Genomic DNA, 221,533 nt, shown 5'->3' on the forward strand with positions numbered 1-221,533 from the left:
GTGCCCCAAGCCAGCCCAAGCCAAGCGGTGCCACCCACGCCACAGCCGGCTGCAGCCCAGCCCAGCACTGCTCCCACCGCTCCGGCTCGCTCTGCGGGAGCTGCGTCTGCTTTTCCTCTTCCCTAGGAATCAGGCAAGAGTTTTTGTTTTGCTGCTTGAAGGTAAAGAGAGCAAATCGTTTTGTGGAATTGAAAATGAGCTCCTTTGCTTTTCTCAGCAAGATAAAAAAAAAAATTGTTCAGGCCACCCAGGCCATGCTGTTCCCAAGTTGTTTCCTTTTTAGAGGCATTTACCCAAGTGTGTTTTGAAACTTTTGGAGATGAAGTGGCTTTTCAGAACAGCCGAGTCAAAATATATCCCTTGGAAACCACAGACAGCTCGTTCTCTTTGTCAAAAGGGCTGAAACTACCTGTCCCACCCAGCAGGCACTGGTGGTTTCCCTGGGTTTGGGAAAAGAAAACACTTTTTCCAGAGAAATTCAATCCTGCTGCTGCGGACATGGGGAGCCCAGCATCAGGATGCTACAGTGACAGGCCATCAACATCCTCCACAGAGCTCTGCCAGCCCAGCCAGCCCTAGTCCTACCTGGCAACCTCTGCCTGGCTTTTCCCTTTTTCCCACTGGGAACAGGCACTGGGGGCTACAGAGAGGCAACAGAGATGCTGCAAAGGCAGGAGGGAGAAAGCCAAGGCCCCGCATTTCCAATGAAGATAGCTCCAACATCTGTCCTCAGCCAGAAATGTATTCACCCGCACAGGCACACTCATCAGATGAGGCTCTAAAATATTTACTGCCCAAATATCAATCCTCATAAAGCGAGGCAGCCATTTGGGCTCAGGGAGGGGGAAGGAGACGGGGTGGGTTGTCAATAATGTCATAACCACGGGCAATTTTATGTATCTCTGGAAATGGCCAAGGAACACGCAGCTTGACAGATGTGCAAACGGGTAATGCAGGCTTCCTAGTTATGAGCATGAGGATGTCAAGAGGAATAGATGAGCAGTAACTCAAAGTATATTGGGCTTAGAGAAGTACACGGGCATCGCAATGAATACGGGATGGGCACCGCGGTGGAGCGGGGGCTGGAGGAGGAGGAGGAGGAGGAGGAGGCACGCTGCTCTGGGAACGCAGCCCTTGCTGATGCCATGGAGCGGCTGCGGGGACACGGGACCTGGGCAGGTTATGCGACGGGCAGGGCCACGCTGCCGTGGGGTGTTATGCACCAAGGGATGTGCCAACCAGCCTGCAGCTTCCCGGGGCTGGACCAGCCTCCAGGCTGACTTCTCCTTCTTCCTCCTTCCCGACTCCATCTCTACACCACGCTGCCGCCTTTCCTTTACCTGTGCTGGGAAACTCAAGGTTTTGGCCAAATACCTGCAATTTTCATCATGAACAGTCAAAAAAAACCCTCACCGAGAAACCAAATTAACTTTCAAACTTAGGCTCAGCAGAACCACTACTTGTTTTTTTTTTTTCCCTTCCAGTTCCAAACTAAAAAACAACCCCCAACGTGGCAGCAAGGGCCACCGCCGCCCCCGGTGCCGCCTGCGAGGCGCGGGCACGGCTCGCACCTATGACTAGTGCCTCGCCCGGCATTTCCCCATCCCACCCCGGCTGTTTTTAACACGCAGCATCACACGGACACACGCTACACCTCCAGCCGCACGCTGCTGCCGCCTCCTGCGCGCGCTCCCCCGCCCCAGACCCGTGGATCCCAGCGACACGGAGGACCGCGGAGGCTAGCCGGCTTCCAGCACCGAGCCAAGGCGCTGGAAATAAAAAAAAAACAAATTAAATAGAAGCGAGCGACGCTGGGACACGTCTCCTCGGGCGTTCGCTTCGCCGGAGGAGCGCTGCGGCACGTTGCGAGAGGGAGCATCAGGTGGTCCCATGAGACCTCACCCCGGGAGCCCAGGACGGCACGTGCAGATGTCTCGGCTCAGCTCTTTTTTTCCCCCCCAAGACTGGCTTTCTTCTTTCTTTTTCTTCCTCCCTCTCAAGTCTCCCCTGCAGTTCCCACAGAGAAGTTCAGCATTTTTCCACACCCCGGTGCTTTCGGGGTGGGGGTTGGGGGGGGGGGGAATTACGAAGGCAAGCAGGCACCCCGCGCACCAGCACTCCCCACAAAAGTCATGTTTCCGGTGGAAAAATGCATGAATCACTGTAAAAGTCAGGCTGGCTTGAACCAAGACACACTGCTCACCGTGGTTTATTAAAAAGAATTAATCAGCAATCTTTTTCTTGGCCGATTTTATGAAATATGACTTATCCCAACCAGTCACTAAGAAGTTGTTGCAACATCCAGCTGCAAACTTGCCCAGTGTGTGCTCTGGGAGCTTTCCCCATGGCTCATGGAGTGCCACAGGGTTTTGTTACGTCAAATGACCGATGACTGAATAAGCTTGAATCTTAAGGAAATGTTTCCTACAAGTCTCAGACCTCATATTTTCACTCCCAGGAGACACTTCTGGCACTGTCTGTTCCTGCAGATGCATTGCTCAGGGAATAATCCTGCCGGAGCCAGGGAGCCCCGGGGTGTTGCACCCCTGGGCAAGGGGGTGACATTGCCAGGAGGAAGGGGCACGGGCAGAGCAGGAGCCCGACACACAGCACATCTTCACCTTCCTTAAAAACCTCTCACAGCCACCACCCCAACCAAACCACATGCAGGCAAGTGCCAGGAAGGGCTGGCAGGAGCCAGGAAGGGCAGGCAGGGGCTGGCATCACTCTGCATGGGCTCAGCAGCTCTGACCCCATGAGACAACCAAGTGCGAACAAATTCATAACAAGAGCTTCTTTCCAAAAACCGTCCTTGCTGTAATTTGACTTTTTCTCCTGGCAGCACCCTCCTGTGCACAAGAGCTCTGCTGTGACACGGTGTAAGAGCAGCAAACTTCAATGCCCGCAGTCGCAATAGCAGAAAAGAGGGATAACTGCACTTGGTACAGCAGCAGTAACTTATCTCGGGGAAACTTTTCCTGCTAATGAGGCTGATCTGGTCTGAAACTCAGTGAGAGCTGAGAGGGCTGGTACCGCTGCCAGCCCAGCTCGTGGCGGGTACAGGCAGAGGGCAGGCAGGCGTGGGAAAAACAGCCCACAGCCCAGGAAACTACGGCCACGGTCCCAACCTCATCACTTTGCAGCTTACTGGACTTCAGTTTTGCGGTGCTAGCACTGTACCAGTGAGCTGGCTTGCATTTATTTCTCCTTAAAATAATAATTTAAAAATCCCACTGTATCAGCTATTGTCTCCTTTGCCTCTTCTTGCCTTTGGCTACGTACTGGTTTCAAGGCATCTCCTGGCAGAGCTGCACCTGCCATCCAATCCTAGGCCTCTGCAGGGGATTTTCTGCATCAGTGCCCACACACTTACAGGTCCCAGGGAGCCCGTGGCTGGCATCACCAGGGAGGACCAGGGACAAGCCTCTCTGACAACGAGTGCCAGCTGATGAGCGGGTCACCTGGGCTGCAGCAGCTGGAGGCAGAGGTAGCAATTTGTGTGCTCACCTGGAAAGGCAGACACCCTCCCATCCCTTGCAGAGCTGCTGAGAAACCAGCTCCAGGCATTTCTCCTACAAGTTTACCACCACCATGCTTGAGTGAGAAGGAGAAGATGCAGAATCCCCTCTCCCTTGGTCCAGGCACCCTCGTGGCAGAGGCGGAGGTGAGCCAGCTCTGCAGGAGAACCAGCTTCCAGGGAAATGCTTGGAGGGTGGCGGTTGCAGCCAGCTGGGACTCCATCTCCCTGTTCACAGGGACCCACAGGACCATGTCTGCAGCATGGCTGTGCTCTGGCACAGCCCCTCGGTGCCCAGCACATGCCAGGGCAGAGCTGTTGCTCCCTGGCACCAGCCCCGCTCCTCACTGGCATGCTGGGCACACGCATCCCAGTGGCAGGGGGATGCACTCCCTGAATTCAATCCGTGCACCCAAACAGTGGCAGCAGGAAAGCTTGGAAAAAGAGAGCAAGAGAAGAGAAAGGGAGGGAGGCCCAAAGCCACAGCTGAGAGCAGCACGGCAGCTCAGGCTGCAAAGCCAAGGCTGGCAGCATCGCTCCGGTTACCTGCGTGACCTTGAGAGCCCTGGACAAGCTGCAAAGACGAGAGGGAAAACCTCCAGCAGCATCTCTGCGTGCTGCTGGGGACAGGGAAAGCCAGGCAGGGTACAGAGGGCTGGGTGCCATTTGGGATGTGTCACTGGATGGGCCAGGCTGCTTCTACCTCTGTCTCAGCCCCTTCTCCAAAAAACACAGCCCACAACCCCCAGCCTTCTTTGCACAGCGCTTTAGTGGGTCTCGAGCTTTGTTCCCAGAGGAGCACAGGTGTGGGAAGAGGTGAAGACTCCACGTCACTCCTCTTGGTCCCAGCTCTTGCACAGGAGCAGCGGCAGGAGGAGGAGGAAGGCTCTGCCTGCGCTCCCGGGAGGGAAGGGCAGCCAGCCCCCCCCTGCCATGCAGGAGACACCGCCAGCACGCAGGCAGGCTCCCCAGATCACAGCGCACGTATCTCGAGAGCTCAGAATAAATATTTAAAGGTGGAGGAAAAAAAAAAAAACAACCTGCTCCTCTCTGCAAGCAAGTTCTCAGTCTTTGCTCTGGGATTTGAGGCAGAGACAGACAGAAATATGACAAAGGAGACGCAGGTTTCAGCAAATCACGGGCACATCAGAAGCAACGGTTTTCAGATGCCACTTTGCTGCAAGATGAATTCCCTCGTGGCCCTACGCCTGACAACCCTGACAGCCCTCGGGGACTGCAGGTCTGCTTTCCATGCAGGCAGGCGGGGATGCAGCGAGCCCACCTCCTTACACCTGTCCACCCCAGGGAATTCCCAGCCAGTGACGGGAGCCGAGGCGCTACCCAAATCCCTTTCCAAGCCAGCTAGAGCTGGTCCTGACCCATGGGAACGTGTGTTCCCTCCTTACCCTGTCCTGCAAGCACGCACAGGCTCTGCATCAGGGTGTTGGACAAATGCTCCCAAATCCCTGTTTCCAGAGCAGAGCTCTGCCAGCGGAGCAAACCACGGCTCGGCTTTCTCGGTGCCTCACATGAGCGATGGCTGGGGGGAAGGATGGGAGGTGACAGCTCCGCTCAGCTCCCAACAGCTCCGTGCTGGGCCATCGCTCAGAGGCAGTGGCCGGAGCAGTCACAGAGAACAGGCTGTTCTGTATGGCAAGGCTGTCCTCAGGATGCTTTTATTTCCAGAGAGAGCTCATTAGCTCTGGTCGTGCAGGAGTTCGTGTGGTTTTTTTTTTTCCCCCTTGCTACCAAGAGCTGGAAAACTCCACTGAATAACATCTCCGAGCACAGGTGGAACAAAGACAGGGCATGGGGGGAGAGCAGCAACAAAACCAGAGATAATCAAAAGCTGCTGTTGCAGCCTCACATCACTTACGATCTCTGTCTCGTTTGGATTTCTCAGCCGGAGTGCTCTCTGCTCGCTCAGCCCCCAGCAGCACCGGGCACCTCCTGCGTGCCAGCGCTGCGCCCAGCCCCGCTGACCCCACCGCCGGGGACTGCAGGACTTGTACGTAGCTGCCTCCGCTCAAAGGGGCAAGGAGCTGCAGGGGAGGGTTTGAGGTGGGAGGGGAGAGGATTCAAGGCTTTCCAGGAGCAGTCTGCTGGATTGGATGAGATGTCAGGAGCTAAAAGGGCTTGGGCATGCACTAAGCAAGGAGGAAGGCTCTGTCTCTGGCATTGCTACGGAAGGGGTTTTATACAGGCATATCCTACCCAGGGTGGGTGCTCAGGGATGCTCTGGCAGCAATGTCCTGCTGGGATCGGTCCGGAGCAGCCACCGCCTAACCAAGCCCTGATGCTCCTCTGCCACCGCTGCACGGTCCAGCACACGTTGCAGGTGATGCAGCCAAAAAACCACGTACCGACAGCAGGAGATAAGCCAGCTCCCCAGATACCATCACAAGCCCCATTATCTCCCTGACCCTTACACAACTCACTTATCCATCCCAGATCTATTCCTCCTTATCTGAGTCCTCCTCCTGTTCTTTCCCATCTCTCACCCTGCGGTTGCTTTCGGAGCATCAAGGCCTCCCCAGAAGCGAGGGAGGCTGCAGGAGAGCCCTGATGCCCCAGGCTGCCACTCACCACAGCTAATGGGATAGACTCCGATTGACTGGCCCCGGTGATTTAAAGTTAATAAAATGTTAAAAGCAGCCCTATAAATCACCCATGCAGGAAGTGACCTGGACAGGAGGCCTAACGAGTTAGCAGAGGGTTTTATTTAAAAGCCATTTGTCTGAGAAGTGCAACACAAAGAGTCAAATAACTCTTAGGAAAACAGCAGTGCTGGAGCTACTGGGAGGATTAGAGCAGGCTGGATATTTACAGCTGAGGATGTCAGGCTCCACAGTGCTAACCGGCCCCTGCTTCGCCCAGCCAGAGCATCCCAGCTGATCTCAGCTCCAGAGATGCAGGCAGGGAGGTCTTGTGCCCTCTCCCACCCTGCTGTACGCTGGTGACATCCCCATCTTCCTCCAGGTCCCAGCTCCCCTGGCACAGGGGATGGCACACATGGAGAAGCCGTGATTCCCATATGTTCCTGCGCACAGCTGACACCTCTGTTTGCAAGGAGAAGCTTGAAAACAAGAAACCCAAAGATCTCAAACCTCAAAGCAAGCCCAGAAATCGAGGTGGTTTTTTTTCTAAACCTGATTTCCACTCCTCAGCTGTGAACACTGATTTTGTGCCCATCGGGAGGGTGGTTGCCCTGCATCAGCCTCAGCCCCAGCTCACTCCCTGCAAACCAAACTCTATTTCTTTAACCTTAAAAAAAAAGAAAACCCTACTGCAAAGTGCAAACGAGGTTGTTTGTCTGAGACAGAGGCTCAGCCTCTTCCCAAACACCCCCGCACAGCCACCCCTTGCTTCCCTACCGCAGGAAGCCTCCAAAATACCCCAAAAGCCTTTTACAGCAGGAGGAAAGGCGGCGCGTGCTTGGGAAACCTCCAGAGCATCGTTAAGAGGCAAATTACATACAATTATCCTCCGAAGTACAGCAGGGAAGCCGAGGCAGTCACGAGGTGCCAGTCCCACCCGAGCCCAGCTCCCTGCAGCAGCCCAAGCTACGTTCTGAAACAACGAGCAAAATCACAGATGGGATTTGTTCTGCAAGCAACAGGTTAGGGAGCCACCCCACCTTCAAAATCACCTTTTAATTGCAAGACAAAGGCAGTTCTTGTCCCTGACCCAGGGCCTTGCCCTCCTGGCAAGCCCAGGGGAGAGGGGCAGACTGCAGGCAGGCAGCTGTGCATGCTGCCCAGGGAACAGTGCCCACGCAGGCAAGGCAGAAGAAGCAATGACCCCAAAAACAACCCGGCTTTCACTTGCATTTGCAACCCCCTTGCTTTTCACAGACAGAAAGGATGTGGTCCTTACCTTGGGAGGGACACGGGAGGCTGGGTGTGGGCACAGCCGGTTCTCCCCGACGGCAATGGGCACCTTGCTGGGGGAGCAGGGAAGCCTAGCAGCGCCAGGGGGCTGCAGACAGGGGGCTGCTCCAGCGGCTCTGTGGGTGCTGAGGGCGGCTCATGGCTCCCGGGCGCAGGGGGCTGCGGGTGAGAAGGCACAGGAGACATCAGGCTGGGAGCACACGTCCTCGGAAACACCCACCGAGCAATCCAACCCCACAGCAAGTCTGACTTGAAAGTTAGGAAGGTGAAGAACTTTAAATACTGACTTTTTTCTATATTGGCCTTATTTCCCCCTCCCCATCATCAAGGAAACAATAAGAACCAGGTGGGAACCTCACAGCTGTGGGCACTAAGTGGATACTTGAAGAGGTCCAGCACCCATTGAAGGGCTCCTGCCAGGTGCAGGGTGATATTTGGGAGCTGTTCCCAGAGGGTGCTGCTGTATTTCCAGCATCACTGCAGGGAGTAAGAGAAAGTACAAGCTTGCCTAGGCAAGCAGCCCCCCTGCCCACGTTGATACACAAAGCCAAGAACATGCAAGGGAAGGACCCCCCAGCTCAAAGGGGTCTCATGAGGCATGGGCAGCCCTCCTCTCTGTCTCCAAGTCAAGGGGTCCCGCTGCCACCTCGGAAATACTAAGAGAAAGCAGGTACTTGAGCACTCCTCCCGACTTCAACGCTGAAAGAGAAGCGAGACCCTTTCCTGATGGAGGGGGTGGCACCTTCACCCCTCCTCTAACCAGCTTCACCTTCGCGTGCAGCACTATCCTCTCCAGCATGGGTTTGATTTAACACATTTATTTAGCGGTGAGGTCCCCAAGGCAGAGCTCGCATCCGTTTTTGCGTCTCAAACAGTTCTGAGCAGTCAGTGTTTAACAAATTAATAATAAAGCGACGGCGCCTTGAAAAATAGACTCTCCCGCCCTCAGAAAAGGGGCCGTGTCTCCCAATTACTCCGAAGGGCACCGCTTCAGACCTCGCTGAGCAAATGGTATTTAGCCACAGCCACCTTTTAATGGGAATGATGTGATCCTGCAACGGATGCAGTCAAGTGTATCACATCTTCAGATATCCCCACGCTGCACAGCGCGAGGGCAGGAAGGAGGAGGGATGAAAGTGCGTGCTGTTAGCTTAGGTATTTTTTAGGAGCCATCCCCCAGACGAGGTCTGGCATCCTATCCCAAGTTGCCAGTTATGCTCAGCATCTCTCGGTCATGAAAAGTATTCATGAGGTTCATGGCGGAGGCTGGCAAATATTTGCCAAGGATTCTTCCAAATCTCCAAGCCCGCCATGTGCTCGCTGCAAATTTGCTTGCTGATCGTGGTCCTGGCGCTAATTTGCAAAAGGAGAACAGAGAATAAGGCGGCTGTACCGTGTAGGGGAAGGTGAGCAAGGAGGATCCTGTTCCACGGGGAAGACAACTCCTCCGACCTTAACGAGGGCTCGATAATTAACACCTGCAGCACTGGAGCACAGCGGGGGTCTAACACCCAGCCCGGGCTGCTGACTGCGGCCGAGGGAAGCGATCTCTTAGCGAAGGCAGGACTGGGGACTGGAAGGATGTTGCTGGGGATGGTGATAACTGTGTGCCAGCAGCACCTCCGAGGAATATGGGCAGTGATTTCCCCAATCCCAGCTCAGGCATGTTGCGAAGAGGTGCTGGGAAAGCATTCTTCTCCCTTTCCCCGCCCATCCCCAAAGAGATTCCCACCAGAGTCACTCTCCCAGCTTCTCCTCTGATCTTGGCAGCTTACCAATTTCCAGCCCAGGCCAAGCACGCTGCTAATTAGCTGCGCTAATTAATCACAGTTTCCATTGTTTATTCTTTTGTTCTCGCGCAAACACCCGGGCTGCCCTGCGTGCTAAGCTGCCACCGTGTTCCCGAAGCGCCAGCACGGCTGCGAAGCAGAGCTGGTGGAGCTGGCCCCGAGGAACGGGGGCACTGACCCCCTGAGGCTGCTGCCACCACCGCAGGGATGTAGAGCAGGTACGTGCCACCACGCCAAGTCCCACCTGCAGCCATCAGCATCACAGCCTGATCTCCCTGTCCCCAGCCACGAGGAGAGCTGGCTGGCTGGCCCTCTATCAGATCTGCCCCATGGAAGCACCCCACATTTGCTCCCAGGAGCAGGCACCGCACATGTCCCCAGCGCACAGGCAGCCATCCACCTCCCCCCAGCTAATCCCCCCTGTGCACCAAAATCCTGCCTTTGTGCTCATCGGATCCGCTGCCCGAGCATTAGGCAACCCCGATCCCAACTTAATCTCCGGAAAGCTCCCTCGCCCAGGCGAGTAGCAGGGAGAGGTCTTCTTCCCCAGGGCACCCCTGGTACCCCAGAGGCCTGGGGGTACGGGAGGACACCCCGGCTTTGACTCCTTGCTGGTGTTGGCAGGTCGTGCTGGGATGAACCCGATAGACCGTTACCTCTCTGCTTGCTCCCTTCTGTCAGGGCTTTTTTTAACCAGGTATTTTTAAAAAAAAAAAAAAATAAAAGTGAAAAAAAAGAAAAGACACTAAGGGGAGAGAAAAGAACTGTTAGTCCAAGGAAGCCTGTGTTGTTAAATACAGAGAAATCCAAGTCTGGAGTCCAACAGAGGCCAAGGTTTCCAGGCTTTGACACAACCGACAAGCTGGAGCACAATGAGAAAATACGCACACAGAAATAGCCAGGCAGGATAAAGGATTTACTGCCTCTTTCACAGAAAAGAAAAGAATAAGCTTAAACACTCTATTTAGGAGCAGTATAAAAAAAAAAAAAAAAAAAAGATCTGCAGGAAGAATATTTGAGCAGCAGGATTACCAGGAGGTGATGAAAAACCAAATCCTGCCTGTCCTGGGTGCAGGAGGGGATGGTGCTGTGGGGCAGCAGCATCCCCAGGGAGCTCCTCAGGGCCTCCCCTAATCCCCAGCAGCATCCTGCAGCCAGCACACACACAACGTGCCAGGTCCCACCTCGGAGCCACCCTGTCTGTCCCCTCCTGCCCTGGTCAGACCTGCACGAGCACAGCCCAGCTCCGGCTCAGAGCATCCCGACACAGCCAGCTGTCATGCCAACATCTGCATGCTCTCCTGCCTGGACCATTTCTCCTGGGTTGATCCTGGCAGCAGGATCACTCTCTTCACTCAAAGTCCTCTCCAGGGTCCACCGCCCCGGGGCCACCCACCTCGGCTAATGAGGCTCCCTGGCTTTCAGACAGGCTTTTCCATCACAGGAAGGCTCCAGGCTCTTGGCTGCCCTCCATTTCACGAGGAAATCATCTCAGATCACCACCACGGGGCCATGGTGGGGGAGGCTTGATGGAAGGAGCGCCAGGGCTGGTTTGGGCTCCAGGGAACGGCTTCTTCGCACCATCTCCCCAGGTTTGTCCTTGTTAAAGAGGAAAGTTCTGAGTTCCCTGAAAGTTTGGTCCAACTTGTGATGAAAGAGAAACTCTCTTTCAGAGAGACAGGAACCCAGTTTCCCTGATGAAAGCATTGCAGTGGGACTTTGGGTTGGGTTTTTTTTCTTTTGACTAGCGCCAGCCAGAACAGAGCATTGCAACCAGCCAGGCAGAAGGTCTTACCCTTTCCATGGCAGGAGACCAAGCCTCCCAGCTGGAGACCAGAAGAGAACCCATCCCTGCTTCTGTCGAGAAGCAAGTTAAAAGCCAAAGCCATCGTTTCTGGGCTGAAACAGCGCAAGATTCACAAACCCGCTCCCTCCTCCAGCCTGGAAGTGCTCATGCCAGAACATCTCAGGCTGTATTTCTGAAACTCCTGGGCAGCCGGGAGCTGCTGGTGGGTCATTTAGTCCATTCCTCCTTGGAGAACAGGGATTCGCTGTGCCTGAAGCATGCCTGATGGCTACGGTCAAGCCTGGCCTTCAACAATTCCAGCAAAGCCAACCCGACAACCTTCCTTGGCAGCTTACACGCTGCTTAATTGCCCTGATAGTTATGCATTGAGGGTTTTTTTTCTAAAAAGCAGCTGATTTCTCAGCAGCAACAAATACTTGGGAAAGCTTTCTCTCTGGCAAACTCTCTCTATTGTTCATCTCTTTCACATAAAACGTTCCTAATGAAGAGGGAAAGAAGGATCTTGGCTTCTTTCAAAACAATCTGAAATATTATATTAAAAACACGCACTGAGTGTTGACATATTTAGTGCATTGCTTTATAAAGCAAATTGCCCGAACTCATTCAGAGCTTGACACCATTAAGACAGCACATAACTGTGTGACTGGGAGGATACCGCTGCAAGAAGTCTCACTTTGGGGAGGTACGGAGCACCTCGCAGCTACCAGATGGCCCCGACTCTGGCTTCGGTGGGAGCTGAAAGCCACCAGCATCATCCAGTCCCCGAAGGGAGGGATGTACAAGCACCACTTAACACACTAACGTAAGGATTGCAGCAGGTTTTGGACCCGTGAATCCCCCCTGCCCAAACTCCTGGTTCCTCATCTAGACACCTCCAAAGGCCCGAGGTTGGGAGGACACGGTACATGCCACACCAGGCTCTCCCAGCAATGAGCACCCATGCTGTGGGAGCAGACACTGGCATTCCCCGCACCACACCAAGCCCAATCCCTTGGAAACAAGAAGAAAGTCTCAGTTCAGTAGGTTTTGAGCTGGAAACATCTGGGTTCCTCTCCATTTAAAAGGAGAAAGGAAGAGACAACCTATCCTCAGTGTGGGAACACAAAAAGCCAAGTGCTAGAATCACCAACACCCTACAATTTCTGTCCAAATTTCAAGCAAAAATGCGTTCAGCTATACAACCTCCAGAGCTCAGAGCCACCAGACCTCAGTCCTTCCTGCTGCAAGCGTGAGGGTTGACCCCAGATCAGGCAGCTCTCCGTGGAGGCCAGTTGGGTTTCTCTCCCTGCCTGGCATACGTGGGGTCCCTACAGAGCATCTGTCCTCTTCCTGGGCATCTCTGAAGCGCTCTGGGCTCCGTTGCAACAGGATTTTCCAGATGTTAAACTGATGTTCAGAAAAAAGACAGACATAGAAAAAGCTTTCATTACAAGGCTGGTTTGTGTCCAAGAGCAGCCCAGGGGCCAGGCAAAGATAGGCAACGGTGCCTGAACAGCCTCTCGCTGGAGGCTGGCTTGAGGTATGGCTCTCCGTGGACTCATGGTCCGTGCCAGCTCCACGTTCGTTCTGCAGGAGCAGAGGCAGGAAAAATGAGCGGGTTTTCTGGCACGTTGCCTCTCCTCCAGGGACCAATGTTTTGATGCTGACAAAGCTGTTGCACCCTGTCCTGCTGTGAGAGTGCCCAGCCAAGACATTTGGGTGCCTCCAGAGATGCTGTTGGCCTCAGCTGGGACATCCCAAGGGGGACCAGCACCCTCCCTCCAGCAAGGGAAGAATGGGGGGAAGGAGGAGAGGAAACCTCCAAAAACTCCTGTGAAAAAATCAGCACCAAGAACTTGGTAGGATTTTCTTCACCATGTTCCCACCTGAACATGCCGTTAATTATCCAGGCGTGGGAAGTCACGTTTCAGGCAGGGACTGGTTGCAACAGCGGGCCAGGCACTCCTCCATGCCTCCGAATCCACTCCTGCCAAAGCCCTTGGCTTTCAGACACGCAGCACATTTCCTTGTTTTTAGGCACCTATCACATACCAACCCCCTGATGCTTGTGAGGGCAGTGGTCCCGGGGCAGGTCCCAACTTTCCCTCAAGCAGGAGACCGACCGGGCAGGGAACGCTGCAGCTGGAGTGTGCACAGAGCACGTTTAGATGCATTTACCCACCTGCAAGGTGGGTTGCTGACACAAGGTCCTGGCTTCCAGGACAGGTTGGTGCAGAACCAAAGAGCATGGCACAGACAAATGCTACCCCACGCTACTAAAGCCACCCAAGCAGGGCGCAGCCCCTTGGAAGCCTTGGCATGCCCCATTGTCTCTGACCTTCTTTGACTCAGGACTGCAAGCCTCCAGAGAAGGTCCAGCAACGCCTCATCACTTGCACCCTCTCTGGATCCCCTCGGGTTTATCAGCACCAGCGAGCAGGCAGGCTCCCTGCGGTGAGATCCACCGAGCACGAGGCACGACAACAGATCAGAGGGACCCAGGGCTCCTCCTCATTTATATTCCCCTCCAGCCGCAGCCTTCAACATGGCTGAGGAAGGCAAGGCAAGGCCTACAGAGAATGCCTGAAGATTATTTCTCTCGGATTCCAATTTATTTTTCATCATTAATGCTTTTGAAAGCCCAACACGTCCTGCAAACAGAAAGAGCATGTTAAACGTGCGGGCGGCAGAGCTGCGAAAGCCAGACAAGCTCGTGCCAGGCACCGGGACCCAGGCAGCCAGGGAGACATGGCACCAGCAGGCACCCTGCTGGCAGCACGGCCAAGGGAAGGGCTTTGGTGCCACTGAGCATCACCCTCACTCAGCAGAAGCTGCACCAGAAGGTAGTTAGCCCCTATAGAGAGGGGTCCCTCACCACGTGCCCGCTCAAGCCTCTCCCCACAGCCTTGGAAAAGCGAGAGCATCATCCCGGAAAGGAGAGGTATGGCAAGCCTGGGTGCTGAGGATTGCACGGTGCCAGAGAGAACGCAGGACTGCGGGAGAACGACTTGCATGAGGGATGAGAGGAGCTGGAGTCTTCTGTAGCGTAGAGAAAATTGCTTTCGTCAACTATCTGCAGTTTTAAAGCAATTATATTTGGGGGGAAGCCGAGAGCGTGTCTGAGTGCTGCGCGCGCGGTGGGTACGTTTAAAAATGCAAGAATCAAGTAAGGAGAAAAAAAAAAAAAAACCAACAGAAAAAGAAAACGCCTTTTAAAAAAATTATTTGATGCAGTAGGTACCGAGAGAATAAAATATTTATAACTCAGGGAGGGGACAGATCTTGGAGGCAGCCAGACATCCCAGCAATGGCACAACTGAGAGCTCAGAAGAGGAGCCCGGGCAGCATGCTCCCACCGATGGTCCCCTTCCTCCTGAGCAGGGGAAATCCTCCTCGGGAAGCTCGGACAGCGCAGCAGCCGAGCTCTGCCTGGCCCTGCAGAAACAGCGTTTGCCTTAATTAAAACCCCACTCACCCTCCGCTCCGGCTTCTCACGCAGGAGGGGCAGGAACGAGCCGGAGTCGCTGCGGCTCTGGCAGCAGGGTCAGGTCTCAGTGGGCTTAAACACCCTCGGGAACACGCTGCCCTCACATGAAACATGGAGCTCCTCTAATACTTCCATTTACTGACCTGCAGGCAAAACCCAGTAAGCAGCCCAGCATCTACCAGTTAAAGCCTTTCCAGGACCAGATTTAGACTGGGAGGCAACAGCTTTACCTGGCCATAGATGAGAAGCTCCTTCAAGCTATAGGAAACACTTCTGATCTCCTTCCCTGACAAGCTGCCGCCCTTCACCACCATTTTCCCCTCTAATCTGCTGGAATTAGGAAGGATCCCAGGCCATAAGCACATCTTCTCTAATTACCAAGGTGGCAGGGGCCAAGCTGCCCTGATCCCTGGAGCTGCTGCGGCGACTGCTGCCGGCATTCCTCAGACATCCAATTTATGGATGTCTTTTGCTTTCTGGCCACGCATCTTCCCCTTGTCTTTATCTGCTCTGGGGACAGGTGTGGGAAGCAGAGACGTGGCATCCACGGCCGCTGGTGACAGAGCCCCTTTTCAAAGGATGCTGTTCCGCTGTTATTACCAACTCTTGCCAAGTGGAATTGAGACATGAAGGAGATTTGTGCCCAAGATAATGGCGTTTATTAGACAAGCTATTGAGGGGAAAACAAAAGCTAACAGTGGAGAGCCACTAAGAGCAACGCTTAAAGAGAATCCATCAAGAATACAAAGAGGAACAGTGTTAATAGTTGGTGCTTCCCATCAATGATTAGAAACCTTGGAGCAGTCCTGTAACGACACCGGGAGAGGGAAGGTTGGTTTCCCCCAGCAAGAGGTGACAAACAGCATGAAGGTGTCCACACCTTGGGACAGAGCAGCATCTGACCCCTTCCTTCATGGTCGCATGTGGCTAACCATCTCTGCCCCAGGGTGCAGCCCCCAGCTCACCCACAAGCCTTCTCCTCACCTATATGAGGACCATACGAAACCTATACCATACGAAACCTATACCATACGCTCTTACTACGCACAAGGACACCACCCTCCAGAGCCAGGATCTCAGCACAGCTGCTCCAGCCCCTGTCGCTGCACTCCACGGCCTGACCAAGGCAGGATGGGCAAAGAAGGAGAAATTAGTCTTTGCACCCCCTGGAGCGACTGAGGCACTTCTGATAAAGCCAGAATTGCCTTCCCATGGGAAACGCCTTGAAAATCACAGATCCATCAATATTGGGGACCTATCCCTTCTCACCAAAGGAGATGTGTTCCTGCAAAATCTTCCAATAACAATGCATTTTTGATGGGAAAAATGTCTTCCATAAGATCTTTCACACTCAGGTCTTTCATCCCAATCCTTCTCTTCTTCTCTGGGAGGATGCTCAAGGGCCAGGCTGGGGCAAAATCCAGCAGCACAGGGCAACGTGGAGGAGGCCCAAGGGCCAGGCAGGAGCATGAAGGCATCCCTGCAACCCAGCAGCTCCCGAGAAATTTATTGCTTGTGACACGTTGTCAAAGTGAGACGCGCCTCATTAGTCAGAGCCGAAGCAAATGAGAGGGCTCCTTAGCCAATTAAAAAAAAAAAAAAAAATATCTGGGATGCTCCGTGGGCTCACCACCTCCCCTTCGGCTCTGCCGGCAAGTGGGAAACCAAGGCAAGATGTAACACAGACCCAAGCCACAGCTTGTCCCCTTCCCCGGGATGGCAAATTCCCTGTTCCCAGCAAGCAGCAGCGGCCAGGAGCAGCCAGCAACCATCACACAGCCCGGCTGGATCCGGAACAGCCGGCTGGAAAAACACGGAGCTCGAGGAGCCACACCTGACACTTGGGAGAATTTGAAAATGAGAGTTTTTGTTTCACAGCTCCCGGAGCGTTTTGTTTCCTAACTCTTGAAACAGAGCTCATTGACTCTCCTGAGTGGCATTCTCTGCTAAAAAAATCTATTTTTAAAAGCTTTTTTTTTTTTTTAAATGACGTGGTTTTCCTTTGTGGGTTAAGCTGAGCTGGCACATGCCTTTTTTTGTTGGTTTTTCTTTGTTTTTTTTCCTCCAAGATTTATCAGCCTTTGGTGCAGAGGGCACTACAACTCTTCTCCAGCTCAGCAGCGATGCCAAACCCCTGGAGTTTTACACTGCCCTCCTCCACCCCAGCCCCCCCACACCGTCAGGGAGAGCCCATCCCAGACACCCCAGTATGCGACGGGCTGCATGATAAGGGACATGCCCAGGGAAGGCAGGGGTTGTGCTGCCCAGCTGCACCCAGGGTTGCACAGCAAAGCCTCCTGACACTTGCAGGAAGGAAAAAAATCAGCAAAACAGGTGCCCAGGTCCCTGCCAGGGATCGCTGGTTGCGGGGGCATGGCATGGCTCTCGTCGGGGCCAGCTGAGCGGGGACGTGGCCCGTGGCTCCCAGGCTGTTCCCTGGGCCCGGGGATGCTCACCATGGCCTCCCCTCCCTGCCCCTGGCCCAGCAGTGGGCAGGCTGAGCCCAGCCCGGCAGTGCTTTCTTAAATTAAACAATCAACAAGGAGCCGCTGCGGATTTTCCTTATGCTGCAGTTCCTTATTAATCCCCACAGTAAACACAAAGGGAGGGGAAAAAAAAAAAAAAAAACAACCCCAAACCAAACCAATTAACCTAAGAGGGATGCTTTCTGTTTAAAGATACAAATGGATACTAAAAGCAGACAAAGGAGCCTGAGCAAATGCACGGCAGAAGGAGCTGGGAGCAGCCCACCAGCCCTGGCAAGGGAGGGAAGAGCGGTGGGTCTTGTGCCAGCCCCGTGCCCAGCAGCCTCCAACAGGCGGGAGCCATCGGCGGCACAGGGAGGCTCAGGCTGCACACCCCTGGCAGGGTCCAGCACCCTGGCAACGGCTGCCTGAGCAGAGGGGCACCCCCTCACCGCCCCCATATACACCCCAGCATCAACAGACTCCCTCCTCCCAGCAGGTCCCCAAGGCTGAGCAGGCTGGGGGGTCCCGTGGTGGAGGTGGGGTGCAGCACACTGAGCTCCGGGGGAACGGCCGGGTGACAAAAACGCAATCCCTCATCTGGAGAGGGCCAGGACACTGGAACCAACCCCCTGCACCCAGTGACTAGTGCTGCACGATGGTGGTTTAACGAGAAATGGCCATTTGAAGCTTAACAGCTCTCGCTGGCAGGTTCCCCCCTCTCTTCCCTCTGTAGCTGCTTCCCGTACAGTGCACCCAGCTAATTAATTACAGAGCACAATCCAATCAGTCAGGCCATCCTATTGCAGTTAAAGGCATTTAAGAGATAATGCCATGAAACTCCAGATGGACTAGCCTGACCCCAGCCTCCAACACCACCGAGGTGCTCCGGAGCTGCCGCCGCTCCGGCCAACATCCCGGATTCAAACACATCAGAAACCTTCAGACGCTTGCAATGCTCCCAGTGCGCTGGGTTTCTGAGCCCCTGTTAACTTTAATGAGACCCATGATGTCTTACTCAACTCACACCTTGCCTTGGGACAGCCTGGGCTCGCTGCTGCCTGCAGAGCACCCGCCAGCCCAGCTCAACACAACCACAGGTGAGGGAGATGCCACCTGCCCCACTCCTGCCCGCTCTGACTTTGCCCTCAGCATGGCAGAAGGCCAGATTTGAAGGCCAGATGCCAATCCATCTTCTCCCTGCTGCTGCCAACACCTGCCCCGCATACGGTCAGCTGCGGCGGAGGCTGCTTCGAGGTGTCGTGCACCACTGATGCTGACATGCCAGGGCAGCATGATCCCTTCCCACCTCGCCGTAGGGCTCCGCTCCACCTCCCCGCTGCTCCCCCAAGTACCGAGAGATGACAGCCACTGCTCAGCAGCAGAGACTGGCCTCACTGGAGATGGGCTTTGATGGCAAGTGGAGGCAGGAGAGTGGCCAAAGTAACAGGATGCTGGACAACCACCCCCTTCATGGTTATGATTGCTGGCATTGATGTGCTGATCTCTGTATGGGGTGTCCTCAGCTTTGCAGGGATGGTTTAAATCTCCCCTCTGGGATAAAAGCATGGGAGTTCAACCAAAATCCAAAGTGCAGAAAAGGAAGAAGTCATCAGATCCCTTTAACAAGGGGGCTTGCATTAGCTCAGCCCATTCAGATGTAAATCAGCCACTGTCCGTGCACCAACCCCAGCAAGGGGTTTGTTCAGTGGGGGCCCCTGGTACCTCAAGCAGCCTTTTTCTCTTAATCACACCCATCTGAGGCCCAATCTGACCATATATCACTGGGATCCCCGCTGGGCTCGCTGCAATGATGTTAAAGAAAAAAAACCCCGTGGCACCAGAACGTGAGCCTCCCCGCAAAGACTTGCTGTGGTTACGTCGCTTTGTGCCAGCTGAGCTCCCAGCCGCCTCCTGTTCGATGATGAAAGTGGCTGGGTCTGTGATTTACTGATCCTACCCTTGGTTAATTTTGCCTACCTGGGGTGAGGGCAAGCTCTTGGATTTGCAAACATTTTGAGGATCGTGGGTTTGATTTTTTTTCCCCCTTATTGTGTGTGCGTGCATCAAAAGCTCTTACGCCTTGATCCAAAGCCCAAAGTCAAGGCGAGGGATATACATCAAGTCTAAATATACTCCTGTCACTAGTGGCACCCAAAGCTTGTTGCAGTTGAAATAAAGCGTGGATTTTGCTCTCATTCGGTCCAGCCCATCTCACGGCAGCTTGACCCTCAAGAAGAAGGGAGGAAGAGTCTCTGCCCCTCCGTCACACCCTCCAAAATGCCTTTGTCAGAGGCTCTGGCACAGATAACTACAGCGAGGGTCAGAAAGCCTCTTTCCTCAGCCAAGCCAACCCTGGCCAGATACTCAGCTATCCCACATCAGCATCAGCACCAGGCAGGCCACGGTAATCAGCACCAGGAGCATCAACCAGGTTTGGACTCAAACGATAACCTCCAAGTTTCACTAATGTGGATTTGCCAAGGAGGGATACGACTCTGGCAGGGCTGGAGCACGGCTGCAAGCAAATGACAGCGTTCACATCTAGCACAAATGGAGAGGGGACGGTGCTGAGATGACGTCTGACAACTGGATCTTCCTGAACACACCGTATCTGTGCATCTACAAAAGTCACCATCTTACAGGAACGTTTACTGAGCATCTCCTCACAGCGTTGGCAATTAGCAAGAGGAGTCAGACCCGACGATGGTCAGTACGGATGAGACAGGACCAACCCCAGATGTCTCATGCCAGCTGCTGGGAACTGCCTGGGGGGCTGACTTCTTCCACCCAGCACAGAAATGCAGTACAGCTAAGCCATTACCTTGGACCCCAAAACAAGGAACACAACTACAACAGCAACACAACGCCACAGCTGCATCCAGAAAAGCAGCAGCACCAGCTCCTCGTATCCACATCCCCTCCAACGAGTCAGCAGGGATGGGGGGCACCGAGTCTTTAAAACGGCTGTCCCATGCACACCTGGAAGGCCAAGGAAGGAGGACAGAGAAGAGCTCAGCACATCGGGATGAACAATAAATAGAATATCATGTCCTTCTTCCTCCCACTGGAATGTCCCAGACCAACACATTAGAGGGTCTGGCTGCAGAGAGGCCTTGCCTCATGGTAGCCATACAGCCACGGTGGGATGCCACAGCTGGAGGTCTGTATGGAGGAGCTTCTGCTCTCTGATCCGAATCCAGCTCCAGGGGCCAGTGAGCATGGCACGGGCAGGATGGGAGACGAGGAGACAGATGCTCCATGCATTCCAGCACTGCAGCCCTGGCAGGGCGGGGACATCCCCCGTGGGCACCGAGCTCTCCTGCTGCAGCCGTTTGGAGAGGGAAGAGGCTTTTCCCCACGGAGTCAGAAAACTGAAACTCTTCAAACACTTATCTCAAGAGCTCCTGTAAAGCATTTCAGGGGTTTTGGCAGGAGGCAGGAAGAGAAGCTGTTCGATAAACCCTGAGGCCATCCCATCTCACACGGCTAGAAGACAGCTCCAGAGCACCCTGGTTCTGGAGGTAATTCTCTTGTTCTCAACTCCCCGAGTACCCCATAAACCAGGAGATGTCTCCTGATGGCCCCACAAGAACTCCCTCAGGAACCAACTGAACAGATCAGCAGAAACGAAGCGATGCTGGAAAAGCATCAGCCCCTCGGAGAACGGCGTCGGCTTCAGGTTGTGCCACCAGCCCAGAGCACCCGCTCCGCACCGAGCCCCCAAAGCGACGCACCGCAGAAAGCTCTCAGCCTTCAGCATCCATCTTCCCTCTGCCACAGCTGGAGCCCCAGGATCGCTGCTGGAGCCTGCACCGTCCCATTTTCTGTACCCTGATGTGAACCCTTCCTAGGAGCCGCCAATTAAACCACTGAACTGTTCTCAGCTCCAGCCTCCCATGCATGAAAACGTCCTGTTATTTCACACCTGCCAAGAGCTGTGTCCCAGCAGATTCATCTTGAACTGACACTTGAGGATAATTAAACCCTTCTCTCTCTGGTAGCAGCGCAGCAGATAAAAGGAGAGCCCTGGGGCCCTCCGGTCACTGTTGCGGTGGGTCGCTCCTGTACGAGACGAGGAACGTGAGAAGAGACTCAGTTTCTCAACAGAGCTGTGGCTGGAGGGGCAGGGGGACAGCTTTGCAATTTGCCCTGATTTGGCACGGGAGCTGGAGCAAGGACGTAAGACACAGGCAGGCAGCTTCCTGGGCAGGGCGGCTCGTCCTCTGAATGGAGCTGGGAATCAAACGGCTGGGATGGAATTGAACCCCCCTCATTGCTAAACCTGGGGTACCATCCATCGTTGAGCCTTAGGTCCCCAGAGGTCCAGGCACCCTTCTCATCTCCTCTAGCTCGATCCCAAGCTGCCCAAGGCAGGAACCGGCTCCCGCTGCCCGTACCGCTGCCGTCAGCGCTGGGTCCCGGGTGCCCCATAGAGTCAGCCCGAAGTCGGCGGGTTTCAGGGAGCAGGTGGCAAGGCGGGCGGGCAGCTGGCAGCCCCACGCCGGTCCCTGCTCGTCTCCCGTGGGCGCTGCCTGAGGTTACTGGATGCATCAAACCTCAAAGCCGATCTTCGATCGCGGCGGTTTTGAGGTTGACGCTGAACATCTGCCATCACTCCGCACTGGGCCTCCAGCAGCTCAGGAGGGTGGACCGAGAGCTCGGCGACCCCCACCTGCCATCCCCAAAGAGCCCTTCGCGCAGGGTTGGGGGGGGGGGGGCCCTTCCCTCATCCCAGCCCCGCTGCGAGGGCACCGGCTACCACTTGCTGAGTGATGCTCTGAGGACCCGCCGGTCTCCGGGGAGCACGGGGCGGTGGCAGTGGACCCCCCGGGGGATGGATTCCCCCCTCCACCCCCCTCCCGCTGCGGCTGCCCCTCTCCCCGCTCCCCTCCGCCGCCGTTACCTCCGAGGGCTCGGGCGGCGGCCGGGCGAGACGCGCCGCGCTGCAGCTGGGCTCGGCTCCGCGGGGCTCGGCGCATCCTCCGCCGCTCGGGGCTCGGCCGGGCTCCTCCGCCCCGCTCTCCGCCGCTCTCCCTTCGGCTCCGCGCTCCTCCGCCTCCCGTTACCCACACCCCGCTCCAGCGGCGGCGCTGGGGGGGCCGAGCGCATACCCCGGGGCTTGCGGCTGCTACCGGCCCCCCGCGCAACGCGGCTCAAAGCTCCGCTCGCCGCCGCCGCACCGGGTGCCTCCCGCAACAGCAGCAGCAGCCGCCGCCGTACCGAAGCGCCGCGCCCCCCGCCCGCCCCCGCCTTCCCGCTCCCCTCTGCGCCCGGCCCCGGTGACAAATCGCGGCCGGGATTGCTTTAAAGGGAGAGTGCTCGCATTGCTAGCCTGGGGTAAGGGGGGGTTGGTTGACACCCCCCGGGGTTGTCCATCACCCCTCTGACCTCCCTTGGGCATCCCAGGGTGCTGGGCATGCGATGTGGCTGAGCCCCGACAGCTGCCATCAGTGCATCAAGCTGTCGGGGCTCAGCCGTGTCCCCCAGCGCAGGGCACGGGCAGCCCTGATGCTGAACCCCAGAAAGCAGGACACAAAACAACCCACCTCTTATTTTGGGACCATGTGAGACTCCCCCCAACAGCCCGGCAGTGATCCACTGCCTTGCACCTTCCCAGTAAACCCCAATCCCGGTGAGGTCAGGGGACACCAGGACGAACTATCCACCATCGGCAGCCTGCACCTTGCTGGAGGGGCTTTCCAAGGAAGATTTTATCCAGATGACATCTCAGCGGGGGCTGAGGGAAGCTGTAGCCTTCCTCGGTGTTTGGTGCAGTTAGCAACGACACTAAAAATCCTGCCTGGAGATGATGGGCCCAAACCACCAGCTCTGCAGAGCCTGGTAGCCCAGCTTGCCCATGGAGGTGAACCCAATGGGCCAGAGGGGCATGCCAAACAGCCCCGCTGGCCTTGCAGGAGCATCCTCAGCCATTGCTCTGCAGGACGGATTCACGCCACGTCCTGCTCACATGCGGCACTCGTGGCTGTCCACCCGGCCCGGGCCGCACGGCGCGGGAGACGCTAATCCGTGCGGAAAGGCATAGGGAGCTACGGCAGAGCCCCCTCCCCTGAGCAGCCCTCACCCTCTCCGCAGACCCCGTTTTTGTGAGCACGGCGACGCGCTCATCCGTGAAACCCGTCGCTACGTGGCGTTCGGGGTGCTCTGTGGCAAGTCCGCGAGATGATTGAATTGTGCATTGTTCTGTTCCCAGATCTAATCTTATCCCCCTGGCCGGGTTTGCCTTACCCTTTCCCAGGGCTGGGGGAAGAGGAGTTGTTGAAGGCCCAGCACACCAGACCCTGTCCGAGGGAAAGGCACTGGGCTCCCTCCAAAAACTGACTCCCTTGCAAACCTGCTGCGCTGCCACGCTCTTGCTTCAGATCCCATCAGATGTTTTCCTTTCCTCCTGCCAATATTATCCTCATCCTTAGCCAAGCAGGAGCTGAGGCTCGCAGGTCCGTGGCTTTAAATCAAAACTGAAATTCTCTTCGCGTGGTTACGTTATCCCTGTTTGTCTCACCAGGACGGACCCACGTGTTTGGTGAGGTTTTACAGAGCATCCCAGCCTGTGCGTCGAGCTCGGGGAGGGTAAGTGAGCAGCCCCTGGTCGTGGGCCTGCAGCAGCCACAGCCAGAGGGGGTACCGGCGGTGCTGAGTGCCCCATGCCCACCGGAATGGAGCCTGTGTTCCCTGTCCCGAGGAAACTACAGCCGCCACAGCAGGGCCAGGCTGGAGCTGCAGGCAGGAGCAGGCAGGGGTGCAGGCAGCCGGTTCCAGGGCAGCCAGGGATGGAGCTGGGCACCGCTGCATCCCTCCTCATCGCCGCAGCACTGATCCTCACTGCTTTGCTTGGCGTTTTCCGTCAGTGCACACCATCTGTACCAGAACTGGGTGCTGTTCTGACCTTTGAGGCTCCATCCAGTGGTCGCTTCCATCAGACGCTTCCTCCGATCCCAGGCACGGTGCCAGATGCCGAACGCACTGGAGGCCGGGAATGCCTTTCCTCCGGTTTCAGGGAAGGAGGTACAAGGGTCAAAAAACCCTGCCCAGATGCCAGGGTTGGGTCTAGAATTATTCCTGTTCCATTAACACTAGAGATAAGTGAGATAGGAAAACCCACCTGGTAGGAAGATCATGAAGTAATTAATGCATGATATTAGCAATGATCTTCTTATTCCAGCTCTGCTTATTATTACAACAAGCTCTGCTCTAGTCCACCATGATGTGCTGCATAAAGCAGCTCTCTCCGGAATCTGATTTCCTCTTTGGAGATGATCTCTAGCTGGGAAATTACCTGCTCTCAAAACTGATTAGAGTCCTCATCAGCAGATTCTTCACCCATCCTTTAAGCAGGCCCTAGAATATACAAGGAATTCAGAATAATTTCACAAGGAATTCAGAATAATTTCACGCAGGAGGTGAAATCCGGAGTTGGTGGCCCAGCTGTGTGCCATTTCCAGAGAAAATCCAGAAAAAAGCCGTGATGGCTGCTGGTTGCCAGCCCAAATCTGGGTGCTGTGAGCTGCCCATGTGACCCCACCTGCGGGAACGATACTGCCTGCCTACGAAATTGGGGAGACACCAGCAGCGCGCGATGCACCCAGCACGTCCTGGAAGGAGCCTGGAACAGGCAGGATGCTGTCAGTTCCCACTTTGGGCCCCTGCGGTCGCAGGCAGTCGGTTTTCTGCTCCCTTCATGTGCTGTTCCAGCTCCCGTTGGAAAGCTATGAGGTATTTTTCCTCCTCTGCTTCCCATGGCTAAAATCTGTCTCGCAACTCCTATGGTTCAAAACCGTCTCCTAATTTCCAGCCTACATTAGCCAGTTTAAACCTATTTGTTCTGGTGCCAGCACAGTCTTTTAGTTTAAATTGTTCCTTTTTGTACCTGGTGTTTACTTGCTTGATATATTTATGGAGAGTAATCATATCCCTGCCTTGCCTTCCCTGTGCTGGGCCAAAAAAGCCAAGTGCTTTCACTCTTGTCTTAGAAGATAGGCTCTGCGTTCCCCCCACGGCGCTAATAGCCCTTCTAAGCACCGCTTCCAGCATGGATTAATCCCGCTGGAAGACGGGCCGTGGCCGCTGTGTGCGGCGATTCGAATAGCATCTGCCGGTGGCTGGCACAGCCGCCAGCGCCCGCTCCACCTGCACGGATGCCGCTCCGAAGAAAGGAGCGCAGCTCCGAGCGCGACGGTGCCGCACGTGCACTGGCCTTCCCCATGCTGGATTGTCACCTGAACGAGGTGACACCAGTGGGAGACCTTGCCTTGTGCCTCTTAAACAGGTCCACCCAGCCAGCAGCCGTCCCAGCCCGCTCGTGCTGTCCCCAGAGAGGCTGGGTGCTCCTGCATACTACAGAGGGCTGGATTCTCCGCTCTCTGCTGTGCTGGTGTATGTGCAGAGCTCTCCCATGGAGGGTTACAAACTCCCATGGCCTTAAACGAAACTCGCTGAGGCCACACAGACTCATCCCACTAAACACAAGAGGGAGATGGTATCACCATGCTCTGGTGGTCACTAATAACTTTACCTCTCCCGTGCTATTCTCAGCAGAGATAAACCTCCAGTGTCTGATGAGCCAGAACAGAAATATCCAATGGCTCCCCGTTCTTTTCTATTTTTGCTGCGAGCTGGTTAACCCTGAAATCCAATTACTGCTCATTATTCAGTGGAACTCGTCTCTTATCAACCGGACACATTTTGCGGGGCCGCCGTGCTGACTCCGAGCGCTAATGGAGCTGCAAATTACCCCTGCCACGCTGATGGCCCCAGAGCCGTGAGCCCAGGGGTACCGCTCCAGCACCTCCCATGCACGCAGATCTCCGGGATGCCCACCTCTGCATCCTTTCCCTGGGATGCTGAACGCCCTGGCCACGGGCTAACGCAACCACAAGTTCCCTGGAGCTGCGAGCGCTGTGCGCACATGGCAACCCTCACTCCCGAGGTCGCTGCAGCACGTCGTCGCCCTCCAGCTGAGCGCCGTGGCCAGAGACACCCATGGGTGCCACGGGCCGGTCCCACTCCCTGGCATGTCAGCCGGGTGCTCAGGGGAGTCGCGCGGGCTGAGCCTGCACGGAGCTGCCCGTGAGCTCCAGGGGGTGTTACGGATAGTTGGAAGTGCAAGGGGCTGATCCGGGCACACCGTGGGTTAGCCTGGGAGGCGACATGTGCGGGAGAGGTTGGCTCCCTGCCCCGGCACGAGAAGCGGGCACGCAGCCAAGCCCAAGCGCTGCCTAATTCGCATTCAGCGCTCAATTCAGCAGGTGGGGAACGGGAGAAAAAAAAAAAATAAAAAAAAAAGGCTTTGCAGTTTTCTGTGCTGATTAAAGTCATGGCACAGCAAGTTTCACCTACGTTCATTAGTGAGAGGGGAGGGAGGGGGATGTTCCCGGCAGCGGCTGCTGCCAACGCTCCTCTGGCATCGAAGATGCAGCCGAGCACAGACCGAACCTCCTGCCCGTGACCCTGTTCCGCATGGGCTGGATGTGGCCCCAGGGCCCTGACCCACATGCTTTATCCTCCAGTTTCTCCTTTTCCTCTCCCTGGCATTAGCCCACCCTGCCATGATGGCCTCAGGGATGGTTTCTCAGGTCAGCCGAGCTTTAATAAACCCCACAATAGTCTCCCTCGCTTCTGATCATCCATCAGTCCTTCTCCAAGACAGTTGAGGCTAATCCTCCTCCTTGGAGACAGGAGACACCTCCAAACAGCCAAATTTTTGGGGCTCCTGCGGGATCCAGCAGCTCCTCTCAGCCTGGGTTTGGTCCCCCCTCTCCAGCCCTGGCTTGGCTTCCTCCGGCTCCTGCCAAAGGCAGAGCATCCCAAGGAGCTGCCAGAGGGGGAAAGGGAGAAAGAAGCCGATGAAACCCCAGAAAGTGAAAGATTAAACCTAACACCAAACAAATTAATATAGCAGAAGAAAAGACAGGACGAGTGAGCGGAGAAATGGGAATCTGTTCCGTGCACAATCACTCAAGGAGGGGGGGTGCTGAGCCTCAGCTCCAGCAGACGACGGGGCCGGGTCCCCCTCCCTGCACACGGGATGTGCCGTGCGACAGCCTCCTCTTCTCCGCACTGGCCTGTTCCCCAGGGAGCAGGGCATTTCCATCCACCCAGGGACTGGGGGACCCTGTGCCAAGCTGGATGAAGCTGGTGCTTATTCCGGGGTTAGCCATGATTCCAGAGCAGACGGCTTAAGGAATGAGCTGTTCTTTGGGGCAGATTTACTGGGAAAAGGGGCAGGGGAGGAAGCAGAGAACCTGAGCCCCTTGGTTTGGGAAGTGTCTGGGATCAGATAAGGCTTTGCTACGAGGTCTCTCATTCCAGATTTGCTGTTCTCAGGTCTTACTGAGGAGCCGGAGCCGCTTGGTAACAGACAATAAATGAAAGAGCGGTGGGGAAAAAAAAAAAAAAAAGCCCAGATCTCATTTTCTTCCCACCGCCTTCCCTCGAGCTGGCAAACGAAAGCCAAGCCACGCTCAGGGATGCTCAGCCTGAGCTATGGAGAAGCAGCTCGTGCCAGAGGCAGACGGCATGTTCTCGGCAACCCTTTGTGCTGGGAGCGAAGTCTGGGGACCTCGGCAGCATCGAGCGGGGTGCAATCGATAAAACACTTGGGGGGCAGAGCCACATCGCCGGCCGGGCAGCAAGCTCAGTGGAGACAGCCCTGGATGGTCCAGGAAAGGCTTCTCCTGGCCCGATCTGGGGAGCAGGACATGGGGGGCACCATGCGAACCCACCTCTCCAAGGGCTCTGGGGACGGTGATGCTGCGGCCCCAGGTTCGGGTGGGAACCGCCGGGAGGGGGCAGCCCCCAGCCCCCCTCCACACGTGCCGCTAATTATCACACCGTCACCTCTGGGAGCACCAGCTCGGCTCTCCCCCATTCATAATTCAGCCTGACACGGCCCAGCAAAAATCAATTCACTCTTATAAGAAAGTGCCAAGGCAAATTATTTCCCAAAACCTTCCACGATGCTTTCCTCTCTCCCAACGACTGTATCTTGGGTGTCGAGTCCTAAATTCCAGACTAACTCTTTGAGCTCTTCCAGCTTGCTGGCGAGCCCAGCCGGACGGGTGATTGATGAAGCCATCAGCAGGATGATCTCCTTGCCTATCCATTCCTCCTTCATCCATTCCTCCTTCCCTAAACCATCCTCTAGGAACGTTGCCAGTGGTACAACCCTTGTCGGGGAGTGATGAGCAGAGCAGGGGCTGCCTTGATCAGTAGCCCAACATTTGGGGTGCCCTTCCCCTGGCTGAGCAGATGTCAGAAGAAAATGCCAGAATGTTAAAAAATCTTAAAATCTTCTGCTTTCCCCAGCCTCGGACTACAAAGGATGGAAATCAGAGGGAGCCGATGAAAGAGTAAATCTAATAAAGGGAGTTTTAATCAGAGTCAAAAAAAAAAAAGGGGGAAGGGGACAGATCAGAGTTGTAAACTGGCTGGAAATCAGTCCCTTCGTTATCACAAACACATGATTGGAACTTAATAGTATTTGACATTTGATTAGTTTAAACCAGGAGTCTTGGGAATAGAGAGAGAGAAAAAGAAAAGAACATTATTAATTTTAAAGACCTCCTCCCGGAAGGGCTCATGTTGCAAAAGACAAGAGAAACATTAGAAGAAAATTGTTTCTTTATATTTTTTCCCCACTTTTCTGCGTTCTGACTGCTTCTCCAATCCCACTATTGATTTTTCTGCTGGGTCCAGCTGATAATTCACTTTTTTTTTAAATATATATATATTTAAAAAAAAAATCACAACTGGGACAAAGCTACGTTGCCAATTCCTGCCTCCGGCCAGGGCTCCCACCTTCCCTCCCTGTAGGTCCTGCTGCCCCGAGGATTCCTTGTTTTTAGGGGTGGAGGGACCTGTTGATAAAGGAGAGAAATTCTGCCAGCATCCCCCCTCCTTGGCTCTCTCTGGGTTTCAGCTAATTTTAGCTCTTTCGCCCTCGCTTTATCTCTTCAACCGAGGACTTCATTTGCTGCCAATGAAGCTGGTGGTTTTCAAGAGCTGGGCCAGGTTACTTGCCTTCAGGCAGATGTTCAGCAACTACTCAGCCTGCTGAAAATGAGGAAATAATAGGAAAAACAATGATTTCCGCGCTGAGCTCTTCAGGAACCACTAGTGCCAGCTCCTGACCTCGCCAGCGCAGCGCCGGGCTCCCTGTGCTCAGCAGCCTCCCCCATGCCACCAGCTTCCCCCTCCCAGTTAATTGGGTTTCACTCCTCCTTGCTATCAGACATGCCCTGGAAGGGGTAAAGAGGCACCGGAGATGCCAAAGATGCCCCACTGATGGTTTTGGCTTTTGTTCTCCTTTTTTGCCACCTTCTGCTGGAGGGGAAACACAAAGGGGACATTTATGAGCCCTACCAGCGGGTTTGGCTCTGGGCTGCCTTTAAAGCACCTTGTTTTTTTCCCAGCATTAACTGCCTCCCGGATATCTACGGTACTTAACAGCTGGAGCCAAAGCCAGGAGGCTTTGGATGCAGGAGGAGAGGAGAGACCCTTCACCGGAGTGGGTCCCCCTCCCCAAACCCCGGCATAGGCAGGGCTGGAGAGGGATGCTAAAGCACCACCCATGACATACCAGCGCATTCCCAGTTTGACCCCCCAGCCCCTCGCTTTGTTTGCCAGGGGGGTTGGGCCAGGCCCCCCCTTTGCCTTTTCTCTGCTCCCCCATCTCTGTTACCACCCGGATTCGCCTCGTTTGTCTCTCTGTCCTGCTCTCCCTTTATCTCCTGTTTGTGTTTTCTCTCTGCTTTTGCATCCCATTCATCTGTCTCTCTTTCCATCTCATCTCCTCCCCGCCTCCGAAAGGCTTGTCAGGAGAAGAAAGAGCAAGCCCAGCTTCTCCCAGCTCTATTTCCTGAATAAGGCCCGGAGGCAGGTTTTATTTAACAAGGAGAAAATGAACTGGATGCAAGTAGGCCAGGAAGAGCACCTGCAAATAACAAGGATGACAGCAAAGAGAAGGACGAAGAAGGGAGGAGAGGCAGAGCATCCCCTCGGGATGATGGGCACCAGCTGGGGGATGCTCTGCACCATCCATCCCAGGGCACGGAGCCTCCAGCCCTGCCCCAGGCACCACGGGGTCCCTTAAGGTCAAGTTCAGCTCGTCCCCACCCCGCAGCAAGCCTGCCCAGACTGAATCAAAAACGCCTGAAACTACATTTTTTGCAAGCAATCCGCCGCTTTTCTGGCAAATAGCTTCTAAAGAGGGACCTGGCCCCGTGCCCGGGGAAGTTCACAGCGATTGACTCGGCTGCATTTCGCTCCAGGCCCTCTCCAATTTTTCCGGAGCGCCTCGGAACGCTGAAGCGCTGCTGCGAGGGAATTCAATTCACTGCATTTAATGGCGGCGTAAACCTGTTCCCACCAGCTGCGCTCTTACACGGGTACCTGAGCATCTTCACCATCACCTTCCTCGGGCTGCATCCTGGCGAGAATGTGTTCCCTGGCACCGGTGGGATCAGGGCCCCAGCACAGCACCCGGCTCAGTTCCGTGTTACGCATCACTCGCTGCCACGTGCCCGAGGTGGCAAGGAAACAGATCTGCAGCAGAAAGGCTATTATCTAGAGCTTGTACGTTGTATATTTTGGCCTCTCCCTCAAGTGTATCATATATTCTCCAGCACAGCCCTGTCGATACGCTGCAACAGGAGCCTTTGTACTTCTTTTAAATTAAACCCTAATTTACCCTTATCAGCAGGGCCTGGGTGGAGAGGCTGCTGAATCCTCACGGCTCGTTGCCATTCTCACTCTTATTAGCTGTTACTGGCCATGGCTAGCTAATTAACCCATGCTGGTTGCGTTTGCTGGGGGAAAAACATAAGCCCAGGCAGTTTGTTAGGGAGGATGAGGTGGGATGCAGCTCCTGCCTGAGACACGTCCCTGGTGGTGACAGAGTCCAGGATGCTCCCAGGGGGTGGGTGCTGACCCATCAGAGCTCGTCTGTGCTGCGGCTGGGAAGGGGGCTGCAGGACCAGCACTGGCGGGGACCTCGGACCAACATCGACACCAAGAGGAGCATCTCCAGCAGCATCCTCACCTCTGGCAGCATGCCAGGGCCATCCTCAGCTCATCTTGTTGTTGCCTTTCCTACAGCTGGACAGGCTGCTTGGCAAACCCTCTGCCCTGCTTAAAGTTAGCGCTTCTCAAAACAAAGGCATTTGGCCTTAAATCCCCTTTCTCTCCGCCTCGTGAACAGGTTTGGGCCAGGAGACGGGTGTTCTGGGCAGCAAACCCATGCTGGAGGAAAACACAGCAGCTCCGAATAGGAGAGTGAATTATTGAAGTGGAGGGAAGTTGCAATGAATGAGTTTGGGTGGAGTGCCGTCCGCTCCCGGTGAATTATTCAGAGCCTGATTTTAAGTGATTCCTGAAATAAAGACGACAGAGACAGGGGAGGGAGTTAAAAAAAAAACACTGCAAAGGGCTGCCGTGGTGCCTCCCTTGAACCCAGCTGTCCCCACCGCAGGCTTTGCCCTGCACATGTGGACTTTGGTAAAAATACCCCCATCCCTCCAAAAAAATACCCCCCTGGATGTATCTTTTAATGCTGTTTTATTCTAAGACCAGATGTTGTGGTCTGGAAACATCAGGGCTGGTTTAACCGCGCCGGCACGGCCGCGCTGGAGACCCCAGCAAGGCAAAGTCGCCGCTCCGGAGGATGTCGTGTGAATGATTATTTGATTTCAACAGACCAGAATGCAGCAGAGCAGTGCTGGGAGGGGGGAAAAGCAGGCTGAGCTGCCTCGAGGGCTCCTAAAAAAAAGCCAAACCACAATGGGAAACGAGAAGGGGAGAGAAAATACTGTTCGAAGCAAGGGAGATACAGGAATGAGCAAACACCAAACGCAAACGAACGCGCTACTGAGCCTAATGGGATTTTTACCTTAAAAGATTGAATGGAAAAATAACAACCACCTCCCCAAATCGAGGTTTAGAAGGTCAAACGGCGGTGAAAAAATACCACCGGCATTTCGGGAGCCCCTGTTTGTTGGGTGCCTTCATCTAATTCCTGCCGTTATCCTCGGAGCTCATGTTTCCCGCTGAGGATGGCGGAGGGATGCTTGGATGGAGGGATGCTGAAATGGAGGGATGCTTGGGTGGAAGGATCCTCTCCAGCAGCAGCCCCAGTGATTGGGAAACATCTTTGGCCTCTCCAGTCCTCTCTTCTCCCCTGCTGATTGCAATCAACACCTCATTCATCCGCCTCTGTTTCCGGATTTTTCCGGGAGGTCTCATGCTAACTAAGGGAGCCAGGCAATCAAGCGGCCTCCTAGAAGTGGGGGAAAAGAGGAAAGAGGAGGAAAAAAAAGGGTTGGTGGCAGGAGAAAGGAGGGAACGTTTGCTCCTTTTGCAGTGGGAGGTTTGAAACACGCAGCCACGAAACCCAGAATAAGTGGTACGGTCATCTGCCCGAAATTCTGCCCTGGAAAGGATCCCATATCTTGGTGTTGGAAGCCTCTTGTTATCCCCTCCGTCACCTCCCGCTGCTCACTGGAGTGGAGCTGCCGCATGGATGGCTGCCCGTTCCCTGCCCACTGCCTGGAATGCTGGTTTATGGATGCTCTTCAGATCAATGTCTTGTTTTTTCCGAGCCGAAAGTTCCCCCCGGAGCAGGATTTCCAGCACCAGTGGTTTGGGGTATGGCATACCGAGGGCGACTCTGGCACTGGCACAGCTGGGGACGTCTCCTGGGTGGAGAGCGAAGGAGAAAGGATGGGTTACGAGCGGCAATCGGGCAACAAATAACACAGTGGAAGACGGACGTGATGCCAACCAGATGGAGAAACGGCAACAAACCATCTGTCTCCGGCAGAGGCAGCCCCGTCCCGGAGAACGGAGCATCCGAGGCAGCGTCCTCGAGAGGGGAGCCAAGGCTTTGCCAAGCTCCCGGCTGCATTTTGGAATCCCGCTTCACAGCGCCGCTCCGATCCCGCTTCATCCCCCCAGGAGCAGCTTTTCGGGGCGCCGGGAGCTGCCCGCGCTCCCTCCCTGCCTGCGCAGCCGGTTGATGAAGGGGCTCTCGACGTGATTGATCTCTTTGACGGTATGAAACGCTGTGATTACCTGGCACGAGGAGATTTTTCCAAGTGTCTCTCACGCAGGCACGAGGCGTTGGGGCCATTATCGTTATTAACTCCATTGTTAACGACTAATCTACGCAAAGATTTGGCCTGGCCTCTTGGAAGCACACGAGGCGGCGGCTGTGTTCGTGCTGGAGATGGACCCTGCAATGGCAAAGGGGATTTTTATCAATTTTTTTTTTTTTTTTTTTTTTTTTTTTGGGCATATCTAGGCAAGGTGCTGCAGGAGCCTGCCCTCTCCCACTAATACCCACCGCAGTTCCCAGCTTTCCATTAGAGGAAAAAGCCCAAACCTCTTCCTAAAATGGTTTTCTCCCCAAATATCCGCCGTTTTCCAAACCTAAACTTCAGCCCAGGAACTCAACCGCAATAAATGGAAAACCAGCAGGGCCATAAGGGACCCGGCACCAGCACCCTAAAGCCATTTCAAGCCTCTTTGACCATCCAAGTCCAAAGTCAGGGAAGAGTTTGGAGGAGCAGAGGAAGAGGAAGAGCAGATGAGGAAGAGGAGAGCAAAGACACAGGTTTTCTCCTCCGGGTCCCCAAATCAGCATCTCCCAGGGCTGGTGCAGCCTTTCACTCGCGGAACGCAGTTGGAATTTTCTCCTTTGAAAGCCACCGTCAGCCGAGACCTAAATCAACATCTTTCCAAAAAAGAGAGGGGGAAAAAACCCAATAAATAAACCCTCCACGAAGGTGTTGTAGCTGATGCTCAAGTCAGGGGATCATTTAGGGGATGATTTATTAAATAGCAAAGAGGTAAAAGGGAGATTGGGCTGAAAGGTGGGGGGGTGGGGGAAGGCACGACAAAACAGGAGGGTAAAAATAGCCGAAAAATACGGCGAACGAGGAAATAGTGCCCGTTGCCATCGCCGCGAGGATGAGTTAAAATCCCGTCTGGCGTAACTCAGCGGAGAGCCCGGGAAGCTGACGGAGCTGCAGTAATTTACAATAACTGGTAGTTTGGCTCCGTTTAAATAGCTCAGCTTTATGGATACCAGGAATTCGTGTGTGTGTCTACGCGTGAGAAAGAGGAGAGGCGAGTCGGGAAGGTTTTATTTACACGGCGGTGTAGGAGCTGCTTAAACTGATTTGGAAGCAGGTGAATAATTAATTGCGTCTTTAAGGAATCGAGCTGTTAATAATACTCCCCGCAGTGGTGGTTTATAAATGTTCCTGGCAGGGCGGAACACGGAGCAGTGCAGAGGGATGGTGGAGGGGGAAGAGGGGGGAAAAGCCTGGAGGAAAATCTTCACCACCCCCCCCTCACTTCCTTTGTCTGTAAAATGAATTAAAGTTGCCAGTTTTTGCTGCCATCCAGCTGTTCCTGACACCTGGATGGCAAATTAATGTTATAATAACAGCACCACAGGAGCAAAAAAAAAAAAAAAAAAAAAAGAAAAAAAGTCCTATTATTACATGGGAAATATTTCTGCTACCTCCCACCCCGCGGGGTACAGCCTGTGGGTTGAGCACAAAGGGTAGGGTTTGCCCAGAGCCTGCCAAACCCATCAGCGAAGCGGCTGGTAACATTGCAATGAGATTGGGTAAACAGGAGCTGAGAGGGGGGAAGGTGGTCCTGAGCCATGCAGCATGTGGCCCCTCCTGCCTTCAAGCAGCCCAGGACCTTCTGCTGCCTCCAATCATCCAACCATCCATCCATCCATCCATCCACCCATCCGTCCATCCATTCGTTCATCCTTCCCCCTCTATCCATCTGTCCGTCCATCCATCCATCCATCCATCCATCCTTCCCACCCCAGCCTCCCTCCATCCCTCTGTCCATCCACCCACCCATCCGTCCATCCATCCATCCATCCTTCCCCCTCTATCCATTTGTCCATCCTCCGTCCATCCATCCATCCATCTGTCCATCCATCATTCCACCCCAGCCTCCATCCATCCATCCATCCATCCATCCATCCATCCCCCAGGCATCCCGGGGGCCCCCATCACCGGGAGGTGCCTGCAGAGGGGGGCCGCAGGAGGGCAGGGGTGCCTCCCCCCCAACTTGCCAGCGATGCTGCTCTGCTCAGCCCCTTCCAACACCCCACTTCACCTCCCGCAGCTGGGCCAGCCCGAAGCCAGAGCAGCCAGCACAGCCGTGGCTCCGGGGATTAAAACCTCCGGAGCAAGGAATTTTGAGAGGAATCTGAACCTTTTTGCTTCGGGACAGGAATGAGCCTCTAATAAGAAGTCAGGAGGGAGGAGCTGGGGGAAAAGCTCCCACCCAGGATGGGTGCGTGGGGACAAGAATCCCCCCAGGCTTTGCTCATGCTCTCTTTGGGGCATTTTTTTCCTGCCTCCTTATCCCAGCCGGGGTCAAACCCATTGCTCCCCACCTCTTCAACCTCTCCAGCCTCATCCCAGGACCCACATATGGGGTGGGGGCCACTGCTCCCGACCTCTCCTCCTCTCCCAGCCCATCTCCGAGGTAGGAAAATCAGCACCTGTGGAGCCCTGTCTCCTTTTCCAGGATTAATTGGTTTGCTTGAGAGCAGCAGGACCCCCCTCCTCACCCGTCCCCCCCCCTCCAACAGCCACGTGTGAAGGCTGACGTTAATCAGATAAATTCCTTTGCGGTAGCACCAACAATTTTTCTCAAGTGATTTTTCTCCCTGGAGCTACTAATAATTACTCTAGAGCCAGACATTAAAGCACCACGGAAGGAAAAAAAAAAAAAAATAGAAAAAAGATGGGTTTAATTAAAAAATTAATTTTTCTGACAGACCCACCAACGTCAACTTGCCCAAATTCACCCGGGTCCCACTGGCCTCTGCCACCTCCGTCTTCCCAACAACCGACGGCATCACCACCAACTCCTCTCCCAGCCCCTCGGGTTCAGCTCCAGCCCCGGCCCGTTTCCAGCCTCCATCACTTCTTAACACTTTCTTCTTTTTTTTTAATTTCTCTGGACCCTTGAAATTAAACACCGCTAATTTGCTTTGCAGAAAGCTCCGCATCCTGCTGGTACTTCTCCGCCAGCTGTGACCTCATCCCCCAGTGATTGGATTTGGGAGTAAATTAATAGACCCAATGCACTAATTAATTGCAAGTAGCTCTCATGGCAAACTGGACCCATCTCTCACGGTCACAAGCCACCCAGGAACCACTCCACCTTCCTGCTTGGAGATCACCTACATTCGGCTCCGGTATCCCAAAATAGAAAAGGAACCTTAAAAGCAGCGTTTATTTGCTGGGCCAAGCGCTGAATCTTATTTGCTGGCGTGGTTTGGGTGGTAGGTTTTATTTTTTTTTTGGTGTTTTTTCTTTTTTTTTTTTTTTTTTTACTCTCCTTCTCCTGGGAGAACTTAATAAATCTTTGAAATCATCAAAAAGAAATGCAGCTTCAACGCTTAGAGAGCACGGTTAAGTTACTTCCCGGCAATATAAACGAAGGCTGTAAAGTCAAACATTTCCATGCCGTAATGCCGGATGAAAATGAGGGTTTGGGAGGAGAGGGAAGGGGAACAGCCTTGTCTCGGCTCTCCCATCCTGGAAAGCCCGCAGCTGGCTGGCAGTGGGGATGAGGACATCACTATCCCCCTCCCACCATTCCAGCTCTTCCCATTACGGCGGCCGGCACTGCGCGACCCTGCTCCGAGGCAGGCGCCGGCTTGATGAAGCGAACGGACGCGGAGGCACGTGGAGGGACACGGGCACCCGCGTCGTCAATGACGGGCCAGCCGAGGCAGATGGAATAACCCAGTGGCTGCCTGACTCCCTCCCTCTCCTTTTTTGTCTTCTAATGGTGTTTTATCCAGTATTTAGAGAGATGGGAGCTGCGGTCCAAGCAAATCCACCAAAATCCCTTCAGTGATACCCCAAGGGAGGGGGCTGATGGCACTCACCACAGGCAGGACCAGGGATGGATGCAGGCAGGACCAGGGAAGGACACAGGCAAGACCAGGGAAGGAGACAGGCAGGACCAGGAAAGGAGACAGGCAGGATCAGGGAAGGACACAGGCAGGACCAGGGAAGGACATAGGCAGGACCAGGGAAGGACACAGGCAGGATCAGGGAAGGACACAGGCAGGATCAGGGAAGGACACAGGCAGGACCAGGGAAGGACACAGGCAGGACTAGAGATGGATGCAGGCAGGACCAAGGATGGAGACAGGCAGGACCAGGGATGGATGCAGGCAGGATTTCCATGGCAACATGGCAAAAAAGCAGCACGGCAGCAGCCCCAAACGGGTCAGGAGGAACTTTGCTGCTGGGGAGGGCACGGGGACACAGGTCCTCCAGCATCTAGGAGGTATCGGGGGTCCCAGCCTGGGGTGCAGCACCCACAAAACCCCTTTGCCCCAAGATCTCAGGGTGCAATGGGGACCCTGGGCCCAGGTCCCTGGTCCTTCCCTGGCACTGGGGAGCAGTGGGTGACGGCAGCACCGATTGCTGTGGCTGTGCCATGCCCTTGATTTACTCTCTTAAGCCTCCTGCTTTCTAAATCTCGCTTTATTAGTATTACGGCGCAGCAGAGCGCAATTAGCAGTATATTAGCAATAAAAAAAAAGCCGCCAGAGCCAGAAGCACCGCAGGTTATTGTTTTAAATCCTGTGTCTGCCGGAGTGGCTGCATGATCCCCCCGTGACCCCCAACCCAGGCTGCGGTGCCACCCTGTCCCCACAAACAGGGGGGACCCTGGCACCCTGCTCCCACACCGGCAGGTAATCCCTCATCTCCAGAGCTTTCCACCCCCCTCCTCACCACCCCCCCACCCCCGAATCCTGGCCACGTTTAACCATTTATATTGATTACCCTGTCAGCTCATTTGAATAATTAAAACCAGATGGAGCCCTTTGATGTGTTGCACCGGGAGCATCCCCGGAGCGGCACGGTTTCGGCAGAGGGGAGCCAGGCAGCTTTCGCCACCAAACCTTCCTCTCGGTGACGTTCGCTGCCATGTGCGGTACCTCCCGTGCCCCCAGTGCCACCTCTGGGGATCGGGTGGTGGCACCAGCTCCGTTCCCATCCCAGAGCCCCTCGGAAGCAGCCGCCACCACCCGTGCTCTTATTTATCCAGAAATAATCGCTGTCGTACACCGCTGCCGTTCCTTACGCAAACAGCACTAAACCCGCCAGCCAGCCGCAAACCTGATAAACAGCAGCAAATAAATTAATCCAGTGCCAGCAGCCAAATATTCCGGTGCCAGTGTGTAAGGATGGGGATGGAGATGGGGTCCCAGCACCCAGCCCCACCTTGGCATCGGGACCCCCAGCTCCTGTTTCGAAGCCTCAGCCACCTGTGAGCCAGGGAAAAAGCTCTCAGACTGGCATCACCCGGCACGTCTCCAGCCAGGGACATCTGGTTTCTTAAAATAATGGGTGATACCAGCTCAGATCTGGTTACTTGTTATTCCGCCGTCTTTTCAAAGCCAGTAAAATATTCCTGGCCTGGCGCCGGTTCCGCGCTCCTGCCACCAAGCCGGGATGAGTTATCTTTGCAGAAAGACGCGTAGATTAATATGTCAAATGAAAATGAACTATCGGTAGATGAAGATGAAAACGTGATGGCCGGTGATAGGGAGGAAAGGAGAAGAAAAAAGAAAAGGAAGCTTCTCAGGAGGCCAGGAGTGGTGAAATTGGGTAATTGCTCAGCGCTGGGGAAGTTGGATGGAGTTTGAAGACCCTGGGCAAGGCAGGAACACTCCTCTCCTGCCTACTGGAGGGATGGGAGAGGACCACGCTGGGACATCCAAACATCTCCTGGCACATGAAGGCAGGTCTGGAGCAGCCGTTGCCGTTCCCAGCACCGCATCCGCAGCTCTCGGAGCCCATCCCAGCTACCGGACGGGATGGCTGTTGCTGCACACTCCATACCCTGCCCCAGGCTTTGCTTTCCCAGACAGAGATACATACCACCGCCTGAGCTCCGAAATATTTTTCCAAGCAGGAACAGGCACGGTCCAGCAGTGAGTCATAGAAACCTCAGGATTTACAGGTGTTTATTGTCCAGGACGAGCAGTGGAGCCTAGTTTGTTTTGCTCAGACATACTTCCAGTACCTGGAAATAGATATTTACACAGTCCCAGTGTTTTGACACCTTCAGGTGCCTGGGTTTTGATGGATCGAGCCCAGAAGCAGCAGGCTGGCGGATTTCTGTTCCTTCTTCTCCCGCCAGACTCCCCGTGCTCAGACGTGAGCCCCAGCCCCACTCCGCGCTGTCAGGATGCAGCCACGGAGCCCTGGTGCCCCACTCCTGCTCCTCAGCTGGGAAAAGAAGCCAAAAAGATCCCTCTCTCTGCCCGCTGCCTCTGTCGAAGATGATAAGAATTAATTAAATTTGCCTGCTTTTCCTCTGGCTTTGTAACTGCCCGGGGGATTTACCAGCCGCCTCCATGCCGATTTAAGGGGGAGGATGCTTATATACTCCATCACACGTCTTAACACCGCAGGCAGGATATCACCCCCAAGCACCAAAGGAATCGTGATGGGAACCCGTGGGCAGGGCTGGGAGGGGAAGGGGACTAGCCCGGCAAAGGGCACTAACAAGGGTCCCTTTTCTGGGACAGAGCGCTCGGGATGTGACCCAGCATCCTCCCACTCCTTTCCATCTCCTTGGAAAGGGAGATGCCACCAGTCCTTTGGCTGACGTTGGATGTGGGACCAACCCATCATTTAGCTCCGGCTGAGACTCCAAGGCCATTTGCAGAGTTACTTCTTCATTCCCCAACACCCAGGGTGCTGCAGCCTCGCCCGGCACTGCTGGAGGGGGCAGGGGCCAGCCCAATGCCCGGGGCGTTCCCTCCACCCTCTGTCCAGGTTCCCACCACCTCCACCAGGTTTATGGCCAAGTAGAAGAATAAGGGATGGCTCCCACCAAAAAAAATCAAATCCCACTCTGTCCCCACAGCCTCATCCACCCCCACCAAGAGTTTTAGCCCTCGGAGACCCAACATCCCACTTGGCACAGGCCACCCCGTGCCCTCCACACCCGGGGGGTGGCCGGGCTGTAAAAAGCCTTTGGTGGAAGGACCTGCCATGAATCACAGCAAATTTACAGTCGAGCTGCGGGAAAGGGAATGATATAACTCTCAGGAGACAGGCTGGCGGGGAGCGAACATCCATCAACCGCAAATTCCGGATTATTTACCGCAGCTGGATCTCGCCAAGAGAAACACCCCCAGTACTGGATAGTCTGCGAATGGATTCAGCCATAGGGATCTATTCAGCAAATGAAAAGTCTGTCTTGCTGGTCAGAACAACACCCACCTGCTTATTTCCCCCCTCCCCTGGTCCCTTCACCTGTGGGACCAGTACTGCACCCAGCATGGGATGAGGTCTCGACTCTCATATCCACCTATCACAGCACGGCCCTGTCTGGTTCCCAGTTCCTGGAGCTGGAGGAGCTTAGGAAGGGGAGACGTGGACCTCAGACATGCATCATGGCCATCAGGATCCGTCATTAAACCACTGTGTCCTCAGCCTTTGATCAAGGTGGCCGAAGGGGCAGGAGATGGTGGCCACAGGGCTCCCGGTGACATATAGGAGCCGTCATCCCCAAACACCGGCTGTATTTTGCTCTCCTGAAACTTTGGCCGTACCAGGCCACTGGCTCCCACCCATCGTGGACATCACTTGTCTTCTCAGCTCAAGCAGCTGCTTTAGGAGCAGACCAAGAGCTAGACAAAACCTCAGTCACATAAATGATCCCCTGATGGTGCCACCTGACATTCCTTAGACCCAAGCACCCATGGAAGTGTTTCACCAGCTAGGGAAGGAGTGGAGCTTTAAATTTAAGACAAGACTCACAAATTCTGCATATTTAGTTTTCCCAGAACCTGGCCAGTGCAATGCCCCGTGGCTCATCCTTGAGTTTGGCAAATATCTGGAGTTCACCATGTGCCCTATTAGCTCCCAAATTCTGATCCACTTTCAAACACTCCTGGATCCCACGGGAGAAAGGTGCAAGTTCAGCCTCAAAACCTTTGCACCCACAGGCATTCAGCACCCGAGCCATCGCCGCAAGCTGCTTCCCAAGGGCCTCCTCATCCCCCACAGAGAAGGAAATGGCTTTGATCTCCCCAAAGGCTGAGTTTTTAGGAGGGGTTTTGGATCTGCTCCCAACCTGGAGATTTTATATCAGTTCTTTCTTCGCCGCTTTCCTTAAATTGGCAGTAAAAATTCAGGGAGACTAAAAGTCGGTGATTTGTACTTTGCACATGGGAAGCGGAACAATCTTTTGTTCATTTACTGTGACAACTGCAGTTCAGATTTAATTATTTACGATAATGTTCCGAGGCGCATTAGGGAATGTTCTCTTAGTTCATAAAAAAAAATAATGACACCTTAGCACTGAGTGGCATCTAGCTACGGGCTCGGCTACTGCACCAGTGCAGCCACATCCCTGGCACAAACCCACCCTCCTGCACCCATGGGAAGGGTGGGAGATGAGCCCTGGATGGTCCCTCAGCCAGGCTGCTGCTCTCCTGCCAGGGCTCCTCCTGCCCCTGGGAGCAGCAAGACCATCTCTCTCCTCTGAAAAGACATGTCTCTGGGTGGTCCAGAGGCAGGATCTTTGCTTTGCAAAGTCTTCTCTGGTCCCGGAGAGCAGCACAGCCCCCCAGAGCCATCCCCAGCAAGGTGGCAAGCATGTCATACCCATCATGCCAGGAAGTCCAAGACAGAGTTCTGGAACAGACGGATGAAGACCACTGAGGGAGGGGACAGCAGCAATGGCCAATCTTCATTGGAGCACCTGCACATCCATAACACACCAGTGGGAATATCTGCAGCCTAAAGAGTCCTGAGACAGCGAAGCTGTCAGCATGGGTGTATTTTATTCCCTTGTGCCTTTATACTCCTATCTCTACATGCCACCCCACCTTGGTACATCTTCCAGCACATCCCAGTGCTTTTTGCTTTGTCCTTCTCTGTTAGTCACAGGGATTAGGAAAGACAGTTGGTATTTCATCATTAAACACCCCACATCCACTAAAGGCATGGTTATTCCCCGCTGCTGGGCAGCTCCGTTTCCATGAGTTTAGAGCAGTTATGGGGTTTTTCCTCCCCCCATCTTCAAGGAGTAGCAGAGTGTCTCTTAAGATCTGTTATAATCAAAGGATTAGAGCTCTGGAAACGTCCTTTGCATATGCAGGAAGGTTTTTGTTGGGGTTTTTTTTGGCTCTCCCTCTCTCAGAGACAGTATGCTTTGAAATCCCGGCTCCCAGCTCCATGACGCTGCCTGTCCCTGACCTGATTTCATTCCAGCCTTGCCCAGATCTGCCACCAGCTCATTTAATTGCAGCACCAAGGGCTCTCTATCCACTCAGCCACGGGGCAGCTCCCACGCTTTATGACAATTGCTGCATCCTGCAGCTCCCACCCAACTCCCAGCTGCCAGACACCTTCCCGTTCCCAGCTGTAAACCCCACCAGCACCTTCAGGATGGGAGAAGGGAGCCGTACACCGGGCAGAGCTCGTCATTTCTCACAGCCCCTCGTCTCACAGAACCGATGATGCCGGACAGTGGGATTTGCATCAGGCCACAGCTTCACAGGCTGCAGACAGGAAAAAAAAAACTGAGGTAGATATTTTCATTTGGGACATTTCCAGCGTTTCTGACATGGCAAGCGATGCTCCGGAAAGAGCTGACCCAGCTGCCCGCTTAGAGCCGCGATGGGCCGAAGCAAGACGTAAGAGCATGAAAATTCAAATGAATATTCATTTAAAAAACTCGCTCACATATTCCCGAGGTGAATTTGGCTCCGTATTAATTTCACCCTGCGCATCAAGCACATTGTTATTGCAGAGATAAAGCCGCGCAGCCAGATAGGAATGGGCATGGGGTTCTCCCTTACCAGAGCAGGAGCATTTAAATATCCCGGCTGGAAGGGTACTGAAGGAGTATCCTGCTGCCCTGCACCTCTTCCGCTACGGATGTGGCCATCCGTGACCACCTGTGGTAGAAGTGCCACCTTCCTGCCGGCACCGCTGCTGCTGAGACAGGAGCGGCAGGTCCCAGCAGGCAGCGGAGGAGCCGGCAGTCTTCTTCTCAGTTGGTGTTTTTCCAGATATACAGGGAAAAAAAAGCGCTCTCTGAAAATAGCTGCGTAAATACTCTTGCTGGAAATTCGATTCAATTAGTTCTGTTGACCTCCAAGGCAACCCTCGCCCAGGCTTTTGCTGAGTCTTATAACTCGTGAAGAATGTGGCAACATAATTAGCCAGCGGAGACTGGAGTGGTGAATCCCAACGGGAAGCAGCTCTTCCCCCTACAGACCCACCCGTGTGAGCTCATTCTTTGCCAATGTTCTGACTTTCCAGCATCCGAGGCCTCTTCTCCTCACAGCAGACCAGAGCTTGTCCTGCCTCATTGGTGCCTCTTTGGTCCATTCCTCAGAGCAAAAGGCTCCAAATTTCTTTCCAGGCTCTAAGTGGGACAACAGCCATGGTTGCAGACAGTTGTCATTAAGATTGTCATTCTGTCCACTCCATAAGGTGAGACCCACACGTACATATACATTCGTCACTCCTATGTGCTGCTCCAGCACTGATGTTGCTGTTCTGCTTGGGAGATAATGATTTAGCATCTTTAATGTCTCCTTTAATGTTTGGAACTGGCTCAGTCTTCTCCTGGGTTGAATCCCAGGACCAAGAGGTCTACAATTGCAGTAGATTGCGATAAGATGTGTCGGCTCAGCTCTGTCAGCCAGGCCCTCAAAGCAGCACCTGGGGACCGATTCACTTCGGTGACATCTCAGACAGCTCTGCCCGGTCCCGGGAACAGGGATGTGCACAGGAAGGAGAGGGAACAACTAGGATCGTGATGCAGCCCCTCAGCTGATGCAGCACTCTGCAGCCACGTCTCCTTGCAGGGGCTCTAGCAGCGAGAAGATGAACGCAAAGAATCAGAGCTGGGAGATTTCAGCTGGGGTTAGGAATAAGCCAACTGAAAATAAGCAGCCGAGCTTCAGAAAGCCTCGCGTTAAGAAGTTTTGAATCTCTACCGCCTCTAAATCAGCCCTGGAAATCAGTCCCTTCCACGCTCTGCTTCTGCCTGGCCCTTCTTCATCCCCTCAAATCCCAGTTCCTCGCTTTCCATCAGGAAATCTGGGGAGCGACACCCTGCTCCATAGGTGAGCGTTTAGGCATCCCTTCAAAGACAGCTCGTGCCATTTGGGATGGTGGTTATGTCTCCCAGTCCCGCAGCAGAGGGAAGGCGATTGTCCCAGCTCTTCCCACATTCCATTTGCACCAGTAGGGACTGGTACCAAAAACCCAACCCCCAAACAGGAGGGGTGTGGGGAGAGAGGCAAGGGACAAGCCCCAGCCCTCCCCTCCGCCCCAGCAAGGATGTCGCAGCTCTTTCCCCATCCGGCTCTGCCGGGTTCGGTGCCTCGATCCGCTCCAAGCTCCGAGGGTATTTCAGCCCTTTCAGTGCTTCTAATCTCTTTGGGAACATTGCTGAGAAATGCAATTTTGAGGCTTCCAAGATGTGACACGACTTGTAATTCCAGGCAGAGGTGAGAGCCTCCCACCCAAGGGATGGAAAACAAACAGCTCCTGCAAAGGAAGAGGCTGTGTGGTGCCTTTGGGACCACCATCCACCGAGGCTTCCCCCAAAACCATCCTGCAGGTTCCCTCTGCAGGGACCCAGGCAGCCTCTGACCCCGCCATACCCCAAACTCCAGCCAGGCTCCGATCCCTCTCTGGCCACTTCAATTAATCCCTCCACAAAAAAGTCACCCCCCTGGGGTGATGGGGAGGAAGGAGCCAGACACGCTGGCACATCGACCCTGTGTTCTGCAAACGGAGGAGATACCAGCCACACCATGATGCTCCGCTCGAAACTTGGCCATTAATTGCGAGATCCCTCAGTGTATGTTAACGGAGCGGCACGTGGAGCTGCCCAAGGCTGGGGGATGGTTTCATCATTATTCGCTTTAAATCCCCAATAATCCCACACGACTGGAGCCCCTTCCAAGCGAGCAGCGAAATCCAATTTAGGCTCCTATTCTCTCCGCCCGTGTAACCAGAGCCTGCTTCATGCGGGCACAAAAATCCAATTCAGCTGCTTCGCCTCTCGACAGCTGCCCCGGTGAGACTTGCCTAGAATTAAAAAAAAAACACACCAAAAACCCACAAAAGCCAGATTCAGAGCCAAGCCAAACCAAGCAGGCTGGTGTCCAGGGAAGCTGTGCCCTGGGTGGTACCCCCAAGCTCTGCCCCACATCATGGGGTATGGCCCTGAGGCTTTGGGAAAACCATCATCCAAAGGATCCCAGTTCCCAGCCATCCCATACCAGCAACCACCTCCCCAGATACTTTCCAGGTAACATTCCCCCTGCTCCTTAACACCTATTCCCAAGGCAGTTCAGTTCTCCCAGCGCTTCTCTCCCATTCCAATTTAATTCCCATTAATCCCTATTAACCACATGGCATTCACAGACTATTTAAAGAAGATTCCCCCGATCTCGTGACTCCCCCCCGCGCAAATGCTGGAGGATGCAAGTCCTCATGGGGCTGTGACACAAGGACAGAGATGGCCAGGGAGGGCTGTGAGGAAAGGATGGGGGTCAAACCCACCACACCAGTACACACCAGGTGGGTTCAGTCATGGGGACTCTTCATCTTTTGTCTCCAGCCGTTGTGCTGCAAACTCACATTTCCCAGGCAAAAAGTCTTTTGAACCAACTCTCCCCCATTTCATCCACGTACAAATCACAGAAATGGGACATTCCTGAGCGTTCCCGAACGCCTGCTTTCAAACTGGGGAGATTTATCAAGCCTGACCTTCCTCGCCAGCACTTTTGGTTTGACAAAGGAGCCATTTCCGACAAAAAAAACAAACCGCAGCCCAAGGCTACTCCAAAAATCCATCCTGATAGCTGAGACCCAGCCCGCTCGCTCCTCCTGTCCACATCACAGCCAGCCAGCTCATCCTTTCTTCCTCCCACCTTACTCTTCCTCTTCCAACTTGTGTTCTCCCCCTGCGGTTAATCCCCCAGGGGCTGGGCCAGATGGGGACCACCCACGTCTCAGAAGACAACCCCATTTCTTGGTCCTCCTGCCCACATCCTGGCAGCCTTGGCTTGGGCAGCAAAGTCTTCTTCAGCCCCTTTCAGCAAGATGGAAGATAAAAATAATGATGATCCATGCAAGAATTAAGTTCAAGGCATCTCCTTAACAGCACATGGAATGGGTAAAATGAGTAAAGATGGGAGATTTTCATCTGTTTAAAGAAACAACATGGGGAAGGAGGTCCATGACCACACAGATCCCAGCAGGGCTGTGGGAAGCAGGTATGGCTCCAGAACCGGGGGCTCTGCTGGGAGGTAAGAGAGAACAGGGACCATGCATGGTGAGGTGGACCCACCATGTGGGTGCCAGGTCAGCTGGAGAGATCAAGTAGGAGCATGGGGGGTGAGAGACATTGGCTGGAGATGCTGAGGAGGTGACAGAGGGGCTGAAGTCAGCCCAGACCTCAGGGATGTTCCTCATGGCTGCTTGTTCCCCCGCCCCTCCAACAGGGAGCTAAGAGGGAATGGGGGCACGAGAGACACCTTCCAAAAATCGCTGCCGTCATTGGAGTGTCCACCTGTGCCCAGGGAGCAGCTCTTCCACATCTCACCATCATCACCAGCACCATTGCTGCTGGTTTCAGCGAGGCTCCACGCATGCTTGTCAGGTGCTTCAGTCCCTCCAGTCCCACCAGCATCTCCCCATGCACAGCACATCTTTGGTTTCGTTGGTGTTTGAAGCTCAAAGAGGCTCTAGATGACTCAGGAGTATTTTTCATGGGTAAATAGACGCTTTTACCTCCGTGTCACTGGCTCAGCTCCAGCCCTGGGTCAATAGAGACAGAAAGTCGTTGCTGACTGATGAATACCCACGAGGGAATGAGGCATTGGTCTCGGTCTAGTTATGAGGAGACAGATGTCCACATCGCAGTTGCTCCTGTCACAACCACTGCTAAAACCAGCAGCCTCCACCATGGGGAGGAGATGTCCTTATCATGAAGAAAAATCCAAGTGCCCACAGTCGCAAGTATTTCTGGGAGCATCTTCTCCACTACCTCGTGCCTTCAAAGAGGACAAAGCCAGCAGCTGGTTTCCTTCAAGTCAGTGCTGGGGTCCCACCAGCACAACATGACCAGGGATCCTTTGCGTCACCAGTTTCCGCTGGGAATCAACCCTGGCCAGAGCAGGGCGTATTCAGGGAAACCCTGTCCGGTTTGGGTAGAAACGTATCATCTCCAGGACCTTCTCCCTGGCTCTTCCCACAGATGCTGTATTTGTGGAAAAATGCCAAACCCCACTGAAGTGTGGCCTTGGTACGAGGTCAGAAATATCCAGACTTCAAGGTTTGCTGTGATGTTTCCAGCTCTCACATTTAGACGTTCAAGAAACCTGACAGCAAACGTGTGCTGGGTTTCACAGTTGATCGTCATCCTTCATTTCTGCCACCTAGAAACCGATGTATGTCTTTGTAGACCAATAATGCTCGTGGAAACTCCAACGTTTCACCCTCCAGAAGGAAAAGCCAGTGGTCTGAGCAGAAACCAGCCTGTGACCATCTCCCTCTTGTGTTAGTTTAGCACAGACGTCAAAGAGCCCCCCAGATGCTACTGAAGAGGCAGATGCTGCCCTACAAGTCCCACCTTTGATCTTGGATGTATGGGGCCACCTTACTGGAAGACTTGGGTCCTTCTAGCATCAATCCATGTGCCCCTGCGTGTCCTCTGTGGGCACTGAGCCCGAGAGAAGGAGGAGATGATGAAGAGAAGCCAGAGGGTGACGGGCAAGGTGGGGACGGTGGCACAGAGGGGAAGAGGATGGGAACACAAGCATGTCCTGGAGGAGCCACCACAGTCAACGTTGCTCTGGGGGAGGCGACAGCCCTGCTCTGCCACGCAGCCAGGGGGACAGATCCTGCCAGAAACGAGGCCCTCGTTACTATGGTGATTAACATCGCCTTGCAAACGCCACAAGATGGCTGCGACGGTGGTGGGCGAGGGGACAGGCAAGGGACAAGTCACCGTTCCAGCCGCCCCGAGCCACCGCGGTGGGGACAGCAGCATCCCCCACCTCCTCCAGCCCCCCAAGCAACCTGGCTCAGGGGCTCCAGCTGATGGACGGGTTTAATGGAATGTTTCTCCCTTTACATTTCCCTTTCCAGCAAATAAAGCTGGAGCAAGATAAAAATATATGATGCTTAAAGGGGACAGCACCAAGGAATTTTTATTGCTTTTTTAATTTGCTTTTTACTCTCCATTTGGTTGCAGCACTGTCTCTCCATAGCTGCAAAAGAGCTTTTCCCCACCCCCCATCCCCCCCGGCATCTTCCTGAGTTTTATCATGTTTCCAGGCAGCAACTGGGGCCCATTATCCCACCACTCTCCCCATGCAGAGCACCACAGCTGGCTCAACTACAGGTAACCCCTGCAAATCACAACAGGCTGATGTTTGTCCCACCCTTGCGATTATTTCGGCAAGGCTGCAGGTTTAATTTATACCCCAGCTCCCGGAATTAACCACTAGAAGGAGAATATTAGCTTTTGGTTAAAAACTCCAGTACTTGAGAGATCCCAGTTACTCTGCCCCATAAATTTTGACAGAATTTATTTCTCCCAGCCCCACTGGGACCCAAAGGTGGAAATCCCAGGCACTGGTTTCCACGATTCTCAGGACAAGCCAACACCAAGCTAGAAATAGTTTAGAAAGCTCCGCAACCTTTACCTAAATCACTGGGACAAGCCCCATTTCCCTCCCCCCCTGCTAATTTCCCCAGCCGCCGTGACAAATGACTGTGCTGGCAAAGTGACATCTTTCTAATCTGCTCCAAGATGGATGGATCCCTCTGCAGGGAGAGAAATCCCCTGGTGAAGCCTGATTTCCCTGGGAGGGAAACCACAGCACTGGGAGTCAGGGTGCCGAGAAGGTGGCCCTTGCATCTTCCCCTCCTTATTTATTCCCACCCACCCCATTAAAGCTTTGGGGGCTTCAGGGTTTATGCCAAGGTCAGAAAAGCAGTGAAGCTGTGGAAAATTGGGTCCCTGCTCAGGTGTTGTCTCCCAGGTGAGCATCATGAGTCTGGCTGGGGATGAGGAGAAGGAAGATGTCGCCCATCCCTGGAAGTCACAGGACATCTCAGCCCTCACCAGGACGCTGTCCCAGCTGGGATGAGCTGCCAAGGACATGCCCTCCATCATCCAGCCACCTTCCCCCTTTTCCCTACATCCCAACCCAAACATGCTCATCCCACCCTCCCCACCACCAGCCACTGGAGCAGAAACTACTGGAAGACCAGCCCAGGTAGACCCTCAGCACACAGGGACGCCCTAAACCTCTGATTGCCTCCCCAGCTGAAGTAAGGAAGCCCAGGCACCCCCCCAGCTTGCTCAAGGGCTGGAGAGCAGCAGAGGCACTGGGGGCCTGGGCTTGCAAGGACCCTCTCTAGAGCAGGCTGGACCTGCCACACATGTTCCCGTTCCCCTCCCCAGTTTCCAGGGGGGTTTTGCAGCAGGGCAGGAGACAAGCAGCACAGGTTGGGGGGGAGGTCCCCCTGCCTTCATACTAGCTCAGAGGGAAGACCCCTCCCAAATCAGCACGGGTGCCAGATCAGAAGTAGGGGGAACCAGCCGCCAGAGTCAGCATCCCTCCTTAGCCCCAGGAGGGACAAACACCCCGGGCTGGCAGCACAGCCCCTGCCCGCACCCAGCCCCTGGGAGAGGTGAGGGATGCCCGGCTCGGGGTGACCACCCCCAGGAACGCCCACCGGCCGCCCCCCGCCCGGCCGGGGCGGGCGATCGCGGTGCGCGGGTGCCATCTCCTGGGCTGCAGGGCTGGCAGCGGCTCCCCGGGCCCTGCCGCCCCCACCCCTGCGGGTCCCCGCAGCCCCGGCACCGGACGAACGATCGCGACCTTCCCGGTGTCCTACCAAGCCGAGCTGGGGCTGCTCCAGCCTTCCTCCCTCACCGGCATCTTCCTCACCTCCCACCCGCTCTGAAGCTCCCCCTGCTCCAGGCAGAGCCCCACCAGCCCCGGCCCGAGCCTGCCGCGGTCCGGAGCTGGTTTTTAGTGGGTTTTAGGTCCAGCAGGTGAGAAAGAGCAGCTCTTCAAGCCGGTGCTGTCGCTGTCACAAACTCCCCGAACCCAAGCCCAGCTCTGTCACAGTCCCATTAAATCCTGGGACCTCACCGGCCAGCCCAGCAGCCAGCACAGCTCACCACCGCTCGCACCCCGGGGTGCTCCAAGGCTTTGCCACAGCCCCCTCCACCCCGTGCCCACAGAGGCTTCCCTGCTCACGCAGCAGGGAACTCGCCCCTTGGAAATACATCAGTCAATATTTATCCGACGTTCAAAGCCCATTCCTTTATCTGACAAGCCTGGGAGAAGCTGGTGAGCCTGCTGGCTCCAAATCACAGCTCAGTTCCTTTTCCAAAACACCCTAAATCCAAGCTAAAAATAAATGGGCTTTATCGATTTCCTTTTTTAAACTAACGCTGGGCAGCGATGCGTTCAGCACTCAGAGAAGCACAGCCCCAGCATCCTGGACCTCCCAGGGGTGCAAGTAAAGCCCATCTCACACCAAGCCCCTTGCACAAGGCCTGGGGAAAGCAGCAGCAGGAAAGCTGAGGGTCTGACCCACAGGGCCCCCATGCAGAGACAGCCCCCCAGCACGATGCTTTTTGAGGACACAAAACCCCACCCCCGTGCAGAAGCTGCACACAATGCAGGAGCAGCCCAAGGCAGCACCAAGTCAACAGAGAGGAGACGTTTGCTCACTGTGCTGGGATCACATCCTGATCCTCAGAGGGCAAGTCACTGCAAGAGAGGTGGATAAGGGGTGCAGCCCCTCCTGCCCAGGACCAACTGCTCTGCCAGGGTCAGAGGCAGGGCCAGAAGAACAAGGGCTGAAGGCACCTGAGCTTAAATGCAGCCCGGTGGGGAGGGGCAGAGGGTGTGGATGAGAGCCCAGACAAGGCTCGTCAGGGCAATTAGCGCTCAGAGCCTCGAAACCCTGCCAGGAGCTGCTTGTCTCCCTCAATTAACAGCACCACAAGCCTCTGGCAGACAGTTTTGGTGGTGATTGCAAAAGTTTGGGAGGAGACGGGGCTGTGCTTCTCCCGCCTGACGCAGCAGACAGTGGCCCCAGCACCCCGCAGCATCTTCATCCTCCTCGAGCTCATGCCCTCACCCTGAGACAGGGTACGCCGGACGACTGAACAAACCCTGTGATGTCCCTCACTGCTCCCCCGGGGTGAGCCCAACCACGGAGATACTGCACATCTGCCCAGCTGTACCAAAGCACAGTCACAACGTTCCCATCACTTTCTCCCAGAGCGAGTAGAGAGAAAACTACGTACGTGTCGAGGCAGGAGAGGTTCCATCCAGCCCATGTCCCACTTCTAGAGGAACGGGTGCACGGCCAAGGCTGGGGACCTGCCGCTCCGGGTCAGATCCACCCAGCACCTCCAGCCGGGTCCTTGCTTTGGCCAGGTCAGGTCCAAAGCCTTTGCTTTGTTTCCTATTAAAAACCCCTCCAGCGCTTGGGAAGACAGCTGCTGAGAAGATAAATCCCAGCAGCTTTCCTGAATGCGCTCCCTCCTGCCAGCACCGGATGGGATATTCCTTCCAGACGCCCGCGGCGCGCTCCAAGCACGCTTGCTGCTCTCCTCCCTCGCACGGACTCGCTTCCCCAGCTGCAGCCCCTCAAAGCCGTCAGGAACCCCCATCCTTGCTCCACGGGCGGCCGACCCCCTCCTCAGTCAGTGGGATGGGAGCCTGGAGCCAGCGCGAATCCCAACCAGGGTGCGGGACGTTGTGTTGGGGGAAAAGCTGAGCGCTGAAGCTGCCCTCTGGACATGGCAAGGCTCCGTGTTGGGGGCTGTGGTGCGGACCCCTCCGGCAGCCCTCCACACCTCCCTCCGCACCGGCTACCCTGGAAACACATCCCAAATAAAAGCTGGCCTCAGATAAACAAATGTGTCCGGAGGCCAGCCGGCTGGCCAGCACCGAGAGGGGGAAGCAGCCGGCTGGCCGGAGGGACGGACACTGCGGCTTCCTCAAACACCGGTCCCTGGGCTGCCAGGAAAGGAGAGAATCCCACTTTTCTTATTTTTCCCCCAGCCCTCCTCAGAGCCCCCCCCCAGCAGGTTCCCCCAGCCCACACCCGCCACCCGCCCCGGCAGCCAGGTTTCCTGGTGGTGGGCACTCACCGAAGGGCGATGGCAGCTCCCGCCGCCGGCAAACAGAGACGGGGACACCCAGCTGTCAGCTCCAGTGGGCAAACCCCAATCTGAGCTGCCTTTGGGGGGGCAAGCGTGCAAGCGTACGGGGTCCCTCCTTGGCACCGGAGTGGGTTTCGGTGCGGAGACAGGCTGGCAGCCCTGCCCGAGCGGCCGGAGCACGAAGGCACCATTCCCTGCTGGCTCTGCCCCTCCGCCGCTCGGCCAGATGTTGGCTCCGAAAGGGGAAAACCGAATCCCCAGCAGCTGCCAAGGCCTGGCTGAGGGACAGCAAGTGTGCTGGCCAGACGTGGGGCACGGGGCTGCGCCCGGGGGCTGCAGAGACGGGGGCAGCCGAAACAGCCAGCAGCGGGAGCGCCTGGGCTGCCACAGGGACGTGGTGGGGACAGTTCTCTGGATCATCGATGAGGTATCAGCTGGAGGTTGTGGTTTCCTTATCGGAGGGGAAAAAAATAACAATTATTAAAAAAGCAGCGAAGGTTTTACTCCGTCCTGGCTGTGGTGTCCTGCTGCTGGAGCTGGGAAAAACCCGCTGCGGAGGCAGGAACGGGCCAGGCAGCATCTCCGAGGTGGAGGGGGCTTAGGGGGCTTGGAGCCAGCTTCTCCTCACTCAAGCTGTGCCCGCTGCCCTGGCACTGCCCAAGGCCCGTGTCCACTGGCAAACAGTGGCTCATCCCCAGTGCCAGGAGGAAATCCAGGGATGCTTGCTGGTGGGCTGGAGTTGGTCTTGGTGGATTGGAGGTGGTCCTTATGGATTGGAGGTGGTCTTGGTGGGTTAGAGGTGTTCAAAGCGGGTTGGAGGTGGTCTTGAGGGGTTGGAAGTGGTCCTGATGGGTTGGAGGTGGTCATAGCGAATTGGAGGTGGTCTGTATGGGGTGGAGGTGGTCTGGATGGGGTGGAGGTGGTCTTGGTGGGTTAGAGGTGGTCATAGCGGGTTGGAAGTGGTCCTGGTACATCCTTCCAGAGAGGGGAGCAGGACGTCCTCTGTCAAGCGGGCGGGAGAGGATGGGACGCGTTCATCCTGCCTCTTACCCATGAATAACGATGGAGACAGTCAAGAACAAACAGCCACCCAAAGGACCAAGCCCCACGCACCCCTGTCCCTGAGGGCAGCAGGAAGCACAGCAACGTGGGGGTCCTCAGTCGCCCTCCAGATAAAGAGCAGGAAAGGGACCACTTGGCCAAACTGAATCCGTACAAACCCGCAAGTCTGGGTAATACGTAACCCCCCGACTACGCAGAATTAGCTAATGAACTTAGCGAGCCCCTGACAATTACTCACAAAAAGTTGCCAAGAAAACGGCACATCCCAGGTTTATTTAACGTCTTTATTAATGATCCGAAAGCAAGAGTAAACATCAAATTAATTACGTTTGCAGATGCCTGGGAGCTGGAAGGTGTTGCAAACGCTGCCAAGGAGAGCAAAGTCACACCGAGGCCCCTAAAGAAGTTAGAAATAAACTGGCGCGGGAGGAAAGGGACCTGGAATAGAGACATCCAAGGGGAAGGAGGGGAGTGGGTTTGGAGGGGGATGGAGAGACGGGAGATGAGTTACGCCGTGAGCAAGGAGAGCCCTGAATCCCACCGGGGCGCTGCGGGGCGAGGAGTGGGGACTCTGGCTGGCTGGGACAGTGGGACGCTGCGCCTCCCAAAGGCTGTGACGCCGCAGACGTCCCGCTTTGCCCGGAGCAGGCGGTGCCTCCGGGGCCATCCCTGGCACCCCACGTCGGGATCCTTGCCCCGGCGGCGGCCGCTCCCCCCTCGCCTCGCCCCGACGCAAACAAGGGCGCTTTGAGCGGCGGGTGGGCGGCTCTAGCCCTTTAAGAGAAAAAATTGACTTTGTAATCGGAGCGAATTCCTCCTTTCTGACAGGCGGGAGAACTTTCGGGTCCCTCCCTCGCTCCGCTTTATTAAATATAGTAGTAGCAGCAGCCCTCGCCTGCAAGCAGGCGCCGGCGGAGGCTGTGCCGTCTCCGGAGCCCGAACCGCTGCTCCAGCCCCGGGGGACACCATGGGTGACCGAGGTGGCATTGCCACCCTGCTGCTGCTGCTGCTGCTGCTGGTCCACCAGCCCCTGCCCCTCCACGCGGGACCCCCGGCCGGAGGTAAGCCCCGTCCCGAGGGCTGGAGTGGTGAGAAAGGCTGGGGGGAAAGATTTGGCTGGGATGTTTGGGATGAGTTGCCAGGGTAGGGAGTGAGGGCATGGCTCTGGGGGTACAGGGTGCCCTGGCTGTGTCCGGTGCTTTTCCCGAGGGACACACGCCAAGGTGGTGCTGGGTGAGATGGGGCTTGTTTCCCACACGCAGGAATCGCGGGTCTTCGGTCTGCGCTGTGGGTGGCACGTGGGAGAAGGGCACCATCCCCACTCTGCCAAAGCCTGGTGCCGCGAGGACGGAGCACCGGAGTGGCCGCAGCCCTGGCAGGGACAGCCAGCTCTCCCTGCCCATGTTTGGCCTTAGCCATGTGCCAGGGCTGCCCCTCTGAGCTCAGGGATGGGGGCTTGGATGGTGCCGGTGGGAAGGACGGAGCTGGGCAGCCTTTGCCAGGCTTCGTGTCACCTCCTGGCCCTGCTCCATCTGTCTGTCTGGTGCACCCAGGGCGAGGGTGCATGGGGCGAGGGGCTCACCTCCCCTGCTGGCACAGCCCCCGAGGGGTGCAGGGGCACCCCGTGGGTGGTGGGGCACCGGCGACCAGCTGGGGCTAGGAGTCCCCCCTAGGAGAAGGAGCCACGGGGCCGCAGGACGGGCTGGCCCCCAGTGCGGGGAGGGCAGGAGACGCTAGCTGCTGCATGGGGCTGGAGCTGGGCAGAGTGGAGAGGGTGATTTATATCCCATTTTCCCCAAGAAGCAGCCAGGTTTGACCACACAGCTCCCGGCACGGCGGTGTGCCATGCCGCAGCATCCCAACGGCCATCCCACTGCCCCGCTCCCGCCCTGCCCCTCCTGCCTCTTGCTCCATCCCCTGCTCCGGGACGCTCGTACCCACTGTGGACCGAGCCTCAGCAGGCTCTGCAGGGTCTGGACAGGGTCTCATCCTGCTCAGGACAGGTCTGTGCCTTAGCCTGACCCTCCAAGCCACACTCGGGGTCTAACAGACCCTTTGCACTGTGTCGGTGCCATCTGCAGCTTCAGAAGTGGAGGGGATTTTAAAAAGCACTTTTTTTCCTCCCTAATTCACCCCAAAAATGATATAACATCTCACCGAGCACTTTCTGTCCCCCAAAGCTCCCCCAGGCACTGGGGCTCTGATCAGCACTGGGGCAGGAGCTTGCTCCAAATGCTCTCCAGAGTAGTCACTGACCACCCCTGCTCTTCCGCTCCCCAACCATCTTCTGCATCCCAGCCTGTGTCGGTGCGAGGAGGAGGAGGATGAGGACCACCCCAGAGCTGAGCCTCATGGCCCTCAGCACCCACAAGGTCCCTGCAGGTCCCCATTGTCCCCATTCCCTGCCCAGCGAGCAGGTGGCCTCCGGGATGACGCTCCTCTCCTTCCCTCTGGCCTTGTTCCTTCTTTTCTTTTTCCGTGCACCTAAACAGGAGGATGTCTGGCAAGCCGAGTGGAAAAAAAATCCCTTTTGTTAACGAACAAAGTGCTCGTCTGCCTTCCAGCCCTGACCTTCCCATCCCGGGCAGGGATTTCACCACCCGGAGCTGTTGCCCGTTTGAGTGTCCAGGATGGTTCCTGGGGCTGCCCTGGTGCTTCCAACCTCTTTCATAGTGAAAGGGCCAGAGCAATCCCAAAAACCAGCATGTGGCTTTCACTGGCACCCATCAGCCCCCTGATATTCCCCCCCCAGCCCTGGGCATGGCTCAAGGGATTGCCCCGTGGGGCTGGGGAAGGAAAGGGAGTTTACACCCATTTTCTGGTGCCGGGGAATATCTCTTCATGTGGCCGAAGCAGAGGTGCCAGCAGCAACCCCGGGTCTGGGCACCGGCTTCCCGTGAGCCCCGTCCATCCCCCCTGGAGCATCACTGCCCAGACCACCAGCAACGGTGCCAGGCATCCCCCAGGGCTGCCCTGGGACACCACGCTGTCCCCATCAGGGACACGGGGCTGGGGACTCGCTCTGTTTTAGGGGTGAAACTTGTGTTTTGCGTTGCATCCAAGGCCAGGTCAGAGGTCCAGGCGTTCTGTCCACCCCGAAATGGCAAAAGTCACCGCGCGCATCAGCAAACACAAGATATCAAAAAGAAAAAACACTCATAAAGCTTCTCCTCTTGACATCTGAGTGTGAAGCTTTAGTAAAGTGTCTGTAGCCAGCCTGGCTCTCATCCGGTTCCCAGCAGGGTCACCCGCGGGCTGAGCTCCCGCTCCCCCAAAAACCTTCCCGCTCCGGGGGTTTAATGAGGATGGATGTGGGGGAAGATGGAATCGGACGTGGAGGGTCCCTGTGAGCAGCGTTCACCCCAAGCTTCCAGCAATGGGGTGCCAAAAATGTGACACCCGCCCCAAGTCTTGGGTAGACCCCAGCAGCAGTGACAGGGATCTGGGGTGGGAGAGAGCGACTCCGGGTTGTCCATGGCTGCCCCATGCCAGGGCCAGGCTCCCGGGCAGGGAACGGTCTCCGTCCCGGGTTACCCAAGACCCATCCTGCTTTATCCGGGGTCATCGGCTCTAGGGACCTGCCTCAGCTCTTCCTCTCCAACCTGACCCCTTTATTCCATCTTTCTTTTTCGTGAATGCGCCACATGTTTTGAGGTCACAGCTCGGAGCAGCTGGAAAAGTTTCCAGCTGATGGGAAAGAGCAGGAAAAGAAAGCTGAAAAGGAGGGAGAATGCAAAACTGGTATCGTGGGAATCGTCCACGCTCTTATATATTTAGCAACAGAGGGCTGTGGGCAAACAGATCCGGAGCTCATTCCTCCGGGATCGCAGGACAGGGTTAAGCTCACCCGGAGGAACTCACGTCAGGTTGAAGGCTGGCCGGAGCGGAGCGGGAGGCGGGAGGCTGACGCTGTCTGCGTGCCTAAATAAAGCTCAAAGCACAGACTGTTTGCAACAGGCGTTGGCTCAGCCCAGCCTCAGCTCCCAGGGGCCGATCCCTCAGTCCTTTCCAGGTGCCTGGAGCAGCCCAGCTCCGGATTGTCTCCTTTTTGGGAATCCAGCCTCCCCAAGCGTTAGCATCACCCCCAGCCTTCAGCCAGGAAAGTCCTAGAAACTCCTCGGCTCACGTTTGTGCCATTCCCGCGTCTTGCCTGGGCATCCCGGGCCGTTTCCATCCTGGCAGGATGAGGCAGGGCTGTGACCAGGCCCTTTGCCAGTCTATATCTCCACGGGAGACACGGAGTGAGGAGGGTGCCCCTCGGAGACCCCTCATTCCCAAACCACCCCTTTCCCGGACTGTGTCTGTCGTGGCTGGTGCTCAGTTGCACGTGGACGAGACACCCCGCAGAGTTTTCCTGGGGGAAATATAAGGAAAATACAGAGCTCAGGAGAAACATGTGACCATCTTTCCCCCCAAGGAGCTGCGGTGGGTGTAGACACACCTGCGTGATGCTCATTTTACCCGTCAAGTTGGCAAACTGGCAGCGAGTTGGGGCAAAAGATGTTTAGACCCTGTGCCCTGGATCCAGAAGGATGAGCGATTCCCGTTTTGCAGCCTCCCTCCCCAGGGTGTGCCGCCGGTCGCGCGTCGCTCTGTGTGATGCCTCTGGGATCTGCCCCGCGCCTGACGGCAGCTCTTGGCCGCCGGACAGACGGATGGTAGCGGATGGAAAGCGTCCCCAGGGAAGGGAGGGAGCTGCCCAAAATTGACAGGAGTGGAGAAAGTCACGGGGCAAACAGCACAGTTTCGGAGGTGGCCGGTCCCATCATGCGCCTCCAAGCCAAGGAGAGAGAAAAGTGATGTTTGTCCATCCCCGTGACTCGCTGGCTGCTCCAGGAGCCTCCGTGGGCAGTGAGTCAGCTCCAGGGGGGGCCCCCGTGAATCCTCACTGCTGCTGTTGCCCAAATCTTGCCTTTCTGCTGGTTGTTTTGGGGTCAGAGCCGTCCCAGCCAGGCTGCTCCCCGATGCACAGGCAGCAAGCGAGGGGGGGTCAGGAGGAATTCCCAGTCCCTTTCCCAGCCTCCGGCTGGACTTTGAGGTTTTCTGCATCCCATCCCACAGACACTTCTGGGGTCACTTCCTCTGGGAGCTGGGGAGGAAGTTTTGGCCCGAGGTAGATGTGGCTGAGAAAAGCCTCCTGTCCTGCCCCGCAGCCCTGGGAGGGGATGTCAGCACCCGCTTCCACACCCCCACAGCTCCGCGCCGCCAGCTATACGTCCCGGCCCCGGCGCTAGAAATAGAGCAGGCGTTTATTTTCTTTATAAACATCACCTCGGCGCTTGTTTCTCATAGATGGAAAAGCCGAGAGGATAACGGGGGTGGGGAGGAGGAGGGAGGGTGGGGAGGGGGACCTCTGAATGCATAGGGGGAGAGAAGGAGAAGGAGAAGGAGGAGAAAAGGAGAAGGAGAAGGAGAAGGAGAAGGAGAAGGAGAAGGAGATGGAGAAGGAGAAGGAGAAGGAGAAGGAGAAGGAGAAGGAGAAGGAGAAGGAGAAGGAGAAGGAGAAGGAGAAGGAGAAGGAGAAGGAGAAGGAGAAGGAGAAGGAGAAGGAGAAGGGAAGATCAGAGATTTCAGCTCTAGAAAGGAGAAAAAAAAGATAAGACTCCTTTGCAGTTAGAGCTGCAAGACAGACAATTTAGCATGTCACCCTGAAATGAGAAAAAAATAGCTTCCCTTTCCCCTTCCATCCTGCAAACACCCCTCCCTGCCCATGGAGACACTTTCCTCTGCCCCTCAAGGTGCCCAGCATCACCAACGGCTCAGCCTGGCCATGGCCCTTGCAGCCCCACGGAGCACAGGGTGCTGTGGGTGCTGTGGGTGCCATGGGTGTGGCTACGGCCAGATCACCCGGATCCGCAAATTCTGGAAGCTCCTTCCCTTTCCCTGCCCCTAAGGCCAGGACTGGATGCCGAATTTAAAGCCGGTGGCCAGCTCCTGCATCCCTCCCGCATCCCGCGGCGCGTGCCGGGCTGCGCGCTCCTCTCGCACCCGTCCTTGCCCTTCTCGCCCCAAATTTGGCCCGTAACCTCCCCACGTCTTGGCCCTTCAAGGGCCGTTTGACACACGCGAGGTTGGAAAGCGGCTGAGCCCGGGCAGCTGGGAAGGGGCCCCTCTCCGGCGGCGGCTGCGCTGTTTGTTGATGGCAGGCGAGGATCTCTCCGGCAACATCCAGCCGTTCCAGGGAGCATCCCCGAGGCTGGGGACCAGCTCGGGGATGGACACTAGCTCTGTCGGGTGGGCAGCGATGGGATTCGGGGATGCCCCTCACTCGCCCGTTACCCAGCATCCCCCAAGGTCCCCCTGCTCTTCCAGCCCTGGGGTCGGCTGGAATCGTCCCCTTGAATGCCACCGCATGCCCTCCTGCAGCTCGGCACGGTGTGAAGCGGCCGGTGCAGAGCCAGAACTGGGAAAGCTGTGGGAGCAAGGACTGGGATGCGCAGGGTGGAGCTGGAAAACCTGCCAGGGAGAAGAGGGAGACGGCTCAGGAGAGAGAAAAAAGGCAGAAGGAGAAGGGGGAAAAAATAGACCAAAACCCGGCTTGGGATGGTTTGGAAAGCACGTCCTGCAAGGCTGATACGATATTTCCAGGCCAACTTCTCCTGGCAGGGGGAGGCCAAGCAAGCCTGAGTCACGCTGCAGGGGACGGTACAAAAGCTCCATTGAGCCTCCCGCTTCCCCAAATCCTCCCACTTTCTCCTCCCGCTTTGCTTCCCAGGGCAAAAAACTCCAACCATTGCTTCCAGCTCCAGCTTATTCCTTCAATCCCTCTGGAGTCGTTAAGCCACATGTCATTAAAACCTCATCCCTGCTCCCACTCGCATCAGGATTCGAGGGTCCTCACTCTGGGGACATGTCCCCATAGCTCTTCTGAAGGGCACCGCAGCTTTCGGAAGGGGGACCAGGGCAGTGCCAGCTCCCGACTCCTTGCCCTTCCCTCCGTGGCTCTGCATCTGCGGCCGAGCACAGGAAATACCATCAGCTTTAGGGCTGCCTGAATCAGCGGCAAACCACACCGGAGAAGCAAGAGCCGGAGCTCCGGGGCTCCCGCCAAGTCTGCCGGACCCCGCTTTGCGGCCGCCAGCTACAGCATCTCCTTCGTCCCACTCCATAGGGCTGGGAGACGCAGGCGGGAGCGGGCAGGAGCCTTGGGCAGAGGATCAAGGGCTGGCAGGACACAGCATGATATGGCAGCCCCACTCCCAGGCAGCTCAGAATTAGTGGGGGAACATGTTTTCCCTTGACCCCGAAATCCATGGGCTGTGAAAAGGCTTTTTTTTAATTTTTTTTTTAAATTTTTTTTTTCCCTCTGAAGCTGTCAGGCCAGAGGCAGGGGAAGGCGAGCAGGAGAGCAGCTGGCAGGGGAACGGGGAGAGGAACTGAATTAATAAACACAGGCGGAGGTTTTTCAAAGCGGTGAGGCAGAGGAGGATCAGCTGCTCCAGGAGGCAGCGGGATGGGATGGGGGCAAAGCGGAGCACCCCGGCCCAGGGGCACCCAAAACAAGGATGATGGCCACTTCTGGTGAGCGCTTGGCTGTCAGCAGCCCTGAGGAGGGTGATGGGCCCCGGCTTTGCCAGTGGTTTCCCGGGTGCTGCTTTCCAGCCCTGTCTGCTGGCCAGCACTCCTGGAAAGCACCGGCTCCCTGGGGAGCCCCGCTGCGAAGGAGGGCCAGGTGGAGGGTGGGAGGCGAGAACCAGAACTCTCGTTCCCATTGCCGGGGTTGGAAAAGCACGTACAGCTCTGGCCCGGGATGCGGGAGCTGCTATCGCTGTCCGGAGATGTGGAGGATAAAATTTGGGAGTGGGGATAAGGAGAAAAAGCCTTCCTCCGTGCTGAGAGTTGTCGCTCCAGGGATGGATCCGTGCCAATGCCACCCCATCCCGTAAATCTTGAGGCTGAACCCTGGGAGCAGGAGAGCATGGAGAGACTTTTCCCATCCCAAATGCCTGAGCTCGTCCCGGAGGCAGCCCCCATGCTACCTGTGGAGAAGGGTCCTGCCAGCACAGGGGGGACCATGGGATGTCCCCGAGGTTCCCGCTGGGCTCAGACACCATCGCCGCAGCCCGAGACTGGCTCACGCAGGACTCATCCCCATTGCACTGGGATCTCACTGCGGAGTCCCCGATGGGTGCCAGCACCCACTTGGGTTTTTGGGCTCACCTGAAGGCAGCAGTCCCCCCCATCAGCCCCAGCCAAACCCAAGGGCTGCTCCGCAGCAGCTGTGTTTGCCCGAGCAGCTCATTTCCTTCCCCGGCCCTAAATAAAACCACACCGTAAACCGAAGGGAATGTGGCACATAATGAAGCCTTTCTCAGCAAACCCATCTCGTCCTTTCCTCCCCCCGGCCCCTCCGCCCCGTGCAGGGACAGGGGCACAGCTCAGCCCCGCCACCATCCGGGATGCAGCCAGGATACGGGGCGATGGCTGCGAATCCTATCCAGCATCGCGGAGCCAGGCTGGGATGCAGGAGGCTAAAGGCTGGGGCCACCCATGGTGCAGGCAGCAGGGCTTATCCTGCCCACCCAAAGAGGTGGACCAGGAGGGCTCCAAGGTGCTCAGCAGCATCCCCAGAGTGCAGAGGGCGACGGGCGAGCTTGCTACCTTCTAAAGTCATGAAAGTGATAAAAAAATGACCCCAAAACAGCTGCGAGGGTCTCAAAACAGGCTTCTGCCACTGCGGAGGAGGATGGCAGGGAGGCTGGCCATGGGGCAGCACCGGACACGCCACTGGCACAGGGGCCGCTTGTTGGCACTGGCCAGCGGGCAGGAAGGAGGGTGGGCGGCGGGCTGGGCTGCACCGGTGGCTGCACAAGCCCGGGGCTGTTCGGGCAACAAGGAACCTTCACTCCCTGGCTGTTTTTCCAGCCTCGGAAAACTGGTGTGGCCGGGGTGGGAAGCGGCTGGGAACACAGAGAGGCTTTTCAGGGAGGGGGGCAGGTGTGTGTGTGTGTGCACGGGGCTCTCCTGGCACCCACTGCCGTAATTAAAGAGCTGCTTTAACGAATTCCAGTCCCCTCCCTGCAAACACATATGGGCCACCAGCCCCGGCCCCCACCGCAGCCTGAATGAAGCCTTGTTGAGCTGCTGGACCCTCCCTGGGCAGCGTTTGCTCCGCTCCTTCCTCCTCAGCCTCAGCATCCTCCTGCGGGCAGAGTGACAGGGGTCCTTGAGCCCCTCAGGGACTCGTTTGTGCCCCCCAAGCACCGATGCCCATCCTCACGCACACCCCGAAACGTGCCCAGCCGTGCGGTGGGCAGGGCTGGGGGTGTCCCAAAGCAGGGTAAGAGCCCACAGGTGGGGATGGCATCCATCCATCGGCTCCTCTTTCCCTCTGCACACCCAGGAGACATCTCCCCGCTCCGAAAAAAACTTGTTAAGTCCAGCACCGCTTCGCCCCACAAACACTCAGGCTGAGCTTCACGAGCGCTTTCCCTTGCCTGGGCTGGGAGTTGGCTCCTCCGTCCTCCTACGTGCTGGGAAAGGAGGTGGGAGAAGTTTGCGTGCTGGGACGTTACAACATGGAGCAGAGCCCAAACCAGCTCCGCTGAGCACCCCGGGAGCCCCCGGCCGGCTGGGGATCCCTTCCCCAGCACCTGGCTCTGCTCCCCGGGCTGCCACAGCCAGCTTGCTCAAGGATCAGGGATGCCAAAAAAACTCCTTGAACACCAAAAAAACAGCAACCAGAGAAGCCAAACCCGCCGTGTTTGCAAGCAGAGGAGCAGGGGGAGAGGACCAAGGCGGCCCGGCCGCGGCGCGTGGCCGGCGGCTGGGGCGGCTGCCGGGGCAGTTCCGACTCCTACAGAGCCCTCGCTTGTTCCCTGGTCCCGGGAGGAGCCGAAAACACCCGGGGCCTCGTTCCCAGCTTTTGGCTCATCAACTTGGGTTGTTTTTTTTTTTTTTTTTAAATGCAAAAAAAAAAAAAACCCTCCAAAACCACCCACCCAAACGACAGCGCAGCCTATAATCTGCCGGCTGCTGGCCAGCTGCTCGGAAACTGTGACGGGGCCCCTCTCGCTCCGGCAACGCCTTTCCCCGGGCCTGGCAAGGCTGTGGCAGCTGGCTCCTGCGGGACACGGCGGGATGGGAATATCAGTTATTTTTTAGGCAGGGTGAGTGGGACAGCCAGGGTGCCCACCCCCACCCATGGCCAGGACACGGGGACCCACAGCTCCCCATGACGGGGGAGGAAGGGCCACCTTAGGCATCCCTACTCAGGGATGAAGCTCAGCTCAGGGCACGACGTGCCTGGGGGGTCATGGCAGCACCCTTAGATCACCTGGGAAAGGTGCTTTTTGGGTCACAGGAACACATCCAAATTGGGTGATTTCGGGATGCTCAGCTGCAGCCAGCGCCCAGACGAGGATACCCCGCCCAGGGTACCCAGCCACATTGAAGCCATCATCCAAACCATGGGGTGGTGCACCCCGGGCCACCAAGGCTCCTCCAGGACAAAACACATCTGGAAAAAAAAAAAAAAGAAAAACAAATCCTGCGAGCGGTATTTTCGGCATCTTTTGCAACGTGGAGGGGAGGGAGGAGAGGGAGGTGAAAAGCTGCGAGTCCCTTGTGAAAGAGAAATGGCACAGGTCCAGAGGGGTTCGCATCCTGGCCCTGAAATAAAGCAGGAATTTGGGAAGACAAACAGCAGTAATTCACACAGCTCTGCTGCCGGAGAAAAATCACAGAGCTTCCTGGAGCCGGGCAAGGGTCCCTGCTCCCTCCCCTGGGCATCTGCGTTTTGGGTAACTTCTCCTTAGCAGTATTTTATGAGAGAAAGAGAAGAAAAACATCTCTGGCAGCCTCAGGAGGACCGAGGTGGGACAAAACGTGCCGGCTGCAGGAACCACTGTGCCTTGTCACGCTGGAAAAGAGGCCAGTTGTGCCGGACCAGCTCCCCAGCACCCATGGGAGATGTTGCCAGGACCCTGGGCTGGCAGAGGAGCTGCTGGTGGGTCCAGCCCCAGCAAATATTTACCTCTTTGTGAGAGCAGCCTCTCAGTGCCCATCTGAAGAACACATTTTTTTGGGATTAGGAGAAGCCATAAAATGGAAAAGTTTGCCACAAAAAGCAAAATCCCGGTGGGGGCTGAAGCACAGAGCACACACATGTTGGGGAAGCTCGATGGGAGCCCATGCAGGATGTAGACACGATGCCTCAGGGACCACACTTGTATCCCACGCCTGGGGCACAAGCACAGCCGTCTGTGCAAAGAAATGGAGGAAAATGCCCTTTCTCAATGTGCCACCTCACTCCAGCTCACCGAACACCAGGACAAGGTGGTGCCAAGAACCCCCAGCAGCATCCAGCACAGCACCCACCACCCTCAGCCGTGGCACACAGGGGCTGGCTGGTTTTGCGGGGAGTGCTGGAAGGAGGGAGTAGGTCAGGAGGGGACGGAGCCCGACACGGCCCTGGGAAGAACAGCAAAGCTCCTCTGAGTCACCAGCCAGGCCCAAGAGGACAAGGAAGCCAAAGTGCCCCATGCCAACGGGCGGGCACGAGGGCCAGGAAATGAGCAGCTCGAGCAAAGGGCTTGGGATTAAAGCAAGAACTCGATATTTCCATGCTGCCCTTTCTTCCCTGCCCCAGGGGCGGGTGGGGTGACGGTGCTCGCAACACCCACGTTGTTCTCCCAAAGCCCAGGAGAAAGCCGAGGCACTTGGCATCACCAGGAAGTGATTTTTTTTTTTGTGGGATCTGGCCAAGGAGGTGTCTCAGTCCCTCCCTGGAGTGCACCGCTGAGAAGAAAAGGCAAAAAAGCCAAAGCTGAGTCCTCCAACCCCGCGCAGCGGGACCGTGACCACACACAGGCTGAAGATGGGCACCTTCCACCCCCCACCTGCCGAATCCTCCCCAAACTTTCACAGCTTACAGGTCCTCGGAGCGTTTACACTCTCCCCCGCAAAGGCAGAGTTAACTTCGCCGTGAGTCGCTCCGGATGGGTGCAGCGCGTCGCGTTGAACGCGCGGGAGATGCTCGTGCGTGCACGGAGCCAGCAAAAAATATAAAAAAAAAAAAATCAGTGCTCTAAAATTAAGCCTTGCCGCTCCCTGGGCTTTCCAGTCTGCCCTCTCCAGTGGGTGCCCCGCGACACAGTCTGTCATTCCGCCACCGCATGCCATTGCGCTGAGTCCCTGGGAGGCTGATGTACACAGCGTGTTGGGCGCCTTCCAGCCGCAGCTCCAGGCGCCCAGCTCGAGCTGAGGTTTCCATAGGCTCCTGCATCCACATATGGATCCCAGGCGCATGTGTTTATTCCTCTGGCAGAGGCGGGAAAGGCTCGTTAGGGTGACAGTTCAGCTCCCTAACGGTCAGGAGCTCGGCCTGATGATGGGCACTACAGCATCCGCCACGTGCTGAGGGGGAAGGTTCCTCTAAATGCCGCACGGGTGAGGAGAAACACAACCTCTGCCCCTCAGAAAAATGGGAAAACAGACTCCCCTGAGGGGCTTTCCAGACTGGTGGGCTCCACAGTGCTTTCCCAGGGCAAGCGAGGAAGGATGGGGGGTCAGGCTCGGGACTCCCAGTACCCACACAGATGGAGAAGGGGTGTCCTTCCCTGCCTGACCCTCTCCCTTTTCTCCCCAGCTTCTTTCTTTGGAGATGGCTTCGTGGAGATGCCGCTGGCAGACGCCTCACGCACGGCACGGCTCCACCTGCAGCTGTACACCAGCCAGGGCAACGGGCTGCTCTTCCTTGCTGCTGGCCAGCCCGACCACCTCCTGCTCCAGCTGCGAGCTGGCACCTTGCAGGTCAGCACCCCATAACCCACCACCACCACAGCTGGGGTCTATGGGTCAGGGCTTCATCCGGTGCGAGGATGGAGGAGCAGCACCTGAAAGCAGCAGCCCATGGGGTCAGACATGAGAAGGGACATGCCAAGATCCCTGCCAGGGGATGTTAAGGGTTCAAGGGTAGAGTCAACACAGTCTGAGGACAGTGGGTTAAACAGAGAAGCAGCTGGAGAAGCTCCTCAGTCACCACCTGGGGTGATGCTGGGGATATCATGGAGACACCCAAACACCTGCATCCCAGGTACATCGCACAGTCAGACATGGTGCACAGCACCCTCAGGGTGCAGGGGGTTAGCAAAGAGAAGAGATGAGCTGGGAGGGTCCAGGGAAAGGAGAGGTCTCTCCTGTACCACCACAGGCCAAGCCCAGCCAGTGTGTGGGAAGGGACGAGGACAGAAGACTAGAATTCCCTCCTGTGGTGATGGAATTGGCACCTACCATGAAGGAAAAGAGCAGCAAGCGTCCAAGGCACACATCCTGCCTCTCCTGCAGCCTGGGCTAGGCCACCAACCACATCTAAACCAAAGCAGGAGAGCAAGCGAGCGGCTGGCTGGAGGTTTCCCAAAGGCAGACCATGGTCTCAGTGCCCATCAGCCAACCCTCTACTTAGGGAGGCTCCGGGCTGGTGCCTGTGGAGAGCAAAACCTGCTATTTCTCCCACCAGTTCCCAGGGCCAGGGCTGGAAGCAGCCCAGGTTGCAGGGATATAGGGCAGCAGGCAGGATGGAGCAGGGAAAGAGGAGGCAGCATCTGGCAGGGCTCCTCCTTGGGGGCAGGGAGAGGACAAGGCCAACTGTGGGACCAGGAGATGGAGGACCCCAAGGAAATAGCCCTGAGGCTGGGATTTGCTGAGAATGAGTGAGAAAGGAGAGAAATTTTGGAGAGCAGCACCAAGAAGGCATGCCCACAGTGGGATCACAGAATCATAGAACCCACACTTTGGGTTGGGAGGGACCTTAAAGATCATCTAGTTCCAACTCCCCTGCCATGGGCAGGGACACCTTCCCCTACACCAGGTTGCTCAAAGCCTCATCCAACCTGGCCTTGAACACTTCCCAGGGATGGGGCAGCCACTACTTGGCTGGTCCAGTGCCTCACCATCCTCAGAGGGAAGAAGATCTTCCTTAGACCTATTAGAAATCTCCCCTCTTTCAGTTTAAAGCCATTGCCCCTTGTCCCATCACTACACACCCTTGTCAAAAGCCCTACCTGGGGAGGGAGGAACACGCATTGAGGAGGAGGAAGGCAGGATGAGCAGAAGTGAACAGAGGGACCAAAACACTTGCGAGTCCCCACAAACAGTCCACGCTTCAGTAGGTACTTCTGGTGGGTGGAGAGGTGTCTCCCATGCTGCAGATAACACCTTGCTTGAGCTGAGCACTTTTCATGTCCTTCTCCCACAGGCCAGGCTGCAGCTGGGCTTGGAAGAGGTGACACTGCAGTCCCCAGAAGAGCTGCGGCTCAACAACCTGGCAGTGCATGATGTGGAGCTGCTGGTGGAAGACGGCAGAATGACACTGACCATCGATGGCCTCTTCAACAGCTCCGTGGACATCGCAGGACCTGTGCGGGAGCTGGACATCCAGTACGGCCTCTATGCTGGTGGGACAGGCAGCCTTGACCTGCCATACCTCGCCAAGGCCAGCTCACCCTTTAGGGGCTGCCTCTACTCGGTAACATTCAATGGCCTGGATGTCCTCTCCCCTCTGTCCTCCGATGGCAGCTCCAAGATCTTCCACCAGGTTCAGGAAGGGTGCAGCACGCAGTTCTCTGCAGAGCCCGAGGACCCCTTCGGGTTCCTGGGGCCACACTCCTACATTGCGTTTCCCACATGGGATGCGAGGGAAGAAGCGACCATTGAGTTTGTGATAACAACAAGCATCACCCAGGCACCCCTCGTCTACCACGCGGGGCTGGAGAATGACTTCTTCTACCTGGAGATCTCCAACGGGCGCCTGAGAGGGTTCGTTGAGAAGGGGAATGGCATCATCGTCCTGCACAACAATGTCTTCATCAGCGACGAGCAGCAGCACTATGTCAAAGTCTACACAGACATCCACAAGTTTGAGATACTGATAGATTACTACGCCTCGTCCACGTCCAACCGTGGCATCAACAACTACCTGGACCTTCAGGGGAACCTCTTCATTGGAGGTATGGACGAGAAATCTTCGCAAAGGCTGAGGGAGCATCATCTTGCTTTCATCTCAGTGTGGACCATGACCAACAACTCATTCATTGGCTGCTTGGAGGACCTGCGGATAAACCTGCAGAGAAGGAGCCTGCAAGATGCCGTGATCACGAAGGACATCACATCAGGCTGTGGAAAGCAGGAGCACTACTGGGACTATGACGAGGTGTACGAGCGGGATGAGGCACCCACCTCCCCACCTCCTAATGCCTGGTCAGGAGCACCAGGCCTGGTGGTGGAACCATGCCAGCCAGACAACAGCTTCCCGCCTGCCTTCGCCAACATCAGCAGGCTGCTGCATGTCAGCCCCCTCATCGTCTCTGAAGGGGGCACAGCCTACCTGGAGTGGAAACATGCCCAGCCAACAGTAGACTTGAGTCTTGCGAACATCCGGCAGTCCCAAATCCTCTTTAGCATCACCAACGACCCTAGGCACGGCCAGCTGGAGCTGGACATTCCCGGGTCCAGGAACAGAAGGAAGTTCACCTTGTTGGACATCGTGAATCGGAAAGTCAGATACGTCCACGATGGCTCCGAGGGGCCCATGGATCAGTTGATGCTGGAGGTGACGGTGACTGCCCAGCAAGGGGTCCCAGAGTGCCTGAGGCAGGGGCAGATGTACCTGCTGCCCATCATGATCCACCCCATCAATGATGCCCCCCAGGTGATCTTTCCCCATGGGAACCACATGACAATCCTGAAGCACACACGGAAACACCTGACCACGGACATCCTGCAGGTCCTAGATGATGACACGTCATGCGATGACCTTGAATTCCAGCTGCACGGTGGCCAGCAGATGGAGGAGGGTTACGTGGAATATGACTTCCACCCTGGAGTACCCATTGAAGAGTTCTCCTGCAGGGACCTGGAAGCAGGCAACATAGCCTACGTGCACCAGAGCGGGACAAACTCACAGCTCACCTTGCAGGTGAGCGACGGCACAGTCCCAAGCCCCATCGTCACCCTGAGCATCCTCGCCATCGACCCCGACATCCGCCTGCACAACAACACCGGCCTCTCCATCTCCCAAGGAGAGGCCGCACGCATTACCACAGCCAACCTGTCAGTGGAGACAAACGCCGTGAAACAACGGGTCTCCATCCTGTATGTCCTCACCGAGCCTCTAAGGTATGGTGAAGTCCAGAAGCAAGGGAGCATGGGAGGGGAATGGAAAAAAGTCGAGTCCTTCCACCAGCAAGACCTGGAACAAGGTCGCATCCAGTATTTTAGCACAGACCCGGAGCACTGGCTGGAAGATGTTGTGGAGAAGCTGAGATTCAATGTCCAGGTGGGGCAGAAGGTCTTGGAAAACAACATCTTTCTTATAAGGATTAAAAGAGCCACCGTTAAGATGAGGACCATGGTCCCCCTCCAGATGAAGAACAAGCGGCACAGAAATATCACCAGTAAGGAGCTGGAAGCAATGTTGGAAGATCCAAAATCTGCCCCAGTCCCCTTCCACTATGTGATAATCCAGGCTCCCAGAAAGGGAAATCTGGAGCTGCTCGGCAACAGGCTGACGGAAGGCTTTGGATTTACCCAAGATGATTTGCGAAGAAACCACCTGAGCTACAGCGTGACCATCAGGAACTCTCAGCAAGCCGAGGACACCTTCCAGTTTCGCGTCCGCGCTGGTGAGCGGCACTCTCCCGTCTACACCTACACAATCAGCATTGGTGGGGACCCTGATGCACCAGCCCTCACCAACGTCCTCCTGACTGTGCCAGAAGGGGGACAAGCCCTCATCTCCAAGGACCACTTGTTTGTGCAGAGCATGAACAGCATGGACTACCTGTACGAAGTGATTGAGGGGCCAGCACATGGGAGGCTGGCCTGGGCTGCGTCCCATGGCTGGGCCTCCAGAGAGGAGATCACAGAGTTCACCAACGATGACATCCTCCACCACCGGCTGTTGTACCAGCACGATGACTCTGAGACACTGGAGGACGACATCCCCTTTGTAGCCATCAGGCAGGGTGAGGGCAGTGCTGAGCCCGAGGCAGAGGAAGTGAGAGGTGTTTTCAGGGTCTCCATCCAACCTGTCAACGATCACACCCCAGTCCAAGTGGTGAACAAGGTCTTCAACGTGGTGCGCAACGGGCAGCACCTGCTGACGACAGATGACATCGCCTTCACCGACAAGGACTCCGGTTTCTCTGACACACAACTGGTCCTGGCAAGGAAGGACATTTTGTTTGGCAGCATCGTGTCCGTCGACGACAGAAGCCACCAGGTCTATCGGTTCACACAGGATGACCTAAGGAAGAAGAAGATCCTTTTTGTCCATTCGGGGGCTGACCGGGGCTGGATCCAGCTACAGGTCTCGGATGGTCTCCACCAAACCACGGCCCTCCTGGAAGTACAGGCATCAGATCCCTATATCAAAATAGTCAACAACACCGGTCTATTCATCCGCCAAGGGAACAGAGGGAGCATTGACTCTTCTGTCCTCAGCCTGGAGACCAACATGGACATCAGGTCAGATGAAGAGATACGGTTCCTGATAACGACCCCCCCAAGGTGGGGGACCGTGCTGAGAGGGGAGCAGCCAGTCATGGCCTTCTCCCAGAGGGACCTACTAGCAGGAGAGATCTCCTACCGCCACAACGGGAGCAGGAACACCCGGGATGAGCTCCAGTTCACTGTAGAAGCGAACGAGGTGGCAGTGGAGGACACACTGGCCATCAGCGTGTTCTTGGACACTCATCCCAGCCCCTTGCGCATAGTCAACCACAAGGAGATACATGTCTTCCAGGGGGAAGCGGCTGGGATCAAGGAGGAGTACCTACTGGTGAGTATCACTTTCTCTGGTCATTCCCCAAGCCTGCATCACTTTCCTGGCCACCAAACCAGGGCAGCCACCAGTGGGACCCCATTTACCACCCACTTGGCCAGAGAAAAGGACTGGTGCCCATGTCAGGCTTTGCCCAAGGGCAGAGGGAGGGGTTCAAGCATGGCCTCGGCAAGAGAGTGACTCTTCCAGCTCATCCCACAGCAAAGCTTTGGGGGGCTGCACAGCAGTGGGCTGTGGGGCAGATCAGCCTCACAGGTACCAGCCCCCAACTCACATCTTGTCTCCCCCACACTCCCAGGTGACCCATGAAGAGATCCCTCCCCAAGACATAGTCTACCTGGTAAGCAGTCCCCCAGCCTCGGGCTTCCTGGCAACTCTTCAGCACAGCCAAGACTCAAACGAGCAGCCCAGTCTGGACCCCATCCAGTCCTTCACCCAGGAGGACATCAACAATGGCAGAGTCCTCTACCTCCACTCCAAGCCCAGAGAGGAGCATGACCAGTTCGTTGTGGACATCACAGCCAGCGGTGCTGACTCGCTCAAGGGAGTGGTGGTGAGCCTGGCCATGCTCCCCATCACCATCCCCCTGGACGTCCGCAACATCACAGTGCCAGGAGGTGGCTCTGCTGCCCTCTCCACCAGCATCCTCAACATCCCCAACACCTACTACACCGCTCTCGGCGTGGAGTTCAGGGTGCTCCAGCCCCCCCGGTTTGGCACCCTCTTGAACAGAGAGCGGCCTGAGGACGGTGGGCTGCACCACTTCACCTGGAGTGAGGTAAAGCAGCCAAGGGTGTCCGCTCGCCCACCACACTGCTTTCCAAGGGGGGTGGGCTTCAGCCCCCAGTGGCACTGGGATGCTCCTCTCCCCATTGGGATGGAGGGGCTCAGGATGGTGGGTCTACCTTGCAGACAAGGTGTTCATCAACCCCCAAAGTGTCCTTCAATGGCCTTGGGGACACAGGGTGGGGATGGAGGCAGAGCACCCACGCCAGGCTCCGGGTCTGCTTCCCATGGGGATCCATCCCATGAGGACACCCCAGAGCAAGCAGCAGGCACCCACCTCCCTCCCTGGGGCACGGGTTCCCTCCCCAGCGGGGCTGGTGGCCCGTGTCCCCCCAGGAGGGTCATCCAGCCTCTGCCCCACAGGTGGAGAAGCAGCAGATCCAGTACCGGCAGGACGGTCCCCGCGCCCAGGCCGACAGCTTCACCCTCCTGGCCAACACCTCCGAGGGGGAGCGGCAGAGCCGGCCCAGGACCCTCTTCATCACCATCCTGCCCCGCAGCTCCAAGGGACCCCGGCTTCTAATCAACGCCGGGCTGCAGGTACGGGCGGGATGCCACGCGGATGGGCGGCCACCCCACTGGCCAGCCCAGCGTGAGGGGACCCACTCCGACCCCCGGTAATTGGGGCACAGCGCAGCCGATGTGCAGACCAGAGGCGGGAGATGGGCTCCGGGGAAGGCGCGGAGCAGGGGGAGGTTTCCCGGCGGGGCGAGGCTTTGCAGGAGGCGGAGACCGGACTGTGTCCCCCCTCCTTCTCCCTCCCTCCCTCCTCCCTCCCGTCGATGCTGAGACCGTCCGCAAGATGGGAGCATCGCCCCGCGCCAGCGCTCGGCCCCTCCGCCACGGCGGCGGGCGGGGGCTGCTCAGCGCCCCGTCCCTTCCCAGGTCCCGGAATAACCCCTGGGAGCACTGAGTTTCATCCGCCCGGATTGGGAATACTTGAATTATTTAGGCAGCCCGCACACCTCTCCTTATGGCCGTCTCGGAAAAGGCAAAATCATCCTGGAATGGGTTTGGGTTGGGAGGGACCTTCAAAATTATCTCGTTCCACCACCCCCCCACCACACGCAGGGACACCTTCCACTAGACCAGGTTGCTCAAAGCCTCATCCAAGTTGGCCTCCAACGGAGCAAGTCCCACCTTGTGTTTCAGACCCTCCCTGCCCCATTCCGTATCACTAACACAAAATTACAGCAGAGAAATCATCAGGAGACACACAGGGGTGCCAGCTCAGCGGGATTGTACCCCCACACACACCCCCCAGGCCATCCTCACCCAGCGTTCCCCAGGCTGGCAGCAAGGAAAGCAGCTCCCTCCATCAGGATCCTCACAGCAGCAGCTTTGGGAAAGTGTCTGGTAGCCAGGGCTCCAGATGCCCAGAGGGAAGGGTATGGGCTGCCCTGCCCGGGCCCCTCTCCCTGCAGCCAAAGTTTGGGGGTGTCACCACCCACAGTCCACCCCAGCTCCATCCCTGCCTCAGTTTCCATCCCCAGCCCAGAAAACTCATCCCTCTCCCAGCACATCCCTTTTATAGTTCATTAAGTGGTGCCTCCATGATGCACCCCAGCTGCCTCAAATTCTGCATCACCCACCGAGAAAGGTTAACCCCTGGGCTGCTGGGCCCACGGCAGCCCCTTGCCCGCCTCCACAGGCACAAAAGCACCTCTCTGCTCCCTGAGGACCAACGCATCCCAAAAAGGGCTGCCCCACTGCCTGCAGGAGAGGCTCCGGAGCTGGGAAAGGCTCCTTGCTCCGAGCGGGAGTAACGCTAAAGCAACGCTAAAGCTCAGGAGGGGCCCGGCCCTGCTGTGTTTGTGCTCTGGTGAGGGATGACTTCAGCGTTTAAAGGTCAGGCCGGGTCCAGGAGAGAGAAATTACTCCAAACCTTCCTCTGCCTGCCCACTCCGGGCCTGTGGAATAGCAGGCAGGGCTGGGGAAACAAGCAGATCCCCGGAAAGGTCCAGGTGGATTCGCCCCGAGGAGCTGCTTGGGTTGTGGCAGGAGAAAGGATGGCTGGATGCCACCGAGGGAGAAGCTGCCGCCCTGAACACACGACCGAGCTCCGGGCGCTGTTTCGCCGCCTCCCGGCGCGCTCCCCTGGAGCGTGGAGGCGACACGGAGGCTGAGCAAATAGAATAAACCCAGCGAGGGAGAGCGGGAGGCAGGCGGAAGGCTTTAATAATTCAGGGAGGATGGGGAGGATGGCGAAGCGGATCATCTCCGGTGACACGGGCTCTGGGCAACCAGCAAAGCCTGTGCCCAGCGGGCAGCGATGCCCCAGGGCTGCTGGTTGGGCTGCTGGGCTTCACCCATGGGGGTTTTCCTCAGCACTGAGCTCCGGGTGTGATTGCGATCCCGACAAGCGCCGAAGGGAGCATGGCTGTGGGTGCTGGGGACAGGGAGCAACCCGAAAACCCAAAATCCATGGTGCACATACATGGTCGGGCAGCAGGACATGTACACAGCAGCTCAGGGAGCAAGTTGAGGTCTCAGAGACCCCACAAAAAGCCATGGCAAAGGCCTCCTTCTGCTTCCAGCGCTTGGGGAAACTGAGGCACGGAGGAGTGAGCCCTCACCTCCACCTCCCTGCACGCACCATGCAGACGCACGGACCTGGGAAATACAGTGGCAGCACAAGTCTGGGAAGAGGCCAGGTGATGGAGGCATCACCTGGCACGTGGCTGAGGCACCCTCGTTGGGCTGGGACGTGGTCTGGCACCCAGTGAAGGAGTCTGGACAGGGCTGGGGTCCGGAGCAGGCTGGGGAAGAGGGGAAGAGGGGCTGGGGGTGTCCCGGGTGGGAGTTACAGTCTCTTCCCGTCCCCCAGCTGCGGGAAGGCGCCACAGCTGCCATCGGCCCCCACATCCTGAGCGCCGAGGACGAGGACTCACCAGCGGACGAGGTGACCTACTCCATCCAGCCACCAGCCAACGGGAAGGTGGTGCTGAGGTCGGCGCCCGGCGCTGAGGTCCAGAGGTTCACCCAGGCCCAGATAAACAACGGCCTCATCCTCTTCATGCACCGAGGTAGGGCAGGGCTGACACATCCCGGTCCCCACCGCATCACCCCCGGACCGAAGGAGGGGACTTCATGCCACCAAGGCAGATGCCAGCCCCAGTGCACAGCACCCCAGTCCCGAGCGTGCCAGGTTGGCAGGGGGCTGCCAGCCACCCCCTGCCCAGCTCCACACTTTCCGCAGGGTCCCTGGATGGAGGCTTCGCCTTCGACCTGTGGGATGGCGAGAACCTGTCTCCTGGGCACTTCTTCCTCGTCAGGGCGCAGAAGGAGCCTCTCGTCACCCTGGCCAAGAAGCAGAGTCTCACAGTTTGCCCAGGTGGGTATGGACACCTTCCTCATCCTCCCGGTCGGGACCAATGGACCCTTCCACCGCCCCCTGCCCCAGGCCGGGTGGTGCCGAGAGACACCCACGGCAGAGGCTGCAGGCGAGGCCATGGGTTGAAATCCATATGGGACACGTTTTCCAGGTGCCCTCCAGCCCATCACCAGGCAGAACCTGCAGGCAGTGAGCACCAGCCCCACCGGCTCTGCTGCCCTGTACTACAGCATCGAGCAAGCCCCACGCCTGGGCAGGCTGAGCACCTCCAGCGGGGAGGAAATCAGGAACTTCACCCAGGCCCAGGTGAGCTTTCCCGTGTCCCCCTCCCCATCACCGTCCACCGCAAAAAGGTTATTTCTAACCACCAGGCAGAAGCACAGAGGTTTGCCCACCCTGCAAGCTCCCCTGTGCTGTGCTCAACCTTGGAGAACACCTGGCCCAGCTCTTGGAAGATGCTGAGCAAGCTCAGCCCTTCCTCTGAGCCTCAGTTTCCCCGATTGCTGGGTGGAAACATCCTGGTAGAGAGGCACCGTGAGCTCTCGATGGTGGCTACCATGCTACAGCTGGTGATGATCCTCATTTTGTGTCTAATTAGGGCTTGACTGCTCCTTCTTCCAGCCAAGACGTGAGCTCAGGGTGCACACGTTGGCTCTAACACCGTGTCACCAAGGTCTCTCCTGGTGCTCCAGTGCCCATCACACCAGAGATGATGTCCCATAGTGATGGGTGATCATAGCGATGAGGGCCCACATGGTATCACCCACTCCATGTATTTATTTTGCCATTTATCAGACCTCCTGGAGGACTTTTTAATTATTATTTTTATTTTTAGGTGGACAGCGGGTTGATTTTCTACCAACACGAGATGCCAGAGAAGCCTTTCTGGCTCGCCCAAGATGCCATCCGCTTCCGTGTGGTCGCTCCCACCACCATCTCTGATTCCTTCATCCTCCTCGTGCTCATCTCCTTCGAGGCTGCATGTCCCGAGCGCTCGACTCAGCTATGGAGAAATGCAGGTAAAGAAGGAAAGGAGAAGCAAGAGACAAATGAGCCCTCCTGAAGTTTGCTTCAATCCCGTCCGGGGGGATTGTGCAAACTTCAGGAGGGCTCATTTGTCCCAAGAAGACACCACCATGCAACTTCTCAAGGCCACCCCAGCACCAGCGTCGATATTACATCGGGCAACATCTAAAATTGCATCCATCCTTTCGCTGGCTCTCTGCACAACTCCTTCCTCCACCATCTCAACCAAAGTCCCCGTTGACTCTCATCCCTCTCCATTTCTTTGCAATCTTCCTTTTTTTTTTTTATCTGCTCTACCTTGCTCTCGCCTGCTGTCTTCTCCAGCAGATCCAGGGATGACAGACTTTTGGGTTTTCCCTTTCTTCTCCACTCAGGTCTCCAGCTCGCGAGGGCTCAACGGGCTGAGATCAGCACCTTGGCACTGGATGCTTCCAACCTCCTAAGCCAAATCCTCGTCCCTGAGAGGGCTGCACATGACGTTGTCTTCCTGGTGACGGAACTACCGGCTCACGGGCAGCTCTTGGTGGCCAATGTGCCCTTGGAGCAGTCACAGCCATTCTTCCTGCAGTCAGACCTGGCTGCGGGGCGCCTGACGTATGCTCATGGTGGAGATGGTGTCTCCGAAGACCATTTCAGATTTAAGGCTTGGCTCCGGCCCCAGGTGCACCAGTCTGTCCATCCTCCGCAGGAAGGTGTGGTCATCTCTGAAGCTTTCAATATAACGGTGACTGGCAGCAGCAGCAGCAAGCCACCGCAGGTGGTGAAGCGGCAAGAAGTGCTACAGGTCCCACCAGGCTCTGTGGTAACCTTGTCCCAGGAGTACCTGGATGTGGCAGATCCATCAGGGTCCCCAGAGGAGATGGCATACAGCGTCCTCCAGAGACCTCTTGTGGGCCACCTGGCCAACATGCGCAACCCACGGGAGCCCATCAACCACTTCACCCAAGCAGATGTCAACGCAGGCCACGTGGTGTTCGTTGCCACAGGGAGCAGTGCCCTGGGGTCCTTAGCCCTGAGCCTCTCCGATGGCCACCACCCACCCACCCTGACCTCACTGGAGATCGAGGTGCTGCCTGTGGTGAGCACTGGCTCACCGGCCAGCCCAGTGATGCTGGAGGTGCCCCAAGACCTAAACAGGGCCTCCATGTCCCACCATCACCTCCTGGGAGCCCCGCAGCCGGGGACAGGCAATACCCTGTACAGGATCACCAGGAACCCAAGGTTTGGCCAAGTGCAGGTCAACCAAAAGCCAGCACAGGGCTTCTCACAGAAGCAGCTGGACCGTGGGGAGGTGACGTTCACCTTCACTGACCTTACCTCTCCCGAGGATGACTTCCAGTTCCTCGCCACGTCGCGGGCAGACAACAGGACCGGGGTGGTGAACGTGACCGTCCGCGCCTTGGTGAAGGCTTGGCTGGGCAGTGTGTGGCCCAGGGGCACCACAGCTCTCCTGGACACCAGTGTCCTTGATGCCAGCGAGTTGGCCAACCGCACCAAGAGCGTCCCAATCTTTAAGATCCGCAGGGCGCCCCGTGCCAGCCGTCTCGTAAGGGTCTCCAGGGACCCAGGACAACCCACCACCCCCATTGAGACCTTCAGCCAGAGCGAGCTGGAGCAAGGGCTGGTTGGGCTGGAGGTGCTGGATGCTGGGGAGACCGACCAGCCCCTGCAGAGCGACAGCTTCGTCTTTGAGCTGGTGGCCGCCAGCGTGCCACCGGCATTAGCATCCCTGGGGTACACCATTGAACCCTACAACTCCTCGAAAGCCTACAGCGTCACTCTGCTCACGGCCCCCTCGGCCCCCTCGTCCCTGGTGCCCCGTCCCCAGGGCACAGCCTGGAGCAGCCCCAACGCCAGCGAGCTGGGCATGGCCCCCACCGCCTGGTTGGGCCCCAGTGCTACCACCAGCCCCAGCCCCGTGGAAGGGGGCACCTTCCTGAGCTTCATCGAGGCCAACATGTTCAGCATCATCATTCCCATCTGCCTCATCTTCCTCCTGCTGGCTCTCATCCTGCCCCTGCTCTTCTACCTGCACAAGCGCAACAAGACGGGCAAGCACCATGTCCAGGGCACCTCTTCCTCCAAGGCTAAGAACGGTGCCGTGCCGGACCAGGAGACCTTCCGGAGAACGGACCCCAACCAAGGCATCCCCTTAACGACTGTCAATGCCCTGGATGGCAAGGGCATGGGTTCCCCTCCCCAGGGCACGGGTCCTGGCGCTCCACCGGACCCCGAGCTCCTCCAGTACTGCCGGACTTCCAACCCCCCCTTGAAAAACAACCAGTACTGGGTGTGAAGGGCTCAGGCGCAGGAGCACGAGACCACCTGGGGGTCTGGACCCTCCCGGAGCACCGCCGGTCACCTCCTCCAAGCTCTTCTCCTCCTCCTCCTCCCTGGGAGCTGGCATCCCGCAGACGCAGGAGGGCCCTGGGGATACAGCGGCTTCTGGTCCAGCCCCCCCAGGAACCCCAAATCTCCAGGTGGCTTTGGGCAGGGGAGGGGGTTACTGCATAAGCGAACAGGGGCAGGCAAAAATGCCTGGGCATCACCGGGGTGCTCGTTTGGGCCACCCAATGGCGGTCATGGTGCTGGAGGGGACGTGACAGCACCAGTCCCCACCGAGCCACCCAAGCGGGTCTGGCGGTGGCTCCTCCATGGGCAGCACCGACTGGGCGCGAGAGGGAGGATGAGGAGCGGCTCGCGCTGAGTCAGGCTGAGGATGAAGCTGCCCGGATCCCCCAGGGCTAGGCAGGCTGAGACACTGGAGCGGAGGCTTGGAAAAAACTCGGCAGCCGATGCCAGGGGAATTTACGGAGTCCCCACCCACTCGGAAAAAAGAAACCACAACCCGCCTCGCTCTTTCCCTGCGTGCTTGCTGCGTGTTTCATAAAGCCCATCGCTCCGAGCCCCGCGGACCGGGTTGCACAACAGGTACGGACGCCCCCGGCGAGGCACGGCCGGCGCTCACCGGCGCGGCGTGAAACCGGAGAGGAGAGCGTAGAACCGGAGCCGGCGCGGTTTTCCACTCTGTACTCCGGCACGGCAGACGTAAACAGAATAAAGTGCCTTTTCCGAGGCTCATCGCGGTTATCCGTAAGCCATCTCCTTCGTGGTGCCGCTCCTTGCCAGGCCCGTTGTATGCCCGGCCAGCAGCCCAGTGACGTTCGGAGGGTAACGGACCAAATTCTGGGCTCTTGCTCAAATTTTCCCCAGTCCTAAAAACTTCAGTAGAAATTATCCGCGGAAGAGCAGAGGAAAAAGTGAGCGCTGAGCTCAGGATGGGACCCAACAATAACACCCGGCGTCGCTACAGCTGGGAAGCTCATCACGGGGCACATCCCGCTCTCGCAGCACCCGGATTGGGACTGCAGGAGATGGGTCACCCTTGCACCTGGGACAGTCCTGCTCCAAGGCTCCGGTAGAACCGGGATGTTTGATCGGCCATGCCAGCGGTTTTCCCGGTTGCATTTACGGTGCCAAATATTTGCCGAGCGGTAAATCACATCTGCCCTGCTCCGGCTGATGGGTGCTGGCATGGAGGTAGCAGAGGGAGCTCCATCTCCTGCCTCCCTTTTCCGCATTAAGCCCAGCTCTGTGCCTTCCCACCTTTATTATTATTTTTATTACCACATTTATTCTTCTTTTCTCTAAGTCCATACCGCCCGGCAAGGGACGGAGGTCTGCGGAGAAGCCGGCGGCATCCGCCCAGGTTCCCCTTGGAAGCATCCGCTGTCTTTTACCTTTGGAATGATTTTTCGCCTTGCGCCCAGGGATTAAAGTGAAGGAACGTGGCCCGTTTTGTAAAGGGGATTGGAAGCGAAGCCAGTGATTTTGAAGGCCGGCGGTTGTATTCCCGCTGCTGGGAAACCTCTGTTTCCCGGGGTCAGGGGAGGACAGGCAGTATAACCTGGAAAACGCCAGTGCAGTCGGCCGTTCTCCAGGGCCAAGTGCTGCTGGAAGGGTTTAAATCCTGAACAAAGCTCCTGGCTCCGCTCAGGTTATCCGGGGATTGCAGCAGGATGGCCGGAGCCAGTGCTGCCCACCACCACCCACCCACCCGGGGAAGGGCTGAGGAGCCAGGGGGTCTCCTGCCCAGTCGCGGAGCACGCTTAAACCACGGCCGGTGGTGTGGGAGGTGCGTCCCCCCCCCTCACCCTAATTTGTGCCAGAACCACTCTGATCCGGGAGGTTTTGGGGGTGACAGGAGCCAGGTTGCAGCTTTTCCCATAAAGCTGGTCCCCGTAAAGAGGTTTAGGGAAGAAGCTTACAGCTGCTCTGCCAGATGTGCTGTCACCCCCTCTCCTCAAGGCTTGCCAGATGTGCACAGCTGGCCTACGGGAGCCAGCCGTGCCCATGAATCGCACGACCTGTTCTGGAGGAGCTGGTACCAGGCGTCCCCCCCGCAGCACCCACAGCCACTGATGGTTCTGCAGGCTGAGGACACCCCGGGGGGGTCTAACCCTCATGCCCCTCCTCTGCCTTCTACCTACAGTTTTAAAAGCAGGACAAGCCACCCAGAGCGAGAGTGCTGTCCCCAGGGACCCCCCACCCCAGGGACCCTCCACCCCAGAACACAGTCAGAGTCAATATCTTCCACAGCACCACCAGCCCCCCAGTCCCTCCAGCACATAGGGAACCTGCCCCCACCGTGGGGTGCACGGTCTCCCCCAGCCCTGTCATGGGAGACGGGGGTCAGAGGTGGGTGCTGCCCAGGAGGGAGGTGTCCCAGTGCCGGGGAGCCATCACTGTGCCGAGTGCGAAGAGATGCGGGGTCGGGGGCAAAGTGAGTGGGGATGGGGGGTGGGAGCACCGGGATGGGCAGAAGAGGGGCTGTAAGAAGGTGCTGGGGGTCCCTGAATTGAGGTTACCTCCACATAGCTCCTGAGGCCACCCAGGTCAGGGGACAAGAGGCAGGGCAAGAGATAAAGCTGAGCTCCAGTCCCTAAGGCAGGAGCCAGAAGACACCAGGATACGGGGACAAAGGGCAGCCAGCAAGTCCCAGTGACTCACTGGAGCACGGGGATGGCACACCATACCTGCCACCACCTCCGGAACCCCAGGAAGAGGGACACCAACAGCAAGGATGTCACCAAGAAGAGCTACCCAGAAAAGGACTTGAGAGCTGGTGGCCTTTGTCCTTTGTGCCACCTCAGACATCCCGAGAGACCTCCTGGGTGAAAGCACCCAGATTATCCGGGCAGATGCGTAGGGGCTCACGAGTCATTTGCCAATGACTTTCACTTTTATTTCGTTCCTAAGTCACCTTTCCTGCTTCTGGGGCTTTATAGAAAGAGAATTTCTCCTCCTCCACCGGGAAGCCCCAGCAGCCGGATCCCAGGCGGGATGGAGCCTGGGCTGGCTCCGTCGGGAAGTCCCCGCAGCCCTGGCAGGATTTCAGCCCGGCGCTGGGGTCACCACCCTGATTTGAGCTCCGCATGCGCATCCTGCACCTCTCCTGGCTTAATAATGATCCCGTGCCGTTGTGCCAGCTCAGAGAGGGCACTGCGGGCTGCAGGACCTTGGCACAGTGTTGTCCACATCACTCCTGGGCACAGCGAGCACATGACCTCCCCGGAGCTCACGCATACAGCCCCTCTCTGTTTTGGGGAGGTCGAGCACAGTCCCATGGCTCCCACCTCTTTGTCCTCACCCCAAAACCTGCCTGGCAGCTCCCACCACTCCCAGGAGATGCTCTGGGTGTTGCTGGGAGCCAGGAGGAACGTTCTGGGGAGCAAAAGGGGCCTCGAGTCACCCTCCTGGCTGGCAGGTGATGGGGACAGGTGGCCAGGAGACCCTGCCCAGGATGGCAGGAGGGCACCTGTTCCTCCCGAGGCCGGTGAAGGACTTGAGCGAAGTGGCCAGGTTCCTCCTGGGGCACTCGGACCTCGGGCTGGCTGGGACGAGGCTCAGCGCCACCGTTCGCCTCCAAGCCTGGCCCAGCGCCACGGGATGCTGGGAGCCCTGCCCCGTTTGGGCAGGCTGTGCCCGCAGCCTGCGGAACAGGCTCAGCCGGTGGCGAGCCCGGCAGGACAGGACAGAGCCGGGGGCTGCAGGCACGTCCGGCATCCCGGGAGCGCGTCGCTCACCGGAGGTGGGGACAACTGACCCACGCAGGGCCCGGGGCTGTCCCCATGGCTCTCCAGTCTGGCTGCCGAGTTAAATCCAAGCCAAATTGAGCCTGACCTCCCCTTCCACACCCAGCGACTCCAAGGCAGACGGATAATGACGGAGGGATAACCGTGGCCCAGAGCCTGGGCACTCCACCCCTCCTGCAAAATCAGCACACCCACAGACATGGCTCCCTGGCACCATGGCACCTCCCGGCGTGGCACGGCTGGGTCTGGATGGGACCCGGCAGCCGTTTCGGGCAGTGAAATCCCATTTGGCTCCATCCCCTTCCTGTGCCGTCCCGGAGCTGCTGCCAGCCCCGACGAGCAGGAGTCGCTCCACTGATCCTGCCCGGTCGCCTTGCCCAGAGCTGCATCCAGCACGTCCCCACGTCCCCCATGGAAGGGGTCCTGGGCAGACCCTGGGGGTGACCCAAGGGTCACTTGGGGAGGGGGGACACCTTCACGGGGCGCTGGAGGTGGCTCATCCCACCAGGCTGAGCCTCGCTGCTCTGGGGGATGCCTATGGATAGGCTGGATCAGCAGCCGGTGTGCCGGCGGGGCTTGCGGCAGTGCCTCGACCTTGGCTTTCCCACGTGAGAGCAGCCTCAGGAAGTGAGAGGAGGAAGTGGATCTGCCCTACGTTCCCGGGATTTCCTCTCAGCCTCGCGCACCCCAGGGATTTTTTCCTCGCTGGGACCCTGAGCAGGGACAGCCAGTGTGGGGGGGCCCAGCCGCCTGCTGCCGGGTGGCAGAAGGAAGAGGCAGGAATGTTAATGGGAAGTAGATTTTCCTGGCCAATGGGTTTGCCGTGCTGTGCCGTGCCAAAGGACTGCAGGGAGAACAGGTCTACCCTTGGGGAAACTGAGGCACAGCCTTCAGCAGGGGTCCATGCAGCCTGCAAGGACGCTCTCCTGTCCCTGTCCCTGTCCCCGTGCCAGCACGCTGGAGCAGAGGATGAGCTCCCGGGGTGCTGGGACATCTCCCTCCTCCCGCGAGCGGTGGCGGCTCTTCGTGGCGTTCAGCCTCCGCCGAGGGTGTGACCAGCTCTGGGGCCCAAATCTGCAAGTGTTTATCAGGGCGGCTCCGAGGAGGATGAACTCCTTGGCTGGGGCTGCACGTACTCTCCCGGCACAGCTCCGGAGGCTGCTCGCCGTGCCGTGCCGTGCCGTGCCACGCCGTGCCGTGCCGTGCCGTGCCAGAGGCTGGCTGCCCGCCCGGGGATGGCGGTGGCAGGCTCAAACCCAGTGCCCATTGTGCTGCTGGGGGAGAGGAGGTGGCAGCGGGGCTGGGGGGGGGAAGGGACGTACGGTCCGGCACAGCATCTGGCCTCAACATGGGGCCAAGGCCACCGCGGTCATCCAGTGCTTGGCTAGTGGGGCCGGTGACCGGGCATTAACCCCTGCGGGGTTTGCATGGGGATAGTGGCCCTGTTCCTGTGGCTGGTGCTGCTGGAAGGGCTGGGGTGGGATGGGGACGGGGTGGGATGGGGCTGGGGTGGGATGAGATGGAGCCAGGGTAGGATGGGATAGGGCCAGGGTAAGATGGGGCTGGGATAAGGAGGGGGCTGGGATGGGGGTGAGGTGAGATGGGGCCAAGGTAGGATGTGATCAGGGTAGGATTGGGCTGGGGTGGGATGGGATTGGGATGGGATGAGGCCAGGGTGGGATGGGATGGAGCTGGGGTGGGATGAGGCCAAGGTAGGATGCAACCGGGGTAGGATTGGGCTGGGGTGGGGTGAAGTTGGGATGGGATGAAGTCAGGGTGGGATGGGATGAGGTTGGACGGGGCTGGGATGGGATAGAGCTGGGCAGGATGGGATGGAGCTGAGGTAGGATGCAGCCAGGGTGGGATGGGGCTGGGGTGAGATGAAGCTGGGATGCGATGAGGCCAGGGTGGGATGGGGATGGGGTTGGATGGGGTTGGGATGGGATGAGCCCAAGGTGGGATGGGGCTGGGATGAGGCTGGGATGGGATAGGATGGAGCCGGGATAAGATGGAGCCGGAGTAGGATGTGGCCAGGATGGGATGGGGATGAAGTGGGACAGGACCACGATGGATGTGGCCACCCCGGCCATGGGATGCACGCGGAAAGCGCGTCCTGCCCGGACGGAGGCTGCGTGATGCCTCCGGCTGTATTTCGGCGTGCTCATCCCCGCGGGCCGGAGCCGGGGAGGGCTCTGGGAGGCCGGAGCGCAGCCCGTCGCCTTCCCAGCGCTCCTGGTATTTTAACAATACCCCTCTGGCTCGTGCAACGGGGCTAATTTTAACCCTGGAGCGGGGCCAAGGTGGCCCCAACTCTCCCCACCGTGATTTCACCCGGTCGTTTCCCTTGGAAAACACGGCAGCGTGCCACCGCCTGCATCCCGCCCCGCCGGGCAGCGCAGAGCCGGGCAGGATTTGCCCCTTGGAAGGTTGTTTGGAGAGAAGGAGCAGGGCTGGTGTTCCCGTCCCCCCTGCTGCCCATGGCACAGGGATTTCGGAAGCTGGCTGGAAGCCGGAGCATGCTCGGATCCTGAAGCGGCTCCGTTTTCTGCAGACATCTCTGGGAAGGAGGTGGGAGATTTTTTGACCGATAATTTTATTGCAAAGGCTGTGGGGCTTTTTTTTTTTTTTCTGCTTTTTGTTTGTGCTTTTTTTTTCCCTTCCCTTTTCCCAGCCAACAGCCGCCCTCCAGAAGGAGATTCCCCTTCGCCTCCGTGCATCTACTGAAAAAGTGATCGGTAAAAATGCTGCAGAAACGTTAGCGAAAAATGGAAAATATTGAAAATATCTCGTGACAAAAAGAAAAAAAAATCATCCTCTTCCAAATAAAGATCTTTTTCTTCTCTTTTTGTTTTTGTTTTTGTTTTTGTTTTTTTTTTCATCAGAAAAGCTTTTAGTGTGCAAAATGTCGACCGCTTTTGATTTCTTCTCCCAGCGGGTTGGGGTGTCCCACCTCTCTGCTCCGGGAGGGTGGGTTTTTCAGAAAGCTAAAAATCATCGGGCAGAGACAGCGGCACCGTTACCTCCACGTCCATCTCTCTTGTGACCCCCCCACCCACCCCCGGTGTCCCCGCCAGACCCGCGGCAGGGCGGGAGGTCCCCAGGGAAAGAGGTGGCACGGCCGGGAGCCCTTCCCCACAGGACCACAGCCCGCCCGCCCGCCCGCGGAGCAGGGAGGGGAAGAAAGGCCGCAGGTATTTGGTCACTAGTGTCATGAGTTGCCGCTCGTTCTCAGCCCGGCTGCGGCGAGAGAGGCGCGTGATTTCGGTGGGGGCGGCAAGCGGAGGCGTTAGAGGTTGTCGTACATGCGTAACGTCTTCTCCAGCTGCTGGCTGACGCGCTGGTAGAAGATGATCTGCTGCTTCAGGTAGGACTGCATCATCCTCTTGAAGTCGGCCACGCGCCGCTCGTGGAAGTGGTTCATCTCGGCTTGCAGGGCGAAGCCCACCACCCGGCAGCGCTTGCGGATCCCGTCCGCTTCCTCCTGGTCCATCCGGCCCTCGTCACTCATCCGCTGGCTCTCCTTCACCTTCGCAAAGGCTCCTGGCAAGGCGGGGAGGGGGGAATGGTGAGAGGCTGACGGAGCCGCGCCGCCCCTCCGTCCCCCTTCCCCTGCCACAGGCATTCCCGGCCGGCACCGGCGGGTCCCGTCACCCACCAGACTGGCCGCGCAGTGGGGTGTGGAGCTGCCCCACGTCAATAAGGGAGGGATCCACGCACTCCCGGGTCCATCAATCCTTCTCTTCCCAGTAGGGAAAGCCCAGGAGCCTCCTCCCTCTGGAATTTGACCCCCCCAACTCCTTTTCTGCCCCATCCCTGGGCTGCCAGCCTTGGATTCGGAAGGAGGTTTGGGGGACTGGGCTTCAACTCGAGGCTCGGGGTGCGAAGCTAACGCAGGGCAGTGTGTGCCGGTGGAGCCCAGCGAGTGTTCCTCATCATCCCATGGATGGGGGCACGGAGCAGCCCTGGGAGACGGGGTGAATTGGGGGGCAGGAAGGGCGTGCGGTGCTGGCTGGAGCTCGCCTGCGAAAGCATCTCCCTCTCCCGGAGACAGCTGATGCTCCGACACCATTTTTTTCCCCCCTCCTCCTCCTCCTTCCATTTATTTTTACAGCTCGGTTTTGAAAAGAATCCTGCCTGGCTCCAGCCCTGCATTCTTCCTCCCTGTTTGCCTGCAAAGGGGATCTGGCCCGCAGCTCCGCCGCCTTTCTCCCCCTTCTCCCTGCCCGGGGTCACCGTGCTCCCGCTGCGCCAGCCCTGCTCCCAGCAGAGAGGAGGAGGAGGAGGAGGAGGAGGAGGAAGACGCAAAGGTTGGAGGCCAAATCCTGCCTTCCGCTCTGCCCACGCAGCCTCGCTTCCGGATGGGATCCGGCTCCTCTTTGCCCGCTGCGATAAACAACGCGGGGAGGGAAAAGCGCGGAAGCGGCCAGGGCTGGATCCCATCATCCCCTTCCCGCTCGGGGATGTGGGGTGATGCACGGGCACCCCCGGCTGCTCCGACAAGGACAGCCCTGGCTTCGCCTTGGGGAAAACCCTCTGCCCCCCCAAAATCCAGGGACGCCAGCACAGGCGTCCCCTCCCCGCTGCAGGGAGGAGCGCGTGGACTTTGGTCCCGCTCCCACACCTGGCTCCCCGCCGGCGTCACGCCCCGGCGCCTGGGTGCAAGGGGACGCGGAGCCCTGCCTGTACCCCCTGCCCTGCCCCGGGAAGGCCACAGCAGACACTGCTCGCCCCCTCTCCTCCGTCCTGACCCCCCCCCCCTAAACACCCAGGGGACCCGCAAGCATGAGGGGAGGATGAGGAGGGACACGAGGTGCTGGGCAGGTCACCCTGGAGCCAACGGCTCGTGGCTCGGCGGGCGCGATGCCTGCACTGACCCCTCCAACCAGCACTTTGGGCAGCAGTTACAGAATCCACGGCATTGTCCCTGGGGTGACCAGGGCAGGGATCATGCTCCTTGGTAGCCACAAGCAATGGTCCTCATCTTCATCCCCATCCTCATCCCCATCACCGCACAGCACAGGAGTTCCTCATCGCATCTCCATCCCGCTCTCCATGTGGGACCATCACACAAGAGAGGTCATGACCAGGGGAGAAGAAGCCGCCCTTACCTTTCTGGAGGTGGATGATGTCTGGGAAGTTGGAGAGGAGCCCTTGGTACAAAGAGAGAGTGTCCAGCATGAGGAACAGGTCGTTCTTGGGCTGCTCGGCGAACATCTCCCCCACGGTCTCGTACGTCTTGCCCGTGTGGGAGATGGCGTTGTTGAGGGCATCCGAGCTGTACGGGGGGTCCATGTGGAAGGAGTGGCTGATGGCTTGGAAAGCGTTGCCCAACTTCTGGAACTCCTTCCGGAAGCCCCCCGCGTGCTTGCGCACCAGCTCCGAGGCCACATTGGTCAGCTGCAGGACGCTGTCGTCCATCTTCTTGCTGAAGGCCTTGAAGGCGTCCACGCGGTCCTCCACGTCCTGCAGGTCCTGGTGCTCCGTGGGGATCTGGATGGTGAGGAGGAAGCTGGCGCCCACCATCTCGTCCTTCTCCGCCCGGCGTTTGCCCAGCTTCCACTGCTTCTCATCGCGGCAGCAGAGGAAGTGCTGGAAGCCCTCGTACTGGGAGAGGACGGGGTGGCTGGTCATATGGTCCATCCAGAGGATGAGGCGCCGCTTGCGCTTCTCAATGAAGTCCTCCTCGAAGCGCCCGGTGGCCTGCTTCTCGGGCAGATGGGGCACCGAGATGACCGTGAACTTGTGCAGGAGGCGGTTGTAGAGCCAGTCAAAGTGCTTGTACCGCCGGTAGACGGGCGAGTTGATGTTGCTGGGGGTCAGCTTGTAGGAGATGTAGCTCTTGATGCCCTTGAACTTGGTTTGCTTGGTCGGGTCCTCCACGGAGCAGATGAAGGGGTGGGGGTTTGCCCTCCACTGGGGACCTTTGGAGCCCATCTCGATGCAGTACGCCTCGGCGATCTTGGACATCAGGGGCACGTCGCCCAGGATGAAGGCTTCCACTCCCGAGCGGACGAAGCAGGAGAAGCGGTTGAGGTTCCTCCCCACCACGCTGCCCCTCTTGGAGGAGCTCATGCTGTCTTGCCTCTCCAGAGCTGGCTTGGGACGGTAACCAGTGTGCTGGGGGTGACCGTACGCCGCCGGGTACTGCAGGTTGGGCGACGGGTGCCCATTGGTGCCCGGTGCGCTCTGGGGCTCCTCCACCACTGTGCAAGCATCATCCCAATCGTCCCAGTCATCATCATCATCATCTTCAAAACTACCCTGGTAAGAGATACCGGGGTCAGGGGGAGCTGCAGAGAAGGAGAAGTTGTGGCCAGGAGAACCGGCCGGGCTGCTGGAATAGTCCGTGTAGCTGGAACCCGAGCGGGAGCGGAGGATTTCGACATAGGAAGCAGGGAAGAGGCCGGTCTCCCCACGACTGTTTTGGCCTTGTAACCAACCGTCCAGGGAGTTCTCGCTGAAGATGACGAGCTCCTCGTTCTCCTGGATGCTGATCTCCTCTCTGTTTTCGCTCTGGAAGTTGTAAAGAGCTCTGGCTTTCAACGCCATGGCCGGTGCCGGGGCGTGGGGCGGGGGAATACACACACACACGCACACGGAGCAAGGCAAATCCCCGCAGCCGAAAAAAACCCAACCCAACCGGCGAGTGGCCCCGCGCCGGGGGAAAAGGTTTGGAAATGAAAACAAAAAAATAAAGGTGGAGGAGAAATGCCCTACGAGGCGACGCCGAGGTCCGTACGTCCAAGTGACCCCCCCGATCCCAGCACCCCGGTTAAAAACAACATTCCTTGGTCAAGCCAGTGGCGTTTCTCTCGTTCCTACGGGATAGAAAGCTTGGTTGGAGCAGGAGGGAGAGCCGGGCGCTGCCATGTCCACGCAGGGTCTGTCTCGGTGGGACGCTGATCCCGAGGTTTCACTTTCTGGGAGGAAAAGATCTGGTTGCCAACGAGGAAATAAATCCAAAGCGACTTTTCTCGGGTCTCCTGTGGGTAAAATCCCCCCGATTTCCTCTGGGGAATCGGTGGGTGCCGGGAAAGCGCCGAGGAACCGACCTCGAACCCAGCCCAACCTCCCGGTGATCCCGGCCCCCGGGGATTTTGCAATTCCTTTCCGGGCCGACTTTCCCAGGATTTGGTGGTTTTGTTGTTGTTGTTTTGGTTTGTTTTGGTTTGTTTTTTCCCTGAAATCAGCAAATCTCACGCAGGACGGAGGGGAAGGGCCGGTACCGGGGGCAGCCCCCGCCGCAGCGGGAAGTTGGCGGGGGGTGGGGGGAGGTTGGCGGCTGCCGGTGCCAGTACGGGCGGCGGAGGGAGGAGGAGGGAGCCCGGCCCGCCGCGCCGCTCCTACCGGGGAACCGAGCGCAGCCGCGGCCCGGCCGCGCCTCCCGTCCCTCCGCGGACCCGGCGGGCCGCGCTCACCGCATGGCCGGGCAGGGGGCTGGGGGGGGGCGGTGCGGGTCGCCGCTCGCTGCCGCCGCCCGAGTTCGAGGAGCCCCGGGGCCGCTGTCGGTACCGCCGCTCGGTTCCGGTGTCGGCGCCTGCTGCCGCTGTGCGATGTCGGTGCTGCTGCCCGGTGCCGGTGCCGGTGCCGGTGGCGGTGGCGGTGCCGGTGCCGGTGGCGGGGCTGGCCGCCAGCCTCCCGTGACGCACGGCAGCGCCGAGCTCCTCGGTTCGCAGCTCGGGAGCCGCGGGGAGCGCCGCGGCAGGTCGCACGCTGCCCTCTGCAGGCAGCCGGCCCGGAGGGCACCGATCCCGCCCACGGCCACGGCCCAACCCGCGGGGACGCGGCTCCCGGCGCCGGCATCTCCCGCGTCCCTCACCGGGCATCGTCCCGGGCATCCCTGCCTCCAGCGTCCCCTCCATCCCTGCCCGGGGGGGGGGGGGGGGGGGGGCCTTCATCGCTGCTCGGGGTGCTGCTCACCCCTCCGTCCCTGCCCGTGGGTGTCCCCCCCCACCCCTGCCCTGTCTGTCCCCTCCATCCCTGTCCACCGTGTCCCCTCCATCCCCGCCCCGAATATCCCCCCTACGCCTGGCATCCCGCGGCACTGCCCGGGATGTCCCCCACGCCCGCGCCCCCCGTGTCCCCGCCCGCTTCCCGGTCCCCGCCCCGCTGCCGGCGGGAGGGGAAACTGAGTCACGGCCGGGGAGGGGGGTGGGGGTGGGCACGGAGCCTCCCCGCCGCCGGGGGGCGCTGCGGCGCGGCCGCCGCTCGGGCGGAAGTGCGTCGCGGCGCGCGGCCGTCGGGCGGGCGTTGCCATGGAGGAGCTGAGCGCGGCGCTGGCGGCCGGCGTGGGCCTGGCGGCTCCCAACAGCCCGGCGGCCCCGCACCCCCGCCTGGCAGCCTACAAGGCCCGCGGCGGCCCGGGGCAGGCCGAGCGCCGCCAGCGCCTCCTCCGCCTCCAGAGAGAGTGAGCTCCGCTGGGGCTGGCGCCGCCCCAGCGGGCCGGGGGGTCTCTGCTCCGGCCGCGTTGTTTCCTGGGTGCGGGAGGGTGTGGGGAGGGGGTGGCTTCCCTCCCTCCCGGGAGAGAGCGAGCCGGGCTGTTTCCTTCCCCTTCAGGAGGCGGCTGGACTACGTGAACCATGCCAGGAGGCTGGCAGAGGACGACTGGGCAGGGGCGGAGAGCGAGGGCGAGGAGAAGGAGGGGGAGGATGCGGAGGAAGAGGAGATGGACGTGGATCCTGGCAAGAAGTTGCCCAAGCGCTACGCCAACCAGGTGAGGAGCTGCCCGCCTCTGCCGGCCCCACCGGGCAAGGCCAGGGTGAGGGGCATGGTGTGGTGAGGCTGGGCATGAGGTGATGAGGCTGGGCATGGTGAGCAGCCACGGTGGCAGCTGTCTCTGGGCTGAGCAGAACATGGCCTGCCTGGTTTGGTGTTCGGCGAGGAGCTGTACCTCGGTTCTCCTGCCCCTGAGACGTGCTGTGTTCAAGGGGCGGACAGGTGGAGATGGATTGCCTGTGTGCTTGGAGGGGTTTCAGCTCAGCTAGCAGCGTTTGTATCCTGTTATGCAACTCAGTAACTCAGTTACTAAGATCTCTTGTCTCTCCTCATGTCTGGAATGCTGAGAAGGAAGGGGAAGCTCAGCTGGTGGGTTTTATCAGCCTTGGTGCCATATTGGTCCTAAACGACATACAGCCGTTCAGGTGATCGCAGCCAGACACACTCTAAAGAGGTCCACTTGTCTGGGCGCTTTACTCCTGGTATTGAGGAATCTCTGGGCTCTGCCCTGTTTTTTATAAGTAAATGAATTAAAGTGTTGGAGTGGGGACCAAGGTGCCCAGGTGAGGACTGTGAGCCCCGTGCTGTGGTCTGAAGCTTAGTCAGCAGCTGGGAAGCAAGAGAAGGACTTGGGGGAGAGTCTGTTATGCGGGTGGGTTGGAGGGAGGGAGCCAGGCCCCTTTGGTGCCGCACTGTAGGGCGACAAGTGATGCGAGTTGCCTCTGAAGTGCCCGGTCTAGCTGTAAAAAACAAGTTGAAACCTTCTTTATCCTTGAGCTGTGAGTTCTCCCTAACTTTAGGAGAGTTGAGTTGTTGCTAACTGATTTTTTTTTTTTTTTTTTTTTTCTCTATTTCTCCATAGCTGATGCTGTCTGAATGGTTGGTTGATGTCCCCTTGGATCTGGAGCAGGAGTGGGTCGTAGTGGTGTGTCCCGTCGGGAAAAGGGCGCTAGTTGTGGCATCCAGGGTAAGTTGCAGAAGTGGTGATGCCTCACCATCAGGTAAACCACCTGTACGTGTTTCCCAACCAACATAAGACTGGCCCGTGTGTCTTACTTGGCTTTTTTCTCCTCTCCTGTTTCCTCGCAGGGCACAACAGCAGCTTACACCAAGAGCGGCTTCTGTGTCAACAGGTTCCCATCCTTGCTGCCAGGGGGCAACCGGCACAATTCAACGAATGAGAAAGGTAACGGACTGAGGAGGCTTTTGGGATAGAGAGAGAGGGAAACTGCCTGCTTCTCCCTGTGAGTTTGTGCACCAGCAGGCTCGGTGCTGCTCCTTCAGCTCCCCTGAGCCCCGGAGCTCTGCCCTTTTCTGGTGCTGGGAGTGGTTAGCTTCAGGCCTGCTCACGTATCTCTGGGGATAACTAGACCTGGACAATATGAGATACCTTTATGCTAGGTGAGAACATCTTTTAATCACATGCTTGGTTAGCTGGCACTCTTAAACCTCAGCATCCTCTCTGACAGAGCGCTGTGTATGGTATGGTCTTTCTTAATACCTCTTGCAGTCGCTTTCTTGCGCTGAGGAGGGGTTACTGTTTGAGAAATGCCATCTTCTGAAACAAGCCTTCGCTTGCTCTGCCTCTGACCGCTATCTTTGTAGTCTCGTTGGACTCCTCAAGCTAAAGGCTTTCTGTGATAGCAGTGTCTGTTAGCAGAAGGGGATCCCTTTGCACCTCTCGGCCTTACATCAGGGCAGGCTTAATGCAGGAGAGATTGGATCTGGCAATTACCTCTTGGGTCGGGCAGTCCCTGGAGCACATCTGGACCTCCCTGTGTTTGTGTGCGCAGTGTACTGCATCTTGGACTGCATCTACAACGAGGCAAAGCAGACGTACTATATCCTCGATGTGATGTGCTGGAGAGGACACCCTGTTTATGACTGCCAGGTACTGAATCTCCACCCTCTTTCCTGCCCTCTTTTTATTCCTTGTTTTGTGAACTGCTTTGCTGCCAGCACTGGACACAGCCCCTCATGCAGTAGGATGGGTATTACATCTAAGCACCAGCATCTTTACAGCTCGTGGGCTGCTGGCTACTGGAACAACTGGGTGTATCTTCTGGGGGTGTCAGGGGAAGTAGCAGAGTTTGGGGTGCTCACCGATTCTGCCGATGAAGCTGTTTGTAAATCTCCCAGGCGACGGCAGAGGAATGGAGACGCTCGGCAGGTGCTGATTGGTGATGTGTGGTGAATAGTCACCGAGTCTCTGTCTCCTTTCACAGACCGACTTCAGATTCTTCTGGCTGCTCTCAAAGATCCAAGAGGAGGACGGACTGGGAGAGAAAAGCAGGATTAATCCAGTAAGTTCTTTTGTACTGGGAGGAGAAGGAGGATGAGGGGTAAGCTCTCCTGTTCAGCAGGCTTCAGCACTTTCTTTCACAGACAGAAGCTTTTTTCTTTTTTTTTCGCCTCACAGATCAGCCTTCAAAAGATACTTCTAACGAAATGGGATGCCGTGTTCAGGATGTAAATAGAACCACTGAGTATTGTAAATGAGCGTGGTGGGTTTTTTTTTCCTAGCCAAAGTGCTGAGGGAGATCAGACTGCAGGGTATTGGCTAACTTCCCTGCCATTTTTAGCTTTCCCTTGAAACAGAATGGAAAACCAGTGTGGTTTCTACAGGGGCAGTGTTGGTCAGCAGCCTGACTACAATGGGATTTATTCTTGCGTAGTCCTGTGGGCTCGCAAGGCAAGGGGGAGGGCTCGTAAAGCTCTAGCCTTCCCTCCTGCGTAAACTAATCATTGAAGTTCTCGGGATGGATGCCGAATTGCCACCTGGAGTCCCTGCTGAGCAAGGATAAAAAGCCTTCCTTTGAAGACTTAACGCACGGAGGTCAGACCTAGAACCCACAGCAGCTTGGGAATTGATTCCTGGGGACAGATCATAGAACCATAGAATGGTTTAGGTTGGAAGGGACCTCAAAGATCATCTAGTTCCAACCCCCCTGCCATGGGCAGGGGCACCCTCCGCTACAGCAGGCTGTTAAAAGATGAGGCAGCCTGGGTTACGGAGCGCAGTTTGCAAAGCAGGACCTGGTCGCTGTGTGGCCGCCGTGCGTGCTCAGACACAGCGAAGCACAGCAGCTCCTACGGTTGAGCAGATCAGTCAGAAACGGGGATGACCGCTCCTGTGCCAGCAGCGAAGGTATCTGTTTTTGGAGAACATCCTGTTCTGACTCTAATGGGAATATCCAGGAGACGGCTACCTAATGAAGCAGAGGGTCGTTTCAACGTTGATTTCCTGGGTGGAAAGATTTGCTCGGCTGAGCCAGCAGCCTGGAGCAGACGTCTGTCTGCTTTGCATCCTGCCCAGAGGTCATCATTTTCTATTTTGGTTAAAGGAGCATCTCAGGGTCAGCTCTCCTGAAAAGTCCTTCCCGCAGTCTTAGATGCTTGGAAAAAATGTTGCAGGAGCGTGTGGGAGCTGTGTGCCGAGTCTCCGCTATCTCCACCTCTCATTAAGTGCCAGAGAGGGGGTCATTTGGAACTGGGATGATAAAATACTTCAAATAAATCATTCTGGACACTCCAAATTTCATGCTGTCTGGGCCTCGTGGTGGCAATCCATGGGTCTTGTTTTAAAGATCATCTTCTGTTTCTGGAATGAGATTTGTAAAGTTGCAGCAGTGTATGTGCTTTTATCCAGCATTGCTGGAGAGATGGCAGGGGTTCTCTGCAACAACCGTTCCCACCCCATCCTCATGGTGGCTATCGTGATTTTTGTGGGTTTCTGTGCAAACACTCCCAGTTACCCTAGTGGGATGATGGTAACACTCACAGTTACCCTATGATCGGCACTGGTGGACAACACTCGGTCCTGTCATTTTGTCTCTAGATCTGGGATTTGCTTACCAGTTGCTGTTCTGAATTGGATCAGAGGTCTCTCTGTCCCAGTAACCCATAGTAACCACAGAGACCAGTTGCTATAGAAAGAGAAGGAATTGGGGATGCCCGTCATGTTCTCTCTGACTTCATCAGCCAGTGGTTGTACCTAGACCGTGGAGTTAATGGCGTCCAGAGGACCTGCCTTTCAGGAGCCAGTCTAATTATCTTTTTGACTCTATTTTTGCTTTTGAGCCCCTGACACCCTGTGGCAGGAAGGCCAGCAGCTTCATGATGTGGTCCCTGCTTGAGATCTCTCTGCTTGCTCCACCTGACGCCTGTCTCTCACCCTCTCTCTCTCGTGGCAAGCTGTGCACTGGGGGAAATCATCCTTCGTAGCTGCCTCCACACCAATGCTCCATTCAGTGACTCGCTCTGCTTTAGGCCGTGCAGTTGTCTCTTCTAACCCTCTTTTACTCTTTCAGTTCAGATTCGTGGGCCTGCAGAACTTCCCCTGCACCTCGGACAGCCTGTGTAAGGTGCTGGCTATGGACTTCCCCTTCGAGGTGAGAACACGCAGGCTGGGGCCTGGACCTGAGCTTTAGAGACAGCCCTGCAGCGCGTCTGCCATTGCTTGGAGAGAGCTGCATCCCCTTGGCTCGGGAGCCGTGCGCTCCTGAGGCCTGCAGGAAGCTTGCTGGGCTGCACTGTTGTTTCCCTGTATGGGAAAGGGACGCCTTTTTATGCACGTGGCTGATCTGTTACTGTCACCAGGTATAGGCTGCGACCAACCGCACTAATTAGCGAGAGTTAAACCGTAGCATTCCCCGTGTTTGGGCTGCTGTCACTGCTCTTGACTGGTGTCTGAAAGAGCCCTTGGGGAGGACGGGGTTGATGCGGCCACCCAGACTGCTTCCAGCTTGCATTCGCGTGGCAGCGTGATGGACAGCTGACCTTTTTAGGGCCAAAATTGGTCCTGTCTGCTGTCCTGGGTGGGTTTGCGTGAGTACAGGCAGGAGGATCTCTGCAGTGTGCTCCCTTACCTGGTGGTGTTTCTCGAGAGCTCTGTGAGGTGGCCAGGGCTGGGTCTGACCTCTGTCACAGGCTCTCTGTTTCTGTCTAGCTACTTCCATCGGTCTGTGTGGAAGGCACCCAGCTGTCTTGTGTCATGTAGGAAAGAAAGAGAAGGGTGGTGGTAAGCTCCTGATGGTTTCTGAGGGGTTTGGATGTTGGTGACGGGTGTCTGAGACATACTGGAGCTGGGGACGGGTGGCTGCAGTAGAACTGGCTGGGAGATGCTCAGATGAGTCTGCCCTGCTACTATTGGATCTTGTGGAGGGGACAGTGCAAGCTCTGCTTTTTGCTTCAGTACAGAACCGGCAGCTTCCTGCCTTTGGCTCCTGCTTGCTCTTGAGGTGGCTCTTTCCCCAGCGAGAGCAGCTGAACAGGACACCGGCTTTTGCTTCACCAGCTTTAGAAGTCGGTGCTGTTGTGCTGTTCAGCCCTCTCTGCTGACCCGTGGGAGAAGGCGACTCGGTGTGCCAGCCAGTTCGGCTCTGCGTGGTCACGAGCAGCAAGTCGCAGGCCCTCGTGGTGCAGCTCAGGCTGCTTTTGGTGGCTGTCCTGGCTGACTTGGCACTGAAGCAAAAGAGGGTGGAGGAGGAGGTGGTGGCATTCCGGCACGGCGTCACTGACGCATCTGGGAGCCAGAAGCTCCTCCGCTGGCTGCAGCGGTCCCTGCGGAGTGCCCAGTCTCAGCCCTAGATCAGGAACAGCCTCTACGGAGGTTGCTTGTCCCATTAAGCCAAAAGCCACGTGGATTTGACTGTGCCTCTTGTGCTCTCTCGGCCCAAGTTAGCGATTAACATAAGTGCAGGTTTAAATTTAAAGGAACGCTAATTTGGCGGTGAGGGCTGACTTTGCCTTCTCTTTATAAAAGCCAGGACAGTCGTTAGAGAGAGTCGGAAAGTCCCAGACCCCGCTCCCAACATGGATCGGGAAGTGTCGAGAAGGCATCCCAGGTTTCTTTCCTACGGCTGCCTTGCTCAATTAGAAATGCTCTGGAGTGCCTCTGTAGAATCATAGCATCATTTGGTTGCAAGAGACCCTCAAGATCATTGAGTCCAACCATTCACCCTGCGCTGTCAGGGTCCCTAAACCGTGTTCCTCAACACCAAATCCACACGGTTTTTAAACACCTCCAGGGATGGGGACTCCACCACCTCCCTGGGCAGCCTGTTCCAATACTTCTCAACCCTCTCTGTGAAGAAATTCTTCCTGATATCTAACCTAAATTTCCCCTGGCGTAACTTGAGGCCATTCCCTCTCGTCCTGTCATGTTTCCTGTAGAAACAGTCATTCCCGTCTTTGCTGAAGAAAGCTTCGTGCCTTTCTGAGGCATCTGCTCCCGTGAGAAAAGGCTGAGGAGTATTTCCCCACTGCGGTCAGCGCAGAAACGGTTCGGCCTGCGAAGGAGATGGTTGCGAAACGCCAGCGGAGGGAGATGGAGTTGATCAGACTCTCTTGTGTCATCCAGCTGTGATTTGCTCTCCCAGGTTCATTGGGGTGCGACCCCAACGCGTCAAACCTGATGTCGTTTGGCTCAAAGGCAGCTGGTAACCCCACAGAAACCGTGGTGCCGCTTCCAGGAGCCAAGGGAACGGAGGATCTCTTGGTGATGTGCCACAAGAGGGAGCCCAAGAAATCCCCGTGAATAGCTTCCACCGACAGCACGTAACGGAATAAAACTTTGCAGAAGGCCAAGTGCAGCCCTGCCGTAGATAGCACAGTGTAACAGAGGTCTTCTCATGCCTGGGGCCAGCATCTTGTGATCCTTACAAGGATCTCGTGCGTGTGGTGGCAACAGATGTGGTCACTGCTCTCAGATCTGGGTCTTCAGAGTTAATCTGTAACCTTAGAGTTAGGACCCGATCCGTTATATTCAGCGGACTTTGGATCAGTTGACTGGCACTGAGTTGAAAGTGTTTTTTGGAGCAGATCTTAAGAGCTACCGTCCTACTTGCAGGTCTGAGTAGAACAACGCTCAGGTTTCCACAAAGGCAGAGGGAGCCCAAGTCTCTGAGAAACCCCGGTGCACAGGAACGGGTCTACTACTGAGCACCTCAGATCTGGAAAGCATGGCCGTGAAACGTGAAATCCTGCTAGGCCAGTTTCTCCTCAGGTTTGGTCATTTAGGGACAGTGTGAGCCCTTATTCGGATGTGGCTGGTGTCAGCGCAGTGACTCAGGGTAGGGCCCCAGCCAACAAATTAAATAAACTGGAAGGAATATGGGAGTTGCAGTAACTTAAGAGAATTCAGGGGAAGGAAGAACACGACCTAACTCTCCACCAGGCTGAATTCCTTAGAATTCTCCAGCTCGGGGAAGGTTTTTGGAGCGGTCTGGAAGGCAGAAGCCTTTCCAGGCTCTGATCTTTAGCAAAACATTCCTGTGGGTGCTGGAGAATCCCTGTTGCTCACCAAGTGCCGCACACCCGCAGGAATGGGCTGGATGTGCAGGCGTGGTGCCTGGGTACCGCAGAATCTTGCTCTTCCCAGGCCTTCCCGGGAGGCAGGGGGAGGGAGAAGCTTTGTGCTTTAGACATCCAGAGGGTTACACAAGCTCATCATGATGTTTACTGTTCTGGTTTTATGTTTTCCTAGCACAGGAATCCCCTTTTTCTGGGGTTATTTTGCAAGTGACTGAAAATTAGGGACAGAGTAGTGCAAGAAGCTCTGTCCTCTCTGCTGGAGGTTAGCATCTGCGGAGCAGAGATGGATGTAGGCTACTCTTTGCTCAGCCTGGCTCACACTCCAGCATGGTGGCAGATACCACCTCGACTGCCGATATAGGTGCCGTTCTGCCGTATGTTTTCCAGGGGTTATAGGCTCGGGGAGGGGCCTGGGAGCAATTCAGCCCGAGGTGGGCTCTCTTTCTCATCTCTTCTGCCCACTCAGCCACCCTTACTCGTAGAGTAAGAGCTCATGAGGCTGAGCTAAGAGGAGCACCACCTCCAGCGTTAGTCAGCCTGCCAGCAGGATCCAACCTTGCACAGTTACACCCCTGGGAAGCACAGGAAGAGGTGGGGGTGTGTGTGTGAAAATCCCTTAGCGTGGCGGGGAAAACATCAGCCAGCTGCAGTATTGCGGAGTGTGGAAATAGTAGCACAAGAGTTAAGGGCCTAAACCTTCAAAGTCCTGAGTGCCCTTAACTGTCATTGATTGCTGGAGAAGTTCTCTCTTGGGAAACGTGAAGGATTTATTTTGCATAAGGCAGCTGAAAGAGCTGTAGCAGCGTTACGAATCGGGGCTCCTTGGCGTCATGCGCTCTGGCTAATTACTCTCCAAATGTATTATTGAAAATAAGCTTAATCCAGTAAAGCAGCCTTTCTGTGCGCTGCCTTATTCAGGAACCTGATGGCTTTTCTGCAGAATGGCATCGTAGCAACCAGAGGGAAAGGGCTGCTCCGTGCCGACATCGGGCCGAAATTGTTTGCCTTTGAAGATTTAAAGTCATCCGGCAGTTGCTGGCCTTGCACTGATCTTTCAGGGCAGGAGCTCTGCAGGTTTCTTCTTTCCCTTCCGCTATTTATTGCACTGCTTGAGGAAAAACGATCCAGCTGGTAGTTTTGGCTTGTAAAGGGAGAGCGACGCTGTCGTCCGGTGCTCTGTCATCCACCTGCAAGAGCCTCCAGCTCTGGCCTTCCATTCACTCTCTCTCCTTCCTGCAGGTCGATGGACTTCTCTTCTATCACAAGCAAACCCACTACACCCCCGGCAGCACCCCGCTGGTGGGCTGGCTCCGGCCTTACATGGTACCCGAAATCCTCGGGCTCGCCGTCCCCACCACCGCGCTCACCGCCAAACCACACTATGCCGGGCATCAGCTCCAGCAGATCATGGAGAGCAAGAAGAGTAAAAAACTGGCAGCAGGAGAGGGTGACCCGAGCAGCGCGGCGGCTGCGAGGAACGGACATTACGAGCTGGAACACTTGTCTACCCCTCAGCCAGCAAACTCTCTGGAGGGCCAGGATGAAGCAGTGAGCCAGATGGAGAATTAGGCTGCTGGGACAGAGCAGTTGGGTAAGGAGAAAGCAAAAGGTTCCCCGCTTCTTGCTGTCACTCGCTCCCTGAGAGAGGGGCAGAGCTAATGATAGGATGGTTTTGCTTATAGGGCACAGAAGTGGAATATCTTGCTCCAAGTGCTGCTGGATTATTATTACTCTTAGGGGTTTTTTTTTGCCAAGGCTCCTGTGGGGCCTCAACAGCACTGCCTGGTTCTTTAAGGCAGTCGTGCGTTGGGAAACGAAATGATCTGTCCCCACGCTGCAGGGTTCCCGGTTCAGCTCCCGACCTTGCTTCTGGCAAAGCTCCAGCCTCAGAACAGTGCTCAGACCTCCGAGGTGCAGCTGCTGCCCGTAACCCCGGCCCCAACGGCAGCCCCGGCGATCGGGGGGATCACTTCAGCCTTTGATCCGGCTGTTTACCGAAGCCTTCTCAATGAAAGTTTTGTGGTCAGCCCGCTTCTAGTAACAAAAAGTTGGCAGCAGGCCGCTGCAAATCCAAAGGCTGGGCTTTCCACACCCACGTGTTACTGAGAAAAACGAAATTTCCTTGCATCGCAGCGGGCCCTGCCTCCGAGCACGGCTTTGTGCGGCTCGAGCCGCGGCAGAAGCCTGCACTCGAGGCTTTTCTCAGTAGGGGGAGGAAGGAACGGTTTCGCTCTGAAAAACTCCGCCGTTGATTGTGCCAAATAAAAGGTTTCTCAGAAAGACAAATTCTTGAGTGTCTTCCTGCTACCTAAGGGTGGATGCGTGCCGTGCCTCCCAAAGAGGGATTGAAAAATCGGCTGCAGCGCTAACTGGAGCGGAGGAAATGCTTGTGTGGGTTTGATTCTCCTCCGCGCGCCGAGGTGCTTCGGTGCCTCCCTGCCGCTGCCCCTCTTATCCCACTTTGTGAGCACCAGCTGCCGCCTTTCCCTGCTTTTAGGGGGATGAAACGATTGTACTCACCATCACCGGGTTGTTTTCCAGAGGGACGTTAAAAGGCTGGAGTGGGACCACTCTCGCCGCGGAGGGGGGAGATGAAATATCAGGCTAACGCGCGGCGCGGCGGAGTCTCCTCCTGGCTGCCTCTGAAAATGCCTCCAGAGGAGGGCCCGTATCCAGGAGGAGATACCGAGAGTGGGGATGGCTGCCCACAGATAGCGGGGTGCTTGTGTCCTACCCTCGCACCCCCCCTTTTTCCCAGAAAAACCCTTGTTTCTGTGCCAAGCGCCTGGGCTGAGCACGATCAGCTGGCTCTGCAGCCACTATTGATTACACCAGCGGGCAGCAGGGACTGTCCTGGCTGTGGGTGGGGGCTGCCCTCGGCTCCCCCTCCCCGGGAAGGGAGGAAATGCCACCCTGACTCCGCGGCATTTGGATACGGCTGAGCATGCTGCAGGTTTTTCAAACAACTGCTTATTTTATTATTTTTATTTATGTTTTAGCATGTGAAGCATCTGGCCTCGGAGGAAGAGGACAGACACCTGGACCACCTTCTCCTCCCTGTCCCTTGAAGGCTCTGGGCCGCTCCGACTGCGGATTCCCCCTATGCTTCGGCCTCACTGGCTGGCAGAGGACGGCAGGGAGAGCCCCAGCCTGGGAGACCGCATCCAGCCTCTTATCAGCGTAGTTTTTCCTTCCGTCAGGCAATTAAAGCCGGAGGTGGGCATCTGGATGTAAGATTTGTGCATCCCTTAGGGCAGGGAAAGCTGCAGCTCAGGTTACTGCCTCCCTGCTGCCCTACGGCAAGGTCCTCCAGCCAAGGGAAGGGAAGGGAGAGAAAATCCAGCTGGAGAGGCGCTGCCTTCAGCCGCTTGCTCTGATCGATGGAGGAGAGCAAGAGGGAAGCAACTGTAGCTTTCCGCCGGCTCCAGATGATGCCGCATAGTTTCCCTTTTAAAAGCATGAACTGGGCTGGAGAAATAAATATTTGCCTTACAATTCCTGTTGGAAGCGAAAGGCTGTGTTTGGAGAGAGGGTGTTAAACGGAAGTCACCGGGGCCAAGGCAGTTTGTTGCTGTGACTGTTTTATTTGCTGGGTGCGATCCTGCTCCCAGCTGTTCCCCGCCTCTGCTCCCAACTGGAACAGGCGGCAGCTTTGGCAGTGACCGATGAGGGGTCACCCTCCCAGGGGCTTAAAATTTAGTCTGGGGCAGGAGAGCTGAGCAGGCAGCTCAACCTGTAGACATGACCTGGGGCTCTGGAGGACAGCCAGCCAGCCCTCGAGCCCACGTCCAGCTCAGGGCTCAGCCCCTTCCCTCTGCCTTTTTTTCCATTTTTTCCAAGTTCGGTACAAAGGCTCTGGCTGCGAGCACGTTGCCGATGCAGTCCTCAGCTGAACAAAATGTCCTCTTGTCCCAGGGCCTGCCTTTTTGGTGGGGGTTGCTGCTGTGCAGCACAGGGCCCCGATCCCTAGGGCCCCCCGCTCCTTCCCGGTGGAGCATCGGGGCTCTCCATCCGGGCGCTGACACCTGTGCCCAGCCGGGAAATGCCAGTTAGGGATTGCAGAGGAGGGAGAGCAAAGACAGGGCTGGAAATCCCGGGCTCCGAGCCGCACGCCTGCCCCTCCTGCCCACGGGGGAAGGCTGCGAGGCAGAAGTACCGGCAAGGGAGGACGGCGCTGCCGGGAAGGCCGGTGGGAGAGGCGATGCCCTCGGGGAGCCCATCTCGGCGCGGGCTGACCGCTCCCGTCCTGACATCCCTGCTCGTGCAGTTTGGGGGTGCAGAATGAAAAACGGACTGATTTGGGGTCCCGGGGAGCTTTGCTTGGTGGTGGGCTCAACAAATACACAGCGGAGCCTTTGGGTTTCCTGGAAGATCCCTCGGAAGCCTGGAGTCAAAGATGCCCCAGGCCCAAAGGCAGAGCCCCGGGGGGCTTCAGGAGCCCTTTTCCCCGCGCTGCCCCTTCCTCCCCTCCCGGCTCGCCCTCCCCTCCGCGGCAGGCGGTGTCGGGGGATGCCGGGCAGGGCTCCCTGCCACCATTTTAGCGGCGGCAGCGGTAACCGGAGCTGGGGGACGCCGGCGAACGCGACGCCCTCCCGGCAGAGCCGAGCCGAGGCAGCCCGGGGCGGGGAGGGGACGGGAGAGGCAGGGCTCCGCCGGCGCCTCCATCAGCTCCATCCCGGCAGCTGCCGGCCCGAGCAGCGGCGGCGGCGCCCCCCGCCCCCCCCCCCCGCCGGGAAGGGCTTCCTGTCCCCCGCCTTCCCCTGGCCGCCCGCCCGCCCGCCTCCCTCCGTCCCTCCCTGCCGCCGGGGCCGGCCGAGCCGCGGGGCGGGCAGGGCAGGGCAGGGGAGGGGAGGGGGCTGCGGGCGCTTCCTGCCGCCGCCCCCGCCGGGGCAGAGCGGAGCGGCGCGGAGAGCTCAGCCCGGCCCAGCCCGGCTTCCCCGGGGCGAGCGAAACTTCCCGGGGGGCTGCGAGAGAAATATATGTGTATATATAGTATTTTTTTTTTGATTTATTTTGAATTTTTCGGCACTTTCAGCGAGGATCCCGGGGCGGAGCCGCCTTCGCCGAGCCTGCGGCGGCCGGGAGGGGCCGGTGCCCGCAGCGCCGCCGGCCCCCGGGGATGGGCTCCGGCGGGGCGCCCGCCGCCTAGCCCGGCTCGGCACCGGTCGGCACGGCCCGGCACGGCCCGGCCCGCCGGGAGCAGCGGGGCCGCGCCGCGCAGCATGGCCGCGGAGCTGAGCGCCGAGGAGGAGCAGGTAGGTCCCCGCCGGGCTCCCCTTCCCCGCGGCCGGGCCGCGCCGCTCCCCCGGCCGGGCAGGACCCCATGCGCTGCCCCCACCCCCCCACCCCATCCACCCCATTTTTTGCCTACCCCCATTACCAGCGCTGGTTTTCCCAGCGGGGCTGTTTTTCCCCAAGGAAAGCTCCATCTGCAAAGCCCCCCCCATCCACGCAGCCCCCTCTCCGCGGCGCTGGCGGCACAGCGCGCACCCCAAAGGCCTTTGTGGGGCTTGTGTCATGGGTGCCAGGGCGAGCAGAGGGGGCGTCAGCATGGAGCTGGAGCCAGGCACCCCCAAAACTGGCTCGCGTCCCCCAACAAGGCACCGGCGGCCCATCCTGGCGCGCCTCCCCCCGTGGGCAGGCTGGCGTGGGGATGCGTGTGCACGCGCTTCCCACGCCCCAGGCCTCCCATGACGTCCCGGCTTCCTCTGCCGGCCTTGCGTCACCGTGGGAGGATGTTGCTCTGCTCGGGGAGCGGGGCCGATAACCCAGCCGGGGCGCGTCGGGTGGCGAGAGCAACCTCTGGTTCTCCTCTGCTTCGGCTTCGTCCTCATCCCTGAGGATGCCCACGCGGGGCTGGGTGCCCACCCGGGGCTGTATCCATGCCCTGAGCCACGTCCAGCTACTGTCTGCCCCATGGCGATGCTCGTCGGCTACTCGGAGGGCTGCGATGTGAAGGCGAAAGGGACTGGACAGTCGGTTTTCTGTATGGTCGTTGGGTTTTTCTTCTTTAAAACATCCTTCGTTTCTACAGGAGGGCTTGAGGAGGGTGGATATGGAGACCTCGGATTCCCAAAACCCCCCGTGCCTCGCAGGGAGTGCTCGCCTGCAGCTGGAGGAGTCCATCCCGCAGCCCATGCTGGTGCTCGGGAAACACAGCTCTCCCAGGCTTTCTCTTCCACCACACCTCCCTCTTCTTATCAGTGCTGCTCCTGGGAATGGAGGATAGCTCCTGCTATCTCCAGGGTAATAAAAACCTCCTGGAGCAGGGGGGTTGTTTGTGCCCTGTGTCCCCGCAGGTGCCTGTGCTTTGTGTTTCCCCTGCGTCGCAAGGAAACCCTTCTAAAATGGGGTTTTAGAAGACCCTGCTCTGGCAAGGAGGGGTCGGTTTGCAGGGAGAGCCGTGGCTGGGCTCCTCCAGGTGACAGCCTGGGATTGGGGTCCGAGATGTTTGGTTTGTCCGTGACCGTCGGATGGAGAAGATGAAGGGATACGTGCAATAACGGCTCTAGGTTTGAATCAGCAGACTGGGGTGGGGGAAGGCTGCCCTGGGTGGCTCAGAAGCCAAAATAGTGGAAGTTTCTCTCTTTTGCATGGAGAAGGGTTGGTTGGGGCTGGGACATCCCCTTCCAGGTCCCCTTCCCACCACTGCTTCATCTTTCTTGGGACCGTTGGGCTTTCCTCCGCTTGCTCTGGTCTCCCCTGTTACCAGCACCAAGCAGGAGTTGCTGCTTCTCTGACCAGTCCCTGCTGGCCGCGGGATGGAGGAGTGAGGGGGCTTCACCCCTCGCCTCTCCCTGCCAACCTCCGCACATCTCCTGCACCTTGGGATCTCCGCAGCTCCCTCCCCAGGCTATCCCAGAGGGACCAGAGGAGCCAAACTGATTTTGCTTTGGGGGTTTTCAGCCCGGCTGTGGCTTTTGCAGGAGTTATTTCTCCCCAGGCTGAAGAAGGAGAGGGTGGGTTTACTGCCGGCGCAGCCCGAGGGAGGAGGGTTTGAAGAGCCCCGTGTTCCTGCGGCGGTGGCTTCCCTGATGCCAGCGCTCCGAAGATCAGCGTTGTTCCCAATGCCCGGCCGCAGACTGTTTTGCTCACGGCACTGCTGTCGCTTGCAGCAATGGGGCTTCTTACCGCGGCTCCGGCCCACGGGCTTCGTTTCCAGCCTGCAGAGTGATCCCTGCCATGCTCGGCTCAACACCCCTGTAAATCCATGTAGGATCAGGGCCAGAAACCATGAGGAGACCCAGCGGAGCGTGCTGGGGGGCAGAGCTACAGCTGGTATCAAAGCTCAGCTCGGTAACTGTTGTTGAGTGTCAGCACTGGTAAGTTTGGGATTTCGTTTTGCCCCCGGAGAAGGCAGGGGAAAGCTGGAATTCATGGCTGAGCCACCCTGCAAAGCCAGCACTTGCTCTCATGGGTCTTCTCCATTGCAAAAATACGCAGCCTCCCTCACGATGGGTGCTGGAGACGGGATCGCATGAAGTGCCATGGGTTAGATGTCGAGGAAGGAGACCTGAACTGCTCATTGCATCCTGTCCCTGCTGCTACCTTGTCCCTCAGGGCATCCTTCCCGTCATCTTGGGACATCCTTCCCGTCATCTCGGGGCATTTTTCTTGTCTCAAGTTGTGGTGCCGGCAAGGTTCCCCATCTTAGCTGATGGATAGGATATGTTTGTATATATGTACACGCGGACTTACGCATTGTCTTAAAGCTGAAGGTGGTTCCTGTATTTTCCCATTTATTTTCCCGTTCCTCTTCAACAGAGGAGAAATGATTAGGAATTTGGGCCATGAAAGAGTTGCTTTTGTTTTGGCAAAGCAGAGGCTGTCGGAGGTGAAGATGTGGGGATAAAGGTGTGTCTTAAGTGGAGCTCTCAGGAAAAGCTCCGCTGGCTACTGGCTGGGAGGTGGGAATGCGAGGCAGGGGGGTGTCTAACCCCCCTCTCCTTTGCTCCCCTCCGGTCCCTTGCCCCCAGCAATCGCAGAGATGGGGGGACACATCCGGCTGCCAACCTGCAGCCAGTTGACCGTGGCACACCGCTGCGCCGGGGGGGCTCGTGGTGCTTCAAGGGGCTTTTTGCCAGGACTTGGAGCTGGGCTACCGAAATCCGCTTTCATGTTCCTCCCAGCGCTGTTGGCAGCAGATCCACCCAATTCCACAAGTTCCCTCCTGGCTGGTGCTCACCCGGCTGCTCTGCGGGACTCCCACGCCGAGTTCGGGAGCTTGTGGCTGCAGTGTGCTGGGCATCCGGGCTGGCCCGTAGCAGCTGCCAGCAGCCGGGTGAGCCAGTTCCCCTTCCAAAAATGCCTGCCGCGATGCCAGACGGGCTGCGGAGAGACCCGTCGGATGAGCTGGGCTCCTTCGGCTCATCCCACGAGAGGGGCTCACTGCCCCTGCCAAGCCTCGCGCTGCTGATAAACCCCGGCCCTTCGCTTCCTCTCGTCGGAAGTCATTAACGCTGACGAGCTTTTCTGGCTCAATAACTCCCAGTAACTCCGTGCCGCCGCCTGCCATCCAACACCGCCGCCTGCCCGTGCTCCCTGCTCTGGGAGCCAGCCTTCTGCACTCACCTCCCTCCTCCTCCTCCTCTGTTCTCATGCAGATGGAAAACCCCAGTTTTGGGGTGTGCCTGGGTGGGAGCAGAGCATTTTGGGGACCCCCTCCATACTACCCACATCGTTTGAGAGGTGCGTGGTGGAAGGCTGGGTCATGCTGCCCTGTCTCCCTTGGGGTGCCCGTATGGGACAAGGGGGTCAATATGCAGCAGAAAGCGGAGCTGGTTCCGTTCTCTGGTCTTCTGCGGCTGTGTGGAACTGGCCTTACTGGGTGAGCTGGTCCACGTGGGTCCTGCAGCATGTCGAAGCATCAGCCATCAGTGCCGGTCTTGCTCATTACGTGCCTTCACACGGAGCTCCAGCCCTGGGAGGCCGCTGCCGGCTGATGGGCTGTGTCTGAACGGGAGTTTGCCGCCGATAAAATCCTCTTTTCACTCCCCTTCTCCCTTCCACGAGCCTCCCCCAGCCCCAAGGCCAGTTTTCCTCTGCCAGCGCTCCTACAACTTGCTCCCACAGAGCTCCCCAAGGAGCTGCTGGGTTTGCCGAGCCGTGCTCGGGACCTGCCCACACACCCAGGACTGTACAGCTCCCGCGGTGACCAGGGATGCTCCTCAAGTTCTCCTCCTCCTCCTCCTCCTCCTCCCATCTCACCACACGCCCCTGATCTCTCCCACAGGCGACCAAGCAGTTCCTGGAGGAGATCAACAAGTGGACAGGCCAGTACAATGTGTCCCCGCTTTCCTGGAACGTGGCGGTCAAGTTCCTCATGGCCCGCAAGTTCGATGTCCTGCGGGCCATCGAGCTCTTCCACTCCTACCGGGTAAGCGAGCGGGGCCGGGGCCATCCTCCCCTGGCCGAGGGCTTCCTGCTCCGCGCAAGATCTCTGCTCCCATAGAAGACCCTCCCTTTGCTTTTTTGTCTTCCCCCACCCTCCCTTACGGGTTTTATCCAGCTGGAAAATCCTTTTTCAGCCGAAGCGGGTCACCATGGAGATCTCGCCGACCCCAATCCCCTCCGCTGAGAGCAGTGTGCGTGCTCAGAGGGTGCCCTCCCAGTGGAGCATCCCCCCCTGTATAAAGGATATATGTCCATCTATACCTTTCCCATCCTGGTTTTGCAAAGCTGCTGTTCCCTGTGCTGGGGGTTACACTGCTGCAGCCAGTTGCAATCCTTTGCTGGAAAACGGGGGGCTGTGGAGCAGAGGTTTCCCCGGTGGGGCTTCCCTTGGAGGGCCGTGGTGCCCCGCGGGGACGTGGTGGTGGGTGGAGGGCTGGGGTGCCCGTGCCGGCCGTCACGCTGGCTCCCTGCCCGTAGGAGACACGGCTGAAGGAGGGCATCGTGAAGCTGAAGCCGCATGAGGAGCCGCTGCGCTCGGAGCTGCTCAGTGGCAAGTTCACCATTCTGGTAGGTGGGGGGGTGTCGTGTGTCCCTCTCCCCGAATTACCCCAACTGGGCAGCTCATCCTGGCTCCGCTCCGCGTGAGCATCCTCGGGTGCTGCGGGAACCTGACCCCGTTTCCTCGCCAGAGCGTGCGGGACCCCTCGGGAGCCTCCATCGCCCTCTTCACGGCCAAGCTGCATCACCCCAGCAAGAGCGTGCAGCACGTGGTGCTCCAAGCACTCTTCTACCTGCTGGACCGAGCAGTGGAGAGGTGAGCCGGGCTACTGTGGCTACCAGTGGCAGGTCCCCGGGAAGCCCCTTTCCCTGCCAGGGGTGAGGGGAGATGCTGCTGCCTGCTGAGGTTTTGCTGAAACGCCTCTGGAAGGCTTCGCGGGGAAAAGACGCGCCGTGAACGTGAATTCCTGAGGATGACATTGGGTGGCTGGGTCTGTCTGCGTGTCCCCGAGTGCCCCATCTCCGGTTAGGGAAGAGGAAGGGGTCACAGCTCCCCGTGCCTCGACATTCCCTGTCTTCCTCTGGTTTGTGCTCGAGCCGCTCATCCCCGTGGAGGCGTTCGGAAAGGGAATCAAATCCGCCGAGCCCTGAACTTTGCAGCCTTTCCCTGCCCGCGTCCAGGTTTCAGTTTAGCAAAGCCCCTGATTCCTGCAGCCCCGCCGCCGGCCAGACGTAACGTGAGCCCTGCCAAAAATACAAAGCCCGGACGCCCCATTCATCCCTCTTTCCGTTTCTGAACGTACCCATCACGGGTGGCACAGCTGAGCCGGGCTGAAGACACGAGCCAGGCTTAAATAAGGGTTTTAGGAAGAGGCGGTGGAGCAGCTGGGAGATGCAGAAGCGAGTTTTAGCTCCGTGGGTCCTTCTGGAAGCGCAGGAGGGGATTTTTTTGGGGGAGGTCAGTGAGTTGAAGATGAGGTTAGCGTGGGGCAGAGCTGCTCGGGCGGGAGCCGAGCGGTGGGATGTTGCGGGGTTGACGTCGCTCTTTCCCTTCGCTCAGCTTTGAAACGCAGAGGAACGGGCTGGTGTTCATCTACGACATGGCGGGTTCGCAGTACACCAACTTCGAGCTGGACCTCAGCAAGAAGATCCTCAACCTGCTGAAGGTAACAACCCCCAGTGTCCAGGGATGTCACGGTGGCCACTCGCTCGCCGAGTACACGAAATCCTGTGATTTTTGGCATAAATTTGCATGCTGAGCCATGCTGACCGCCTCTCTGCCGAGGAGCACCAGCTCCAGCCCTGCAGGACCTCGGGAAGATGTTGGGATCATGCCAGGCTGGACCCCGGTGCGTCCCGTGGGTGGGAGGGGATCAGCTGTCCCCATGCCGGATTCCTCTTGCAGCTGCCGGCAGCGCTTTTGGGAAAACAGATGCAAATTATTTTTTAACCGGCCTGGCATTTCGTGCCTCCTCCCTTCTCCGGAAAAGAAAAAAAAGAAATAACAGTAAATATTGGCCGGGGTGTGTTCTCCGCACAAATCCCAGCTCCCAGGCTTCACCCCCCTCCCCACAGAGCCAAACTCTCTGCCCACCTAATTCCAAGGGGATAATTCTTTTCCGTATCGGAGCATAAAAATAAGCGGGGCCGTGCGCGAGGCACCGTTCGGATGTGGCGTTGCCACCTCGGGGTCCCTTTGCCGGCCATCACCTCTGCCAGGATGTGTCCCAAAACGCCCGGCAGAGCGCGGAGAGGGGCTGGTTCGTCTCCAGCGGGGTGGATCTGACCCCCTCCTGCTCGCAGGGTGCCTTCCCGGCTCGGCTCAAGAAGGTTTTCATCGTGGGAGCGCCCATGTGGTTTCGCGTGCCCTACTCCATCATCAGCCTCCTGCTGAAGGAGAAGCTGCGGGAGCGGGTGAGTGCAGGTCCCCCCTGGCAACGGGACCCTTGGCAGGGGAGGGCTGAGGGTGTTTTTGGAAGGTGCTGAGCCCGAATCCACGGGAAATGAAGGTTTTCTCAGCCTTTTTCGTAGGGGCTGACCTGTTTTGGTGTTTTTGGCAAACCTCTCGACTCCCTTTTGAAATCCTCTGCCGTTTCTTCCTCTGCGGTCAGGCTGCTGGCAGCGGCGGCGATGGCAGAGGGTCGAAAGGAAAGGAAACCTGCTGAGCACCCAGGAGAAAAGGGAAACTTAAATAAATACCTGTGCTCAGGGCCTGTCTTGGCAAGGCCAAAAGTAGCCCCCCAAAAAATCCCCTCAGCATCAGCGGTGCTGCTGATCGAGCTCGTTTCCAGCCTTTTGTCTCCCTGGGCCAGTCTTTGCCCGTTTGGAAATTTGGAGCTGGGTATCAGTGTGGGGTACGTGGGGGGTACGTTCACCTGGGTGCCCTCCCCAGGGCAGGGGAGGAAGGGAAGAGACCCCCCATGCTGTTGGGGGGAATCTCCAGGCTCCATCGGGACTGTGCCAGCCCGCTGGCATCCCTGTCCCCATCCCTAGTGAACCCTCTCCATCCTTCCAGGAGTCACCCTCGCTTCTCCTCTTCCTCCTGCAGGTGCAGATGGTGAAAATGTCAGAGCTGAAGGAGCACCTGCCCCGGGAGTGCCTCCCCGAATACCTCGGGGGGTCCCTCAAACTGGACCCTCTGAGCTGGAACTGCCGGTTCCTGCCCCAGCAGAACGGGCACCCCGACCCCCTGGATGAGCTCATCCTGGTGCCGCTGGTGGCCCCCAAAGATAACGGCTCTGTCCACGTTCCCGGGCCCAAGTCCCTCACCCTCCAGGAGCTGCTGGATCACGTCAGCCACAAGCAGAAACGGGGCATCTACGAAGAGTACGAAGATATTCGACGCAGGAGCCCGGCTGGCACCTTCGTCTGCTCTTTGTGAGTCTGGAGGGGGAAGGAACCGGGTCCCCTGTCTTGCTCCAAAAAAGCCGGGTCCCCGTTTCCCCACGCTGCTGCTGCTCGCTGGCAGCCTGGCCACCCCTTTGGGTTGCAGGACTTTGGGTTAGCGATGGCCATCTCCTGCCTAGCGATGCTCCGGGACACCTTTGCAGCTCCGGTAGCTCTCGGGGGTAGGAGGGAGCCCTGAAGGGGACAGCGGGACGAGGACCTGGCCAGGGCTCCTCTGCCCGAGGCTTTGGCCGGCTGATGGGTGCAGAGCCTGGGCTACGGGCGCCAGAGGCTTGTACAGAGGGAGGGAATGCTGCCTTTTCCTTCCCACCTGGAAAAACATCCCTTTTCCCCCTTTCTCCTTCCTCCCAGGGCCCCCTACAACCAGGAGAAAAACCGGTACGGAGACGTGCCCTGCCTGGACCAAACGCGTGTCAAGCTGGCGAAGCCGTACAGCCGCCCAGAGGTGAGCCAGCCTGGGATGGGAGCTCGGGCTCCCACGTGAAGCCGATGCAGCCGTCCCGGAGGGGGCTCCGGAGACCTCACGCTGCGCCTGCTTTTCTCTCCCCCCCTGTAGCTCACCGACTACATCAACGCGAGCTTCATGGACGGCTACAAGCAGAGAAACGCCTACATCGGGACTCAGGGTACGGCCCCTGCCCAGCAGGTCCCCCCCTCTCGGGGTGTATTTACTCCTCTCCTGGTTCCCAGCTGGGAGGGAGCAGAGTTTCTCCCAGGAGAGAGCGAATGTGTCCATCTTCCTTCAGCCACCTCCCGCAAACAGGGTCCTGGGCTGAGCAGTGGCAGTGGCAACCCCCACCTCCTGCCCCCAACCCAGCCCCTGGCTTTGTGTCCCCCCACCCCGTCTCCTGCCCCTAACCCAGCCCCTGGCTTTGCCCTGTCTGCCCAGGGATGAAGCAGAAGGGAGCAGAGGGAGGGGATCGGTGCCGTAGGAATTCGGTGCTGGCGAGGGGCAATTGGGGGCAGCTCCAGGCAGGGCTGGTGGATCCATGCTGGGGTCAGTCCGTGGGAAGGGGCTGTGGTTGCCCAGGGAGGGTGAAAGGGGCTGGCAGAGGCCGCTGGGTGAAGGGGCTTGCCCAAATCCATGGGGTTTTGGGCTGATGGGTGGGCTGTTCCCCGCAGGGCCTCTGGAAAACACCTACGGTGACTTCTGGCGCATGGTGTGGGAGCAAAACGTCCTGGTGATCGTAATGACGACCCGGTGAGTGCTCGTGGCGGGGCACAGCCCTGGTTTGCTTTGCAAAAAGAGTGTTTTGTGCTCTCTGCGGTGACCCTGTGGCTGTGGTGCCAGCCAGAGCCCTGCAGGGTGGGGACATCACATCAGGGATGGACCGTTTGGTCCCCAAGGGACCCCCGAGGGCCCAAGGCTGGGTGGCACAGGACGTGTGCCCAGCCAGGGTGAGGAGGATGTCACCAGCTTGTCCTTCTCCTGCTTCCAGGCTGGAGGAGGGAGGCAGGAGAAAGTGCGGCCAGTACTGGCCCCTGGAGAAGGATTTCCAGGTGTGCTTTGGGGCCCTGACCATCACCAACCTGGGTGTGGAGAACCTCAACCATTACAAGAAAACCATCCTGGAGATCCACAGCTCGGAGGTGCGTGACTGCAGCTGCCTGGGGGGCATGGCACAGGAGCACCGGGGCTCCTTGGTGGCCCGGGGCAGGGGGTCTCACCCCACTGCTTTCCCCCAGACCAAGGAGCGGCGGCTAGTGTCCCACTTCCAGTACCTGAGCTGGCCAGATTACGGCGTCCCCTCCTCCGCAGCCACCCTCATCGACTTTTTGGGGGCCGTGAAGCAGCAGCAGAGGGTGGCAGTCAGTGCCCTGGGCCCTCGCTTCAAGGGTCACCCCGGGGGACCCCCGGTCGTGGTGCACTGCAGCGCTGGCATCGGCAGGACAGGTAACGGGGTAACCCTGCTGCTGGGGCGGGGGTCTTGATGGTGGGGGTGGACACAAGTCGAGCCTTCCCCCTTGGAGGAGGAGGAGGAGGTCCATCCCCTTGGACCTGTGGAGTGTTTGCAAGGTGCTTGACCGGGGTGTCCTCAGGACTTTCTGCAGCCATCGGGAGGTGGGGTGGGGGTCCCGAGGACCACCACTGCCCCACTGGGCTTCTCGCGAGGGGCAGCGATGGCTCTTGGGTGGCTGACGCCGTCCCCGTCGTTGTCCCCGAGGTACCTTTTGCGCTCTGGACATCTGCCTGTCGCAGCTGCAGGACGTGGGCACGTTGAACATCTACCAGACGGTGCTGCGCATGCGGACCCAGCGCGCCTTCAGCATCCAGACCCCCGAGCAGTATTACTTCTGCTACACCGCCGTCCTCGAGCACGCCCAGCGCGAGGGGCTGCTGCTCACCAACCACAGCTCGCCAGGACACTGAGACCCGCCACCTCCCCGCAGACCCCCCCCACCCCCCTCCCCCCAATTCCCGTCCTCCCGGGGCTGCCAGAGCCGGCTCCGTGCCCGCCGGGATTCGGCAGAGCCGTGGGGGTGCCGGAGCGCAGAGGTAGCTGCCCGTCCTCGATTATTAGCACCGCTCTCGAACTGTGCCTTACTCAAACCAAACGGTGGCTGCCGCTCGCCGGGGCAGGGAGGACGGCGCGGGAAGATGCTCCCACTCCTCTCCGCGGTGTTTCTTTTGGGGGGTTTGGTTGTTTTGGGGAGGTGGTTTTTCTTCTCTTCAAGTTGATGATCTTTTTTTTTTTTTTTTTTTTGTATTTTTGTTGGGACCATTTAAGATCTATCTAGAGAAGGGGCTTTGCAAAGCCCTAGGAAATGTGTTTCCAGTCCTGCCCTGGCCTGGGGCTTCGGAAGAGGCGCCTACTTCAGTCTTACCTGCCACTAAGTCCATGTGTCTGTATGTATGTGTGTATATAATATATCCTCGCTGTGCCCAACCCCGGCTATTATATAGATACATATATACAAGCACCCGTTGCAGCCACTCCTGTGGCTCCCCCCGTCCTGCCCTCTCACTGCTGTGATCCCTGGAGCGGTGAGTTTGGTCCTGGCTCTGTCTTGTCTTCCCCCTCCGCCTTTTTTTTCCCCCTTCCTGCCCCCGCACCGGCAGCGCTGGGACCCAGGACCTGCTCCCGTGCCCATCCCGCCGGAGACACAGGGATGCTCGGTGGCATCCCCCCCTTTTCCTTGTCTTGTCTTCCCCATCCTCATCTCCTGCTGGGAGAGGGCAGCTCTGCTCCCGGGAGGAGGATCTGGAGGATTTTGGCCATGGCAGGTGGATCGGCCGGGGGGTGAGGAGCTTGCCTCTGCCCCTTTGGGGCGCAGCCGTGGCAGTCACTAGGTACGAGGCGACGGGGACGGACGGGCACCGACCGGCTCTCCGGGTTGCCCAGCTTTGCCAAGCCGGCACCGGGAACCCGCGGGCCCGGCCCTGCCGTGAGTCACGGGCTGGAAAAACGCTGAGCAAAAAAAAGCCGAAACCCTCGGGAGGCGACGAGCCGACCTCGGGCAGCACCTGGGCCGCAGTAACTTTATACTGTAATAAGCTCTTTGAATGTGTATATTCTTATTTTTTTATAATCTTGAAGGGGGGGGGATGTTTTGGTTTTTATTTTAGGTTTGTTCTTTTTTTTTTTTTTTTTTTTTTGTATTTAACATTAACTTGATCCAAGCCAGAGCCAGAAGTTATTTGTAAATGTTCCTATTTTGCTCTCATTCAGAGAAACGTTTTTGTTGTTGTTACTTTTTGGGGTTTGTTTCGTTTTTATTTGTATCGACATATAAATATACTACCAGTGACCGGTCCTCTTAGCTCTCGTGGTGGAGATGGTCAGGGGCAGGAGGGGAAAAGGGAGGGATTTGAAAGCTTGGTGCACCCCACGGTCCCCAAAAACGAGCTGGCCCCATCTCTGGGGACACATGAACCTGCAGCAGCCCCCACATGAACCTGCAGCAGCCCCCCCCAGCACTTGGGGGGGCACGGGGCTGTGTTTAGAGCTTTGCCAGGGAGCACAGGGCTGGAGGGCTGAGGGCAGCAGCCGTGAGAGCTGGCCAGGGTGAGGTCCTGCGAGAGATAACCAGGCTGCAGGCAGCTTTCCTGGGCGGGTGGGATAACGGCAGGAGGGACGGCAGCACGTCGGGCTGTGCCGCACGCGGCCCCGTTAGCTGGGGAGGGGGGACAAGCCGCCCCTCTCTGAGCTCCTGCCTCTTTTCCCAGGGCCTCGCTGAGCCCCAGAGCATCCATCTCCGGTCCTGCTCCAGGCAACGGGCTCTTCAGAGCCGCCTCTGCATAGTCCCTTTCTCTTCTTCCTTCCTCTTTATTTTTATCAATAATTATTTAGGAAGTGCCCAGGGTGCGTTGCCCACCCTGATGGCCAGGCCAGGAAACCAAATCTCTGCCTGCGAGGAGCCTGTGGGCACGGGGAGTTTCGGGGCGGCTGGGAGGGTTTGCCGCCAGTGCTGCCAGCTGCAAAAGGACGGGAACGCTGCTGATTCGGACGAGACGCTCAATCCTGGTGTTACTACACGTAATGCTGAAGGGATGGGAGCGGAGGTCAAAGGAAGGAGTTGCTGGGCACTTCTGGTGTTATTTTGCCGTGGTACAGCCATGGCTTGGGCAGCACCCACCATCTCCCCGTGTTTTGGGAGCCTTCTCCCAAGAAATAGTATAAAATGGCGAATGGCGGCGGCGATGGGGAAAGGTGTTTCGCTGCTGGATTCGGGGCTGAGGGTGTCGCTTCTGCGCTGCCGGACCCGCTCTGAGCAGGGGCGTCGGGCACAAAAACCCCGTGGGCACCACCGAGGGGCGAATGTGGCTGGGCTGCCCGTGGGCTCTCAGGCTGGCAGCCAGCCCCGGATGCCAGTCCCAGTGCAGCAGCCACAGCCCAAGGCGTCAGGGCGAGGGAAGAAACGAGGTGGCTGGTGCAAATCAAGCCCTAGAGCCGGTGGGAGGGCACGTGCCGCAGCGCAGGAGGCTCCCGAGCCAGAGGAAAAGCCAGCAGGTGGGAAGAGCAGCACTTGTGTTTGCTCAGCTGGAGTTCGAAAAAGCCACGGGGGCCAGCGCCTTTTGGGGCTGGCAGGGGGAGAAGCTTCTCCCCTGCGCTCCAGGCGTGGGCAGGCTTGGCCCTGTCTCGCTTCCGCAGGCTGCGAAATGCCAAGCGAGCCCGTGCTGCGGGTGTGGGTAAAGGTGGTCCCACCTTTTAGCTTAATTCCTCACGGCGTGGGCACGGGGAACCAAAACGTTTCCGAGGAGACGTGTGTCCTGTCGGTGTCATGGTCAGAACTCCAGGCAGCGTGATACTGGAGGGTGTTTAATCACTTCAGGATATATACATATTCTTTATTAAGCTTAATTTTTCTTTTTTGACTTTTAAAAAACGTTTCCCTCTTCAAGTCTTCTCGTGACAGTATCAGCTGTCAGCGGTTTTGGACTTTAAACTGGAGGTTTGGGGATTTTTAACCAGTTTGGTGGCCTTTGACAGACAAATGACAGCAGAAGTCAAGGCAGAGGATTTCTTTGGCCGCCTCCACCTCTCGAGCTCACCCTGGGAGGGCACAGGATTAGGCCGGGGGAAACGGAGAAGGAGGGAGATCACTGACGCCGGCTCCGAATGGGAACTGCTCGGATACGCCGCTGTCGTAGACCTTCGAGGAGGGACGAAGATCCCATCTGTGCCGGAGGCGGAGGAAAGGGTTGTAAGCGTTTTCCAGGGGAAAACAACCCAAATACTCACCCGCCCCCTGGACTATTGCCAGGGCTGCGTTTCTTGCCAAAAGCCAGCGTTTTCAGTCCTTTTGCACAATGTGAGGTTTTGATCGCTTCTCTTCCCCGTGCTGCTCCGGGCTGGCAGGTCTCACTCGGCAGCAGAAATACGGATTTCTGGGGAAACGTCAGCTTCACGCGGAGAGCCAAGCGTTACTGGAAAGTAAAACTTTGTGTTGTTTGGAGACCAGTGGGGGAAATGGGCTGCTGAGTGCAGGCAGCAAGTTTTCCTTGTGCTGTCTGCAGCATCTCCCCTTCCCTGGGATGACCCAGGGGCAGGGAAAGGGCTTGGAGGGAGGGGGATCAATCGCCACAGGCAAAATTAAGAGCTGTGAGCCCCAGGGAGCTCGCAGCAGGCACATGCTAAACCGAAACACGTCCAAGGATGACATCCAAAGTGCTGGTTGAGGCTGGAAACGGGATTTAAAGCCAGTGCAGGGAAACCCCAAAGTGGCAGCGCCATCCCCGTGCCCACCTGTCTCGTTTGGCTTTTCATAGAACAGTTTGGGTTGGAAGGGACCTTAAAGCTCATCTAGTTCCAGCCCCCCTGCCAGGGCCTTTCTGGGTCTCTTGGCTGCGTGCACACCGCCCCACTCATTACTTTAGTGCTTGTAATTTGCCCAGTGTGAGTTTGGAAAGAGTGTGGCTCCAGAGCACTTCCTTTCTCAGCCCTCCTGCTTCCTTGCCACCAGCTTCCCAGGCTCGGGCTCCATCCCCAGCGGCACAGCAGCCCGGGCAGGCTCAAACACCCTCGACCAGAGACCTTCCAGCAGCTACCCTGAGCTGCAGCTCCCAGCTCTCTGCTGCGTGTCCTGGCCTCCTGGCAGCGCCCGCGGGTTAGAGGCGGGAAAGGGAAAAGCGGCTGGAAAGAAAATAAACACAAGAGGTTTAGACCTTGTTGGGAGTGCAGAGAAATACGTGTTTTAATAGAAGTTAAGAGCGAGTGTGTTTGTATTTTCCCCTTCCCCAGCACGCTCCAGGTGATGGGAGAAGCAGCAGGCCTGGTGACTGCTAATCCAAGGCCGGGCTCCGCCAGCCCAGATCTCCGGCAGGCAGGCGGAGGGGAAGCCGCCAACTCCCTCCACAACTCTGGGAGAAAAAAAAAGAAAATCAGATTTAAAAAACCAAAACAAAACAACAAACAAGCACCAAACCCGCAGCTGCTGCCCCATCTCCAGCTCACGTAAAGGAGCGGGTAGCCCTCGCCCCCCTGCCCCGGCCGCGGGGGCACGGTTTGTGGCAGGCCCGGGGGTCAGCTCCCTCCCGGTACGGCCTCTCCCTCAGCCCCACCGCCCCCGCTGGGCGGTACGGCGGGTGACGACGGGCATGGCGGGACCAATCCGCCCCGGGGGGAGTTCCCCTCCGTTCGGGGCCGCTCGCCTGCGCGTTGAGGGTATGTAACAGCTGCTTCCTTCCCCCGACCACCCCTCTAGCCCTCACGGCACACCGGGATTTGCTTCCCGGTGGGCGGGAGGAGGCGCCGCCGCCGCGCTGAGGGAAGGAGCGACTCGCCCGCTCCGGCGGGAAGCGCGCGGCGGGAAGCGCGCGGACGCGGGGGGGGGGGGGGGAGGGAGTGAGTGTGTGTGAGAAGGAGGCGGGGGGGGGGGGGTGTTGGCCCCGCCCCCCCGCCCTCATTGGCTACGGGGCGGCGGGCACGCCCCCCCGCGGCGCGCGGGCCTGCTCCCCCCCCCCCCCCCCCCCACCTCCCGTCCGCCTTCAGTGCGTGCGCGTGTGTCCCCCCCACACGTGTAACCGACCCGCCCCACGTGGGGCGCTGCCATCCCGGAAGTGAAGGGGTCGGGGGACAAAAGGCAGCGCCGCGCCGCCCCACTGCCGACCCCGCCCCCCCCCCCCCCCCCCCCCGCGCCGCCGAACGGCGGCGCGGGGGGGGGGGGGGGGGGGGGGGCGGGGTCGTCGGTCTCGCGCGCGCGCGCGGGCCGCGGCCGATGTAAACATTCCACAAAAGAGGCTCCCCAGAGAGGGGGGCGGGGCCTCGCCGCTCGGGGGCGGGGCCAGCCCATCCGCGTGGGCGGGCTCCCCCCGCCGTGACGTTGTCGCTGGCCGCCCGCCGGTTGGCTGGCGCTCTTCGGTCGCAGCCAATAGGGCAGCGGAGGAGGCGGGACGGGGGCGGAGCGCGCTGCTTATACGGACATTTTTCTTCGGCGGTCGCTCCCCCGCCTCCCCTCTTCCCTCCCTTCCTCTCCACATCCCCTTCCTGGGGCTGCGGCCAATAGGGGAGGTCGAGGTGGGAGGGACGGAGGCAGCGATTGGCCGCGGGGATGATGGGCGCGCGACGCGCCCAATGGGTGCTCGGGGCTCCCCCCCCCTGCGCGGGGAGGGGCGGGATTTCCCGGGGAACAGAGAAGCGGGCAGCGCTCCGCCGCGGCGGCCGAGAGACGGTTACTCCATCTTACCCCCCTCCCCTGCCGAGTCCCCCCACCCCGTGCCCGGCGCCCCGGCGCCGCCCCCGCCCGCCCCCCCCCTCCGGGAGGAGGGGCGCGGGGACACCCCCCCCCCCCCCCGCCTTCCAACCTCACCGCGCCGGGGACAGCCCGCCCCCGCCGCCCGCCCGGGAGGGCCCCGCCGCCCCCTGACCCTGAGGGAGACTCGGCCGCTACCAGGGCCCGCTTCGAGGTAAGGAAGCGGAGGGAGGGGGGGGGGGCGCGGAGGGGTCGCCAGGCCCGGTACCGGCCCCCTCCGGCGATCCGTAGGGGGCGGGGCCTGGCGCCGGTGCCGCGCGCGCGCTGGCGAGGGGGCGGGAGGAGGAAGGTGGCGGCGGCGGAGGGCGGGGGCCGGTGCCCGCGGCGCGGCTCCCCGGGGAGCCCCGGCCCGCGCGGGAGGTCGCGCGTCCTCCCGCCCCGCCCCGCCCCACCCCGCCGGGCGCGAGGGGGTGTCCCGGCCCCGGCATGGCGGGAGCGGCGGGCGGAGCGTGCGGCGGCCGCTGGGCGCGCTGCGAGGCGGGCGCCTCCCTCCGCCCCTCCTCCCGCCCTCCGCCCGGTGCCGCTGCCGGGCTGCGGCGGGACCCGCCCCCCCCGCCAGCTCGCTCCCGCATTGCACGCCCCCCCCGGTACCGGCCGCATTGCGCGCCGGGCCCTCCCCCGGAGAGCTCCTCCCGGCCGGAGCGGGGCGGGGGGTGGGTCCCGAGAGCCGGCTGGAGCCCGGCGAGCGGCGCGGGGCTCCCCCGGCTCCCGTCTCCCGCCCCAACTTCCCGTAGAAGTTGGCATCACGAACGGTTTTGCCGCTCCGGAACCGCCCGGCGGGGTCCGCTCCGTGCCCCTCCGCCGCCTCGGACCTCGTCCAGCGCCTCCCGCCGAGCCCCGGGTATCGCCGAGGGTCCCCCCGTCGCTGCTCGGAGCCCCCCGTGGCAGTTTTTCAGCTCCGTAGCGCAGCGATCCGTTAAGGACCTGTTGGAGCCACGTATAGATCTATGGAAACCGGAGAGCTGCTCTGGCACGCGTTAAATTTTTCAGCTTTTTTCGTCGCAAACCGGCATCCTTTTTTTTTTTTTTTTTTTTTCACGCGCCTCCTCTCCGCCAGGCGTCGAGCCTTGAACTTGTCGGAGGCTTCAACTTGATTATTTCAGCCCTGGTTTTTAATTCTTCAGCCTCTTGCGCATCCACGGCAACTACATTAGGTGTTTTTTGTTTTGTTTCGTTTTGGTTTTTTCCCCCCAGGATTGCAGGAAGGCGGCCGTGGCATTCGGTCAGCTCAAAATAAATACGAGCTATCGTATTTTTCTGTGTTTTCCTGGCTCGGGTTCAGAATGAGTTTTTAGTCCTTATTTTGTGCAAACAGCACGTGCACTCGGTGCGCTGGTGGAAGGGGCACATCCCAGAAAAACACGTTTATCTGCACCGCTGAAACTAAAAAAAAATAATTGGTTTAAAATAGAGCTGGAACAAGCGATCCAAGGTGTCTCGGGCCGCGTGTGGGTTTGTAACCTCCCACCCTCTCCAGAGGAATCACAACCTGGTTCGTGCGCTGGAGCGTAGCTTAAGGATGACCTAACACCTTACTTGTCTTTTCTGACTTGTTGCTTTTATATTCCTCGGTCGTGGGGTCAGTCACCAAGTGGGAAATGCCCGACTTATTTCAGTATGGCTCGATCTGTGCTTCAATATTCCAGTCTTAACTTGTAATTATTTTTTTTTAATACAGTTTCAGGGAGGTACACGTCGTTCTAAAACGTTGTGCTGTTAATACTATATAATAAAATGTCACCTTATGATAATATACTAATTTTAAAGCACCTGTAAAATCCCTTTGTGGCGTACAAGTGCCCTGGCAGCCTCGTGTCAGCCTGTGCTGAGTCTCTGGGAACGGAAAACCAGTTTTTAGGGTCTTTTCTTCCCTGCCCGGGTGAAGTTAGCAGTTTCTCAGGCTGGTGCGCTCTTTGCAAAAGGAAGCCACGCTTTCTCACCCCAAAGTAGCTCGTCCTCGTCCGTCCCACCCACCCCTTCTGGTTAGGACACACGGTCTTGACGTAAACTTGTTTGAAAAGCTTCGACACGGTCGTTCACCCAATAAAATGGCAGTAATTTGCTAAAGTTTGGGGAAACTCTGGGTGATTTAGACTGCTTTTGGAAGCAGGGTGGGAAGGGGGATGCTCTCCCCCCAGCTGCTGCCCCAGCCCGGATTGCCGGGGGATCCCTCCGCGCAGGCTCCTGGCACGTGTGGGTCTTGGAGCCGGGAGCATCTCGTTGGAATTGGCAGGCGGATCATTTACGTTTCCAGGATTTATGAATCGTTTTCTGTCCAGATTGCTGTTCTAGTCTTCTCCGGCGTTGGAAAGCTTTTATGGCTGTTAAAGCTGGAACAGAAAGGAGAGTCCTGTTACAGCTGTCATTTCAGCCTGGTAGGTGGGGAGGGTGTGCTTTTGGGGACGTGCTCCTTTTTTCCAGCTCCTGTTGGGTCTTGTCTCTTTTTTTTTTACTTAAAAAAAAATGAATAAATAAAATTATTCTGCTAATTTTCTCCGTGCATGGGGAAGGCATACTCAGGAAACTGGGCAAAACGCGTCCCGTCTGCCCCGTGGTGGGTGCTGGTGTGTAATCCACAGGCTGTTGTTTTGTCACCTTTCACAAAACTCATAGTAACTGCTCCAAAAGCTTCGTGTAGTGCTTTTCCAGCACCTTTTTTATTCTGGATACTTCTCATTTCATTTTACAATGCCCAAGACTCTCTTAGATGTGCCTATCTGCACAGCACCCCTCCGGAGCGGGGCTGGGGGCTTATTCCCACGTTACAGGCGAGGGATCTGGGCTGTGTGGCACCCTGTAAAAAAAAAAAAATATATATATATATATATATATATACACCAGCGATTGCTGAACAAGCTGGGTCATGTTCTGGAAGTCGTGCGGCTGGGTTAGTGCACAGACAGCAGCGCTGCCGGAACCTGAGCTGGCTGCTTTCTAGCAGGCACCGTGATACACGGCGTCAAAATCCGATGGGGAACTTGTCCTGCAGGACATTGGCGACAGCTCTGGGGTGGGAGCTGCCTCTCCAGGGTCCGGAGCCATAGCCGAGACTTATGCTTGCTGCTCCTGAGTTTTGAGTCCTTTCTCCCTTGAAAGGAAACCTTTAAACAGCCCCCACACGCATTAAACACATAATCCCCAGCTGTATGATTTCCCGGCCCCTTGTTCAGAAGGGTCCCCGGTCTATGGGGACTGGAATTCCTTCTAGTGGCACTTTCACAACTTGTTTGTGAAGGTGGTGTTTATCCACAGGCATGTCGTGGTTCCAACAGGTGCTGAGGCAGCAGACCTTCCCCGTTTCCTCTCTTCCCATTCTCCGTTTGCCTTTTTCTTTTCGCTTCTGATTCCGACGCCTATGTAACAGCTCATCTCTAATGCCAGAAGAGCCCTCATATTCAAAAACGCAGATTTTTGAGATGTTACTGGGTAAAACTCTGGGAAGCGGAGCTGCCACGGGAGAGGCGGTTTGGCGGGGGGGTACCTGGGCTCTCTTGCCCTCGTTGCTCCCGCGGAGGAGTGAGCAGGCGGGAGGGAGCCGTGCAGTGCTCCGCCAGCTGAATCCAACCTCGTCCCCGCTTTGTTCCGTCTCTTTCCTGCGTCAAGGGCTGCTGCTCCTCTCCTCTCTGCCATACCAGAGGGGAAGGGACGCGCTCCACTTACATTTATCGGTCCCACCGGCTTACACGAGGCAGATGGATGGGGAAATCCTCCGATGAGCTTGGCGAGGTACAGTTTCATAATTCTGGTGGTGTTACTGAGATGCAACGTGCCTTTTTTTACGTTTTTTTCCTTGCTTTACCAGCCGAGGATCCTGTAGGCGTCTGCGGTTGGTCTGCCTGATGCACCCTACCTGTAGTGCTAAGCAAAGCCGGTGAGCTGGGAGGTGGCACGGGTGGGAAGATCAGAGGTGTGTCCCTGAACACTGAAATCCTTGGAAAAGAAAAAAAAAAAAACTACAGTTTTCATCCTGCTGTAGGCAGAACGCAGTGTACTCTGATGGAATTTAAAAGATAGTTTGGGTGGAAATGATGCTGGGGAAAAAGGGAATGCGATTCTCCGTGGACTGCAGAGTGGGACTTGGTCTCTTCAGGTATTGCTAAGCTCTCCTGCGTGCCTCGGGTGAATGCTTTTAACGAAGGAAAGTGCCTGAAGTTCGTGTCTTGTGCAGTCCTTGCTGTATTTTGGGAGCTTTTTTTTTTTTTTCCAATCCCCAAATTAAGATTACAGATGATACAGTTCGAATTGGGGCTTTCTAAACCTTAGAGTCCGAGTCCGTAAGGGGATGCCGGAGGCGCGTGCTACGTTTCTGAGAAGACAACACAAAATAAGTGTTGTGCTGCTTGTGGCATCGCCTCGATGCAGGGCTGGCTGATACGTCTTGGATGCTGCTGATTGCAATTGTGTATTTATCCTCGAAGCACCTTTCCACCTTAGCTGGGCTTTGCCATCGGCGAGGATGCCGAGAGAAATGAGGTGTCACCGAAGTGGGTGGAACTGCCCCTTTGAGCAGCAGGCTTTGGTTAAATCAGTTTGAAGTGACATATTTAGTCGCGGGTTTCATCACAGCCTCTCTTCTTTATCAGCCCTCTGGTGTGCCGTAGGAGAGGCAGGACTCGCTGCACCACGGATCTCTCCAGCTTTTGAATGGAGGAGATCTTCAGGAGATGGCAGCGGATGAAGACCCTAAGTAGGAGGTTAGCAAGGTGTTATCTAGGCAGGCTGACTAACGCTGTTGACTATTGCCTGTAATGTTGACTATATATAAATACAGACTATAATATGAAATTCAGAAGTTGAAGCAGGTACAGTGCTTGGGGAGAAGCAGAGTCCGGGCCCCGTTAGTGGAGATGAGGGCAATTCAGAGGGCAGAAGAACCTACAGGAGCTTTAATTTTCACTAAGCAGAAGCTTTAATGTTGACCAAACAAGAAGCTGGGTTTCTGGAAGATTGCTCACTCGGTCTGCGAGAATTAGGAGCTTCAAAAAATGATGTTTCCTCCTGCTGGTGTGTATGTGGTAACCCATCCCCGGAGCTACCACGATTCCCATGGCCTCGCAGGGCTGAGAAGTTTGGTGGCTCCATGGAGAAAAGGCTTCTTGGTCAGCCTAAGGTGGCATCTTAATCCTTGTTAACTCGTAAGGGCACACGAGTCTTCCAGCCATCTTCTGTCCTCAAACAGCCTCTGCTTTAAAGGTTGATTAGTCCATCCAAAGGGACAAGGGTGGTGTGTTGCTTTGGGAAGTGAGATGCAAGGCTGGGACACGTAATGGCCTCCCCACCACCTTCCAGGTATGTATATACATATAGATACACACCCCCCTCATGGCAGGCGGTGCGTTAAGCCTCTTTATAGCAAATCACATGTGATTTTTTTTTTGAGGGGGGGCATGGGGGGAATGTTCCTGCTTTGGGGATATTGTGTGTACGTGTCTGCAAACCAGCAGCTCTTGGTTGCTTCTGTAGGGGAGGAAAGCTGTTCCACCACTGAAAGGGTAAGGGGTGAACCAGCCTGCGAGATCAAAAGGAAGTGGAAGGACTGGCTGGGGTACCAGTGTTTGGGGCAGAAGGACATCTAAGTTGGTGAGCGGGTTATAAATAGATGCCACCAAAGCTTTGCCCAGACTTTACTCCTGCTGTCAGCCGTTGTCATGCAAAACCCTGGCTAGCTCTGCTCCCGGGATGGTGGTGCGTGGCCAGTTTTGCCGACCTTGCTCGGTTTATGCCCTATTAGCATAAAACTCGCTATATTTTTACAAAGCTAAATGTGGGCTGTGCTTGAGGGGAGCAGCTCCAGGTGAACCTGCCCGACTCTTTATTTGTCAGCAGCGACCAGCTGGATGAAAAGACAAGCGGTGCAGGCACCAGTAGCAAAACGAGCTCCTGGAGCGTGCTCCTCTGCTTTCAGAGCACGTGCTGGAGGTCAGACCTACTTAGGATTTGTAACTTGTAAATAAGATCCAGTTAGCGAGCTTTCTCCTTTACTTGGGGTGAGGAGTCCTCCTCTGCCTCTGCCACCCGTCTTCTCCCTGCCAGGTACTTTGGGGACCTGATAAGGGACTGTTGTGAGAGGTTAAACTTGAAGAGCAGCTTCAAAAAGAAGCAAAGTCATCTTCCTTCTTGTCCTACCCCCTCCAAGGAGGGAGACAGAGGGGAAGACGCTTCGTTGCACAAAGCCTGCATTTTCCAGCCCACCTGGATCTGTTCTGAACCTCCATCCTGCCAGTTCCCCTTTCTGTATTTGATGTGCACTGAGATATTGGTGAACGATCTTGGGGTTCTTTGGTTCATGATGGATTTAGGCTGCAAAGAGCTGTCCTGACTTGGTAGATGAGGATTGGCTTAGTTGGCTGTTGGGGAACTTCGGAACACGGAACCTTGTTGTTTAGCAACGCGTCCGTAGCAACGAGTGAGTCTAGCTGCACTGGAACTGAAAGGTCTTGCTTCGGAGAGGTCCTGATGGATTAGGGGCTGAAGAGGGTGGATTTCACTCTGTTCTCTGTCCATCAAACAACTTAGTAGGCTGCATATGCTTTTAAGCACCTGGTGGTCTGATGAACAGCAGGTGACATCTCCAGGATGGCAATAACTGTCGATGCCCCGGCAGCAGCACTGGAATTTGCTTGCAGAAAAGAGTAGGTGAGTAGTTCAATCGAACAGAGCGAAGAGTTCTTGGTGCTTTTAGGAGCGAGACAGTGGCAAAACAACCTGTCAGATTTGAAGTGAAATGAAGTTGCATAAAGACAACTTGGAGTAGGGCACGAATGTGCCTGCTTGTCGGAGAAGAAAAAGATACCCCAAATAAGCGGGAGAGCCGCTGATCAGCACTCGCCAGCGTCCCTGGCAGGCGCGCAGGGTGCCAGGTGCAGTGCCTACTGGCACTGCTCTGCTCTGCACCCGTGCTTGGTGCTGGTGAGTGGGGCCAGGGTGCTGGGAGGACCATGGCCGTGTGGCGTACGGTATCCAAAATACACCCGGTGTAGTGTGTCTGTGGGTTTCACTGAGGTTGCACGTGCCATATGCTTTATTTCAGGGCTTTGTAAGTGATTTCAAAATCTGACTGTTCTTCCTCCCGCTTTCCCGTTGTTAAAGCTTCTCTCCCAGCTGGCTGTCGTCCTGCCTGGGCTCTCCAGGAAACTTTTTCTGCTTTCAACGTAGGCAGATTTGTCCAGGCTGTGTGTAGGTAACGCACCCTCCTCCAGTCTGTTGTGTTCAAACGCTGCGTTCGATGAGCTCTGCATGGCTCAGGGTCTGCCTTTGCTTAAGATGCCCGTGCTCATCCTTGAAGTGAGACTGAAGAAATCATTAACTTTTAAGCGGAGTGTTTTACTTCTGACAACAAGGCTGTATTTTTTGTGATAAAACACGATGGCATGTTTCGTGCCGCAAGCTGAATCTGAACTCCACTTTCCTATCTCGAGATATCAGTAACCCAAACGAATAGCCAGAAACTTGCCCTGCCTGCTCTTGGTGAGCTCGGTGCTGGCGGGGAGCGATGAATCAATCACGTTTGTTGATCAGTCTGTTTCTCGCCAGGTTTGGTAGTGCTTCCCGAGCATGAGTTCAGAATGAAGCGGCGATTGGATGAGCAGGAGTCACCCGTGTATGCGTCGCAGCAGAGACGTATCACCAGCAGCACCGAAGCTTTCCAACACCAGCACCGCGTCCTTGCCCCGGCACCTCCGGTGTATGAGGCGGTTTCGGAGACCATGCAGTCTGCCACGGGGATTCAGTACTCGGTAACTCCCAGCTACCAGGTGCGTGCGCTCCTCCCTTTGGGCTGCCGTCCTGCTGCGTGGCCAGCCGGCGCCGTGTCGTTTCGCGGCGGAATTCCGCATTCCAGACAAAGTTTTATTTTAGTAAGCAGGGGCTTCCTCAAGAAAAAACAGAATTGGGCAATGTGCTTAGCATACGTCTCATTTTGGGCACTTGCTTTAGGATCATTGGCTTCATTCATGTTCAGAGCCACCAGTACTCAAAGGGGACCTACAGGAAAGCTGGAGAGGGACTTTTTCCAAGGGTGGGTAGTGATAGGACAAGGGGCAATGGCTTTAAACTGAAAGAGGGGAGATTTAGTTTGGATATAAGGAAGAAACTTTTCACTCAGAGGGTGGTGAGGCACTGGAACAGGTTGCCCAGAGAAGCTGTGGCTGCCCCATCCCTGGAGGTGTTCAAGGCCAGGTTGGATGAGGCTTTGAGCAACCTGGTGTAGTGGAGGGTGTCCCTGCCCATGGCAGGGGGGTTGGAACTAGGCGATCTTTGAGGTCCCTTCCAACCCAAACCATTCTGTGATTCTATGAACAAACGTGGCGTGACCTGGCTTTTCTGAACACGCTTCTGTTAACGATTCTCTCCGATGATGGTCTCTGAAACCTAGAGGCAAGTGTATGCAGGGCTTTTTCCTCCCTTTTTCTTTTTTTTCACCAGGAAAAGGTTTGTTCTTATGGTTGCTGTGTCACAGACGTGTGATATCTTGGGTGATCTTAAGCTTAACAGGCTGGATCAGATCAGCGTTTAGATTGAGGACTTCCAGGAAAATTGAAATGTTTCAGAAAACATCACCCCAGGGTCATTCTGCCCTCTCTTGCTTCTTTTGCAAGGAACTGTCAGCTGAGGCGAGGGGAATAAAAAAAGTACTTTAAGACTGCACTGGAGATACCACTCAGTGAAAAACGAGGGAAGGGCTGTTGTGGTGTCACTTGTTTTTGACACACAGCTTCTTCCTTACTTCTGCAGAAGGGATGTTCACACTGGTAGTAGCAGCTGCAGAGGTGGAGAGCCTGCAGGCAGACACTTGCAGGGCCTGGAAGAAGATGTGTTTATGCTGGCAGTCCTTCCCTAAAAGAACTTGGATGGACCAGCAAGCGAATAGTTTCTTATTCATGAGGAGGATTAAAAAAAAAAGTATATCCCATCGAAAAGAGGCTTGAATGGAAAACTAGATTTGTGTAAAACGAGAAGTAATTTACTTTGTACAAATTTTTTAAAGCTCTTTTAATGGATTTTCCGAATCGAAACTTTTCTGGTTTAGTGCATGAAGGAGGCCTGAAAAGCACATGCCTTCTGCTCCTTTCCCTGGTTTTCTAGGGGAGATGCCAAGCTGAGTTTTGCCCTGAGTCTGCTGGGGCCAGAGAGCTTCGGTTTGACTTCAAGAGTGTGGAAGCTCTTAAAGATTTCATTCATTCCACTTATTGTTTGTGACACCAAGTGCTTTTTTCTTGGAGAAGGTAGAGAACCTTTACTCTATCAGACTAAAACTCCTGTTTTATGCTCCTTTTGCAGGTCTTTTTGTTAGTGTTAGTGACTAGACAGCCAGTGAGTCTTGTAGGCTGGAGAGAACCTACGTTTGTAACGTGTCGGCAGAGAGGGCTCTCCTATATTCAGAGCGTAGGATGAGAGTTGTCTTGTTTTCAGATCTCTCTAGGCCATTGCTGGAGAGGGACTTTTTACAAGGGTGTGTAGTGACAGGACACGGGGTAATGGGTTTAAACTGAAAGAGGGGAGATTTAGATCAGATCTAAGGGAGAAATTCTTCACTCAGAGGATGGTGAGGCACTGGAACAGGTTGCCCAGAGAAGTTGTGGCTGCCCCATCTCTGGAAGTGTTGAAGGCCAGGTTGGATGAGGCTTTGGGCAACCTGGTGTAGTGGAGGGTGTCCCTGCCCATGGTGGGGGGGTTGGAACTGGATGATCTTTGAGGTCCCTTCCAACCCAAACCATTCTATGATTCTATGATTGTTAAAGAAAACAAAATATATTTTTTGAGTAAGGTTTTTAGCAGTCACGGTTGAAGTTCAAACTGACTGTGTCCTGCTTCCTTCAAATTTTACTGCCATACCTGGGTCCGAGAAGACTGCTGGTGCTCTCCGCCCCTGCAGCGAGCGGAGCGGCCGCGAATCCGCCTCCATGGGTGACATCCTCTTTGCCTTGGCAGGTGTCGACCGTGCCGCAGAGCTCGGGCAGCCACGGGCCAGCCATCGCAGCCGTCCACAGCGGCCACCACCACACCGCGCCGGTGCAGCCCCACGGGAGCCAGGTGGTGCAGAGCCACGCTCACCCCACCCCGCCGGCCGTGCCCGTGCAGGGCCAGCAGCAGTTCCAGAGGCTCAAGGTAACGCCGAGAGTCGCTGCCTTCAGTGAACCAACCTCTGCCTAAATCTTTGGGTAACCAGGAGCCTTTTTCTGTGCAGTGTGTAGGGGGGTCCTCCCTGCAAAGCCAGCTGGTGACCTCCTGAAAGCTTCCTTGACAAGGCTTCGATGCTTCTCCTATTCAGAGGATTATTGAAAGGGACTTCTCCTTCTCCTGAAACCCTGTTGTTTCAAATACTGTGATAAAAAAATGGACTTGCTAGGCAAAGCAAGGAAGGAAGAGGAAGAAGTACCGATCAGAGTGTTCGGATGAATGGGTTAAATTGCCAAAACACTTGGTGCTTTTCTGAACACATGGCTTATGTGGGTGGTTGTGTGGGAGTAATTTGGGAGTAAGGAAGGGTCTATTCTCGGATTATGTGCTGTAAAATCCTTAAAAAGAGGAGAAAACTCCACCAAAAATAACCCGTTTAAGTAGCTACACTTGGTTCAGCTCTGGCGAGAAGGCCAAGTACGTATGAATTGATGCCTGTTTCTTCGTCTCTTCCAAATACGGTGCAAGTCTCTTCCACTTTTGGTGGAACCATGGTGCAAGTCTCTTCCAGTTTTGCTGGAACCACTGCCTCGTTGGGTGAGAGGCTCTTTCCTTTGGCTGAATGCAGGACACTTCATTTCGAGAGACCTCTGAAAATGGTTTCAAAATGCATGGTTCTTTCTCCTGGTGAGATCGGTGGCACATCTTCCGCTGATGCAAAACTGGGGCTGTGCACGACAGTCTTTCTTCCTTTGCTGTCGTGTAATTTCAGACGAAAGAGAGGTCCTGTGTGTAGCTCTTGCGGTCGCTGAGCTGTTGGCCTGGCTGTTGGAGGCGATAGGGACCCAGAGCTCTCGCTTCAGGCTGCAGCTGTTCTTTCAGTACATCTGAAAATTGGATGTTGGTACACGAACGGTTCATAAACTTCTTGCTGTTTGAGGTGTAAAACAATTTGCCGCCCACAGTTGCCATTTTCAAAATCCTTCTATGTCGAACCGAAATGTCTGGCTTTTAGAAAAAAGTGCAAGCGTGTACCTGGCAGACATCTACTACACTGAATATGTCATTTCCATTTTCTGCTTATTCTTAAACTTCCATAATAATTTCCACATATGAATGCAGGAAAAATACTCAGTCTAGTTCTGTTTATCCTAGCAGTCACTTCAGTGATGGTAAATTTGAAGTATGTTTTTTTCCAAGTAATTCTGCTGATCTCTGTTGCTTTTTTTTTTTTTTTCCTTTTTTGTTTCTTTTTGGTACAGTTTTATCTTGTGAGCCAGGAGTGGGGAGTGAGTATCTCTTATGCAAATAGTGCTGGTAGTACACTAACCAGGCTCATGATCTTTTGCTCTTTAATTCCCTGCTCAGGCTCAGGGCTAACAGCTGTGTTTTCAAATAATGCGTGTTTTGCAGAACAATGGGAGGTGAAATAAAATCCTCTCTGCTAATATAACCTGTCTGTTCTGTCCACAGGTGGAAGATGCATTGTCTTACCTCGACCAGGTGAAGCTGCAGTTTGGTAGCCAGCCACAGGTCTACAATGACTTCTTGGATATTATGAAGGAATTTAAATCTCAAAGGTAACAAGCTGCGTTTTGCTGCTTCCTTCCAGGTTAGAAAGAGTGTACATGGGCACGGGAGCACAGAGCAGGAGCCGAGTTCTCTCCTTCCATATGCAGAGTAACACACCTCTAGCAGTGCTGTAGAAGCTGTTGTGTGCTTTCTTTTCTGGAAGTTAAATGCACCCCTTCGTTTCTACTAGATCTCTGCTTAGAGTGGGAGTTCACAAGTTCAGCCTTGATAGCTGATTCATCTGGCTGTCTGGTTGTCTGCCCATTAATAATGGTCAGACCTGGGACTAGATCTCATAGATATATAAAATGCTGTCTGGGCTAATAAAGTAGTTCTAATGTTGTCCTTAAGTTCAATAGTGGATTTGTAGGAATCAGATTTGCATTGTTTCGTAGGTTAGAGGTGATAAGGGAAAAATTCTAATGGAAAATTCTTACGTGTAGAGCTTGGTGTAGCACTGAAAGGGTCTTCGAGGATCATGACCTTTTGATCTTATTTATTCCCTCTTCAGTATTGACACTCCAGGAGTGATCAGCCGCGTATCGCAGCTCTTCAAGGGCCACCCGGACTTGATCATGGGTTTCAACACCTTCTTGCCGCCCGGTTACAAGATCGAGGTGCAGACGAATGACATGGTGAACGTGACGACACCAGGGCAGGTTCACCAGATCCCCACTCACGGCTTGCAGCCCCAGCCGCAGCCCCAGCCGCAGCATCAGTCGCAGCCTTCAGCGCAATCGACCCCGACACCAGCACAGCCGGCGCCGCAGCCACCACCTGCCAAAATCAGTAAGGTGAGAGGCTTTGGGTGACACGCTTTGGTAACACGGCGATGCTGCAGCCTCCAGCTGAAACTAGTATGGAGCTAGAGAGCGAAAAAGGAACTTCCACACTGCTTTTTCCTAGCATTCATGAACCTGCATGTGTTGCGCTTCTGCTGGGTTAGTTTCTCCTTTTCAAACTTCAGGAAGTGTCCTAGTTGATTTGGCAATAATTCAAATAAGCCACCTTAAGGGTTTGGAAAGGCCTGTTGTTTTCAGTGGGGAACTGAAGGTTGCTCAGAGCATCTGGTGAAACGTACACGTGTTATTCAGGGAGCGATCCAGCAGCCCCAGGGAAAAGGTCCCTGAAAGGCAGTTGACTTTGCAAGGAGGGCTTCCTAGTTAAAGCACTGGGCACATGTTGAACTGCTTGCTTTTGTGTGTTTTGTCTCAGAATTTTGTCTCAGTTGGGGTTGCTCAGCCTGGAGAAGAGAGTGTTCTGGGGAGACCTTCTAGCAGCCTTTCAGTACCTAACGGGGCTACAAGAAAGCTGGAGAGGGACTTTTTGCAAGGACATACAGTGATAGGACGAGGGGCAATGGCTTTAAACTGAAAGAGGAGAGATTTCGATGAGATCTAAGGAAGAACTTCTTCAGTGTGAGGGTGGTGAGGCAGTGGAACAGGTTGCCCAGAGAAGTTGTGGCTGCCCCGTCCCTGGAAGTGTTCAAGGCCAGGTTGGATGAGACTTTGAGGAACCTGGTGTAGTGGAGGGTGTCCCTGCCCATGGCAGGGGGGTTGGAACTAGACGATCTTTAAGGTCCCTTCCAACCCAAACCATTCTATGATTCTGTGATAATAACTGAAGTCCCAAGAATTTCCTCATAAAACAGAGGCTGTAATAAAGATGTTGCTCTTGCTGTGAAAGTTGGTGTGTGGTTCCAAATGCTCGAGGCAATTAGGCCTTTAGAAGAGCTTGCTTAGTGATGTGGTAGATTCTGCATTGCTTGAAGTCTTGTTTTCAGGTCAGACATCTGCTGTGAAGAGTGGTCTAGTTCAGCCATCAGCTGGATGGGTGCAGGAGTTGTTGACAAAATCAAAAGTGCAAGAGTTGAGGCAAGATGACCGTGACGTTGCCTTTAGGTATCGGTTTGTGTGCCTGAAACTGAGACTTTTCAATAGCAAAGGGAATTTGACTCTCTGCTTTAGATATAATCCAGATGCTACTGTCCAACAGATGTATTTTATGTGATTGAGAATGGAATAGGATAATACAAGAGACATGCAGGGAGCTTACTCTGGATAAAATATTGTGTATTTCAGCCTCAAAATATGGAAAGATTTGAGATCTGAAAGCTTTAGGGAGGGAAAGAATCCCCAAAGTTTCGAGGGTTAATCTCTGAACTGTACAATTAGCTAACATTTGATTGGAGCAAAAAAAGGAGCAGTTAGAAGGCAGCAGGATTTCAAATGTGCAAGATGATCTCTAGACGAGGACTTGCAACCTCCTGTTCAGAACTGGCAAAGAAAAACGTGCTAAAAGATTTGCAAAGCTAAGGCATTCCAGAATTAACTTACCTGTCCCAGATCTCAAGGCTTTTCTCCGAGGAAGCCGTACATGCTCTCAGGGAAGAGGTAGCAGTCTCGTCACTGTGGGCTAAGTGCTTTTCTCCCCATTGACCTGCAAAAAGTTCAACTCTTGTTGCTGAAACTTTATAATGAACCTGAGGGACGTGCTAGATAACGAGGTGAGATTTCCTTATCAGCCAGTAGGTAAGCAAGGCAGGACCTTGTAGTAGGGTGCTTCTGGCCATCCCGAGACAGTTATCCACACTGTCAGTAGTGGAAACTCCACGTGATACACGTTTTGAAGTTGGGAAGGTGACAGGAGTGAGTACTTCCTTTTGCATTTAAAATTGTCACCTCAAAACTGCTACTAAATTTTCCTGTGGCTGTTAGGTGTCTGTATTCAAAATAATTACTCCAAGAGCCATAGCTGCCTGCTCTTTGACTCAGTATTGAAAGAAATTCTAGATTTCCCTTGCTGTTGCCTTACTTTATGCATCCCAGAATTCTTCACAAGTGCCAAAATAAATTGCAGTGTTGGAGCAAGCCATGCCTGTGCCTTTTGGCTCTCTTAAATTTTGGAGATCGTGTGTGTCTCTTGTCGGATTTCAGTCAAAAGCAATTAGCCAGAGACAACAACTGTTAGTAACAACAGCTTGGATGGTTGGGATGTTTTGTCTTCATGATGAAACGTAGCCTCCACTAGCCCACTAAATATTTATTTACTTATTTACTTTGGACAATAGTTTTCTTCTACTTTGTCTACCTGTATTTGTGCTTCTGTTAATCTTTAAAACCCAACTCTGCCTATGAAATGGTACTTGTTAATTTTAACTCTTAACAGCAGTTTCTGCTTAGACAGCCAGTAGAAAACGTCCAGTTTGTGAAAGATATCGCTAAGATTCCCTAGACCTGCGAAAGGAATAATTATTTAATAGCAGTTTAAAAAGACCAGTCTTTCAAGGAGGTGCAGCAAAACTTGTCCAGGGCCAGTATATGGGCAGAGGTTGTTCAACTGGATGTAGTAGCAGGCGATTTTGTCCACTTGATACCTCTAAGCTGGAATGTATCTCTATTGAATCCATGTTTTTCCACCGTAGACATCAGATACAGTTGTAGGCTGGGTTGTTTCATCTGGATGTGGTCCATAGGTGGAATACAAATGCCTTCATTCCGAACATAAAGGAATCTTCTAATTTCTAACATGACTTCTTTCCCCCTTAGCCATCTCAGTTGCAGGCACATACTCCCGCCAGCCAACAGACTCCCCCGATTCCACCGTATGCATCACCACGCTCGCCACCGGTCCAACCTCACACGCCTGTGACAATCTCTCTGGGAACCACACCATCCCTGCAGAACAATCAGCCCGTTGAGTTTAATCATGCCATCAACTATGTCAACAAGATCAAGAATCGGTTCCAGGGACAGCCAGACATCTACAAAGCCTTCCTGGAGATCCTCCATACATATCAGGTGGGTGCTAACAAGGTGGATTTGAGTGTACGTAGGGCTGTTTCTCCTTCTTTGCCATGGGAGCTGACTGTGCCTGTCCAAGACTTGCATTTGGGTCTTCTGCTGGTCTAGCATTGGCCAGCAAGCTAAGCAGAGTTCTTGCAAATTGAGAAATTGTGTAGCAGCATGAAATAATAGATTACAGTCCAGCAGCTTGATTGCAAGTGTCTGAAATGCCTTTTCCAAAATCCTGTTTGGTGTTTTTTTCCTTGAGCATGGATCAGGAAGAGACAACATGGCTGTAGTACTATGTTAAAAATAAGGAAACCTCTTCTTTGATCAGTGTCCTACTAGTCCAGGGCCGGTTGGGCATTTAGTTTGTATAGTTCCCTGCCCATGGCAGGGGGGTTGGAACTAGATGATCTTTAAGGTCCCTTCCAACCCTAACCATTCTATGATTCTATGATTCTTTATGTGAGATGCTGAGACCTTTGCTGTTTCATTCTTCGTGTCACTGAGGGTTTTTTGGTTTTCTTTTTCATTTAAATAGTTTGTGCCTCCTTTCTGCTGACGCTTCTCCTCTTTCCTATGACAGAAAGAGCAGCGTAATGCCAAGGAGGCAGGAGGTAACTACACGCCGGCTTTGACGGAGCAGGAGGTGTACGCGCAGGTGGCTCGCCTCTTCAAGAACCAGGAGGATCTGCTCTCGGAGTTTGGGCAGTTCCTGCCTGATGCCAACAGCTCTGTGGTGAGTCGTCTTGGAGATAAGACTAGAACCGAAATACCTAGCGGAAAACTGTTTCTGTACGTAGCCAGAGTTCAGGAAAATGTGCTTTTGCTGTTTGTTTCTTGGGGTTTTTTTTGGAGTGATCTTTTACTGAGTGTGGGAACGGGGTAGGGTGATAGACTGTGTTTTCTGGCCGTAACTTGTCTCTTAAATACAATCCCTTTGCCTAAAAGGGTTGTTCTAAGACCACAGTAACTGCAGTAAAATACACTGGTCACCTAGAGCTAGGAGGAGCAGGCATATTTTTGTGCCTGGATGCGTGGAACTCAGCTCTAATGGTCTTATGGGTTTGTCTCTAAATAAGCTGTTGAGTAAGACAACTGCAGAGAAAGTGGAGTCGGTAAGAAATGATCACGGTGGCACGGTGAAGAAGCCACAGCTCAACAACAAACAGCAAAGACCCAACCAGAATGGCTGTCAGATCCGACGGCACTCGGGAACGGGAGCAACCCCTCCGGTGAAGGTAAGAGCGTGTGCTGCTCGTTCGGCAGCCCCGTTTTTCCCAGGAGGCTGTAGCAAAGCGGGATGCGTTGGACGATCTCTGTGATTTTTCTTTTTGCGGTGCAGGCTGCAGCTTGAGAAAACAGAAACCAATGCTTAACCTTTAAAGGAAACTTTGGGAAGTCTTCCTTTCTAAGTGCGAGGCTTTGGCTCTGATTTTCACAAACTGATGATGTTATCTGTACCCGAGGGCTGTAGTAATTACTGATTTGGGAAAAACAGGGCTTTCCCCCCCTTTATTAGGATGCTGTAGAACGTGCGTCGGTAGTTTTATTGTGAATAAAGCAGAGTTTGGTGATGAAGGAGAGATGTAGAGGGTGTGGAGGCAAAAGTCTCCGTGAAGTCACAAAAGAAATTTGTCCAAAACTTGTAGCGGTGATTCGAAGGCACGTGGGAGGATAAGCTGAGGGAAAGATAAAGGTGTTCCTGGAAGCTTTGTTGGAGTAGAACTTGGAGCAGATGCAGTGGAATCATGTTTGCTCATCTTTCCTGCGATAAACCTTGTAACACAATGATGAATGATTCTTCTCTTTCGTAGAGTTTGCCCTTTATCAAATGACGCACGTTTTGAGAGAGCAAGGCTTTGTAGTGCAATAAAAATTGTCCTGTGGCTCAGTGTTTGTACTTTAAGGACAAGTTTGCCTGCTTTATTTGAAGGTGGTGTATCCTGCTTTGTGATGAAAAGCGTTAGCAGACATAATTGTATCATTTAAATCCAGTGATTTACTTCTCCTCCTGCCCGTTCTCCTCCTCTTCAAATAAAGGGCGGTGAAATAAAACACATTTTGGAGGCAGCTTTTGGCCTTTCTGAAGATGTAGAGTGCAGTGCTGGTATGGGGAAAATAGAGGATCTTGCAGTGGAATGCAAGAGAGAAAAAGAAATATGATAATTTTAGGGAGGTGTAAGACTGAAGAACTGGGTGAGTGATAGGGAAAAACCTACTTACTTCCATGATTTTGCAAACTCGTTGGAAAAACGAGGCGCTCTGTAGCGTGACTCTTTCAATCAACTAGTCACAGAAAAGGATGCAACAGTGCATTAAAAATATTTGGAGTTCTACCTCATTGATTAACCTTTAATAGATTAACTTGTGACACACTCTCACGCACGTTGCCTTCCAAAAAAGCCACCTTTCTTTTATTTGAAAGCAAACGGTGGGGTCGGGAAGCTGCAACCCTTGTGTGATAGCTGCTCAAAATACAACTTGCCCTGCTGAACAGCCCTTTTTTTTTGTTTTTCCTTGCCTTTCCTTTCTTTTGTTAACAGAAGAAACCGAAGCTGCTTGGTTTAAAAGACCAGTCTTTGGCAGAAGCCAGCAAACATGGTGTGGGGACAGAATCCCTCTTCTTCGAGAAGGTGAGAAGCGAGATTCGGAGACAGCCGTCTCGCCTCACGGATTTATGTTCTTAGCGTGTATACGTCCAGATTTTTATCACAGAGAAGTATATCACCTATATACCACCCTGATAACATTTGTCAGCATGACCTCAGACGTATCGTGAGACCTCTTAAGTCAGATCCATTGAATTTTTTTAAAGGACTGGTGATCTTTTGGACGTGGATATTTGTATCTTTTCCCCAAAGGTCGTTCTCCAGCTCTTCACCCGCTGCCGATGCGGTTTATTTGCAGGAATGGGATTTTTTTTCCTGTAAAGCACGCTCCAAATTTTTTTCACCTTTATGGAATCCTCGTACAGCCGATGGTGTGCGTGGTGTGACTTGCTGTGTTGGCACAGCTTGCTGTACCCATCTGCAACCAGCTGCCTGCAGTGTGGGACCTCAGTTTACAAAGCACCTGAGATTCATGTTGACATTGGGGTTTTTTTTTGGTTTTGTTTTGTTTTTTTTCTCCCTGAGAGATGAATCTAATTAATTGCACAGTCGTTACCTGTTGCTGGTTCACCACATGGAACAGATGAAGGATGTGTGGGATGTTTCCAAGTGGTACCTCAGTGTCTTCCTTAAGATGTCCATACATTTCCTTATGACTCAGAGGGGAGCATATAACGAACGTAAACAAGCCCTTTAAGTAATATTCATGTGTTGCTGAAAGTCTTGGTTGCTCCCTGATGACGTGGTGCATTTTGCAGCATGCTGTGGACCAGCTAATGGTAACTGGGAACCAATCTATCGCTCGCAGGATGTGTAGGTGTTAACATGAGCAAACCTAGAAATCCCTGCTGTGGAATTATACCTGTAGTGACTAATATCTTAATGGTGATAGATCTCCGTCTGATGCGTAGATGGTAACTGTTCTCCTGGGAAAGGTAATGGTGTTGGGATGAATCGTTCAGTTTCCTCATAGTGTGAAAATGAGGGTTACAGGCGCTGGTTTATCTGTGATAACCCGAGCTGTAACGCAGGTGGAGCCTGGAGCAGCAATACCCAGGGCACTGGTTTCTTGCCCCTGCTCCCTACTGACAGTATTCTCCGTTGTTTAAAGACGACCTGGGTGGGTTTGTGGTGCTGCAGTTACAGCTGCTGTTGTCCACTATTCCAGCATTTCCTAATCCAGCTGTTAGGGGGTTCTTTGGGGGATTTCCTTCTTCATTTGCAACACCTTTCTTCAGGGTAATGCCCCAGGGTAATGCGGATGCTGCAGGGCATACCTGGCACAGGGATGGCTCACGGCAGGATCTGTCTGGCCCTGTGTACGGGGCAAGTCACCCTCTGTTCAACTCTCTTAAAGGTTTACGTTCTCATTCCACGTATGATCTCCGTGTGTTAGTGGAAAGCACAGCGTTGAATCCAGGTCTTCTGGAGGGCGATAGCATGCACAGCTTGATCTCACCCTGCTTTCTCTTTTCTTGTCTCCGCCAGGTCCGCAAAGCTCTGCGTAGCACAGAAGCATACGAAAACTTCCTTCGCTGCCTGGTTATTTTCAACCAGGAGGTGATCTCCCGGGCTGAGCTCGTGCAGCTGGTTTCTCCATCCTGGGGTAAGTGGAACCTGTTTCCTTGAGTGAAGTAGGTTTAATCCACTGGGTCTGTTTCCGTTGCAAAGCCAGGAAGGAAATGCTGACCTTTGTGGTCGTTCAGGGGAATGTATCTTGCGTCGTTGCGTGGCACAGAGGAGAAGAAGGAGGAGGAGGAGGAACGCTGCTCTGGGAGCCAGACGGTGGTTTCTTGGGCCACAAAGTACAACCGAGATGGAGTCCCCCTGCGCTGCCCGCTTCCTCCGCTGTTGGTTGGCTCGACTTTTATCTGGATAGCCTGTCCCTGTTTAATTATCTGTCTGCTAAATGATTGCACGAGTTGCTTCTGTGGCAGCGCCTTCTCTGATCTCCTGTTCCCTCCAGCTTGGGCTGAGTGTCCCGAGCGTACGTGGTGAGGTGCCACGTGCTGCTCTACAGGCAGGGAGATACTGTAAGGTCGTTCTTGGAAGCCCTTCAGTGGCTAATAACATGCAGGTGCCATGTGCTTTAGGCTTTCAGACTTTTCCTTTATTGGAGCAGGACAGTAAGGGTCTTGCTTCAGTTTTCTTTCCAACTTCATGCTCTTCTGCACCGTCCTTTTCTATTCCTTACCCAAGAGGAGGTGAGAGAGGGATTCCTAGCTATGTGTTGGCAGGCAGGCAGCATTCAAGAGCAGTGCCGGTACTGCTTGCTGTGTTACTTCCTTTTTCAGAAGAGCAAACAGAATTATTTAGCAACCTGCTATTGCAGTCTCTTGCTCTGGAATCACAGATTATTTTATTTGAGAAAAGATTGATTGTCTAATTACACAGGAAATGTCCCCTAAAAAAAAGAGTGCTGATATAAACTCACTAAAATTTCCCAAAAGCAGCTGAATTCGATTGTAAAGCCAAAAATGAAAAGGAATGCTATAGTTTAAATAGGAATTATGGCTTCCATGATTGCTAGAAGTGTACAGAGCAGCTCTGTATTAATCAGCTAAAACCAACCAATATCCTCTCATCAACTTTGGGCAGCAAGATTAATGTTCCCTCTTCTTGTGGATTGAGTTCCTGGTTTCAAGGGAGAAGGCAATAGGAATGTAAATTGGGTTCAAGACCCCATTACACTAACTACTGTGCAAAGAAACTGCCCCAAGGAGCTTCCGCTGTCCCCATAGCTCCACTGGAATTAGTCAGGATCAGCAGGATGCTACCTTTAGCTAGGAAAGGTGAAATATTTGGCAAAAAATTCTGGATTTCTTCCATTTACTGTCTGTGCTCCTAGCCATAAGGTGAATATCTGTATTGGGAAAGGTATAATACAGTTTTCTTATTCTGGAGTTGAACGTTATCTCCTGTCGTGTAATGAAAAAGCCATAAATGAGCAGTGATTCAATTAGCCTCCGTAACAGGATCAATTCCTCATATTGCTGGAGCTTTGCATGAGATAAGAGGAGCTGAACAGATGCAGTATTTTAGGCTAATAAATTCTTCAGAAAACTTTTCTCTACAAGCAGACCAAGTTGGGCCTTGGAGGCAAAGGCTTCTTCATAATTTGTGCTGTTCTGCTGGGGAGGCAGCACTGGTTGAAGCGGTTGCTCAGCGCTGGAACCTTTTGCCGTGTAGCTACAGCATCGCTTTTCAATTTCTTCTTGCCACTTTTGGAAAGGAAAGGTCTGGGTTAAGGGTTAAGAACACTGGCAAACAACTAGGGATCTGGCCTGGGTTAGTTTGGGAGGCCCAGATGCAACGAGTGCAACAGATGCACTGTCCCTGCAGTGAAAGTTGTGGCTGCTCTTCCTTGCTTGTCACTTGTCTCGTGGGGACTGTACCCGCGAGGCACGTGGAGGGTATGTCAGTGCTGTCTGTGCATCCCTGGCAGCATGAGGGGGGAATCCTAAAGCACCTGAGATGCACCAAGAGAGCAATCCACATCAAACGGGTTCTCGCTTCCCCTTTGATCAGGCTCTGGGGAAGTGGGCTTGAGGAGAGAGGGTCCTCTCTCACCAGACTGATAATTCAGAGGGTCTTCCTGGGCACAGTCTGTCTGTGGCAATCAGCTGTAGCCTCGGCGTCGCGCCTCGGCGCCGTTTGATTTCTACTGGGCTAGTTTTTCACTTCACTCGTTTTATTTTTCAGGAAATTCCCAGAATTGTTCACTTGGTTTAAAAACTTTCTGGGGTATAAGGAGTCTGTTCACATGGAGACATACCCGAAGGAACGGGCTACGGAGGGGATTGCCATGGAGATAGACTATGCCTCCTGTAAAAGACTGGGCTCCAGCTACCGAGCCTTACCCAAAAGCTACCAGCAGCCCAAGTGCACGGGGCGGACTCCGCTGTGTAAAGAGGTAAGATGCTCTCAGATGGGAATTGCGTGGCAGAGGAAGGCTGTTCCCAGCCTCCTCGGAGGGGCTGGAGCCAGGACGAGTGGAGCAGAAGAACAGGATGGGGAATTCATAACATATCCCTGCAAAGTTCCCGGGGATGTCAGGGCACGTCTGCTGTCGTACAGCCGAGTTGTGCTGCTGCCTTGGCCCCAGGACTGGCGCTGGGCATGGAGCTGGGGCCAGGCAGCTGCCTGGTTAGCACTGATCCCGTGCTGAGCCGTGCCACTGCCACAGTCGGGCATGTGCGGGCACACCGTCCTGGCTCGGGATGCTTGCACTACGTGTTGGAGCCCGAGGTGAGCACACCCCGAGGTGTTCCTAGTGGCAAGCGAGCGCTCTGCGCTCCTGCAAACACCTGGATCGTGTCCAGAAGCTGTTGCACAGGGCAAGGCGTCGGTCTAGGAATGGGTTATGCCGGAAGCTGGCTGGGAGACGCGACACCCACGTGGCTTTGATGGTTGGCATCAGCTCTTCTCCAGTGGTGCTTGTGAAAGGGTTGCATAAAGCGTTGGGGAGCAGCTGGAGAACAAGCCAACCCAACAGTTGTGATGTTTAAATAAAGTAAAATACAGGGTCGTTAGCTCGGCGTTTTTTATGTGGTACAACATGTGTGAAAGGGACGTTAAGATTACAAACTTAAATACTCTAAGGAGGAAAGGGCAAAACTAGTTTTCTGTATGGTCTTCATGTGATCTTGGGGATCTTTTACAAGGCAGTACGTAATTCAAGATTATTGGTAACTTTTTAACCAAATTCCCACATAGTCTGCTTTCAGAGTTGTCTCCAGTCCAACCTTAAAAAAAAACCCTAAAAAAACAAAATCACGTTTTCTGTAGACACGTTCTCCCACATATCCCTCACATGCTTCTTTCTTTCTACCTGAAATGCTAAAAAGACCTCTTGTCTTGGGAAACAATGTGTTTCTTTGGGAAATCGGCTCTCTGCAGGGGAGCCTTCTGGCTCAAGAGTCCAAGCTGGTCTCCCAACAAAGTGCTGCAGGATCAGATGTTCTCATTGAATCCTGTAATGTGTTGTAATGACCTTTTGGTCAAAGTGGGAATGGTACTGGCTCATCCTGTTCCTTCACTGGTGTCGAAGGTGATGTTTTGGAGCTGAGTGAGCAGGAGTCTTGCCGAAGGCCAGTTAATAAACGTGCTGCTTAAGAGCATTCACTGGAGGAGGGGAGAGCCCCAGAAATCCCTTCCCTGGGTGACTGCAGTCAGCAGTGGCACCCACAACAGGTAGCGAGGAGATTGCCAGTTGGGAACGTCACCTAAGTCCTGACATGTCTCTCCAAAGTGTCCTGTGTGATGCAGGTACAAACTTTTCTTCCTGCGAGAATCTGACTCAGTTTTTCAGGTTTCAGGTTTATGAAGACTGGGCCTGACTTCCAAGACCACCTGCCAAAATCCGTTTTTCTTTGCCTTGGGCCTCTCTGAGGTTTTTTTGAACGTTCTGTTCCTGTTTTGGAGGTGGTGGAAGCTGCAGGTGCTCAGCTGCTTTGCAGGAAAGGGGTTGCTGGGGTATGGATTTGTCTTCCCAATTAGCCTTATTTGGAGGTAGAAACCACGTACTGCCCAACAGTCATGTCTGATGTGATGACCACCCAGTGCTGTCGATGGTGAATCACACACGTGATGAACCAGCTCTTTGCAGTTGGCTAATCCAAAGTAGCGGAAAAACTCTTTCACTATACTTTTTCTCTTCCATTTTTTCGTTTCCAGTTTTTCTCTTCCGTAAACTCATTCCAGTTTTTCCTCACAGCTCCAGCTAATGAATTTTTCAGACTGTTTGGACGTTTCGGTTTGGGTTCATCTCATGGGCACTGGGTGATGTCTTGGCTTTAGAAAGGACACACAATTTTTGTGACTGAGGAATTAGATCGTCCCATGAGAAGATTGGGCTCAGAGCTGGCCGAGCGTCACCTCCTCAGAGACTGACCATGACTCTTGTCTTCCCTTGTCTCCCTCAAAGGTTTTGAATGACACCTGGGTCTCCTTCCCATCCTGGTCTGAAGACTCCACATTTGTGAGCTCCAAGAAGACGCAATATGAAGAGCACATCTACAGGTGCGAGGATGAGCGTTTCGAGGTAAATTATTTTTCCTTGATTCATGTGTCAGAAAGCTTGGGGTTCTGTGAACATTTAACAACAATCTCGATGCAATTATACCTTTAATCCTACTGCTTGGAATCTGTTTTTATTGTGTGTCTGCCACCTGTTTTTTGGGGGTAAAAGCTTGTGTTCTCTTAATGCAAGAAGCAGCGGCTTCGCTCCAAGCTGCCGCCCCTGCCTCTGGCTTTTTGTGCAGAGCTCCTCATTCACGCTGCTCCAGATGAAATTGTTCAATGGTCGGCGTAGAATCCATGCACCTTTTCTGTTCTTACTGCCCACGTGGCGCGCGAGAACCTGTCACAATCTGAAAAGCCATACGCTCAGGATGTGAAGTGATGGACGTCTTGACTTGAAATGGAAGTTAGCTTGGCAGTTACCTGAATACGCTCAGCTTTGGCACGTCCTTTTGTGGAGTGACTGTCAGTTGTGTTCTGTTCCCAGGTGGAAAATGTAATTTCTGAACAGTATCGTTCTGGTAGCCTTTAAATTCTTACGCGGTGTTATCTAGGTAGCAGGCAAAATCTAATTGGATTATTTTAGAGCGGCCAAACATGGAAACCACTGTTCGAGAACACCTTGTTAAACATGCACGGCGTCTTGTTTCACCTCACTTAAATGTTAGCCTCTGGGAAGTGTCATGTTTTATCTATTCAACGATGGCTAATGCACCCTTCCCTTCAGCTGGACGTTGTCTTGGAGACCAACCTGGCAACGATCCGCGTCCTCGAGGCCATCCAAAAGAAACTCTCGCGCTTGTCTGCCGAGGAGCAGGCCAAATTCCGGCTGGACAACACCCTGGGTGGCACTTCAGAGGTGATCCACCGCAAGGCTCTCCAGAGGATATATGCTGACAAAGCAGCTGACATCATTGATGGACTTCGGAAGAACCCATCCGTGGCTGTTCCCATTGTACTGAAAAGGTACTGACTGCTCTAGCACCTGCCCTGGGGGCTCCACTGAAGGGTAATGCACCTTACATGATCCAGATTTAGGTAAAAGTAGCTAATTTTGGCCCCTAAAGGGTGTGACCTCTGCAAGGCTGTGATTTAAGAAGCGCATTTGATGCTCTGGTCGGCTGCTGTCTTTCCTAGTAATCACCTAGGAAGAGGGAATTGCCCTTCTGAAATTAAAACCTTCCCAGCTCAGCCAGAGGGATGGAGAGCGTTTGTTGCCTCCTCTTAAACCTTGTTTCTTGCCTGCTGTCAGCATCGTGTGTAAGATGAGGAAAATGTATTGTGTGGGTTGTTCCAGGGCTAAATTTGATCCCTTTCGAATCCCCCGGCTGTATGGACCATGGGCTCGGATTGCAGTGGCCGTGCTACCCTCAGATCCCCAGTCTGCTTTCTGTTGTCGACCTTCCCGTCCCTTGTCAAGAAAAGGGAGTGGATGCCGCAGCTCCTCGGGGAAGCCTGAGGAGGTGTGCAAGCAGGAGATATTCTTCCCCAGACGTGTCCCATCTTTGTGGGACTGTCACACCCGTGCCTCAGGGCTCCGAGAGCTGGGGGTGACAGCCTTGCCCAGGATACCTGCAAGGACACTTCCTGTGAGCCAAGTCTAGAGCTGCTTTGGGTGCTGCGCTTGAGATACTGAGTCGAGGTTCAGGACCCCATTCCCAGGAAGCTCAGGTGTCCATGCAGCAAGGCAATAACTTTGTAAGTCATCCAAACTAAGCTGCCCCTTTGCAGCAGCTGGAGCTACACGATTTTCTGGGGATTTTTGAGAGAGCTGAGCCAGCTCTTGTGGCTCTCCCGTCCCTTCAGCCCCTCTCCCTGCTGCGGACAGTGGGGCTAAAGGATTGCTAAGCCCTCTAGCTGTCCTGGCGTTCCACAAGGGAAGCACAGCAAGCCTTCAAGCTGTTGTTCTTGAGCTGTGCCACTTGGACCTGAGAGAAGTCCAGGGGGGTTTAGTCAGAAGAGTGTGTGCAGGGTGCCCCTCCCGTAAAGCATCAATGGGACTGCTTTTGTTTATGCACATTCCTTAAGGAGTTCAGCTCTTCTCATCACTGGCCTAGGTTCTCCTGATGTGCTCAGAGTAGACCTCTTAGCTCACCCTTGTTTTCTTGATCCAAGGTTAAAGATGAAAGAGGAAGAGTGGCGAGAAGCCCAGAGAGGATTTAATAAAGTCTGGCGAGAGCAGAATGAGAAGTATTACCTGAAATCCTTGGACCACCAGGGCATCAACTTCAAGCAGAACGATACCAAGGTCCTGAGGTCAAAGAGTCTCCTCAATGAGATTGAAAGCATCTATGATGAGGTAAGATGGTCACCAATAGTTTCCTTCCTCAAGCTCGTGTACTTTGCAAGTGCGGTTTCAGTTCCCGTTCCTCACCACTCGACGAGTCTGGTGGAGCTTTCTGAAAGGGTCTTGGGTGAAGGGAGGCATTTGGGACTAATTTGTGTGCTGTGTTTCTCCTTTTTAGAGGCAAGAGCAGGCTTCAGAAGACAATGCTGGAGTCCCCACAGGCCCACACCTGTCGCTAGCCTATGAAGACAAGCAGATCCTGGAAGATGCTGCCTCTCTCATCATCCACCACGTGAAGCGGCAGACGGGGATCCAGAAAGAGGACAAGTACAAGATCAAGCAGATCATGTATCACTTCATTCCAGACCTGCTGTTTGCTCAGCGAGGTGAACTCTCGGATGTGGAAGAGGAGGAAGAAGAGGAAATGGATGTGGACGAAGCTACTGGGGCTGCGAAAAAGCACAACGGTGTTGGGGGCAGTCCCCCCAAAACCAAGCTGATGTTCAACAACACGACGGCCCAGAAGCTGCGGGGCATGGATGAGGTCTACAACCTCTTCTACGTGAACAGCAACTGGTACATATTCATGCGGCTGCATCAGATCCTGTGCTTGCGGCTGCTGAGGATCTGCACCCAGGCCGAGCGGCAGATCGAGAGGAGACGCGGGAAAGGGAGTGGGAGAGGGAAGTGCTGGGCATAAAGCGAGACAAGAGCGACAGTCCTGCCATCCAGCTGCGACTGAAGGAGCCTAGTGAGTGACTTCTGGTGGGAGGTCGGGGAAGAAAGATGCTTCTATTCGTAGCGTGTTGACAGGGCTTACTTGGTGTCTTCAGACGTGTTACAGTGGTGACTCTTTAAGGCGAGGGGAGAGAATCATTGAATGGTTTGGGTTGGAAGGGACCTTCAAGATCACTTAGTTCCAACCCCCCTGCCATGGGCAGGGACACCTTCCACTACACCAGGTTGCTCAAAGCCTCATCCAACCTGGCCTGGAACACTTCCAGGGATGGAGCATCCACCACTTCTCTGGGCAACCTGTTCCAGTGCTTCACCATCCTCAGAGGGAAGAATTTCTTCCTTAGATCTCATCCAAATCTCCCCTCTCTCAGTTTAAAGCCATTACCCCTTGTCCTGTCACTACACATCCTTGTCAAAAGCCCCTTTCCAGCTTTCTTGTAGCCCCTTTAGGTACTAGAAGGCTGCTGAAAGGTCTCCCTGGAGCCTTCTCTTCTCCAGGCTGAGCAACCCCACTCTCTCGGGCTGTCTTCATAGGAGAGGTCTTACTATTTTTACCACTGAGCAGCACTGAATTGAGGGAGGAGATGAGAAGGTGTGAGGTATTTGTGGCTTGAATAGCAGAAACGGTAATATGCAGCAGTTAATTTCGTAAGAGCTTTTATTTTACACTTGTGTATCTAAAGTATCCTTCAGTTCCCTAACTAAAAGCTTTCTAAAAAGTCTTTCAGAAATCAAGACCTCATGAAGGAGGCTAGAGCTAGAAAGCAAGAGATTAGGAAAGTACCTGTGGCCTTAAAAGGACTTACTTAAATGTCTATAAAAGACAAACTTAAGTCTATCCCAGTAAATCCTCAGCTTGACTGGTAGTCTGAAGACCAAAACTCAAGTGCCCTTCCTGGGGGTGGTGTGTTCATCTCTCCCGTTCTCTCTTGTTGCAGTGGACATCGATGTTGAGGACTATTACCCGGCCTTCCTGGACATGGTGCGCAACCTCCTGGATGGGAACATGGACTCGTCGCAGTACGAGGACTCCCTGCGTGAGATGTTCACCATTCACGCCTACATTGCCTTCACCATGGACAAGCTGATCCAGAGCATTGTTCGACAGGTGACTGGCAGCACAGGCTGCAGGGCGGATGGTCGAGGGGTAGAGAACGTAGCCGGGGTTGTTTGCTGCAGTAAGAGCCCAGGCTCACGTTGGAGAGGGAGTGTTGCATGCCCAAATGAGGAATTTCAGGCGTAAGCAGGTAAATTCTGGGTGTTTTTTAACCCAGCTCTAACACTGATGCAGAGAGGCGTGATAAAGGTAATTTCTGATGTATTTAAATTACTGAGAATATCCTCTCTGTGTCTATAGAGTTCTCCCTTTGTTTTCCAGAAGTTTTAGGATATACGTATTCAACTTCAAAGCGTTTCCAGAGCTAATCTTGCTTGAACTTTGAAAAAAGACTTAAATGGCATTTCAGTAATTTTGTTCCTTTTCACCAGCGCTGTGGGAGCAGTGCAGGCCTTTTCTAAGAAGCTTTTTCTCTTTTATCTGGCTGTTTGAGTAGCTCATTTTGGCTGTTAAACTCTGGTCCTTTTATTGGGCTGGTAGGAAGAATGTGTGACCGAGGGAAGAGTTCTTCATGTGCCATTTTGTAGCGTAAAGAACAAAAAACAGACACGAAGGGCTGGAAGTGGAATGGCTTGAAAGGCTTTTCCTCTTTCAGAAGGGTAAGCTGCTTTCCAGAAGCCTTTTACTTCAGTCCAGAGATTAACTGGATTCAAAAGACAGTTGAGCGACTTTTGATTTTTAAACTGGTACAAAATAAGGATTTGATACTAAACCTCCCACCCCTCTGCTCAGCCACAGCAGCAGCCCCGTGCTGAGGAGGGATACACCATGTCGTGGTGCTCTAGCCCTTCCTCCCCTGCTGCTCATCAGGATGTTCCCTGCCCGGAGGTTTTCTCTGAGTAGCTGTGCTTTGCCACCTGCTAATTTTTTTTTTAAAGATACTGTGGGTTTTTTTACATAGATCATCTGCAACTGAAAGAAGTTACTAAAAATGTAGCCTTTTTTTTTCTTTTTTTTTTCCTGGCTTGGGCTAAACCCACAGTTAAATCTTTGTTTGTTTCTGTTCTGTGCTGACGGGCGTCTAGCAGACTCCCTGACCAACACCTTCCCCACGTCCTCCTTTCTGCAGCTCCAGCACATCGTGAGTGATGAGATCTGCGTTGCAGGTGACAGACCTTTACCTATCGGAGAACAACAACGGAGCAACAGGAGGTCTTCTCGCTTCCCAATCTTCTCGTACCCTTCTGGAGGCCGCGTACCAGCGCAAAGCTGAGCAGCTCATGTCAGAGGAGAACTGTTTCAAGGTAAAACCGGGTTGCAGCAGCTGTAAAAGCTGCGAGCAATGAGGGAGATGCCTTTAAGAAGGGAGAAGCACCACTCCTTTAAAAAGGGGCCTTGCTTAGGCACCCAAGAGCCCTGAGGACTTTCTGTAGCTCTGAAAGTTGAAAGGAGAGTTCTGGTGGCGCTCCCCAGCTTTTGGCACGTAGGTGAATGCTCAGCAACGAGGTTTCAAGGAGAAATATATTTCCTGGAAGAGCAATGAATATCCCTTGTGCTTCACAACGTCTTGGGGTTTGTAACTTCTCGGCTGCTTTGCCGTCACCGGTTTTAATGTGTTAGTTCAACTCTCCCGTTTCTCTTGCGTCTCGATCTTTGTCGACTGCGGGGAGATGTACTAATACTGGGCGTTAAATCGATGCTGACTGCATACGTTGTGCTAAATAAACCTGGTGCACTGTGCTAATCAAATCCATACTTCCCTCACCTAAGGTGCAGGAAGTGGTGAGGCCCTTCCCGAGCGAGTAAAGTACTTTGGATAAAGCCTGCGTGTATAATTTCTCTTCCCTTGCCTCAGACTTATTTTGGGGGCTCAAGAAGGACCCACTCCACTCCAGAACCAACAGGAAAATCAAAGATTTTCAAGAAGCTTTACAGTTTTTTCTGTTCCTCAAAGATGGTGCAATTTGGCTGGTGTTTTCCCTTTGCTGTCAGGAATGTGGGAAACAGTTTTTTTTTCCTCCTTAAAACTGTGTCAACTTGCTTCATTCTCCCCTTTGCCCCAGTGAGAAACAGAGGTTGTTTTTTTTCTATGTGAAACATCTTACTGGAGTCCCTTTGCCTGTTCTTTATAGCTGATGTTCATTCAGAGCAGAGGTCAAGTTCAGTTAACCATTGAACTGCTGGACACAGAAGAGGAGAACTCCGATGACCCTGTAGAAGCAGAGGTAAGAGCAGCGTGTCCCCAGAGCTGGCTGTGATGGTCAAGGGTGCATTGGACAAGGGTGTCCAGTTGACTGTTGTTGTGGTCTTGTTAGCACAAGGTAGAGAAACATCAAGGACACGCCGTAAACTTTCAGTGATGCGAGTAGCCAAATCCTTCTTCGTTTATTTTGTATTAGAAAACCCTTAAAACCATATAGAGAAACGTTGTGCCTGCCTTTTTGGGGATAAGATGCACAGAGCCTTCAAAAGTGACCTTGTGTTCAGCCGTATAACCTCCAGCTTAGCCTCCTTAACCATCCTGTGCTGTTTGGTGGGAAGGCAGTGGCTGATCTGTGCTCTTTGCTTGCTTCCAGCGCTGGTCGGACTACGTGGAGCGGTACGTCAACTCTGATTCTACCTCCCCTGAGCTCCGGGAGCACCTGGCCCAGAAACCAGTCTTCCTGCCAAGGTGAGTGGCCGGGCAGTGCGGTGAACCTCCTGGTGGGCTGTATCTGGCCATGGAGGGCAGAGCAACTGGGCTCCGTCTCAGTGCCGATGTGGTCAGTTCCTGAGCAGGGAGCTGATGGCACAACAGCCGTAATTTCAGAAATAAGATAAACTCAGTGGGCTTTGTTGAAGGGGTCTTGAGCCTGAATGACTGCAACAGGCAGTCGTGCTCCAAGCTGTTTGCCGGGTTTTTGAGGAGCCAGCACAGATCCAGCCCAGTAGTGCTAGAGGGTGAGCACTAATTCCAAGAGGGGTTCTCTGGTTTGCAGGAATCTGAGGCGAATCCGTAAGTGTCAGCGTGGTCGGGAGCAGCAGGAGAAGGAAGGGAAGGAGGGAAACAGTAAGAAGTCCATGGAGAACGTGGAGAGCTTGGACAAGCTGGAGTGTAAATTCAAACTGAACTCCTATAAGATGGTGTACGTGATCAAATCGGAGGATTACATGTACAGGAGGACCGCTCTGCTGCGAGCTCAGCAGGTAGGAGCGAGCGGAGGGACTGGGGTGGGCAGCTGGTGTTTCCCGGGACCCCCTGCTCCCAAAGGCCAGGTGGGGGAGTCAGATGAAACGCCCTTGGGGATCCCGATGGGTAACATTCAACCGTCTTTTTTGCCAGGAGGATGGTGTGCGGTTCCATCCTTCCAAGTCACTAAAGATCTTCTTAATGTTCCTAAGGTGTAATCTTTTCTTCTTCCACCTCTAACTCTCATTGTCCTCCCCACTCTCCTCCCTGCTCTCTGGAAAGTTTTATTATGGGAGGACGGCGGTTTCAACTGTTAGCTCTCAAATTTCTTTCAGGAGGCACTTCCCATGGGCAGTGTTCCCCCTGTTTTAGGGAAAACCTCTCTTCTTGTGGTGACATGTGAGAGTGCCTGTTCTTCCAGGGCGTCCCCACAGAGGAATCAGAGTGCAAACATCAAATGCCTTCTGTCCCCCTGGATCCCTCTGGGTCCCATACCCTCATCGGTTCCTGTCCCCACAGTCATGGAGAGTGGGAATCCTCAGGTCACTCCCGCATAGCAGACCGTGGCCAACATGTGGCAGCAGCTTTAAGAACTGCTCTAAGAACCTGTTTTTTTGGCAAGGATGGGAGTGGTGAGGTCACCGAGACAGAAAAATCCTCCTGGGTATTTTTCCAGAGCTTGGAAGTCCTGGACCCAAGGGTCTGTGGCATCTCACACCTAGCAGTCAACGCTGTTGATCGCTGTTTTAAATTGAAATTTGACTTTTTGAAGTTACTCAAATTTGCTTTTGGTTCTCTGTGCCAAAAATAACCGTGCTGGGGCAAGGGAAGGAGGATGTGAATGCGTGTGGGATAAGTGGAGACGCAGGGAGTAGAGCTGTTCTTGATCTTAAAGGTTGAGGAGTTGCTTTTATTCAAAGTGAAGACAGCTTGTGACTCCACGTTGGCCAAATTTAGGAGGATTTGGTTGGAGAGAACTGATTTGGTCTTCTGAATGCTTTGACATTCAGTTACTTTTCTCATCCCATGGGAATATTTCCATCCAATAGAGAAGACCGGGGAGCTTTAACAGCAAACTCTGGTTCTAGTCTGGCTATTTAGACTTGAGGTTTGAAATGCTTCACTATGATTTTATTATAATCTATTTAAAACACAATGCCAAGCAGAATGGCATTGCTTAGAATGTAGAAGAAAGTGAAACCTGCCTGATTGAGGCAAAAGTCACTGACTTAAGTGAAGCAGAGGTACCCGAGAGGCTCTGTCAGCAGTGGTCTCTTCTGTAGCTGCAGAGATTGTTTTCAATTTATTAAATTATTTTGCTTTTCTGAGCCAACTAGTGACCCCTGAGAGAATTCCCTGGGAGGGGAGGGAGTGGGAGAGGTGTGCCCTAAATCATGCTTAGTAAATCATCCTTCACAGCTCCTGTTTAGTCATGTAGTTAGACTTACAAAACAGTTACTTACCATCTGTTTCTTGCTGATGAAATACAAACAGTGGCTTTATTTCCTTAGTTGTGAATACAAGTTTGAAAAAATCACGTCAGATGAGAGCATTTTGTTTCAGTAGTGACTCTTTAAAATGCCCCTACTGAGGAATTCGATTGAATTCCCTCTGTGCCGTTCAACTGGCACAAACCTCAAGGAAAAATTCTCTCCAACAGGACACCGTGTGCCAGTGTTTGTCACAGGGAGTCTGAGCAGAAGTCAAATCACTGAACTTTTAAGCTTAGAGCGTGCAGCGTAGCCCCTCAGTTATCGAAGCACAGCGAAGGAGCTGCATTGAACTACAAATCTGTGGGATTTAACAGTTAACACAGAGAAGCAGTCATTCTTTGGGGGAAGAACAAAACCAATAATAAAATACAGACGTTTTAATCTCCAGGCTTAATCATATTTACTGTTTTCAATTATGACCGTAGTCATGGCTTTCAAGCCATGGCTTTAAACCATCTGTCCCGGACTTTACGTTCCTTAAGCAGATGCTCTTCCTCAAAAATGAGGAAGTTTTTCCTTTCCTGATGCTTCTGTTAAGCCAGCGGTTCTCAAACCTTTTAGACCTGACCCAGTTCTTAGTTTTCCATAGCAGTCGGGTCCCTGACATGTCTAATGCACGTTGAGCTTGCTCTTTCCTGGGCAGACCCCCAGGGCTGGGGAGAGCTTTGCGTATCGCTGCGGTCCGGGGGCCGAAAACGCCTTTTCCTAACACCCCTTCCTATTTCCCTAGTCCCACGAAAGAGTGAGCAAGCGGCTGCACCAGCGGTTCCAGGCCTGGGTGGACAAATGGACCAAGGAGCACGTGCCCCGCGACATGGCAGCCGAGACAAACAAGTGGCTCATGGGCGAAGGGTTGGAGGGCTTGGTGCCCTGCACCACCACCTGTGACACAGAGACCCTGCACTTTGTCAGCATCAACAAGTACCGCGTCAAATACGGCAGCACAATATTCAAGGCACCGTAAAAGTCCCCCGGGGCGAGGGAAAAGCCCGGGGGATGTGTGTGTGTGCGCATCAAGGAAAGGAGGAAGATGCTTTTCTCTCCTCCCTGTGTATCTCCGTAACATGGCCACTTGACTAGTGCGTGGCTGGTACAACCTGTCACCAGCGGCATTCCCTGTAGGGACGCGGATCGGCGCCGGCGCCCGCTGGCTTTGACTTCGGCACGCGTCCCCCCCGGAGGGCGGGAAGGACCCTTCTCTGAACTGAGCCATCCCAGAGAAACACGACGAGCCCGTACACACCAGCAGTGTTGAGCTTTTGACTCCCCGGAGGCCCCGAGCGGCGAGGGAAGAGAACCGGACGCTCTCCCCGACCGGACCGCACCGCTTGGATGCGTCCCGAGATCCCCAGGTGCCTGGCGCGACCGGATTCTCCTCCGTAGGGCCGTGGGGCAGCCCGACGCCAGCTCCCGGAGCGGACCCTGGGTTCCTCTCACCTCCCTCTCCTCCCTCCCAGGCTGGACTCACCCCGTGCAGATCGGTCTGTCCTTTCTAGTGCCAGTGGAACTGTTTATTTTTCGTTTGTTTGGGGTTTTTTGTTTGGTTTTTTGTTTTTTTTTTTTTTTTGTACCTGCTTGTTTACTAGTCTCTCCTAGTGCCATGCACCAGCTTTTCACACACATGTACGTACACACACACAACAGCGAACAACACGATTTTAACATGTTCCCCTCCTATTTTTGTAAATAAATGTACAAATTGTCAATTTTTGGTTTTTTTTTCTTTTTGTTTTCTTTTTTTTTTTTATTAAAGGAAGTATGCTTGATGTGCTAGCATAACTGTACTAGCTTCTTGTGTACCATAGTACCAGGTGGCTTGAGAATTAGTACCTTCAGACAGACCGACGGCGACATTTATTACACTTTTTACCAAAGGGAGTTATCATTGTAGTGCTTTTGTGTGGAAAACTTTTCTCTCCTTTTTTTTGTAAATAAAAACAATGTCTTTGTTCTTAACTGGAGGAAGACGCTCGCTCACCCACAGCCCTGTTCCTGGTCTGAAAGGCACCGTGCAGCATGCAGTTTTTGGCGTGGGGGAAGGGGAGGGTGGCGCATCCCACTGTTTTTTAGGATTGGCTTCAGGAGCTGAGAGGAAAAAGCAGAGGCAGCGTGTGCGTTTTGCGATTAACACAACCGAGGTATGAGCGGCCTGTTAAGATATATAAATATATCATATATAATTTTATTTTAATTTTGCTTTTTCTTGGTGGGTAATTTTTATCCACCTAGTCTTCCAGCTCCAAAAACCTTCGCTTTTGGGAAGTGTTGCTGAGCTACTTCGCTGGGGTTGATTGTGCTGATGGTTTTGGTTTGTGGGGTGGTTTTTTTTTTTCCCTCTCAGTATTGGAGAAAACATCACCTGAAGTACCAAACCAGTATTCGATGGAGCTGCTCTGCGTGTGTGTTTGTGTGTGGTTTGTGTGTGCGAGAGAAGGGTGAGGGGTGGGCTGGGTCTCAGTGCATTTCACTATGAAATCCACATATGGGATATATATTTTTTTAAGGATAGAAGTTGAGCGCTGGCAGATATTTAAAACACGGGGGAAGATTCTGATTTTACAGAAATAAAAGAAGTTGTCACGGACTTCGTAAGCCACCGCAGCCATAACTGCACTGTCTCTCCTCCTCGAAGGAGGCAGCTTTCCTTGCACAAACCCATGCTGCCAGTCCTAAGCACCCACCGCAGCTCCCGTCCTCCCTGGCTGGGGAGCTGCAAGCAGGACTTTGCCGCTGCTTAAACCTCTCCTGGGTGTTTTATTTTTTTTCCAAGACAGCAGGTCGTCTCCTCTTGGAACCAGAGCTGCCCTCCCTTCTGCAGGCAGGGAGCTGGGGAGCGGGTCTGGAGGGGAATGCCACTACTCCTCATCGGCAGCCAACGTGCGGTGGGCAGATCTTAGACGGGAGCCTCCTACGGAGAGAGGGAAAGAGCAGCATGAAGTGCCCAGTGGGGAATATTCACGGTTTGCCAGCAATAAGTTACCCGTCCCATTTCTCTGCCTTTGCTGTAACTGGGCAGGAAGGGGCGTTTGGGTGTCCTCTTCCCTTTCAAAGGTTTCACACGAGCTTCCCTGCTCTCTTATCCCCCCCTTATTTTTCCTGTTGTATGCTCAAGGTAATCTGGAAGCGAAAATCTTGGGTGATGTAGACTTTTGACCAGCTCGGAAGTAACAGCTGCTGCTGGGTGGGTGTCTCGTCCTGGAGTCTGTGTCACCGGATCCCCAGGACATGCCGTGGGGACACCTCTGCCTTCGGCAGCCGCCCTCCCTCTGTCTGGCATCCCAGCTCTGCTCCCAGCCTGTACAATAGCAGAGGTTTGGGGTTTTTTGGAGTTTTTTTTCCCTCTTCTTTTTATTTGAACTCGCTTTTTGTGTTCTGTGACGTGATCCTCGGCCCACAATCCATGTGATTTCTATCCCAATGTTGTAAACTTGACTGTAGTGCGGTATTTCCATTAAAACATCAGGGCTCATGGTTGCGTGCGGATTCTTCCTTCCTTCCCCAGCGCACGCAGCGACGTTTTGGGGCGCTTCTGCGGGAAGAAGGGAGCAGGGAGGAGGGGCGGCGGGTGCACAACTCCTGTTGAGGGGCTGAGCGACCAGACTCGGCCCCCGCTTTCCAATTCATTTCCCGATTCCCGGGCGCCAGGAACCAGCCGCGTGTTGTTCGCCGCCCCGTGCGCATGCGCGGCGCACGCCCCGCCCGCCCACTCCGCCCCCGCCCCGCCGAGGCGGCGCATGCGCAGAGCGGCGCGGGCCGCGCAGCATGGCGGCGCCCAAGCACCGGCGCACGGCGCTGGAGCGTGTGGAGAAGTTCCTGTCCGAGACCTACTTCACCGACTGCAACCTGCGGGGCAGGTGGGTGGCGGGGCCGCCCGCCGTCACATGCCCGGGAGTCCCCGGCGCTCTGGCAGCGGGCGGGAGGGCCGCGCGGGGGCCCGGGCGTGTGTGTGTCTGTGTATGTCTGTGTCTGTGTGTCGGGGTGTGTGTGTCTGTGTGTGTGTGTCTCTGTATGTGTGTGTCAGGGGTGTGTGTGTGTCTGTCTGTGTGTCTGTCTGTGCAGTGTGTGTCGGTGTGTGTGTGTCTGTGTCGGGGTGTGTGTTGTCTGTGTGTCTGTCTGTGCGTTGTGTGTGTGTCGGTGTCTGTGTGTCTGTCTATGTGTCTGTGGTGTGTGTCTGTGTCGGTGTCTGTGTGTCTGTGGTGTGTGTGGGGGTGTGTCTGTGTAGGTCGGGGTGTGTGTCTGTGTGTGTGTCTGTGTGTGCGTGTGTCTGTGCGTGTGTGTGTGTGTCGGTGTGTGTCTGTCTGTGTGTCTGTGTGTTGGAGGGGTGTGGTGTGTCCGTGTGTGTGTGTGTATCTGTGTCGGGGTGTGTGTCAGTGTGTGTCTCTGTGTCTGTGTGTGTTTCTGTTTCTCTGTGTGTCTGTCTGTGTGTCGGTGTGTGACTCTATGTGTGTGTGCCTGTGTCTGTGTCTCTGTCTGTGTGGGGTGTGTGTGTCTGTCTGTGTGTGGGGGTGTGTGTCTGTCTGTGTCTTTCTGTCTGTGTATGTGGGTGCGTCTGTCTGTCAGCCGGCCCCGCAGGGCAGGCTGCTGCACCCCGAACTCGGGGGCTCCGTGAACAAAGCACACACACACCCCTCGGCCAGCTGGAGCTCTGCCTCAGGGAGCCGCTGGCACGGTCGGCTCTGCCCCCCAGCCCTGCTGCCCTCTGGAAAACGCTGCTGGAAGGCCGTTCCAACGGGCCATCAACGGGGCAAATGATTGTTAATTAATACTATGAGGGTGTTAAGTGGGAGCCGGGTGATACAGCCATGCTGGGAAAGCAGGGTGGTCTCTGTCCCTCCCCACCCCCGGGCAGGACTGGCCTTACTGGTGGTGTCCTGTCTCCTGCCGCAGGCTTTTTGGGGATCACTGTCCGCCAGCAGCGCTCTCCTGCTTCCAGACCCCGCGGCGCATCCCGTACGATGAGGCTGTCAGGCAGGAATTCAGACCGGCTAAAGTGGGCGACTCCTTCGGGCCCACGTGAGTACCAGATTCCGGTGGTCCCACGAGCGTGGTGGGGCTGGAGCTCGTGTCTTCAGCGTTACCTGTGTGCGTGAATCCTCGTGAGCTCCCAGTGGCAAAGAAATGAGACCATCATCCTCCTCCCTGTTGTGGCTTTAGGTAGGAGGTGTCAGCCCAGAAGCCCCAGGGGAGGTTTCGTGAGGAAACCGACCAAGATGTGTCAGATTCCAAGGAGAGCAGAGAGCTGGGTTCATCCATCCTTTGTGCCGAGAGCTCGTGTTCCTAGTCATGGTTGTAACCCTGCTTCTGCGCGGGATCCGTGCGTTTGTCAGGGCTGGGAGAAGACTGCAGTCTTTTCCTGGCTGTGGTCAAAGACACGATGCCACTGTCCGTTTCTCTGGAATCTCAGAACAGGCTGGGTTGGGGCCAGCACCATGGGGTTCCATGCTGCTTTCCAAGCTTCCTCGCCTGCTGGGGCTCCTTGCAGCCTGGGCACAAGCCTGCCCTAAGGGTTGTGTGCAGTCCCCGCTCTGCTTTCTCCATGGAGCCTCTGAGGAATTGTGTTTGCCCTTGGGAGAAGGTCTCACCGTGGGCTGAGGTTGCTGCCTGCTCTCTTCCAGGTGGGAGACGTGCTGGTTTAAGGTGGAGCTGAGCATCCCCCCGGCCTGGGCAGGGCAGGAAGTGCACTTCGTCTGGGAGAGCGATGGGGAGGGCATGGTGTGGCGAGACGCCCAGCCTGTCCAGGTAAGGAGGCGTGGATCAAGGGTGTGCCAGCTGCACCAGGTGCTTTGCTGTGTACAGAGTGGTTATCCCCCTTAGCCCTCTGCAATGGAACAGTAGAAGAAATCCTGTCCCATTTGTTGTGCACTCTTCAGAGGAATGCCTACATGTGTTGGTGGGCATAAAATAACACTCCTCCATCCAGCCAGATGTGTTTTGTCCTGGCCATCCAGCCCGCTGTCATGGACCTCTGAAGATGTGTGTTGAATGTGCTGTCTTCCCTTGCAGGGTTTGACTAAGGAAGGTGAGAAGACCAGCTACATCCTGACAAGCAGCCTGAAAGAGACGGAGCCCCACAGGTGGGTGGTCAGCTGGCCAGAGTCCCCCATCCCTGGGGGAGCTTGATGGTGTTTGGAGCCAAGAGGCCAGGGTGAGACATTCTTGTCTGCATCCAGATGCTCTGAGAAGTGTCTGGCGTTCAGGGGCTCTGTCCCTTGTTCAGGTCGGGCCGGTCCCACCATGGGGAGGGGAATGGACTTTCCCAGCCAATGGCTTGTGATCTGCTCCCTGATGGTGTCCTTTTGCCCTCCAGTCTGACGCTGTACGTGGAGCTGGCCTGCAACGGTCTCTTCGGGGCTGGCAAGGGCAGTATGATCGCCCCTCCAGACCCAGACAGGAGGTTCACCCTGAGCAAGGCTGAACTGGTCGTCTTCAACAGGGATGTCTATGAACTGCTGGTAGATCTGGAAATACTGCTGGACATGGCCCAGGTCTGTGAGCTCATTCTCTTCCCTTCTCTCACCCTTTCCACCTCCTTCCACAACTTCCTTTTATCTCCTTCTCCCACCATTCTGTGACCTATCTCCTCCCACCAGAAGGCCCTGGAGGAGCAAATGTTTGCTCCCGCTGCTGTAGCACGATTGATGTTGTCTAGACTAGGAGAAAACTGGACAGAGAGAAGCCACAGGTGGTTTTTTCATCCACTTTCTGCTCCAAGGCAGGATCTGTTAGCCCAGAGCCCCCTGGGATGGGCGTATGTGTGACCTGGCTTTGTAATGCACATGGGAAAGACCTAAGGTTGTGTCTGTGAAGCAGGGACGCGGTGTTTAACTGGCACTGCTGACTGACAGACTCAGATGTTGGAAGGTGGTTCTCCCTGAGGCAGGTGGCGTCCGAGCTGGTACAAATTGCTGCTCTGAGCCAGAGGATGTGCTGAGCTCCGAGTCAAACTGTTATCCCCACCCCAGCTCCTCGGGGAGGAAAACCAGAGGAGTTTCCAGGCGCTGTACACTGCCAACCAGATGGTCAACGTGTGTGACGTTACAGACCTGTCCACCTTCCCCGCTGCCCGTCACCTGGCTGCGGAGATCTTCAGCCAGAGGAACGGCGAGAGCCAGCACACCATCCATGCTGTGGGTCACTGCCACATTGACTCTGGTGAGAGCAGCACAGTGTTCCCTCTCTGCTGGACTGGAGGCCAGGGCGTGCTGCCCAAGGGGAGAGCTGGCTGCCCTTGGGCTCCAGGCACTGGAGGGGGAGGAAGGGGACCTCTGTGCTGCCGTAGAGCTGCTCTGTCACCGAGGCAGGGGAGCGTGTGTCTGGCTACCTGTGCTGTTTGGAGCACTGATGGGGCTGGTGATGAGGGATGAATTACAGACCACTGTCTTCCCCCCGTTGGACTTCACCCCTCAATTTCCAGTCCCTGGAGGGGTTTCAGTCTCAACAGAGAGGCAGCAGGAGGAGCAAGAGTTGGGGGCCCCAGGCTGTGTTGCTGTCAAACGCTTGGTCAAAGGACAGTGTTTTGCTCTAGCGTTTTCCCTGGCTTATAAACAAAAGGCAGCACAGCCCCATTCCCAGAGGATGTTGTGCCGAGTAATAACCGTGGTTCCTGTCCCTGCAGCCTGGCTGTGGCCGTATGAGGAGACCATCCGTAAGTGTGCTCGGAGCTGGGTCACGGTGCTCCGTCTGATGGAGCGCAATCCGGAGCTCACCTTCGCCTGCTCCCAGGTGAGTGATCTCCCTCTGGGCAGCTCTCCTTCCCTTTGTGGTGAGTTGCTTCTCCAGCATGGCTCGAAACGAGGCTGGGGGGGGTGACTGGGAGCGTCCTGTGCGGTTGCAGAGAGGAGGGTCGTCGGTGTGGCGCGGTGTGGTGGGAGCTGAGGCTGACCTCCATGCCTTGTCAGGCACAGCAGTTCGAGTGGGTGCGGAGCTGGTACCCCGGGCTCTACGCGCAGATTCAGGACTTCGTGGCGAAGGGGCAGTTCATTCCTGTTGGAGGCACCTGGGTGGAAATGGTGAGAAGCGTGGTGAGCCTGGCTCGCCCCACCCTCCCTGCACCAGCCCTCTGGGACCGGTCCTGTCACTGGAGGGGGAGAGCAGAGCCTTTGCTGAGCCTGTCTGTTGGTGATGGTCTCTGGGCCCAGCAAACACCAGCTGTCTGCAATGTCTAGCCTTGCAAAATACCATCCCTCTTCCGAATCATCTCGTTCCCTGAGAAGGGAGCTTTGGTCTGGCTGGCTGAGCTCTGTTCCTGCTTTCACCCTCTGCTGAGCTCTGGCCAGATCCTCCCCATGGTCTGCCAGGTCAGGATGACAGTGGGTGGGAATGGGACGCTTACGAGACCTCCTTTTCCTGGTGCCCGATTTGCCGTGTGAACTCCCTGTGCTTTCCCCCCAGGACGGGAACCTGCCCAGCGGGGAGTCCATGGTGCGGCAGTTCCTCCAGGGACAGCGGTTCTTCCAGGAGCAGTTTGGCCGGATCTGCTCAGAGGTACTCTCTCTTTCCCAGCACACCTTCCTTGCACGCCGTCTCCTTCCACCTCTTGCTGTGCGTGAGGGTTTCTCTCTGCTTCCAGATACGATGTTCAGGTGCCTCACGTTGGCGTGCTTTTTGCAGCTAAAGCTGCGCTGAGTAAACATCTAATCCCCGACGTGTCATGGGAGTTGGCACAGCCTCCCGCCTTGGTTGTGTTCCTGTAGGTCTCTGGCAGGTCTCTAGAATTGCTCCTTGTCTAGCACATCTTCTGTCCCCTCTGCAAGATGGCCTCAGAGCCTGACTACCAAGAAAGCCTTCGCGCGCTCCGGCTGTGGTTCGTGGCCAACGTGACTCAGATGCGTCTCTCTCCCTCTGCTGCTGTCACCTCTGCTCCCAGTTCTGGCTGCCGGACACGTTTGGATACTCGGCCCAGCTGCCCCAGTTGATGCGTGGCTGTGGGATCAGGCGGTTCCTCACGCAGAAGCTCAGCTGGAACCTGGTGAACACCTTCCCGGTGAGCTCTGCTTCCCCTGTTGCCAGGGGATGGACTTGCAGTTGCTGGAGTCTGTCTGCAGGGCTGGACCCCTTGGTTCCACAGGTCGAGCCAGTCCTTCAGCTCAGCTGACAAAGGCTCTTCTTCCAGAAGCCATCAGTTTGTGGTGGTAGCAATGTCCTGTCAGGGTTTAGCGGGAAGAAAGGATGCAGTTAGAGAGCCCAGCTGGGTCCCTGGCCTACAAATTCCTTCTGCTTCCAGATGGGAAGCTGTGACCTGCATGCAGGTCTGACCGACAGCAAACCCAGCCTCTCCTCTGCTGTCCCCTGCCCTTGTGGCATTCCACGTCCTTGTGCAACTGTCTCCTTGCACTGATCTGTCCGGGCATCCTGCAGCCTCATGGAGAGAAAGCGAAGACCCGGTTTGAATCTTCAAGGGGCTCTGAAGTGCCTGTCCCCTGTGCACTTCCTTGGTGCCAAAGGTGCTGGGATTTGTGTGTTGGAGAAGGCTTGTGAGGAAGCTTGGGCTTTTAGCGCACAAGTTCTGTGCTGCTGTGGTTGAAGTGTGCCCTCCATGTGCATGTTGGTGTGGGAGAAGAGTTTGGGAGCCTTGAAACACTGAGCTAAGGGTGAATTTATCTCTTTCTGGTACCAGCATGACCAGAGGTTTCCTTTGGGAGCTCACTGGGAACAGTGGGGGTGTGCTTTAGCATTTTGGTGCTGGGTGGGTACAGGGGGGCTGTACGAGACACCACGCTTTCCTTTGCACCCCCTCCAGCATCACACCTTTTTCTGGGAAGGCATTGATGGTTCCCGAGTCCTGACCCATTTCCCCCCTGGTGACTCCTACGGGATGCACGGGCGAGTGGAGGAGGTGAGTGCAGTTGCTGGACCTCCACGTGAAGTGCAGTGCCAGCCCCTTGGGACCGGATCTGAGGCTCCCAGGAGAGATCACTGCCTGGGAAGGCAGTGGGATAGCTGGCAGCGTTACTGGACAAAGGCTGTTTGGGTGCCTGGCAGTCAATCGCCTGCCTCTGAGATGTGTCCGTGCCTGATTTTGGCAGTTTGGGCTGGGGAAGAGGGGCAGGACCGTGCTTTGCTCCACAAAGGTTCACTTGGCTTTCTTGTGTGGAGCTGGAGCTGGGCACCAGGAGATTGCAGCTGTCCAAAATTCCCTCTAGATGCTGAAAACAGTGAAGAACAACAAGGACAAAGGACGTGTGAACCACAGCGCTTTCCTCTTCGGCTTTGGAGATGGAGGAGGGGGCCCCACACAGAAGATGCTGGACAGGATGAAGAGAATGAGTGACACAGATGGGCTGCCAAGGTGAGAGGACAGCTGCCTTCCTCCCTCCTTGTGAGAGCACTTGTTTTGAGCCAGACCTGGCTTTCAGCAGTGCCGAAAGAAAGGGTGAAGGAGGGCAGGGAGCAAGTGGGGCGAGCAGAGGGCTAGGAAGGATTGTCAGGGAGACAGAGTCTCTCTCCACCATCAAGAGCAGTAAGAACAGGTACACGGCGTGGCCTCAGACTGCTCGTGAACCCTCAGCTGGTCTGTGGGGCGAATGGCCAGCACAGCAGTGGTGCCTGGCAGTCTGTCCCTGCCTGGGGAATGTCCCTGTCCCCGTGGCAGGCAGCAAGAGCAGTGTGGAACGGGAGAGGGGTAGGAGGGGGTTTGGGAGAACATGGAGTCGTGGTTGTGTTGGGGTTTCTGGGGCTGTCACCTTTCTGGTCAGGATTCACCATTCGCAGTGTCACAGGCTTCTCCTCTGGCTCATCACTGTTTGTGCTTCTCTCCCGCAGGGTTCAGCTCTCCACTCCCGACCAGCTTTTTTCTGTCCTGGAGAAGGAGTCGTCACAGCTGTGCACCTGGGTGGGAGAGCTCTTCCTTGAGCTGCACAACGGCACATACACCACCCAGGCCCAGGTGACTGCTCGCACCAGACGGGTTGCAGTGGTCTCCCAGGGAAGGTGGCCGTTCTCAGATCTCTTTGCTACGGCTCAGGCGGCTCCAGGGTTTGAGCAGTGCCCTTTAGGTCTCAACAGTGGGAGCCACCTTGTAGCCAGAACTCCAAAAGGCAGGTCTATTGTCAGACTTTCTTCAAGGGGTGAGAAGGAAGCCTGGACACAGCAGGGTTCCCCTTGGTCCACAGCTGCCGTTTCCTTCACTTTAGCAAATAGTTGGAGAGCTTGGGTGAAGAGTCAGAAGAAGGGGAGGAAGGTGAGAGCAGAGGCAGGGGAAGCTATGTCTTGTGCTGGGAGTTTCAACTTGATCTGAGACAGAAAATATCTTGCTGGTAATGGCAAACTCATGGTAACCAGTCTTCCTGCACTGGAGCTGGGCTTTTTGCTGCTGGTGGGAGAGATCCACTCCTAGCTACCAATTTCCTAAGCATCTTTCTTCTCTCCTTGCTTCGACACCAGATAAAGAAGGGGAATCGGGAGTGCGAGCGAATACTCCACGATGTCGAAGTACTCAGCACCTTGGCTGTGGCACGGGGTGGTGCGTTGCAGTATCCTGCCAGCCAGCTGCAACAGCTCTGGAGGTGAGGAAGTACGGGAGCACCGACAGCACCAGTGGGAGGATGTGGTGAGGGCTGGGGACTTCAACCTGAGAGCTGGCTGCTTTTGGGGTACCATTCCCCACCTCTGACAGCTTCTTGTCCCTGCCTGAGCCAGGGTGGAAATCCTCACTATCAGTGCACCAAAATTAGCCCAGACTGGTTGGACAGAACTGGTGTGGGCAAATATTGGGCAGCACAGTGGGCTGATGGTGGGAGATGGTCATTTATCTTGCATCCCTGTTCAGCTAGAGCCGGAATGGTGACTGACCACAGCCCGTCTCCATCTGAACTGCCTCTTGAGTGAGAGGGGTGCGCAGTTAAGACGTAGGGACCCGTGCGGATTCAGTACTGCAGCGCTGTGTATGCACAACCCCATCCATAAAACTGATCAAGGCTCCACCTGGAAAACGTTTCAGTGCTTTATTTGATTCTCCCCTTGGAAGTTAGCTCCAAAGCCTCGCTATTCTGCTGGCTGGAAGCTTCATTTCTGACCTAAGCTTGTTCCTCGCCAGTTTTGACTTGCCTGAACTTGTGCAACAATATATCTGGTAGCCCCAAGGGATAAAAATAAATTAGCTCTTCCTCCTCATGTCTGTGATTTACTAAGATGGCAGTTGACAAGTCCTAACATAAAGGGATTTAAAGGGTGCTACAGAAAAATATCCATTTCTCTCAAGTTTTTGCTAGCGGGGGCATAAGGAACAGTTATTAAGCTGGTCTGTCTTGCAAACAGAGCTCGGTAAGTTGGAGCAAATCCGGCGCTCTTCCCCGATTCCTCACTTGCTTTCTGTTCTCTGTTTTAGGTTATTGCTGCTGAACCAGTTCCATGACGTTTTGCCAGGCAGCTGTATCCAGCTCGTGGTTGAGGATGCCCTGCAATACTACGCAGGTGAGCAGGGAGTTTGGATAGGAGAGTGTACTTTAATTAACTTACTAACAGATAACAGTAATTAATACTAATGACAATTAGTAATTGTAGCTTGGAAGTACCTAAGGTGTGCATACATTGCACGGGAGCGCCAGAAACTCTCTCAGATGTGAGAAATGGCCTGGCTGGGTCCAACTGGGGCCTTTTATTTGCTCAGAGATCCGCAGGACTGGTGCTCGGCTGCAGGAGGAAGCTGTGCAGTCCTTGTGCGGGGACCTGCTGCAGCCCAAGGCAGCGAGCACCGAGAGCACCCTCGTGTTGAACACTTTGCCCTGGGAACGGACTGAGGTGATCTCCAGGACTGGACCAGCCGGAACAGAGACTTTAGGTATGTCTAGCTTGGGGGTAACTTGTGTACCAGAACTTCTTACAGGGGCAGAGACAGCTGGCAAAGAAATACTCTGCCTCTCCCTGCCCTTGGGAGGGTTTACTGACTTGTCAGATGGCTGCTTGGGGCTGATCCTGCTTCAAGTTGTCCCTGAAGTATGGATGAAGAAGAGGAGGGTAGGAAAGGAGGTGGTAGATCTGACATGAAGAGCAGCAGGGCAACACGGTGTGTCCAGGGAAGATGTTGGAACAGAACCTCTTTGCTTTCCAGCTCTGGTGACAGTCCCCAGCATGGGCTACGCTATAGTGAGGGAGCCACTGGTGCCCCCTCAGCCTGTGGCAGTGAGGAGACAGGTGAGCACAACGGCGGCTGTTCTCTGGCCGGCATGCCCTGCGTCAAAGGCTGGCTGGGGAGGAATCGAGGGAATCCAGCACGCCGCAAGCCCGCACGCTGTACCTGCAGTTGGGACACTCAGCTCCCACAGGTGTGGGTCTGTAAAAGCTGTTTCTGTCCTTCCCTCCGCAGGAGGACGGCGCCATTGCCATGGAGAATGGGGTGATTGCAGTCTGCCTCGATGCGCTGGGGCGCCTGACCTCGCTTCGGCTGGTGGACTCCGAGAGGTATGTCTCACCCAGTTCCCAGAACCAGGCTCCTCAAACCTCTCTTGGGTCTTCTTCTTGCTGTAAGCCCTTCACCACGGCCAGTTCTTCTTACGCTGCTGTTTCTCTGTTCTGCTTTGTTCCAGAGAGTCAGTCCCAGATGGCTGCTGTGCCAACCAGTTTGCACTCTTGATGATGTTCCTCTGTACTGGGACGCCTGGGATGTGATGGATTATCACTTGGAAACCAGGTAAAGGAGCAGTGCACGCAGCAGTCGGATTTTTGTCTTTGCTCCGAGGTTCTTGCCTCCCTGTCAGCCCCAGCTGTAACAAAAGCTGTAACAGAGCATTCACTCCAGAGAAGTGAGTGCCTGCTGCGTGGGAGGCTGGACTGGGTTTTGGGAACCAGGCTGAGACCAGCTCTGCCTTTATCCCTTTTTCTAGGAAGCCAGTGACAACGCTGCTGAAGCCTCTGGAAATCACCCTGGCTGGGGGTCTGCGGGGAAGTGCGAGCTTCTCTCTGCGGATCGGGGAAAGCAGCACCTTAACCCAGGAGATCATCCTGGACGCCACGTGCCCGTACCTCCGCTTCCAGACCCAGGTTTGGCCAGCGACTGCCGCGCGATACCGACATCTGTGCTGTGCAGGCAGGGCCCTGGGGAGCTGAACCTCGCATCTGAATTACGTTTCCCTTCCTATTTTCTTCCCTGGAGACCCCCATTGCCTGTCCTCCTCCGCCTTAGGGGAAGGCAGCCTAAGGATGAGGGTCCTGAGGGACCAGGGTGGAAGAGAGACCTGCCAGTTCATCTGTGTTCAGAGTCTAGTGCAGTTTTTTTGTACCTGGTCTGGCCTGGATGCGAGCTGGCTACTGTGCACCAGGGAAGGATAAGTTCAGCCTCTGCTTCTCAGCCCCCCGTGGTGATGTTTTCTGCTACCACGTTTAGGTTGAGTGGAAGGAGGCTCACAAGTTCCTGAAGGTGGAGTTCCCCGTGCAAGTCCGGAGCACAAACGCCACCTACGAGATCCAGTTTGGGCACCTGCAGCGGCCAACGCACTGGAACACGTCCTGGGACTGGGCTCGATTTGAGGTGAGAGGAAAGGTGGCCCTCATCCCAGGGCCGAGCTGCTGCTCCCGAGGTAGGGCTGTGTTTGCTCCTAGGTGGTAGCTCTGCGTGGTCAGTATGTCTCGATACCTCCTGCAGGTGTGGACTCACAAGTGGCTGGATCTCTCCGAGCACGGCTTCGGGGTGGCACTGCTGAACGACTGCAAATACGGAGCATCAGCCCACAGGAACGTCCTCAGCCTCTCGCTGTGAGTCGGGTTGGGTTGAGGGTGGAGCCACAGCAGCCGCTTTGCCTTCTGAGGTATTTCTTGGAAGTCAAGGCAGCACCTGGTCCTAAATGATGCCAGTTAATAAGGAAATAGTCTGGTATTAGTCTGAGAGGCTGGCCGTCATCTGAGAACTTTTGGGTGACTTAGTTACAATTGACTAAGATAAAGTAATTCCTGTGAGTTATGCTCATAAATAGTTCAGGAGAGATCAGATCCACATTTGCACTAAGTAATTTCTCTGTTCCTGGCCAAAACATACCCTAGGAGAGGAGGCTTAAGGAGAGGGAAGGAACAGCAATGTTCTGGGTGTGTACAAAGCTAAGAGAAACTACATATTTCAGTTTCACTCCATCAGCCACAAGTTTCACAGGAAATCACCCTTCAAAGGTCAGTTTTAGCTTCTGAGTCACCTTGTCCAGGCTCTGTTTGCTCCTGCCAAAAACAGCAGCATGTTGGCTTCCACCTCATGGCGCAGTCTCGAGGTAGCAGGGGAGACAATTGTCAGAGCTCCTCTGGCTCTGCGCTCGGTGACAGAGGGTGCTGCAGAGATGCCAGTCTCACCTGCTTCTTGTTGCTGTAGGCTGAGGGCACCAAAGTCCCCTGATGCCATGGCAGACATGACGCACCACCAGTTCACCTACGCCGTGATGCCTCACCTGGGTGAGCGATGGGCAGAGCTGGGTTGTCTGGGGACGCACAGGCTGGAGGATGCTCCAGCGAGCCTTGGGGTGAGCATGTCTTGGCACTGCATGCCTAGAGGCTGGCTAGAGGTTCTTGTGTTGCAGGTACCTTCCAGGACGCCGGTGTGATCCAGCGTGCCTACAACTTGAATTTCCCCCTCCACGCGGTCCCGGCCAGCTCTGCCCAGTGCCCAGCCTGGAGCGCCTTTTCTGTCAGCTCACCTGCGGTCGTGCTGGAGACGGTTAAGCAGGCAAGTGCCTGGGGCAGAAGCGGGCAGGGCAGGCGGGTTAAGCTGTTGTTGTTGAGCAGGGCTCGCTCTTTCCCCAGGCTGGGTGGTGGGCAGGCTCAGCTGAGTTTAAACGGTGGTCCCTCTGGCTGGCACGTCCTGCTAGGTGAGAACTAGGTGGGGTTAGCACCCCTCTCTGCCAGCCCCCCTCTCTGCCAGCCCCCCTCTCTGCCAGCCCCCTCTCTGCCAGCCCAGGCAGGCATCTGCACCTGTATGTGGGTACTGGGCACAGTCGTTGGCACAGCAGCGTGGCAGGTCAGGAACACGCGTGCACACAGGCAGGGCTGCTCAGCCGTCATCGCCTGGGTCAGGCCATACCTTGAGGTGTAGGATAGGATGTGTCCATCTTGTTTGTCCAAAATCCCGTCTGTGCTGTCCCCCAAAGGCCGAGGACAGCCCTGAAGCCGTGGTGGTTCGGCTGTACGAGGCACACGGCAGCACGGTTGACGCCTGGCTCCAGACCTCCCTCCCCGTTAAGGAGGCGATGCTGTAAGTCCATGCTGGAGGGCTGGGCACGTGTGGGGATGGAAACCAGTTGCTTCAGCTTCACTTCCTGCTTTCTTCCCCAGCTGTGACCTCCTGGAGCGGCCGGCTGCACGGGGCCGCCTGCCGCTGGCAGCGGGGCGTGAGACTTTCCTTCACACCCTTCCGCTGCTCTCCGTCCTCTTGGTCTTGAGGCGGTGACGCCGTCGGTCGCCCTTGCCCATGCCGCGGCAACCTGGACCAACACCATGAGTTCAAATCGCAGCCTGAGGCTTCCCCGATCTCAAGAGCTGTGCGAGGAGGTGGTGGTTCCAGGGAAGGGCAGAGTCTCCCCCTCGCCCCCCCACCCAGCCATCGGAGAGCTTCGCTTGAGAGCAACCATGTCCTTCAGGAAAGGACAGTTGCCCGCTGCCTAACTGGGGACAGAGGGCCTGAGCGAGTTCCCAGCTAGCTGAAACGTGGGTAAAGTTGTGGGACAGGCTGGCTGGCCCTACACAGGCTCTACTCCAACCCTGGAAGGTTTGGGGAGCAGCAGCTTTCCACAGTGTCTCCTGTGTCTCGGCCTTCACCTTCTCCAGACCCTAGCAGCCAGCGTAAAGACCCACTACAGTCCTTCCCCTCTCCCTTCACCTGCCTCTCGCACTGCTTTTGTGGAAGGGGAACACAAGTAAAAAGAGAATTACATGAATATAAGCTCCAGCCTGTTTCTTAACTTATTTCCAGATAACTGCACTGATCTGCCTCCTCCCAGGGGCTCTGTTGTAGCTGCTGCTCTCTTAGTGTCCTCCTCAGCAGGATCTCGCTCGTGGGACCGGGGAGGCAGAGCTTACCTGAATTTCAGGGGGCAGGGTGGAGGGGAAGCCTGCTCCGTACTATCTGGGGAAGAGGATGGGCACAGCGGGGTTATCCTTAGCACAAAAAGGCGAGCACGGTGATTTCTACACAAAATACACTTTATTAGTCAGTTAAAAACAGTGATCCAGGCAGCAGCCAGAAAGGGAAGAGGGGAAAGAAGAGGGAATCCACTTTTAGGCAGACGGAAGGGTCAGAACCCAGCACGATGTGCGGTCCGTGGCCCTTATCCCCCCTCAAATGCCTGGGGACAGCAGGAGGACGCTGGATCCATCGGCCCCATCGCCAAGCCCAGGACAGAGCGGTAGCAAGCGGGTGAGCACAGGTACGGAAACAGCCCCATTTCTCCCCGAACTAACCCCAGGCCCTTGGCCAGGCCCTCCCTGAGCTCCTGTGGCTGTTAAAATGCCCCTCAGGAGGAAGGCAGCGCGCGGCACTCACACGGCAGGCGCTGCGCCTGGAACACAGAGAGGGAAAGGAGAAGCCAGAGGGTGAGGGGGCGCCTGGTGCTGCCCCGCGAAGCCCCGCTGGCTCCTCTCCTGCCTTTTGGCACCCCCTCAGACCCCTTGACACGAGGGAGCGCTCCCACAGCCCTCGCCTGCGCGTTGGAAAGCCGCGGGGACTGCCAGCCTCACCTCTGCCCCTGCGTGCAGACGTCCGGCGGCTTCTTTTGGCGCTGACCGGTGCCTCAGGCTCGGACAAGGCAGAAGCAGCGGTCGCTTTCTTCCCCCGAGCACGTCCCTTCCTCGGCCCGTCAGCCACCTCCTCCTCCTCGGTTGGCTTCAGGGGTTTCGCTGCAGCCCCGGGGCGCCGTTTCGAGGAACGTGTGGTGACCTGGGTGGACGTCAGAGCTGGATGTCAGCAGCAGAAGTGTGCTTTGGACCGCCAGACGATGAGAAACTCCAGGTAGGAGCCCCACCGTGAATTCAGCAGCCTGAGCACAGGGGGAACAGAACAGCCCCCAGACCCAGGAGCCACAACCACAAAGCTTCTTACCTTGGGAGTCAGAGCCTCGGGATCTGCCTTCAGCTGAGAGCGCTTCTTGCGGGACGCCTGTCCTGCACAAGATGATGTGCCCAGGTTAGGTGGGGTGAGGGGGAGATGGGGCACCTGTGTTTTGGGAGACAGGCTGTGGCACAGTGACCTTTCAGGGACGCCGTCCCAGGCGGCGTGCGAGCTGAGCGCTGCGGAATTGGCGCTGGGATGGAGGAACGGCTTGAGGGGGCTCCTCTCCTCCCTCACCAGATTCCCTCCCATGCCAAAACACTGCTTAGTTCAGGCTCGCGCCCCAGGGAGAGCACACCCTCCAGCTCCCAGCCTGGCAGGTGAGGAAGAGGATGTAGGTGCTGCCCTGGAAAAGCACCCTGCAGGCGCAAAGCCTGTGCCCAGGCAAGTGGGTGTGCTGGTAGGAAGCCTTGGGGACAACGGGCTCTGTTCCCCAGTGCCACCAGCCTCCACAGGCCCGTCAGCACCCCAGGGAGAGGACTTTGCTCCTGCCTTTGCCCCTGGGCTTCCCAGGCTCCAGCCCTCCCGGAGCAAGAGTGGGTTCCGCAGGAAGGCGAGAGGACACTCACCTTTGGGAGCCATGGGGCCAGGCTCCCCTGCAAGGAAGGCGACAGAGCGTTGAATGGGGCGCAGTCATTCCGTAGGCAGTGGCAGCAGAATCTGTGCCCCTTCTGCACCCCGCAGCCAAGACAGTGAGAGGGGTACAGCCACGTTTCCCCGGGAAGCCAGGGAGTCGGATGTGCTCTGCCGGCCCTGTGCCTCGGGGCTCTCCCATCAGCCCCACGTCCTTCCGCAAGGCCCCAGCCATGGTGTCTCACCCAGACACGGGGCACAGGAGGGAGGAACGGGGCTGCCAGACCACCCGAGCTCCCCATTCCTGCAGTCAGCCCCTCTGCTCACACTGCCCACCATCCCTCAGCCACTGCCCACCGCACGGAGGGTCCTTGTCACCTCCACATCCAGCGGTCACAGCAGTCTGTTGAAGTGGGAGACCTGGGTGACACAGCGTAATGCTGGGGGGTCTCCAGAAGGAGAAAATGGGCTGGTGTCCCCTTGGACGAGTTGTCGGGGGAACACTCAGCCCCAGGCAGTGACCTCAGGCTCCTACCTGGAACCATATGGTCCTGCCGTTGCGGTCGCGCAGGGAGCTCATGCCTGGCACTAGGTAACACTGCAGCCAGTTCTTGAAAGCAGCATAGTTATCTGCATGATCTGGGTCCAAGAGCTTTTCTCTGGGAAAGGAGAGAGGGACAGCACAGAGGCAGCGATGGAGAAGAAGCGGTGACCATGGTGTTGAGGTGCCTGCTGCTAGGAACGCAGGAGAGGATGGTGCAAAGCCCAGGTCTCCCCCCTGTCCCTGTCCTGTCGCCTCACCTGCCGCGATGACCTCCATGGGCACGGTGTGGCACAGCTCCAGGAGATCCGGGTTCTCCCGCATCAGCTTCAGCTTCTTGCTCAGCGTCAGGGAAGGACTCTGCAGGGGTGGAGAAGGGGAGGGAAGCCACCTACAGCTGCCCAGCCTCGACGAGGTCTCTCCTTCCCAACACCAGCCCAAATTCCCCATCTGCTTTTACCCTCCTGAGGATGAGCTGCCACACTCCCCACGTGCCAGCCCTGACCTCATCCTGCTGTAGGCTTCCAACTGCACATCAGCACGTTCCCCACGGCTACAAAGACATGAAAGAGGGCTAGCACAGAGGAACACCAGCAATTTGTAAAAACAGCCCCCAAGTTGCATGTTTTGTTTTCAGCCTCCCTTAAAACAGCCACCTCCTCTCCCCGGAGGCCGCGGGCTCCACTGCAGCCTTCCCCAGAGATTAAACTCGCACAGTGTTTGCTTCCCTTGCCCCTTCCTCTTCACCCACCCCAATATATACCCTGAGGCTTTCTGAGGGCAGAAGCTGGGCGCTGCTGGGCAGCAGCGCAGCACGCGGGCACGTGCCAGGGGAGCTGCGCCCCGTTTGCCGCTCCGTTGGAGGGGCGGACATGCTCAGACATGGGTGGTCATGGCAAAGGACAGGAACGTGCTCGAGGAGAAAGATCCCGCGCAGCAAGTGGTGCAGTTGCGGAGAGGAAACGCCCGCTGTCGGGTTGAGAAAGACTCGGAGCAGCAAACACCTCCTGACAGCGGCGCGGGCAGGGACTGTGCGAGCTCCGCAAGCGCCTCGTGATGATGTTCTGCTCCATCAGAGCGAGAAACCAAACTGGAACTGAAATTGGCCCTGACCCAGGGCTGGAACAAGCCCCAAACAGCAGACCTGAACCAGACCTTTGTGCCCAGCTAAGCCCAAAGCAGAGCCAGAGCAGGGCAGCAGGCTGAGCCCAGGCTGGGAGCTGGAAGCAAACCGAACCACCTGCCCCGTGCTGAGCCCAAACCCGGATCAGGAACACTTCTCAGAGGAGTCTGGCTCCCTGCATGGAAGGCGAGAGGCTCCTGGGAGCTCCGGGAGCTGCCGAGACATCGCACAGGTCCACAAGCAAACAAATCCCTGGTACGGCGTCTGCCTGGAAACCTGCCCCTTTCTGAGCCTGCGGAAGCACCCAGTGTTCCCCACCTTCTCCCTCCTCGCCTGCTCCTGATTCTTCAGAGCTTCCAGCACGGTCCGAGCCTTTTCAAAGGGAGGGATCTTCAACCTGAGTGAGTCCATCTGTTACACACAAGCCTGAACTCTCAGTTCTGGCACTTTGCCTGTGTCTACCAGGCAAGGAGGCCCAGCCAGCTTAGCCAAGGAGCTGGCAAAGCTCCGGCAAACTCTTGGAGACCAAACCTCCGTGGCAGGTCAGCAGGTGCTCAGCCCACCTTACCTGTACAGGATCTCAGCCCGGAGGTAATTCCCAATCCCATTGAAAAACTTCTGGTTTAAGAGAGCCTCGCAGATGGGCTTGTCAAAAGCCTTGTCATCCAGGTTCTTCAGCACGTTCTCCCTGCAACAGAGCGCGGGGCAGCACGAAGGATGTGGCCATGTTAAAGAAGCCAAAACCAAGCGGGGGGGCGCTTCCCGGGCCGGGCCGGGCCGTGGGGTGCTCACCTGAAGGCCTGGTACTCGGAGAGGACGCAGGGCCCCCGGCCCGGCTGCCAGGCGTCCCCCAGCCGCCACGAACCGAAGCGGCGAGCGTCGACGAAGCAGAGGGCGCGCGGGGGACTCTCGCGGGTGAGGAAGCGGAGGTGGGCATGGCGGGGCAGCTGGGCGGCGGGGCACAGCCGGAACGAGCCCGACATGCCGAAACGGAAGACGAGGGCCAGGGAGGCGCCGTGGCCCAGCGGGGCCAGCGTCAGCCGCAGCTCCTTGCCCCGGGAGGCGGCCGAGATGCTGTACGCCTCGCTGGAGAAGGGCACCTCCGGGCCCCTGCCCACCGCCGAGCGCTCCGCGCCGCCCGAGAACACCACCCCGCCGCACGCCTCGTTGATGTAGCGCCCGGCCAGGTGCAGCTCCGGGCACTCGGGCATCGCTACGGCACCGGATCGGCACTGCCCGCTTCGGTTCGGTTCGCCCCGTCCCGCCGCCCGTCCGCCCCCTGGAGCCCCGCCCACGCCGCCTCCCATTGGCTGCGCGGCGCGCGGTGCGTGCCGGGAGTTGTAGTCGCGCCGCGTGGCCAAGGCAGCGCGCCCGCGGGGCCGGCGGAGGAGGAGGAAGAAGGCGGGACACGGCTCGGCTTCGTCACCGGCGCCTTTATTGGGGGTACGGGCCGCCCCGCGGGCTCCGGCAGCCTCACCCGCTGCCGGGGAGCCCGGCAGGCGCAGGCGGGAGGGCAGGGAAAGGTGCCCCCCGGCCTCCCGCTCGGCAGCCGGGCACACCGGGGGCCGGTCGGGCACACCGGGGGCCGGTCCTGCGGTGGTGCCTCCCGCCATCGGCCCTTCTCCCGGCTCCTCAGAGAAGGGTGTTCATCAGCGCCTGGGCCTGCTTCAGCTCTGAGAAGAGGAGGAGGAGGCAGTGGGGGAGCCGCTGGCACCGCAGCATCCCCCCTGGTTCTGCTGGCAGGAGCAGCCCCAGCCCCTCCCCCCCGGCACAGGGGTGCCCGCTGCCGCCCCTCCTCCGGCCTCACCTGCCAGCAGCACCCGGAACTTGTCAGCCGAGAGGGCCATGGGGACGGCCGCCGTCCTCCCGCGCTGCCCGTCCCGCAGGTCGAAGGTCAGGTGCACCAGGGGCTCGTTGACCTCCCGCAGCTCGCTGGAGCTGAGGGTGTAGTCCACCCGCCAGCGCACCGAGCCCAGCTGGCTCACTGGGGCGGGTGGGCAGCGTCAGCGCCCCGGTGTGCTGGGCACGGTGACCCAGCCCGGTCCCTGAACCTCCCGCCGCCGCACTCACGTCTCAGGCTGCAGGCCCTGAGGCTGTCCTGGAGGGAGCTCTGCTTCTCCTCGTAGGACCGGCACAAGCCGCTGGCATGCTCTGCCCCCGGGAGAGACAAGACAAGAAAACCACCTGCTCATGCCAGCTCTGCTGTGGCCAAACCCCGGGAATGTGCCCAGAGGAACCCGAGGGGATGGACGGAGCATGGCGGCCGTCCCAGCCTGGTCTGGGCGAAGAAGGCACCGCTGCCTGCTCAGCCCTGGCACATCCCACCAGGTCTGGCCTGTGGTGAGACCCCCCGAGGGTCCCCCTACCCTTGGGCAGCCCAGCTGCTGCAACTCGCTTGACAGGGACTCGCTGTCCACGTTGTGCTTGGCGGCACTGGAGAGGATGAAGCTGAGGACAGCGATGGTCGCCTTCACGTCGCCCGACTCTGCGGGTGGCACAGAGGGTTAGCTCCGCGTCCCCCGCCGGATCGCTGCCCGTCCCGGCGCTGTGGCTCCCCGTGGGACCCCCGTCGGGGTTGTGGGGCAGCAGCGCTCACCCAACTTGGCGTCCGAGGTCAGCTTCAGGATCTTCTCGTACTGCGGGAGGGGAGAGCGCGGGGTGGGCAGGGTGGGCACCAAGTACCGCCCAGCACATCCGCTCCCACCGCCACCACTAATAATTCTCACCTTAGCGTTAATACCACTAATACTAACACATCCGTATTATTACTGGATGGTGGCATTCTTAATCCTGAGGCTTGTATTAACGATGTTAATCACTAATATTGCTAATTAGGCAGCTGTGGTGTTCCACGCTCTGCCTCCACCCCCGGAACCCCACGGAGGGGGGTCCCGCTCACCTCGATGGCCTCCCCGAGCAGGTCCCGCAGCACCTGGGCGCAGATCAGCTTCAGCTTCACCGAGGACTGCGGGGGGAGAAGGACGGTGAGCACCGAGCCCGGGGCGGGCAGCGGGCCGGGGGGCGCGGAGGGGCGCGGGCACTTAACGATTTTGGCCAGGGTGCTGATCTCGGCCAGGACCCAGTCGGGGCAGTCCAGGTCCCCGCAGAAGCGGAACCGCTGCGGGGGGAAGGCGCGATCAGAGCCCGCCGCGGTCCCGCCGCGCCGCCTCCCCCCGCCGCCGCCGTCCCCCGCCCCCCATGTCGCCGCCGCCGGTCCCCGGTGCTGCCGCAGAAACCGCCTCCGCGACCCGGAACCGTTCGCGGACGGGGAGCCCTGGGCGGGCGGGAGGCGCCGAGGCCGCTCCGCCCCGCCCCGCCCCGCGGCGGGGCCGTGCAGCCGAGGCCCCGGGAGCGCTGCCGGAGCCAGGCGAGCGGGACCGGGCTCCGGGGCCACCGCTCTGCCCGGACGGCGACTGTGCCGCGACACGGCACCCGGCCTGGAGGAACGCGGCAGCGGCGGCGGCGGTGAGTGGGGCCGGGCCGGCCCCGCCCGGGAGCGGGGCACAAGCGGCGGCCGGAGCCGCTCCGCGGGGCCGGGAACAGCGCGGGCGAGCGGCGCCGGGCCGCCCGGCGCTGCCCCGGGTGCTCGGCTCCGGGGACCGGCAGCCCGGCCCCCGCCTCCCTCCGGGCACGGAGCCGGGAGCGGCCGCCCCGAGCGCGGGTGAGGGGCGCCGGGGCCGCGGGCCGAGCGGGGCCGCGGGCGAGGGGGTGCCAGGCCGGGGGGCGGCCGCAGGCTCTGCGGGGGCTCCCCGGGCCGACCACCGCGGGGAGCTGCGCCCCCGCCCCGGGACAGGCCCCCCCGTTCCCGGGGCGGCTGCCGGCGCGGGCCGGGCCCTGCCGGGGAGCCCCGCCCCGGCTGCTCCGCGGGGACGGCCCGGCCCGGCTCGGGCCCCTCTGCCCGCCGCCGCTTCGGCCCCGGGGGCTCCATCGCCCCCCCGGCCCCACACGCTTTGGTTCCGCTCCAGCTCCGACCCCGCAGCATCTCTCCCAGCCCCGCCCCACGGGGTGTTTCAGTTGTGCCTCGCGGGCTCCGTTTCTCCCCCGCCTCCCATCGCTGATTGCAGCTTTATTCGGGTCTCTCTCTTGGCTCCAGCTCTGCCGCGTTCTCCTCCAGCTCCAGGGTTTGTCTTTCAGCTCCAGCTCTGTGTCACACCAGCCCCAGCCCCGAAGGATTGATTTCGGCTTTAGTCCGGGGTCTCGGGTTCAGCTCCAGCCCCACAGTCTGTTTACACCCATCCCTACCCCACATCTTTATTCCAGCTCCAGCCCTATGGTCTGTATTTCTGCCCTGGCCCCACAGGTTTTTATTTCAGCTCCAGCCCCAGACTCTTTATTTCAGCCACGGTTCAGCTCTGTGATGTTTCAGCTCCAGCCCTATGGTCAGTATTTGTGCCCCAGCCTCGTGATCTTTATTTCAGCTCCAGCCCCACAAGCTTTATTTCAACTCTGGCCCTACAGTCTCTGTTTCAGCTCCAGGGTCTTTATTCCAGCTCCAGCGACACAGTCGGTGTTTCAGCTCCAGCTCTGCATCGTGTCAGCTGCAGCCCCAACAGGTTTGTATTTCTGCCCCAGCCTCACATTATCCATTTCAGCTCCAGCCCCACACTGTGTATTTCAGATCACTCCCTGCATTATTTATTTCAGCTCCAGCCCCATGGTCAGTATTTCTGCCCCAGCCCCACCCCCACAGGCTTTTATTTCAGCTCTGGCCCCACAGGTTTTATTTCAGCTCCAGCATCTTTATTCCAGCTCCAGCGACACAGTCGGTGTTTCAGCTCCAGCCCCGCAGCGTTTATTTCAGCTCCAGCTCCGCGTCAGTTCAGCTCCAGCCCCCATGGTCTGTATTTCTGCCTCAGCCCCTGCCCCACGAGCTTTTATTTCAGCTCCAGCTCTGACTCTGCAGCATTTATTTCAGCCCCAGCCTCATGGTCGGTGTTTCAGCTCCAGCCCCACGGTCTCTACTTCTGCCCCACCCTCACGTTATTATTTCAGCTCCAGCCCCAGATGCTTTATTTCAGCCATGTTCCCACTCTGGATGTTTCAGCTCCAGCCCCAGCCCTACAGCATTTATTTCAGCCCCAGCCCCACACTCTGTATTTCACTCCTGCCCTGCAGCATTTATTTCAGCTCCAGCACCATGGTTGGTGTTTCAGCTCCAGCTCTGCATCGTGTCAGCTCCAGCTCCAGCCTCACAGGTTTTTATTTCAGCTCCAAACCTACAGTTTTTATTTCAGCTCCAGCCCCAGGGTCTCTACTTCTGCCCCACCCTCACATTATTTATTACAGCTCCAAGTTTGTATCATAATTCAGCTCCAGCCCCAGACTTTATTTCAGCCACGCTTCAGCTCAGTGATGGTTCAGCTCAGTGATGGTTCAGCTCCAGCCACAGGGTCAGTATTTCTACCCCAGCCTCATGATCTTTGTTTCAGCTCTGGCCCTACACTCTCTCAGCTCCAGGGTCTTTATTCCAGCTCCATCCCTGTGTTGTGTTGGCTCCAGCTTCACAGAATTTATTTCAGCTCCAGCTCCATGTTGCTCCAGCCCTGGCCCTGCCGTGTTTATTCCACCTCCAGCCCCTGCCCTATGATCTTTTATTTCAGCTCCAGCCCTACAGTACCAGTGTCAGCTCCAACCCTGCCATATTGGTTCGAGGTCTCGCCCCTCACTTACAGGTTTCACTTGAGCTCCGGCCCTACAGCCTCCAGTACAGCTCCAGCTCCAGCCTTGACTCTTCCCACTGCCTCGGGGTGGAAGCTGCTCCTGGTTCTCCCAGCAGCACCGGGGCTGTTGACACGGTCGTAAATCAATCACTGTCATCACACGAATATCACTATGAGCTGTCATCACTCTCCCACTATCCCATAATGAGCGTGCCCAGTGAATAAAGCCTTGCCTCTCAACCCTGTTTCCCCCATATCTCAGACGTTTAGTTCGGCCTGGTGCTTCGGGGACAAACGTGACCAGACCCCGACCTGCGGTGAGGGCCCACAGCCCTGCCCGACCCCACCCCTCACCCGGCCCAACACCCACCCACCCCCCTGCTCTCACCCCCACCCGCTCACCCACAGACCCCCCCGAGCCAGCGTTTGGGGGCTGGCAACAGCCGCTCAGCCGCCCGTTCCCCGTCCCAAAAGGCAGCGCTGGGGGGTCCTGAGCCCCAGACACAGCCCCAAGCCCCAACCCCCCTCCCCGGCTGTTTTCAGGCCCACAAACGCAGCACCGGCTCCGTTCCCACGCGCTGCAAACGCGGCACTCGGGCTGGTTTCGAGCTGCGAGCCCCGCGGCTGAGGGGGGTCGTGCAGCCCCCAGACCCGTTCTCAGGCCCAAAGTCGCAGCCCCGGCCCCGCCGGGGCTGGAACCCCCCTGCTCACGCTGCTGCTGCAACCCCCAGGGCAGCCCCCGGCGCGGTGTGATGGGAATGGGGAGGGGGGGCACGTCCCGCAGCCCCGGGGAACGGTTACGGCACTTTATTGGCGTCGAGTCAGTGTTACACGTCCCGTTTATAACAACGCAATACAGAAACAGCAACAGCAACGTCTCTGTGCGCAGCCCCATCACCAGTTCGGCCCCGCAGGGATCGGGCCCAGCCCGGCCGCGCCCGACCCCCCGCCCGGTCCGGCTCGTCTCGGGCCGCAGCCGGTGCCCTCCCCACCCCGCCGCCCGCTGCCGCTGCCCACTCCCAGCGCGCCCGGCCCCGCTCACCGGCGCTCCTCAGCCCGCGGGGCGGCAGCGCCCGCAGCACCGACCGCTCCGCGGCGCGCTGCTGCGCGCCGCCCGCGCACGCGCATTAGAGCCCGCCGGGCCCGTCCGGCCAATCGCGGCTCGAGGCAGGGCCCGGCCCCGCCAATCGCGGCCCGCCCGGCCAACTGACGTTTCCCCGCTCCAGCCAATCCGATCCCGTTTCACCTCACGCCGGTCCCGCCTCCGCCCGTCCCGCTCCAGCCAATCCGGTCCCGTTCCGTTCGAGCCCTCAGAGCCGGCACCGGCTTGAGCTCTCCGGCTCGGGCGGCGGCCCCGCCCCCTCCGGCCCCGCCATTCCCTCCGGCCCCGCCTCCGCTCCCCGGCCCCGCATCCCCCTCAGTTCCCGGTGCCACCGCCGCTGCGGGAGGCGTGGCCCGGCCTCAGCCGCGGGTGCCGGTCCTGCCCCGGCTCCGCTCCCGGCCCGGACGGTCCGGCGGCTCGAGGTCGCCGCGCGCTCAGGCCGGTCCGGCTCTGAGGGCTTGAACGGGAACCGGGAGTGGCCCCGCTGCGGAGCGCCGCGCGCGCGCTCCCGGGAGCACCGCCAGCGCCTGCGGCAGCGCGGCCGGGACCGCTCCGGCCGCCCGCGGCGGCACCGGGGGGCGGGGCCGGAGTGAACGGACGGCACCGGATTGGCTGGAGCGGAGACGGGCGGAGGCGGGACCGGCGTGAGGGGAAACGGGATCGGATTGGCTGAAACGTGGCGTCGCGTGGCCGGACGGGCCGCGATTGGCGGGGCCGGGCGCTGCCTCGAGCCGCGATTGGCCGGCGGGCCCGGCGGGCTGTAATACGCGTCCGCGGCGGGCGCAGCCGCAGCGCGCGGCGGCTCCGTGCGGAGCGGTCGGTGCTGCGGGCGCTGCCGCCCCGCGGGCCGAGGAGCGCCGGTGAGCGGGGCCGGGCGCGCTGGGAGCGGGGCGGGGGCAGCGGGGCCGGCCGCGGGGCCCCTCACTCGGTGTGGCGGGGCGGGAGTGCCGGCCCGGCCCGTGTCCGTGCCTGGCGGAGGAGCGGCGCCCCGCCCAGCCGCCGCTCCCCGCTGCGGGGTCGGTGAGCGGCGGGCGCCGCTCCCGCGGGTGGGAAGGGCACCGGCCGCGGCCCGGGGCGGGGGTCGGGGCGCGGCCGGGCGGGCGCGGGGAGGGCCCGATCCTGCGAGGCCGAACTGGTGATGGGGCTGCGCACAGAGACGTTGCTGTGTTTCTGTATTGCGTTGTTATAAGCGTGACGTGTAACACCGAATAAACTGGAATAAAGACCCTGGAGCTGAAACAGAGAGTGTAGGGCCAGAGCTGAAATAAAGATCATGAGGCTAGGGCAGAAATACTGACCCTGGGCCTGGAGCTGAACCATCACTGAGCTGAACCATCACTGAGCTGAACCATCACTGAGCTGAACCATCACTGAGCTGAACCATCACTGAGCTGAACCATCACTGAGCTGAACCATCACTGAGCTGAACCATCACTGAGCTGAACCATCACTGAGCTGAACCATCACTGAGCTGAACCATCACTGAGCTGAACCATCACTGAGCTGAACCATCACTGAGCTGAACCATCACTGAGCTGAACCATCACTGAGCTGAACCATCACTGAGCTGAACCATCACTGAGCTGAACCATCACTGAGCTGAACCATCACTGAGCTGAACCATCACTGAGCTGAACCATCACTGAGCTGAACCATCACTGAGCTGAACCATCACTGAGCTGAACCATCACTGAGCTGAACCATCACTGAGCTGAACCATCACTGAGCTGAACCATCACTGAGCTGAACCATCACTGAGCTGAACCATCACTGAGCTGAACCATCACTGAGCTGAACCATCACTGAGCTGAACCGTGGCTGAAATAAAGTCTGGGGCTGGAGCTGAAATTATGATACAAACTTGGAGCTGAAATAAATAATGTGAGGGTGGGGCAGAAGTAGAGACCCTGGGGCTGGAGCTGAAATAAAAACTGTAGGTTTGGAGCTGAAATAAAAACCTGTGAGGCTGGAGCTGGAGCTGACACAATGCAGAGCTGGAGCTGAAACACCAACCATGGTGCTGGAGCTGAAATAAATGCTGCAGGGCAGGAGCTGAAATACAGAGTGTGGGGCTGGGGCTGAAATAAATGCTGTAGGGCTGGGGCTGGAGCTGAAACATCCAGAGTGGGAACATGGCTGAAATAAAGCGTCTGGGGCTGGAGCTGAAATAAATAACGTGAGGGTGGGGCAGAAGTAGAGACCGTGGGGCTGGAGCTGAAACACCCACCATGAGGCAGGGGCTGAAATAAATGCTGCAGAGTCAGAGCTGGAGCTGAAATAAAAGCTCGTGGGGCAGGGGCTGAGGCAGAAATACAGACCATGGGGGTGGGAGCTGGAATAAACACAGCGGGGCTGGGGCTGAACTGACGCGGAGCTGGAGCTGAAATAAACGCTGCGGGGCTGGAGCTGAAACCGACTGTGTCGCTGGAGCTGGAATAAAGATGCTGGAGCTGAAACAGAGACAGTAGGGCCGGAGCTGAAATAAAGCTTGTGGGGCTGGAGCTGAACCATCACAGAGCTGGACTGTGGCTGAAATAAAAGAGTCTGGGGCTGGAGCTGCAATAAATAATGCAGGGGGTGATCTGAAATACACAGTGCGGGGCTGGAGCTGAAATAGATAATGTGAGGCTGGGGCAGAAATACAAACCTGTTGGGGCTGCAGCTGACATGATGCAGAGCTGGAGCTGAAACACCGACTGTGTTGCTGAAGCTGGAATAAAGACCCTGGAGCTGGAAGAGAGACTGTAGGGCCGGAGCTGAAATAAAAACCCTTGGAGCTGGAGCTGAAATAAAAACCTGTGGGGCCAGGGTAGAAATACAGACCACAGGGCTGGAGCTGGAGCTGATACACAGACTGTGGGGCTGGAGCTGGAATAAAGATGTGGGGTAGGGAGTGGGTGTAAACAGACTGTGGGGCTGGAGCTGAACCCGAGACCCCCGGACTAAAGCCGAAATCAATCCTTCGGGGCTGGGGCTGGTGTGACACAGAGCTGGAGCTGAAAGACAAACCCTGGAGCTGGAGGAGAAACGCGGCAGAGCTGGAGCCGAGAGAGAGACCCCGAATAAAGCTGCAATCAGCGATGGGAGGCGGGGGGAGAAACGGAGCCCGCGAGGCACAAACTGAAACACCCCCGTGGGGCGGGGCTGGGAGAGATGCTGCGGGGTCGGAGCTGGAGCGGAACCAAAGCGTGTGGGGCCGGGGGGGCGATGGAGCCCCCGGGGCCGAAGCGGCGGCGGGCAGAGGGGCCGGGCCGGGCCGTCCCCGCGGAGCAGCCGGGGCGGGGGCTCCCCGGCAGGGCCCGGCAGCCGCCCCCGGGAACGGGGGGACCTGTCCCGGGGCGGGGGCGCAGCTCCCCGCGGTGCTCGGCCCGGGGAGCCCCGCGGAGCCCGCGGCCACCCCCGGCCCGTCCAGCCCCGCTACCGCCGGCCCGGCCCGGCACCCCTCTCGCCCGCGGCCCCGGCGCCCCTCACCCGCGCTCGGGGCGGCCGCTCCCGGCTCCGTGCCCGGAGGGAGGCGGGGGCCGGGCTGCCGGGCCCCGGAGCCGAGCGCCCGGGGCAGCGCCGGGCCCCGGCGGTGCCGCTCGCCCGGGCTGTTCCCAGAGCCCCGCGGAGCGGCCCCGGCCCGGCCCGGCCGCCGCTTGTGCCCCGCTCCCGGACGGGGCATCTCGGCCCCACTCACCACCGCCGCCGCCGCCGCGTTCCTCCAGCCGGGCCCCGGCGCCGCGGCACGGGCACCCCCGGCCTCTCCGGGCGGGACGGCGGCTCCGGGCGCCCGGCCCCGAGCAGCCCGCTCCTTCCTTCCCCGGCCCGGCCCCTTCCTGCCCCCGGCCCCTCCCTCCCGCCCCGTTCCCCGCCCCTCCCGTTCCCCCCCCGCAGCCCCCGAACCCCCGGCCCGGGCCCGGCCACCGCCCCGCGGGAGGGCGGCGACTGCGAGTGGCGGCGCCGCGGGGCGGGGACGCGGCGGCCGCTCCGCCCGGGGCGCCCCGGGCGGGGATTGGGAATGGAGCGGAACGGGGGCCCCGGTGCCGGCTGGGTCACCCAGGAGCGCGGTGACACGGTGGTGGCACCCGGAGCACCGGCACCCGGCAAAGCCCAGCGGGTCTCGGTGCCCGGTGCGGGGCCGCGGCACGAACCAGGGGAGGGGGACGGTGCTGGTGGGACCCCAGCGACGCTGTGGGGTTCAAGGGCAGCAGGCAGGGACCCAGCAGGCCCCAGTCGTTCACCCTAGTGACTTTCCGCTGCCAAACAGCCCTGCCATGTCATTTCTAGATAAATCAGGATGTATATATTTTTTCCCCCCTGCCTTCTTTTTCATCATTATGGTTTGTCTTTTTCAGGCTGACTCTCACACCAGTTGTTGGGATTCCCCCTTTCTTGATGTGCTTCATCTTCTCACTGCAGGTCAGCTGGCTCCTGCCTGCACCTTGGGTGTCACTTACAGAAAACTGTCATTTAAAGACATTTCTATAGAATCGCTTCCTTTCTTCCTCCTAAGCACCACAGGACTGGTCTGGTCAGGCTTTGGGTTACACTTATTACTCTTCACTCACGTGCTGGGGGTAGGTGGCATCCAAGAGAGGAGGTGAGTCAGTTCTGGAGGAAGTTCTCAGTCCTTGATTTGCAAAGCCAACCCTACAGATTTGAGTTGACAAGCAGCAGCTGCTTTGTGCCTTCAGGCCACCAAGTTCTGATTTTCTCAGGGTTTGAGGATGGAGCAGGTCCTTCCCCTTCCACGGAACCCACTGCTTGTGGGTCATTTCCAGCAGGAGCTGGCAGGGGAGGGTGGAAGGTGAGGAGCACTAAGTGGGTTCCTTGTATTGCAGAGCAGAATGAAGGGCTGGTTTTAACCCCTCTCCCCCTTGGAAAGGAGGAGAAGCTCAGCACATCCCTGCCCGCAGCATCCCCCGGACCAGCCCTCCCAGGCTACAAGCACCCCACAAGCAGGATGGGGGCAAGTTTTGCCCCTCACTACCAGAGAGGCAGCTTTGGAGGAGAGCAGGACGGGATGACCTTTAATTATAGAATAAATGAAAAATAATAAAAACTGAACTTTCTTTTGAAGTGAGTGTCTTTAAGTAGAGCTGGTTTCTGCCTCCATGCAGAGCCCCTTCCCACACACAAGGAGGGGAAAAAAAAAACCCCAAACACCTACAAAACAAAATAAAACACACAAACCCCAAGCTTTTGGGTGGGGAAAAAAACCCAACACATTCATCAAGAGCTGGAAAAGACCAAGCTCAAAGCCAGGTCCGTGGAGGAGAGCTTGAAGCTCTTAAGGCAAGGCTGGGTGTAAAGGAGGGAGCAGCAAAGACCATCTGCAGCCAGGTTTGACATCCTACAAAGAGTTTATTAAAGGTTTAACATCCAAAGTCATTCCTCCAAGCCTCTGAGCTTGCATTCTTCTCAAGGGGCACATGGCAGCCACAGCCCAATGAGCAGAGGTAACTCTTCTCAGCATCTCTCCCCCTCAACAGACCCCCCATTTGGGCTCCCCCCTCCCTCCCCCATCAGCTGCATCTTCTCTCATCAGGCAGAGTTTTTTGCCAGTGTCTCTAAGCATCCTCAGTGTCCTGCAAGCAAGAGGAGGGAGAAGTCACCATGCCCACCTCCCAAGGGGGTCCCCAACTCCTGGCATCACCCCGGACCAGCACCAAGTACAACAGGGACCTGTGTCCCCCCAGTTCCAAGGCACAGAAATGAATTCCAGGGACCAAAGGCCACTTGCCTGTTCAGAGGCTGCCCAGAACCCCTGGTTATCCATTTCCAGAGTTTGGGTCCCCGCTTCAGGGTCTCTCCTGTCCCAGAGGACCTGCCACGTCCCGCCAGCTGAGCCTCTTGACCCGCAGACACTTAGGGAGGAGAACATGGAGGCTGCAGCCACACTTGGTCCCTCTACTCTGCACTCCCCTTGCACAGGGTCTGTGGCTGCTTCACCCCAGCTTGTGTCCATCCAACCCAGCAGACGGACGGACAGACAGATGTCACCCTTACCACCAGCAAGATGACGGGGAACAGTGATGATGCAGAGGCTGCACAGGACCAGGATGGCCACACCATAGTCAGGGAAGCCTGGTTCAGGCAGGGGAGGCTCCAGGGTGGTCCTCTAGAGTGGAAAGCAGCGTTATACGGGATGGAGGACATGAGGGCTCTGCCCCACAGGGTGGGGGCCACCCACCCATATGAGATGCCAATAACATGTATTTGACACCCTCTGTGCCCTCTCTGGATAACCCTTCTCTCCTGCCCTACACCAGCATGCAGCAGGTGGGTCCCTCCAGCTTCAGTCCCCCCCCAAAAAAAACCTGTGCAGAGGGACAGGGCATGGTTGTTTCTGGAAATTGTACTTTCAGATCAACCATCACAAGCTGGTCACCTCTCCAGCCAAGACATCTCAACCCTCCCTTTGCATAAGGGATCTGGATCTAGTTGGTCATGGATCTGCTTTGCTCAGGCTGCAGGCATGGAGCCACACATGGGTGAAGCTGTGTTCCCATGCCCCCAAAGGGAATCTTACCTCCCACAGCAAGAGAGTATGGGTCCACCTGGAAGTCTGAACCAGCTAAAGCCTTGTTGGCCCAACCGAGAGCACGAGTGCCTCCAAAACCTCCAGGCTGTTGGAGCAGGGTGCTGGAAAACCAGGTCCCCATGGCAGATCAAGGAGCCAGGCCTGTAGACAGGGGTGGGAAGAGCTCCAGCAGCTGCCAAGTCTCACCATCATCCCACAGCCACACATCACATCATCCCACACACACACATCCCACGGACTGACAGCTGGTTTTGCTCAGAGGGGCCCCCAGGATGGTGTCTCCGCACTCAGGGAGGCTTTGGTCTTGCATCTGCTCTTTGGGACAAAGGGACCATCGCTGGGGGTCTGGCAAGTCACTCCTGAGACAGTGGGTCAACACTTGGCCTGCTGCAAAACCCTTCTGTGGCAAATATGATACACCCAACAGCCATGATCTGCTGGTTGATATCTTCAGGGAGACCTCCCTGGATCTGTAAACCCCATCCCTCCCTCCTGCCCAGGCAGACCCTCTGCTCCCACTCACAAGAATCCTCTTATCACCACTTGCAGGAAGCTCCTGTGGTTCCTCAGAGCTCTTGCCACCTGGAAGAGAGGTTTTACTCAGCTCCCCACCAGCCTTCAGAGCATTTCACCCAGCATTTCACCCAGACAGACCACCACATCCACAGCCACAACAGAGCTGGGACAACCACTAAAGCAAGGACATGGAGCAGCAGTGGTCCAGCAGCACCTCCAGGTCCCTGGATGCATTGCAGTGGCCAGAAGAACCATCAGAGATAACCTGCCACTAAAGCCTCAGAACCTGCCTTCAGCAGGTTTCTACCACAGCCATGGAGTTGAGGGTCTGGTTGGGACAACCCCAAAGCAGTCCCTCTTCCTCCAGTGGTCCTCAGCCTCTTTTTCTCAGCACCCAGGAGGACCCCAGCCCCATCCCACCAGCCATGCCTACCACATAACCAAGGTCTCTGGAGAGCTCCTGGTGCCCCTATAGCAAGTGGATCCATAAGGTCCTCACTGAAGTGTCTGTTGGTGATGAGGAAGGAGACTGGGTAAACCTGGAGGTGCAGCCTGGCTCCGAAGAGGCAAGAGACACTTGCTAGGTGAGCAGAGCTTGCAGCAAGCCCTGCCACACACAGGGACCATCCTTACCCTCCACTGAGAGGGATGTCAGGTCCACAGAGTAGGTTGCAAGAGCTGTCAAGGCTTGTAGAATCTCTGCAACATCAGCATGGGCAATCGTGTCGAGATAGATCTCTCCAGTGATGTCCAGGTCTCCACTGAGGTTCCTAAGGGGAGAGAAGGGCTCTGAGCAAGGCAGGAGAGCAGGTGGCACAAGAGGTAGCAAAGGTAATTTAACCAAAGGCTTTGGAAAGGAGCAGTTGGTCCCATACCTGAGCTGAGTGATAGTGAAGTTCCTCACATGGTAGAGGGCACTGAGAGACTGAACCACCTAGATGAAGGGACAACAGGCTCACACCTTGCCCCTCCTTCAGCAGACATGGTCCCACCACACAGGCAGTGCAGCAGCCAGCCTGTGCCCGTGATGGGACAAGTCCCCTGCATCATCCTTTGGAAGGGCCACCAAGGTTCACCATACCTCACTATTCAAACCCCTCCAGGTGTTCTGCCCTGCTCCTCCCGAGGTGGACGACAGTGAAAGGATGGACAGCTTCTCCGGGTCCAGGTTCTCCAGGCTAAAGCCTAGAAGAGTTCAGAAGACAGTTATGCCCATGCCTGTTCCTCCATCTTCTTGGAGATATTAATTGGACTCATCCTCTGCCAGAGACTGAAAGTAGAAGCCAGCAGGGCAGCTGAGTGAAGATGAGGACCCCATCCCTTTTGTGGTGGAAGGGCTTGGTATGTGCCACCTCCCAGGAGAGGAGAAGCAGGTCAAGGAGGGGAAGCCAGAGAGTTTAGCAGAAGCACTAGACCACACAGGTCTGACACGCTGCAGATGTGGTCTCCAGCATCCTCAGCACTGGAGGGCTTTGTGTGAGTCAGAAGAGAGGACATTAAGTGAAGGTGAAGCCTGAAGTCCAAACTAGGTGGGTTTTGGCTTTGATGGATGTCTAGGGAGGACACTGACAGCAGCCACTCTGCTGCAGGAGAATCTCCGCAGCTTACCACTGGACCTGGACAGACTGTGGCTCCAGTTGCCAGCTGAAGGTGCTCCTTCCCCTGCTCGCCTCTGTGACGACCTGTCCGGATGAGGTGGGGAGTTGGTGGGAGCAGGAGCATCCCCCCGGAACACAGCCTCCGCTCGCACCACCACCGAACCGTTCCTGGGAGAGAGATGAGATGATGGGCAGCCCACCTCCTCTTGGGAGGGGGGGATCTAAAGCTGCTCCCATCATTCCCCACATTAACACCCCACCCACAGAGAGGTCTCAGGAGGCTTTGTCCAGAGCCTCAAACACTTCCAACGAGGATCCGTTGGGACAATGACCCCAGGGAGGGAGTGTGGCCGCCTCACAAGACCCATCTGGACGCATTTTGCCAAGCAAAACCCATCCTCCAAGCCAAACCCACCCTCATCTCGCCTGTTGCCGCAGGGCAGAGCTGCATACATCACATGAACTCGAGGATGTTTGCCCACAGGAAGGTCTTGTAGGTGGACAGCATTTGGTTTAGCTGGAAGAAAGAAGCACCATTAACTGGGGGGGCTCTTTGCCAATCCCCCTGGCATGAAGAGGGCACCATCCAGGAGGTGTGCAACAAACACGAGGGCAGTCGCTCTGGTTGGCCGAGGGAGGAATGCTGGGGATGGTCATGGCTGAGCTGGTGTGCCCAGGGCTGCCGTCAGCCACGGAGGGAATACCCGAGCACTGACACGACGTGCAACAGCTCTCCTAGCTGCCAGAGGCGAGGGGGAGCCCAGTCCCACCTCGAATCGAGCACCCCACAGGCCAGCTCCCACTGAGAGTGCCAGGGATGACTCACCCCACACCATGCCCAGGTGGGTGACAGACCAAGCCAAGGCTGATGCAGGTTCCTCACCTCCACAGGGCTTGCTGCACCAGCTTCTCAGGCTGCTTCCCCCCTGCACCAACACCCAAAAGAACCACCATCTCCACCGACCATCTCCCACACTCACCATCAGCATCACTTTTTCCTCCAGCTCCCTGTAGCTCCCTGAAGCCCTGCTGCTCAGAGCCACGCTGTAAGGGATGTCAACAGCCGGAATTGCAAGGGCAGCACGTGCACGGCAGAGGCTGCGCAGGAGAGGGGTGGGATACAGGGGGCTTCACCCCTGAGGAGTCAGGTGTGCCCATAGTCATCAGCTCAGCTGGGGTGGAGGCTTCTCCTGCAGCCACAGGGTGATGCTCTCTGGTTACAGAGGGGTGCTGGGAGGTGATGGAGTGACTGGGCATGGACTGAGCATCTGGCGTCGTTCCTGCTAGTGCAGCTGAGGTCTGAGAGCTGAGCAGGGAGCTGGCTGCCTGCACCACCCCAGTGGAAGCCAACAGGTTGGGTGGAGATAGCAAGATTGTGGTGCTGGTGTGTGTGCACAGCCTCAGAGCAACGCTCTGGAGCAGGGTCCTTGGAGCTGGGAGGGGGTGCAGAGCTTGGGCTGGCATGGGTGGGTTCCTGGAGGTCCTGCTGGAGCAGCAGCTGGTGCTGCTGATGCCGTCCTGGGCTCACTGTGCTCGGCTGCTTCTGCTGGAGCCACCCATCCAGGCAGCACGCTCGTCCCCAGCATCCTCGTTGGTCCCGTGTTGTCTGTTGTGGGTGCATCCTTGGATACTGTTACGAGGAAGGGGTCTGGACGCAGAGATGACCACTGGGTAGGTGACCCCAGGAGAGTGGCACGTGTCACAATCTGCAGCTCTTGGAGAGGGGGAAGCCACCATAGCAGTTCCATCTTTGCAGGGTGATTCAGTCACTCCGGGCTCTGGGATGGCATCAGGGGCTGTTGAGCTCACCCCAGTCTGGGGTGCCCTGGTCCAGGCAGAAAGGTGGGATTTGGTGGAGGTCAGCAGAGTCAGCCACACAGGGAGGAAGACAGGTCACTTTGCTCCTCCAAGGTGACAGCAGGTTCCTCAGATCCTGCCATTGGAAGGGAGGGATCCAGCACTCGCAGGCGGGCCGACACCACGAGCTGACGCAGCACTGGGAGGAGGTGCCGAGACAGTGGCTAGAAGTCCAGACCCATTTCCTGGGATCTTGGCCAAGACAGCATCCAGCAGCAGAGCAGCAGCTTTGCCACGCAGGAAGGTGCCAGTGGGCTGCGTGTCCCAGAGCGTCTGGGGTGTCACAGCAGAGGGTTCCCACACAGTGCCAGGATGCGTTTTGGTCAAGCTGGATGCCCTTTCTGATGGCACCTCTGGAAGGGGCACCAGGTGAGGAGCAGCAGCATGGTCCTCATCCCCAGGCAAGCCAGGGCTTGGTCTCACCTCATCCTTCTGCTCATTGCAGCTCCTCATGGCTCCAGCAACAGAAGCTCCATGCTGGCCACCAGAGAAGCCACCGGCTGTATACGGATCGGACACAGGTGTGCTGCTGGGACCCCGCGCTGCTGCCACAGCTCCGGCCCGAGGAGGTGAGTCACTGGCCGTGAGCGCCACAGGAGGCTGAGAGCTCATGGCTGGGCTGAGATCCGCTCTGCGGAGCGGGGTCTGGTGGTCAGGGGATGCCTGCTCACCTCCGGGCTGATCCCCTGTGCTGGGGCTTTGGGATGGAGCACCCGTCGGTGTCCATGCTGAAGCATCAGATGGGACATGAACCTCCTCAGCAGCTCCTTTGGGTGACACCAACCGGTTGGGCACCACCTCCAGCACAGTGGTAGCCGTGGACAAGAGGGGAGGCCTCAGCCACACTGGGGAAGTGGTGGGGACCCCCAGAGAGGCAGTGGTCAGTGCCCCCGTACTCCATCCCTCAGCATCCATACCATGGGTCATGTCTCCTTCCACCTCTGGGGAGCAGCCCGGGGTGCCCATCAGCACCCTCCCGTGCTGCTGCGTTGCCAGGCGGTCAAGCGGATCCCCGCGCACAGCCCCATCACCCAGCCCTCGCCGGGGGCTCAGAGGAGCAGCCAGGGAGCCCAGGCTGTAGGACAGGGTGGTGGCAGACAGACAGACAGCCAGCACCAGGAAGGCTCTGCCCCGCAGCCCGCTGGCAGCACCCCAGCCCACAGCCCCTTCCCTCTCACCACGGAGCATCATTTTTGGCCAGACAGCAGCAACATCAGCAGGGTCTGGGGGTCCTGTCCCCCGGCTCTGCTCCAGAGATGCCATGGGAGAGCCCAGCTGCAGGGACACACAGCAGGAGCTTTAGGTTGGGTCCCTCTAGGCTCTCCCCCACCCCAGTGACTGGCCCATCCCCAGAGAACCCCCCACTGGAGCCCAGAGAGCCCTTGTCAAAACACCCCCCCTGGTCTCCAGCAGCTCCAAGCAGCTTCTCCAGCTCCAGAAAGGTTCATGCCAAGACCTCAGCATCACCCAGGAGGTTCCCAGAGGAGAAACCAGCCTCAAGCTCAGACATTACCAGCTTCCCTGCCCAAAACATCCCCCTTATCCCAGATAACCCCCTCCAAGGCCAACACAGCTTCTTCAACCATCCCCTCACCTGCCAGCACCCAAGGAGAAGAAAGCACCAAGCCTCTACTCCAGCCCTGTGCTTTTATCTCATTTCCCAGGGGTGGAGGGGGTGGGTGGGTGGGGAGGGACTCCATTCCAGCTGCTCCCCATTAACACCCCAGCTAACCAGCCCTTCCCCAGGTGAAGCCCCTTCCCCAGTTGGATGGGTCTCCTTCCCTTGCTCCTCGCCAAGTTCCCCAAGCACCAGCCCCGGACGCAGCCGCTGCTCCTCAATATTTGGATGGGGGGGCCAAACCTGCGGTTTGGTTTGCCCAGGTGATGCTGGGTGCTGACTTGGGGACCCCCCACCCAGCTCTGGTCCCCAGAAAGGTCCCCCGCTGGCAAGCAGAGACTGAAGCGTGGCGTGGTTGGAAACGAGCCGAACCCTTTTAATCAGGCGAAGCGCCTCTTAAAATTCTTATTCTTACAAAATATTAAATAAAGTGAAGGAACTTTCTTCCCTGGAATCTTATATATAGATATAGCTATATAAAAATGTACAGTATTATTAACAAATGCTGCTTTCCCAATGGCTTTACGTTATGCACAGCCGTGGTGGGGGAAGGGACCAGCACCAGCTCCCCCAGCCCCGTTTCCCCCCCCTCCACGGCCAGTACATCCCAGTGGAAAAGCAGAAAGGCACCCATGGAAAACCTGGCAGCCACCTGCCCAGGCTGGCAAATGCACCTTTCAGCTAAAAAAAAAAAATCTATGGTAGGGTTTGGGTAAGGTTTGTTTTTTTTTTTCTTTTTTTCCCCCTTCGTTTTCTTATTTTAAAATAAATATTTCCTGTAGTGAAATAATTAAAAAAAAAAAAAATCCTTGTTTTGTTCCTCCATGCTCTGTGCATCAGCTGGAAAAACACCCTGAGTGTTGAGTTTGTAAGGCCTCTGCTGTGGATCGCCGCTGCAGAGTGGGTGAGCAGCATCCATCTGTCCATCCATCCATCCATCCATCCATCCATCCATCCATCCATCCATCCATCCTCAGCTGCCAGGACCCCTCCCGGGATGCCCGTCAGCCCCTCGGTGCCAGCGGGATGGAAACAGCTCTCTCCTTCCGAGGCCTGGCAGCACCACTCCCCTCTCCCGCCTGTGCCCGGGGGGTCACGGCTCCGTCCAGGTCATCCCCAAACATGCATCTCCCACGTTGGCCGTGGGTTCCGTGTGTGCCAAGGTTGGAGTTTCTTTTAGCGGCTTTCAAATCTTTCTGGCAGCCTTTTCAGCCTTTCAGGACCGAAGCTCCCATTGCTCCTGCCGCCTCTGTCCGGCACAGCAGACAGGTGGGAGTTTAAATACAAAGACAACTATAAATTACTATATATTTAAAAAAAAACCCCTCAAAACGAGCAAAAAACCAACCCACATAACCTGAAGGCAGCAGCTCCTTATAAAGGTAAACTCGTTACATTTTTAAAATGTCTTCATTAAAATGACACACAAACCACCCCCCCCAGTCCCGTAACTACGGGAATCACGATTCCCTCGACCCTTCGTGTTGTGTGAAGTCGCTGGATAAAGATTAAAACCCGGAGGAAGGGCCAAAGTAGGGAACGACGTGTCTGAAGCCTCCTTTGGCAGGGCTGGATGTTGCTCCGGCCCTCCGGGACTCCAGCTGTTCCCTCCCGGTGGTGGCCGGAGGAGCGGGACACTGGGGTACCACCACGGCTCCACCGTGGAGCATCTCTGGGTTGTGCTCCACCCCGAGCATCGTCCTCGGAGGGTCCCCGCCATGTTGGTGGCCTCCAGGCACCAGTATCCCAGGAGGATCTGTCCCCGTCTGTGGGAGCTGAGCATCTCCACGTTTTGTCTCGGCAACCGTCCTCAGCGTTGGGCTACCAATGGCCGTCGCTTTGCCAGTGGCTTTCGGTGCCTCTGCGCCACGGCTACCTGGGAGAGGACGAGCGCGGTCGGGGACAGCACCGTCTTCACCTCCTCACCCCAAATAATCCCCCTGCTCCAGCCCAGCCCAGGCAGCGGGACCACCCGTGTGCTCCTCGCAGACAGCCCAAGGTCCCCATCACCACAAACACCTTCACGTAACCACGCATAGATTCCACAAATCCCTCTGAAGACACACAGGAGAAGAGTTACCTACTTGGAGGGGTGCTGGCCAGCCTGCGAGCTCCGACCTGTAAGAAATCGAGGTTGTTGGTGATGGCCTTGAGCAGCAGCAAGAGCATCTGGACAGGGCAGGGTGGTGGGATGGGACACCCATGGGTGGCAGGTCCAGCACCTGGCACACACATCGCCCCGCTCCCAGTGTGTTCCCGAGCTGCCTGGTTCCGCTGCCCTTGGAGGGGAAGGTGGCCTGGAAGTGACCTTCTGGAGGTGTTCAGGGCCAGGTTGGATGAGGCTTTGAGCAACCTGGTCTAGTGGAAGGTGTCCCTGCCCACAGTAGGGGTGTTGGAACTAGATGGTCTGGAAGGTCCTTTCCAACCCAAACTCTTCTATGATTCTATAACCGACACCTCCTCAACACTGCTGGGATGACTCTTCTCACCCAGGCAAGGACAATCCCCAGCTCCACCACCACCACCCACCCCAGCAAGCTTTCTCCTTCCACAACCATGGAGAAAAGCTAAATATTCTGCTCTGCAGAACACTCGCTAAGACGAGGATGCTGAGGGACCATGCAAGATGGATGCTCCCACCAAAGAGCAGCATCTGGATCTTCCCTGGAAGACTCCCAGGGATCCACCGGTGACCCCAGCCCTCCACAGGAGATACCAGGCTACCTACCAAGCTGCTGTCTGATGGAGTCGTGCCAGTGGAGGTTGAGCAGGTCCAGGTAGATGTCAGGGAGCTGCTTGATGGCCAGGAGCTTCAGCATGCGTGAGGTGCAGCTCTTCAGCTCCAGGTCCCTCAAGTGCCTCTCCTCCGAGAGGGTGGTGGGACGCAGTTCCACCTTGTGCTCCTGCAGCACTTGGTCAACAGAGGCCCCAGGGAGCTTGGGGAAGAGCTTCTCCTTCACCACATGGATGGGGATGAAGACAGCTCCTGCCCGGACTACGTGGGGGAAAGGACACTTGCGAGCTAACATGAAGGTCTTCAGCTGAGACAGCAGTCTGGTGAGGAGAGCAGTCACGTCTTGGAAAGTCAGCCAGATCTCCTTGCCTTTGATGGCCTTCTGAGGTTCGGGGGTCTTGGAGCCATTCTTGGGCTTGGGGGGCAATTTGGGCATCTCTCCAACCTTCTCCTCCTCCAGCTCTACCTTCTTCAACCATTCCTGCAGGAGCTCCGGGGACGACTTGGACACGGAGCGTGAAATGACGTCGCAGAGCGAGGTGTGCAGGTTGGTGAAATACTGGGCGGCGGCGGTGAGTGGGGCAGGGGCTTGGCGTGGCGGCGGCGTGGGCACCAGCGGCGGTGTGGGCACCGGCGGCGGTGTGGGCACTGGCGGCGGCGCGGGCACCAGTGGTGGCGTGGGTACCGGCGGCGGCGCGGGCACCAGTGGTGGCGTGGGTACCGGCGGCGGCGCGGGCATCAGTGGTGGCGTGGGCACCGGCGGCGGCGCGGGCATCAGTGGTGGCGTGGGCACCGGCGGCGGCGTGGGCACGAGCACGGGCACCGGTGGTGGCGTGGGTGCTGGCAGCGGAGTGGCACCAGCGGCGGTGTGGGCACTGGTGGCGGAGTGGGCACTGGTGGCGGCGTGGGCACCAGCATGGGCACCGGCAGTGCTGTGGGCACCAGTGTGGGCACCGGTGTGGGCACCAGCATGGGCGCTGGGCTGGGCAGGGGGGGCGCTGAGTCTGGGTAGGAGAGGGCGCAGCAGCTTGTATTTTCTGAACATGAAGGTGGCCGAGCTCTGGAAGCTGCTCTTGTCCTCAGAGCCCGCCTTGAGCAGCGCGGGCAGCGCCGGGGGCTTGGACCCCTCTCCCACCCCCGCTTTCCCCCCTGGACCCTCGTTCTCCTCCTCGGCACCCTCCCTGGCCGGTGTCCCCTCTGTATGCTCGACAGGTCCCCCGGTCTCTTCGGCTTTCACCAGTCTCTTCTTCAAGCTGAGGTCCAGTGCGACGTGCTCGGGGGCTGCTCCTCGCTCCCCGCCCCACCGGGGCTGCCCCCCCAGATCCTGGCTCTTGGGGCACAAGCTTTGGCTTTTTGGGGATTCTCCATAAAAGCTTTTCTCTTGGCTCTTGGCAGGGCTGCTGCTGGTCTTCAGCCCAGGGCGGCCGCAGGTAGCAGGCTGGACATGACCGAGCCCTCACCGAGGGTGGTGGGCTCCCAGCTGCCCACCAGGTTTTGGGGTGGGGTGTCCCCCCGGAGATGTTCCCTGCAGAAGGGGACCTGGGCTGAGCCCTCAGTGCCTTCCAGGTAGTCTTGGTATGGTGCCAGGCTGAAGACGTTGTTGATCACCGGCATGGGTGGGGAGGAAAGAACCCTCACCATTCCTCGGGTCTTCCAGCCCCTCTGGCGGGCGGTGTGGACGGGGACATGGGGACAAGCTCCTCGGCTGCGTCCTTCACCTCGCAGGTGACGACGATGGGAGCCAGGGGTCCCCTGCCAAGGGTGTCCTGGGAGACTGGGCTGGGTCTCCTCCTCCCCGAGTCAGGGGGCTCCTGCTCCCCCAGGCTGGGATTCACCCAGTGCCCTTCTCCTTCGGGAAGGGTCTCTGCGAGCCCAGCAGAGCCCCCAGGCACCCTCTCCGGGGCACAGACAGGTTGGAAAGCGCTGGTGTGCCTCGTCGCCGCTGGCCTCCAGGGACTTTCTGCCCGGTGCCGCTCGAAGCCCACCTCCGTGCCAGCCAAGGAGGTGCTGAATCCGGCTCCGTCGGCGGGACCGAAGGCAAAGCCAGGGCTCGGCAAGTAGCGGGCTCGCCGCGGCAGCTCGGCGTCCCTCGGCAGCGCTGCCAACTTGGCAGGCGGCAACGCCACCGTGCCAGTGCCACCTGCCCTCGGCACGTAGGTGTCCAAGGAGCCAGGAAAGTAGCTCCTCGGTGCTTGGGGCTTAAGGTAAGAGCTGGGAAAGGGCTCGGCGCTTCCCGCAAAGCCGAAGCCTTTGTAGGTGCCGGGCTGCGGCTCCGCGATGGGAGCTGAGGGGTGGGAGGGGAGGGCGGCCCTCCGGAGGGGCAGCGGGTAGTGGGGGTGCGGGTAACGCGTCGGTGGCCTCTCCCAGTACACCGAGCTGGCAGCAGGTGGCCGGCGCTTGGGCCAGGGGTCCGGGTTGAGCCCAGGGACCTCGGGCACTTTCCTCCGGCCGTGGGCAATGGGGCAGTTGGCTTCCAGGAAGGGGGGAGCGGGGGGACCCCTGTATTTCTCAAAGTAGTAGGGGGAGAAGGCGACGGGGGAGCCCACCTTCTCCCTGGTGGGTAGTGCCAGGCTGGGAGGCAGCGCAGGGAGGCCGGGCTCAGAGCGGGGACCCTTCCTGTGCAGCCTGGTGCCACCACGGAGCTCGCCGGGGCGGAAGGGGTGGCTGGCGGGGGTGGCCCAGTCCGCATCCCCCACTCTCGGTGGCGGGTTCTCTGCCAGGGGTGCCAGCGGCACAGCCAGCGCAGGGTCCATGAAGCACGCTGGAGCTCCGTACACCGGCTTGGGGATGGCCAGCGGGGCCACCTTGTTCACCGCCACTGGCCTCTTCACCGGGAAGGGGTGTCCCGGGGCCGGCGGCGGGCTGCTCCGCTTCTCCCTCACCATCAGCAGCTCCTGCATCAGGCTGTCCTTGGCATTTTGGCACCCGAGGGCTGCAGCCTGCTCCCCGGGTTATCGGGTCGGTAGAGATGGCAGCTTATCAGTGGCTCCTCCGCTGGCACGGGCTGGCTGCCGGCACTGGAGCCGTAATGCTGGTAGGCAGTTGCCAGGCTCCAGCATGCCAGGGCTGCTCGGGGCCGTCGGGGCTTTGCAGCGGGCAGGCGAAGTAGGAGCCCTTGTAGTTGAAATGGTTTTCGGGGTGGGGGCCGGGGCTGGATTTGCAGATGCCGGCGGGGAAGGCGGCGGCGGGAGTTTCCATCTCCAGCCGAGGTAGCTTGTTGAAAATCACGGGGTCCGGAGACTCCAAGTGTCGTTTCGAGGCCATTTACACGTTGGTGCCGGTGTCCCGACCAGGGCGTGCGACGGGAGGGGTGAGCTGGCCTTCCTGGATGGGAGAGGGAGACACAAAATGCATCAGGAGCAGGCTGGCCGAGCGTTTCTCCATGCCTTTCCTTGGAAAAGCAGCTCTGCAAAGCTCTCACTGCTTTGGTTTCAAAGCCTCAAGGAGCGGCTGTTGCAGGCACCGGGAAGCAAAGCCGGAGCAGCTCCAGTGAAGGGCCAGCAGACCACGATGAGACATAAACACAGAGCACCCAAAATGCCAACACTCCCCCCCAGTTTCACCTTTCAAGCTAATTCGAGGCTTTTCCCCCAACACAGCAGCCTGGGGCTCAGGGTCTCTTCTGGTTTTGGGCTGCTGCTGTGGCAGGGCCCGGGTGCTGGCTCACAGTGCCTGGTGGTGGGTGCCAGCAGGTGGAGCTGGCAGACCATCCCAGCATTGCCCGGCCTTCCTGCCAGCGCCCCACTGCTCCTGAGCATCACAAGTGTCCCCCCAGTATGTCCCGGCATCACCCAGCATCCCCCCAGTACTGCCCAGCGTCTCCTGAGCATTCCACTGAAACATCTGAGCATTGCTTGAGCATCACCGGGCCATCAAACAGCATCCTCCCAGCATCACCTAAGCATCATGTACATCACCTGAGCAAGCCACAAGACCTGCCTGTGCATCACTGGACCATGGCTCAGCATCTCCCAAGCATGGGCAAATATCACCCAACATCTCCCAGGCAGAGGCAAACATCACCCAGCATCTCCCAAGCACGGCCACACATCACCCAACGTCTCCCAGCGTAGTCAAACATCACCCAGCATCCTTCTAGCATGGCCAAACATCACCCAGCATCTCCCAAGCATGACCCACAGCACCCCCCCAAACCCATGGATGGATGTACTGCAGTGGGATCTTGTGTCTGTTCTTCACCCTCCCCAGGTTTGGGTTTTTTTTATTCTTTTTGTGGCAAGAGTTAGCAGAGAAGCAAAGAAGGAAACAGAGGAAGAGAGCATGGAGATAAGATAAAAGCCTTGTCCACAGAAGGGGAAACGAAGCAGATAACCAGGGCGACCTGCGAGGGCAGATAAGGGCCCCCAGTGTGGTGGCTCCGCTCTGCAGCATGGCTGGAGCCCGGCACCGAGCCGCACGCAGCCCGCTCCGGCAAACCGCACGCTGCACCCTGTGCCAGCTCTCCCCCCCGCACCAGCTCGGCCCCCCAGCCCACGTCCAGGCAGAAACGGGGGCCACCAGGCTAGCGTGAGTGCCCCTACCCAGCTGTACCAGCCTGGGGTGGGGGGGCCAGGAGCCAACCCCATGCAGACCAGCTCAAAGCCAGCGATTTGCCCCAAAACAGCAGCTCTGGCACGATGGAGAGGGCTGAGCCCCTCTGCCGTTCTTTGGGTTGGGTTTCTTTTCCAAACTTCCATGATTTCTTGTTTTCCAGGCAGGATGCTGCTTTCCCAGGCTCCTGTGCACATTGGAGGCTTCCAGATGAAAATGTCTTTGGAGGGATGATGCTTCCCTGCGGTTAAGAAGGAAGCTCATCTTCCCCCTCACACCCCCACAGCAGCTCCCCCAAAAAAAGGGGTCGTGGAGTGACTGCTTTATCCTCCGGAGCCTGAGGGTCATTTCCAAGACATCCAGTACCAATTAAATTGGTCACCGCTTAAATCCAGGGAAAATGCTGCCTACAAATTGGAAAAGATTGGCGAAAAAAAAACCCCAACAGGGTTATTTTCCTTTCCAGGCTCCCGCTCTCCCCACCCAGCAGCGGCCCAAGAGGGATCTCTGGGGAGGGCGGTGGTTAAATCCGTCTCCCCGGGAGATGCTGTGTGGGAGGGAAGATGCAGGCGTGGGATCCCTTCCATGCACTGACGGATCCCTTCCATGCACTGACGATGCTCAGAGTGGACAAACTGACCCAGAAAGCTGCAATCTTGTGACTTCCGACATTTCCTTGCTGTTTTTTTTCCCCTTTCCCTGAAACGCGCCCATCTACTCACAGAGTCAGGGACATCGCCCAAACGTCCCTTTTCCAAATCATCTGCCACCGGCGCAATGGAGGCCCCTTTTTGAGGGGGAGGGAAGGGAGGGAAAAGGCCTCGTAACCCCCTTAAGAAGGAGACCCTTCCCCTCGGGAACACCCCAATCCCTTCCCAGGGATTCGGTGCCCCGGCTGGTGCCGTCCCTACACCTGCGCCATTTGAGAGCCAAGAAAACAGCTCTGCCCTCGCTCCCACCATCAGCCCTTTCCCTGCGGGACTATCCCCTGGCAGCCAGAGCGACGACCCCCTCCCTTCCTCCCTCCTTCCTTCCTTCCTTCCTTCCCCCCGGCCGCGGGAGAGCTGCCGGGGCCGGGCTCCGCCGGGGCACCCGCGGATCGGGGCCGCGGGGGTGGGGGACACCCGGGTCAGCGCTAACACGTGCGGCCAGCGCCTGCGATACCGAAACCACACGGCTGGGGAAGGCAGTGGGTGGGTTAAACACCACCGATTGAGGCCTTTTTATTTTTATTCTTGCTTTTTGGGAGCTTTTTTTTTCCTTCTTCTTCATGCGTTGATTTCCCCCCCCCCCCCCTCTTCTTTTTCCCCTCTTCTTCATGTTTGTTTGTTTTTTTTTTTCCCTTCTTCTTCATGATTTTTTTTTTTTTTCCCCTCTTCTTTTCTTTTTTATTTTTTTTCTCCCGAAGTGGCTGTTTGGCCGGGAAGGAGCAAAGTAAAACCAAAGGCGGGGGAGCACGTGCCGCCCCGCTGCGCGCAAGCGGAACCTCCTCGAGTCTGGCAGAGCGAAAGGGCACGGGGACTCCCCCGCCCCGTACCCCCCCCTCCTTCCGTTGCTCCTCGCCAAAAATTTTAGAGACTCAAAATCTCCTAAGCCCGCCGGTATCGGGCATCCTCGGACTGTCCCGCAGCTCCACAACCCCCCAAAACATCCCCCCCCCCCCCCCCCCCCCCCCCCGGCAGCATCGGGCATCCTCGTCCCGCAGCAAGTTCGGGGGAGCAAACAAGAGGCCTCAACGGTTCCAGCTCCCTCGTTTTCCAGCTCATCCCACTTCCAAAACAAAAAAAAAAATCCCGCAACTCCCGAGTTATTCCCAGGTAGGAAAAAATCCCAAGCGGAGCCTTCACTCGGGCGGAGCCAGGGGCTTTTAAAGGCACGATCGCCCCTTCCACATGCCCAGCGTGCCACCGCTTGTATTGCAAATTGGGTCGTTACTCCTCAAAAAGCCCCAGCAACGTCCACTTTTCTAAAACCATTAAAAAAAAACCCAAACCCACCCATTTCACAAAGCATGTGCCACGGGCAGGGCGACTGCCCGCAGGTCCACAGCGGAGTATTTAGGGGGGTTTAGGGATGTCCCGGGTGGGTCGTGCTCGGGCAGGGACCCACCCCCCGCTCTCCGGCCCCCCGGGTGTCGCAGCACCCCCCGCCTGGCCACGAGGCACCGCAGTGACCCCCAAAAATAACCCTCGGCGGGTTTACACCCACGCAGGGGGGGTGGGGTGGGGGGGCCGAACGCGCCGTGCATCAGCCGCACCAACTAAAGTGTCCATAAATGGGTAAAAGCCCTGGAACTGGAGCTTCCAGCCCATTATTCCCTGCATCGCCCGCCGAGAAACACACGATGTGCGGGAAAATCTTAACACAGGGCACGGGAAAGTTGTGGCGGGGGCGGGGGGGAACCCCCCCTGAAGTGCATACCCCTGGCCGGGAGCTTTATCCCCCCCCCGAGGAGAGCCCAAAGGCAAGCGGGGTACGGCGGGTCGGGGTTCCCGGTGCACCCCCCCGGCTGGGCGGGGGCCGGAGCCCGAGCTGCCCGCCCGCATCCCTCCGGCTCTGGTACGTCCCCGCTGTTCTTCCCCAAACCCACCGCGCAGGAGGGACCCGATCCCGGCCCCGCACTCACCTACGGCGGCGGAGACGCGCTGCCTCCCCCGGAGCATCTCTACGGGGCCGGGCGGGGGGCTCGGCGGCGGGGGGGGCCCGGCTGCCGCTGCCCCGCTCGGCCGGCAGCCCGCATCGTGCGGAGGAAGTGGGAGGAGGAGGAGGAGGAGGAGGAGGAGGAGGCGGGAGGGCTGGGTGTGCATGTGGGCCGGCCGGAGGAGGGGACAGGCCGGGCCGGGATGGGACAGGCCAGCCCAGCCCGCCACATGTGCGCTGAGCCGCGCCGGGCTCTGCCCCGCACTACCCGGTGCTGCCCCGGTACGGGGAACCCCCGCAGCGAGGAGCCCCTGGGATGGAAGGGTCCCCGTTGCAGCAAGGCCCCCCAGTTATGGAGGAGTAGGCGTGTGGGGAGCCTACGCCGGGGGGAAGCCCCATTAAGGGGATCCCCTGTTGTACGGAGCCTCCATTAGGGATGAGCCCCCATTGCAGGCAACCCCCATTAGGGAGGACCCTCCCATTAAGGAGAGCCCCCACTGCAGGCAGTCCCCATTAAGGAGGACCCCCCATTAAGAGGAGCCCCCACTGCAGGCAGCCCCCATTAAGGAGGACCCCCCATTAAGGGGAGCCCCCACTGCAGGCAGCCCCCATTAAGGAGGACCCCCCATTAAGAGGAGCCCCCATTAAGGGCAGTCCCCATTAGGAAAGACCCCCATTAAGGGGAGTCCCCACTGCAGACAGCCCCCATTAAGGAGGATCCCTCATTAAGGGGACCCCTCATTTCAGGCCATCCCTGCATCATGAGACCCCCTGTTAAGGCACAGCCCCCATTACAGGGAGAACCCCCCTACAGAGGAGTCCCCCCCCTGCCCAGCCCAAGCCCACCAGGATCAGGGGGACTGGATGCAGTCCATCCATCTGCTTTCCCATCTCATGTGCAGGGACGGAGGGAAGCTGAGGGATCTACTGACGGGCTGGGGTGGGCTGGGAATCGGTTCTTAACCCCCCTCCCCAAAGAAAAGACTTTCCTCCTGGATTTACCCCCCTCTCCCTGCACAGGGGACCCCCACGCAGCACAAGGAGCCGAGCCCCGACTCTGTTTGCTGGCATGAACATTCAACGGTTATCCAAGGAATCGCCTTCCGAAAAGGTCCACTCAAACATTGCCCAACTAATAATTAACCCTCATAAAAGGCCCGTAAATACGATTAATCCAGTGACACAGATGCTGCGAGATTAAGTGAGTTGCCCAAGGTCACGGAGTGAAGTGGTGGCAGAGGCTCAGCTCCCACTGGGAGCGAGAAATAAAACTTTCTAAGCAAGGAAAAAGAATTTCTCCTTTTTTTTTTAGCCTTTTCGCCGGATATGGTCCAGAGGTGCCTCAAAACGCCGTCGCCTGAGTGCGGTTTTATTGGAAACCGAAACGTCCCGGCATCTTCAGGGGGCAGGTGGCAGGAGAAGGGGGAGGAAAACGGTTCCCTTGGAGGTTTCCCAAGGGAATGAGCTTTACATTTACTAAATGTAAAGGTGATGCAATGATTATCGATAGGGAATGGGCTGTACATGGATTATTTCAGGAAGGGATCTACCCTATTCCCAGCTCCTGGAGACACACGGAGCCGCTCGCGCTCTTTTTGGCCCCGGTTCATCGCGTGGCTCAGGAATGTGCCTAATTCTAGATACAAATGACTAAAAACCTTATAAACAAAGCCCCAGAAGCTGGGGTTGGAATTCTCCTCTCCTTGGCTCCACATCCGTTCTTTTTCCTTTATGATTTGCTTTAATTTCTGGCAGTTTTGGTGGGTTTTTTTTCAAGCAGCAGTTGATTCCTGCAAAGAAAATAAGTAGCTGGGAGGAGCCGGCTCTGAATTTCCAGTCGCTCAGCTCTGCTGTTTATACATGATTGCCTTGTCTGGAGTTCATCGATCATGTGCTGCCTGGAATATTTTCTTTGGTCAAATCATAACACCATTATCTAATAATTATCAAGTTATTGATTTTCAGGTGTTGTGTGTTAGTACAGAACATGTCGGAGTTTTTCTTTATTAAAACAAGAAAATTTCAGGATGGTAAAGCTCATTATTTGGATTTAGGATCATAAAAAAATATCACTGTTAATTTTTACCTCGCTCGACATGGCGAGGTAAAAATAATCCCTTTTTTAAAGGGATAATCAATCCCTTTAAGCTTGAGCTCGTTGATACACTTGATAATTTGACACCAGAAACCCTTCCTCACCCGGATTTGGACACTTCTCTGCTGCTGGTTGTTCAGCTGAACCCTTAAAATTAAATCTCACCTAAATATTCCCCTTGGTTTTTGACCTGATGGGGTTTTTTTTGTTGCTTTTTAAAAAAAAAAATCTGTAATATCTGTACTATCCTTTTCCTCCTAAAAAGATTTTTCAGCGCTGCGAGATAAGAGGTTTTCACTTCAGCCTCCTCCACGATGCTTTATTTTCGTGCTGACTTCTCAAACGTGCGTTTTATCCCATCGAATTTCCCTCGAGAAACAACCAGGAGTCTTGAATTTCCCTGGAGCAGGGTTGGGGGGGGTGTTCTACCTGTCCTCTGAGCTAACACCTGCCCCGTTTTCTCCTTTTTGCTGAGAATTTCCTCCCCTCTCGACTTCCTGCGTGATTCATCTCTTCGGTAGCAACCGAAATCGCCCCAGAGGTGACAAACCTGCTGGTTGCTGAGGCATCAAACCTGCCACTGCCACCAGCACAGGAGGCACCAGCCTCAAAAGAAATGGCTATTAATTTTTTTATTATTTTTTTTACCCTTTATTATTTTTTTTTACCTTTTTTTAACCTTTTTTTAATTATTTTTTACACCTTTTTTCACATTTTTTCACATTTCTTCACATTTTTTCACTTTTTTTCACATTTTTTCCGTGTTTTTTTCACATTTGTAAAATTTTTTAAAGTTTTTTTTAAATTTTTTAAGACATAAGCACTTAGGAAAACGGCCTTTGGGCTACAATGGGTGGTAAACGAGTAGTTTCAACCAGGGCATGGCTGAAACTCTTTGCTCCTCCAGCACCCTCCGTGGTGGGTGAGCACCCGGGGGGGGACACCCAGCTGATCGGGGAGCAACACGGGTGACCCTGCGGCCTTAACTCCAGCCTGGGGAGGTGAAGCTTGGCCCAAATTAGTCAAATTTTGGCCGTGTGGTTTTCAATTTTCTTTTTGAGGCTTCTGAGCGCCGGCAGAGATGGTGGCTATCTCCGGGTTCATCGCTTGGGCGATTTCATCTGCGGTTTTGCCGCGCTCGGGGCTCCCTCCCCGCGCTCAGGAAACCGGCTGCCTTCAGAGTGCTGCTGCCTCCAGCCCCCCAGCTTCCCAAATTCCGTGCCCCAGGTGGGGACAGATGTGGCCAGGGGATGGATCTCTACCCGGGGCAGCTTGGTCCAGGAGCATCTTGCCTTTATTCCTCTTCCCTCTTCATTTTCCTCTTCTCCTTGATTTGCTCCCCGGTAAAGTCCTGCTCTGGTTTCCAGAGAGCAGGTGAGACAAGGAGAGGTGAGAATTCAAGGTCATCTACCACCTTCATATGTTGCAGCTACCAAGTTCTTAAATCCTGCATCCTTCCACAAAGGCCTTGGGTTGGCTCCGAATACCTGGGCAGGCTTCCGCAGGGATGAGAAAACCCCTTCTCTCATCCTCTCTCATCCTCAAATCATCTAGCAACCCCCACATTATCCAAGCCCAAGCAGAGAATGGGAGATGCCTGCTGGACCCACGTCCCTGTGGATGCCACCACAGGGGATGCTGGAAGGCGGACGTGGGCTCAGCGCAGGACCAGTTTAGGGGCTCAGCAGCAGTTGTCCCCAATTTCCTGAAGGATGGGATGAAGGCAAATCCTGCGGATACCGCAGGGAACGTGGGCCGCCATCCAAGAGGACAAGAGGTGGCTTTAACCTCATCCCACCCTGCCCCAGGATCCCACCAGGGACCTCCCAGCCTTGTTAGCCTTGGAGACATCCTCAGAGGCAGCGACATCCTTGATGAGGCTCTAATTATTGAACTAATTGGAGTAAGAGAGGTGCCCGGATTGTCTTCATTTCCACTTCACCTATTCCCCACGCTCAGCCCGGCTGGAGGAGAAGGGCTGGGTCTCCCACCACGCTGGCCAGCGAAGGAAAATGGGGATGAAGGGATGGAGCAGTGGTGGGGCAGCCGGAGGGAGAAGGATGGAGGGTTATGAGGGAGGTTTCCCAACAGCTTCCAGGGTGCTTGAGTTTCAAATACACTTATCGAGGAGAGATAAAGGTCAGGGTTTCCTCCTCCTCCACGTTTCTTTCAGTGCCAAGATGGAGTTGAAGGTGGGAGAGGTTCTGGCTCCCTTCCAGCCCCCGACGAGCGCTGGCTGTGCCCTCTCCTGTGTCTCTCTCTCTGTTGGAGAAGTCAGACCCCATCCTCTGATATATATATATATTTTTTTAAATGCCCCGAGGGGGTTGTTTGGTGGCAGAGGACAGCTTGACACCTCCTCCTGCCCCTCCTGGCTCTGGAATTCCTTCCACCCAAGGTGAGATGACTTTTTACGATGAGTTAGGAGAAGATAAGGCAGGGACAGGCCTGGGTGCTTGCCCAACGTCGCGCCGGCTTTGCCTCCTTCGAAACTTGGATTTCCATCACGTCAGGGCCTACGGGTTCTTCGTAAATCAAATAAAACAACCTGCCCGACTCGCTGCCCCGGGGAAAGCAATAAAGGTGAGACCTGGCAAACTGTGGGTGCAGGCATCTCGTTAGCTCTAGGTAATAATCTGCAGATAACGAGGTATCCAACCCCCAGCAACAGCGAAGGGGGGATAAATTCCCCAAGGGCCATAAACCATCACCTTCCCACCCAGAAGATGGGCAACACCTATGGAACGGCAGGGTGGGAGCAGACCTGACCGGCCAAGGGGGATTCTCAGCCAGCTGCTCTGCAAGAAGTATGGAAACCAAATCCAATCCTGCTCTCCCGAGGAAAGGGAGGAAAATAAAAATAATGATGTGGATGAACGAGCACAAAGCGAACTGCTGAGGCTCTGGTAGAGTTTGAGAGCTGAAAGCTCTCTCCAGCTCCGCGTTCCTGCTTGAATTATTGCTTCGGCGTTCACACGCCATTCCCCCACTTGGAAAAAATAACAATAAAATATTATTATTATTAATAATAATAATAATAAACCCTTGGTGTTTCTTTTCTCTGTTGTTTCCCAGTCAGGGAGTTCTCACGGGAGGTTTTGCCCCGCGAAACCCTCGGGGAGGACATGGGGCGGGAGAAGTCGAGCAGTCCCCGGGGCGCCCGGTCCTGCTGCTGCCACCTCTCCCTGGGCGACGGAGCTGGCGGTGGGATTATTTTATAGCCCTGCAGAACACAACCTCTGCCCTCCTCGATTCTTTTCCTGCTCCAGAGCGAAACCCAAAGCCGCCGTTTGGCGGTTGGGGAGGTGATGAATTAGGGCTCCTGACAGCTCCTGGCACCCTGGGTGGAGGGGCGGCTTCCTGGAGCAGGGCTGGTGAGAGCCCGGCTGCAGCCGTGCCGGGGTGAGGCTGCCAAGCGGGCTGCTCCGAGGCTGTTCCCCAAATCCTCCCGCTGGGATGTTCCCTGGCAAGTCCCAGGAGGTGGCCGGAGCAGCCGCTCACCCCTCGGTCGACAAAACCCATCCAAAGCCAAGGAAAATCGCTTTGGCATCACGGCGTGGGCGCTGAAGCCTGGCGACCGGACTCGCTCAGTCTCGGCACGTTTGGATGCTTCGACCATGGAAGGTCTCGGGGCTGGGGCAGCCTCTGGGATGCTCCAGACACATTCCCTGCTCTTTCGGAGGGCAGGACGCTGGCGCTGGGCTGGCTCACCCGCTCCCAAACAACCCCCAAGCCGGTGACCCATGGAATATCCAAGTCATTCCCATGGCACAGCTTCTTCCCCAGCATCAGGGCACATGCCAGAGTGAAGGAGCCTCCTGGCTTGGGAGAAAAAGGTTTTCACAGGAATCCCACACCCTGGAGCAGAGATCCCTGGGTTGGGGCTCCCCCTCCTTTCGCCACCTCCCCACCTGGTGTAGCCCCCCACCCGGGTTCATTCCCTGGGCACCCAGCTCCCGTCACCCCTGGGGACACCCCAGCATTGCCCAAAGCCTCTTTTGGAGGAAGAGGAGGAGGAGGAGAGTAGGCAGGGCAGGGAAACTACCGTGCTCAGTGCTTCGTGGCGAGGAACAGATGGATGAAAAAGGCTTGGATGCGGCAGCGAGCGATACTCAGGGAAGCTGGCGAGCTGCCCTCTGCTCCGGCTGGAAGCAGCCGTGCAGCTCTCGGCCATGGGAGCACCAGGACAAGCACCCTCATGGAGAAGCCAGGTCCATGCCCCAGCACCCCACACCTGCCTGGGCTCTGAAATCATGCTGGGTCCCTCTGCAGTAACCTGCCACTGGCTGGCACGGCATCAGGCTGCTCCGGAGCCGGAGCCAGACTGGGTCAGAGCTGGGGCTGGGCAGGGATAACGGGTTCCAGGTTTGCCAGGTTTTCGGGAAGTTGGCCTCACTGGCACAGCTCTGATGAGTGTTTGCTTGCAGAGGTCGGGGTGCCATCCCCTCCTGGCCCGGGGGGTCCCTCATGGCTCTGTGGGGGCTATAGGGTGCTGGGGTGGGTTATGGGGTGCTGGGGTGGGTTATGGAGCAAAGGAGTCAGGGCGGAGGGGATGCCTCCATGGGATCCCCAAGGGATGGGGTGAGGATGGGTACCTATGGGACCCCCTGTGCAAGTCAGCTGTGGCCCCCCTGGAACACGGGAAGGGCGAGAGGCAGCGGGAGGAGCACCCTGGGAGGCCGGAGGGATCCCAGGAGGGTGCTGCGAGGCTGCAGGCTCCTGCTGCCAGCACCTAATGAGCACCATGATGTAACTCTGGGTCAGCCTTGCGAGAGCTCAGCCCGAGGAAGCTGCAATTTCTTTGTTGGATTTGTTTACCTCTTTTTTTTTTTTCTCTCTTTTTTTTTTTTTTCCTCTGCTCTGGTTGAGGTCACCTGGTTTGAACCTAGGCAACACGTGGACCTTCCTCCTCTTCTCCCACCGCCCGTGGCCGCGGCGTGCCCGCCTGCCCTGCTCCCGAAGCGGAACCCTCCACCCCTCTGACGCTCTCCCTCCGAGCGACCGGGGGTTGCGTTTCTTGCTAAACTTGTGGTTTGGCTGCCTCGGAAATGCCACCTATAGCCACAAATGAACTCAATGCCATGACTAAGGAGGTGGCTCGGGCTTGCACGGCCCCTGGGCTTTTTTTTTTTTTCGCTGTTGAAGGAGCTGGGAGAGCATGGGTGGACCAACCAGCCACTCCGAGGCTGAACATCTTCCCTTTACCTGGACCAGACCCCTCAACGAGGCACAAAAAGTCCTCACTGAGAATGGAGGCTCCTCTGTCCCAGGTGGGATCACTGCCCAGTGCAAGGAGAAATGGGCTGGTGAAGGTCCAGAGCAAGCAGTTGGTTGCTTTCTCCATGGGCTCTTGAGTTGATGGAGGATGGACGTGGCTTCTGCCAGCCAGGCTGGAAGTTTTTCAGCTCCTCATCTGCCTGCAGGCCACTGGGGATGGTGATCTTTCCTTCAGGAAGGCAGGCAGAGGAGCATGGACGAGGTGGGAGCATCTCCGGCACTTCCCAACCAGCAGCAGGATCACAGGTGTCTTCTGCACCCCAGCAGCCCAACTAAATCAGCTGGGGTAAACAGGGGATGGCACCTCACACAGAGCCACTGAAAAGGAACCACGGGCTGTGGGGATGGGGGCAGAAGTTGATCGGGCAGAATACGGCCCCTGGAGACAGACGACAGCCTGGGCATTACGCTTCACAGCCCAGGAGCTGCTGCCCGGTAGCTCCAGCCTGTCCCAGACCCATCTGTCCCATTCCCACCTCCAACCTGCCCTTGCCCATCTGCTGCTTTCCCTTCCAATGATACTAATCGGTGAGATTAGGGGGTGAAGATGTCCAGGAACTGACCTGGCCGAAAGGTCAGCTGGCAAGAGATTAAAAAAAAAAACAAACCAAAAAAAGAGACTGATTTCCAACTCCACCCAGTTCCCAACCCTAGTGCCGGCTGCTGGCTGGTTTATTGATTTATTTCAGAGCAGTTCCCAGTGTGGGAATGGCTATGAGACTCCGTTCTCCATCAACTACCTCTGATATCTGGGTGCTTGGGTGCTCATTGGGGCCAACTCACGTCCTATCAGCCCATGCGCAGCTCACATCCCCACCCGTGAGCTGCCTCCTGCCCACCCAGCCTGCATCCGTCTCCCACGGATGCACCGAGATGCTCCTGAAGTCTTTAAATCGTTTTTGGTTCCCTCCTTGGCTGGGGTCGGAGGTGGATTCACTTCTCCAGGGTCTTCTGATGGCATCACCGTGGCATCTCCGACCCTCCTTTACCCAGTGTGGGAGGACAGGCAGCTGCAGGGCTTTGTGTTGGGTTTGGTTATTTCATTCTTCTCCCCTTCTGCTTGCAGAAACCGCTGTCTCAGGAGAGCTGGAAACCCTTTAAAGTCTTCTGTGAGGCTCTCTGGCTCTGGGCTGGTTTCATTCCTGCTCCGGAGGTTGCTCTCTTGCCTCTAAGATGGTCCAGGGTGGTTTCTCCTCTTCCACTAGGAATCCTCAGCACGTGGCACTGACAGGGAAGAAGACATCAAGACAGAAGAAGGCTTTCTAGAGAAGAGCCAAGCTCGGCTGCCTCTAGCCACAAGTCAGGAGGCCTTCTGAGAGCACTTGCAGGAACCCCAAGGACCAGGGTGGAAGGTGTCAGGGTGCAGCATCCCACAGGACTCTCAGCAGCGGTGGTGGCCACCAAGTCCCCAGAGCTCAGAGGCTTTTGCTGCGCTAGAAGGAAGGTCCCTCTCTTGCAGAGATCATCTCTTCTTCTTCCTCGCGGCCAGTGCTGGGTCTCTTGGCCAGGCTCTTGCCAGTTGAGCAGTAGAGCAAACCGGCAAGTCGTGAGCATCGCTGCTCCTGAGCGACCAAACCTGAGTGTGACATAGCTGATAAAAACATCAGAGCTGGTGGGAAAGGGCTGCCATCCTGCCAGTGGGATGTCTTCAAGGAGCTCCAAGCAGGAGGATATGTCATTCCAAGAGACTAATCAGAGCCACACGTTTTTCTTGCGCCGGGTGGTGAGCAAGACCATCCCCTTTACCTGCTGGGGTGGGGTCCAGGGCTTGTCTCCTCCAGCCTGCAGAAATGCAGCTTGATTGCGAGGTGGGACCAGGAAGAGGAGACTTCTCTGTTTACCCACATAGTTTCAAAGTGAATAACACACATGTGGCCTGGCCCCGGCTTGACTTCAGTGGGGCTGTCGGGGAGCAGGACCTTCCCCTCCCGGCTGACCCAGACCTCAGGTTGTCAAGATGGGCAGAAGAAGTTCTCAAATGGAGGGACATGGGGCTTTCAACCCTTCTGCTCTGTCCCAGCTGGGGGCTGCTGGCCACCAAACCCTCCTTGTCAGCTACAGCAGCTCTTTGTCCTCTTTTCTTCTCCCTCCCCCTTCATTTTGGAGTACAAGGAGCTGCTTTGATGCCCTCACGAGACAGATTTTCCACCGATAACCAATCCCTGTGGTTGCTCCTGTGACCAGCTCTCCCTGAGTCATTCCTGCTGCTGGGGCAAAACCCTGGAAGCTCCAGCTCCCTCCGGTGACCTTGGGAATGGGGAGATCCTCTTCCCCTCAGCTCTACCAAATGACCCTCCCCTGCTCCCAACCCTGTCCAGGGCTGCAAGACCTGACCTAGGGCTTAGCCCACCCTTGGCCAACCCGCCTTCAGGTCTCGGACCACAGCATCAGCACGGGTGAGCAGATGTGCCCCAGCTGAGCCTCAAAACCCACCTCGCTGGTGGGTTTTCTTGCTCCCCAGCCATCAGCTGGAGCAGATGGCCAGGGGAAAACACAAGACCTCGGCAAATAGAAGTTACTTCTGCACCCCTTGTAGCACCCAGCAGAGCGAGCTGGCAATGGTCCTTGTGTCCTGGGTGGCTTTCTCTTCCAGGAATTGCTTTTTGAAGCCATCCGCAGCCTTCTGCATCACGCAAGGCCTCCACAACTTCATCATACGGAGAAGCATCTCCTTTGGGTCACTTTGAACCTGCGAACCTCATGCATTTGCTGAGCCTAGTTTTTATGCAACGAGAGGCAGTGAGTAATCATCACCTCGTCTATCTCCTCTGGACTCATCATGGCATTACAGACATCAGTCACGTCTGCCCCGGTGTCTCTTTCCCAGCCTGTTTCACCACCCTTCGCACCAGAGCTTGAGTTTTCAGGGAAGTGGGCAGGGAAGAGCAGCTCTCTGAGGGCGTTTGCCATGGGAGCTGCCGGAGGAAGGATGCCCATGGGATATGGGAAGCATCCCTTGTCTGTTGGGAACTTGTAGGGTGCGGTGAGGCTCACCTGGGAACATCTTGTGCTCTCCAGCTGCTGGCAACGGGAGTTGGGGATGGCTCCCGATGGTTATTGCCCTACTGGTGGGGTAAACTGGATTAGCATAGGGTGGTTGGGAAACAGTCTGGACCCTCTTGCATGGGCTGGGGCTGTATTGCAGCAGGAGCACGAGAAGCTCCTCACAGAGCCCCATGGCCATGGGCAGGCGATTACCGCCCCGGCGTGCTGGAACACCTTATCGACCTCATAAAAACCTTATTTCACTCCTTGGGCTAACACATTTTTTTTGACCAGGGAGATTAGAGCCTCACAAAGGGACCACTCACCGCTGCCCCCGAGCTTCCTGCACCCTCTGTCCTCACCACGGCCTTTGGTGGGGCTTGGCTGCGAGAAGAGCTGACTTTTACCTTCTCCTTCCCAAGGCAGCCTTCAAGCCCGTTTGCTCTGCAGCGACAATGAAGAAAAAAAAAACCAAAAAACCCACAAAAAGGCCATTTTTTTCCTCCCTTTTCGTCTCACACCGGACCCGTGGGTGCAGGGAGCTGGCCCGTCCCGTATATAGCGTGGGAAGAGCCGAGGCAGCCGAGCCTGCCAAGTTGCCGGAGAGCTAGAGATGAACCTGAAGCCGTTTCCTTGACTTGGGAGCCAGCCAAGCTGTGTTGGCCAAGTGTCTTCTTTATTCCCTTCTAGGCTTTTTCCGTGCCTGGGTGTTATTTCCACAGCAAGGAGTTGGGTGGAAAACTACCGGCGATGCTGCGGTGCCAGGTCCCTACCCTGGCAGAGGTGAGCTGAGGTTACATGTTCAGCTGGGGAACTCCTCGCCACGGGATGCTGCCGGGGCTGAAACGCCTGGAAGAAGCAGCTGGATCACTTAGGAAAAGAACCAGAAAGCTGTTAAACCCAAATATATCTATTTTTGATTAGAAACTCTCCTCTGGAGAGATCTGCGTGTGGCAGCCCACAGGATGAGGGGTTTTTGCAGCCTGGGGGTTGCTCCTCAGAGGTGCCACAAGAAACTACAAATACATCCTGAAGGGCACAAAGCAACAGACGAACCGAGATAAATCGAGATAAACGATGCGCATCGACGCCAACAGCCCCCAAACCCAACCGAGGGCCTTGCGAAGGGCGACCGTAAAGGAACGCTTCGAAGCTGAGGAGCAAATAAGCCATCAAGTCTCAACCTGCGATCTCGGGTTTGGCAAGAGGCTTTCCAAGAGAGCACGTGGCTGGTGTTGCTGCAGGGAAGGGGGTATATACACTGCATTGAACTCTGGGGCCCTCAACACAAGAAGGACGTGGAGCTGTTGGAACAGGTCCAGAGGAGGCCACCAAGATGATCTAAGGGCTGGAGCACCTCTGCTATGGAGACAGGCTGAGAGAGTTGGGGCTTGCTCAGCCTGGAGAAGAGAAGGCTCCGGGGAGACCTTCCAGCAGCCTTCCAGTGCCTAAAGGGGCTACAAGAAAGCTGGAGAGGAGCTTTGGACAAGGGTGTGTAGTGACAGAACAAGGGGCAATGGCTTTAAACTGAAAGAGGGGAGATTTAGATGAGATCTAAGGAAGAAACTCTTCCCTCTGAGGGTGGTGAAGCACTGGAACAGGTTGCCCAGGGATGTTGTGGCTGCCCCATCCCTGGAAGCGTTCAAGGCCAGGCTGGATGAGACTTTGAGCAACCTGGTGTCGTGGAGGGTGTCCCTGCCCATGGCAGGGGGGTTGGAACTAGATGGTCTTGAAGGTCCCTTCCAACCCAAACCATTCTATGACGCTATAAGTAAAAGAAATGCCCCTCCCAGATGGAGGACATTGGCGTTGGCAGAGCTTGGGGTGACAGGAACCACCTGGGTATGGTGCAACAGCTCGGGGATGGACAGATGAACAGAAGGATGGCTAGAGAAGCAAGGAGCAAACCCTGAAGATCTCCTTTCTTGTAACCAAGGTGTGATTCACAGAGCACAAGGCCAGCCAGCCGAGACACTGCTCCTCTCCAAGAGCAGAGAGGAACATCACAATCCTCCTCCTACGGGAAACCCCTGATTTCAACACAGAAACCAAGGAGCCCAGACCTGGGCGTTGCTCTCAGCTCAGCTGCAGCATCCCCATGACCCGGGAACACCCATCCCAGTGCAGTTCCCCATGGGATTTGCACTCATGTCCCTTGATGCCTCCCAATGCCTCTCTGCAGGGCGAAGCAGGGAAGGTGTGGGTCCCCTCAGGCCCTTTGCAAGGGCTGAGTGGACGCCTCTGGGCTCAGGGATGCTCTCCCAACCCAGTTCCCGTGCCGCAGGGCTCCGGGGCAGCTGAGCCAGGACCAGTGGGAAGGATGGAGCGTGTCCTGCTTACATCCAGGTCACTGGAAAATCCCCTTGGCTGGGACAGAAGCAGCATGTGGACATCTGTGGTCACCTTCTGGCTGGACACAAGGGAGCAGCGGCCATGGGAGAACGGGGGACAGGGTGAGGTGGGGGCCTCACAGCTCTCACCTGTTCGGACTTGGTCATCCTTGCACCAGGCCAATCCAGATAAAACAATCCTGATAAATCCCTCCTCTCACCGTTCTCTGGCTGTACCAGTTTCAGCCTAGACTTAAGTCAAGAGCCTGGAGGAGTAACTCTGGGCAAGACGAGCTCATAAGGAACGTAACTCCACACAAGAGAACGTAGTAGAAGAAACATCACCCACGCAAGAACAACTGGGGACAGTAAGTCACACACCTTTTTGACAAAGGGAACGTGCCCCAGTGTAGGGAATTATTTAGTAACGAGGGGACATGGACTGCTACAACCCAGCCTGAGCAAAGCGTGTTGAAGGACAACGCGAGGTTACCCAGGACGAAGTCGTGGTAAAGAAGAGGAACTAGAACATAAGAAGAGGAACTGAAAGATGGGACAGCGGGTAAAAGTTGTAATGAAAGCAGAACATGAAGCAGCTGCTCATTGGTGCTACGGGCGCGTGGACAGCTCATGCTTGGGACAACTCTCCAATCAACTTATGCGTGATTGCGTGTACGGAAACAAGAATTGTATAAGTATCGCTGTGTTTTAGCAAGAACTTGGCTTCTGTTGGAATCACGTTGATTCGTGTGCAGAGTCCATTCTTTTCCTGCATCCTAAGAGGCAATCAACCCCAGTGACCAGCCATGGAACGTCCACACTTCCCCATTTATCAGGAAAAATAAAACCGGGAAGGAAAACGAGACCCGTAGTTGCAGACACGATTCCAACACCCAACTTATCTCAACGAACCAGACGCCCACCCGTCCCGTTAAAAGACGCGTGGCTGGGAGGCTCCTGGAGCTCCATCTCAGCCTGACCGAGATCCCTGTACCCGCAGCGACGGCCCCCGCGACATCAGCAACAGGTCGTATATTCCCAGCATACATCGTCGCGTTGCGTTTCCGTGTGTGTGACCGAAAATTGTTGGCAAGATTGGCAATTTAAACTGTCACCCAACACTCAACCACCTGGACTCGTCTCCAGTGAGGTGGTTACATGCGGCCCATGACAACATCACACGCCGCGGTCAGTCAAGCCCAGCCTCTCCTCTCTGTTCCCCTGGCTCAGCACCTCCAGCTTTCCTGGTTTTCTTCTGAAACTACCAATTTTTGCTGGTATTTGCGACCAGTTGTGGGGGAGTTCGCTCTTCCAGCCAGAAAGGGCAAACTCAGGTGTTTGGTGCCCATAAAAAAAAAATATCTGCTTGGCAAAGAGGGCAAAGCCTTTCTTCACCTCCAAGTCCCTGTCTTCCCACGCTGAAGTTTTCAGTGCCTGGAAAAAAAAACACAAAACCAAAAACGAGTGAAGTTGACGGTGTTTCTGGATGCAGGCCCAAAGCTTGGGCTGCAGGACTTTCTCCAGCTTGGTAAGGAGAGGAGGTCCTACCAGCCAACGGCTTTGAAGTTCAAGCTCTCCTTCTCCATCCCTGTGTCACCAGGATGTGGACTTTGGGGCTCACTGCTGGTCCCCAGGTTCCCTCAGCAGAGCTTTTCTTGCGAAAACTCTCAGGGAAGGTGGCTAGAAAGGAGGTGATGGTGGTGGGATAAGCCATGTTCCTGGTGCCAGCATGGCCTTACCACCCCAGGCAGTGGGGAGGGACAGCTGCTCAGGGCTTAGGGCTGAAATGACCCTCTGCCCTGCATCTGCCCCTCACGGTACCCACATCCTCATCATCTTACAGATCATGGAAACCTGTTACAAGGTGGCATGACTGAGCCCTCCCTCAGGGATACCTGCTGCTGTCTGATCTCCAGCAGCTGGATCAGCCCTTCCCACCCGACGCCTTCAGGGAACCACAGCTTGGCCCTGGCTGAGCATCTTCCCCCAGGCTGGGAGATTCCCCAGCTCCAGTTGGCAGCCGGTCTCGATGCCACCAAAGTCCCCGGGGACTTCCCAGGGCTGGCCCGGCTGCGCCCAGCCCCACCAGGGTTGGGTCTGAGCAAGAATCCTTTGAAAGGGCTCACGTCGCATCAGCCAGGCTTGGAGAAGCTGCCCTGATGACACCCAGGGATCTCCTCCTCCTTCTCGCTTCCTTACGAGCTTTTCCTGCTTTGCCTGTTCTCCCTTAGCCCCGTTCAGCACCCAGAAACCTGGAGACCATCCCAAACCTATGTCCTCCAAGGTGCAGTAGGGCAAGCGATGCGATTGCACCTGTAAAAGCTGGAGTCTTCCTGCGACGTTCCCACCGTCGAGGTGAGATCCACACGTTAGAACCACTCAAGAACCCTTAATCGTCGATCATCTCCTCTGATTATTTATTCTTTCTCTTTGCTATTGCAAACTACCTGTGGTTACACATTTCCTTTGACTTTTGTGCTGCGAAACAAACCCACCTACCAGGCAATTCCTCGGTCGAGTGCTTCGATTGCACCATCCCAGTGATTATCGGTATTCAGAAGCTTCTGGAGAGATGCAACCACCACTGGAGAGGACAAGCTTCCACCAGCCCTGACTTCGCTCTCCGTTTCCATCATTACATTCCCCACACACTGATCATCGCCATGTCCCCGTTACAGCGGGTGGGCAGGAGGTGGGCTCGCCAGAATGAACCACAGCCCTGAGAAGGAGCTGTGGGCAGGTCCTGGAGAGATGTCACCTAGGGCCAACCAGCGTGGCACCAGGGCTGGCTGGAAGGGCTGCTCTTTTGATGCCCCACGAGGGTGTCAAGACACGTGGGCACCCCAGCAAGCACCCAGGCAAAGCTGTGGGAGATGCACCAAGCTCTGGCAATGGAGCAGCAGCCACCTCTGCTCTCACCCACAGACGATGGACAGCAGCCATCAACACCAGGAGCTTCATCGCTCTCACCCCTGGGGTGATGGTTTGAAAGCTGCTGGGGCACCTTGATAATATGGCTATGGAGGTACCTTTGGCTTCAGAAATCAGGTGAAAAGCCTTGGAGAGGTGGTGTACACCCAGCCCCTAGCACGCAGGAGTCTCTGGCTGCTAAAAGATAAAGCAGAACCCTTCCCTGCCACCACAAGGACACTTGGTCTCTCCAGGGCACTCTTGGGTACCATGGTGCCACCTGGGATGGGACCTCCATGGACCAGGTATTAACAAAACCCAAACGCCCAAGCTTTGTCCCCAGGCAGACAATCAGTAGGCTGGGCTTTGCTTATGCTGCTTGGAGAAGGCCAGTGGCTCTGCAAGACATGGATGGTCCTGGGTTTTTCAGACCTTTCATCAGTTGGCCGGTGGCATACGTAAGTCCCAGCCCAGGGAGACACTGGGTGAGCTCTCCCTGTTCTCCATGGTCACAGAACTCAGCACTTTCCCATCAAAGCTCAGCACCAGCAGAAGAGCTACACTCAGCGCGTGGTCTCAGCTGCTCTCCAGAAGGTAATTCCCATCTCAGGAGCCCACCTTGGCCTCTACAGGACCTTTTAGCCCCAATGAGACCTTTCATCCCCAAGCAATGATGGCTTCTTTTGGAGAAGTCTCCATTGCCCAGCATAGCAGTGGCCGTCCCACCACCACTTCACAATATTTATTTCTTTTCCTCCCACACCCTGCAGCAAGAGAGCAGAATTCCCCACAGCCTTTGGTTCTCCCGTCATACCCGAGGGCAGCAGCACCTCAGAGGCTTCCTGGACAGCTGGTCTGACCTCCTTTCACTGCTCCAAACATCTCCTCCGCATGTGCCAAGCCAAGTGGGTCAGCGGGTGGCCAGGGGCTGGGTCACTGTGCCCTGTTGGCTTTGCCTCTGAGGGATTTAGGACAGGCTGGGGAGGCAGCACAGGATGCCTCGTAGCCAACTTCATGGCCATACGGACCAAAGCTTGGAGACACCATCATGGCCTCCACACTGGGCTTGGGATGGTCAGAAGATGGTGCCATCCCCAATATCCCCATCATCTTCTTTCGTCCAAAAAAAAGCATGGGCAGCATCTGGGGAGGTCCTCCTCCTCTTCCTCCAAGTCACCTGGAAACACATCTTGGTATGACGTGTAAGCAGTTCGGAAGTCCAGGAGAAAAGAGAAATCCCAGAGGATAAATCGATAAACTGCTCCCAAACACAGTTTTAATTGTCATTATTCATGCAGACTTTGATGGGAGGAAGGAGAGGAGAAGCGCTGGCCACGTGTGGCTGGCAAGGCTGGAGGAGCAGAGGTGGCTCCAATTTACCCAGTTAAGCAACAGGCGTTGGGCTCCTGCTCTCTGCAGGCAGCAGAGATTGAGAAACGGATCGATTGCGCAAAGCAGACGTTAACACATTTGTAACCCAAAACCCAGGAAAAAACCCCCAATTCCCGCGCTGACACCCGTCAGCTCCTCCCAAAAACACGTGGCCGCTGTTGACATCGGTTCAACGATGAACCGAGGTAGGAGCTGGCAGAGGAGCGGGCAAGCTGCCCTGCTGGGAAGATGGCCATCAGCCACGGAAGCCGGGAGGTATTTTTGGAGCCAACCTTGGCCTCCTTGGAAACACCCACCTCCACCTTCCTCATCTCAGGGGGCTCACGCCAGCGCCAGCTCATCTTGGGCATGATCCCTCTGCGGCTTCCCTGTCACCCCGAGGCTGCTCCTTCCAAGCTCGCCCCGTTGAGCCGGTCGGGTGGCTGCTCCTCATCGGCACGGGGAGCACCACACGCCCCCTAGGACGAGGTGCAGGAGACCATGTGCCGTCAGATACCCACTCTGCCGGGGAGCCCGCGGGCACCTCGCGCCGCAGCCACCCGCCTACGTGGCTGGTGCCCGGGCGTGCCCGCAAAGGCTGGTGGAAAGGTGGAAATTAGCATAAAACAAGATAAAAGGGAGAGAGAGGAGGTGGGAGAGGAGCGTCGCCCTCCACCAGTCGTTTCCAAAGCCCTTTTCTCTAGAAAACCAGTTTTCCTGCAAAGCTTTGTGCAGATTGAGACTGGTGGTGAACCGAAACCTTACCGCATGCTTGGGAGAAACCAAACCCATAGCCGGGGTGGTTTGCATTTCGTTTGCTGCTGGGATGCTCGGGAGATGGGGAAGCCCCAAAACCCATCCGAGAGGGGTCCAGCTCCACCACCTCCATGGCCAGGAGGACCTGTTTCTCCATGGACCCTGCTCCTGTTTCCCATCAGCCAGCCCAACAGGGAAGGGAAGATGTTGGCGTGGTGGACCCGTATCTGGACCTTCCCACCCACGCACCTGCCAGCTCCTAGGGGAGGATTTGGTGATGCCTGCGGAGAAGGGGAAGCACCGGGGTTCACCAGGAGAAGCCGAGGAGCCGGAGCCGAAAGGCAGCCTCCCTCGGCACGCCGGCCGGGACGCGGCCGGCCGGGATTTTCGGCAGCTGAGTGAGCCAGCAAAGCAAACACCAGCACAGAGCTCCCGGCCGTGTAAACAACCGGCCAATTAAAAGATGAAATAAATCTCCCAGGTACACAACCTTTCCATTTAAACACCGGCCAGGCCTGGCCCAGCTCCAGAGCATCTGACCCAGCGACGCCTGGGATCCAGCTGCCGAGCTCCCGCGGGATGGAAGCCATCGAGTTTCAGGGAGCGGCTTTAACTTCCCCCCCCCCATTTTCCTTCCCCCCCTCCTAATTATATTATTCTTTCTTTCTCGAGTCGGTTTAATTCCGAGGGGAAGCCCCCAGCCCCTTTCCTTCCACAGCCTCTTTCCTTCCCTCCTCCGCCTCTGGAATAAGACTGACTGTGTCAACCTGTTAATTATGGGATCGAAGGCTGGTTTATAGGAAACACGGGGACCAAATTAAGGCAGCAGCGTTACTGGAGGAGCGGGAAGAGAAAAAGCAAGGAGTTAAACGGAAGGCAGATATCCCTGGGAAGAGGTCGGCATGAGGTTTCGCAGGGATGAGGATGCTCCTTCCCCAGCCAGGACAGGCCTTGGGCAGTTTTAAAGTCAGAAATAATCCTGAATTAGGCTAAAAAGCAACGGGTGTACACGGGAGGGATGGTGATTCCTTTTTTTCTTTCCCCAAGCCCTGTATTTGGGGAACACTTATCTTTGTCTTAAGACAAAGCAGCCCACAAACAACTCCTGCTGCTGAGGGACCAGATAAGCATCGCTCCCTTAGTTGGTAGCCAAAGGCGATGCTCAGTAGCCACACGCTGGGAGGTGAGGGGTTGTGTGCTCGCCGGAGGTATTCAGTAATAAAAACATCACAATTCCATAGCCCCCAGGAGAGACAACCAACCTGATTGTCTGGAGGGCTGCGTCCCCCATCACCAAGGACTCGGGCCAGCCCCCAACACCCTAAAGATTGACCCTAAAGATTTCCTGGTGCTTTCTGTCCCGTCTCCACCCCCAGCTCAGCTGCTGGACGCAGGGGACACACTCCCAGCTCCTCATCCAGCCCCATGGCCACAGCCCCCTCCTTCCACCATCCGACACCCAGCAGCTCCCAGACCCCTCGCCCGCTCTCGGCTGAGCCAGGAGAGTGGGGGAACTCACCCTGGCTGCTGCCTTTGGAACAGCCTCTAATCCCGGGTTTAACTTTAAGCCCAGGCTCAGGTCCCGCAGAGGACAGCGGAAAACAGTCGAACAGCCCAGCCGAGGTCACAGCCGAGTTACGCTGACCCTTTCCAGGACTGGGAGATGGAGGGGGAAATGTACTGGTTTAATTAGGGTGGCTAATTGGGTTTAAGTCCATGCACCTGCAGGTTTTCGTGGTGTTGATGTACCAAAGCAGCCTGCTGTGCCCTGCTGCCAGGCCTGCGGTCCTGCACCAAATATTTGGGGGAAGGGAGCAACGGGAGATGCAGTTTGCTTAAAATATCAAAGTATCTCCTTATTTAGAGGCCAAACACACAGATGCACCAGGGACGGGTGGCTGTCCTGGACTGGAGAGGGAGTGGAGGGGTTAGATGCAGCTTGGACACAGGAGTGGGTACCCCCCAAACCCCATGGCTGCAGGGATGCTCAGTGGTACCCCCAAACCCCATGGCTGCAGGGATGCTCGGTGGTACCCCCAAACCCGACAGCTGCAGGGATGCTCAGCAGCCCCCAGCTTCAGACCCCTCTGGGCCCCCACTGTGAATGGGGCACCCACCTCCAGCATCACCAACTCCACCCACCTCAGGGAGGAATTTATGAGCAGAGACTGGGGAGGGGGAAAAATAGACCGAAGTCGAGAAAACCTGCCCAGACAGGGAAGTGAAAGCCCCAAAGATAGCGCTCCCACTCTTTCCCATCGGGGCTTTCAGTAATCACAGTTGCTTTCACTTCTCCTTCGCCCCTCCGCCTGTTCCTCCACCAGTGGTTTTGGTTCCTCTCCTCTCCCTCACCACCTTCCTCCTTTCGAGGCCGAGCCTTCAAACCACTTCAGCTTTTCTTTCCAGTTTCTAAACCGCAGGGCTGCCGCCGGTTCCCATGTCCCGCGCTGCTCGGAGCCGAGTCCTCTCCGAGGAGCCAGGGACACGGCGGGGACAGGGGGGACACCGCTGCAGCCGTGCCACGATCTTTGCCCCTGTGGTGGTCCAGCTCGGATGGATGCTCCGGGAGAAGACGGGT

General features: G+C 56.6%; 8 protein-coding genes and 1 long non-coding RNA gene across 10 annotated transcripts; 5 read left to right on the forward strand and 4 right to left on the reverse strand.

Annotated features, from left to right (window-relative positions):
* The first annotated feature begins 1,058 nt into the window (after positions 1–1,058).
* On the forward strand, positions 1,059–78,501 carry CSPG4 (chondroitin sulfate proteoglycan 4). The gene is made up of 11 exons (XM_086620578.1): positions 1,059–1,179; positions 59,374–59,397; positions 65,867–66,030; positions 67,475–71,056; positions 71,358–71,837; positions 72,209–72,385; positions 74,673–74,871; positions 75,045–75,179; positions 75,331–75,485; positions 76,015–76,198; positions 76,580–78,501. Exons 1-11 carry the CDS (start codon positions 1,059–1,061, stop codon positions 78,499–78,501), a joined length of 7,143 nt encoding a protein of 2,380 aa, XP_086476704.1.
* A 6,945-nt stretch (positions 78,502–85,446) lies between these two features.
* Positions 85,447–89,084, reverse strand: SNX33 (sorting nexin 33). Of its 2 annotated transcripts, XM_086620246.1 has the most exons (3): positions 87,675–88,930; positions 87,409–87,452; positions 85,447–85,840 (listed from the first exon to the last, which is right to left on the reverse strand). In XM_086620246.1, the coding sequence occupies exons 1-3, from the start codon at positions 88,847–88,849 to the stop codon at positions 85,587–85,589; spliced, it is 1,473 nt and encodes a 490-aa protein (XP_086476372.1). In that variant the 5' UTR covers positions 88,850–88,930; the 3' UTR covers positions 85,447–85,586. The 2 variants fall into 2 exon arrangements, with proteins under 2 accessions (XP_086476372.1, XP_086476373.1); XM_086620247.1 differs by having other exon boundaries at positions 87,409–89,084.
* A 1,471-nt stretch (positions 89,085–90,555) lies between these two features.
* Positions 90,556–101,824, forward strand: SNUPN (snurportin 1). Its single transcript, XM_086620393.1, has 9 exons — positions 90,556–90,707; positions 90,857–91,013; positions 91,878–91,982; positions 92,105–92,201; positions 92,809–92,906; positions 93,241–93,318; positions 95,326–95,406; positions 99,569–99,920; positions 101,329–101,824. Exons 1-8 carry the CDS (start codon positions 90,556–90,558, stop codon positions 99,896–99,898), a joined length of 1,098 nt encoding a protein of 365 aa, XP_086476519.1. The 3' UTR covers positions 99,899–99,920; positions 101,329–101,824.
* On the reverse strand, positions 92,208–100,988 carry LOC147527857 (uncharacterized). Its single transcript, XR_015222541.1, has 3 exons — positions 100,850–100,988; positions 93,119–93,291; positions 92,208–92,830 (listed from the first exon to the last, which is right to left on the reverse strand). It is a non-coding gene; the product is annotated as an uncharacterized LOC147527857 (long non-coding RNA).
* Positions 101,825–103,549: 1,725 nt separating the features above from the next.
* On the forward strand, positions 103,550–113,499 carry PTPN9 (protein tyrosine phosphatase non-receptor type 9). The gene is made up of 13 exons (XM_086620059.1): positions 103,550–103,584; positions 107,562–107,705; positions 108,200–108,289; positions 108,412–108,536; positions 109,281–109,386; positions 110,024–110,134; positions 110,769–111,097; positions 111,479–111,572; positions 111,684–111,753; positions 112,250–112,328; positions 112,567–112,717; positions 112,814–113,021; positions 113,293–113,499. Exons 1-13 carry the CDS (start codon positions 103,552–103,554, stop codon positions 113,496–113,498), a joined length of 1,746 nt encoding a protein of 581 aa, XP_086476185.1. The 5' UTR covers positions 103,550–103,551; the 3' UTR covers position 113,499.
* Positions 113,500–119,442: 5,943 nt separating this feature from the next.
* Positions 119,443–153,902, forward strand: SIN3A (SIN3 transcription regulator family member A). Its single transcript, XM_086620058.1, is given in 23 exon segments — positions 119,443–119,474; positions 126,854–127,074; positions 129,251–129,427; positions 130,913–131,019; positions 131,523–131,805; positions 134,560–134,811; positions 135,386–135,538; positions 135,882–136,040; positions 137,346–137,435; positions 138,900–139,021; positions 141,114–141,324; positions 143,338–143,454; positions 144,160–144,398; positions 145,548–145,731; positions 145,898–146,369; positions 146,372–146,470; positions 147,396–147,565; positions 148,644–148,676; positions 148,678–148,818; positions 149,647–149,739; positions 150,091–150,185; positions 150,493–150,700; positions 152,907–153,902. Coding segments are annotated over 22 exon segments (3,828 nt in total). The 5' UTR covers positions 119,443–119,474; positions 126,854–126,885; the 3' UTR covers positions 153,141–153,902.
* A 2,036-nt stretch (positions 153,903–155,938) lies between these two features.
* Positions 155,939–168,554, forward strand: MAN2C1 (mannosidase alpha class 2C member 1). The gene is given in 28 exon segments (XM_086620289.1): positions 155,939–156,030; positions 157,064–157,189; positions 157,792–157,915; positions 158,180–158,250; positions 158,484–158,661; positions 159,139–159,328; positions 159,792–159,898; positions 160,075–160,185; positions 160,568–160,660; positions 161,043–161,159; positions 161,916–162,011; positions 162,319–162,464; positions 162,938–163,061; positions 163,559–163,680; positions 164,502–164,587; positions 164,784–164,954; positions 165,225–165,307; positions 165,480–165,574; positions 165,700–165,740; positions 165,743–165,803; positions 165,997–166,153; positions 166,497–166,640; positions 166,755–166,864; positions 167,466–167,545; positions 167,671–167,816; positions 168,238–168,341; positions 168,422–168,466; positions 168,468–168,554. Coding segments are annotated over 28 exon segments (3,081 nt in total). The 3' UTR covers positions 168,529–168,554.
* A 1,070-nt stretch (positions 168,555–169,624) lies between these two features.
* On the reverse strand, positions 169,625–173,640 carry NEIL1 (nei like DNA glycosylase 1). The gene is given in 9 exon segments (XM_086620486.1): positions 169,625–169,644; positions 169,823–170,021; positions 170,184–170,245; positions 170,762–170,788; positions 171,288–171,422; positions 171,567–171,666; positions 172,748–172,826; positions 172,998–173,117; positions 173,222–173,640. Coding segments are annotated over 9 exon segments (1,161 nt in total).
* A 19,746-nt stretch (positions 173,641–193,386) lies between these two features.
* PRMT2IP (PRMT2 interacting protein) lies at positions 193,387–197,304 on the reverse strand. The gene is given in 6 exon segments (XM_086620579.1): positions 193,387–193,424; positions 194,035–195,370; positions 195,529–195,695; positions 195,698–196,969; positions 196,972–197,103; positions 197,106–197,304. Coding segments are annotated over 6 exon segments (3,144 nt in total).
* Positions 197,305–221,533: the final 24,229 nt, after the last annotated feature.

The sequence above is a fragment of the Tauraco erythrolophus genome, chromosome 14 (genome assembly GCF_009769465.1).
Source record: "Tauraco erythrolophus isolate bTauEry1 chromosome 14, bTauEry1.pri, whole genome shotgun sequence".
In the NCBI taxonomy this organism is placed as follows: Eukaryota; Metazoa; Chordata; class Aves; order Musophagiformes; family Musophagidae; genus Tauraco; species Tauraco erythrolophus.

Coding starts and splice junctions, on each gene's coding strand:
- SNUPN (XM_086620393.1), top strand. CDS start 90,556: ATGGAGGAGCTGAGCGCGGCGCTGGCGGCCGGCGTGGGCCTGGCGGCT. Junction 91,014..91,877: donor CCAAGCGCTACGCCAACCAG/GTGAGGAGCTGC, acceptor ATTTCTCCATAG/CTGATGCTGTCTGAATGGTT. Junction 93,319..95,325: donor AGAAAAGCAGGATTAATCCA/GTAAGTTCTTTT, acceptor TTACTCTTTCAG/TTCAGATTCGTGGGCCTGCA.
- CSPG4 (XM_086620578.1), top strand. CDS start 1,059: ATGGGCACCGCGGTGGAGCGGGGGCTGGAGGAGGAGGAGGAGGAGGAG. Junction 1,180..59,373: donor GGGACACGGGACCTGGGCAG/GTTATGCGACGG, acceptor GAGCCCGGGCAG/CTGGGAAGGGGCCCCTCTCC. Junction 59,398..65,866: donor GAAGGGGCCCCTCTCCGGCG/GCGGCTGCGCTG, acceptor TTTTCTCCCCAG/CTTCTTTCTTTGGAGATGGC.
- SNX33 (XM_086620247.1), bottom strand. CDS start 88,849: ATGGCGTTGAAAGCCAGAGCTCTTTACAACTTCCAGAGCGAAAACAGA. Junction 85,841..87,408: donor CATCATCCACCTCCAGAAAG/GTAAGGGCGGCT, acceptor CCGCCTTGCCAG/GAGCCTTTGCGAAGGTGAAG.
- PTPN9 (XM_086620059.1), top strand. CDS start 103,552: ATGGCCGCGGAGCTGAGCGCCGAGGAGGAGCAG. Junction 111,754..112,249: donor CGCCTACATCGGGACTCAGG/GTACGGCCCCTG, acceptor TGTTCCCCGCAG/GGCCTCTGGAAAACACCTAC. Junction 113,022..113,292: donor CGCTGGCATCGGCAGGACAG/GTAACGGGGTAA, acceptor GTTGTCCCCGAG/GTACCTTTTGCGCTCTGGAC.